Source organism: Pantherophis guttatus, chromosome 3, assembly GCF_059756535.1.
Source record: "Pantherophis guttatus breed Tessera chromosome 3, ASM5975653v1, whole genome shotgun sequence".
Classification (NCBI taxonomy): domain Eukaryota; kingdom Metazoa; phylum Chordata; class Lepidosauria; order Squamata; family Colubridae; genus Pantherophis; species Pantherophis guttatus.
In genome coordinates, this window is record NC_142065.1 from 202,419,969 (window position 1) to 202,708,326 (window position 288,358).

The 288,358-nt window shown below is 43.7% G+C and overlaps 1 protein-coding gene and 1 long non-coding RNA gene across 5 annotated transcripts; both read left to right on the forward strand.

Moving 5' to 3' along the window:
• The first annotated feature begins 1,916 nt into the window (after window positions 1–1,916).
• MYC (MYC proto-oncogene, bHLH transcription factor) lies at window positions 1,917–7,822 on the forward strand. 2 transcript variants are annotated; one of them, XM_060681840.2, is made up of 3 exons: window positions 1,917–2,518; window positions 3,792–4,515; window positions 6,590–7,822. In XM_060681840.2, the coding sequence occupies exons 2-3, from the start codon at window positions 3,807–3,809 to the stop codon at window positions 7,150–7,152; spliced, it is 1,272 nt and encodes a 423-aa protein (XP_060537823.2). In that variant the 5' UTR covers window positions 1,917–2,518; window positions 3,792–3,806; the 3' UTR covers window positions 7,153–7,822. The 2 variants fall into 2 exon arrangements, with proteins under 2 accessions (XP_060537823.2, XP_087747013.1); XM_087890887.1 differs by lacking the exon at window positions 1,917–2,518 and adding an exon at window positions 2,635–3,562.
• A 26,319-nt stretch (window positions 7,823–34,141) lies between these two features.
• Window positions 34,142–210,373, forward strand: LOC117668416 (uncharacterized). Of its 3 annotated transcripts, none has more exons than XR_004592277.2 (8): window positions 34,250–34,679; window positions 87,775–88,162; window positions 157,084–157,187; window positions 173,471–173,715; window positions 181,815–182,155; window positions 206,090–206,192; window positions 209,098–209,142; window positions 210,184–210,373. It is a non-coding gene; the product is annotated as an uncharacterized LOC117668416 (long non-coding RNA). The 3 variants fall into 3 exon arrangements; XR_015733442.1 differs by lacking the exon at window positions 173,471–173,715 and adding an exon at window positions 196,373–196,498 and having other exon boundaries at window positions 34,251–34,679; XR_004592276.2 differs by lacking the exon at window positions 173,471–173,715 and having other exon boundaries at window positions 34,142–34,679.
• The last annotated feature ends 77,985 nt before the right edge of the window (window positions 210,374–288,358 follow it).

A 288,358-nucleotide genomic window follows, 5' to 3' on the forward strand; every position in this document is an offset into this window, starting at 1 on the left:
CTGGAAGGATCTCCTTAGGTTCTCTTCGTCCCGGGCCCGCTAAACCGTCCCCCCCGTCAAACGGGTGCAGGCAGCGTCGTGCAAAAGCGGCAATTTCTCGCGACACGTGTTGAGAGGGATCGTGTGAAACCGAGCTGCTCTTGCTTGCTTACGGATTTAAGCAAAAGCCGCTGCTTTCCCAGCCAGCTCAGTAGCGCTGACTTCCCGGGCCCTACAATTTTAATCCCTTCGCCTCTAAAGAAAGGGGAGGAAGTAGCGCGGATTATCCCCTCTCCGATCCTTCTTCCTTCCCCTCCGCCCGCCCCGCGTATCCAGTGAAAGAGTTGCGTCTGTAATTAAACTTTGAACTCGGTAACCTCCAAAAGCTTGTTTCCTTGCGTCGCCTTCTCCCAAAGAGCCCCGGAGGGCGAAGGCAGCTTTCTCCAGATCCGAGACAGAGACGCTCGGGATTTTTAATTCCGTCCCGGCAAAACCGTGGTCCTTAAGACACGGGTGGGCGCGCGGGTTCCCACGAGCAGGTGCGCTTGGGCAAACTCAACTCGGGGGTTCCCGCGTCGCTCTTCGCAAAAGTCAACCGCCCCGAACTTTTCCTCGCGAACGCAGGACAAACCCACCCGGGGGAAACGCGTGTTTTTTTTTCCCACCCACACATCTCCAGCAGTGTTTTTTTTTTTTTTTTTTTTTTTGGGAAAAGTGCGCGGAGGTCGTGGGAACGTCGTTCTCCTCGCATTCTCCCTTCCCAAACAAAGGCGCAGGATTCGGCTTCGTGCACCTCGTAACCCCGATTCCGGGCTTTTGCCCCCCCCCTCCCAATCCCGAAGTAAAACCCATAGACTTCAATTGAGCTTGCTTAGCCTTCCATGGATAAGAGAGAAGAGAAACCCCGGCGCGGTAGCTTTAAAAAAATCGACTTTGCGTGTCGATTTGTCCAGAATTGCAAAACTCGGGGAGGAAAGGGGGGGGGAGGCAATGCAATCCCTCCTCCCAAATCGCGCCCCCACCACCACCACTCCCGATTTGGGGTGGGTGGGCGAGACAAGGTCGACTTTTCTCTTTTTTTTTTTTTTGCTCGAAATTCTTCCCTCTTCCCCCCCCCAAATCTTTGAAAAACTGGAAGGAAACAACGGGCTGAATTTACCCGGCTTGGCCGAGCAAAGGCGCACCTGAGTGCCTTCCCTCGCAGCCGTTTTTTTTTTTTTTTGCAAACCGGGGAGGGGAAAAGGAGAGAAGCCGCGTCGTGCCGCAGCAAACCCTGCAAGCCCCCTCCCCACCCGATGCACCTTCCACGCACTCGCGTGTCTTTTTTTTTTTTTTTTTTTCCCTGGCTATTTAAGACGTCCGCCCAGCCCCGTGGGCACGCGAGCCCAGCAAGGCAAGCGCTCTTCCACCCGGATCGCAGTGCAGAACCAGAACCAGAGCCAGCCAAACCTTCCCCCCCCTTTCCCCCCCCCTCTCTCTCTCTCCTCTCGCTGCGGCAGCGCCCCCTCCCCTTTGCAAGGTCGCCCCCTCCCCGCTTTTTTTGGGGAGGGGGGGCAACATTGAGAGAGAGAGAGAGACAGAGAGACACAAAGAAGGGAGGGGAGCCAGCCAGCTCTCCCGTTCCTCCTTTCCCTGCGCGAGCTTGTATGTGTGTGTGCGCGCGTAGGTTTTTTATTATTATTATTATTATTTTATTATTATTATTATTTTTCCTTCTTTTTTTTTTTCATTCTTTCTATCCGCCTTGCTTTTTTTTTTTTTTTTTTTTTTTTTTTTTTTTTGCTCCCAGCTTCTCACTATCCAGGCGTTTTTTTGCTTTTTGTTTTTTTTTTTTTTTTCTGCAAAGGGGGAAAAAAAAAAAAAAGGAGGGGTGGAGGAAAGGAGGGTGGGTAGGTGGGTGGGGGCCCGGTTGGCGGGAAAAGGGAAGGCGGAGCAGCGGCCGAGGGCTTTATAAAGCAAGCGGCGGAGTCCTGCAGCTCAGAGGCGACACGGGGGGAGGGATCGGAGGTTGCACCGGAGGAAGGAGGCGCTGCCGCCAGCCGCTTCTGCTGCCTGCTGTAGCTATAGCCGAGGCATCATAAATAAATACGAGCGTAGGGGCTCCATCGCGCGTGCACGAAGCCCCCGCTCCCCTCTTCCCCGCCCCTTGGCTTTCGTTCCCGAGCCGGCGCTTTTGGAAGGAAGGAAGAAAAAAAAAAAAAAAAAAAAGGATTTTGACTCCAGCCTGGGAATTCGGAGCTGCTGCCGCCGCCCGCACTGTGGACTTACAATATCCTCGGCTCCTTCTCCTCCTCCTTTCTTAGCACCGGTTAAAGAGACGCCGAAGGAACAGACGGTGCAACTGCGCGGCTTTGCTTCTCCCCCCCACCACCACCACCCGCCCCTCGGCGGGGTGGTCTCTCTCTCTTTTTTTTTTTTTTTTTTTTTTTAGCATTTTGCAAAGACTTTGGATTTTCCACTATTATCATCACTTACATTATTTTTGCAACCGATCTTGGACTTTCCAGCGCGGTCTTGGGCCGGGATCTGAAAAGAACCGGTAAGTTTTGGAAGCGCCTAATAGCCAGGCCGGCGTTCGGCAGCTTTGCTTGCCTGCTTTTTTTTTTTTTTTTGCTTTTGCTCGGTCGCTCCGATCTCCCGACTCCGTGGCGCACCGATCCCCGCCCGAGCGAAGGCAGAAGCAGGCAGGCAAAACTCGCCTCTTAATGCCGCCTTCCCTTCGGAGTCTTCCCCCAGTCTCCAAAGGCGGCGGCGGGGGAAGGAGCCCCGAGCAGCCGGCTGTTGCTAAACCTTCCCGGGGCTCTGCTCGGAAGACTTTCCGCAACCCCGCTCCGGTGCCGGGCTTCTCCCCGCTGCATATGAACCCCTTTTGGGGTGGTGGGGGGGGGAACCTGCAGCCGGCGAAGGGGGTGGCGGTGGCGGATCGGTTGGAAAGGGGAGAGAGCGGGCGTTGTGCGGAATCCTCTCTGCTTACTACGAGGTTGCGGGGTGATCGAGAGCCGAAGTGACTTGGAGAGGCGGGGACGGAGAAGAGAAGCGGGGCGGGGGGCGGAGAAGGGAGGGAGGGTTCCCGAGCCCGGACCGCTTCGGAAGTCCAGAGCGGGCCGGGCTCAGGGCGCGAACTGCCTCTGGGGCGGCGGGAGCCGGGTAGTTAAATCCCGGACAGGCGCTGCTGGAAAGCTGCCCGCTTGCCTTTCTTTTATATGTGTGTGTGTTTTTTAAGGTGGAGCGTAAAGCCGGAGTAGTGTTGAGTTGATTCTCGCTGGGTGGCGCCTACTCGGGGGGGGAAAAAGGGGGTGTAGCGTAGCCGAAGCCACCCGGGTCAAACGAAACGAGCCGCGCTTGGACGGTTCGGTTCCCGCGCCTCGACGGATTCCGGGCTCGGCTCTTTTGCGCTCGGATATCCAGCATTCCGCGAGTTGGAGCTGCGCTCCTGACATCCTCGCCGGTCCCGTCGCCTAGGTTGCCTGTGCCGGAGCAGCGCCCCTCTGGCTTAATAGTTAACCCGGATTGCCCCCAAATTCTCCCCACGTTTGAAGAAGTGGGTTGAACCCACGTCCCGGAGTGTTTCATCCAAAGCGAGGTAGTAATTCCGGAGTAGTTGCCACGCTAAGTTTTTATTTTTTTATTTTATTTTAGTTGTATATCGCCCTTCTGCGGGACTCAGGGCGGTGTACAGCTAAGATAAAAAATTGCATATAAAAGATTTAAAAACAACCCCCGCATCTTGATTTGTGTGATTCTATTGGGAGCAGAGTAGAGTTGCCCAATTAACCATCTTCCCCTTTCCTTCTCCCCCCTCCTCCTTTCAGGCACCCTCCAACACCATGCCCCTAACTGTCCCGAGCTTGAGCTATCCCAGCCGGGCGTACGATTACGACTACGACTCGATCCAGCCCTATTTCTACTACGAGGATGAAGAGGAGAACTTCTACCTATCGGGCCATCACCGGGGTTGTGAGCTGCAGCCTCCCGCCCCGTCGGAAGACATCTGGAAGAAATTTGAGCTGTTGCCCACACCTCCGCTCTCGCCCAGCCGCCGATCCAGCAGCTTCCCTTCCAATGCTGACCACCTGGAGATGGTGACGGAGCTGCTGGGCAGCGAAGTGGTCAACCAGAGCTTTATCTGCGATCCGGATGACGACGCCTTCGTCAAGTCCATCATCATCCAGGACTGCATGTGGAGCGGGGGCTCGGCGGCAGCCAAACTCCAGAAGGTGGTCTCCGAAAAACTTGCTTCCTACCAGGCGGCACGCCGGGACGGGGCGGGGACCCCGCTGTCCCTCCGCAGTGGGAACAGCAGCCCGAGTGGCCTCCCGCTGTCTTCCTCACAGAGCTCTGCCTCTTCTCCCAGTAGCAGCTCCTACCTGCAAGACCTGGGAGCCTCTGCGGCCGAGTGTATTGACCCCTCCGTGGTCTTTCCTTACCCGTTGGGGGAGAAGACCCCCAAACCTGTAGAAGCTGCTGCCTCGCCTGACCCATGCCCGGCTTCCTTGCTCGGCCAAGATACGCCTCCAACCACCAGCAGTGATTCAGGTGAGCGGTGGGCTTCTCTTTTAGGACCTCTTTCCCACACTTGGTGGTGTATGGAAGGGGAGGAGTGACCACTCTAGAAAGTGGGATTTGGGTGAAGGAGCAGCAAGTCCCAGTGGTGCTTAGAACAGGCCCCCGGGCATTTGCAAAACATGGACTTGTAGGTGAGGTTAAGAAAGTTGTCAAACTGGAAATACTACACTTAGTATTATGATACTGCATACTGGAGTAATTCATTAGTCCTGTTCCAGCAACTACCAAAATGCAAAGCGGTGTGTGCATTCTCATGGACGCACATAACAGCTTTCTCAAGCCCAAGATAAAAAGTCTATGGGCAAACCTTAACAGTGGCACACTTCTGAGCAAGGTTTTTAACTGGCCAACTAAGATATAGGGTGGACTTCTTTTATTTTATTTTATTTTTAAACCAACCAAGGCCAAAACTGGCTTGAACCACTTCCACCTGGCCCCTATTTTCAGGTGACCTGGCTCCTTGCCTGAAACAGCTTGGAGTGGCTTGTTGGACAGTGAATCATCCCAACTTCATCCTCTTCCAGAGGGCATGAATGAAATGTTCCCATTGTACAGATAGGCTCACTGAGGCTGCGAAGGGCTGTTCCTGTGCCTTAAAAAGTTTCAGGGGAAAACTCACTTGGATTTAAATGGGTTCCGTTTTTGCTTGGTATTTCTCCTAATAGTGCCACCTCAAAAAAAAGAGAGAGAGAGAAGTTTCAGGCAGGGATTAGGAGCTGCCTTGCCTCCCCCCCCCTTTTTTTTTTTTTTTTTTTTTGAGGTGGGGGGGAGTTAAATGCTTGAATACCTTTTCCTCTTTGAAGGGGGAGAAAGCTCAAACATTCGGCTTCCCTCTAGAAAGTTTTACTTGCGTAGCCACTGAGATAACGAAAACCTAATGGAATGTCCTGCCTTTCCTTACATCACATGTTGGCTCTGCTGAACACTTGAGATCGCGTCTGCTCTCTCTCTCCCCCCTGCCCCAAATACTTCAATTGCACAGCACCTCCCCTTCCAAGCATATGTGTGTACTCTTATTACGCTGCCACGTTAGCGACACACATGGGGCGGGCTTCCCAGGAATTGCATTTCCTAGAAAAACTGGCCGGAGACAGATCAAAGCCAAGCTGCTTTTTCAATTGGGGTCTAATGGGGTCACCGCAGATCTACGGAGCGGGAACTTTAAACCCACTGGCTGAGCTTTATAATCGGGCTTGTCCTTTGGTTGACATAGGTGATGAGAAGAAAGAAAGAGAAAAAGGGGATGAGCCTTAAGAGAATCATTGGGGGGGAAAGGCACCCTATTTTTTCAGGCTGCTTTGTGCATACCTGAATAATAGGGTTGCAGAATTCCCAGGGTAGGTTAAATAGGAATTGCTCCTGGCCATTAAAATTTTAAAAAAACTGGGTGTGGTTCCAAGGATTTTTTTTTTTCACTTTCTCACATTTCCACACTCTTTGTCTCTTCTGACATTGCAATAGTTGGGAGCCTTGGGGTGTGGGTGGACAATCCATAGGATAGCCTTAGGCCCAAATGTTGGAACTTCAGCTCCTAAGCAGCCTGGAAGTCAGGGATCATGGGAATTGTAGTCTTGCCACCTTCAGAATGTGACCTGTTGTGTCTTCACCAGCAGTTGGAGGGTGGGGGGAAAGCTGGCGTAGGGTGGATAAGGATGGCCCCTGGAGACAGATGTCATCCCTGTTAAATTGCCTAGAAATTTGACTTCCTTGGCTGAGATGCTGCACAGTTATGCAATTCTGCAATTTCAACATCCACGAGATGGCAAGGATTCAGTTCTTTGGAATTGTCATCTTGGTTGAAATGTGTGGAGTTGCGTCCTCAGTTGCATAATAAACTTTTTTTTTAAGTTCTGCCCCTTTTGGAGAGAAGTCCATTTTCAGAAGCGTGTGTGTATGTTTGTCTACAGTTCCTGGCACCCGTTTCCAACTTGGCCAAAGAGACAGACAGATTAAGGGAGGCTAAATCCCAACGGCCCCATCTTTTCTAGGAGGAAAATAAAAAATTAACCTTCTCTCTATCTTGGTTTTTTTTTTCTTTTTTCAGAAGAGGAAGAAGAAGAAGAAGAACAAGAGGAGGAAGAAGAAATTGATGTGGTTACTGTAGAAAAAAGGCAACCTTCAGCCAAGAAATCCGAGTCCTCTGGCCACAGTAAGCCCCCTCACAGCCCTCTCGTTCTCAAGCGTTGTCATGTCCCGATCCACCAACATAATTATGCCGCCCCTCCTTCCACACGCCACGAATACAGCTCCACCAAAAGGCTAAAGTTGGACAATGGTCGGGTTTTGAAACAGATCAGTAACAACCGCAAATGCTCGAGTCCGCGCACCTCAGACTCGGAAGAAAACGACAAAAGGCGAACGCACAACGTCCTGGAGCGACAGAGGCGGAATGAGCTAAAACTCAGTTTCTTTGCGCTGCGTGACCAGATCCCCGAAGTAGCGAATAACGAAAAAGCTCCTAAAGTTGTCATTCTTAAAAAGGCCACCGAATATGTCCTCTCCATCCAATCCGAAGAGCACAGACTCTTAGCGGAAAAGGAACATCTGAGGAAGCGACACGAACAACTCAAAAACAAACTTCAACAGTTGAGGAACTCTTGTATTTAAAAAAAAACAAAAAAAACAATTTAAATGTTGCTATTAATTTTATTAACGCCTATAAACATTGGGAAGAGAAGTGGACCTAGAAGGGGTGAAATATCAACGTGACATAAATGCATTCAAAACTTTTAGCGCTTCTCATGGACAAGCCCACGTAAATCTCATAATGGACTCCATTTTGTAAAATCGTAGAACTCTCTGCGAATGCATGCCGAACAGCCGTCCAGCATCTAAGAACTGATGAAAATTTTGGGGTGCAAGTTTATCCTTGCAAAGGGGTGAGGGGGATGTATTGGCGGGGTGGGGGGGGGATAATGAAGTTTTTTCCACTTTCTTTTTTGTATTTAAAGCCATTTTTTCTCTTAAAAGTGATTTTGGACAGGCTTAATTAACCGTTGTCAAAGTTCCTGTAAATATTTACACAGTCTAATGATATGTAAATATCTTTAATAAAAAAAAATCTTTATAGAAAAGGTTAAAAACAAAAAAAAAAAGATCAGCAGATCATACTTAATGGTTGTGGCCACTGAATTTATAAATTGTCTTGAATTTTTTGGTGCCATAACATCTCTCACAGATCATTCTTATTTAAGTACCTTTTTTGTCATTTTTTTAAAAAAAAACTGATTTTATTTTGTGTTTATAGATAAATAAACTATTTCCCGTAAAATTGTAACTGGCTATATACGGTGTGTTTTCTTAAGTTTTTAAAAGTGATTTGAGTGTCTTGAAGGATCCTAAAACATAGGACGGTATGGATATTTATGGGTTGTGTTATTAAATAATCAGAATTATTCTGAAAGAGGGTTGCTGTGTACGCCCTCCTGATTTGATATCTCTGGTTGTGGGGGGGAGGGGCTCCCCCACTGTTCCCCACAAATACAAATATTGTGTACTTCAGGTTAATGCTTCCTGCCTCAGATTATGTGATTTGGAAGTTTGCAAAAGTACGAATCCTGCCTTGTAAGTTTGAAAGTGATACCCTGTCCAAATCTCATCACATGGTATGTCTTTAGTTTAGTTTATTTGATTTGTATACCGCCCTACTCCCGAAGGACTCAGGGCGGTGAACAGCCACAAGATAAATACACATAAATATAAAATTTAAAAACAGAATAAAACCGAATTAAACAGTTTGGCCGAAGACATATTTAAAAACACCCCAATAAATTAAAAACAAATTAAAATTTGTGTTTTAAAAGGGAAAAAATTAGGCCAGGCCAGCCTGATGGAATAAAAAGGTTTTAAGAGCGCGGCGGAAGGTGTGTAGATCCGGGATCCTCCGTAGATCCGGAGGGAGCTCATTCCAATAGTAGGTGCCCCCACAGAGAAGGCTCTCCCCCTGGGGGCCGCCAGTCGACATTGTTTGGCCGACGGCACCGGAGGAGGAGCCCCTCTCTATGAGAGCGTACCGGCCGGTGGGAGGCTACTGGTGGCAGCAGGCGGTCTCGTAAATAACCAGGTCCTAAGCCATGGAGTGCTCTAAAGGTGGTAACAAAGACCTTGAAGCGCACACGGAAGACCACCGGGAGCCAGTGCAGCTCGCATAGGAGAGGTGTTACATGGGAACGCCATGTCGCTCCCATAACCACCAAGTCTTTAAAGACTTGTCAGTCATCCAGGCAGAGTCTTCATCCACATATTGCAATGCATTTTGGGGAGGGAACCCCTGAGGTTGGTGTGGCAAGAGGTGGTACATTCCAATGAGACACTGCCTAACCGACTTGGTTTGATTGATGAAGCTGCTCGGCTGAGCAGCAAAATGTCTAACAAAAATATAGCCTACTTGCCATGATTCAATCTTTAGATACCTTTGCCTGACATGTCCCAAAGGGTGCCGCTTTTTCAAGAGGCAACTGGGCTTCCTTGTTTTTCATCCAAGAAGCTTCTTCAGCTCTGGCTGGATGGTGGGGAATGGAAGGATTTATGCTCCTTGCAGACAGGTGGACATTTCCATTCTAGAGGGTTGTTAAGGCCACCTGGAGGTTTATCTGTGTCCTCAGGGTCATCTGATTGGTGCAAATGGGTGTGGAGAAGCTTTTTGGATGAGAAGTGAAAAGTCTTCAAAGAAAAAATCAGAAAGTCCAGTTGCCTCTTGAAAAAGCACCTTTGGGACAACCATGACCTGGATGACTGAGAATCCCCATAGACACTTGCCTGCCACGATATCACATGGTGATTAGCTAAATCAGGGTTAGAATAACCTTAAAACGAGCTGCATATAAACCATGGCCTTGAACAATTCCAAAAACTCATAGTTCACAAATTTGGAATATAAGATTATTTATTTATTATTATTATTATTATTTTTAATTTGATTTATATGCCGCCATTCTCCGAAGACTCAGGGCGGCTTACAATGTGCTCAGCAATAGCCTTCATCCTTTTGTATATTTATACAAAGTCAGCTTATTGCCCCCACAGACTGGGTCCTCAATTTACCTACCTTAGAAAGGATGGAAGGCTGAGTCAACCTTGAGCCTTGGCGAGATTCGAACCCTGCAGTAATTGCAGGCAGCTGGTCTTAATAACCAGCTTAATAACAGGGTGCCTTAAACCTCTGTACTACCAAGGCTCTTCTTATTATTGTGATTTATATGCCGCCTTTCTCCTTGGGGACTCAAGGCGGCTTACAAAATGACAAATTCCAATACAAATCACAATGAAATAAAATTAAAATCAGCAACCCTATTAAAACAGTTTAAAATTATGACAGTGTACCCCCCAAACGGATCAGTTGAGTTGACGGAAGAGCCACATCTTCAGCTCGCGACGGAAGGAAAGGAGGTCGGGGGCTGTCCTGAGCTCGGCGGGCAATCCATTCCAGAGGGTCGGGGCTCCCACAGAGAACGCTCTCCTCCTGGGGGCCGTCAGCCGACATTGTTTGGCCGGCGGCACCCTGAGGAGGCCGACTCAGAGCGCACGGGACGGTGGGAGAGCGGCTGGAGATGGTCCTGCAAGTACCCCGGGCCTAAGCCAAGAAATGATCGTTTTAGCTTTTCATACATTATTTCCATACTTAGGGCTGAAAGAAGTTTGTGGAATTCCACATTTCTCATTGCAGCTGTAAGGCAAGGAAAAGAAGTTTTTTTAAAAAAAAAATGGAGGTTATGGGATAGCATTGTATAATGTAAACACACCTAGTTATAACTAGCAACTTTCTAACAGCTGCAGGTATTCGTCAGCTTCTGGCTTGATGCCATCAAACAGCCAGTATGATAGATGGAGTGATGCAAGCCGTACCTGACGTAGGTGTATTGATGCTCCTGTTCTAAAGAGGCAGCCTTGCTAAGGTGTGACTGTCTCGTGTCAATTTCACTCACTTTCTTTTCCTTCCGCACCAACCCCTGATGACTTACGTTAGAACTGTATTTGCCACAGGGTGTTGTCTCCCAGGCAGCTCATACTGTCGTGCATTGGGCCATAAATCAGTTAGGAATCAAGTGGACTAGGCCCATAGAAGACACTCAGTTGCAAAATGTGCTTTAGCTTAGCACATGGACTTGGACAGAGCCACTGATTGGATGTTTGCATTCTGGGTTAATGGGGCAAGTGTTTTGCTCCAATCCAGGCTAGCTATCTTAGGTCATTTTTTTTAAAATTTGATTTATATGCCACCCTTCTCCAGAGACTCAGGGCGGCTTGCAATGCATTAAGCAATAGCCTTCATACTTTTGTATATTTTATACAAAGTCAGCTTATTGCCCCCACAAACTGGGTCCTCAATTTACCTACCTTAGAAAGGATGGAAGGCTGAGTCAACCTTGAGCCTGGCGAGATTCGAACCTGCAGTAATTGCAGGCAGCTGGTCTTAATAACAGGGTGCTTTAGACCACTGTACTATCAAGGCTCTTTAAAGCATGTGCTGTCTCAGTTACAGTCCAAGTGACTTCCATGCTATCATCCTGATTCATTAGAACCAGTGGTGAAATCCAAATTTTTTTACTACCGGTTCTGTGGATGTGGTTTGGTGGGCATGGTGTGGTTTGGTGGGCGTGGCTTGGTGGGTGTGGCAGGGGTAGGATACTGCAAAATCCCCATTCCCTCCCCACTCCTGGGGGAAGGCTATTGTAAAATCTCCACTCCCAGCCCACTCCAGGGGAAGGATATTGTAAAATCTCCACTCCCAGCCCACTCCAGGGAAAGATACTGCAAAATCCCCATTCCCTCCCCACTCTTGGGGGAAGGATATTGCAAAATCTCCATTCCCATCCCATTCTGGGGGTCAGCCAGAGGTGGTATTTGCCAATTCTCCGAACTACTCAAAATTTCCACTACCGGTTCTCCAGAACCTGTCTGAACCTGCTGGATTTCAGCCCTGATTAGGACTTCACTGCCATCATTCTTAGCCAGTGCATCAGGAAATATTTAGAAGGCCACCGATTCCTCCACTCCTAATTACAATCAACTTGGTAGCTCGAAGTCTGTAGAGGTTCTCAGTCATCCAGGTCATGGTTGTCCCAAAGGTGCTTTTTTCAGCAGGCAACTGGACTTTCTGGTTTTTTGTTCTTTTTCTTTTGAAGACGTTTTGCTTCTCATCCAAGAAGCTTGTTCAGCTCGGACAGGATAGTGGGGAATGGAAGGATTTATATTCCTTGCAGACAGCTGGTGATTCGCATCCTTTTGGGGGGTTGTTGAAGCACTTGGGGGTTTATCTGTGCCCTCAGGGTCACCTGAGTGGTGATCCTGGTTCCTGTGGTCTTTTAGCTATATAATTTGGGATGGACACCCTTTGAATGGGGTGGGAATAAGGAATGGATTCCCAGAGGAAAAATTGCAGACTACAGGAACCAGGAGCTCCACTCAGGTAATCCTGAGGACACAGATAAACCTCCAAGCTCTTCTAAAAGGATGCAAATGACCAGCTGTCTGCAAGGAATATAAATCCTGTTCTCTTATCCTGTCGGAGCTGAAGGAGCTTCTTGGATGAGAGGCGAAAGTGTCTTCAAGGAAAAAATAAGAAAATCCAGTTGCCTCCTGAAAAAAGCACCTTTGGGAGTCTGAGGATCAAATGTATATGTGCGGGAATTATACATTTTTTCACCCTTTTTAAAGAGGGAGATGTAGATGTAATCGGTTTCTTCCCATCAGAAATACAGAGTTTTGAGGAGCTGTCATAGCATCTTTACATTTTATGAGTAAAGGGGTGTTGATTACAGGGTATCCTTCCTGAGTATGCAGCTGGACAAAAAAATTGGAGTTAGGTTTACACAGAGCTCCCCAAACAAATTCTGTATTAATAATACTAAGGAATCTCTGAATCTTTCCCTTCACCCCAAAAAATGATTTCTGCAACCCCAGGTATCTAAAGGCAAACAAGAAACTCCATATAAACCAAACACATTTCAAACTGAGTAACAGTTGGCAAGGACAGATTAAACTGACTGAGATAATTTATCTGCCTAGTAAAACAGCTTAATTATTCCGGGGTATTGCAAAGGTGCTTACCTTTTGATTTGTTCTAAAGCATCGTATATTCCATTGGTGCAATGTAATAGCGCAGCTTTCAGAAGCATTTCTGCAATCTTTCAGAAAAGCTCTCCAAAGTACTTTTATGGATAAGCTGTATCTGGGTGGGTTGTATTGTTGGAATGTACAGAAATTTTCTTCCCTTTAAGGATGAGAGTTTCTTTTCCAGGGAGAATTAGTTGTGTGTATAGACATGTCTAAGGGATGTGGTGGCTCAGTGGCTAAGGCACTGAGCTTGTCGAAAGGTCGGCAGTTCAGCGGTTCGAATCCCTAGTGCCATGTATTGGGGTGAGCTCCCGTTACTTGTCCTAGCTTCTGCCAACCTAGCAGTTCAAAAGCATGTAAAAACGCAAGTAGAAAAATAGGGACCACCTTTGGTGGGAAAGTAACAGCGTTCCGTGCGCCTTTGGCGTTTAGTCATGCCAGCCACATGACCATGGAGATCAGTGGTGAAATCCAAATTTTTTTGCTACCGGTTCTGTGGGCGTGGCTTGGTGGGCGTGGTTTGGCTTGGTGGGTGTGGCAGGGGAAGGATACTGCAAAATCTCCATTCCCACCCCACTCCAAGGGAAGGATACTGTAAAATCCCCATTCCCTCCCCACTCCTAGGGGAAGGATACTGCAAAATCCCCATTCCCTCCTCACTCCTGGGGGAAGGATACTGCAAAATCCCCATTCCCTCCCCACTCCTGAGGGAAGGATATTGCAAAATCTTCATTCCCACCCCACCCTGGGGCCAGCCAGAGGTGGTATTTGCTGGTTCTCTGAACTGCTCAAAATTTCTGCTACCGATTCTCTAGAACCTGTCAGAACCTGCTGGATTTCACCCCCGATGGAGACGTCTTCGGACAGCGCTGGTTCTTCGGCTTTGAAACAGAGATGAGCATCACCCCCTAGAGTCGGGAACAACTAGCACATATGTGCGAAGGGAACCTTTACCTTTATAGACATATCTGTCCTTTCTCTAACTCTGGATTACAGTTCTACTTCTTCTTTGGACTCTACCATTAAAGATAATTCTGTATGAGCTCATGTTCCCTGTTTTTTTTCAGGTTCATTGAACATGTCTCAATGGCGATTTCCCAGGAGAGGAATCCCTTAATAGCTGGTAGCCATCATAGCAATAAACTCAACTTGGTAATATACAGTAGTGGCCAAAATTGTGGAAACCTTTTGGAAAAAGTGTATTTTCTAAAACTAACTAACACCACCACTTTTTTTTTTTTTTTGGAGTAGTACCATAAAATTATATATCAAGGGAAAGATAATTTAATCAGGAATGTAATGCAATAACTTTTATGAGGGATTTGCTATTAGAATTGCAGTTACAGTATAAAGAAGAAAAGTGAAACACGTAGAAAAAAACGACATACGCAAAAATTATCACCATAGAAAAAACGAGATATACCAAAATTATCACCATGTCAGTTAATATTTAGTTGGGTAACCTTTAGCATGAATTACGTCCTTACAATGTCTTCCCATGGAGTAAACCAAGTCTTTTAGTTCTGCAGATGTTGTAATGTGAAACCAACATTGAATGATGGCTTCTATTAACTGGGTTTTATTGCTGGGTCGCTTCTGATTAACAAGTTTCTTTAGTTGGCTCCATAGATTTTGAATTGGGTTAAGATCTGGGCTATTCCCAGGCCATTCAAGCAGTGGAATATGACTATTTATTTATTTATTTATTTATTTATTTATTTATTTATTTTTCGTATTTCTATGCCACCCACTCTCCAAGGACTCTGGGCGGCTTACACCAAAGACAGTATACTAAATAGCATCTTGCCCCCAACAATCTGGGTCCTCATTTTACCCACCTCGGAAGGATGGAAGGCTGAGTCAACCTTGAGCCGGTGAGATTTGATCTGCTGATCTGTTTTTTTTTTTTTAATTTGATTTATATGCCGCCCTTCTCCGGAGACTCAGGGCGGCTTACAGTGCGTTAAGCAATAGCCTTCATACTTTTGTATATTTTATACAAAGTCAGCTTATTGAACTAGACTGTTGAACTAGCAGTCAGCAGAAGTAGCAGCAGTACTGCAATCTAACCACTGCGCCACCTCGATTATCTTGAAATGCCAAAAAAAAAAAAAAAGGTCTGTGCAGCTAGTAGCTGATTCTGACAGCAAGGAGGCTGGTGTGGTGATGCGCCAGCAGCCTGTGCAGCTGGCACTCAAGTCAGACAATGAGGAGGCTGGAGCAGATGTAGTGCCAGAGCCAGGGCCTTCAGAACCTCCAGAAGCTCCCATAAGTGAAGAGGAGGAGCCTCTTCTCAATGCACAAGCGTGCAGGAGGAGGCTGGTGGGTGCACTGCATTCTTTGGGGTCCGTAGCTGGGGCAGAACAGTGGTGTTATTAGCCATCAAACCTCAAAAATACACTTTTCCCAAAAGGTTTCCACAATTTTGGCCACTACTGTAGAAAATAGAAGAAAGCCGAGTTGAATGGTATCACTGGACTTCTGAAAAACCTGTGGCTTGCAAAAGGAGACAGGTTGAGATGGAAGACATTGGTCTATACAGAGACCAGAAATTGAATCAAAGCTTGTTGGAACTTAATTATCCTATCGATGACTTTGAACCATTGATTTGCCCCAAATTGTATAACTGTGAAAGGAGAACAAATTTTTTTTATAATCTGTGTGTTTTATCTTTTTGGCTGTTCACCGTCCTGAGTCCTTCGGGAGTAGGGCGGTATATAAATCTAATAAAATAAATAAAAATAAAATAAAATAAGAAATTGGTTAATCTCCTGACTTTCTTACAATAGAATCTTAGACACGGAGCTTCGGAAATGAATACAAGATGATAGGGAAGGATCCATGTTAGCTAGTCTAAAATATCATGACTGGAATATCGTCGCCCTTGTTCCACACTAGATTTATTATGATTTGCCTACTGGTGTCCATCATTTCCAACTGGCTTGCAAGGGAGAGTCTTGAAATCAACCTCCCATTTTCCTCGGTGCAAGTATGACTGTATTTTTTTTTTTGAATTTTTTTTATTTTTAAACAAAACATAAAACATAAATCCATCATCCATTACAATTGCAAACAGTGTGTCGGTCGATTACAAGTCTTTTGTGCTTCATCCCCATATTCAAAGTTTACTAATTATCTAATTTCTCATATTGTCAAACAAATAAACATCCCCATTTTTCATTTATTTAACTATGACTTTATCGCTTCATAAAAATTATTTTCGAATATTATATTTATAACATTCATGTTTCATATTTCATTTTCATGTTTTATTATCTAGCCATTGATAAAATAAATCCCATATCTTATAATATTGTTTATCTTCCCAAATATGACTGTATTATCAGTGGTGGAATTTAATTTTTCTTTTACTACCAGTTCTGTGGGCATGGTGTGGTGGGCGTGATGTGGCTTGGTGGGCGTGGCAGGGGAAGGATACTGCAAAATCTCCATTCCCACCTCACTCTTGGATCAGCCAGAGGTGGTATTTGCTGGTTCTCCGAACTGCTCAAAATTTCCGCTACTGATTCTCCAGAACCTGTCAGAACCTGCTGAATAGCAGCCCTGTGTATTATCCTTTTACCAGGAAACTGCAGATGAGAGAAGCAAAGAAAAATAAACCCCTACAACATTTGTAGTTTGACCTCTTTTGAGTGCAAAACTGCCTCGTTGTATGGATATGTTTGCATTCGGCCTTCTAAAGGGAGAAACCAAGAGCAGTTATTGATTTCCAAAATTTGAGGGCTTCCCAAGGGTTCAGCTTATTTGAAAGAGCCGAACCGCTCTCAAAAAAGAGGAATATGATGCGAAATAAAACAGTCATGTCTACACTTTGGAGAGTCCTTTCTTGTTCGTTTTCTTTGATTCTTTCCTGATTCAGAGATACAAACAGAAAATTCAAGACTAGCTCTCCTCAATATGGTTTTGCTAGTATGGATTGTTGTGACAGATGTCAATGGAGATTCTCAAGTCATCCAGGTCATGGTTGTCCCAAAGGTGCTTTTTCAAGAGGCCACTGGACTTCCTTGTTTGTTTGTTTTTCTTTGAAGATGTTTCACTTCTCATCCAAGAATCTTCTCAGGGCTTCTCCGAGCTGAAGAGGATGAGAAGCGAAAACGTCTTCAAAGAAAAACCAGAAACTCCAGTTGCCTCTTGAAAAAAAAAAATGGCACCTTTGGGACAATTGTGGCTGATGGGTACTTTGGTTCCACATAGCTGAAGGACACCAGATTTTGCACTTCTGGGCACCATGTTTCAAGAAAGATTGAGAGAAAGTGGAATAACTTTAAAGAAGAATGAAACATGATTGGGGACTAGAAACATGCGTGAGAGAATGAAGAAGCTATATTTAGACTTGAGAACTGAAAAATAAGGCGTGGGATAACAGACTCAAATCCTTGAGAACTGTCACATTAAGAAGACCAAGATTCATTACCACCTTAACTTGCAATATACAGAACCATCATCCCAAAGATGCTTTTCCAAAAGGCAACTGAACTTTGGGGTTTTTTTCCCTTGAAAATGTTTCACTTCTCATTCAAGAAGCTTCTTCAGTTCTCTGAAGAAGAAGCTGAAGAAACTTCTCTGATGAGAAGTGAAATGTTTTCAAGGGAAAAAAAAAACCCCCAAGGAAGTCCAGTTGCCTTTTGAAAAGCACCTTTGGGACCTGGACGATTGAGAATCTCCATCGATGATACAGAAAATGTTTTCAGTATACAGGACAGCAGTGTGTACGCTGATGTAAGGAAGAGAAATCCTAATAATCAAAACAATTTGGTCATCTATTATTTGAAACAGCAACAGGTTCCTTTGCTGGGTGCTTTTAAGGAGCTGCTGGACAGTCATCCAGTAAGAATGCTTTCACTTCAAATCCTGGAAGCTGAACTTGATGACTTTATCCTTCCTGTTGATCTGCTAAGACCTTTAGTGACTCAACGGTCCAGGTTTCTGAAGGCTAACCCAGCTAATAGATTTCGTTCCTTCACCTCAGAGATTTTCACTTCATTGCACTGGAAGAGAGGAAAACTAAATCCAAAATCTAAAAATACCTTTTAGCTCACAGCTTCAAATGAATGTTGCTTTCATTATTATTATTATATACTTTATTCATTAAACATGAAACTCAGACAACTGAACATTTAAAAATGCATCACCAATACCATTGACTGGTGCTAATGGTTGATACAGGTTGCTGCCAGTGTCCTAGGTATCAACCAAGTACCTTCTTAAGATGTATGATAGAATAGAATAGAATAGAATAGAATAGAATAGAATAGAATAGAATAGAATAGAATAGAATAGAATAGAATAGAATTTTTTATTGGCCAAGTGTGATTGGACACACAAGGAATTTGTCTTGGTGCATATGTTCTCAGTGTACATAAAAGAAAAGATATGTTCATCAAGAATCATAAAGTACAACACTTAATGATAGTCGTAGGGTACAAATGATACAAGCAACAAAATTACAGTCATACAGTCATAAGTGGAAGGAGATGGGTGGTGGGAATGATGAGAAGATTAATTGTAGTGCAGAAGTGAGAAAATTAATAGTATGTTCTGAGTAGCGCAGTTTTTTTGCAGTTCCGCTGGTGTTATTGCAGGAAACTGCAGTTTCTTGATGTGTTTTATAAAATTCTTGGATATGGTACCACGTGCCCCAATGACAATGGGTATCACTGTTACATGTTTCATCCATAATCGTGTAGTTTTGATGGCCAGGTCGTGATATTTCGTGATTTTTTCCAGTTCTTTTTCTTTGACTCTGGCATCTCCTGGTACCACGATATCAATAAATTGTACATTTCGGTTTTTGACAATTGTGATATCTGGCGTGTTGTGTTCCAAGTGACGATCCATCTATATTCGAAAGTCCCACAAGATCTTCACCTTCTCATTTTCGATAACATTTTCCACTTTATGTTCCCATGGGAATACAGGTAAATTGTATTTTTTACATAATGACCAGTGGATTAATTTAGCAACTCAGTCATGTCTAGCTTTGTAATCAGTTTGTGCAATTTTGCTGCATTCACATATTAAATGTGAAACAGTTTCGACTTTGTCATTGCAAAGTCGGCAGTTTGGATTATCAGTGGATTTTTGTATCTTCGCTTTCAATTATTATTATTATCTCTTTTATTCATTAAACATGAAACTCAGACAACTGATAATTTAAAAATGTGTCACAAATACCATTGACTGGTGCTAATGGTTGATACGGGTTGCTGCCAGCATCCTAGGTATCAACCAAGTATCTTCTTAAAATATATGATGTTCCGAGTAGCACAGTTTTTTGCAGTTCTGCTGGTGTTATTGCAGAAAGCTGCAATTTCTTGATGTGTTTTGTAAAATTCTCGGACATGGTACCAAGTGCCCCGATGACAATGAGTATCACTGTTACATGTTTATTTTATTTTTATTTTTATTTTATTATTATTATTGCATTTTTGTTGTCATGTTTAAAGATATCAACTTCAAAGGGTTTCATTTTATTCCAAGTGATGGGAAATTGTTTTTCCAATTTATTCTGCAAGATCATGCAAGAACCTTGTACACCGTGTCCAGTTTGAGATTCCACATTTTAAGAAGAATTTAAAGAAAATCAAACAGGTGTAGTGAAGGGAAGTTAGAAACTAGGTCCTACCAGGAGAGGTGATAAGATCTGAGATGTTTACACAAATTCTGAGAAGAGAAGATTGGAAGGAGAATCCTGGTGATTCCAGACCAGTCTTTCTCAAGATTGTCAACTTTAAGATTTGTGCGTTTCAACTGGGTGGACATTCAACTCCCAGAATTCTGCGAGTCAAAGTCCATCAATCTTAAAGTTGCCAAGGTTGAGAAACACTGATCTCAAGTGAAGGACACAAAATCTGGGGTTGAATTTACAAGGACCCCAGTTAGTAGGGCACATTGCTTTAATTCTGATTCTTGCACTGAGCAAAGGAATGTCCCAAAGATGCTTCCCCCCCCCAAAAAGGCAATTGAACTTTCTTCTGCTTCTCATCCATCTTCAGTTTTAATTCAGCTCTTTCCTCAGAGTGGACACAACACAGGAGAACAAACCCATCAGGACAATTCATTCAGCAGCCCATCTGCATCTGAAAGACAAGGGTCACTCTTTTGAAGACAGCAAAGTTCACATGCTGGACAGAGAGGTCAAGTGGTTTGAAAGAAGGGTCAAAGAGGCCATCTATATTAAATTTGAACAGCCCTTCCTTAACAGAGGGGGAGAGATACCACGCCATCTTCCTCCTGTTTACAATGCAGTCCTTTCATCAATTTCAAGAAGATTCCACACCCTTTTAGGTGACTCTGAGAATACAGATAAACCCTCAAGCGGCCTCAATGACTCTCAAGAAAGCTAAAGACCAACCCTGAGAGTGCTAAGGACCAGATGACTGCAGGGGTGGGCTTCAAAAAATTTAGCAGGGGGTTCTCTGCCCAGTTGCCCGGTGGGCATGGCCATGGTGGGCATGACCTAGTTGGCCTCCTGCAACATGACGGAGGGGGAAGTTTTTGCCTGCCCTGGGCTCCAGCGGCTTTCCTCGAGCCTCCGGGAGAGCGAAAACGGCCTCCCCAGGCTCCGGAGATCCTCTGGAGGCCAGAAATGAGCCCATTTCCGGCCTTCCCGAACTTCCAGTAGGCCTGTTTTTTGCCCTCCCCGAGCCTCTGCGCGTGCCCTGCACTTACCTGCATCCAAAACGGGCCGTCTGGGGACTCATGGGAGGGGCAGAGTGGGTTGGGCGGGGCCAGTCAGGAATGGGATTTGGGGGTTCTCTGAACTGCACAGAATCTTAGCTAGAGGTTCTCCTGAACCCCTGAGAACCCCCAGTAGCCCACCCCTGGATCACTGCAAAGAATATAAATCCTTCCATTCCCCGCCAGTCAGTTAGAACTGAAGAAGCTTCTTGGATGAGGAGAGAAACATCTTCGAAGAAAACATGAAGATAGTCCAGTTGTCTTTTGGAATATATATATGTAGGTCTTTGGTTATTCGGGTTTTCTCCCGCGTAAAATTGGAGGTGTCTTGGCAACGTTTCGACGAAGTCTCATTCGTCATCTTCAGGCTGGTGTTCTCGGCTTTGTGCTTCTAGGAGCACGAAGCATTACTCCTAGAAGCACGAAGCCGAAAACACCAGCCTGAAGATGACGAATGAGATTTCGTCGAAATGTTGCCAAGACACCTCCAATTTTACGCGGGAGAAAACCCGAATAACCAAAGACCTACATACAAACACCCGCAAAAACCTCAGAATATATACATACATACATACATACATACATACATACATACATACATATATAGGATAACCATGACCTTGAGCAAGGGATGGTATGTTGTGGACTGATAGTATCCTTCTCATTCTGAATTTCACTGTTTTTATTGTTGAGCATCTGTAATGTTCTTTTAATAACATACTCTGGGCTTTGGGAAAGGGGGAATGAAAAGCCGTATAAAAATAAAACACCATCCATGACTGATTTATATTATATAGTATTATTTTATTCTACAATAATAGCAACACTACTGTATATTTGGTGAAAATTGCATAGGCTTGAAGACGGAGAACCCAGAAAGGTCCATTGAAAGAAACTCTTTAAATCTGGCATTTTGTCATTGTTCAGATGAGAAAAGTGATGTCACTCGATGATCATTAGAGGAATTTTGGCTCCAGACTAAATCCCCAGCCCTTCCTTTCTACTGAAAATAGAAAGTCAATTTTTGTCCTGTTGCTAACAATTCAAGTGGCATTAATCACTGGGGTGACTAGCATACTGTAAGCGATGTACTCACGATAAGAAAATATTACAGGGAGAAAAGATAACGAATGGAGGTATTTAAAGGAAACAGTGTCAAACAGTTGATAAAATATAAATGTAGCATTGTCATAAACATTTTAGGCACATTTCATAATTCTTCCCGTGTGTGTGTGTGTGTGTGTGTATGTGTGCCTTTGAGTCAGTGTTGACTCCTGGTGACTGCTTGGAGAGGAGGAGGAGGAGGAGGAGGAGGAGGAGGAGGAGGAGGAGGAGATCTGGATCCTTGTTTTGAAATGGAGATACACTTTCTGCAAAGAAGATCATGTGCTTTGCTTTTGAGCTTTGGTCCAATATCTCTATTTGCAGATAGGCTTTAATTTACTAGATCCCCTTCTCTAGATAGTTGGACAGTCATTTGCCTGGAATTATTTGAGAATTCCTGCCCTGGGCAGGAGTTAATCTATATGTTGTCCAAGGGATTCCTCATAACTCTGAACAGTAACTAACCAACCAGTTGTAATTGAGGACTACCTGATCAATATAGAAAAGTAAAATGTTCAAATGCTTGTTGGCATTGTATGGTAGTTATATACACATGTACACACATATGGGGAGACAGAGACAAAGACAGAGAGAGGGCGGGGAGGGAGGTTTCTTACATGCAGTTTTAACTTTGGCAGAACATTTTTAGGCAGGGGTCTCCAACCTTGGCAACTTTAAGTCTGGCAGACTTCAACTCCCAGAATTCCCAAGCAAAGCAAAGCAAAGCAAAGCAAAGCAAAGCAAAGCTGGCTGGAGAATTCTGGGAGTTGAAGTCCACCAGGCTTAAAGTTGCCAAGGTTGGAGACCCCTGTTTTAAGGAGTTAAAAGCGAAGTAATTTAGAGGCAAGATGAGCAGCAGGAGCTGCGATTCAGAATAAGGATGAAGGGGCCTGTTGGACAAATGGAAGTGGATCGTGCAGGAGTAGGTATCCCTTTTTTCATGAATACAGCACTAACATAATCCAGTGAATGATATTGTGAAGTGTTAAACTTGCTGGTCCTGAAATGAGAGTCATGCTAAAACGTTATCACTTATTTAGAACATCCCTTCTCCTCTTTCTCCCTCTCCTCCTCCTCTTTGTCTTTCCATTTCCACTTCCACTTCTTCTTCTTCTCCTTCCCCCTCTTCCTCTTCCTCCTCTCTTTCCACTTCCAGTTTCTCTTCTCTTTCTTCTCCTCTTTTTCTCCCCACTTCCAATTCCCTTTCTCCTTCTCTTTCCCTTTCTCCTCCTTCTCCTGCTCCTTCCTTCCTTCCCTCCCTCTCATTCTCAGTCGTCTGATACGTAGAATTTTTTGCTCGACCTCACGGTCTCTAAGGAATCCAGCTATGCCTTGGAGGCACACATGCTTCCCTCCTGCAAAATTAAACGAAAGCAAACCACTGGCCTTCTTTTTAATTTCCTCCTTGACGACTCTTTCATTTTAACTGAATTACATCTGGTGTTAATGTGTGCAGGCATCTAATCACACAGCAGAAGGCCGCATTCACAGCCTGTCATCAAGTCCAGGTTGAGGCTTCCTTCAACAACTCTCCAGTGTGGGAGAGGGCTGCAGAAAACAAACACACCCCGGTTTTATTTGGGATAAATGTTTGCTCAACAAAGGCTTTTTAATGTTAGGCGTCTATGTTGTCCTTGTAAACCACAATTAAAGGGAATGACTCAGAAGTTAGGTTCATACAAGGAACAAGCCCAATCTTTTACTGCTCCTGGGGAAATGAAGGGAGCTTAATTCAATAGCCAGGATGAAAAAAACACACACTATCTTGTTATTCCAGGAACTTCGGCTGTTTGTCGACTATTTTAGTTCATTCCTGGACTCCGGTCACAATGTTTGGGTTCTGCTTTTTAGCTTTGTTTTGTTTTTCCCTTGTTTTGTTTCCCCTTCTTTCTTAAAGTTGCAGGAATTCAGATGACCAAAAAACCCACAGTTTTTAGTTGTTGTTGTTAGTTGTGAAGTCATGTCCGACCCATCGTGACCCCATGGACAACGTTCCTCCAGGCCTTCCTGTTCTCTATCATCTATCTCTATCATTTAAATTTGTGGGGTTTTAAATTGAGCCAAATTTATTTAATTATTTTAAATTTTTAATCGATGTTTTGTCTTGTGTTTTTAAATAGGCTGTACACTGCCCTGAGTCCTTCGGGAGAAGGGCGGTATAGAAATAAAATTATTATTATTATTATTATTATTATTATTATTATTATTATTATTATTATTATTATTATTATTATTATTATTATTATTATTATTATCCTCTGGAGCCCATTTAAACTCATGCTGACTGCTTCGGTGACTCCATCCAGCCACCACATTCTCTGTCACCCCCTTCTTCTTTTGCCCTTAATCTTTCCCAGCATTAGGTTCTTCTCCAGGGAGTCCTTCCTTCTCATTAGGTGGCCAAAGTATTTGAGTTTCATCTTCAGGATCTGGCTTTCTAAAGAGCAGTCAGGGTTGATCTCCTCTAGGACTGACTGGTTTGATCGCCTTGCAGTCCAAGGGACTCACAGGAGTCTTCTCCAGCACCAGAGTTCAAAGGCTTAAATTCTTTGGCAATCAGTCTTTCTTATGGTCCAGCTTTCACAGCCATATATTGCAACTGGGAAAACCATAGCCTTGACTATACACACTTTTGTTGGCAGGGTAAGGTTTCTGCTTTTTAGAATGCTGTCTAGATTTGCCATAGCTTTCCTCCCCAGGAGCAAGCGTCTTTTAATTTCTTGGCTGCAGTCCCCCATGGCTGCGGTCATCTTGGAGCCCAGGAAAATAAAATCTGTCACTGCCTTTTCTAGTACTCTACCCCAAATCAATATTTGGGGTGAAATACGGTGGAAAAAGACAATAGAATGGGAATCGAGAGAAAAGTGGGAGGCTCAGACCCTCTAGCAGTAGACATGACCTAAACAAGAAGAACTTGGTTGAGATATTTTTATGGCAAAGGTGAAGGACAAGTGGGGGGGGCAGGAATCCACTCCTGATGCCTCCTGCTAAATAAAGCTGGATTTATGATGAGTCATGTCTGCTTTGCAGTGTTTGATACTTTGCAAAGCCTAGCTGGGTAGAATTAAAAAGGAACAGTATAAAAGTGACAGTGTTGTTACTTCTCTTCCAACATCAAGTTACCTGGGGAAATTGAATCACTGGGACTCAGATGTGTCTTCACTGCCAAAGGGGTAGAAAGTGACATTCCCAAGTTTAGAATAGAATAGAATAGAATAGAATAGAATAGAATAGAATAGAATAGAATAGAATGGAATGGAATGGAATGGAATGGAATGGAATGGAATGGAATGGAATGAATTGGAACTGGAACTGGAACTGGAATGGAATGGAATGGAATGGAATGGAATAATAGAAGAGAAGAGAAGAGAAGAGAAGAGAAGAGAGGAGAGGAGAGGAGAGGAGAGGAGAGGAGAGGAGGGGAGGGGAGGGGAGGGGAAAGGAGAGGAGAGGAGAGGAGAGGAGAGGAGAGGAGAAGAGAAGAGAAGAGAAGAGAAGAGAAGAGAAGAGAAGAGAAGAGAAGAGAAGAACATAGTTGGAAGGGACCTTAGAGGTCTTCTAGTCCAACCCCCTACTTAGGCAGGAAACCCCACACCACTTCAGACAAATGAAGGTTATCCAACAGCTTCTTAAAAACGTCCAGCGTTGGAGCATTCTCAGCTTCTGGAGGCAAGTTGTTCCAACAATTAATCAGTGGAACAACTTGCCTCCAGAAATTGTGAATGCTCCAACACTGGAAGTTTTTGAACTAAGACTGAAGACAGCTAAATTCCAATTCCCATCTGGAATTGGAATTCCTTTATTGGCCAAGTGTGATTACCATAGATACACAAGGGATTTGTCTCTGGTGCATAAGTTCTCAGTGTACCTACAAACAGCGAAGTGATAAGTCGTAGATCATAAATTGCACCATCATAAATCATAAGATACTGATAGGAGAAGGTAGTAGGAAAGATGAGATGAGAAAGATAAGATGAACAGGATAATAGCAATACAACCCTACTACATGGGTGATGAAATAGGTAAGTTTGATGAAAAGAAGGACTAGGGGTGATATGATAGCAGTGTTCCAATACCTCAGGGGCTCCCACAAAGAAGAGGAGGTCAAGCTATTCTCCAAAGCCCTTGAGGGCAGAACAAGAAGCAATGGGTGGAAAGGAATCAAGGAGAGAAGCAACTTAGAGCTAAGGAGGAATTTCCTGACAGTTAGAACAGTTAATCAATGGAACAACTTGCCTCCAGAAGTTGTGAATGCTGCAACACTGGAAGTTTTTAAAAAAGAGATTGGACAACCATGTGTCTGAAATGGTATAGGGTTTCCTACCTAAGCAGGGGGTTGGACTAGAAGACCTCCAAGGTCCCTTCCAACTCTGTTATTCTAAATATCTTTAGGCATGGATTCCCATCAGCCTGTCTCAGTGTTTTTCAAATGCGTCAACTTTAACATGGGTGGACTTTAACTCTCAAAATTCTGGGAGTTGAAGTTCACACATCTTAAAAGTTGACTTGTTTGAGAAACACTGGTCTACTATTCTACTTGAGTGGGAAGGTTTTGTAGGGAAACAGAAAGAGGGAAATAACCATCTGTGGAACACTGAATTCCAAGCCACAAATGGAAAAATAAATACACGCGATTGACACGTTCCTGTTCAGTCACCTCCGTTTGCTCTTGGCATTAAGCTTTTCCTATCATAAATGGCAATCCGGCACTGGAGGGTGATTTGTCTCCTTGCAAGGAGAAAAAAATTAATTCCATTTAATACAGAAACACTTAACAACTGCAAAAAAATAAATAAAAAAATAAAAAAAATTGCAAAATTGAATGCAGCTTACTTAACAACCACCTTGCTTAACAATGGAAACTATGGCCATAAATCGAGGACTACTTGTATTTTGGTGGCTGGATTTATACCTACATAAAGCACTGGGCTGCAGAAATCGACCCATTCAGGGATGGGCTTCAAAAATTTTAGCAAGGACTTCTCTGCCCGGTTGCTTGGTGGGCGGGGCCATGGTGGGCGTGGCCTAGTCGGCCTCCCCAGGCTCCGGAGGCCCTCTGGAGGCCGGAAACAGGCCCGTTTCCTGCCTCCGTGAGCCTCTGCGCGCGCCCTGCACTTACCTGCATCCAAAACAGGCCGCGTGGGGACTCCTGGGAGGGGTGGATCAGGGTGGGCGGAGCCAGCTAGGAAAGGGATTTGGGGGTTCTCTGAACTGCACAGAATCTTAGCTAGAGGTTCTGAATCTCTGCAAACCCCACAGCAGCCTACCCCGGACCCATTGTTATTTCCCAGGATTCTGCATGGATTTTAGGGAGATTCTGATTAGATATTTTCTCTGTGCCATTGTCTTCTTGATCAAAGAGGACAAAGTTAAAAAAATACCAGTTAGAAAAGGCAGAAGCAAGTTTTCACATTGAAGACTTTAAAAACGAGCAATAATTTCTTTCTCTCTTGAGATGCTTAATATGACAGGTAAATTTCAAGCATTTTGACTACCCTTGAATCATACCATGCTTATCTGTCGCTCTTAAAATGCAGGTTGTCTCCGGTACCTAAGGTGGGAAATACAACATGTACAACAAAACCCATGATTCAGAATTTAGATTCCCAATCTGGATTTCATTTTATTTATTTATTTATTAAAATGAATGTATGTCTCTTAGAATATAAACAATTCTGGTAAAATAAATCTAAGTGCCCTGAGAATTTTATTATGAAATGAGTACAGGTAGTCCTTGATTTATGACCACAACTGAGCCTGAAATTTATGTTGCTAAAGGAGACATTTATTGAGTTTCCCCCTATTTTATGACTTTTCTTGCCACATTGGTGAAGTGAATCACTGCCGTTGTTAAGTTAGTAACACTGTTGTTAAGTGAATCTGGCTTCCCCGTTGACTGTGCTGGTCAGACGGTTGCAAAAGGGGATCACATGACCCTGGGACATTGCAACGGGCATAAATGTGAGTCAGTTGTCAAGCATCTGAATGTAAATCACATGATGATGGGGATGCTACAAGTCATAACTGTGAAAAATGGGCATAAGTCACTTTTTTGGTGCGGTTGTAACTTAACAGTCAGTAAATGAATTTTTGTAAGCCGAGGACTACCTGTATTGATATTTGCTAACATCTCAGTGTTCCTCTGTCCTTTTTCCTGAGCCAGTTGGCATTAAGCTAAACCATTTTTATATTGTAGGAAGAAATATCCTTCTGGGTTCAGCTCCAAGTGGGGAAAAAGACACTGGAAACATGGAGACTGCTTGGAAAGATGGTTTAATGGTGGACAGGATCACGTGGCTTGAGTTCCTGAACAGAAAAAGGGACGAGATACAGCGAGTCTCCGGGTTTTATGCTCTCTCTGGCTTTGAACTTCCTGGGGCCCAGAAAGAGTATCCTGATTGGTTGTCAGACTCCCAGGGGGTGGAGGTCTTAGCTAGCCTTGCTGGCTGATGTAATCTTCCCAGGTGCCATGTGGTGAATTTCTGTTGCTAGATGGGTTCCATTGTGTTAGTTTCTGTTGCTAGATGGGTCCTATTGTGTTGCAGATGATAGTTCTTTGACAAAGGATTGGGTTTCTCCCTCTGGCCCATTAACAAAGGGTAGGGGGCAGGAAGGTGGGAGCTGCTTTGTCTTTAAAACATGCTTCTCCATTACTCATCCAGGGAAACATAATATTCTGCCTTTTTAATATTTCCCAAAATATTTCATTCTTCTAGGAAAGGGGTGGGTGCTAACTTCCTACAATATTCTAAGACAGTGGTTCCTAACCTTTGGGGCACCAGGGACCAGTTCCAAGAGATGTTTTTCGTGGACTGTCCTCCTTAGTGAAGCATGCAAACCAGCGTCTGCATTTCCTGCATCGGATGAGGAGAGCACATCTTTCTCCTTCTGTCCTGGCCACTTTTTACAGAGGCACAACTCGGAGCATTTTAACAAACTGTTTCACTGTTTGGTTTGGTGGCAGCAATGCCTCAGATAGAAAGTCCATACGGAGTGGTGAGGACAGCAGAGAAGATTATGGGAAGCTCACTTCTTGTTTATTCAGGATACTGCTTATAAGTGCTATGCGCTTAGAGCTCAAAGCATCGTTAGAAACCCCACATACCCACTTTATGGTCTTTTTCCTTTGCTCCACTCTGGGAGGAGGTTTCAAAATATTTCTAGCAGGACTACCAGATTCTGTAACAGGTTTTTTCCCTATGTCATCTGTTTTGTAAACTCACAAGATTAGTTTCTCTCACCATGTACATGTATACATCTGACGTAGACTGTGTTATTTCTCTGTGTCACATAATATATGTGGGTATACGGGTATGTATGTATTTATGTATGTATGTATGTATGTATGTATGTATGTATGTATTTATTTAGTCATGGTTAGATAGTGTATATTGGATTCATTCATTCATTCATTCATTTTGTCGTGTGTATATTGGAGGTGTAGACCCTTTGAAAGCTGTATACAATGAAATTTCATTTTAATGTATGGCAATTAGTGTACATTCAAAGTGGCAATTAAGTTATTCCATTCCATTCCATTCCATTCCATTCCATTCCATTCCATTCCATTCCATTCTATTCTATTCTATTCTATTCTATTCTATTCTATTCTATTCTATTCTATTCTATTCTATTCTATTCTACTCTACTCAAGTCTAAGTCTAAGTCTAAGTCTAAGTCTAAGTCTAAGTCTAAGTCTAAGTCTAAGACCGGGCATGGTTTCATATGCTGGCTGCATCCTGCGGATGGGATTTCACTTGCTTGCCTGGCCCAGTTTCTGGCATGCTGTGGCCCACTGCTAATCTATGGACCTGGGGTTGGGGACCCCTGTTCTACGATGCCTCCAGAGCAGTACTTCTCAACCTTGGTAGCTTTAAGGTTTATGGACTTGCGTTCCTAGAATTTAGATTCTCAGTCTGGATTTTATGGACTTCAGTATGCTCATCTGGCAAAAAAGATTGCAATATCACTTAATAATAGCCTAAATAGCAATGGAAATCCTGGCCCCAAATAAAGGTTGCAAGTTGAGGATTTACCTGTAATTTCTTTACTAGGCTGGTCCAAAAGTGTTGTACCTTATAATTCTTGACAAATGTATCTTTTCTTTTTATGTACACTGAGAGCTTATGCACCAAAGATTCTATTCTATTCTATTCTATTCTATTCTATTCTATTCTATTCTATTCTATTCTATTCTATTCTATTCTATTCTATTCCACTCCACTCCACTCCACCCCACTCTACTCTACACTATTCTACTCCACTCTACTCTACTCTATTCTACTCTATTCTACTCTATTCTACTCCACTCTACTCTACTCTACTCTACTCTACTCTACTCTACTCTACTCTACTCTACTCTACTCTACTCTACTTCTATTCTATTCTATTCTATTCTATTCTATTCTATTCTATTCTACTCTACTCTACTCTACTCTACTCTACTCTACTCTACTCTACTCTACTCCACTCCACTCCACTCCACTCCACTCCACTCCACTCCATTCCATTCCATTCCATTCCATTCCATTCCACTCCACTCCACTCCACTCCACTCCACTCTACTGTTCTCTACTCACTCTACTCTATTCTATTCTATTCTTAACTAACTCAATAGCAGTTTATAATCCTAGTGTTCCAAACAGGGGTTAAAATCACTAACGGAACTAAAGAAATAACATACATCAAATCTACAAATTCATCAGGATCACCGCAACGTATTCTGATGTTCTGCGAGCAGAAAAATCCATATTGTCATAAATCCATGTAATGTGTGGTTGTTTTTTTCTTCAGTCATACTTTCTAAAGGTTGCGGCGTCTGGCCTGAAACCGCCACCAGTCCAATCAACTGTGTTAAATGGTTTTTATTGATGGTCTCACTTAACAGAAGGCCACCCTTCTTTGCTGAACCATGACTGGCCTTAGAATATTGGAAACCAAAGTGATTGCCTCGGCAGCAGACTTTAGACCAGGTCAATGTACAAAGTGCAACAATTCCCCCATGAAATGAAGCTAATATTCCAGAAGGGTAAGCATGGGATGTGTGATGGCGCTTTTACAAGTAGTCCTCGAGTTACAGCCGCCATTGAGCCCAAAACATCTGTTGCTATGCGAAATGTTTGTTAAGTGATTTTTGCCCCCTCTTACGACCTTTCTTGCCGAAGTTGTTAAGTGAATCGCTGCGATTGTTAAGTTAGTAACATGGCTGTTGAGTGAATCTGGCTTCCCCCATTGGCTTTGCTTACCAGAAGGGAGCTAAAGGCCATCACATGACCCTGGGTCACTGCATCCGTCATAAATATGAACCAGTTGGCAAGCATCTCAATTTTGATCATGTGACCATGGGGATAATGTAATGGCCTAAGTGTGAAAAGCGGTTACAAGTCACTTTTCTCAGTGCCATGACAACTTTGAACAGTGTTGTGGCCCGTCAACAGCCTGTGCAGCTAGTAGCTGATTCTGACAGCGAGGAGGCTGGTGTGGTGCTGTGCCAGCAGCCTGTGCAGCTGGCACCCGAGTCAGACAATGAGGAGGCTGGAGAAGATGTGGTGCCAGAGGCAGGGATTCAGCCAGGGCCTTCAGAACCTCCAGAAGCTCCCATAAGTGAAGAGGAAGAAGAGAAGGAGCCTCTTCTCAATGCACGGGTGCGCAGAGCTGCCAAAAGGCAGGAGTGTCTCCTCGGGAGGAGGTCTCCTCGAGAGTAAGGCTTGGAGCTAATTGGCCATTCCCTTAGCCTATTTAAGGAAGGATGACGCCTGAGGCAATTTGCAGGGAATAACTTAGTTCATTCTCCTTCGCATCTGGATCTTACTTCTTTTTATCAGTGTCCTGCAAATTGCTTCTGGGCTTTCTGCCAATCCTAGTAAGATTACCATTATTTATTCTTTGGATTCTTGTAGGCTGTTAAGAAAGTTAATTAACAGCCTTTGTTTGAAAAAGACTAATTTAATTTAGTAAACTAAGGTTTATACAGACTTTGTGTGTGCTGCGTTCTTTGGGGTCCGTAGCTGGGGCAGAACAAACAGTCACTAAATGTTGTAAGCCGAGGACAACTTGTAAATAAAATAATTTAGTGTATGGTCCTGTGTATTTCTTGGACAGCAAAGGTGACTAACAAGCAGGTACTTGAATGCATGAGAGCAGATGTGTCACTGGCAGACAAAAATCACAAAAATGTGTCTCAATTATCTTGGCTGTATCATGTGGGGGAATTCCCTGGAGAAAGCAATTATGCTTGGAAGTATTAGCAGTAAAAGGAAACCAAGCTGCCAATGAACACGGTGGCTGGACACCATCAAAGCTGACACAGCGTAGAACACCTGGAAGAAATAATGCAAGATTGGACGAAGTGGAGAGACCTGGCCTGTAGAACAGCCAAATCGGGCACAACTGAATGGATATATATCATTGTCAATCATGCAATCACAAATATACAACATTTAGACTTAGCGACTTCGAATAACTTTATTGTCACTTTGAACGTTCACTAATTGGCATACATTAAAATAAAATTTCGTTGCATACTGCTCTCAAAGGGTCTACACCTCCAATATACACACAACAAAATGAATGAATGAATGAATGAATGAATAAATAAACAGATAAAACTTTTAGAGTTAGAATAACTTTATTGTCACTTTGCATGTACACTAATTGGCATACATTAAAATGAAATTTTGTTGCCTATGGCTCTCAAAAGTCTACACCTCCAATATACATATGACAAAATGAATGAATGAATGAATAAATGAATAAATAGATCAACAGATAAGACTTTTAGAGTTAGAATAACTTTATTGACACTTTGCATGTACACTAATTGGCATACATTAAAATGAAATTTCATTGCATATTTCTCTCAAAGGGTCTACACCTCCAATATACACAGGACAAAATGAATGAATGAATGAATAAATGAATGAATAGATCAACAGATAAGACTTTGAGTTAGAATAACTTTATTGACACTTTGAACGTACACTAATTGGCATACATTAAAATGAAATTTTGTTGCCTACAGCTCTCAAAGAGTCTACACCTCCAATATACATACGACAAAATGAATGAATGAATAAATGAATAAATAGATAGATGAACAGATAAGACTTTTAGAGTTAGAATAACTTTTTTGTCACTTTGCATGTACACTAATTGGCATACATTAAAATGAAATTTCGTTGCATATGGCTCACAAAGGGTCTACACCTCCAATATATACATGACAAAATGAATGAATGAATGAATAAATGAATAAATAGATAGATGAACAGATAAGACTTTTAGAGTTAGAATAACTTTATTGTCACTTTGCAAGTACCCTAACTGGCATACATTAACATGAAATTTCCTTGCATACGGCTCACAAAGGGTCTACACCTCCAATATACACACGACAAAATGAATGAATGAATAAATGAATAAATAGATAGATGAACAGATAAGACTTTTAGAGTTAGAATAACTTTATTGTCACTTTGCAAGTACCCTAACTGGCATACATTAACATGAAATTTCCTTGCATACGGCTCACAAAGGGTCTACACCTCCAATATACATACGACAAAATGAATGAATGAATAAATGAATAAATAGATAGATGAACAGATAAGACTTTTAGAGTTAGAATAACTTTTTTGTCACTTTGCATGTACACTAATTGGCATACATTAAAATGAAATTTCGTTGCATATGGCTCACAAAGGGTCTACACCTCCAATATACACACGACAAAATGAATGAATGAATGGAAAAATAGATCAACAGATAAGACTTTTAGTTAAAATAACTTTATTGTCACTTTGCATGTACACTAATTGGCATACATTAACATGAAATTTCATTGTATATGGCTCACAAAGGGTCTACACCTCCAATATATACATGACAAAATGAATGAATGAATGAATGAATGAATAAATGAATAAATAGATAGATGAACAGATAAGACTTTTAGAGTTAGAATAACTTTATTGTCACTTTGCAAGTACCCTAACTGGCATACATTAACATGAAATTTCCTTGCATACGGCTCACAAAGGGTCTACACCTCCAATATACACACGACAAAATGAATGAATGAATGGAAAAATAGATCAACAGATAAGACTTTTAGAGTTAAAATAACTTTATTGTCACTTTGCATGTACACTAATTGGCATACATTAACATGAAATTTCGGTGCATGCAACTCAGGGACCCACCTCTAATATAAACTACATACACATGACAAAATAAATAAGTACCAAATTATGCATGTACCCTCACATACATTATATGACTCAATATGGTTGTTTCAATGCGATGGAGCAAAAATAGCTGAAACCTTGCAGGTGAACCCCTCGCTGGCGTTCATACCCCCACCTCTCGCTCTCCCTTGAAGGCAGAACTTGCAAGATCTGGCTGGAAAAAAATTGGCCTGAGCGGTGGTCAGCGCAGCCACTCCCCGTCCCAGGACATCCTCACCACTCGCAACCCAGAAGCTATTCATGTGTGTGTGTGTGTGTGTGTTGTGTGTGAAGGAACGACACCAGGCCGGCTAAAGCCGTTATTCGAGGGGTAGAGGAGCTACTCCGTTAAAGACCCTGGGGAGCAGGGAGGGAAATAAAGTTGGGTCATCTCCTGCACTTGTGCCGCGCGCTCTTCCTCCCCCTTCCTCCTCCTCCTCGCTTCTTTCCCCCCCCCCCCCAACCTCCCAATTTCCACCGAGTCTTGGAAGACGCGAGGTGGTTTGCAAACTGCACCGTCCTCATCGGAGCCGCGCACTTTTCCTTTGCAAAGCCGCCGCCGCCGCCGCCGCCGTTGCTGCAAAGGCTGCGAGGCAGGATCAGCTGCTTGGGGGTGGGGTGGGGGGGCGGCGGTGACGTCACAGGGCTCCAGCCAGCACAACGTTCCATTGAGGCGAGCGCGTGCTCCGGCGAGCACATGGGAAACAAGCAGCCAGCCGAGCCTTCCTCGCTCGCTTGCAAAGAACCGCGGCCTGGTTCTTTGGCGGCCCTTTTTTTTTTAAAAAAAATCCTCCCGTGGGGGTTTTATATTATTTTCATTTTTCAATTTTAAATCTTCTTCTTCATCGCCGGGGACGCTTCTCGATTTTTTTTTTTTTAATTTTTTTTGGAAAGGGGGAAAAAAAGAAGAAAAAAAAAGCCCCGATCGAGACGGCGAAGAACTTCGCAAGGCTTTTCTCTCCCCCCCCCAATTGGTTTTTTTTTTTCCTTTGGAGGTGGGGGAAGGAAGGAGAACTTGGTCTGGCTTGGGGAAGGAAGGATGCGTGCGTGGTAAGTCAGCGAGGTCGGAGTGGGGAGGGGGAAGGGGTAGATGAAGAGTGGGGGTGGGGGGAGGGATGCGTGGAGTGGGGTGGGGGTGGGGGTGGGTGGCGATCGTGGCTTTCCGATTTGCCTCCCCCCCCCTCGCCTTTGTTTTCAGCGCGTTTCCTGAACGAAGTCGGGCCTCGGGAGTTGGCTCGGAAGTTTACAGGTGCCCTTCCAAAAAAAAAAAAAAATCGCCCATTCGCCTCGCGTGGGGGGATTTTGCGGGGGGGGGGAGGGGAGGAGTGGACGGAGGCGATCCTCTGTGGCGAGCCATCCCGCCGATCCACGCACGCTGTTGCGCGAGGGGTGGACGGTGGGTCTCGGGCATAGGCAACCCAATCGGCCTGCCGAGCTTTTTCCAAGAGAAAGAGGATTCCTTCCCCTCTTTCCACCCTCCAGCACCCCCCTCTCCCCAGCATCAGATCGGCGTTGACCCCCCTTTTTTTAAGAGGGTCCCAGAGATCTGCAAAAATCCCCCTTCCTCTTACAATCGGGGGGGGGGGGAAGGGGAGGGGAAGGGATGGAAAGGCGGCCGTCGGATCTCCTGGCTGATTCCAACTCCCCTTCCCCCCAAATCCACCCCCCTCCCACTTACCCCCCAAAACTGGCTGAATTTCCCCGTCTCCCCAAAATCGAGCGATCTCCCCCTCCTCCCCAAAACCTCCCCTCCTTCTTCGTTCGCGCCTTGGCATGGATTTTACTTGGGGCTCCTCTCGTCCTCGCCGTCTGGGAAAGCGAGGTTCGCCTCGAATCCCGGGCTCGGGTTCGCGCAGGGTTTCGCCTCCGCCGCTGCTGCTTGGTCCAAAGGGCAGCTTGGAGATGAGCCGCGGATCCGGGATCGTGGCTTGGCGTTGTCTGTTGTGAGGTGGCCGCTTTCCCCTCCCCCACTCGACGTCTCCCCCCCACTATAGTCCTGTTAACCCTAGTTGGGGTCTCTCTCTTATGGGGGGGATCCGACCATCCCCCCAAAAATCAATAAATCATGCTTTTCTTCCACCTGGATCCCTGTAAGGTGATCCACCTCGCTTACTCTCTCTTGCAACTATTATATTTATATCACCCCCCCAAAAAAAAGTCTCCCTCCAAAAGTCCACATAGCCTCCCACTGCCCCTTTTTCAAGCCCTGCTCCATTTCCCTGCAGAAGAAACCCATTTGGATTACTTACTTACTTAGGAAAACGTGCAAGGTTTAATAGTAGCCCCATCCTGAAGAGCCACAAGCAGGCCCAAGTGGGCAGAAATGTTTGTGCAAGAAGTGCGAGTGTAGTAGGGGAATCATTTGTCCTTTGGTTGCAAAGGGTAGTAAATGCACGCAAGGAGTAGTAAGTGCGTGGAAAAAGGAGAACGGGCATCATTAAAATCAAAATAAAATTGCCTCCTGAGTATTATGACACCAGGCTCAAATTTTGACAAGTTGAGACATGTTTTGCCTGGGCCCTTATTTCTGGACTTGCCCTGTGTCATTCTGAAACTCTTGTGGCACCAACATTTCCTTTTATTGTGTTTCAGAAACATCTCCAGTCTTTAAATGTGCATCTTCATGGAGAGGATTATTTGGTGGGAAACAATTTATTTTATGGTGCAGTTGATAACTGTACCACTTACTTAGGAGCAGTTCTCCCCCCTCACCCCATATAAATATAAAATAAATATGATACGGTTTCTTACTGAATATTGTTCATAAGAACGGCGTATAAATACTATAGTTAATTCCTGTTTAAGTGTCTATAAACCCAGTTGCATTACCAAAAGTTATTTCAATGCAGTGATATATATATATTTGTTATAAGTCATTAATGTTAATTGTGCTGAGTTTTTGGTCCTTGTTTTTAACAGGTCCGCAATGGAGGTTAAAATTGTCCACCGTCTTTATTTGTGGAGTTCTTCGAATAGCTTATTTCATGCAGAGTTGCAGGGTTTGCATTTTGATAGGAGAGTTGGTTATACATTCATAATCTGTAATATTGCCCTGTGGGGGGTATATGTGATTTCTGAAGCAATATTTTAAAGGTATTCATAGCTTGCACTAAAATAAATGATCGTACGCCAGGAGATGACTTATTCATTGATAGTCTTAATGTAAAATGGAAGATTATTTCTTTTTTCAAACTGTAGCCTGTAACCAAAAGTGGCAAGGGACACGGTGGCTATTTCTCCCTGCAATATTTCACAAAATGTAGTCTTCCTGTTCTGTTTGTTATTTTATTTAATTGTCTAACTAGGACTTATTTTCCTGGAGCTCAGAATACTGCACTGCTTTCATTTACAGCCTCCTCTTGAATTATAATTTTTTTTTTAAGGCTGGCCTTCTTCAAGGTGATGCTTTTAGAAGTGTTAAAGAGTTTCCAAAATTCCTAGTTCTTTTGGTTGAAGGGATTCTGGGAATCGTAGTTCCAATTTATCTGTATCGGATCAGATTGGAGAAACTGACCCAAAACCTCTCCATAAAATAGAAGTTTGAAGCTAGGCCTGTTTGCATCTCTCTCCGTGAAGGCTGATTTGTGGAAGAGACCCTTTCTTAACCAACTTTCTTTTTATTGGAAAAAGCAGTTTTCCCTATTATGGTGCATACGTGCCTTTTTGTCCCAGAGTTCTTTAATGGGCAAAGATGCAAGTTATTTGTGTAGGGAAAAAAAGGGACTCGTTTGGAGAGGGCTTCCTCTTCCTTTGCACATTCTCACTTAAAAAGAAATTGTATCCTTTTAATGCAAAGCAGGATGTCCATATGTCAGAAAGATTTTCATGCTTGTGTAAATATGGAAATGGATCAAGCTCAGGGCTTGCTTTTTTGAGATTTAATCTAGCACCCCTGCGTTTGCTAGTTTGCATCTGCTTAAGGCTTTTCTCTCTAATGTTGTTAAAGATTTGAAAGGCAGATCTCTGTTTGACCTCCCTTCCTCTCACAGCAGTGGAGAAGCTCAGAAATGGATTATATATTTATTTACCACTCGAGCAGTATTTATAGACTGCTCCAAAGACTCTGCATGGTGTACCTCACCAAATCTATATATGGGGATATTTGCATGTTTGTAGGAACAATTACAATTATTTAACGAGCAGGAACAATCAGAGTAGCAAATACAGTGGTCCTTGACGTACAGTAGTTCATTTAGTGACCATTCAAAGTTGCAAGGGCACTAAAATAATGACTTAGGACCATTTTTCACGCTTATGACCATTGCAGCATCCCTATGGTCACGAGATCAAAATTTGGACATTGGGCAATCGACTCCTATTTACAACAATTGCAGTGTCCTGAGGTCATGTGATCACACTTTTGTGACCTTTTGACAAGCAAAGGCTTTCCATGGGAAAGCCAGATTCACTTAACAACCGTGTCACTGACTGAAACAACTGGCAGGGAAGGTCGTAAAATGGGGCAAAATTCACTCACTGAATGTCTCGTTTAGTGTCAAAAATTTGGGGCTCTATTTAGGTCGGTCCCTGTATGTCCTATTAATTGATGAATTCCTCAGGTCACAGCTACTTAGACTCATTTTAAGTAGTAGTTAACAGTAAAACTACTAAACAGATAATTGGCCAGATCCTAGAACAGGAGTGTCAAACTCAATTTCATTGAGGGCTGCTGCATCAGGGTTGTATTTGACCTCGGGGTGTGTGGGCATGGCCAGGGTGGGCATGGCCAGTTTGAGTCACTTGTGTTGGGGGCGCCTGTGGTGGCCCGAGCGCTTTGCCAGCGAAAACGGGCTCCCGATCTCCGTTTTCGGCTGGGACGGCCTCCTGCAACCTTCTGCCAGCCAAAATGGAGTTCAGGAGAGCTGGATGCGGCCCTCACGAGCTCCGTTTTTGCTGGCAGAGGCACCGCGGGCCGGTCCTTCACTGTTTCAAGGGTGGCCCCATGGGCCAGATCTAAACACCCTATGGGCCAGATCTAGCCCACAGGCCTCGAGTCTGACACCTCTTTCCTAGAACATCCTTACTTCATTTTGTACGAAGTTCCGCCAACATTTTGCTTGGTATCGCCTGAACTTTGTACTATGTGTGCGGGGAAGATGAGGGAGCCATGATATATATTTTTTAATAGTTGTGTTAGTTACGAACTACAGGCAGTCCTTGACTTATGACCAGAATCGGGGACGAAAAATTCCATTGCTAAGTAAGGCAGTTGTTAAGAGACCTTTATGATTTTTCTTTTTTGCAATGGTTGAGTGAATCACAATAATGAGTGGATTATTGCAGTAATTGTTAAGTGAATCACAGGGTTGTTAAGCGAACCTGGTTTCCCACGTTGACTGCTGGAAATTGGCTGGGAAGGTCGCAAATGGCCATCACATGTCTCGGAGAGTTGTTGCAGCCTTCCTAAAAGGCACGTCTGCTGCCAAGTTCCCGAATTTTAATCACATGACCTGCAACGGTTGTAAGTGTGAGGATCGGTTTTAAGTCATTTTTTCAATGCCATTTGCAAGGCTGAGTCCTTGACTGTTCCTTGAGTATTGATGGTCCATTGTTAGGGATTAGTGACATGGCATCTTCCCTCCTTGGTTGTGATTGATGGCTGGCGATGTTCGCATTGAAGGGGACTCTGGTATTTACTTGGTATTTACTTGCAAAATTTCATTAGCCAACTAGGTAGAGCATCAGTATTATTGCTTATATATTGAATTGCTTGTGAGATTTACCTCCTACCTTACGTCCGGGTGTTCATGGTGGTGTAACATGGTGCTCTTCTTTTCTTCTCTTTGAGCAGGGGGCTGGACTATAAGACCTCCAAGGTCCCTTCCAGATCTTTTCTGATTCTTGATTCTCCTTTTCTACAACAATCACCACCACCACCATATAACTAAGTCAAGATGGAATGGAGAAAGACATCAGGCCAGAATGATCCAGGGATCATTACATGGCTAAAGATGGACCAGAATCTTCCCACTCCCAGACAGGGTGGATAAAAATCAATGATTTTTTTTTAAAAATCAAAAAAATCAGATTTTTTTGATTTAAATCGGATTTTTTTTGATTTTTATCGAATTTATTTTAATAAAAAACTTTTGGGGTAAAAATCTATCATAAGATAGTTTTCTATTTAAGATACATAAATAATTTAGTTTATTCAGCATGAAATGGAGCTTAGTTATGTAGCATGAGGCTGTATATTCTGCAACACTGGGACTATCGGTGAGTCAACAATGGGTCAAAGGAGTAGCAGAGATGATAGTTGCTCTTTAAAAATTATGATTTAAATCGAGTTGATTTAAATCAAGCCTTTTTACTAGTGATTTAAATCATGATTTAAATTGTGATTTAAATCAACTCGATTTAAATCAAATCCACCCTGCACTGATGGCTCTCTTTTATTGGACATCCTATTAATAGCTTGAATGAGAGTTTTCAGATTGTGCCAGAACTAGAGACGCATAAAGTAGCGAATGTGGAAAGATCTAAATTGTGGTTGCAATCACCAATCTTATGTGCATGGAATTGTGCAGCCTGATTATGCACTGCGTGTATTTGCATAGAAGCCACATTCTTGCTGTCCCGAAGTGTTCAACCCAAATCTTGGATTAACAAGACATAGTTCCTGTGTCCATCTACTACGCTATGTCTGAAACAATAAATCACATTATAGCATTAAAAGATGACCTGGATCACAAAGTATGGCTCCGTTGCCACCATAGGCTGAATTGCAATCTACCTAGTGGGGTTTTTTTTTAGTCTACTGTTACATATTGCATCAACTTAGTCATTGAGCTGGGCCTTGTAGAGACACAGCCAGAAGACGTGTAACATCCTCTTTGCTTTGTATTTTAACTATGAGCAGATGCCACTACACTGCGATAGAATCTAGGCGTAGAATCAAGTGAATCACATGAAGTATTAGCACCACTTTATAAAACCCTAGTAAGACCACGCACGTAATACAGCGTTTCAATACGGTGGAGCAAAAATAGACGAAGGCTGCAGGTGAACCTATCAAGAGCAGTACCCTAGGCCTGTGATGGCGGAACCTATGGTACGCATGCCAGAAGTGTCACGCAGAGCCATCTCTCCAGGCATGCCAGCTGTCGCCCGTTCTTCTTCCGGATTCCGGCATGCACATGCATGTTGGCCAGCTGGTCATGCGTGCGGGAACGCCGGAAACTAAAAGAGCAGCTCCCTGTCATACATGCACATGCCGGGAAGCTGAACTTTTGGTTTCCAGCGCGCGCATGTGCGACAGCCAGCTGGTCTTTGTGTGCACATGCTCTCTAGAAACCGGAAGACCGTGTGTGCCGGGGAACTGCTCTTCTGGTTTTTGGCACTCCCCCTGCGCGGATGCGCACGCTCCCATTTCTGTACTCGGTGCCGAAAAGGTTTAGCAACACTGACCTAGGCTGATATATATGCATGCATTTCTCTTCTTAACTGCCTCCTATCCTCATCCCTTACCCCATCTCTCTCCCCTCCCCCGCCCCAGCTCTTTTGGGACCAGCCAAGCACCCCACTGGCTTTCCTACCTCCACCTCTGCAACCCATTTTTGTCACCATACTACCAAAAAGATGTTGAGACTTTGGAAAAAGTTCAGAGAAGAGCAACTAAGACGATCAAAGGCCTGGAGACTAAAACATATTTTTTTAAAAAAAATTGATTTATATGCCGCCCTTTTCCGGAGACTCAGGGCGGCTTACAATGCGCTAAGCAATAGCCTTCATCCTTTTGTATATTTATACAAAGTCAGCTTATTACCCCCACAAACTGGGTCCTCAATTTACCTACCTTAGAAAGGATGGAAGGCTGAGTCAACCTTGAGCCTGGCGAGATTCGAACCTGCAGTAATTGCAGGCAGCTGGTCTTAATAACAGGGTGCTTTAGACCAGTGGTCCCCAACCCCCGGTCCGCGGACCGGTGCCGGGCCGTGGAGTACCTGGCACCGGGCCGCACAGCGGCCGGGGGACATGAACGCTGCAGCACAAAGGCTCCTGGGCCGTGCGCAATGGGCCGTGCGCAAAAGCTCCTGGGCCGTGCCCCCACCCCTGCGCACGCTCAGCGGGCCGCGGCGATAAAAAGGTTGGGGACCACTGCTTTAGACCACTGTACTACCAAGGCTCGTATGAAGCCATATGAAGAAAGGCTGCAGGATTTGGGCTTGGCTAGTCTAAAGAAAAGAAGAATTGGGGGGGGGGGGCATAGCAGTATTCCAGTACTTGAGCAGCTGCCACAAAAAAAAGGGGGGTCAAATTATTCTACAAAGCACAGGAAGGCAGGACAAGAAACAATGGTTGGAAACTAATCAAAGAGAGAAGCGACCTGGAATTAAGGAGAAACTTCCTAACAGTGAGGACAATTAACCAGTGGAACAGCTTGCCTTCAGAAATCATGGGCATTCCATCACTGGATGTTTTTAAGAAGAGACTAGACAGTCACTTATCTGAAATAGTGTAGGTTTTCCTGCTTGAGAAGGTGGCTGGACTAGAAGACCTCCAAGGTACCTTCCAGCTCATTCATTCATTCTAAAAAAAGAATATATGCATTCATATCCCCGCTCTGAAATTACTTTTATTTTATATACAAACATTTTACATATCCGGAGGAGTTCATGAGGCGTCAACTTCATCCGGAGTGTGGACAGTGTGAGTTGCTCAGCTCTTCAAGAGCATCATTCAGGTTATTGAGATTGGATAACATCCGGAGTCATAGATTCATCATCCACTGTCTATGCCGAGTCCTCATTTTTGAAATGAAGCTTAAGAAGGATTTTCTTTGCAGTGCAAAAGGCAGTGAGGTTTGTGTGCCTTAACAATTAGCTGTTTCATTGGTGCATAGTTTCAGAGATCAAGTTTAGTGAAATTTAGCTGATGTTTAAGATGTCACAAAACTGGGCTAGTCTGAAGTTCAGTTACTGTAGGACAGGGATGTCAAACTCGATTTCATTGAGGGCCGCATCAGGGTTGTGTTTGACTTCGGGGCAGCCGGGGGGGTGGGGGGCATGGTCAGTTCGAGGTCACTCATGTCGGGGGTGCCTATGGTGGCCCGAGCCATATCGGTGGGCATGCAAGCTCAGCTCTGGCGTGCATGCACGCACTGGCCAGCTGATTTTCGGGCCTTCTGGGCCCACCACAAGTAGGGAAATAGGCTATTTCCTGCCTCCGGAGGGCCTCAGGGGATGATGGGAAAGGCCCATTTTTCTCTCTCACCTGGCTCCAGAGCCTTTCTAGGAGTCTGAGGTGGGTGAAAACGGCTTTCCCACCCCCCAGAGGCCCTCCAGAGGCTGAAAACGGCCTGTTTGCCAACTTCCGGTCCCACTGGAAGTTGGCAAATGGGCCATTTCTGGCATCCGGAGAGTCTCCGGAGGGGCTCCGGGGTGTGTGTGGGGAAGGGTGTTTTTGCCCTCCCCAGACTCCTAGAGAGGCTCTGGAGGCTGGGGACAGCAAAAAACGGGCCTTCCGGTCCCACCAGAAGCTGGCAAATGGGCCGTTTCTGGCCTCTGGAGGTCCTCCGGGTTGGTGGGGAAGGCCGTTTTCTCCCTCCCCAGACTCCTAGAAAGGCTCTGGAGCCAGGTGAGAGAGAAAAATGGGCCTACCGGGCCATGCATGCCAGGGGCTGGGGGGAGTGGGGAGGGGGGCAGGGCACATAGAATTATGGGTGTGGGCATGCATGCATGTGACCCCCCTTTCCCCCCCTTCCTGGCACGCGATGGCAAAAAGGTTAGCCATCACTGCGGTAGAGAAATGTTACTTTCAGATTTGTAGAATTATGTTAATGTAACCTTATCATAAAGTAGAATTATACTCCATGTGGCCTTACTTCCTGCCTGGACTTCTTTGCAAGATTGACATCAAGCCAATTATGAAATTGCAAATAAAAACTCAGTAGTTCTCTAAGGCTACTTTCTATGAATATCTCCGGCATTTAGACAGAAAGAAATGATGACGGTTTTTATGTTAAGAGTCTTTGCAACTTTTTAGCTAGATGTGTGGGAAGCATTCAGTGTTTGAACCAGCTCCTTCAACTACGTCCAACTTGTGACATACCAAGGCCATTTGTTTCTAATAATGCTCTCTGTTAGTCAGTGTGAAAAAGCATCTGTTAATTGTATATTTGCATTGTTTAATATGGGAATGCAGTGGATATAAAGAATACTTCTTAACATCTTTGCAAAGGCTCAGAGTTTGCTATGAGTTTCTCTTGTTTTCCTAGCTAGAATTATATCTCCTTTTTTATTTTTATTTTTTCCCGGCCATAACTTCAGAGATGTTAGCACTGAGGCTGAAGAACAGCAGTTGTGTGAGTGCTTGGGAGTGAGCTAGCAGATCTCCAGAGAGCTTAAGATATTCCTTGACTTGCAACTGGTTGCTTAGAGACTGTTGGAAGTTACACCAGACTTCCCCTGGGGATACTATTAACCGGATGGGTTCCCCCTCTGCAGTCAGATGACCATATGTTGGGCGCTTGGCAGCCAGCCTGCATTTACAGCTGTTTGAAGTGTCTACGCTTTATGACTGTTTTGCTAAAAACTGGGATTTACTTCTGGTTTTCAGCAAAACTGTCCCATTGTAAACAATTGATTCACTTAATGGCTGCTGCTGCAAAAAAAGAAAAGGTTGTAGTCACGTGGGGGACTTGACATAGACTGTCTTAACTTACGACCATGATGAGCCAGCTCCATTATGGTCATAAGTTGAGGACTTCTTGTATTCCTTACTAAATATAGGTTCAAGCAGAATAGAACTGGAAAGGACCTTGGAGGTCTTCTAGTCCAACTCCCTGCTCAAGCACAGGAGACTCTATACCACTGATGGCGAACCTTCTCAGCACCGAGTGTCCAAACCGGAACGCACGTGCATGTGTGTGCATATGCGTGCGCCGGAGTGCCGGAAATCCAAAGACCAGATGGCCAGTGTGCATGAGCACGCCAGCCAGCTAATCTTTGGGTTTCCGGCACGTGCATGTGCACCAGCCAGCTGGTCTTCACACGCGCTGAAGCACCGGAAACCCAAAGACCAGCTGGTTTGTGCGCGCATGCCTGTTTTTTGGCCGTTTTTCAGGCCGTTTTCCAGTGCCTGTGAAGACCAGCTGGACGGTATACGTGCCCTGTTCTGTCCCCGTCCCACACGCACACACACCAACAGACGTCCAAGAATTAAAGACCAAACCAGCCGACAAAATCCTTTTCCTTATGATAAAGGAACTTGGCAGCAACCTAGTGGCTGCCTGCCAAGAGTTTATTACTACGAAGGAAAGAGATAACTTCTCTCCACTTCTGGTACATCAAAGTAAAAAGCTCAATAATTACAGAGTAAATCAAGTCCAAAGATAATCCAGCAAAATCTATAGCAAAAGTCCGGCAATGCAGAATGGCGTGGAAGCTTTCAGCTTTGTTCATCACAAGGTTTGACTGGTCACCCCGCTCCCTTTTATACCCTGTGGAGTGTGGTCCAGTGACTCAGCCTAATCTCGGGCACACCTTTTCTTTTGTTGTGCGCGCTTATTTCTGCGATGCTGGCGTGGATCCAGCCAAGACTCATTACTCTCATCACTGTCCATCTGTGGCTGCGTGGACGTGCTTGGCCCCGGCCCTATCTCTTGCCCTTCGGCGGACACTGAAGGCATTGCCAAAGAGGAGGGTCCTGGAGAGGGAGGCCTTGCCAACTCCTCTCCTTCACTCTCGGAGTCCTCTCCTGCCGATGACACAGGCTCAGGTAACGGAGCCACAACATGCCCATACATGCCATAGGTTCGCCATCATGGTCCTATACCGTTCCAGACAGGTGGCTGTCCAGTTTCTTCTAAAAAAACCTCCAGTGATGGAGGACCCACGATTTCTGAAGTTAAGCTGCTCCACCGGTTACCATATTTTTCGGAGTATAAGATGCATCTTTTCCCCCCCCTAAAAGGGGGTGAAAATTTGGGTGTGTCTTATACACCGAATGTAGCCCCGCCCACCCACTGCCCCCCACCCTTTGGCCTCTGCCTCCCAGCAATTTAGCTCCTTGCAGCAAGCAGCAAGAAGAAACTGCCCATTTCAACTTCAGCACAGCCTAATTAGCGCAAGTTGATTGTCCCTTGGATCGGCCTCCGGACTCTCAGCTGTTTCAGGCTGCAGGGATTGCCATTGCCTATTGCTGCGCGGGCCTCTGCTTGCTGCAAGGAGGTAAATTGCTGGGAGCAGATTTTATTTTTTCTTGTGCTAATCAAGCTATGCTGAAAACGAAAGTAAAGCAGGCTGTTTGCTGCAAGGAGGCAAAATTGCTGGGAGGCAGAGGAAGATTTCTTTTTCTTGTTTTCCTCACCAAAAAAGGTAGGTGCGTCTTATGGTCCGGAGCGTCTTATACTTCAAAAAGTACGGTAATTGTCCTCACCGTTAGGATGTTTCTCCTTAATTCCAGGTTGGCAGATGAGAAGTGCAGATGAAGTTTTCTTTATGGCTTTTATTGTTTTGTCTATATATAAATTCAAAGAGAAATAGAACTGGGAAATTAGGGAAAGGGAAAAAAAGGAAGGGAAAGGAAATGTAAGGTACATGGGGAAAAAGTAAAAAAAGGCATAAGACCTCTCATTAGCAATAGTACCAGATAAAAACACTCCAGCCTCAACTTTTTGCTTTTACACATTACTATATAATTAGCCGTTTCTATAACGACAAATCTATCCCATCGACAAAACCTTTCATCACAAGCATGAAGTGCAGGTGAATTTTATAGCTAGCTGCTTGAGGATTTTTGCTCTTGGTGATAGGAGGTCTGGTTTGCAGCTGTCTGGGGTAGTATCCGAAATCTGTTTCCCATTTTTTTCCCCCTCTCCAGGCCTTTGTAGCCACAAATAGTCCTCGACTTGTGACTGCAATTGAGCCCAAATTTTTGTAGCTAAGCAAGGCATTTAAGTGAATTTTGCAGCTTTTTTGCTCAGTTGCTAAGTGAATCATGTGTTTATTAAGTGAATCTGCCTTCCCTCATCAGCTGTGCTTGTCGGAAGCTGGCTGGGAAGGTTACAGGTGGTGATCACGTGACCCTGGGCCTCTGCAACTGTCATAAATACATGCCAGTTGCCAAAAGCCCAAATTCTAATCACGTGGCCATGGGGATGTTACAATGGATCATAGGTATGAATCATTTTTTTACAGTGCCATTGTAACTTTGAATGGTCACTAAACGAACTGTTGTAAGTTGAGGACTACCTGTATAGGTATTGCTCTAAGATAGGGGTGGGCAACTCTGGCCCTTTTACAACCTGCGGACTTCAACTCCCAGAATTCCTAAGACAGCCAAGCTGGCTCAGGAATTCTGGGAGTTGAAGTCCGCAGGTTGTAAAAGGGCCACAGTTGCCAACCCTTGCTCTAAGAGTGTTAGGAGCACTAGGGGGATGGACTAGAAGACCTCCAAGGTTCCTTCCAACTCTTGATATTCTGTTAGTGGGCTATAAGCGTCCCCCGAAAGGCATCCAGAGGTGATGCTGTACATAGACACCTGTCCACATAGCTGGTGCTTAGACTTCCTGTTTCATAGCTTTCTGTGTCTTGCTAAACAAAAGGTTGCCTGGAATTTTGTGAGACGTTTTCCAGTTTGCTTGTCCTTTACTCTGTCAGATCTTGATCTTAACTTAACTCACCTTGATCTTAACTTAACTGAGAAGTGTTTATGCGCATATTGTGCAATAGATCTTTATTCTCCTAGTTCTTTATTCTCCTCTCTGATTCTGTTGCCGACTGCAGAGTTGAACATCAAAATGGCCTGAAGAACAAGTTAATTCCAAATATTTATTATCACAAGAATTATCTGGGAAGCATTTGCAAATGATCTATAAATACAAGTTGTTCTTGGCTTACAAGTGACCATAATTGTGTCCAGAATGCATGGCTTCCTGGGGAATTCTGGGAGTTGAAGTCCAGAAATCTTGAATGTTGCCAAGGTTGGATACCCCTGCATTAAACCATCAGTGACTTAATATATGTGAGGAATAATGACTTCTATTAGACCCTGGAGCTAGAGTAGGTAATATTCTAAATTTCATAGATTGGCCACTGGTATAAGCCATCTTTGTAGCTGTTAGCAAAAGGCATAGGACAGTGATGGCTAACCTTTTTGCCATCGCATGCCAAAAGCGGGGGGAGTCACGCGCGAGCGTGCCCGCCCACACCCATAATTCTATGCACCCTGCCTCTGCGCATGCATGTGTGACCCACCCCCCTGTGCTCTCCCCCGCTTTTAGCACGCGATGGCACGGTGGGCCCATTAGGCCCGTTTTTTGTTCTCCCCAGGCTCCAGAGCCTCTCCAGCAGCCTGGGGAGGGCGAAAACGCCCCCCCCGGAGGCTCTCCAGAGGCCGGAAACGGCCCATCTGCTGACTTCCGGTCCCAAAAGCTGAGCTTGCGTGCCCCCCCAATATGGCTTTGTGTGCCACCTGTGGCACGCGTGCGATAGGTTCGCCATCATAGGCATAGGATATTGAACATAGTTTAATGTGCGAATCTAGTTACCACCAGCGAAGGTGGGAAATATTGTGTAGTTTCTGGTCCCTCTCATGAAGTTGTATGGTTGACATGGACATCTTGTTCCACGTGAAGAACAAATGTTCAGAATACAGGCCATGAGAATGACAGGTATCCAAGAGGATTCTTTTGTTTATATAATTTGTGGTAATGATATAATTGTCATAATTGCACACCAAATTTTCTTAGGTTGGAGGGCCCCAGAGGTTTATGCTATTTTACCAGATGATTTTATAGCCTTGGAAACAGAGTTTGAGGGTTCTTAAGTGATCCAAAAAACATTTTGCATTTGGGCTTTAAAAATGGGAATGTTAGCCTCTCTCTACTTTCTCCCAAATAACTTTCCTCCCCTAATTTTTATTACGTAAACTTTTAAAAATACAGACACTTGCAGTGCTCTTAAAGGATTAATGATATTAAAATTAATTAAAGTTTAAAAATTAATAAATAAAGGAAAAGGAGAGAAAAAAGCATGGAAATTATATTTTGGCACAGTAACTCAACAAAAAAATGTTGATCGTGTTGCTTCTTTGCTCCTTTGTCAAAAAAACAAATCTTGATTTTGACAGACCGCTCATACAGATGACCCATTGCTGCCTTATGAAATAACAATTCTTTTATCAACACTTATCCTGAAAATCCTCCCAAATAACACTGTGGTATGAGTGTGGGAACATAACTTCTAAATAAAATTTATGTTTGGGATGATGAATCCTGTTATTTCATTAGAAAGAAATGCAACCTTTCACTGTTGAGGACAACTTTGCTAATACGATTCTCTGTCATTCTCGTGGGATAGCCAGAAAAATTGGGATGTAAATTGTAAGGCAAAAGAGGACATACGGGTGGGTAGTCCTCCACTTATGACTGCTCACTTAGTGACTGTTTGGAATTGGAATACTGGAATATACTTTATTGGCCAAGTGTGATTGGATACAGACGGAATTTGTCTCTAGTGCAGAAGCTCTCAGTGTACGTACAAAGAACAAAGTAGTAAATCATAAGTCATAAGATACAATCATAAATCATACAAGAAGTGATAAATCATGTGATACCAATAGGAGAAGATAGTAGGAAAGATTGGAAGGATATAGCCCTACTACATGGGTAAATATCCTTAGGCATAAGATGGATGCTGCGGGAGTGAGGTATTTAGCAGATTGAAGGCATGGGGGGAAAAACCTTTGTTTATTTCATTTATTTATTTTATAAATAAATTTATTGGCCGCCCATGTTATCTCAGGGTTACTCTAGGCAGCTTATGTTATGCAACCCCCTCCCCTCCAAAAAAGAGATATTTATACCACATGAACATATTTTGAGTGCTTGGTAGCTGACTTTGATTGATGGCTGTTTACAGCATCCCCCGATGACAGGGCTGATTTACAACATTTTGGCTAAAAGGCGGGCTTTTAGTCTTTCAGCTAAAACACCCATAGGGAACAATGGATTCATTTTACGACCCCCACAAGAAAAGTTATGTCATGTGGGTGATTGGCTTGACCACCCTAATGACATAAGTTGAGGCCTAAGTATGGCCTTCTAGTTGAGAAACTACAGTGGGTATTGATGTTAGCCGACAGGCGTGGGTTATAATAAATTGTATTTTGTTATGACTACAGGTACAATTATACCTGTTTCATTTTCAACCTGGCTGTAAGAAGAAGAGCAAAGCAATTTTTAGCTTTGATTGCTAGCTGTCTAAATCAGTGTTTCTCAATCTTAACAACTTTAAGAGATGTGAACTTCAACTCCCAGAATTCCCCAGCCAGCCAAGCTGGCTGGGGAATTCTGGGAGTTGAAGTCCACATCTCTGAATAGTTGCCAAGATTCTTGTTGATATTATTATTATTATTATTATTATTATTATTATTATTATTATTATTATTATTATACTTTATTGTCAGTGCACAACATATGTACAATGAGATTGGTTGAGCTCCCTCAGTGCACCCCCCGAAGACCCCCCCCCCAATACAATACAGTGCAACCCCTCTCCCCAACACAATACAACTCACAGTGAAGACAGAAAATCCCTAACCCGATAAATTGGGAGACACTGGTCTAGATTCTTCGAAAAGTGAGTGACATACAACACAACCAAACAAATAAATTGCGAGCAGAACCCGGAGTTTGAAATATGAGTTTATTGAGGGGAATAACAAGGAACAAACGGGGCTTCTTATTGGGGGGAAAAAAGCATTTTTTAAAAAAATAATAAAGTGTACTTAATTTCCCTTCTTTTTAAAATATTAACGGGGGTGTGACCTTGCATTTGGCAGCATCTTTGATCGATGCCTGAAGGGAGACGTAGTTTAAAAATGTAATTGTGTCAGGGTGACATGCAGTTTATTTTAATATTTGGCTTTGGTTGCGGAAAATCCTATTTCACAAAGAAACATCGAAGGAAAACTCTTTCCTGGTTTTTTTCTTTTTTTTCACATAAAAGCCTACATTTGTCTGTTAATTTCCTTTTGATTGTCTTTTTGGAGTTTTGTTTTCTCCCCTGACGGTTGTTCCGACGGGGGTGTCTTGAGAAGACATCTGCCAACAGTTTCTCTTCATTCATGGATGGGCCTCATATTTGATTAGTGAAATTGAATGAATGGATGCTGCATTCACAAAACCAGTGTCTCTTGGAACAAGTTCCTGGAATACTGTCAAGTCATCCTGTGCAGCATAAAAACTCTCTGTTTTAAGAGTCCCATGGTGGTAAAAAACATAACAGCCTTCCCCCAAGTGGAGATGCAATTCCCACCCTTCTCAGGGAATGTAGACTATAATTTTCATGCCAAAGAGCAAGGATGATGGAAACCGTAGTCTGAAATGTTCAAGAACCTTGCAATAGATTCGGGATTTTCTTTTGCCTTTCCAAAAATAGGAAAAGTGTTGGGATAATCTGGTCTACCACCTATTAATCTATATATGTAAAAGCAAAAACCACTCACGCATCATCACGAAATCTCCAGAACCGTAAAGCCTGCAAACTTGAAATTTGGCATGTATGTTCCTCTTGGCTTCTAGGTGCTCGCTAAGAAAGGATTTTTCGAAATGACCATCAGATCATTATTATTTCATACACAGTATTATATTTACACGCTCTGATGCTAAGGAGTTAGATGTTCTACTCCCCCTCCCCACCTGAAAGGAACTCTGTCCCAACTGCCAGTTGCCTTATATTCACACGCTTTGATGCTACCCCTTTGCTAAACTGGGTGTGGGCACGGCTAGTGCGTGACTCATCAGGCCTGCGGGCTGGGACATTCTACTCCCCCCTCCCCCTCTGTTCCAACTGCCAGTTGCCTTCTATTAATACGCTCTGATGCTACGGAGTTACACATTCTACATTAAGTTTCAGGCTTTAAGCGTAAATTTATCACACCCGATCACATAGTTTCGTAGCGAAGCACGGGCGTCCAGCTAGTGCCCTAATATAGGTAATCCATAACTGACAACAATTTGTTTAGTGACTGTTAGGCAGCTGACTCGTATTTATGACAGTGGCAATGTCCTGGGGTCATGTGATAACTTTTTATGACCTTCTGATAAGCAAAGTTGATGGGGAAAAGGCAGATTCGCTTTAACAACTGTGTACTGACTTAACTGTAGTGATTCACTTAACACTTGTGGCAAGAAAGGACATAAAATGGGACCAAACTTGCTTAACAACGGTCTTGGTTAGCCACAAATTTTGGGCTCTTATCAGTTGAGGAATGCCTGTATAAATCAATGGTGCAGCTTCATCTGGAAAATGGTGTAGAGTTCTGGTGGTGGAACCTACAAAAAGAGACTGTGGAACCACGGAAGGTTCAGAGGAGGCCAAGGAGGATATAAAGAGACTGGATCTCCTTCCCTTTCAGGTAAGGTTGCAACATTTGAGGGTTTTCTTGGTCTAGAAAAGAAGTGAGTCAGAGGAGACATTTGAGGTGTACAAAATTATGCCTGGTGTAAATAAAGCGAACAAGGAGAAGCTGTTTTTCTCTTGCCAAAATATGAAAACCAGAGGTCACCCAAAGAAATGGAGTCTTGGAAGGAGCAGGATGGACAAAAGAGAATCCCCCTCCTTTTTTTGCACATTGAGGGCTTCAACTTGGAGTTCAGTACCCCAAAATGGGCTGGCTATCAAAAATGGGTTGCGCTAGTTCATAGAAACCATGGAGGCCCATCGCTGTTTGCCCTGATGGCAGTGGTACTGCTTTGAAGGCCAGCTCATGGGAAGCTCATGGGTTTCCTGATACACTTACTTGGTTGCTGGGATGAGAAACTACTGGATTATTTTATTCATTTGTTCATTTGGTTTTTATCCTGCCTTTATTATTGTTTACAAATAACTCAAAGGGGTGAAATACCTAATACCCTTTCCTCCTCCTATTTTCCCCACAACAACAACAAAAATGAGAGGTGGGCTGTGTTGAAAGAGAGTGACTGGTCACCCAGTTGGCTTTCATGCCTAAGGTGGGGCTAGAATTCACAGTCTCCTGGTGATTGGCCCAAGTCACCCAGTCGACTTTCATGCCTAAAGTGGGACTAGAACTTACAGTCTTCTGGTGATTGATCCACAGTCACTTAACTGGCTTTCATGCCTAAGGTGGGACTAGAACTCACAGTCTCTTGGTGATTGGTCCACAGTCAACGCTTTCATGCCTAAAGTGGGACTAGAACTTACAGTCTCCTGGTGATTGGTACACAGTCACTCAGCTGGCTTTCATTCCTAGGGTGGGACTAGAACTCACAGTCTCCTGGTTTGTAGCCTGATTCCTTAGCCAGTATACCAAACTGGCTCTTAGATGGGCCAAAGGTGTCATCCAGCAGGGCACTGTTTATGTTGGGGAGAAAAGCAAGACATCCTTGGGTGAATTAATTTTGCAGGTGAAACGAGAAAAGAGGCAAATAAAAACACGGCAAAGCTGGAGCTGCGGTTTCAAGCCTAGCCTTGCCATTTGGTTGGCATTTCATTCATGTGTGTCAATAACAAATTAGATCTGCAGTTGGAAGGTCTCAGCTCTTTACCCGGGCCAGATCGGTGAACGTGTGTTGGCTTCCACGTGGTCATCCCTGGGTTTTGAAACTTGAGACTGTCCCTCAAGGCATCTGAGGTGAGGGATCCTTTAAATAGACTGGAGTGGAAGGTCCACCAATCTTCACGAAGACAGATAGGTGCTATAGGTAGGAAAGGCTGAATTTGTTGGGGAAAAAATGTGAGTTCTAGTCCCACCTTAGGCATGAAAGCCAGTTAAGTGACTGTGGACCAATCACCAGAAGACTGTAAGTTCTAGTCCCACTTTAGGCATGAAAGTCGACTGGGTGACTTGGGCCAATCACCAGGAGACTGTGAATTCTAGCCCCACCTTAGGCATGAAAGCCAACTGGGTGACCAGTCACTCTCTTTCAACACAGCCCACCTCTCATTTTTGTTGTTGTTGTGGGGAAAATAGGAGGAGGAAAGGGTATTAGGTATTTCACCCCTTTGAGTTATTTATAAACAATAATAAAGGCAGGATAAAAACCAAATGAACAAATGAATAAAATAATCCAGTAGTTTCTCATCCCAGCAACCAAGTAAGTGTATCAGGAAACCCATAAGCTTCCCATGAGGAATCAGACTACAAACTAGGAGACTGTGAGTTCTAGTCCCACCCTAGGAATGAAAGCCAGTTGAGTGACTGTGTACGAATCACCAGGAGACTGTGAGTTCTAGTCCCACTTTAGGCATGAAAGCGTTAAGTGACTGTGGACCAATCACCAAGAGACTGTGAGTTCTAGTCCCACCTTAGGCATGAAAGCCAGTTAAGTGACTGTGGACCAATCACCAAGAAACTGTGAGTTCTAGTCCCACCTTAGGCATGAAAGCCAGTTAAGTGACTGGACCAATCACCAAGAGACTGTCAGTTCTATTCCCACTTTAGGCATGAAAGCCAGTTAAGTGACTGTGGACCAATCACCAAGAAAATGAGCAATATTGGCATCTTCAAGGATCAGAGAAGGAGGCATCTAATGCTTAGGATACCCGAGGGATTTCTATTCCTGGCTGTACCGTGTTGAGATGGATAGCAACCAAATATATTGGCTTGCTTCAGCCCAATAGCATTTTTCCAAGAAACTGTGATTACGCGCCAAATGTGTTTCCATGTGGGGGAACTGGAGCATGTTCCAAGCCCCATTCTATTGGCAGAGGTTCACCTTCAGAAATGTCTGGCGTGAACCGGGTCCCCTTGCAGCCTCAAACCATGAATCTTGGGAGGAGGTCATTTCAGTTGAAGGCTGGAGAAACTGCATGTCTTGTTATTTTATTTGATGATGATGATGATTTTTTTTTTTTTTGCTTTGGCTCACACACAGCCTCCTGGAAGAATTAACTTCTTGACAGTTTCTTTTTTTAATGTTTTATTTACTTTATTTCAATAACATGTAAAAAAGTTCCATTTCAATCAAACTCTGTGTTGTCTGGGTACAGTTGTTTTTAGGCAATTGTAATCACAAAATGCTTACAATAACATTCATCACAGTAACATTGATACTATGATAACAATAATATTTAGCTTCTCTATTTTATCAAGAGGGACGCGGTGGGTCAGTGGCTAAGACGCTGAGCTTGTCGATCGAAAGGTCAGCAGTTCAGTGGTTCGAATCCCTAGTGCTGCGTAACGGGGTGAGCTTCCATTACTTGTCCCAGCTTCTGCCAACCTAGCAGTTCGAAAGCACGTAAAAAATGCAAGTAAAAAATAGGGACCGCCTTTGGTGGGAAGGTAACTGCGTTCCGTGTGCCTTTGGTGTTTAGTCATGCCGGCCACATGTCACCAAGGAGACGTCTTTGGACAGCGCTGGCTCTTCGGCTTTGAAATGGAGATGAGCACCGCCCCCTAGAGTCGGGAACGACTAGGACACATGTGCGAGGGGAACCTTTATCTTTACCTTATTTTATCAAATTTCCATTTTAACATTTATCCTTTTTATGTCATTGCATTTCTAACTTCTGTTTTTATTGTCTAACCATTGGTAAAATAAGTCCCATGTCAAAAAGTATTCAATTTCTTCTTTGTCCTTAATAGTAAGTGTTAGTCTATTCATTTCTGAACTTCTTGACAGTTTCAAAGACAGTTTTCTCTGGGCACGAGAAAACCATGAGAACCTAAATTCTCTCCTTGAAGGGAGAGAGGGAAGGTGAAATAATGGGATGTTCCTTCGCATAATCTCTGCTATTAAAAAATGATCACAATTGCAAATATGCCTATTTTTTAAATGTCAGAATCCTGATCTTCCTGTTTCTGTCAGTAAAATGAATACCAGGCCAAGCTGAAGGATACTATGAGGCTGTTCTCTCAGGAACTGATGGTTGAGATATTTTAAAAAAATGGAAGGCATGTGTGAGATGTCATCTGTTTCAACTATGCATGTAGATGCAGGTAGTCTTCAACTTACAACCACAATTGGGCCTAAAATTTATGTTGCTAAGTGAGAAATTTGTTAAATGAGTTTTGCCTCATTTTTGGTGACCTTTCTTGTTCACAGTTGTTAAGGGAATCACTGCAGTTGTTAAGTTAGTGACAGTTGTTAAGTGAACCTGGCTTCCATGACCAACCGTTATAAGTCCATGTCAGTTGCCAGGCCTCTGAAGTTTGATCACGTGACCATGGGGGTGCTGCAATGATTGTAAGTGTGAAAAACAGTCATAAGTCACTTTTTAAAGTACCATTGTCAGTTCAAATGGTCACTAAACGAATGGTTGTAAGTCAAGGATTACCTGTATAATAGCAGTAGCAATAGCACTTAGACTTATATACTGCTTTATAGTGCTTTACAGCCCTCTCTAAGCGGTTTACAGAGTCAGCATAGTGCCCCCAACAGTCTGGGTCCTCATTTTACTCACCTCGGAAGGATGGAAGGCTGAGTCAACCTTGAGCCGGTGAGATTTGATCTGCTAATGGTTGCAACTGATGGTTTTGCATTAGTTTTATTTTAGCAATGGAAATGATGACTGGAATTTTCACTTTCTTGTCATTTTTTGATGGCCTTCTGATTCCTCTCTGAAATGGTATAGGGCCGTGATGGCGAATCTATGGCACGCGTAGTCATATCCGTGGGCACACAAGCTCAGCTCCCAGCTGATTTTCTGGCATTCTGGGGCCACCAGAAGTAGGGAAACATGCTGTTTCCTGCCTCCGGAGGGCCTGGTGGTGGGGGAGAATGCCCGTTTTTCTTTCTCACCTGGCTCCAGAGCCTCTATGAATCTAGGGAGGGCGAAAACAGCCTTCCCCACCCCCTTTGCGGCCCTCCGGAGTCCAGAAACGGCCCGTTTCCCAACTTCTGGTTGGACAGGAAGTGACATTTTTTTCTTGACCCCAGCCTCCAGAGCTGAACTTCCAATCGGAAGTTGGAAACGAGCCGTTTCTGATCTCCGGAGGGCCGCTGGGGGGGTGGGGAAGGCTGTTTTCGCCCTCCCCAGACTCATAGAAAGGATCTGGAGCCAGGTGAGAAAGAAAAATGGGCCATTGCATGCCAGGAAAGGGGGGGGCGTCCGTGCGTGCATGCTTGGGGGCGGGGCGCATAGAATTATGGGTATGGGCACGTGCACGGGCAAACCTACCTCGTTTCCCCCCCCCAATCTTGGCACACAATGACAAAAAGGTTAGCCATCACTGGTATAGGGTCTCCTTGAGCAGAGGGTTGGGATAGAAGAACAGCAAGGTTCCTTCCAACTTTGATATTCTGTTCTGTTCCCTTCACTCCACTCCACACCACACCACTCCACACTCTGCTCTTCCATTTCTATTCTTGATGGTGTCATACTGTACAGTAGGAACCCCCAACCTACAGGCCACGGTCACTACTGGACTGTGGCCTATTTGGAATTGGGCCGTGCAAGTGTCTGGCTGGAGCATGCACATGTGCGTGCAGGTCAACTTGCACAAAGCTGCAGGCTTGATGACCACTTGCATGTGTGCCTGGCCCACCGGTTGGGTAAGCCGAGCTGTTCTCCTATGCACCAGTCCACCACTGGAGCAAGGACGCACACATGCACACCGTCCCACTATACACGCCCCCCAGTTCCCCTCTCCCTCTCCTTCCCCCTCAAGCCGGGCTGCCAAACCGCAGAGGTTGGGGACCGGTGTTCTAATGATTGTCAACGGTGCCAGATTCCACCGAACAAGACTTTGGAGGAACTGGCCATTGGCTTAAGAGCCAACCTCTTAAGAGGCTTAACGTCTCATCAGACAGCTCAGGTGAGCACTGCACAGCTAACAGGAAGGGTAAGCAGACGTGGAACAGATGGACGCCGCCTTCTAAGATTGTTGTGGCAGTGGCAGCTCTCTGACAAGTGAAAAGATTAATTGCCTCTCCTGATGAGGATGAATGTAGGCTGTTATCCTGTTAGTGGCCCTAATTCTTTTTACCCCATCCTAGCAGTTTCAGGAAGCTCTCTTAAGAAGCTAAATTTGATGGATGTCGTATTACTTCATGTTATAGTTACTTGAAGAAAGATGGCATTACAGGAGCGTCTGTTCTACTGATAGTTTCGGTGCTGCGTGTATTTTTTCTTACAACTTGAGAATAGGCCTCCATGCAGAGCCATCCTTGTGGGTTGGGATTAAGTGCAAGGGTGGGATTCTACCAGTTTGGGCGAACCCGTAGCTCCGACGATCAGCTGGGAGCGAACCGGTTTGCTCCGATGATCAGGTGGGCCTGCCCGCCTGCCACTGCGCTTTACTGACACATCTTCTCATCTGATTTGCGCGGCAGAGCGGATTGCCACACGTCAGCTGTGTTACTCTCCAGCAGTAACACGGAAAGTAAGTTTTCGTAAAACTGCGCACATGTCCGCAGCGCGCGATCACTGAACTGGTTGTTAAACCGGCAGGATCCCACCACGGATTAAGTGACTTGTCATAAATTGAAGACTTACCTGTATATGCAGTGGGGTAGATTTAACTCTCAGATCAGATTCCCACTTTATAAAAAGTTTTGTTTTCCAAACGTGCACAATGACTTCATCTCCCATTTTATTTTGCTTAGATAACCTCAGATTTTAGCTATTTGTTCTGCCTTTGCACTTTCTTTTTGTCGACTTGGACCTTCTTTTAATAACAGCCACCACACTTTTTTGTGTTTTATATTCTTTATTCAGAATTATAATTGCCAACAATCTTGAGAATACGATGGGATGATTCATTCTTCGTGTTAAGGAATAGGGATTTTTTTAAAAAAATCCATGGTATATTAAATCTGCTTGCATTTTTGCAACATTCTAGCCCCGTGATGGCAAACCTATGGTACACATTCGGTTGGACTGGAAGACCTGTTTCTTTGCTGTCCCCAGCCTCCAGAGCCTTTCTAGGAGTCTGGGGAGGGCAAAAACGGCCTTCCCCACACCGGGAGGCCCTCTGGAGGCCAGAAACGGCCTGTTTGCCAACTTCCGCAGGGCACATAGAATTATGGGTGTGGCCCCCCCCCCCGCTCCTGGCATGCGATGGCAAAAAGGTTAGCCATCACTGCTCTAGCCCATTGGTGTCAAACTCAATTTCATTGAGGAATGCATCAGGATTGTGTTTGACCTTGGGGGTGCCTGGCCAGGGTGGGTATGGTCAGCTCGACGTCACTTGTGTCAGGGGTGCCTGTGGTGGTCCGAACACTCTGCCAGTGAAAATGGGCTCCCAAGCTCCGTTTCGGCTGCGATGGCCTCCTGCAACCCTATGCCAGCGAAAACGGAGCTTGGGAGTATCGCCCACAGCCCTCATGAGCTCTGTTTTCAGCTGCGACTGTCTCCTGCAACCCTCTACCAGGGAAAACGGAGCTTGGAAGTGCTACCCATGGCCGTAGCGAGCACCATGTCCAGCTGCAGTGGTCTCCTGAAACCTTCTGCCAGCGAAAACGGAGCTTGGGAGGGATGCACACAGCTCTCCTGAGCTTGGTTTTTGCTGGCAGAGGCACTGTGGGCCGGTCCTTCACTGTATCTAGGGTGGCCCTGCGGGCCAGATCTTAGCACCCTGCAGGCCGGATCCGGCCTGCGGGCCCTGAGTGTGACACCCTTGCTGTAGCCCATAAACTTTCAGCTATAAACCAAGATGTTCGTTTTACATGACATGCTGATCCAAAGCTGGCCAAACCCATATAATGTGTGCATTCAGCCTTGGTTTTCAACCTAAATTCCCAAACTACTATGGCTTTCTCTATAGTGGTGTCTCCAGATGAGTTAGATAATAATGTCTTTATACCCATGATGGTGAACCTATGGCACGCGTGCAACAGGTGGCACACGGAGCTATCTGTGTGGGCACATGAGCGTTGCCCTACCTCAGCTCCAGTGCGCATGTGCACGCCAGCAAGCTGATTTTGGGGCCTTCCGGGCCCACCGGAAGTTGGGAAACAGGCCATTTCTGGCCTCTGAAGGGCCTCCGGGGAGGTGGGGGAAGCCGTTTTCACCCTCCACAGGCTCCAAGAAAGCCTCTAGAGCCTGGGGAGGGTGAAAAACTGGCTTACTGGGCCCACCGTGCCATCACGTGCCAAAAGCGGGGGGAGGGCAGGGGGGGTCGCGTACGCATGTGTGGGCGGGGGTGGGGCTATTTGAATTATGCATGTGGGCATGCATATGCGTGACACCCCTGCGCTCCCCCCGCTTTTGGCACGCGACGGCAAAAAGGTTAGCCATCACTGCTTTCTACCTTAGCAAATGTGGAGTGGATGATGGCTGCAGATGAGGCAAGTTGAAAGTAAAGGTAGTCCTCCACTTACGACCACAATTGAGCCCAACATTTCCATTGCTAAGTGAGACATTTGTTAAGTGAGTTTTGCCATGTTTTACAACCATACTTGCCATAGTTATTAAGTGAATCACTGCAGTTGTTAAGCTAGTATCACGGTTGTTAACTGAATCTGGCTTCCCCTTTGAGTTTCCTTTTCAGAAGGTCGTAAAAGGGGATAGCACGATCCCAGGATACTGCAACTGTCATAAATGTGAGTCAGTTGCCAAGCATCTGAATTTTGATCACCCGACCGTGGGGATGCTAAAATGGTCGTAAGTGTGAAAAATGGCCATAAGTCACTTTTTTCCACTGCCGTTTTAACTTCGACTGGTCACTAAGCGAACTGTTGTAAATCAAGGACCTACCTGTACTTATTTTGCATGCAACTTTGAGATGAAACATCCGCACAGAAAAAGTAATCGGTTCCAAATGCAGCGTTGCCAGAAAGTTATAACACTTCTTTTTGAGGTGCTTTTTCTCCCTTTAGTTTTTGGTTTCCAACATATTTTACCAACCATGGAACTCCTTCAGCTCCTTATTTTGCACTTACTCAGATGGCAGTCTTGCAGTTCTGTTAAAAAACCCAGAAGAGAAGCAGGCTGATGTCTTGGGAGATAATTGTCTTGTTGATAATTAACTCTCCCATTGTAAAGTCAGTTTTTGTGTATTTTTAATCTTTGTTCATGTGGAAAAGTCTCACAATGGGGTTTCCAGTAAAATATGCTGCCTTGTCTTTTTTATTTGTTTTTGCTTTTTAATCAAGTGGCTTAAAATAGCATGCTCTGGTTGGGAGAAGAATTTCCTACAAGCGATTGGCAAAAAAAAAAAAGGTTGGAGCCTTTGCAAACAATGATTCAGTGGCAAAACCCTTTTGTTCCACCCTGATCTGGATCCTGATCACTATTTGGCGAAAGCAGTAAATTAAGACTCTGAATTCTAGGGTTTTTTTTTTTATTGAAGTGGCTTCCTTTGATGTCTGGACCAGTTATTTGTTTTGTCACTGGAGTCACAGTGTGAACTATGATTAGATACTACTCTGGTTTCTCCTGAGGGTGAACCAGGAAATGCTCCTGGTTCGGACCGGATCGCCCAATCCGGTGGCGATGGTGGCGGGTGGTTCGGAGAATCGGTAGCAAAAATCCCTGCCCCCCCCATGCACAGCTGATCTGCACAATCATCAGAGACTTTGTTTTTACTTTTAAAAGCACTTTTTCTACAACCTCTTCCGACGAAAAAATGCTTTTAAAAGGAAAAAAAAAAGCCTCTGATGATCGCGCGGCTCAGCTGGGATCGTCAGAGGCTTCTAAAAGCATTTTTTTTCTGCAACCTTTCAGCCGAAGAGGAGGTAAAAAAAAATGCTTTGAAAAGTCTCTGATGATCCCAGCTGAGTTGCCTGATCGGCAGAGGCTTTTCAAAGCATTAGAAAAAATGCTTTGAAAAGTTAAAAAAAAAAAAAGTTGGCCACGCCCACCCAGTCACATTAACCCCCCCCCACCAAGCCACGCCCACAGAACCGGTAGTAACAAATTTTACATTTCACCCCTGGGGTGATGCATGAAATGAAATGTAATTTCTTTTTTCCCCCCTGGTGTGGAACAAATCTTCCGTACTTCGGAAGATTTGCTGCATTGTTGTGGAACGGCTCTGCTTCGGCCCTGGCAGGATGTCCTGTCTGCCTACCCTACCCTCATGTGGCGGTTTGTTTAAGGGACCATACGAATTAGAGAGCCAGTCTGGTGTAATGGTTAAGGCAGGGGTGTCACTCTCGGATTTCATTGAGGGCTGTATCAGCAGGGGTGGGCTCCTGGGGGCTTGTCAGGGTTCAGGCGATCCTCTAGTCAAGGATCGCCAGGGTTCGGCGAACCCCCAAATGCTACCCTTGGCTGGCCCCTCCACCCCTCCCCAACCAGGAGTCTCCAAGCGGCCCATTCATCATTCCAGGTAAGTGTTGGGGCTGTGTGAAGAGGGGGCGGGGGCAGAAAACAGGCCTACTAGAGGTTTCAGGACTACCAGCCTCAGGTATCTCACGATTAAGGTGGCCTTCCTAGTCGCAGTAATGTCCGCTCGTCGTATTTCAGAGCTGGCAGCGCTTTCAAGCAGGGAGGACTTCTGCATGCTCCATCCAGAAAAAGTAGTCTTAAGACTTGATCCTTCGTTCATTCCTAAAATGGTTCCACAGGGCCCAGGAAGTTGTGCTTCCTAGTTTCTGTCCTAGGCCGTCTCATGTTTTGGAATGGAGGGGGCATAATTGGCGTTCAGGTAGGAACAACGCCCATTTCCAGCCTCCGGAGGGCCTCCGGACACTGGCGGAAGCAGTTTTTGCCCTCCCGGAGGCTCAAAGAAAGCCTCTGAAGCCTGGGGAGGGTGAAAAACACCCCCCCCCGGCCATGGTGCAGGTGGCTGACTAGGCCACGCCCATCATGGCCACGCCCACCCAGCAACAGGGCAGCGAACCTGTTGCTAAAGGATCTGAAGCCAACCCCTGCATATCAGGGTTGTGTGTTACCTCAGGGGAGGGGCAGGGGGGGCATGGCCAGCTTGACATCACTCGTGTCGGGGGAGCCTGTGGTGGCCTGAGTTCTGTGCCAGCAAAAAAGGGCTCCCGAGCTCTGTTTTTGGCTGCGACGGCCACCTGCAACCTTTTGCCAGCGAAAACGGAGCTTGCAGCCCTCGTGAGCTCCATTGTCGGCTGCGACAGCCTCCTGCATCCCTCTTCCAGTGAAACGGAGCTCAGGAGGACTATGTGCAGCCCCGAACTTTGTTTTTGCTGGCAGAGGATTGCAGGAGGCCATTGTGGCCGAAAACGGAGTTCGCAGGGGCTGCACACGGCCCTCGCGAGCTCCGTTTCCACTGGCAGAGGCACCGCGGGCTGGTCCTTCACAGGGCAGCCCCGTGGGCCAGATCTAAGCACCCAGTGGGCTGGATCTGGCCCGTGGACCTTGAGTTTAACACCCGTGGGTTAAGACATCAAGCAACACAGTGGGAGACCATGTAAGTTAGTCGTACTTCCACATTAGGCACAAAGCCAATTGGTGACCTTGATGCCGGTCACTTTCTCCCAGCCTTGGGAGACAGGCAATGGCAAGCCACTTTGGAAAAACCTTGCCAAGAAAACTGTGGGAACTTGTCCAGGCAGTCTCTGAGAATCAGACATTGAATGGAAGAAGAAAAGATACATTCTGCACAAGTTTATTGCTCTGGGTTTTTCTATAGGTTGGCAAGGTCAGAATGATCTTTCCTCCTGTCCTTTGGGTAGAGGATGAGTTGGCCATGTGCCACCAGAAGTCCTGAATTTGTTTTAATCTAGATGTGTGTTTAGCATTGATGTTCAGTAAGCAATATTTTTGTAGAATGATATATATATAGAATGATATATTTTTCGGAGTATAAGACGCACCGGAGTATTAAGACGCACCTTTTTTGGTGAGGAAAAGAAGAAAAAGAAATCTCCCTCTGCCTCTGAACAATTTTGCCTCTTTGCAGCAAACAGCCTGCTTTACTTTCATTTTCATTTTCAGCATAGCTTGATTAGCACAAGGAAAAAAAAATCTGCTCCAGCAATTTACCTCTTTGCAGCAAGCAGCAGAGCCCTGCACAAAACAGCTGAGAGCAAATCAGCTGAGAGTCAGGAGGCTGATCCAATCAACTTGTGCTAATTAGTCTGTGCCAAAGCTGAAAGGAGTTTTTTTTTTCTTGCTGCTTGCTGCAAGGATGTAACTGCTGCGAGGGGGTGGGCGGGGCTACATTCGGTGTATAAGACACACCTAAATTTTCACTCCCTAAATTTTCACTCCCTTTTAGGGGGGAAAAGGTGCGTCTTATACTCTGAAAAATACGGTACATGCCGGTTACTAAACATTCAAAGTTTGATCACATGACCATGGGGATGCTGCAACGATCTTAAGTGCGAAAACTGGGTCATAAGTCAACTTTTTTCAATGCCATTGTAACTTTGGTCACTAAATGAATGCTTGTAAGTCGAGGATTACCTTTAGGGAACCTCTCTCCTGTGTAGTTCCTCCTGTTCAAATCGATGGCTGGTGTGTGTGGGCTTGAAACTGGCAGACTTTTAATTTCCTATAAAGCAAGGTGGTTTAAGTAATTTGGATCTGGAAATGTGATCTCAGAGTAATGGATGGTTTCAATGAAACCATCAAGAAACTTGAAAAGCACGGTTTACGATTCTGATGAAACAAACTAGGTTTAAGGAAAGGTTTTTATTTCAGCTCTTTTGGTTAAAAATAGGTTTCAGATGGAATACAGCTGGCATTAGTCTCCATAATGCATAATAAGCTGCCAAATTAACAAACTATCAGTGTGAGATTATGAATGACATATACATGAATTTGCGGTGAGGTTTTGAAGCACTTTACTACTTGGTCAATTAATTGGATAATTAAGTAATTAAAGAGAATCGGTTAAGCAAATTAATCAGCCGCCCTCTTCTTTTGAAAATTAATCACTGGCGTATGGGATTAATACATCATTATCAATACTGTATTCAAAATCATTTCAGGTTTTCCTTATAGTACTCATTAATTTAAATACAGTAATTTCCTCCTTCTCTTCCTCCTCTAATTTAAACCTATGAGCAACATTTGGAAACACACAATGTGGATCACAGCATTTTTATTGCTGGAAAGTCGAAATAAAAAGTAAACAAATCATAAAAGGCCATGACCAATCATTTCCATAATGTCATCAAGGAAATTTATTTCTCTGTGGTTGCGCATGCAGTGGCCAGGTGTCAAATTGGAACTGATGATGCTTACACTTGTAACAACAATGTTTGTGCAAATAATCGTGAGGGTTGGGTGAAGTTCCGGAAAATATTAATGTTTGTTTTGGTGAGTGATGACAATTACAGTATACAGGTAGTCCTCGACTTACGACTCCAATGGAGCCCAACATTTCTGTTGCTAAGCAAAACATTTTGTTAGGTGAATTTTGCCCCATTTTACGACTTTTTTTTGCCACAGTTGTTAAGTTAGTAAATACGGTTAGTAAATGAATCTGGCGTCCCCCATTGGCTTTGTTTGTCAGAAGGTCACAAAAAGTGATCATAAATGTAAGTCAGTTGCCAATGTCTGAATTTTGGTCACATCACATGGAGATGCTGCAGCATTTGTTAAGTATGAACAATGGTCGTAAGTCACTTTTTTCCAGGTGTAAACAGTCACTAAATGAACTGTCGTAAGTCAAGGTCTACCTGCATAGGTATTGATCTAAGATAGAGGTTTCAAACTTGATTTCATTGAGGGCCTCATCAGGATTGTGTTTGACCTCGGGTGGGGGTGATGGGTGTGTGTGGCCAGGGTGTGTGGCCATCTTGATGTCACTTGTAGTACAAAGAGCCTTGGTAGTACAGTGGTCTAAGGCACCCTGTTATTAAGCTGGCTATTAAGACCAGCTGCCTGCAATTTCTGCAGGTTCGAATCTCGCCAAGGCTCAAGGTTGACTCAGCCTTCCATCCTTTCTAAGGTAGGTAAATTGAGGACCCAGTTTGTGGGGGCAATAAGCTGACTTTGTATAAATATACAAAAGTATGAAGGCTATTGCTGAGCACATTGTAAGCCGCCCTGAGTCTCCGGAGAAGGGCGGCATATAAACCAAATTAAAAAAAAAAAACAAAAAAACTTGTGTTGGGGGCGCCTGTGGTGGTCCAAGCGCTCTGTCAGCAAAAACGGGCTCCTGAACCCCGTTTTCGTCTGGGATTGCCTCCTGCAACCCGCTACCAGAGAAAATGGAACTCGGGAGGGCCGCCTGTGGCCCAAGCTCTGTTTTTGCTGGCAGAGCCACCGCTGGCCAGTCCTTCGCTGTTTCCAGGACCAGATCTAAGCACTCCATGGGTCAGGTGCGGCCTGCGGGCCTTGAGTTTGACACCCCTAATCTAAGAGTACTAGGAGCCTTCATAAGCAGTATATCCAGGACAATGGTCCCCAAACGTTTGTCCTCGGTGGCCTGGCTGGGGAAAGGGGAACTGAGCTGCGTAAGCGTCTGGCCAGCGCGCATGCACGCGCCGCTTCACTCATGCAAGTGGAGCTGCAGGGTGTGCCGGCCTGCCACTTGTGTGAGTAGAGCTGCACGCGCGTGTGTGCCCGGCTCATGTCTCACACAGCCCAGTTCCAAATAGGCCACGGATCGCTAATGGGCCTTGGGGTTGGGAACCCCTGATCTAGGATATTGATTTTGTTATCTATAACTGCAGTCTGTGAATTGTCCCCCCCCCCCCGTCCCCCGCCCCCAAAATAATCTTGAGCTAGTTATCCCATTCTGGGGGAAAAAAACAAACCCTGGTGGAGCATATAGATAGTCCTTGAGTTACGACTGGCCGCTTAATGATCATTCATAGTTACAACCAATCTGAAAAAGAAAAAATTTAAGACCCAGATTCGAAATTCTGATGGTTGGTGCCACACCCCCCCTCCCCCGGGTTCTCTAACCTTGGCAACTTTTTAAGACTTGTAGACTTCAACTCCCAGAGTTCCTTAGCCAGCCATGGAATTCTGGGACTTGAAGTCTTAAAGTTGCCAAGGTTGGAGACTCCCGGGTCCCCCTCCACGGTTACCTGACTGAACTTTGGGTGCTCGGCAACCGGGCTGCATTCATGGCTGCTTGCAGCATCCTTGATCACTTTGCCAAATTTTATGATCCTTATGACATGGCTGTAATGGGCCATGTAATTATGTCCTCTTTCTTGTGCCTTCTGTCTGGTCAAGACACTGATGTATCCTCCCAAATTGTTTTATTTTATGTTTCTGTTTTTCCGTTTGTTTTACTTGTAATTAAAGAATAGATTGTCAACACTGTCAGTTCTCTCTTTTTTTTATGTTAATGTACTTTATGCTTATCTTTTTATTACCGTATTTCCCTGAACATAAGACCCTGTCTTATATTTTTTTGAACCCCAAAATAAGCGCTTGGCCTTATTTTCGGGCAGGGTGGATTTGATTTAAATCGAGTCTATTTAAATCATGATTTAAATCACTAGTAAAAAGGCTTGATTTAAATCGACTCGATTTAAATCATAATTTTTAAAGAGCAACTGTCATCTCTGCTACTCTTTTGACCTGCTGTTGACTCATCAATAGTCCCAGTGTTGCAGAATATACAGCCTTGTGTTACATAACTAAGCTCCATTTCATGCTGAATAAACAAAATTATTTATGTATCTTAAATAGAAAACTATCTTACGATAGATTTTTACCCCCAAAGTTTTTTATTAAAATAAATTCAATAAAAATCAAAAAAATGTGATTTAAATAAAAAAAATGTGATTTAAATAAAAAAAATCTGATTTTTTTTATTTTTTTTAAAAAAAATCATTGATTTTTATCCACCCTGTTTTCGGGGAGGTCTTCTTATTTTGGGGCGCGGGGAGCAAGACGGGGATCCTCTTGCCATCTTATCTGATTTCCATCTCTGTCTCCCTAACCCTAACCAAGAGGAAATGGCGGGGACCAACTGCGCATAGGTTTAAATATTTTCAGGGAGGGCTTATTTTCAGGGGAGGGCTTATTTCGGGGGAGGTCTTACCATGGAAAACACAGTATATCTATAGATTTTGGACACACATGGATTTCTCTATATGTCTGACATGAATATTTGATATGTATTATTCCTCCTTGGCCATACCAAAGAAAGATCTCTTTATTGAGCTATGAAAGAATCTCTTTGCAGCGAGATAGGGTGGCAAAACAAATTTAATAAATAAACAAATTAAAAAAAAATCTCCATAGAGAGAAGGCTCCATATATGGACTTGGGACATACAGTTCTGGAGATGATTCTGCCGAAAAGGGAAATGAAATAGGAAGTTGCTTGAATGAATAGGAAATTCTTCCTGAAAGAGGAAATTAAGTGGTACAACTGTTTTACACATCGGGAGGCAACCACTTCTGGCTTGTTGCCAAGACAAGGGCATATATATATATATTGTTTGAGATCTGAAGCCGAAAATTTGCTTTGGGCCAGATTACAAGTGCCCAAAGCTAGCACACTTTCTTAAAGTAAATATGTCTGTTACGGCATTGCGCAGCGATTGTGGTTAATGCCAGTGAACTAGAGTTAATATAATTACTTCCCCTTTGATTACATTTGAAAGTTCATTTGTTGACAATGTTTGATGGAGGCCTAAGGCAGGGGCCTCCCACCTTGGCAATTTTATGACTTGTGGACTTCAACTCCCAGAATTCCTCAGCCAGCGGGCTGAGGAATATTGGGAGTTGGTCCACAAGTTGTAAAACTTGCACCTGAACTGCATGTAAAGGTGCAAAATACCTGTACAGTTAGTCCTCGACTTACAACCATTTGTTTAGTGACCACTCGAAGTTAATGGCACTGAAAAAAGACACAGCCGTGTTTCACACAACTGTTGCAGCATCCTCACAGTCACGTGATCATAATTTTGGTGCTTGGCAACTGGCATTTATTTATAACAGTTGTACTTTCCCAGGGTCATGTGATCACTATTTTAATCTCCCCAGCTGGCTTCCAACAAGCGAAACCAATAGAGGAAGCCAGGTTCGCTTAATGACCGCATGATTCATTTAATAACTGCAGGGATTCACTTAACTGTGGCAAAAAGGTTGTAAAATTGGGCACCTCATTTAACAACTGACTTGCTTAGTAGTGAAGACTTTGGGCCCAGTTGTGGTTTTAAGTCGAGGACTACCTCTATTTTGTCAGATGTCAGGTAGTCCTCGACGTACGACCACAATTGAGCCCAAAACATACGTTGTTAAGTGAGACATCCGTTAAATGCGTTTTGCCCCATTTTACGACTTTTCTTATCATTTTTTTTAAAAATTTGATTTATATGCCACCCTTCTCCGGAGACTCAGGGCGGCTGACAATGCGTTAAGCAATGGCCTTCCTACTTTTGTATATTTATACAAAGTCAGTTTATTGCCCCCACAATCCGGGTCCTCATTTTACCTACCTTAGAAAGGATGGAAGGCTGAGTCAACCTTGAGCCTGGTGAGATTTGAACTTACAGTAATTGCAGACAGCTGGTGTTAATCATAATGCTTTTAGTCTGCTGAGCCACCAGGCCCCTTTTAAGTGAATCACTGCAGTTGTTAAATTAGTAACACAGTTGTTAAGTGAATATGGCTTCCCCATGGACTTTGCTGGTCAGAAGGTGGCATGTGTCTCTGGGACTTTGCAACTGTCATAAATGTGAGTCAGTTGTCAAGCATCTGAATATAAATCACATGACCATGGGGATGCTGCAATGGTCATAAGTGTGAAAAATGGTCATAAGTCACTTTTTTGGTGGGGTTGTAACTACAAACGGTCACTGTTGTAAGCTGAGGACTATCTGTATAAAGCAGGGATCGTATCCTAGAACAGTGTTTCTAGACCTCCACAAATTAGAGCTGTAAAAACTTCAACTCCCAGAATTCTCCAGTCAGCAGGAGTTGAGATCTTAAATGTGTTGAAATTCAGAAACTCTATCCTAGAGAGTAACGAGTTCCCAGGGTTATGCAAAGGCAAAATCCATAGTTTAAGGACCATAGGGGCTTACTGAAGCCAACACATGAATACAAAATCAACATATTTCAGACTTAATGCCATGTAAGAATCCAGCTTTTCCTTATTTTATTTTATTTATTTATATCTCACTTCACTTTTATTAGTTATGTAAATAACTCAAGGCGATTAACACGCACACGGAGAGTACTCCTTTCTCCTCCTATTTTCCTTACAACAACAATACCGTGAGGTGGGTTGGACTGAGAGAGAGAGTGACTGGCCAAAGTCACCTAGTCAGCTTTCATGCCTAAAGCGGGACTAGAACTCAAAATCTCCTGCTGATTGGCAAGAAGTCTCGCCCAGCTGGATTTTGTACCTAAGGCGGGACTAGAACTCACAATCTCTTGCTGATTGGCTAGAAGTCACTCAGCTGGCTTTTGTGCCTAAGGTGGGACTAGAACTCACAATCTCCTGCTGATTGGCTAGAAGTCACTCAGCCGGCTTTCGTGCCTAAGGTGGGACTAGAACTCACCTTCTCCTGCTGATTGGCAAGAAGTCACTCAGCCGGCTTTCGTGCCTAAGGTGGGACTAGAACTCACCTTCTCCTGGTGTTTCAACTAAAGTCACCTTATGCATATTGTTCATGCATAAGGTGGACTAGAATTCAGTCGCCTGGTGATTAACCCAAAGTCACTCAGTTGACTTTGATGCCTAAGGAAAGACTAGAAGCAGTGATGAAATTCTCCATGGGTTGCCACCAGTTCCCTGCCTGCGCATGCGCGGTGCGTGCCAAACGTGCTGCGTGCGTGCATGTGCAGTGCATGCCAAATGCATGCTGTGTGTGCATGTACAGTGCGCACCAAATGCACACACTGCATGCATGCGCAGTGTGCACCAAACGTGTGCGCATGTGTAGTGCACACCAAACGCATGCTGCATACACATGCATGTGCAATGCGCACCAAATGTGTGCTTTGCGCAGAAAAAGGACCCTTTTGAAGGTAAGTAGAACAGCGAGGGGGGGGGAAACAGTTGTGTCGCGCAATTTAGATTAGCTAGAAAGCAGGATTTCCTGCTTTCTAATAAATACAAATCGCGCGGCATAGCTGATCATTGGAAATACCGGTTTGGACAAATAATTTTTTTTAGTACCGGTACGCCCAAACCGGTGAGAACCGGTAGTAGGAGCCTTGGTGGTGCAGCAGACTAAAGCACTATTAAGTAACACCAGCTGCCTGCAATTACTGCAAGTTCAAATCTCACCAGGCTCAAGGTTGACTCAGCCTTCCATCCTTCCGAGGTAGGTAAAATGAGGACCCGGATTGTGGGGGCAATAAGTTGGCTTTGTATAAAAAAGAACACCGCTTACGGGGGCCCCGAAAGCCCTACTAAGCAGGTATATACAAAAGTATGAAGGCTATTGCTTAACCCATTGTAAGCTGCCCTGAGTCTCCGGAGAAGGGCGGCATATAAAGCGAACCAATAGATAGATAGATAGATAGATAGATAGATAGATAGATAGATAGATAGATAATAAACAAACAAACAAACAATAAATTTCACGCCTGATTAGAATTCACCATTACCTGGTTTCTAGCCTGATCCCTTCCCCACTAGACCAAACTGCCCGTCTTGTGTGAGTCTCTCTATGAAATTTCCCTCCCTGTTTTCCCTATGGAATTTGCACCTCTAGGGCACCCTTATCTTTGCCTCCTGACTTCTTTCCCATTGAAAGCAGAGAATTCCTAGCTGGGGCACAAACCCGGAAGGCAATTCCCAGTTACTAGCACTCAGTGAGATGGAGAAGGCTGCCAAAAAAATAAAAAATAAAAAAATAAAAAAAGGTGTCCGCCAGCCTCTTCCCCCCCACCCGCCTCCCCTTCCTAATGATCCCAGCTGGAGTGGGAAGCTCTGGCTGACATTTCCTGTAAAAATTGCTCAGGGGGGGCCTGGCCTGCTGCCGCCTTTCCTCTCATTTCCCATGAAAGAACAGGAAAATAAAGCCTTCCTGGTGCTATTAATAGCAAGAGTGAGCTCATTGAGGGGAAAGAGGCGGGCTGGGGATGGAGGGAACCAGCTGCTTGTTGCTGGCAGCTTGAATGCTGAAGGTCAGTTACTAGGTTCCCACCAAGTGTGATGGGCCTCGGATATTGGACAGCTGACGGCCGGCTATGGGAGAGCTGGGAAGGGCTGAGATAGGGGGTGCGTGGGGGGTGCCCAAGGGAAGGGGAAGAAGGTTTTGCTGGCAGAGCTGAGGGGCTTGGCAAAAATGCCAAGATTTGGCACCAGCAGCTTCTCTGGGCCTGGGGGAAGCTTGTAGGCTGCATCCTGCTGGATACATCCTGTGTGCCGAAATCCTAAGTGTTTTTGTTGTTGTTTTAAAGGGGGGGGGGTATCCACAGGAGAGAAAACGGTGACCTCATCCTGCAGTAGCCATACAGGCAGCCCTCGACTTACAACATTCAGCAACAGTAACAGAGTTGGAAGGGACCTTGGAGGTCATCTAGTCCAACCCCCTGCTCACGCAGGAGACCTGTACTAGGGATTCGAACTGACGAACTTTCTGATCGACAAGCTCGGTGTCTTAACCACTGAGCCAGCTAGTCATTCGGTGACTGTTTACAGTTAACAAGGACACTGAAAAGAACGACCGTATTTCCCACTTAACGACCGTTTGCAGGATCCACAGGGTCACGTGGTCAACATTTTGGACGCTTGGCACCTGGGTTCATATTTATGACGGATGCAGTGCCTTTTACGACCTTCTGATCAGCAATGTCAGCGAGGAATCCAGCTTCACCGAGCCATCTTACTAACTTAATAATGGTAGCGATTCAGTTAAACAGCTGGTCGTAAAATGGGGCAAAACTCACTCCACCACTGTCTCGCTTAGCAACAGAAACTTTGGGCTCCATTGTGTTGTAAGTTGAGGATTAGCTGTACTGCATAATTGTGGGGGTTTCCTATTTATTCCCCATTCAAGATATGACTGATGCCTGGTGTTAATCTGGCTTCCAAGCTCAGGGAGAAAGGCCAGTAAAGCTTCCAAGCTTTAAAGAATTAGAAAATACCAGGTTGGAGAAAGGGCTACGTGAGTGTGTAAGGGATGTGGGATCCATCATTGTATATTTCGTGAACATAAACTGATGTTTTAAAGTGAACTAAGCAGGGTGGATTTGATTTAAATCGAGTTGATTTAAATCACAATTTAAATCATGATTTAAATCATTAGTAAAAAGGCTTGATTTAAATCAACTCAATTTAAATCATAATTTTAAAGAGCAGCTGTCATCTCTGCTACTCCTTTGACCCACTGTTGACTCACCGATAGTCCCAGTGTTGCAGAGTATACAGCCTCATGCTACATAACTAAGCTCCATTTTATGCTGAATAAACTAAATTATTTAGGTACCTTAAATAGAAAACTATCTTACGATAGATTTTTACCCCAAAAGTTTTTTATTAAAATAAATTCGATTTAAATCAAAAAAATCTGATTTTTTTTGATTTTTTAAAAAAATCATTTATTTTTATCCACCCTGGTGGTGGCTGCTCAAGAAATAGTCAGGCACGGGAATGGTTTTGTGGCTCCCGGTGTTTTCTTTTCTGTGGGAAGCAGGTCCAAATGGCTCTTTGAGTATTTAAGCTCGCAGACCCCTGGTCTAGTGGAACATGGGCCTATATAGCTATTCCTTTTTGAGCCTCTGAGCAAAACTATTCTTGTGCCGTTGTAAAGTTGTGAGTGATCGAACTTGGTTGAAATACCATGGAGATTTTGCTGCGCTGGAGAAAATTCACGGTCACGCAAGGGTATTTGGGACTAACAGCTGATCTTATCTATGCCCCCCCCCCCTTACTGTTTTGTCTTGCATGGCCGATGAGTCCTCAACGAACACACATTTCTACTGATTCAGCTGCCAAATTGAAGGAATTACAACTCCTGGGTAGAGAGCAGAGAAGCCTCAGATTCAGTTAAGCTGGCACCTTCCAGTCGAAACCCCCCCCCCCAAAGAATTTCTAATCTTTCCAGATCAGGGCTGTCGCTTCCTCTGCCCCAAACTAAACCACAGTCTGTTCATCCAGGGCTAAAGTTGTGAAAGTCTGGCTCGATGTGGTGTTTGGGGCTCAAACGAGAAAAGAATGTCGGCATTATCTCGGGTTCTGCAAATTTTGTCCTTGGTTTCGTCCCTGGTTACCTCATATATTGCATTCTCGAAATATTTCAATATTGGTAGATCCCCCCCCCTTCCCTCCGGCATTTAAATTATAGTAGAAGGAAGACAAGATTAGAAATTTCCATGGGAAAGGATGGAAGAGCTGCTTCCAGTCCAGGTGGATTTGGCTCTCTGCTTCCTCCGGTAAGTCTAGGATTGTAATCCAAATGATATACAGGGCACCAAGTTTGCTGCCTTTATACAGGTAGTCCTCGACTTATAACAGTTCATTTACTGACCGTTCAAAGCAGTGGTGAAATGTAAAATTTGTTACTACCGGTTCTGTGGGCGTGGCTTGGTGGGGGGTAATGTGACGGTGGGCGTGGCCAACTTTTTTTTTTTACTTTTTAAAAGAATTTTTTCTACAAAGAAGTTGTAGAAAAAAATGCTTTTAAAAGCCTCTGACTATCCCAGCTGAGCCGCGCAATCATCAGAGGCTTTTTTTTTTTACTTTTAAAAGCATTTTTTCAGCCAAAGAGGTTGTAGAAAAAATGCTTTTAAAAGTAAAAAAAAAAGCCTCTGATGATCACACGGCTCAGCTGGGCATGGGGGGGGGCAGGGATTTTTGCTATTGGTTCTCCGAACCACCACCACCATCGCTACCGGATCAGGGGATCCAGTCCGAACCGGGAGCATTTCACCCCTGCTTCAAAGTTACAACAAAAGTGAACTATGAACATTTTTCACAGTTAAAATCTTTCAAGCATCTCTATGATCATGTAATCAAAAAATCCAGATGCTTGGCAACCGGTTCATATTTATGACCGTTGCAGTGTCCCACGGTCATGTGATCCCTTTTTGTGACTGACAAAGTGAATGGGGAAACCGGATTCAATTAACAACCATGTTACTAAGTTAACTGCAGTGATTCGCTTAAGAGCGGAGGCAAGAAAGATTGTAAAATGGAGCAAAACTCACTTAACAAATGCCTCACTTAGCGCTAAAAATTTTGGGCTCAAGTTTGGGCTCAATTAGAGCCTGGTTTAGCTCTGCAGACTAAAGCACCGTAATTAACATCCAGCTGTCTCCAATTACACCAGTTCGAATCTCCCCAGGCTCTAGGTTGACTCAGCCTTCTATCCTTTCTAAGGTAGGTAAATTGAGGACCCAGTTTGTGGGGGCAATAAGCTGACTTTGTATAAATATACAAAAGTATGAAGGCTATTGCTTAACACATTGTAAGCCGTCCTGAGTCTTCGGAGAAGGGCAGCATATAAATCAATTTTTTTTAAAAAAAATAGTGGTCATAAGTCGAGGACTACCTGTAGTAGGTAGCTTCTGGGTTAGAGAATTATTGGTTTGACTCAGGAAGCCTTGGGAAGTCCCTTTAGAGTGGTTATCTTGGTGTAAAGAGCCGTGGTGGTGCAGTGGTTAAAATGCAGTATTGCCGGTGAATTTTGCCCACTGCCAGGAGTTCGATTCTGACCAGCTCAAGGTTGATTCAGTTTTCCATCCTTCCGAGGTGGGTAAAATGAGGACCCAGATTGTTGGGGGGGCAATAGGCTGACTCCGTAAACCTCTTAAAGAGAGCTCTAAAGCACTATGAAGTGGTACATAAGTCTTAAGTTTGTGATGGCGAACCTATGGCATGCATGCCAGAAGTGGCACACTGTTGTGGCTCCGTTATCTGAGCCTGTGTCATCAGCAGGAGAGGACTCCGAGAGTGAAGGAGAGGAGTTGGCAAGGCCTCCCTCTCCAGGACCCTCCTCTTTGGCAATGCCTTCGGTGTCTGCCGAAGGGCAAGAGATAGGGCCGGGGCCAAGCACGTCCACGCAGCCACAGATGGACAGTGATGAGGGTAATGAGTCTTGGCTGGATCCACGCCAGTGTCGTAGAGATAAGCACGCGCAACAGAAGAAAAGGCGTGCCCGAGATTAGGCTGAGTCACTGGACCACACCCCACAGGATATAAAAGGGAGCGTGGTGGCCAGTCAAACCTTGTGACGAACAAAGCTGAAAGCTTCCACGCCATTCTGCATTGCCGGACTTTTGGCTATAGACTTTGCTGGATTATCTTTGGACTTGATTGACTCCGTAATTATTGAGCTGTTTCTTTTGATGTATCAGAAGTGGGGAGAAGTTACGTCTCCTCTTTGTAAATAATAAACTCTTGGCAGGCAGCCACTAGGTTGTTGCCAAGTTCCGTTATCATAAGGAAAAGGATTTTGCCGGCTGGTTTGGTCTTTAACTCTTGAACATCTGTTGGTGTGTGTGCGTGTGGTTGGGGACAGAACACACACAGAGCCATCTCTCCGGGCACGCGAGCCGTCGCCCGTTGCTCTTCTGAGTTCCGGAACACCGGCCAGCTGGTCTTCACGCATGCAGGAGCACCGGAAACCAAAAGACCAGCTGCTCCGTGCGCATTTGCGCGCCAGGAAGATGATCTTCCAGTTTCTGGCACGCATGCACTTGTGAAGACCAGCTGGCGGGCGTGCATGCGCATGCCAGAAACAGGAAGATCATGTTCCTGCTGTGGGCATGCGCACCGGGGCGGCTGCTCTTCGGTTTCCGGCACATGCGTGCGCGCTCCCGTTTTGGCACTCGGTGCTGAAAAGGTTTGCCAACACTGGTTTAAATTCTGTTGCTAAAGTGGTTAATATCAGATTTTAACCCATGTTATAATTATTCGGTCATGAAGCAGGGCTGGCTTTAGAGCAGTCACTATCCATCAGCCTAGCCTACCTCATAGGATTATTACAAGTAGTCCTCGACTTACAACAGTTTGTTTAGTGACTATTTAAAGTTACCATGGCAAAAAAAATGACTTGCAGCATCCCTAGCTCACTTGATCAAAATTCAAGACACTTGACAACTGATTCATATTTATGACGGTTGCAGTATCCCGGAGTCACGTGATCGCCTTTTTTTTAACAAGTCAACGGGGAAGCCACATTCACCTTACAACCGTGTTACTAACTTAACTGCAGTGATTCACTTAACAACTATGGCAAGAAAGGTCGTAAAACGAGGCAAAATTCGCTTAATATCTCATTTAGCAACATACATTTTAGGCTCCATTGAGGTTCAAAGTTGAGGACTCTGTAATTCCAGAGCTGTGGGTGTAGGACAGTGGTGGGTTCCAACTGGTGTTACCACTGGTTGTCTTTGCGCACACGCTTTGCGCGCGATCGCCCCGTGCAAGCGCGTTAGGTTTCTGCCCAGCTGAGGTGCGGCAATCCATTCTTCCACGCCTATCAGCTGGGCTAAAAAACGAGAAATAAAGGTAGGAATAACGCGGGGGCTGGCGGGAGGGCCCAGCTCCCAGTCAAAGAGAACCGGTTCGGTGACATCACATCACCACTACCGGCTCGCACTAACCGGGCCGAACTGGGAGCAACCCACCACTGGTGTAGAAAGACAACGTATCTGCAATATACTTTCATTTACTTCTTTGCAGGGTGGATAAAAATCAATGATTTTTTTAAAAAAATCAAAAAAATCAGACTTTTGATTTAAATCGGATTTTTTTGATTTTTATTAAATTTATTTTAATAAAAAACTTTTGGGGTAAAAATCTATCGTAAGATAGTTTTCTATTTAAGATAAATAATTTATTCAGCATGAAATGGAGCTTAGTTATGTAGCATGAGGCTGTATATTTTGCAACACTGGGACTATCGGTGAGTCAACAGTGGGTCAAAGGAGTAGCAGAGATGACAGTTGCTCTTTAAAAATTATGATTTAAATCGAGTTGATTTAAATCAAGCCTTTTTACTAGTGATTTAAATCATGATTTAAATTGTGATTTAAATCAACTCGATTTAAATCAAATCCACCCTGCTTCTTTGCATAACATAAACAGGAAATAAATCTTAAAAATCTTTAAGGAGAGTGGGCAGGAATGACATCATTGTTTACAAATGGTTTAGGCTGCAAATTGTTTTACATTCTCATGTTTGCAACTCCGTTCTGCGTGCTGTGTGCTAACTTTAGTCTAATGACATTTTTGGCTAATGCCATTATCCGTCTTCCATGCCTTGTTCCTTACAATTGTGCTGTTAATAGTATCGGTGTAATCCTTTTCTTCATAATAAGAAAAGTAATAGGACTGAAAAAAGTGGCTTATGACAGTTTTTCCACACTTATTGTCACATGACCATTGCAGCATTCCCCATGGTCACATGACCAAAATTGAGAGGCTTGGCCAATGACTCATATTTATGACGGTTGCAGTGTCCTGTAGGCCGCTTTTTGTGACCTTCTGACGAGCAAAGTCGCTGGAGAAACCAGATTCGCTCCACACAGCCATGTTACCAACTTAACCGTAGTGATTCACTTAACAACCATGGCAAGAAAGGTCATAAATGGGGCAAAATTCAAAATTAAGAACTGTTTCACTTAGTAACAGAAATTTTGGTGGTTGCAGGTGGCCATAAATCGAGGATTACCTGTAACACTATATGAAATCAGATAATGGACCATTACAAACCTAGTCTGTGTTTTGATTTAGCTTTGTGTTGCCTATCCTTAGTGACATCTCAAGCATAAATACTTTGTTCTCCCTGTGGTGCCCAAAAGTAAAATTACAGAATATTTTCATCCTCTGACATTTGAGCTCCATTTCCTAAGCATTTGGGGCAGATGCTAAAGCTGGAACTGAAAGTTGCTAGGCTTCAAAAGTTAGTAGCTTTTGTGGTGGCTCAATCCAGCTCTTTTGAAGATCCACCAACCAGTTGGCATCTTGACTCAGGAATGTGCCTCCACTCCATGTTCTCCTACTGATGCGAGTCCTGTTGCAATGATGAATCAGCCGTTCCTTGTTTTGTCCTCAGCTTCTCAGAGTAATGTCTGGAAGGGACCCCAGCAGGGACCATTAAACTAAGCCTTTATCTTCCCCATTAAACTAATCCCTTATCTTTGTGGGGAGAAGAGGAGAGATAATCATGTCATTCTTCTGTGAGGCTGGAGTAGATCAGAAGCACCTGTGGTTGATGATAATATCCTGAATGAAGGAGGCGCAGTGGGGCAGATTGCTTTCCTTGCAAATATCCTTATCTCTCTGTGACTTTCTCAGGCCTGTGAATTACCTTGGGAGCCGGCTTCCCGCTCCAGGTGTGTTTGGAATGAAACCTGACTAATTTGGGCAACTGGAAATGTTACTTGCAGCTGCAATTTGTCCTTGCGCTGACTCTGTATCCGAACCACACGGGGCAGGGAATAAGCTGCGTCAGACTTCCGTTTGGACTGCTGAGAAAAGAATTTGGGTGCAAAGTTGCAGAAAGTTGGCAATTAAAAGGGTGCACTCAGTTCAGCATTGCTGAAAGTTGCTTGCAAAGGAGGAAGAAGCAGGATCTTATTTTGGCCACAAGCCCTTCCCGAGGATACTTTAAATAATTGGATTTACCTAGCTAGCTGGGGAAAACCTGAACCACACTTTACTATAGAGGTAGTCCTTGACTTATGACCACAGTCGAGCCCCAAATTTCTATTGCTAAGTAAGGCAAGTGTTGAATGAATTTTGCCCCATTTTATGAGCTTTTTTTGCCACAGGGAGACTGCAGGGACATGTGATGGAGAAGATGCTAGCTAAAGCCTGCTTGCCTGCCTTCCTACCTCCCTCCCTTCCTTTTTTTTTTGACTCCTGGCTGGACAAGTCCCTGCAATTTTCTTGTCAAGATTTCACAAATGGTTTGCCATGGCCTTCTCCCTAGGGTGGAGAGAGTGACAGGCCCAAGATCACCCAGCTGGGTCCATGCTTGAGGCAAAACTAGAATTCATGGTCCCCCAGTTCCTAGCCTCATGCCTTCACCACTACACTAGACTGACTCTTACCTAAGTTATTAGAGAGGAGAAACGCTAGCTTTCCATTCGCAAGAAATCTGTATGGTTTTGTTGAGGCATATTCAGCTGCGGTTTAGTGTGTTATTTAGTTAAGAACCCAGGATTATCTCCATGAAGCTTAAGACATTTTAAAAAGTGGTGTTTGCATCATGACAGAATAAGGAAAGCTCTTAAGACAGATCCACCACTTGGATGAGCAAAATTGCCCCGTTCAAACAAAGCAGACACTGTAAAGGAAGAACTCAAATGACCTCTTCGAAAGCGAAAATCCTAAAAGTGAAAGGGACCTTGTGGTTCATTGTTTAGTCATAACTCCGTCCAGGATTTCTCATCTCTATTAAATTGAACTTCGGTAATCTTGCCTGAGATTTGCTTGCGTGAGCAAGCATTTATTTTTCTTGTGCCTGCTGACATCTAGGGCGTATTATTTAAAAAAAAAATAAAAAAATAAGTAAACAATGTGTGTGTGTGTGCGCGCGCGAATAATGTATATAAAAACCAATATCCAGTTCAGTGGAGGCCCTTAAAATTATGGGAATGTGTCATTCTCAAATTAGATGAATCTCTGGAAAATAGAAGAACTGGTATTGAAAATGTATGCTCAAAGTCAAAGGACCTATTGAAAGGCACAAATGGGCAAGGTAGCAAATGTTCCAAAACCCAAATTCGGACAATACCCTTCTTTGACTATTGTAAAGGTCACTGACTTTTGTGATCTTCAGATCTTTTAATCTTTTGCCAAAGAAAGGTTTGGGAGTGTGAAAACTTGAGGTTGATAGCTTGAAAGTCTATAGAGTAGTCTGGCTGATAATGAACGTAGATCTTTTAAACATGTATATTTTATTGGGTTCTACTAATCTGGTTGAAATGTTAATTTATATAGCTAGTCCATGTTATGATATGCTCTATGCCCCAACCCCAAGTCCCCGTGGACTGATACCGGAACACGGCATGCCAGAAACTGGGCTGTGCCATCCGTAGGATGCAAGCAATACGCAAAATCATGCCTGTGGAAAAACCTCTCTCCACAGAACCAGTCTTCTGGTACCCCAAAACTTGGGGGCCCACTGCTTTATGATAAATAAATGATAGCTTAAAGTCTGTGGTCAGACTGAATATGGGAAGATGACTTTTGAGACCAATCTTGGCCTTTTTAAGAGATGTGGACTTCAACTCCCAGAATTCCCCAGCCACCATTCTGGCTACTGATACCATGATTGGCTGAGGAACTCTGGCTCTAGCCAGCATTGTGGTTACTGTCAGTATAGCTGGCTGAGGAATTCTGGGAGTTGAAGTCCACGCCTCTTACAAGGCCCCAGGTTGAGAAATACCACTCCAGACATTCAAGTTAGACTGAATGTGGTGCTGTGGTGGCTTCAGAATTGCATCCAAAACTGTTCCCACAATTCATAGGGTGAATTAAAAGAGAATCCTTTTTTTAAAAAAAAAAAAAAAAATACAGTTGTTATCTAAATGTACTTTTCCGGGAAAACATTAGAAATTAATCAATTGTGGGATAAAAAAAAAGTGTTGGTACTGTATTAGGTGATGTGTTAAGAGTTTTAAAAACTGAAGTAAAATTGACTCCTGGCAACTGAACCTCAAATAAAACAAATAAAATCCCACTTAGAACATCTATTCATTCAGTAAAGAATCCAGTGGTTTAGAAGGCTTAAATTGAATATCTTTTGCCCTTGTTCAGGTAGCAAAAAAGGAGCCATCATTGCCTTAATCAACAATTGTTTCCTCTCAAACTTCATACTAGAGGAATAGCATTTTTAACAACCTAACTCAAAAGATTCACCTTTGGCCTGCTTTTCCTAATCAGGCAGCCCTAGATTAGATCACACCCACCAACATATGGCGGTTCAAAAAGAGGCGAAAGAGTTAAAACCTTGCACAGCCTGCTTTTATCCAATTTGCATTTATGGATCCCTGGAGATAAAGATCCTGGTAGCTCTTAATTTACTTGTTAACAAGGTTTGATTTGCATTGCATACCACCAAAGGATGTTTTTCTTAAGCAGTTTGCAGATTGAGGCTTGTTGGGAGTTGAAAAGGGGTGGAAGAGGCTTGGAAAAAGGGGTGGGGGGAGATATTTGAAAAGGAGCATTCAGCTGATTCTAACTTGAAGGCAGGTGATGCTTCTTTTGAGTTAATCAAGGCCAGCAAAGGGAGGAGGAGGAGGAGGGGGGGGTGAGCTTGATTGGTTGAGTGGGACAATTTAGTGCTAAAGCCTTGAGCAGTCAAATGGTTTTTAAAGCCATTTGACTCAGAGCTTGCAAATTGAGTTTGTTCTTATGCAGTAATTCCTTTTCTTCTGTAATGTAATTAAGCAACTACAGTAAATCTAGCTAAGCCTTGATTCTTATGGGCTTCCTGGATATGCAGCCATTTAGTTCTCTTAGGGGGAAAAACCCGCAAAAGATGCTTTTCCTCTCCCCAATTTAACCTTTAGTTCTGGGATTCTCTGCTGATCTTCCATCAATCGGAATAGAGCTGGAAGGGGAAGGGACCTTTGAGGTCATCTAGTCTAACCCCCCTGCTCTTCTGCCTAAGTACTAACCAGAACTGTTCCTGCACATTTTTGTCACCTAGTTTATATATATATATATATATATATATATGTTTTCTCAGGTTTTCGTGGGTGTTTGTATGTAGGTCTTTGGTTATTCGGGTCTTCTCCCACGTAAAGACACTTCCAATTTTACGTGGGAGAAGACCCGAATAACCAAAGACCTACATATATATATATATATGTCTTTTTCTTTTTCGTAGGCTTTTATGCGCATATTCTTTCTAGCCAGGTTTTACCTACGTAAACTAGGTTGTTCTGCCGCCCTGGTTCTGTGAATGAGATTTCACAGAACCAGGGCGGCAGAACAACCTAGTTTACGTAGGTAAAACCTGGCTAGAAAGAATATGCATATATATATATATATATGTGTGTGTGTGTGTGTGTGTGTGTGTGTGTGTGTGTGTGTGTACAGTTAATATCTCGGGTTTCTTCCTGTGTAATGGCAAACATATCCCTAGAAGGGTAGCAGCGACGTTTCGACAAAATCACATTTGTCATCTTCTGGCTGAAGTTCTTGGTTTGGTTCTTATGGGCAAACTGTGTGATTGTAACTGACAATCACACAGTTTGCCCATAAGAACCAAACCAAGAACTTCAGCCAGAAGATGACAAATGTGATTTTGTCGAAACGTCGCTGCTACCCTTCTAGGGATATGTTTGCCATTACACAGGAAGAAACCCGAGATATTAACTGTACACACATATATACCCGTGAAAACATACATACATACATACATACATACATACATACATACATACATACATACATACATATATATATATATATATATATATATATATATAAATGGTTGTTTATATCAGGGGTGAAATGCTCCCAGGATTGCCCGATCTGGTAGCCAGGGCGGCGGGTGGTTTGGAGAACTGGTAGCAAAAATCCCTGCCCCCTCCCCACCCCCACCCATGCTCAGCTGAGCAGTGCCATCATCAGAGGCTTTTTTAAAAAAAATTTAAAAGCACTTTTTCTACAACTTCTTCAGCCGAAAAAATGCTTTTAAAAGTAAAAAAAAAAGCCTCTGATGATCGCGCGGCTTAGCTGGGATCGTCAAAGGCTTTTAAAAGCATTTTTCTTACAACCTCTTTGGTTGTAGAAAAAATGCTTCTAAAAGTAAAAAAAAAAAAAAAGCTGGCCACGCCCACAGAACCGGTAGTAACAAATTTTACGTTTCACCACTGGTTTATATTCTGTCTTTTATTATTTTTAGAAATAACTCAAGGTGGCAAACATATACAATATACCTCCTTTCTAATTTCCCTACAACAACCACCTTGTGAGGTGGGTTGGCCTGAGAGAGAATCACCCAGCCAGCTTTTTCATACCTAAGACGGACTAAAATTCACAGTTTCTGGCTAATTGACCCAAATCATCCAGCTGGCTTTCATGACTAAGGCAGGATTAGATCTCATGGACTCCCAACTTTCTAAGTTTAGTGCCTTAACCTCTAGACCAAACTTTTGGTTATGAAGATAATGAAGTTTCATTGAATTTATTATAGCTGTCCCATGCCAGCAGCTCTGGATGCTCCCTTCGGTTGAGACACATAACGGAGAGCACCATGGATAGATAGAGTGGATCCTTTCACCAATCCTCATCCTCTTGGTAGTTTTAATTCCAGTTTCTCGATGTTCTTTTCAATTGCAGTGTCCAGAAATGGATACTGTTTATAAGCAGGGCCTCACAAGAGCAAAATAGAACAATTACTTCCCATTTTCTGGATCTTCTACTCTTGTTCATGCTTTCCAAGGTAGCATTTGTCTTCTTGGCAGCTACATCACGATCTTGGCTCATGTTCCATTTGTAGAAAACATTGGTACCCAAATCCCTCTCCTATGTAGTACTGCCAAGCCTCACTTCTACCTCACCCAAATGTCATCCTGTTTGTTTCGGCCCACTGTTCAGGGCTACCTAGATATTTTTGGAATCCTTTATTTCTCTTTTAAAGCATCACTCACTTCTGGCTCAGGGTTATCTGTGTTGTTTGATCATCTTTTCAACTCTTCATCTAAGTTAGGAATAAAAATGTGTCTTGTGGCCATCTAGTCCACTCTTTTTCAAACTTGGAAAAATTTAAGCTACATGGGCTTCAAGTCCCAGAATTCCCCAGCCAGTGCTTTATAATTTTACCACCACAGTTATGCTCCCAAGTTTCTGTTGCTATGCAAGACAGTTGTTAATTGAGTTATTCTCAATTTTACTGCCTTTCTTACCACAGTTGTTAAGTGAATCACTGCAGTTGTTAAATGAGTAATCCGGTTGTTAAGAGAATCTGGCTTCCCTGTTGACTTTGCTTGTCAGAAGGCAACAAAAGGGGATCACATGATTATGGGACACTGCAATTGTCATAAATATGAGTCACTTGCTAAGCATCTGAATTTTGATCACATGATCATGAGGATGCTGCAGTGTGAAAAATGGTCATAAGTCACTTTTTAAATTGCTGTTATAACTTTGAACGATCACTGAAGAAACTTGTGTAAATTGAGGGCTCCTAGTATTACTTTCCAAGCGGATATGAAGCCATTTGTTCATTTAGTATTTCTTTCGTTTTAATAATATCCTGCAGCAAAAAGTCTCAAGTTGGAGCATCTTATTTTTTTTTTAAAAAAAAAACCCAGCAAGATGAAACTACAAAAAAACATGAGAAGTAAGAATACAAGCCAGATCTTACAGGACAAGAATTCTCAACAGGATACATTTAATAGTATTGTGAACTAGGATGTAAGGAAGCAGAACTCAGGATCAAGAGTTCTGGCAAACAAACAAGGACTAACAAACTTTTTGAGCTTCGTTTCTCACAGCTTAATACAGATGAAAATGAGAAAAATCAAGGAAAAAAGGGACACTTCTTTTATGAGGCTACTTCTACAAACTCTGTAGGTCAGACAGTAATACTTCTTTTGGCAGGATATTTTGCATTTCTGATGAAGAGCCAAAAAGGATGGTTGAAGGTCTTGCACGAGAAAAATAGACCTGTGGAGAGTGTCTGTATAAAAATATAGTATAATAAATGTTCTCTCTCTCTCCCTCTCCCTCTCTCTCTCTCTCTTCCCCTCCCTCCCTCTTCTCCCCCTCTCCGTTTCCTACCTACTGAGAACTAGGCTTTGGAATATAGGTTCTGCAATAGTAGCAAAACATGACTTATGACATCTTGATGCAAAACCTACAAGTGGTTTGTTTTTCATTATTTTATTTTTTTTTAAATTCAGGCACTGCCTCATTCCATGTCAAACGGCTGTCCAGTTTCTTCTTAAAAGCCTCCAGTTGATGGAGCACCCACAACTTCTGAAGACAAGCCATCCCTCCGATTCATTGTTCTCACTGTCAGGAAATTTCTTAGTTCTAGCTTGTATCTCTCTCAGATAAGTTCCCATCTGTTATTTTCCATTGCATTTTACAGTAAATTCCATTGTATCTGATATTTTGCATCTCTTTTTGGCTTTGCAGTTTGGGGGTGAACAAAGTGGAACACATTTCTCTCTATTTGCCCTCCTCAAAGCAAGCCAACCATTTTATTTATTTTAATTCAAGCTCAAGTCAGCAAATGCCTCTTGGAGAGTTAGTGAACCATTTAGGGAAACTTGAGACACAGGCAGGGTTCAGTAGACTTCTGTACTAACAGCAGATTTATTTATTTATTTATTTTAAAAAAATCCCTTTACCTATTCATGTATAAACCACGCAATCATTTTCCAATTTCTCAAATAGCACCGGCTCGTGTAGTAGGCATTTGGATAAAATAGATTGCAAAATATGTTGTTGTTAGTTGCGAAGTCGTGTCTGACCCATTGTGACCCCATGGACAATGTCCTCCAGGCCTTCCTCTTTTCTACCATCCTCTGGAATCCATTTAAGCTCTCGCCGAGTACTTCAGTGACTCCATCCAGCCATCTCCTTCTCTGTCGTCCCCTTCTTCTTTTGCCCTCCATCATTCCCAGCATGAGGCTCTTCTCCAGGGAGTCCTTCCTTCTCATTAGGTGGCCAAAGTATTTTGAGTTTCATCTTCAGGATCTGGCCTTCTAAAGAGCAGTCAGGGTTGATCTCCTCTAGGACTGACCGGTTGGATCGCCTTGCAGTCCAAGGGACTCGCAGGAGTCTTCTCCAGCACCAGAGTTCAAAGGCCTCAATTCTTTGGCGCTCAGCCTTCCTTATGGTCCAACTTTCACAGCCATCCATTGCAACTGGGAAAACCATAGCCTTAACTATACGCACTTTTGTTGGCAGGATGAGGTCTCTGCTTTTTAGAATGCTGTCTAGATTTGCCATAGCTTTCCTCCCCAGGAGCAGGCGTCTTAATTTCCCATTTGCGGTGATCATGGAGCCCAAAATATGTAGGTATAGTACAGGGGTGAAATGCTCCTGGTTCGGACTGGATCACTCGATCCGGTAGTGATGGCAGCGGGTGGTTCGGAGAACTGGGAGCAAAAATCCCTGCCCCCCCCCAACCATGCCCAGCTGAGCCGCACGATCATCAGAGGCTTTTTTTAAAAAAACTTTTAAAAGCATTTTTTTCTACAACCTCTTCTGACGAAAAAATGCTTTTAAAAGTTTTTTTAAAAAAGCCTCTGAGGATCGCGTGGCTCAGCTGGGATCGTCAGAAGCTTTTCAAAGCATTTTAAAAAGCCTCTCTGACGATCCCAGCTGAGTTGCCTGATTGGCAGAAGCTTTTTAAAGCATTAGAAAAAATGCTTTGAAAAGTTTAAAAAAAAAAGTTGGCCATGCCCACCCAGTCACATTACCCCCCACCAAGCCACGCCCACAGAACCGGTAGTAACAAATTTTACATTTCACACCTGGTATAGTAACTTGGTGTTTTCCAAAGGTTAGAATTGAGGAAGTGGATGAAATTTTTTAAGAGACACACTGACCGGATGTTCTGTATGCAGCAGCTACATGAGGAAGTTAATTGCACTGAAAACTTTATTTTCTGCATCATTAGGAGAATGAAAAAAGTTCCTGAACCTGAAACTGCTCCTTCCACAGTAAAAAAAAAAAAAAAAAAAGTAAATAAAAGGAATAAAGGTGATTTTTGTTTTAGAGAGGAGAAGGGAATTTTAATCACACACACCCTATTCAAAAATGTAACCTTGAAAAAGGGATTTGCATAGAGAATTTAATTGCTGTGGTCTCTGCTTTATAATTTGGGATTGTGGGGGTAGGCAGATAACACAGGATTGGATTATTTTACCTCTTGTGCTCTGCTAGGTTACAATAGGCCCATCTGTGGCTGGAAGCAATGTCTTTAGGCTAATGGGCTTCAGAATAAGCCAGGTATCACGGCCTTCCCCCCTACCCATTTAGCCCACAGCTGAGATTCCTATATCTCTATCCTTTACAGGGATGCCCAAGAAGTGTTCTGCCACTACTACACATAGTTCTCGACTTATGGCCACAATTGAGCCCAAAAGTTCTGTTGTCGAGTGAGATCATTTCTTAAGTGAGCTTCGCCCCGTTTTACGACTCTGCCTTGCCACCGTTGTTAAGCGAATGACTGCAGCCTGTTAGGCTACACAATTGTTAAGGGAATCCGGCGTCCCCATTGACTTTGCTTGTCAGAAGGTCGCAAACGGGTCGCATGACCCCAGAGGACGTCGTAAATATGAGTCACTTGCCAAGCCTCTGAATTTTGATCGCAGGGCTACGGGGATGCTGCAAAAGTCATAACTGGAAAAAACGGCCGTAAGTCACTTTTCCCCAGTGCCGTTGTTACTTTAAACGGTCACTAAATGAACTGTTGTAAGTCGAGGAACATCTGTAGCCCTTTCCTTCCTCCCCCCCCCCTCCTCTTGGATGTCTGCTTGATGTAACAGTCTCTATTTATTTGTTTCTTCTTCCTCAAGGTCTCCATCTCATCTCTGGCAAATTCCATGGCTCTGGAATTTTCAGCATCTTGTTCCTATCGTTCAAGGATCTCCAAGTCCCTGGGATTTATCAAGCGGAGCAGAGATTCCAGAAAGTGTCGGCTGCAGATAAAAACGCCTTGACCAGGAAAAAGGGGAGCGGCACGGGGTTTTTGACCAGTTCTTCTCCCCCTTCCCTAACACTCTATTGGTTTCCTTGATTTGTGATGTCCATAAGAGATGGATTATTTTCCCAGCACGATTGGAATACGGCGCGTCAGATTTTGATGACGGTCAGATTTTCATTCTGGAAAGCAACAAAGGGCGAATAATTTAAACTCTGAGATGTCTCCCAGTCTTCCCGCAAAGCGTTGAGTGTCTTGCTGAGGTATGTGTGCATGTTAAGTTTCATGAGGTTTGTGGGAGGTTCTTCCTCTTTGCACAAAACAAGTTTTCTTGAAGGATGTACATACAATGCTTCTGATGTTCTAATCTAACCTCTGCTAAGGGAGAAAGTCATAAGAAGGAGAAGGCCTCCTCCTTCTCCCCCTCTCTTCTTTTTCCTCTTCCCTTTTCCTCTTCCTCCTCTTCTTTCCCTCCTCTTTCCCTTCCTCTCCTCCACCTCTTCTTCCTTTTTCTTGTCCTTTTCCTCCTCTTCTTCTCTTCCTCCTTTCTCTTCCTCCACGTTCTCCTTCTCCTTTTCTTCTCCTCCTTTCTAGTCCTCCTCCTCCCCCTCCTCCTTTTCCTCTTCCTCCTCTTCCTCTGCTCCTCTTTCCCTTCCTCACCTCCACCTTTTCTTCTTTTTTTTCTGCTCTTCCTCTGTTCCTCCTTTCTCTTCCTTCTCATCCTCTTCCTTCTCCTCTTCTCCTTTCTCATCCTCCTTTTGTCCTCCTCCTCTCTTCTTTTTTCTCTTCCTTTCCCTCTTCCTCCTCTTCTCCTCTGCTCATCTTTCCCTTCCTCTCCTCCGCCTCCGCCTCCTCTTCCTCTTTCTTTTCCTCCTCCTCCTCCTCTCTTCCTCCTCCTCTCTTCCTCTTCCTTTTCTTCTTCCTCCTCTTCCTCCTCTTCCTCTCTTCCTCCTTTCTCTTCCTCCTCCTCTCTTCTTTTTCCTCTTCCTCCTCTTCTCCTTCTCCTCTTCCTTTGCTCCTCTTTCCCTTTCTCTCCTCCGCCTCTTCTTCCTCTTTCTTTTCCTCCTCTTCCTCTCTTCCTCTTTTCTCTTCCTTCTTGTCCTCGTCCTCTTCCTCCTTCTCCTTTTCTTCTCCTTCTTTCTCGTCACTTTCTCCTCCTCCTCCTCTGTTAGAGCCCTGATGCAGTTCCCAAAATCTGAACATCATGTCTTCTAAGTAGTGCTGTGAACTGCGGACTTTCTGTGGACTATTATTCAGTGACTTGAGCTAGCAGAATAGACTTGCTGGATTGGGTTGACCTTCACTTGCTCTTACAGTTCTTGATATGAAGTCGGATCTCTTTTTTTCCTTCTATAAGCCTCCCTTCTTCCATTGATGGAGATCAGGGATGAAATGCTACCGGTTCGGACTGGTTCTCCTGAACCTGTAGTAAAAAAAATGTTACCAGTTCGAGTGAACCAATATTTCTGAAGATCACTGGGCAACGATCAGCTGTGACACGTGATTTAGATTAGCTAGAATCATCAGATTTCTTGCTTTCTAGCTAATCTAAATCGTGTGACACAGCGGATTCCTCCACCCTCACTGTTTTACTTACCTTTGCAGACTCGCAAATTGTGCAATCACCGAACCGGTTGTTAAACGGGGAAGATCCCACCACTGGATGGTGATGCTGGAAGGTACCTAGTCCAACCTCCTGCCAAAGGAAGGAAACCTTATACCATCCTGGCCAAACGTCGTTCAATCCATTTTTGAAAACCCTCCAGTGATAGATCACCTGCAATTCCAAGAGCCTAACCATTCCATTGATTATTCTAATTGTCCAGAAATTCCTCCTTAATTCTAGGTTGGCTCTCTCTTTTAACAAGCTTCCACCTGTTGCTTTCTTGTCCTGCCCTTTCATGCTTTGGAGAATAGGTTAAAGTTCTCTTCCCTGTGACAGCCCCTCAAATCTTGGAAGACCCTTATCATGACTCCCCTATTCTTGAAGGTTTCCCAGTAATTCATCTAAGGTTAAATTCATGGTGACGTATACAATTTAAAAGCAAGAATGGCTGAATTCCATGTTGTTTCTAGGTCAGTGATGGCTAACCTTTTTGCCGTCGTGTGCCAAAAGAGGGGGGACTGCGGCGAGGTTGCCCATGTGTGTGCCCCTGCGCATGTGCCCCCCACCACTTTTAGCACATGATGGCACAGTGGGCCCGGTAGGCCTGTTTTTCACCCTCCCCAGGCTCCAGAGATTTTCTAGGAGCCCGGGGAGGGCGAAAACAGCCTTCCCCACCCTCCCAGAGGCCCTTCGGAGGCCGGAAACAGCCCATTTCCCAATTTCTGGTAGGACAGAAAGGCCCAAAAATCAGCTGGCTGGTGCACACATGCGCGCTGGAGCTGAGCTACGGCAACACTCGCATGCCTACTGATACGGCTCCGTGTGCCACCTGTGGCACCTGTGCCATAGGTTTGCCGTCACGGTTCTAGGTTCTTCTTACACCATTTGAGGAACATAAGTATGGTACAACTTACAACAGTTCCGTTTAGTAGAAATTACAGTGAAAAAAAAAAGCACTGGAAAAAGTGGATTATGGTCGTTTTTCGTACTTAAGAACGTTTTAACATCCTGACGATCATGTGATCAAAATTCAAACGTTTGGCAACTGGCTCATATTTATGATGGTTGCAGTGTCCCGGGATCATGTGATCCCCCTTTGCGACCTGACAAAGTCAATGGGGAAATTAGATTCACTCACCAACCACGCTACTATTTTAACAACTGGGCTGGTTTTACTTAACGACTATGGCAGGAAAGGTGGTAAAATGGGACAAAATTCACCAAACAAATGTCTCACTTAGCAACAGAAATTTTTGGACTGAATTATGTTCGTAACTCAAGGATTCCTTGTACGGGCAGTCCTCGATTTACAACCACAATTGAGCCTGAAATTTTCTGTTGTTCGGTGAGACATTTGTTTAGTGAATTTTGCCCCGCTTTGCAACCTTTCTCGTCCCCGTTGTTAAGCGAATCGCTGCAGTTGTTAAGTTAGTTCCACGGCCATTAAGCGAATCTGGCTCCCCCATTGACTTTGCTCGTCAGAAGGTCGCAAAAGGGGACAACGGGACACTGCCACCGTCATTAAGTATGAGTTGCCAAGCATCCAAATTTTGATCACATGACCATGGACAATGCTGGAAAGCTTGCAACTGTGAAAAAGGATTGTAAATTACTTTTTTTCAGTGCTGTTGTAACTTGGAACGGTCGTTAAATGGAACTGTTGCAAGTCGAGAAACACCTGTAGCTTCTTATCTACACCCTGTATAAATTCCCCTTTAGGGACCTTGAGATCTCTTGTTAAAACGGTGTGCAGGCTTGTAATAACCACTTGTTTCCTTCTGTTGATAGGTGTGCATGATTGGCTATGCAGCTACGTGCGTGGAGTGTATATTTACTGCTCAAGAGGGTACACTTTGTGTTAGCTATTTCTTGCCGCTCCTGTCCAGGAGGTCTTTATAACCTGGAAGGGCCTGTCTTGTTATGAACGATAGGAAGCCCAGTCGCTTTCTCAGTTCTCATTATAGTTACCTTTCCAAAAATGCCTGATTGATTATAGCGTTATGATCATCGTAGAGGAAGCCAGGCATATGTTAGGCTCAATCATTCACACAAATGCATGGATGAGTAAGGAGGAGAAAAACCTGGCATAAAACCAACAGAGCGAGATTGGGAGTAACAACAGTCCCTGGCTGTAGCCAAAAGCAGAATCTTGTTTTTTAACCCTGCATTGACCAATACAAAAATCGATAACTCGTATACATTTGGAGCAGAATAGGAAAGAACACAGATCGTCCTCAACGTATGACCGCAGTGGAGCCCCAAAATTTCCATTGTTAAACAAAGACAGGCGGTGAATGAGTTATGCCCCCGTTTTACCAGCTTTTTTGCCGCAGTCGTTAAGTTAGGGACATGGTTGTTAAGCGAATCTGCCTTCCCCATTGTCTTGGCTCGCCAGGAGGTGCAAAAGGGGATCACATGACCCCGGGACCCCGTCGTCATTTTGAGCCAGTTGCCAAACATCTGAATTTTGATCACATGACCATGGGGCTGCTGCAACAGTTATAAGCAGAGGTGGGATTCAGCCGGTTCGGGAAAACCGGGTGTTAATTTTACCGGCTGGCCCCGCCTTGCCTTGCCCCTCCCAGGAGTCCCCTTGTGGCCTGTTTTGGATCCCACGTATGTACAGGGGGCGTGTGGAGCCTGAGGAGATGGAAAATGGGCCTCCCACAACCCGTTTTTGCTCCCAGGAGGCTGCAGGGAGGCCTACTGGGCCCATAAAGGGGTGCGGGGGGGGCAATGCCCCCCCATGTCCCATTTTTGCTCCGAGGGGGGTGCAGGAGGCCAAGTGCTGCCTGTCACACCTCCTGGCTATGGCCACAATGGCCACGCCCACCCATCCGGTCATTAGGGCAGAGAACCGGTTGTTAATTTATTTGAATCCCACCACTGGTTGTAAGTGTGAAAATGGCCATGAGTCACTTTTTTCAGTGCTGCTGTAACTTCAAACCGTCACTGAATGAATGGTTGTAAATTGAGGCCTTGCTTATAGAAGAGAACAGTAGAAGAGACTGAAGGAGATGGAATGGAATAGGACAGGACACTAGATAGCTTATTCACCCACTGGGCAACCATTTTATGTGAAGTTCCAATTTCACGTCCAATCCCTAAATCCTGATGAACCATGCCTTAATATGAAATTAGGCCAGACTTTTAAACCGTGTCAGACGTTGTTCACTGAAGCAAAAGGGTCAGATTATATGCGGATTTCAGCAGCCAAGGCTTAGTTACAAATCCTTTGTTTTGTATTATTTATTGGTTTATAGTTCATGTTTCTAGACTGCCCATCAGAGGAGAAATGACCTTCCTCATTTTTTGGCATATCTCTTGCTCTGCTGTCTATTATTCTGTGTTTAAGTCAGTATTTCCATGTATCATCCCTTCCTTGTTAAAACTTTTTTTTTTTTTTTTTGGCCTTTTCACATTGCATAGAAATAGATTCAACGCATATGCTTCCCGTTCTGCTTACCTTCTTATTTAAGTCAGAAAGATACTGGATTAAAGAACGCTTATATAGAAAAAAAAAAGAGAGCGGAGTTAAGGAAAATATATCTTTTTCCTGTGCTGCCAACTCCTTTATTACAAATATTGTAAGGAAATGCCATTTTGATTAGGAAGGTACTGTACAGCTGCTGGCATTTGTTTTATCACTGTAACTTTATCATTTCCTCTGTTGTGGAATTTTCACTTTTAACATGGACCCACAAAGCACGGAATTTGCCCTCTGGGTGAGGAAGCCGCTGAATTCTTAACCGTTGAGGTAATTCTATCTCTGCCAACTCATCCTGAGTTGTCCTTTACTCAGCTACAAAGAGAGCCAGGGGCTGATTGCTTAACTCTCATAATTTTATGCAGTTAGTCCTCTACTTACAACCACAACTGAACCCAAATTTTTTGTTGCTAAGCGAGACAGTTATTAAACCCAATTTTGCCCCATTGTATAACCTTTCTTGCCATTGTTGTAAAGTGAATGACTGCAGTTATAAGTTAGTATCACGTAAGTGTTAAACAGGGAGGCGGTGGCTCAGTGGCTAAGACGCTGAGCTTGTCTATCAAAAGGTCGGCAGTTCAGCGGTTCGAATCCCTAGTGCCGCGTAACGGGGTGAGCTCCCGTTACTTGTCCCAGCTTCTGCCAACCTAGCAGTTCGAAAGCACGTAAAAAATGCAAGTAGAAAAACAGGGACCACCTTTGGTGGGAAGGTAACAGCGTTCCGTGCGCCTTTGGCGTTTAGTCATGCCGGCCACATGACCACGGAGACGTCTTCGGACAGCGCTGGCTCTTTGGCTTTGAAACGGAGATGAGCACCGCCCCCTAGAGTCGGGAACGACTAGCACATATGTGCAAGGGGAACCTTTACCTTTACCACATAAATGAACCTGGCTTCCCTATTGAATTTGCTTGTTGGAAGGTCGCACAAAGGGCACTGGGACACTGCAACCGTCATAAACATGAATCAGTTGCCAAACATCTGAATTTTGATCAGGTGACCATGAGGATGTTGCAACGGTGTGAAAAACATTCACAAGTCACTTTTTTTTAGTGCTGTTGTAACTTAGAATACTCACTGTATGAACTGTTGTAAGGCAAGAGTGCGGAGAAGAGCAAGAAAGATGATTTGGGGGCTGGAGGTTAAAACATGAAGAATGGCTGCAGGAATTGCGTATGTCTAGTTTGATGAAAAGAAGGACTAGGGGAGACATGATAGCAGTGTTCCAATATCTGAGGGGCTGCCACAAAGAAGAGGGAGTCAAGCTATTCTCCAAAGCACCTGAGGGCAGGACAAGAAGCAGTGGGTGGAAACTAATCAAGGAGAGAAGCAATTTAGAACTAAGGAGAAATTTCCTGACAGAACAATTAATAAGTGGAACAACTTGCCTGAAGAAGTTGTGGGTGCTCCAACACTGGAAGTTTTTAAGAAGAGATTGGACATCCATTTGTCCAGAATGCTATAGGGCAGTGACCCTCAATCTTTTGGGTACCAGGGACCAGTTCCATGGAGACAGTTTTTTCCACGGATCAGAGGGGCCATGATTTCATGTGGTGCCTGAATCCCATGGATGGGGCTTCACTTTGCGCGGCCCGGTTTCTGGCATGCCACTGACCGGTGCCGGTTCATGTACTGAGGGTTGGGGACCCTTTCTCTAGAGTCTTCTGCTTGAACAGAGGGTTGGACTAGAAGACCTCCAAGGTCCCTTTCAACCCTGTTATCTGAGTTAAAATAGGAAGAGTCCTCTGGGACTCACTGAGGTTGAATGGGTTTGTTGGCTTGGGAGGGTAATTCGTGCTTAAGGCTTGTTTTTGGCAGGACTTGCTAGCTGGCACGCACATCAGAGTGGACTAGAAGAGTCTCCTGCTTCTCAATTTTGGGCCAAGGTTTTGGCACCTTATGCCAGCCAGTAGTCTCCAGAAAGGAGGGTCATGTCCAACGAGACCGTTCTGAAAAAGAATAACCACAAGAATAAAAAAAAACAACCGCCACTTGCTTTTATTCCGGGAGATGCGGAGAAGTCAAGTGTTTTGAAAGCGGCGGCTTCGACCGTTTATGTTTTAAGTCAGATTATAGTTTGAAAAAAGGTAAAAAGGGAGGGGGGAAAACCCCCCCACATCTCTGTAATGATGGCTTTCTCCATGGAGAAGATCAGAGGCTTCGGTCATCATGGGCAATCTTGTTTTCACTGATGAAAGCTCCTGTTATTATTTCCAGCATCCCATGTGGTTTATTCTTCCCTTTAATCTCTTTTCGTGGTGTCATTGGGCTTTGTTTGAGTGTGTGTGTGTGTGTGTGTATTTGGAAACGAAATAAGAGTACCAGCGTGACTCTGTTTTTGAGCCTACTATATACCTGTATTACATACGCAGCAATTTGTATGTGCGTGAGCCTTTTGTTTTATAAGCAGAATAAATTCATACGACACAGCCATAAAAACAAACAAACAAACAACAAAAAAAAAAAACACGGAGAAGCAAAAGAAATCTGGGTCAAATGTGATTCTGCCCCGTTAACTTAGACTTCTGCATGGCTCATTAAATTGCAAGGTTGTGACAGAGGGGAATCCTCCATAATGTGTTTTTGACTTTGCGGTGCTAAAACGTAGCCATCCCATTATATGTAGTGTGGATTTCTAGAAGCACCTGGGAAGTTCTTGGGAGGTATCAACCAGGTACTGGTGGTGGTGGTGGGGGGAAAATCCTTTCTGTTGTGGAGCGCTATATATAATTGATAGATATAGCACCCAAACCTGTTTCTGTCCTTACCCAAATGGGAAGACAATCCCTAGTTTAGGAGGATTGTATACAGACACATAAACACACCATCATCATCATCAAAGGAAGATAAGACTGAAAAAAAAAAATCACTTTGCTTTTGTGGCCATATTCTCAGAAAAGTACAATAGGATGTTGTTCCATTATACAGATAAATTCGTTAGGAAAAAGCAACCCTTGCTTTCATGTCAAAGCACTCCTGCTTTGAACATTGTCCTTACTAAAGCTTTAATCTATCCTCTAGTTTTAGGAAACATAGAAAGCTACAATGAAGGGCCCCGACAAGGGATTTGGGGGGGGGGGGGAAAGGTGGAAGAGGTCATCTCCCACTCTTAATTCTCTCTTTTTCCTTCCTTCCTTAACATAAAACTTGAAAAAAATCACCTGGTAGGTAGTTCTCAATTTATGACTGGTTTTCGAAGAGCCGTGGCGACGCAGTGGTTAGAGTGGAATATTGCAGGCTGACTCTGCCAACTGTCAGCAGTTCGATCCTGACCGGCTCAAGGTTGACTCAGCCTTCCATCCTTCTGAGGTCAGTAAAACGAGGACCCAGATTGTTGGGGGGCACTATGCTATCTGTAAACCACCTAGAGCAGTGGGTCTCAACCTTCCTAATGCCGCGACCTTTTAATACAGTTCCTCATCTTCTGGTGACCCTCAACCATAAAATTATTCCTAAGACCATTGAAAATATGTGTTTTCCGATGGTCTTAGGCAACCCCTGTGAAAGGGTTGTTCGACCCCCAAAGGGGTCCCGACCCGCAGGTTGAGAACCACTGACCTAGAGGGAGCTGTAAAGCACTGTGAAGTGGTATATAAGTCTTAAGTGCTATTGCTATTAACAATCATTCAAAGTTACGACGGACTTCCCTGGGTGTATTTACAAGCTGGTTTCTGAAGTCATGACGGCCACACACACATTTGCACCTGTGTCACGTGACTGCATGTTGGGCACTTGGCAGCCGGCCTGCGTTTTTGGCCGTTTGCAAAGTCCCACAATCACATTTTATGACGATTTTGCTAAAAGCGGGCATTGACTTCCAGTTTTCGGCAACAGTGTTCCATAATGAACCATTGGCTTGCTTAATGACCACGGCATTTACTTAACGACTGCTCCTGAAAGGTAATAAAATCAGATCAGTTGCATGCATGACCTGCTTATTGGGCAGGCTCCATTGCAGTTGTAAGTCAAGGTTTTCCTGTATCTTTTTGTTTGCTTGCATAATTAGCAGAATAGATTTTGCCAGACAAGTAAAGCCTACCTTTGTCTTCCAGAATTCCAGGTTCTTATTTGAGACTCAGGATTGTTCGACATACCAGGGTGCAAAGTGTTAACACGTCAGTGAAGGGCCGGTAACGCAAAGATAGGAAGTCAACACCTCCAAAGTCAGGGCTGCTGAACCAGAAGTATTTAAATGACTGCTGAAATTCTCCTGCTGTGCTCTTCCCCTTCCGTAGCGGGAAGATCTGTGTTAAAAGCATGACGATCTTGGTTGGAGGGCGGGGGGGAATCATCCAACAGGAGTGATAGATTTTGTTTCTCCTTCACTGGATCGGTGTGGTCTTCGAAGGGGATTTCTCCAAACCAAATGACACACAAACACACACACATACACACACCAGGACCGTCTTAACAGCATTATGGGCCCCGGGCAAAGCAGTGTACTGGGGCCCCTACGACAACTACTCGCAGGAATAAAAGTGTAAATGGTTGATAAAATTAAACATGTATTTTATTTTATTGGCACTTCCAACAAAATCGGCGTTGAAACATTAAAAACATGCTGTGCAGCAACAACTAATCAACATGATAAACATTTGAACAATACACGAGGCTTGAAAAACACAATAATACTCAATAAGCCATACAGTTGCTGTATTTATATGACACAAGGTGCATGGAAGGGTTAATATACACAGATTAGTATGGGGGCCCTATGCTCGTGGGGCCCATGGGCAAGTGCCCATCAGGCCCATGCGTTAAGACAGTCTGTTCTACCCCAGCTCTGGATTCCCAAGGATTGTGACAAACACCAACAGTCCTTATCAAAGTTATAATGTACCAAGAATAAACAAAGTCCGGCAAAGATTGGCAACCAGCCCAGAAAACAAGATACGATAAGACACTCACGCTTCAAAAATGCTCTTTAATAATTACACGTTGTTTCCAGCAAGAAATTAGTAACTGCGTGCGACTTAAATAGGCTAAGGGAGTGGCCAATTATCCTCAAACCTTACTCTCGAGGAGACCTCCTCCTCCTGAGTAGCCACTCCTGCCTTTTGGCAGCTCTGCGTGCTCGAGCATTGAGGAGAGGCTCCTCCACTTCGCTCTCTCCACTTGAAGGAGCCTCTGGAGGTTCTGAAGGCCCTGGCTGTGTCTCTGCCTCTGGCACCACATCCTCTTCAGCCTCCTCGCTGTCCGACGCGAGCGCCGGCTGCACAGGCTGCTGGCGTGACCCCACACCAGCCTCCTTGTCGTCGGGTTCAGCCATGATCCGTGCAGGCCGCTGGCGGGCCACAACACAGCCCCCCCCCACACACACACGCAGATAATTCTTTTATTCTTGCATGTCCCTTTTCCCATCCTCTGCTCTCCTCTAAATGATCTTGAGAGTCAGGACAAACTTTTTAAAACTATTATTAATATTACCTAATATTAATTCATTAATATGAATTAAAGAGAAATTTCCTAACAGTGAGAACAGTTAACAGGTGGAACCACTTTCCTTCAGAAGTTATGGGTGCTTGCATCACTGGAGTTTTTTAAGAAGAGACTGGGCAGTCACTTGTCTGAAATGGTATAGGGCCGTGATGGCGAACCTATGGCACACGTGCCACAGGTGGCACATGGAGCCATATCTGTGGGCACGCAAGCGTTGCCCTAGCTCAGCTCCAGCACGCATGCGCATGCCGGCCAGCTGATTTTCAGGCCTTCCGGTCCCACTGGAAGTCAGGAAACAGGCTGTTTCCGGCCTTTGGATGGCCTCCAGGATGGTGGGGAAGGCCATTTTTGCTCTCCCCAGGCTCCAAGAAAGCCTCTGGAGCCTGGGGAGGGTGAAAAACGGGCCTACTGGTAAACTTTTTGAGTGCTGGGGGGGGGGTCACATGTGCATGTGCAGGGGGCAGGACATGGAGGGGATTGAATTATGGGTGTGGGCATATGCACACATGACACACACACACCCGCATTCCCCCCACTTTTGGCACGCAACGGCAAAAAGGTTAGCCATCACAGGGGCTCCTGCCTGAGCAGGGGGTTGGACTAGAAGACCTCCAAGATGCCTTCCAGCTCTATTCTGATTAAAGTTCGATAAACTGCGGCTTTGTTGAATAGAGTTTACTGAGAGTTGTGTTTATATACAAGTAGTCCTTGATTTGTGACTGGTGACTTAGTGGCCATTTGAGGTTACAATGGATCTGGGGGGGAAAAGGACTTAATGAGTGATCGAAACATTGGATGGTTGTGGCCCCACCCTCTGTGGACACTCTGGATGCTTGGCACAATGGATACCAAAAAGTTTGTAAAATTGGGTCATCTGCTACCCTCTACTTCAGTGGCCACCAACCTTTTGGGGACCAGGGACCAGTTATGTGGAGAGATTTTTTTTTCTGCGGACCAGAGAGGGGCGTGGATTTGCGTGATGCCTTCATCCCGCGGATGGGGCTTTGCTTGTTAGCGCGGCCCAGTTTCTGGTCACTGGTCTGCGGCCCAAGGATTGGGGATCCCTGGTCTACTTCAGGAGTTGATTTCATGGAGCTTTTGAAGATTGTGGAAGACATAGTAATGATGGAGAGAAATATCCAGTCTGGTGGGCTCGGGCAATCTCAGATATAAATGAGCGTTTTTCTTCCACATCCCTTTCAGAAGCTCCGTTTGAGAAAACCGTGTGGAGTCTCCTCAGAAATGGATGACTTATTCAGTGCAAGTAAAGCAGAGAAGATGAATGTGAGAAGAATAACCTTGGTGGAACATCCTCCCCCATCTCCTGCCGGGTTGCTGAGGATGCTTGTCACTTCAGCTTGTCACTTCGGCTCTCTTCCCTGCGGGCTGCCGTGGAGAAATTAAACAAACAGTCACCCTTCCATAAATATTTAGCTTCCCCTGTTTTTTAAGAAGCGCGCAGCCCAGGCAGACAAAAACAAATCAGACTTCACTACTGTTTGCATGGCTCTGCATGGCCGAGAAGCATTATCTTCTGCAGGAGGTTTGGCTTAAATTTGGGGGGGTGGGGGCGAGTAAGGGACTTTATAACACAGTTTTCCTGGCTTTGGAAGAGGTGTGTGCGGTAGTTGCTGCGTCTTGAGAATCTCAAAAAGTCAGATTTTAGGCTGATTTTTAGAAGCACTAATGGGCGAGGTGAGGTTGAATTGCAATTCCCTAACTCAGGGATCAGCAACATACGGCTCTGGAGCCAGATGTGGCTCTTTAACCGCTCTGCTGTGGCTCCCTGTCACTCAAAATATGCGTCACAACCGCCAATGTGCGACACTCGCTGGCATGCGATTTATTGAGTTTTTCAACGCCCGGTAGGCCAACCATGGATAAATCCAAGAAAATAAAGGTTTCAGAAGAAAACAGAACATTTAATTCAACTACATATGCCAGTTTTGTGGCTGCTCAAGAAATAGTCAGGCACGGGAAGGGTTTTGTTTTCTGTGGGAAATGGGTCCAAATGGCTCTTTGAGTGTTTACGGTTGCAGACCCCTGCCCTAACTCAAAGCTAACCACAGTGTGCAGGACGAGGAGAATTGCTTCGCAACACCTGGATTAAAGTTGCAGTTTATGTTTGGAGTAAGAAGACTCCCTCAGCCGAGAGGAGGACATTAGGTGTTTGCCACGTAGCCTTTAAAGCACAACGGCTCCTTTTGCACAAACTTTATTTGGATAAACGATTTCTCGGGTTACAGTTCACTCTCCTTCGCATCCGCATTGGCCAAGACTATGGAACTGCTAAGTTTAATGTTGATATTAAATATCATTTAGCACAACAGTCAGCTGTGTGAGGAATAGTTGTACAGGTAGTCCCAAAGGTGCTTATTTTCGAGAGGCATCTGCAGTTTCTTTTTTTTCTTTGAAGACATTTTGCTACTCCTCCAAGAAGCTTCTTTAGTTCTTGCTTCCTCAGTTTTTTTGGTTTCCAGAACTGAGGAAGCTTCTTGGAGGAGAAGCGAAACGTCTTCAAAGAAAAAAAAACCCAGAAAGTCCAGTTGCCTCTGGAAAGAAAAAAATATCCTTGGGACAACCATGACCTGGATGACTGAGAATCTCCATAGTTGGTCAGGTAGTCCTCGACTTACAGCCACAGTTGAGGCCAAACTTTTTCTTGCTAAGCAGGACCAGTTGTGAACTTTTCCCCATTTTACCCTCAACTATTGTGATGAGACAATTCCAGTAATTCGTTCTGAATTAACCAGTGTTTTAAATTATTTAGGATCACATTAAATGTAAAAGGGACCTATTTTGGGATTTGCATTTTTAAATAATTCATTTATTCATGATTGAGGGATAAACACACTTCTAAATTTAGACAAATTGCTCCATATAGCTTCATACAGTTTCTAATTTTGCCCAGCATTCAATTCATTTTGCCCTGTTTCCCCATCCATTTGTGACTTTTCTCTTGTTATGCGTTGTGTGCATTAAACAGAACGCTCACAAAATATTCTATGCAGTACTTTATTAACATTCATTTTGTTTTAATAGATGCATATTTGGGTAACTTTCCCCCCATACAGTCTTCTCCGTGGGATTTTTGAGTTGCAGACTCCAGTAAAAAAAGCTTTAAAAAGACTAGGTTTTGGTGTAATTCAAGTTTTGGGAAATACGGATTATGATATCTTTCAGCCCTTAGCTGTGCTGGGATGCTATAGCGTGGCAAAGGGTTGAGCTGAATCCTCGTTAAAAGCCAATATATTCATATATTCATTTAAATATCATAACAATATGAATTAATATGCAATTTAGTTTAGATGACACAGAAGGAACTCCCTCCCCTCCCTTTTTTTTTTTTAGTCTTGGACATAATTCAGTGGACTATTATGCTAGCTGAAATGAATAAGGCTGTTTCTTTTGAAACCCACATAATGAAAAGTGAAAAAAAAACATCATTATCTTTATTACAGTCATTAACCAGCACAAAGCAAATCAAGAGATGCATATATCCATGGATCTATGGGCCCAGACTCTGTAGGACTTTTTTTTAAAGGTATACACAAGGAATTTTAACTAAAAAGAAGAATTGGAATAGAAAATATTAACATGAATGAGTCAGCCTAATGTGAGAAAGAATTTAATAATGAAACTAAAAAAAAAAAAAATTGAAGTGAGCGACTGAATAAACTAAGCAATAAAATCAACTAGAAAGGGTTTAAGAAAAGTGGGAAACCATACACTTTCCTCTATCCTTCTTCTATTTAAACATAAAAATAAACTTAAAAACCTTTTTACTATTTTAAATATTACCACATAAGCCAGCCCAGTTGCCACATTCCATGAGAATTTTTTTTCGCTTCAGCATTTTAATGGCATCCTTTTATCATTTGTGCGCTTTCCACAGTCTGGCATTGTGCAACAAACACAGTGTAAATCCTCTCTAGATGCCTGCAGATTATTTCGGTTCCCCTGAAGGTCGTGAGCCTTGCAATCTAATCTCATTGCATATTTGAGACATTTTATAATTTGTCGACACATTTTGCTGGGAACTTAAACATTAAGAGACAATCGTTGGGATCTTTTGGTCCAATTTCCTCCTGTGCGTACACACGCCGAAGAATTTCAACCATGCTTCTTCCCCCTTTGCATCAAAGCCCCAGTTTTAAAGGTGAGGGAGAAGAATGTGAGGCTTTGAATGCCTCGAAGCTAACTTTGAAAATCATGTTTGATTGGAATTTTACGTTGCTTTATCTTCTTTGCATTACTCCAGTTGAAAAGCAGCCTCTGGAATTAATATCATCACCTAAGGGCAGGTTTCAACCCCTGTCCTGAGTGAAGAGTTTTCGTGTAGAAGCACATGATTCCCTGGTCTGCACTATATACAATACTGATGGTTTTATATAAATTCCAGGTTTATTTATTCCATCCTCAAAAGTCAGTGTTGTTCTTTGAAATGCTTCCGTTGTGTGGAGCGTCATGGATGAGACATGTAAGATGCAAATACCCCAGCTATTATCACACCTACTAAAGGTGACCCATACATTTAGTCACATACTTATTGGCTCTCCACGCATGTAAATAAATAAAATAAATAAATAATTTTATTTCTATACCGCCCTTCTCCCGAAGGACTCAGGGCGGTGTACAGCCTATTAAAAACACAAAGACAAACATCAGTTAAAAAACAATTAAAATTATTACATAATTTCGGCTCAGATTTAAAACCCCAAACTTTAAAACCCAATTTAGAAACATTACATTGATAGCCCGGCTTGGCGGAACAGCAGGGCCTTGAGGGCACGGCGAAATACACGGAGGTCGGAGATCTTACGCATTTCCGGGGGCAGTTCATTCCACAGGGCAGGGGCTCCCACAGAGAAGGCCCTCCCCCTGGGTGTCGCCAGCCGACATAACTTGGCTGATGACACCCTGAGGAGACCCTCTCTGTGGGAGCGAATTGGCCAGTGGGAGGCTGTTGGTGGCAGAAGTCGGTCTCGAAGGAATGTAAATTAGGGAGTGACCCTAATGGTTTGAGATCATGTATTTTCATAACAGGGATGCTATTATTCACGATTAATGTCAGTATTATTTTTAATTTATTATATATCTATTGCTGGTCGATGACCGTAATAAAGTTTTTATTCTATTCTTATTCTGTTCTAAAGGTGACCCATGACACCTGGGGAAAAAAATCCCCTAAATAATGTTCTTAAATCACTTAACCTTCTTGCCAGAAATCTCACTGGATTTGGGATGGAAACAGTGAAATAATTGAAGAGGTCAGAAGTACTGCAATTTTCCTGATTTCATTTGAATCGTAAAACTGCATTTGTATGTTTGTGTAGCATCACAAGATACATGTAGAAGAGGTGAGTTCAATGACACAACTTTCTTTGCATCAATCTGAACCCCCCCCCCCATTGTTCCCTTATCAGATGATGATGGTCAGAGGAGAGGAGGTAGCCAACTTTTTAGTAGATTCTGACTTTTGGGTGCTGATACAGGGTTATAGACGCGGCGGCTCAGTGGCTAAGATGCTGAGCTTGTCGATTGAAAGGTCGGCAGTTCAGCGGTTCAAATCCCTAGTGCCGCATAACGGGGTGAGCTCCCGTTACTTGTCCCAGCTTCTGCCAACCTAGCAGTTCTGCCAAAAGCACGTAAAAAATGCAAGTAGAAAAATAGGGACCACCTTTGGTGGGAAGGTAACAGCGTTCCCTGTGCCTTTGGCGTTTAGTCATGCCAGCCACATGACCACGGAGACATCATTGGACAGCGCTGGCTCTTGGCTTTGAAACGGAGATGAACACCGCCCCCTAGAATCGGGAATGACTAGCACATAAGTGCGAGGGGAACCTTTACCTTTACAAGTTTATATCCTTTATTGACTGTTCTCTGTTCTTTCAGGAAAAATTTAACCTTCGCTTGTAGACTTAACCTTTTGTTGGCTTTCTCAAATGCGGAATTTCTTCAGTGGAGTGTAGCACACAACACTATCCTTAAGAATAGTCACGCAGCTTTGTTTCCTTATTTCCTGGAAAGCAGGCAGATTTATGAGTTGCCTGTGAAATTTGTTGTCTAGATGGGCAGATCATTCTAAGCCACTCCATTTGAATCATGGTTTACTGATTGCACTGTCATAGCCTAGAATGTACATAGCCATGATCAACAGCTGGGCTCACACATTGCATTCAACTGCAAACAAATAGGCATCACATTGGATTTGGGGATATATGTGATTCCAGGAGAAGTTGCATGAAAATATTTGGCCATGTGATAATTTGGGTTGTCGGACTTTCAAAGGGTAAGTAGAAGTGACCAAAAAAACATGAGCAACAGGACACGAGATGAGGTTGTCCTTTTTATTTTTACTCAAAGGCTTCAAGGCAGGTGAGAGGATTGTGGAAAATTTGTAACATTGTACATTTATGGAGATAAAACTTCCTTCTCCTGTAATTCCAGAAGTTGAATTTCCTTAACTAGTTGGGTATTTGGGAGATTAACAGAAAAATAAAGTAGTTGGAAGGGATCTTGGAGGTCTTCTAGTCCAACCCCTGCTCAAGCAGGAGACTGGCCTATACCATTTCAGACAAATGGATGTCCAGTCTCTTTTTAAATATCTCCAGTGATGTAACATCCACAACTTTTGGAGGAAAGCTGTTCCACTGGTTAATTGTTCTGTCAGGAAATTCCTCCGTAGTTCTAGGTTGCTTCTCTCCTTGATTAGTTTCCATCCATTGTTTCTTGTCCTGCCTTCAGGTGCTTTGGAGAATAGGTTGAACCCCTCTTCTTTGTGGCAGCCCCTGAGATATTAAAAGTCTGTTAACAGGTCACCCCTAGTCCTTCAAGCAAGGAAGGAAGACTATCCTGTTGAACGAGGACTAATTCATAGTTTCTGTTTAGCTAGCAACTAGCATTCAGTGGCATAGTGCCTCAAAGTACAGGTTTGTTGTTGTCCATCATGATTACTAATAAAATATTGACTACCTTGAAAATGTGAAATTGTCTGATTTTGGGATACCACTCAACTTAGTGGTGGTGACATTCATCACTCCATTAATTACATGGATTAGTTACATGTAGCATGGAAGAGTACCTTTCTGTCTTCCTTTATAGACCATATTGGAGTTCTGAAGCCTCCTTCACACAAAAGTGGCAATCCTTGATATTAAATTCATAGGTGGGTGGGCCACACCTCATATTGCCAAGACAAAAGAGCTTTGGGCTCAAATAAGAGTGAAGTAGATGCTTGCTCCTGGGGAGGAAAGCTATGGCAAATCTAGACAGCATTCTAAAAAGCAGAGACATCACCCTGCCAAGAAAAGTGCATATAGTTAAGGCTATGGTTTTCCCAGTGGCAATGTATGGCTGTGAAAGTTGGACCATAAGAAAGACTGAACGTCAAAGAATTGAGGCCTTTGAACTCTGCTGCTGGAGAAGACTCCTGTGAGTCCCTTGGACTGCAAGGCGATCAAACCAGTCAGTCCTAGAGAAGATCAACCCTGACTGCTCTTTAGAAGGCCAGATCCTGAAGATGAAACTCAAATACTTTGGCCACCTAATAAGAAGGAAGGACTCCCTGGAGAAGAGCCTAATGCTGGGAAAGACTGAGGGCAAAAGAAGAAGGGGACGACAGAGAAGGTGGTGGCTGGATGGAGTCACTGAAGCAGTAGGTGTGAGTTTAAATAGACTCCAGAGGATGGTAGAGGACAGGAAGGCCTGGAGGAACGTTGTCCATGGGGTCACGATGGGTCGGACATGACTTCGCAACTAACTAACAACAACAACAAAGAGGGAAATCCTTGGGCTCAGATTTCGAACCGCTGATCTCTCTTAAACCTGATTTCCTCTCTGTCAATGCTAGGTGAGATACTAGCTTTTTCCAAAAATGGAAGACTTCTCAAAATAAGGAACTTTTTTTACCTGGTTTTATCCCATCCTTTCTACCTGGGTAGAAAGAAGAAAGAAGAGAGGGAAATGTAGGAGCCTAACGATATATGAATCTGAAGATGGCTGAGTAGGATTGCTTGCTCAGCAATTCTGCTGGAGCCTGGGATTTACAAGATCAATTTGGAATATTTTCTCACGTGAAAATGTGCTACGTGGGTGGGAAGGGGAGAGTGAGAAATCTGTAATACAGTCCCTTGCCTGAATCTGCCACGTAGGATTTATATTGCATGCAAATAGTGGTACCACTTTTATAAAATCTAGAAGGGATGCAAATATTTCCTGTAGTGCTACATCCTGGCTTAAGGGATCCAGAGCAAAATAATTTGAGGTTCAAAGTTGTCTTTAAAAGTATTGGGGTCAGGGGGAACACTAGTTTCACTAATTACAGGACAAAATTCATAATCCTTCATTTTTTGTTCTCTTTTTAACCACAGAGGAATTTGAGGCATTTTCCCAACCCTTCCTGAAACAATGTGGGTTTTGCAAATCAATACTGTTGAACTTTCTTTTTCTTCTTCTTTTTTTTGAAAGCTCTGGTTTTGAATAGAAATGAATCTGACTTCTGTTCAGTTGCTGAAAATGCCTTAGAAGGTTACGTATAAATGGAATTTGGCTGGAATGCCAGTGATAAATGCTTCCGTTTGTGTTCAGTTAGTGTAACAGCTGCTTAGGATTTTGGTCTTAGGGCAGAGCTGGGGAACTATAAAAGTATCCAGAGCTTTGCTTTATTTTAATTGACTCAGCCTGACTCACTCTCACCACTTCCTACAACTCTGATCTAGAGGAACTATGATTAAGAATTAAATTGTCAAAACAATTTGTTCCACATGGGGAATGACTCGGACAAGGAAGCTCAAATTTATCCTGACAGGTTTTCTTCATAAATCGGGCACACAGTTATCATCAAAGCTGTTATTAAAGGTCTCCACATGCAAAGTATGTTCTTTTTTTTTTTAAAAAAAATCTTGTTTGACTTGTCGTGAAAGAATTTCTGAGGAGGCTTCCAAGGAGAATTCCTAGAGAAGAAGAAGGGATGGGAAGGGATCCATCTACAACACATATGTTCTAGCGAAGGGCAAACATTGCGTTCCTTCTGGTTGGTCCATTAAACTGAGCCAAGCCGTCTAGATCACTCAACAGCATAATATGGAAAGATGGATGCATAAGTAGTCAATATTCTCAGCGTTATCCTGGGAATTCATTCTGGTTCTTCTTTTTTTGCAGAGATTCTATTCTCAGTACGCCATGGACAAATTTTCAACAATTTAAGCTATCAATTTCTCTTTTTCCTGCTCAAGCAGGAGACCCTATACCATGTCAGATAAATTATATCCAATCTCTTCTTAAAAATCTCCAGTGATGGAACACCTACAGCTTCTGGAGGCAAGCCGCACCACTGATGAATTGTTCTGTCAGGACATTTCTCCTTAGTTCTAGGTTGCTTCTCTCCTTCATTAGTGTCCATCTATTGCTTACTGTCCTGCCTTCAGGTGCTTTGGAGAATAGGTTGATCCCCTCTTCTTTGTGACATCCCCTCAAATATTAGAAGGCTGTTAACCATGTCATGCTTAGTCTTTCTTTTGATTAGACAAGACAATCCTAGTTCCTGAAACCATTCTTCATGTTTCAGCCTCCAGTCCCCTAATCATCTTTGTTGCTCCTCTCTGCACCCTTTCTAGAGTCTCAACATCTTTTTTTTACACGTGGTGACCAAAACTGGATGCAGTATTCCAAGTGTGGCCTTACCAAGGCATTATAAAGTGCTATTAACACTTCACGTGAACTTGATTCTATCCCTCTGTTAATACAGCCTAGGACTGCGTTGGCTTTTCTGGCAGCTGCAGCACACAGCTGGCTCATATTTAAATGATTGTCCAGTAGGACTCCCAAGTTCCCTCTCGCAGTTAATACTGTTGAGCCAGATTTTTCCTGACTTGGTGCTCTCCAGCTGTGATGGGATTGCAGTCTCAAGGAAGACCACCTGGCATGATTTAGGAGAATTTTGGGAGTTGTAGTGCCAACGAAGCTGGAAGGGAGCAAAAACATGTTAGCTTTTTTTTTTTTTTAAATGAAAAGGAATGCTATTCTAGCTGGCTCTTAAATGAAGACATAGATGCAAGCAACCTTGAGTTGCTGTGCCCCAAGGTTAATTAGGGTAACCTTGGTTTTGGAAAGGGGGAGGTGGGTGGACTTTTGGTCCCTTCTGTCTGACCTTCCGACACTTGGAAGTTGCTTTTCCCAGTAGCTGAATAGTGCTTTAAACGAGAGGCGCCTGTGTTTTTAGAAGATGTGAGTTATTTGGCTTCTCCTCTTCATTGCTTAATGCCACACGATAAATTAAACTGGCATCTTGGACTTGTTCCACAAAAGAGGGGGTGCCCCTCAAAACACTTGGTCAGTGTTGCTGAAAGCCAGAGGCTTAATCTTCGAAAAGCAAACCTTCTGTCCAGGAAATTTAATATTCATTAGGTTAAATACATGTATATCAGGCGTCCTGTTAGGCTTGCCACCTCAGTGTCTCTTTCCCCCTGCATGGACAGAATGTTGCCAGGATGGGTTAAGCCAATGGCATGACCGCAGTCTCATGACCTCATTTAAGTGAAAGCAAGGCTGTGGTGCTGAATTGCAAAATTGTACATTGCTGGAAAAGGCAGTGCGGTGCAATGCCAGACGGGGCTGCGGGGGCGCGAGGATCGTCCATAATTTTGGATTTCAAGCCAAAAACCCTCCTTCAGCTGATCTCTTACTCTCCATCTCTCTCTCTCTCTCCATCTCTCTCTCCATCTCTCTCTCTCTCTCTCTCTCTCTCTCTCTCTCTCTCTCTCTCTCTCTCTCTCCTTCCCTCCCTCTCAACAGCTATCAGGTTTTATGCTTTTCTCTCTTTCTCTCCCTACCCCTTTCTCAACAGCAGCTATCAGTTTTTTATGTCTCTTTCTCTCCCTCTCTCTCCCCCTCTTTTTCTCTTCCTCCCTCCCTCCCTTTCTTTCTCCTCAGCAGCTATCAGGTTTTTTGACTGTCTTTCTCTCCGTCTCTCTCCCGCTCCCTCTCTCTCTCCCCCTCTCCTCAGCAGCTATCAGTTTTTATGTCTCTCTTTCTCTCCATCCCTCTTTCTCTTCCTCCCCCTCTCTCTCCTCAGCAGCTATAGGTTTTTATGACTTGCTCTTCCTCTCTCCCTCCCTCCCTCTCTCTCTCCCTCTCCTTCTCTCTCCTTAGCGGCTATCAGTTTTTATGTCCCTCTTTCTCTCTCTCTCCCTCCCTCTTTCCTCAGCAACTATTAGTTTTTATCTTTCTCCCTCCCTCTCTTTTTCTCTCTCTCCCTCCTCAGCAGCTATCAGTTTTTATGTCCCCTTCTCCCTCTCCCTTCCTCCCTCTCCCTCTCTTCAGCAACTATCAGTTTTTATCTCCCTCCCTCCCTCTAGCCTTTTCTCCTCAGCAACTATTAGTTTTTATCTCTCTCCTGCTCCCTCCCTCTCTTTCTCTCCCTCTCTCTCCTCAGCAGCTATCAGTTTTATGTCCCCCTCTCCCTCCCTCCCTCTCCCCCTCTTTCTCCCTCTCCTCAGCAGCTATCAGTTTTTATGTCCCCCTCTCCCTCTGTCCCTCCCCCTCTCCCTCTTTCTCTCCTCAGCAGCTATCAGTTTTTATCTCCCTCCCTCTCCCTCTTTCGCTCCCTCTCTCTCCTCAGCAGCTATCAGCTTTTATGTCCCCTCTCCCTCTGTCCCTCCCCCTCCCCCTTTCTCTCCTCAGCAGCTATCAGTTTTTATCTCCCTCCCTCTCCCTCTTTCTCTCCCTCTCTCTCCTCAGCAGCTATCAGTTTTTATGTCCCCTCTCCCTCTGTCCCTCCCCCTCTGTCCCTCCCCCTCCCCCTCTTTCTCTCCTCAGCAGCTATCAGTTTTTATCTCCCTCCCTCTCCCTCTTTCTCTCCCTCTCTCCTCAGCAGCTATCAGCTTTTTATGCCTGGTGTAAATCAATTATCTAGCATTAACAAGCAAAGAGCTTTGTGCAAGGAAACTCTTACGGCATAGTAGGCCAGGGAATTCCTTGGCAGTTTCCCCACACTCTTCCCAGCATCTGCTGGAGAAATTAAGGGTGTGCTGAAACCTTTTGACTTCATTGTAGCCCACAGCAATGATCTCATCACCATCCTTTCTCCTTTTTACCTCACGTTTGTAAGATGGACATGAAGTAGGGATTTTTTATATCCCTAGAGGGGTGCGGGGATGGCAGTCTGTACCGTGCCTGGGATCTCCCCTGATTCTCCCCACGCAGCCTAGTTTTGATACCTTTCTTGCCACAGTTGTTCAATGAATCACTGCAGTTGTTAAAGTTAGCAACGGTTGTAAAGTGAATCTGGCTTCCCCATTGACTTTGCTAGTCAGAAGGTCGCAAAAGGGGATCGATCACGTGACCCCCGGAATATGGCAACCATCATATGAACCAGTCTAAATTTTCATCACGTGATGAGGAGGAGGCTACAATAGTCACATATGTGAAAGACATCCATGTCACTTTTTTCAGTGCTGTTGACCAACTTCGAATGGTCACTAAAAAAATGGTTGTAAATCGAGGATTACCTGTAATCTGTTAGTGCACCATTGAAGAGAATCTAGGCTTGATGGTCACTGTCACTAAATTTGAGCAGTTTCCATATGTACTTGAGCAGCTATTGGGAAAAAAAGGGTTCCCTTTTCTCAGGGGTGAAATCTAAAATTTTGTTACTACCGGTTCTGTGGGCGTGGCTTGGTGGGAGGGGAGGGTAATGTGACTGGGTGGGCGTGGCCAACTTTTTTTTTTTTTTAACTTTTAAAAGCATTTTTTCTACAACCTTAAGAGGTTGCAGAAAAAAATGCTTTGAAAAGCCTCTGACGATCCCAGCTGAGCCGCGCGATCATCAGAGGCTTTTTTTTTTACTTTTAAAAGTATTTTTTCAGCCGAAGAGGTTGTAGATAAAATGCTTTTAAAAGTAAAAAAAACAGCCTCTGATGATCACGCGGCTCAGTTGGGCATGGGGGGGGGCAGGGATTTTTGCTACCGGTTTTCCGAACCACCCGCCGCCATCGCTATCGGATCGGGCAATCCGGTCTGAACCGGGAGCATTTCACCCCTGCCTTTTCTCCTATATTGGAACAATTTTGGGGTCATCCTGGACATCAGTATCATGAGAAACGGAGACCTATTTTCTGTACACAGGTAGTCCTTGACTTACAGCCTCTTGACCGTTTTTCTCACTTAACGACCATTGCAGCATCCCCCTGGTGATGTGATCTAAATTAGGACGCTTGCCAATTGACTCATATTTATGACGGTTGCAGCATCACGTGATCTCCTTTTGCGACCTTCTGACAAGCAAAGTCAATAGAGGTTCACTGAACAACCAACCCTGTGACTAACTTTAACAACTGCAGTGATTCATTCCACAACGGTGGCCAAGGAGTGTCATGAAATGGGACAAAACTCACTTAACAACTGCCTGACTCAGCAAGGGAAATTTTGGGCTCAATTTGTGGTCGCAAGTCGAGGACTACCTGTGGGTGGGCTGGCAGTAAGTGGTGGGAAGGAGAAAAACTTGTGTGGGATCTTGTATATTTAAAAGCAGAGATTGGAAGATGGGGATAATCTTTCTTTATTCTGGATTTGTGTATCTCTACAGATCAAAATCAGGTTGTCTTCTCCAGCTAGCGATTTGTGAAGCGTTTGTGGTTTTGGTCTCCATGGTAGACTGTGTTGTTTCTCCATGTCATAGAATATATGTGGGTACATGCATAATTATATCTATGTATGTATTTATATTGTCAGGTTTATGTTTATATGAGAAGTGGAGACCCTTTGAGAGCTGTATGCAATGTAATTTCATTTTAATGTATGCCGATTAGTTTACAATCAAAGTGACAATAAAGTTATTCTAAGTCTTAAGTCGAAGATTCTTCCCTGTTCTTGGTGTAAAAGAAGACTTGAGATCAAAATAGAACTTCTTGTGGGTATTTCTTTTTCACAGACGCTCTTTGTGTGTGTGTTTGGGTGCGTGTGATGTCACGTAAGGAAGCCGCTGACGCTGAATTTGGTAATTGAGCTGTTATATAACTCACTGTTCTTTGAGCATGCTGAGCCACTGATGGTGCTTTCATTGCACACTGTAATGTTTGGAATTGTGCTGAATTCATAAAACATTTACTGTAGTGAAGCAAGGGTGTATGATTTGCAACATTGCCTTGATTGTACCTCCTCACTTCCTTTCCAGCTCCATCTGACTTGATCCAAAAGTGGCCTGGGTGAAAATTGCCTTTTATTCCCTGCCTGGCGTCTTTATTCCCCTTCAACCCCTGAGCTTATCGGTCGCTTTTAGAAAACGGTGCCAGCTACATGGCTGTTTTATGATTAAAAATAAATAATGGACAATGGCTTTTCCTGTCCACTGTGATTTATCACTTAATAACAAGTGGATTACTCATTTCCTTTGGAAAGTGTCTTTGAAAGGTTTTGAGAAGTATTTTTCATGTTTCTCTATGTCCCCTTTGATTTCTTATCCATGCCTAATATTGCGATACCGCATTTCCTAGTTGGAACTTTATATATTTGGGTTGCGCTGAAGATGTATCAGCAAAAGAAATGGTTATAGGACTGTTGGAGAACCTATGGCACGCGTGCCACAGGTGGCACGCGGAGCCATATCTGTGGGCACGTGAGCTCAGCTCCAGCGTGCATGCGCGTGCTGGCCAGCTGATTTTTGGGCCTTCTGGGAAGTTGGGAAGCGGGCTGTTTCCGGCCTCCGGAGGGCCTCTGGAGAGGCGGGGAAGGCCATTTTCACCCTCCCCAGGCTCCTAGAAAGTCTCTGGAGCCTGGGGAGGGGAAAAAAAGAGGCCTACTGGGCCCACCGTGCCATCGCATGCCAAAAGCGGGGGGAGTGCAGAGGGGTCACACACGTATGTGCAGGGGGCGGGGCGCATTGAATTATGGGTGTAGGCGCACATGCGCAGAACCCCCCCACTTTCCCCCCACTTTTGGCATGCGACAGCAAAAAGGTTAGCCATCCCTGTTATAGGAACTCTGTGGACACTCTGGCTTCACTTTGGAGAAGAATTATATCAAGGGTCTTTTCAGGCAGTTGAAATAATTAATCCTGAAAATAAAAAATAATATAGGAAGTTGCTTACCTTGGTCTCAGGTGTCGGACGGCTGGCTGAGGAATTTTGGGAGTTGAAGTCCACTAGTCTCAAAGTTGCCAAGTTTGGAGACCTCTGCCCAAGTTTCTTGAATAATTTGCTTCAAATCTCTGTTCTGAACTCATTGCAATTTTGATTGGACCAGAGTAATTGTTCCCTATTTGGAAGGAACTGGAGTTAGGGCAATCAATTTTCCTTCCCTTTTTATCAGGCATTTTTCATCTTGTCTTCCTGTGAGTTAAAATATTGGAAGTTGAAAACATGTCAGAGATGAGAAACCTTTGAATGATGAGATATCCCTGGACATTTGTGGGTGGTGTAGAACAGCAGTCACCAACTGGTGGTCTGTGGACCACTGGTAGTCCATGAGAAAATTTTGGTGGTCCGCAGAAAAATTATTTTGCATTTTTAATATTGCACTAAATCAGGGCTCCTCAAACTACGGCCCCTGAGCAGGATATGTGCAATGAACGTTTGTGTTGCTCCCCTTTTGGGGTCTTTTTGTGCGGGTCAGAGGGAGGCAGAAATTCCAGCTTGGGGTCTGCTTCAGTCTCCTGGTGCGGGGCTTTGGGTGAAGGTTGGAAGGAAGCGCCGCTGGTGATGAAGAGGGCCTCGTTCCAGTGGGACTGCATCATGGCCTGGAACTGGCTGACCATCTCAGCCCTCTGAGTCTCCAGGAGCTGGTGCCTGGCCTTGCACTCCCGCAGGTCTTCCCTCTGCTTGGAAAGCCTATGCGCGTAGTCCTCAGTGAGGTGCTTCTGCTGAGCCTTCTTCTCGGTCAGATCCAATTTGAACTGAGCCAGCTGTTTTGCCAACTCTTTCTCATGGTGGCTGCTTAGCTCCAACAACTGCTTCCTGTTGGGGCCGTAAGAAGCCCAGGCAGGCAGGCAAGGAGTGGCTGGGAGGGGAGGGGTGAGTAGAGGCTGGCAAGTTGCCCCTCGACGTGAGTGACATCAAGTTGGCCATGTCCACCCAGTCACAGGACCACCTAGCCACGCCCACCCAGCTGGTCATTAGGCAGATCATATTAGTGGTCCACGGGATTTAAAATAATGAATTTAGTGGTCCCTGAGGTCCGAAAGGTTGGTGACCCCTGATGTAGAACACTTCTGGGCCGAATCCTGATGTAAAATGATCAAACAAGGCAATAAGTAAAGATGCATTCTCTTTGAAAATTGATGGGATTTTCTGTGTGCTTCCCTCCATCCTCTATGAATAAATTATATTTTAAGTCTTATGCTATATTTTGAGTATCTTTCACACTTCAAAATAGCCACGAATCGTTCCCAGCTTTTGGCAGCAATGGTCACAGATGACGACCGGCCACAAATAAGAAGTTGACTCTTAGTTTTGCTAGCACCTGGAAGGTGTGATGTGGTTTTAAATTTGTGGTCTTTTGTATGAAAGAGGCAAGAGGATTTTTCAATGAATGAATCATCTGGCAAGTGGGTGTGGTGATGAAGCAAATTATTATTCTAAGCAGATTATTATTCATGGCTTTTTAAAATAGTTTTGCAGTTCCATGGAATTTTTGTTTGATAGAGAGGTGGTTGATTAGGTGACTCACAGCTGTAGCTGGGAACTTCGGAAAATGGATGAATTGTCTCCCTCTAAAATCATCTCTTGACATTTTAATTAAGTCTCAAACTTTCTCCTGTCTAAACTTGGGTGACTCCTTGTGGTTGGAAATTATCAAGGATCTGCTTTGTCTTATCAGAAATTCCAAAGAATTAATGCTTCTCATTGCTTTCTGGGCTTTTGTAGGTTCTGATCTAACTTTGTAAGGGAAGGCTAGGCTCAGTCCTCTTAGGAAATAAACACGCTGCTCTGTTGAAATCTCCCAACTCTTGGAATCCCTTTTCTCTGTCCTGCTTTTCTAAAGACATGTTCATTGACAGCCAAGTCAAACAAGCAAAAACACAGTCAAAAAATGCAGTCAAGGAACATTGAAAAAGGCATCCACGTTCTAGCAAAATGAAGAATGGGGCGAAAACAAAATCCAGACAGAGCAAGAGTCTATATCCCCCTGTTTTTTGAGTTCTCTAGGTAGGATGGAGGTTGGATGGGCTGTGTGCCACATTCCTCTTTGCTAACTCCATGCCATGTCATGCCCAGCATAGTTTTAATGTGTCTCTTTCAACCATCTGACAGTTGGACTCTGAAGAACAAGTGAAGAGATAGTCACTTTGATTCTTGTGCTGTTTTTTCTCCCCTTCACTGCATGGGATAACAACTCTTTGGAGCAGAATTAAAGTCTTGCAAACAAAGAAAGGGGATTGCAGTGGCTGGTGGACAAATTTGAGTGGTAGCCACCATAACAGTGGTCTTCAGATGGTTGTCGTAAAGGAACCTTGCAGTCCTCAACCAAGAGATCAGTTACCCTTCTTGGTGGGTTTGGGCTGCAATTTAACTAAATTCCTAAGGATTACATCCCCATCCAGCTGAACTTTTCAGGCCAACCTTGGGCAAAATTGGGATAGAGCTGCTTAACAACCTAAAGCAGAAATGAAGAAGTTTCTTGAATGAGAAGCGAAACATTTTAAAGGGGGGAAAACCTAGCCCAGCTGCCTGTTTGAAAAGCACCTTTGGGACAGTCGTGACCTGGATGATTGAGAATCTCCATAGACATTTAACCTAAAGCAGAATTTCTCAACTTAAATCTACTTTTAAGATGAGTGGACCTCAACTGAAGTTGAAGTCCACACCTTAAAATAGCCAAAGTTGAGGAACACAGATCTAGAATATTTGTATGAGTGAACCGAATTTCCAAAGCTTATTGCTTGTTCTTTACATCCGGTTGGAGAGCCTTCTTGAGAGTACATTTTGCTTCACTTAATCTCCACATTTACATACCCTGTTTTTTAGTCTCTAAACGGAAGTGATATCTAAGTTTCCTTATGTACTGAGCTGTTGAGGTGGCCCCTGAAAAGGATATCCCATAACTACAGAATTGTGTTGTCGATCTGTACCTTTCTGATTACTTCCTTTACTGGCCAATGTGTAGTGTGCCATTAAGATGTTTCCTTATTTGAAGACAGCGTGTCATGGCTGGGAAAACCTAGGGAAGCAATGACTTGGTACTTCTTGTTTATTTGTATTTTTGAGGGTTTGCCAATAACAGTGAATTCATTTTTCTGGCCTTATGCCAGGAGCAAGAAAAGAGCAAAACATTGAGATAGGCATCCGTTAAAAATTATTATGAAAAGCGTGTGGCTTGCATATTTCAAACTATCTACAGCTATTTTTCAGGTAAGTTGAAATCCTATGGCCCACTACATTGTCTTAAACAAGAAGATGTGTCCAGGGCTTTATCTATCAAGGATCCCTTAAATGCAAAAGCTGCATATTTGGAGCTTATTAAAAAGCAGAATTACTTCTACTTGTTCATCCTCACCCAGTAGTGTTTCAAATGTGTTGGAATACAATTCCCATTGCCTGCTAGCTATTAGGATTCAAAGGGGTAGAGGGGAATGTTATAATCTAGTATATCTGGAAAACAGAAGTTCAGGAAAATAGCAATAGCACTTATATTGTAGTATAGCCTTTATTGTCACTGTATATCATGTATACAACAAAATTGGTCAATATACTGCTTCACAGCACTCTCTAAGCAGGTTACAGAGTCAACCTATTGCCCACAACAATCTGGGTCCTCATTTTACCGACCTTGGAAGGATGGAAGGCTGAGTCAACCTTGAGCTAGTCTGGATCGAACTCCTGGCAATTGGCAGAATTCACCTGCAATGCGGCATTTTAACCACTGCACCACCATAGCTCTTTAAACCAAGATGACAACTCTAAAAGGACTTCCCAAGCTTCCTCAGTCAAACCAATAATTTTCTAACTCAGAAGCTACCTACTACAGGTAGCCCTCGACTTAACGACCACAATTGACCCCAAAATTTGTGTTATTAAGTGAGACATTTGTTAAGTGAGTTTTGCTCCATTTTATGATCTTTCTTGCCTTCGTTGTTAAGTGAATCAGTGGAGTTGATTGGTTAGTAACCCTGACTTGTATACTGTTCAATAGTGCTTTATAGCACCCTCTAAGCGGTTTACAGAGCCAGCCTATTGCCCCCAACAATCTGGGTCCTCCTTTTACCAACCTCAGAAGGATGAAAGGCTAAGTCTACCTTGAGCCCCGTGACCATCAGGATTCAATTCCAGGCTGTGGGCAGAGTTTGCCTGCAATACTGCAAGCACCCCTACCACTGCGCCAGGGGTGAAATCCTGCAGGTTCTGACAGGTTCTGGAGAACCGGTAGCGGAAATTTTGAGCAGTTCAGAGAACCGGCAAATGCCACCTCTGGCTGGCCCCAGAGTGGGGTGGGAATGGAGATTTTGCAATATCCTTTCCTCAGGAGTGGGGTGGGAGTGGAGATTTTGCAGTATCCTTCCCCTGCCACACCCACCAAGCAACGCCATGCCCACCAAGCCACGCCCACAGAACCAGTAGTAAAAAAATGTGGATTTCACCACTGCACTGGGCTACCAGGGCTGTATGTTTCCCAGGGCCAAGGAAGAGTCGGGTGAGGGTGGGGTTAACCTGGTTTATCACTCACAATTTTGCCAAGGACCGTGTTGGGCCTTCTAGACGTCAGATTGACAGTCAATGTCAGTTGCTTTTGGAGCAGGCCGGCTAGGATAAGGAGTTCAAAGGAAAATGCAATTAAGCCTGCTGGATATCAAACAGGCTGACTAATAGGGCATTGCCTTCCTCCCAGAGTAGGGAAAACTGACAGATGGCTGGTTCTTCAGGTGTTTAACATCTCTACCTCCCATGGCCATCCCAGGGCTGTTGCGTGTTTTCCACCTGCTTCTCGGAGTGGGTAGCCAAATTTGCATAAGGCTTTCGTTGCACCGTTGCTAATAAACACACGACCAGCCTGCATCAGCTGTTCTGATCTCTGCTCCAGTTTCTCAATAGTTAGCAGGATGACCCAGCTCGGTTAGGATTTGGGAGACGGAGGGAGGGAGGGGGAAGGCTGTCCCAGGTCTCGCCCTGTCCCTTAAATTGTGCCCCGTGGCGATGGTCTTCTGCAATTGATCTCCTCGGCCTCTTCCTTCCAGCACTGAATTGGTAGTCTTCCCTTCTTGCTTTCTCCATGGTCTCTCGCTGTGTTCAAGTTACTTTCCTTGAGCTGCAAATGAATGCTTTTGCGTGTGTGAGCATGTCTCCAAAGGCCAGGGTGTGACTTTTAAACCGTGTTGCTTGTGCCCAGGTGGATGGAGAAACCACCTTCCTTGCCTGGGTGATTCCCCAGTATTTGCTGTCCTTCCGCCTCACCAGCTCAGTCCTCCTTGCTATGCACAATCCGATGCATTGTACTGTATGTAAGCATCTACGTTCCTTGTTGCCATTGGACGCCTTCCCAAAACCCAAATTTTTTAAAACCTAGGTGCCAGATTCCCTCCCTTTAACATTTCAAGCCAATAGAGTCCTTTTTTTTTTTTTGGCTGGCGACGAGGTAAGCAAATTCCAGCTTACTATGTGGCCTGGAAAGGCTGTAACTTCTTTCAGTGGGAGGATTGCGTTTGCGTTTTTCGGTTTTCACTCCCTGTTTTCCAGAGAATTTGTGGGTTTTCATCAAAAGCAAGCAGCCAAAAACAAGCGCCTTGGATGTTTTCCCATCTCCCCTGTGTGTGAGTCCTGGGGTTCATCTTCTCCCACACTTCAAAAGATCTGATCTTGGGAACCAACCTGGCCATTAGAACAACCCAGGCCGGGCTGAGTGAGCAACCCGGAAACTTAAAAAGCATTGTGCTGTGGGAATGCACTTATGTAAAAACAATATATAAACATTGCTCCAGCCCAACATTTCACCAAGTGCGGATGTGTCATGTTTTAAGTGGGACAAAAGGAGGGCCGTGCAGCTCCTAGGATTACTAACTACTTACTGTAAAGAGCGCCTCATTCTCCTGAATCCACTCCAAATTCTGAGCTCTTTTTCTCGCCAAGAACTGACAAGCGATGAGGGCAGCTTTTGCTGCGTCATATTTTTCTCCTGGCCTCTTGCAAGTTGTTTGGGAAATAAATGTAGCCTGTCCCGGGACTTGGATTGTTCTTTTAGTGTTAAGAGTGAGGGCTTGCTCTTACATAACCTTGTTTTCTCCTTTTCCAGCTGCTTTCGCAAAGAGTAAGCAAGATTGGTCATGTAACCTAGATAATGATTTTGTTTCTTTTTTTCTTACACCACTTGATTGCCACTTTGCAAAAGGGTATTTTGGGCATATTGATGAACCAGCTGCCTCTGGTTACATCTGGGGTTTTTGAGAGGGGTTGTGGAGGACTCTTCAGCGCATAAATGTGGGTGGCTTGGAAGCTTTGATTGAAATTATGGGGCTTCAGAAAATATTGGCTGTTCTTTTTGCCTCAAATGGGGCTCCTGTTTGTTAATTTTTCCAAGCAAAAGATTTAATCTTCAGTAATTTAAGTAAGGAAACGCTCACTTCTTGCTGTGAGTAGACCTGGAGATGTTTTATCTTCCTCTCGGGAGTCTCCGATGAAAGTGATTCACTTTGGAATGAGCCTCTGAACTTGTTTGGGAAATTCAAGATTTCAACACTGAGACGGGAGTGCACATGTTTCTGATTTTTTTAAAAAAAACACTTTTGGAGGGCAGCAACAATCTCCCCTCTAATTACCAGCTATTCATAACACTCTCATAAGATTTGAAGTGCCTAAAATTGTAATCAAATGTTGTACCATGCCTATGATAATTAGACATTTTTTCTGATGTCTCTTGCACAGTAGGTAGCAATGCAGTCTAGGCTGCATTAACAGAGGAATAGCGTCAAAGCAACGAGAAGTGATAATACCGCTTAACACTGCACTGGTGAAATCACATCCAGTCTGGTCATCACAATACAAAAAAGATGCTGAGATTGTGGAAAGTGTGCAGAGAACAACAGCAAAAAATGATAATGGGTCTGGAGGCTAAATTGTATGAAGAACGGTTGAGGGAGCTAGGTTATGGCTAGCCTATGGAAGAGAAGGTTTGGGAGGAGGACATGATAACTATCTTCCAGTACTTGAGGGACTGTCACAATGAAGAGGGGATTGACTTATTCTCCAAAGCCCCAGAGGGCAGGACAAGAAGTAATAGGTGGAAGCTTGTCAAAGAGAGAGATAATCTAGAAATAAGGAGAAATTAGTTGACAGTGAGAACAATTCATCAGTAGAACAGCTTGCCTCATGGAGTTGTGGGTACTGCATCACTGGAAGTTTTCAAAAATAGACTGGGCTGGGATGGTACAACATTGCTGCCTTGAACAAAGGGTTGGACAAGAAGACTTCCTAGGTCCCTTCCAGTCCCATGATTCTACGAAAAGAATTCTGAATTTCTCTCGACATATTTTAATAAATTAAACTCGTTTTGGAATGAGACCTGACACAGATCTGGAAGCTGTGATTGAGGCCATCCAACCAGGGCCCTGTATAGTGTAAGAATCCGGATTAAAGCATTCCGGGCAGACGGATGTCTAGCTTTCCCATGAGCACATTCAGTGGGGGTGCTGACCCCCCCCCATCCTCCTGAGACATAGAATCAGAATTAAACTGCTAAAACCTAGAGGCACTTTTCCTAACCTTTTAATCAGAACATGCTTGCCTGTAACTTCATTATTCCATGCCCTGATTTCTGGGGAGATGGAATGAAACTTTCTGTGTGAGAAACCCCCATCAGGGGCTTGGAAGGTGTATGACAGACCCTCTCAATGTGTTACAAGGCTAAACTTGTCCCCCTCCCTCAATCTTCCTTCAAGGTGAATGTGATCCATGCATAACAGAGTGCTTCTACTTCCCATCTTCCGAAGCTGCCTTGTGTCGCACAGGCTAAAATGCATTTCCCTTTTTAGCAGCTGTGTCACACAGATGACTCACATTCAACTTTTGATGGTGTTAACCTAGTTCACATTTAATCTCCTGAAAGTGTCTCTGAGCCCAGGAAGTGTCAGTATAATGCATCTTTGCCACTGAAGCTTTTTCTAAGATAGTGTTTATTACGTCCTCCTCGGTTCCCATGTGATCCTGGAGAGAGATGCAGCTGCTTCCAAACATCAGAATGGGGTCTATGACAAGTCACCACATCCAACTTGCCATGGCCAACTCACCGTGGGACAATTGGCTGCAGAAGAGTGACACCAGGGGTCCCCAAACTTGGCATCTTTAAGACTTGTGGACTTCAACTCCCAGAATTCTCCAGCCAGCAGATCTCTTGAGTTACACTAATATCAAAAAATAAAAATAAAAATGGTGGACTAGAATCATTAAAGAAAGGATGGAAAAGGAGGGACAGCATCAAATGTGAATGGCAAAAATTTAAAACATTTATTTATTTATTTTAAATAATTAAATTGAATTGTTAAATTGTCCTGCCGCAAGTTGTCTTGTAGCAAGTTGGGTTTGGCGAGTTGGCTGCAGCAACTTGTCCCATTCCAATCAGGGCGAGGGGTAGCATTGGCTTTGTGGCATCCTTGGAAGCAACTTCAGAGGTAGGCTCCAAAACAGTGTATCTGAGATAGGCTTTCTTACAAAGGCATGAGCTTGGAAGCAGGGCTGAAATCCAGCAGGTTCTAACAGGTTCTGGAGAACCAGTAGCGGAAATTTTGAGTAGTTTGGAGAACTGGGAAATACCACCTCTGGCTGGTCCCAGAGTGGGATGGGAATGGAGATTTTGCAATATCCTTCCCCCAGGAGGAGAGGAAATTGAGATTTTGCAGTATCCTTCCCCTGGAGTGGGGTGGGAATGGAGAATTTGCAATATCCTTCCCCTGCCACACCCACCAAGCCAATCCCACAGAACCGATAGGGAAAAAATTTGGATTTCACCCCTGCTTGGAAGCATCTTTGTATACCTGTGTAACCTTCCACGATCACTTGAGATACCAACCTATCTCTTGTTAGGAAATTCCTGCCTCCAGGGTCACTGATTGATCCCACTTGTGTTGACAGACAGTTGGAGTTAGTTCTTCACAAGTAGGATTAATCAAGGAGGCCTTGACAGATCTTCCTGTACTAAGTGTTGCATTTAAGTCAACTTAGCACAGGATGGAGAGGAGTGTGAATGGTTTTCCTCATTTCTTAAATAATGTAATCAAGTTTGATTGAATCAGTTTGGTTTGCAGGGGACTCATTGAGGCTTGCGTGCTGCAGCTTTTTGGACTTTTATCGGAGGGTTTTAAGACACAGGAAGTTGTGGAAGGCAATAGGAATGAAATTAAACTCCCTTTTGTTTAATTAAATCGGGGTGGCAACGAATGGCCCTTTTATGACTCGTGGACTTCAACTCCCAGAATTCCTGAACCAGCCATGGCTGACTCAGGAATTCTGGGAGTTGAAGTCCACAAGTCATAAAGGGGGCCATCCTTCCCCACCTCCGGTGCAAATGGATCTGAAAAATGTGTGCTCCTTTTCTTCTATAATAACAATCTAGGGGTTGTTATGAAGGGGTTTTTAAGGGGAGTTTTAATGGTTTTTAACACTTAATATTGATTTTGTCTGTTTTTATTGCTGGGAGCCGCCCTGAGTCCTTTCCAGAGAAAGGGCAGCATATAAGCTTAATTAATAAATAAATAATAAATAAATCTTGCATCTTTTCAATAGGATATTTAGATTTCATTGTTCAACACCCAACCCCGCCCCCCCAAATATCTTTACATTTCCCTCCCTCCAAAAACTGATCAACTTGGAGTATCAGCCTATCGGCCATTCAAAAAAAAAGCAGCCAGCCTGGATTTAATCAGGGCGACTGTTGATCAAATCTCATCTTTTTCCTCATTCATGTCTGTGTTTTATCATGAAGTGATAATGGTTGCTCCCATTTCAATGGTAGTATTGGCATTTTAGTTGATTCCCCCCCCCCCCCAAAGCCTTTCCTGGAAATTTGGACCTTCTACTAGAAGACAAACAACATTTGATTTGCTTATTACCGTAACTTCCTTGCAGCAGGACAGGCTGGAAGTAGGAAGTCTCAACTCTGCTGCTAGGCCCTGAGGAAATCTATGAGGTAAAGAATTTGCGTCTATTGAGTAGCTGTGTTTGTCCTGAAATGTCAGTTGTGCAACAAAATACCTTTGTCTTTGCCTGGTTTTGAAAGAGGGGAGTTGTTTATTGATTAATTGATTGTTAGTCCTCTGTCCTGTTTTTTCCTTCGGATTGCATATGTAGCAGTTCATTTTAAATTCCAACTATTCTTTGAGGTAGACAGGGCCGAGAGAGAGAGTAATTGCCCTTAGATCACTTAGTAAGCTTTGAACCTGAGGATGGCCCTGAACCAGGGGTGAAATGCTCCCGGTTTGGACCAGATCGCCCGATCCAGTAGCGATGGCAGCTGGTGGTTCGGAGAACCGGTAGCAAAAATCTCTGCCCCCCCATGCCCAGCTGAGCCACACGATCATCAGAGGCTTTTTTTTTTTTTACTTTTAAAAGCATTTTTTTACAATCTCTTCAGCCGAAAAAATGCTTTCAAAAGTAAAAAAAAAAAAAAGCCTCTGATGGTCGCGCGGCGATCAGAGGTTCTTCAGAGGTTGTAGAAAAAATGCTTTTAAAAACCTCTGATGATCCCAGCTGAGTTGCCTGATCGGCAGAGGCTTTTTTTCTTTTAAATGCCTCTGACGATCCAAGCTGAGTTGCCTGATCGGCAGAGGCTTTTTTTCTTTTAAATGCCTCTGACGATCCAAGCTGAGTTGCCTGATCGGCAGAGAGGCTTTTCAAAGCATTAGAAAAAATGCTTTGAAAAGTTTTTTTTTTTAAAGTTGGCCACGCCCACCCAGTCACATTAGCCCCCCACCAGGCCACGCCCACAGAACCGGTAGTAACAGATTTTACATTTCATCCCTGGGTGGAAATCTAATAGGAACCATATTAAATAGGTGCCTGACTCACTGTTCCCATGCTTTTGAGTGCAAAGGTGGATTTGACATATTTGATTAAGCTGAATATATATTTTTTTAAATCCTAGACTCTGTAAATAAATAGTGTGATGAGAATGGCTCAGGTGTTATGGAAAGCGGAGTTTGGCTTGCAACGCTCATATGGCACGTATTTGTTACTTAGATGTTCCGCAAGCAATTCTCGGCCACTGTTCTGAGCTTGTAAAGAGCCTCTTGACTTGTTCAATAGGAAGCTCAATGGCGTATCAACCATGGATGAGTCAGTAACTCTCTGTATCTTGTGGCTGGCTTCATTCCCTGATATTTTTTATTTGTCCTTTTGCCAATTATTATCCGAAATGCATTTGCTAATTGGTGGGTTTGAGTGGCCAGGCAGACGTCATGGAGAAAGGTGATGGAGGAGAAAATATTTTTTTCTCCTTTCGGTACGTCAATAACAGTTTCTGGTTGCTGGCATATTAATAGAACATAGAATAATAGAGTTGGAAGGGACCTTGGAGATCTTCTAGTCCAACCCACTGCTCAGGCAGGAGACCCTATACCAGGGGTGAAATGTAAAATGTGTTACTACCGGTTCTGTGGGCGTGGCCAACTTTTTTTTTTTACCTTTTCAAAGCATTTTTTCTACTGCTTTGAAAAGCCTCTGCCGATCAGGCAACTCAGTTGGGATTGTCAAGAGACTTTTGAAAACATTTTTTCTAATGCTTTGAAAAACATCTGGCGATCAGGCAACTCAGCTGGGATCATCAGAGACTTTTCAAAGCATTTTTTTTACCACCTCTTCAGCCAAGAAGTTGCAGAAAAAAATGCTTTGAAAAGCCTCTGAGGATCCCAGCTGAGCTGCGCGATCATCAGAGGCTTTTTTTTTTACTTTTAAAAGCATTTTTTCGTCGGAAGAGGTTGTAGAAAAAATGCTTTTAAAAGTAAAAAAAAAAGCCTCTGATGATCGTGCGACTCAGTTGAGCATGGCGGGGGAGGGCACAGGGATTTTTGCTACCGGTTCTCCGAACCACCCACCGCCATCGCTACCGGATCGGGCGATCCGGTGCGAACCGGGAGCATTTCACCCCTGCCCTATACCATCCCAGCCATATGGTTGTCCAATTTCTTTTTGAAAGCCTCTAGAGATGGACCAACCAACCACAACATCTTGAGGCAAGGTTCTCCATTGTTTGTTCTCATCTTATGAAATTTCTCCTTAGTTCTAGACTTCTAGATAAATAGGTTCTATCTCTCTCTCATCTATCTATCAATCGTCTATCTATCTATCTATCTATCTATCTATCTATCTATCTATCTATCTATCTATCTATCTATCTATCTATCTATCTTGTCTGTCTGTGTTTCCTTTTTCTAATGTAATTGGGAAATTTCACTGGCAGTTTATTTTGCTCTTCTTCCTGCCTAACTATACTGGTGAGAGTCCTGCCTATTAGCTTTTGAGAATTAGCTGGTTCTGCTAATGGGAAGTTAAAAGAAGAAGGCTCTCTTTTAACTGTGTTCATCTACTCCAGCTTTCTCCAACCTGCTGCTCTCCAGATCCTGACTGACTGGAGAAGGTATTCTGGGATTTGCCAAAACCCTAACTAATATCTGCTTGGGCTCAATGAATCTTCCTCAGTCTGATGTTCTTTTTGGACTGTAAATCCCAAATTCTCCAGATTAGATTTTGGCAAGGAGAAATATATGTTGATGCTGTTGGTTATAAGCCGGTACAGTATTTTTTATTTTATTTTTTTGCTTTAATTTATATGCCGCCCTTCTCCGGAGACTCGGGTGGCTTACAATGCGTTAAGCAATAGCCTTCATACTTTGAATATTTATACCAAGTCAGCTTATTGCCCCCACAATCTGGGTCTTCATTGCAACATCTGAGCAAATGGATTGTTTTGGAAACTTTGCCCTAGGCAAAGTAGCCTTTGCAATAAAAGAAAAAAGATACTTCCAGCCCTCTTCCAAGATTTACTTGTTTCCTTTTCTTTCCTTCCTACATATAAGCAAACAGGTGGCTTATATGAGCCACAGTGGTGCAGTGGTAGGAGTGCAGTACTGCAGGCTACTTCTGCTGACTGCCAGCTGACTGCAATTTGGGAGTTCAAATCTCACCAGGCTCAAGGTTGACTCAGCCTTCCATCCTTCTGAGGTGGGTAAAATGAGGACCCAAAATTGTTGGGGGCAATATGCTGACTCTGTAAACAGCTTAGAGAGGGCTGTGAAGCACTGTAAAGCGGTATATAAGTCTAAACTCTATTGCTATATGGAGCTTGCCTTCTGATGAACTACAAACCTGACTTAAGACCAGTGGTGAAATGTAAAATTCGTTACTACCGGTTCTGTGGGCGTGGCTTGGTGGTGGTGGGAATGTGACTGGGTGGGCGTGACCAACTTTTCTTTTTTTACTTTTAAAAGCATTTTTTTCTACAAACTCTTCCGCTGAAGAGGTTGTAAAAGAAATGCTTTTAAAAGGCTCTGACGATCCCAGCTGAGCCGTGCGATCATCAGAGGCTTTTTTTTTTACTTTTAAAAGCATTTTTTTGGCCGAAGAAAAAATGCTTTTAAAAGTAAAAAAAAAAAAGCCTCTGATGATCGCACGGCTCAGCTGGGCGGGGGGGGGGGTGGGACAGGGATTTTTGAGATCTCAGAAGCATCCGCCGCCATCGCTACCGGATCAGGTGATCCGGTCCGAACCGGGAGCATTTCACCCCTGCTTAAGACCGCTTTTATGCCTAAAGCAGGATTAAAATTCACCGTCAACTGGTGTTTGGCCTAAAGTCACCCTTTTAGCTTTGATGCCTAAAGCAGGACTAGAATTCTCAATCTCCTGATGATTGGTCTGATCACCCAGCTGGATTTCATGTCTAAGGCAGGACTAGAATTCAGTCTCCTAGGTTTCTAGCCTGATGCCCTAACTAGCAGATCAAACTGGCTCTAATTGGAATTTATAATTGGAATTTATAATTGAAACCAATTTTTTAAAAAAGGAAGCTCACAGCATAATTCTGGACCCAAATCCGGTCGTAAATTGAGGTCTACCTGTATAAAGTAACAATTAATACGATTGTGTGTGCAAGAGCTAAAATCCTTCTAGTCCAAGAAGTGGATCTAAACAAATCAGCCAATTAATTAATGGGATCTCCATTAAAGCACTAAACTCTCTGGGGGAGTTGCAGGAAGCATGAGGAAGAGCTGCTTCTGTCCTAGGCAGGGTGGATAAAAATCAATGATTTTTTTTAAAAAATCAAAAAAAATCAGACTTTTTTGATTGAAATCGGATTTTTTGGATTTTTATCGAATTTATTTTAATAAAAAACTTTTGGGGTAAAAAATCTATCGTAAGATAGTTTTCTATTTAAGATACATAAATAATTTAGTTTATTCAGCATGACATGGAGCTTAGTTATGTAGCATGAGGCTGTATATTCTGCAACACTGGGACTATCGGTGAGTCAACAGTGGGTCAAAGAAGTAGCAGAGATGACAGTTGCTCTTTAAAATTGTGATTTAAATCAACCTGATTTAAATCAAATCCACTCTGGTCCTAATTAAATGAGACTGTTGTTTCTTCTCTGCCAAAATCAGCCAGGGCTTGTGTGAATCTTAAGTCTAGATCAGCTACTGATGGTTGATCTGCATTGAGAAGCTTGGCCAAAGCTCTGCCTTTAATCCCCTTTTTACAGTAATCATCAGACAGAACACCTGTGCAAGCTTTTGTGAGAGGCGATCCCAAAAACTTCTGAAGTGTTGAGATGTTTTTGTTCCCCGTGTCCTTACACTGCTCATTAGTGAACCGGCAGCCTGAGTTTGGAATCAGATCTGACACGGTGAAAATGATAAACAGGAGCAGATGCAGAATTGAAAACAAAATGCGTGTGGATAGATTTCTCTTCTCTTCTTCTCTCTTCTGTCTTCCCCCTCCCCCAGCATTCTCATGGGACACACTTTGCAGTGGCATAACTGAAATCTACTACAGGTAGAATAACAGAATAGGAAGGAACCTTGTAGGACTTATAGTCCAACCTCCTGCTCAAGCAGGAAACCCTATACCAGTGATGGCTAACCTTTTTGCCATCGCGTGCCAAAAGCCGGGGGGGGGGGAAAGGGGAGGTGTCGAGCACACGCGTGCCTACACCCATAATTCAATGTACCCCTCCCCCGTTCATGCACGTGTGACCCCCCCCATGCTCCCCCCGCTTTTGGCATGCGATGGCACTGTGGGCCCAGTAGGCTGTTTTTTGCCCTCCCCAGGCTCCAGAGGCTTCCTAGGAGCCTGGGGAGGGCAAAAACAGCCTTCCCCACCCAGCCGGAGGCCAGAAACGGCCCGTTTCCTCATTTCTGGTGGGCCCGAAAATCAGTTGGCTGGCGTACGCATGCACGCTGGAGCTGAGCTAGGGCAACGCTCTTCGTACCCTCTGGAGCCGACCTTCGTACCTTCTGCCGTGAACTTAAGACCTGGCTGTTTAAACGCCGTAGCCAGGACTGATGGGGACTGTTTTAAATTGGTTTTTAGTCTGTTTTAGTCTGTTTTAATTTGTATTTATTGGGATTGTTTCGTTGATGTGAGCCGCCCTGAGTCCTTGGAGAGAGGGTGGCATATAAATCCAGTAAATAATAATAATAATAATAACGCTCACATGCCCAAGATATGGCTCTGCGTGCCACCTGTGGCACGCATGCCATAGGTTTGCCATCACGGCCCTATACCATTTCAAACAAATGGTTATCCAATCTCTTCTTAAAAACCTCCAGTGTTGGAGCATCCACAACTTCTGGAAGCAAGTCTTTTCCACTGATTAGTCCTTGAATTACCACCGCAGTTTCTGTTGCTAACCAAGACAACTGTTAAGTGAGTTTTGGCCCATTTTATGACCTTCCTTGCCACAGTCGTTTAAATGAATCAGTGCAGTTCTTAAGTTAGTAACACGGTTGTTAAGTGAATCTGGCTTCCCCACTGACTTTGCTTCTCAGAAGGTCGCAAAAGGGGATCACATGACCCTGGGACACTGCCACCGTCATAAATATGAGCCACTTGCCAGGCGTCTGAATTTTGATCACTTGACTATTGGGACGCTGCAATGGTTGTAAGTGTGAAAAAACGATCAAACGTCACTTCTTTCAATGCCGTTGTATTTCAAATGGTGACTAAGCAAACTGTTGTAACTCGAAGATTACCTGTATATACCTGCACCATGCATCTGTTCTTATGATAAGAGGAAGGAAGGGACATCAGCGCTGGAGAAACTGGTTTAGTAGCACTCCAGATGTTTATAACATTTAAATCTGTGCTTAGATTGGATTTCTCTGATAAATACTATTGGGAATATGCCTCTCCCTCCCTCCCTCCCTCCCTTTCTCCCCCACAGTGGTGAAATGTAAAATTTGTTGCTACCGGTTCTGTGGGCATGGCTTAGTGGTGGGGGGTCATGTGACTGGGTAGGCGTGGCCAACTTTTTTTTTTTTTTTACTTTTTAAAGCATTTTTAACTACCTAATCGCCAGAACCGGTAGTACAAAAATGCTTTAAAAACATTAAAAAAAAAAAAAGGTTCCGATGATCACAGCTGTGCTACGCGATCGACGGAACCTTTTTTTAAAAAAACTTTTTTTAAAGCATTTTTTTTATTACTGGTTCGCCTGAACTGATAGTTTTTATCAATACTGATTCGCCCGAACCGAGCGAACTGGTAGCAATTCACCCCTGTATGTATATATGTGTATATAAGTGTGTGTGTGTGTATGTATATGTGTGTGTGTGTGTGTGTGTGTGTGTGTGTATATATATATATATAGTGTATATGTGTGTATGCATCCATCTTTTAGATTACAGGGAAGGACCATTTCTATAGGGGCCTGCCTTTTGATTTAGCTTTTCAGTCTTCTGTCGATGGGGAAACCTGAAAGAGGCTGTGTGTGTGTGTGTGTGTGTGTGTGTGTGTGTGTGTGTGTATTTGTACTCTCTGGCTTCCACCTGCTTGTATCTGAGATTCAATTTCAGGGGCTCACCCAAGTTCTGTAAATTAAAGCATCCGTAACACGCTGGGGGTTTTCCCAGCCGGTGAAGCAGCCAGGCAGCGATTAATTCTACAAGTTGCAAATTGGCGTAGGTAGCTGAGAAGGGAAGCTTGCACAGGGCAGGTGAGATCATCTAGTAATCTCCTTTAATGCCTGGTAAGTGCCTTTTCCTTTTATAGGTTTGCTCCCGTTCTGGCAGGACACCTGCTCTCTCTCTCTCTCTCTCTCAGCTGCTAAGAAGCTGACTAATCAACTCAAAAAATCTGCTTGGCCACTCAAAATGTGAGCTTGTTTCTTAAGTAGGGAGAAGCATTATTTTGAGGATGGCGCAGAAGAAGTTTAAAAATACAGGTGGTCCTTGACTTACAACCATTTGTTTAATGGCCGTTCAAAGTTCCAAAGGCACTGATAAAATGACTTAACGGCCATTTTTCACACTTATGTCCGTTGCAGCATCCCCACAGTCACCCGATCAAAATTTAGATGCTTGGCAACTGATTCATATTTATGCAGTGTCCCGGGGATCACTTGAATCCCCGTCTGATGAGCAAAGTCCATGGGGAATGCCAGATTCACTTTACAACCGTGTTACTAACTTAACAACTTGCAGTGATTCACTTAGCAACCATGGCAAGAAATGTCATAAAATGGGGCAAAATTCATCTGACTTAGCAATAGAAATTTTGAGTTTAAATTGTGGTTGCCAGTTTAGTTGCCAGTCAGGATTTAGGATGGAAAGGAGACAGGTGTGCATCTAAACAGCTGAAAACCCAGAATCGGAGTTTGTAGATGAAAAAGTACAAATTAGCTTGTGGTGCCCAAAGGAAACTGGTCTGGTCCAAAGGGACAATTCCAATACTTTTAGAGTCCCCTATGGGATAAATTTACCACCTGCTGTTTATACTTTCAGTATAATTTTGTCATTTAATAATCGGAGGAGGTTTCAGCTTTTGAAGTCGCCGTCCTTGGCTGCAGGTATTCAAAGAGAAGCTTACAAAATACTGATCACTTTCAAAGGGAGCAGAGCAAAAGGCTTATTTGCAGGCTAATCTCATAATTTGACCCTAGGTGGTGTAAGAAAACATTAGGCTGAGTCAGACCTGCCATAAGGAATGAACACAGGTAGTCCTCGGCTTACGACTACAATCTAGCCCAAAATTTCTGTCATTAAGGGAAGAGATTGGTTGAGTGAATTTTGCCCCATTTTACAACCTTCCTTGCCACAGTTGTTAAGTGAATCACTGCAAGTTGACAAGTGAGTGACCTGGTTATTAACTGAATCTGGCTTCCCCATTGACCGCTTGTATGAAGGTCGCAAAAGGGGATCACGTGATCTTGGGACACAGTAATGGTCATAAATATGAACCAGTTGCCAAGCATCTCAATTTTGATCACGTGATCCTGGGGATGTTGCAAAGGTTGTAACTTTGAATGGTCACTAAACGAGCTGTTGTAGGTCGAGTACTACCTATACTCGCTTCCTAAGTGATGGCTGGTCATTTCATTCACTGTAGCTAGCTTCTGGTTTGCTTAATGTGACTTGGCCATTTATTTAAATACAAGACTGGGTTTTAATGATCCATCAGTGGAATAAAACTCTCAAAAATCAAAATGTTCCCCCTCATAAAGGTGACACTTGTGTTCCTGAGTGGGTTCGCATCAGGGGTGAAATGCTCCCGGTTCCCGGTAGCAATGGAGGCGGGTGGTTCGGGTGGTAGCAAAAATCCCTGCCCACCCCCACCCCCAATACCCAGCTGAGCCACACAATCATCAGAGGCTTTTTTTTTTTTACTTTTAAAAGCATTTTTTAAAATGCTTTTAAAAGTAAAAAAAAGCTTCTGATGATCACGCGGCGATCAGAGGTTCTTCAGAGGTTGTAGAAAAAATGCTTTTAAAAACCTCTGATGATCCCAGCTGAGTTGCCTGATCGGCAGAGGCTTTATTTCTTTTAAAAGCCTCTGACGATCCAAGCTGAGTTGCCTGATCGTCAGAGGCATTTAAAAGAAAAAAAGCCTCTGCTGATCAGGCAACTCAGCTGGGATCGTCAGTCTTTTGAAAGCATTTTTAAACAACCTCTTCGCCAGAGGTTGTAGAAAAAATGGTTTTAAAAGTAAAAAAAAAAAAAGCCACACCCACCCAGTCACATTACCCCCACCACCACCAAGCCACAGAACCGGTAGTAACAAATTTTAGATTTCACCACTGGTTCACACATGCTTTTGCTGTAAAACCCAGGTTTTAATTTCAAGATGTCAAATACACAACAATTAAAAATACTTTGAAATCCATTTCTGGTCTCCTCTTTCTGTTGAGAAATAATTTATTGCGTCTATTTGATTTATCTAGAGAGCAAACCAAACTGTATGGAAATAACAGTTTGTTTAGTGGAGGATTAAAAAAAAAAAGGTACAGGAAAATCAGGAAAGGGCAGCAACAATTTAATGATATACCTTATTATTTAATGTATAACTTTCAAAGGAAGTCTAATAAGATTCCTAAGAGATAAGAATTCAAGAGCCAAACTGAATTTTGGCACTCGGAGCCATCCGGATAGAGCACTGAAAAGTAACACAACATTTCCCTTTGTGCAAATTTGGCACAAGATCCAGGCGCCTTTGCAGATTGTCCTCTCTTTTAATGTTAAAAGTTGTGAGAAGCCGCGCAGGGCATTGTGTGTTTAGGACGCTGGCATAACAGCACCATTCTTTTATCCTGGTTTGTTTTGTTTCATTCTTCTTTCCACAGACTCCCTTTCCCTCTTTTCTGGAGTTTTAGAACTTCGGAAAGCTTTCTGTCTCCATAATTGTAATTGAAGGCTGTCAATCAGAGGCCTCTTGCCATGGAGACTAGGCAAGGATTAAGCTATTCTATTTCCTTGTCTGCTGTTCTCCTTGTCCTGGAGAGAGAGAGACAGATAGTAACAGATTAACACAGTTGGACGGGGCCTTATAGGTCATCTAGTCCAACCCCCCACTCAAGCAGGAGACCCTACACCATTTCTGACAAATGGCAGTCCAGTCTTTTCTTGAAAGTTTCAAGTGATGAAGCTCCCACAACTTCCGAAGGCGACTTCTGTTCCATGGGTTGATTGTTCTCACTGTCAGAAAGTTCCTCCTCATTTCTAGGTTGAATCTCTCCTTGATCAGTTTCCATCCATTATTCCTTGTCTGGCCTTCAGATGCTTTGGAAGATAGCTTGACCTCCCTCCTCTCTGTGGCAGCCCCTCATATATTAGAAGATGGCTATCATGTCCCCTCTGGTCTTCAGTAGTCTAGCCATGCCCAGTTCCTGTAACCGTTCTTCATATGTTTTAGTCTCCAGTCCCCTCATCATCTTGGTTACTCTTCTCTGCACTTTTTCTAGAGTCTCAACATCTTTTTTATAGTGTGGTGACCAAAACTGGATGCAGTACTCTAGGTGTGGTCCTACTAAGGCTTTATAGAATGGTGTTGGTGCCTCACTTGATCTTGATTGTATCCCTCTCTTAATGCAATTTAGGATTAATAAATACTAATAATTTAAAAAAGACTTCATAAATCAATCTAGGTAGTCGCTATACAGGTAGTCCTCGATTTACGACCACAGCCAAGCCCAAAATGTCTGTTGGTAGGCTAAGCAAAACATTCCTTAAGTGAGTTTTGCCCCTGTTTTACAGCCTTACTTGCTGCAGCTGTTAAGCTAGCAACCCAGGGGTTAAGTGAATCTGGCTTCCCAGTTAACTTTGCTTGTCAGAAGTTTGCAAGAGCGGATCACATGACCTTGGGACGCTGCAACTGTCATCAATACATGCCGATTGCCAAAGGTTTGAACTTCGATCACATGACCATACGGATGCTGTAACAGTTGTAAGTGTGAAAAATGAACATAAGCAGTGGTGAAATCCAATTTTTTTTACTACTGGTTCTGTGGGCGTGGCTTGGTAGGTGTGGTATGGCTTAGTGGGTGTGGCTTGGTGGGCGTGGCAGGGGAAGAATACTGCAACATCTCCATTCCCACCCGACTCCAGCGGCGGATACTGCAAAATCCCCATTCCCTCCCACTACTGGGGGAAGGATATTGCAAAATCCCCATTCCCACCCCACTCTGGGGCCAGCCAGACGTGGTATTTGCCGGTTCTCCGAACTACTCAAAATTTCCACTATCAGTTCTCCAGAACCTGTCAGAACCTGCTGGATTTCACCCCTGGACATAAGTTATTTTTTTTCAGTGGCATCGTAGCTTCGAACGGTCACTAAATCAACTGTTGTAAGTCGAGAACTACCTGCACTGTATTGTAGTATTTTTCAGATTTAATAGCTTTAAAATTTATGTGTTTATCTCTTTAAAATGTATGGATAGCCCTCATGGAGCCGTGGAGGCACAGTGGTTAGGATGCAGTATTGCAGACTTAATTCTGCCGACTGCCAGCAGTTCGATCCCGACCGGCTCAAGGTTGACTCAGCCTTCCATCCTTCTGAGATCGGTAAAATGAGGACCCAGATTGTTGGGGGCGATATGCTGACTCTGTAAACCGTTCAGAGAGGGCTGTAAAGCACTGTGAAGCAGTATATAAGTCTTAGTGCTATTGCTATTCAACTCCCAGAATTCCCCAGGCAGCCAAATAAAAATACATCATCTTCACCGTCTCTGGCACTCTCATGCTAAATTTGGAAGTTCCTTTTACCATATTTTTGGAGTATAAAACACACCTTTTCCCCCCCAAAAAGAGGGTGAAAATCTGGGTGCGTCTTATACTCCGAATGTAGCCCCGCCTGGCTTCTCAAAGGGAGGTTTCAGAAGCTGAAAAAAACATCAGAAATGAAGTTTCAGAAAAGGAGCCCCCAAACAGAGCTTCAGAAAAGAACCCCCCAAACAAAGCTTCAAAGGCTTTTTTTCTGAAGCTGTTTCAGAGGCTTTCAGAGGCAGAAAAAAGCATCAGAAACGAAGCTTCAGAAAAGAAGCCCCCAAACAGAGTTTCAGAAATAAAGCTCCCAAACAGAGCTTCAGAGGCTTTTTTTCTGAAGCTCTGTTTCGGAGGCTTTCAGAGGCAGGAAAAAAAGTTTTTTCTGAAACAGAGTTTCAGAAGTTTCAGAGGCAGGAAAAAAAAAGCAAAAAAAAAAAGCAAGGCACAGAGCTCAGAACCAAGGAACTTGTTGCTAAAATTCAGCTCTGGGAAGAGCTGATTGGGGGTATTCCAGGAGGCTGATCCACCTGCCAATCAGCTTTTTTCTTATTTTCCTCCCTCAAAACTAAGGTGCGTCTTATACTCCGAAAAATACGGTATGTAGCAAAGGCGAACAAAAGTGATTGCCAGGCACAATATTGTCAACACACATACCTTGAATCTGGATGTAGTCCATATAATGCAGACTTGTGGACTTCAACTCCCAGAATTCCCCAGCTTATAGTTGCCAAATTTGAAAAACACTGCTGTATTGGAACAGGATGAAAACAATTCCCCCTCCATTTGAAGATGCACACTGACCAACTCTGCAACCAGGCCGCTGAAAGTCCTTGGCTGCATTCACACAGCTTGCAAAGTCTCATTGGTGTTAATGTTTTTGAGGGTTTTTATGATTTAGCCTAACAGGTCAACCCGGTCTGTTTATGTTCAGTGAATCATGCGCATCTCAGAATGGGATTATTGAGCTATCAGATCAAACATGCCATGTGAACATGGATATTGAGGGGCGAAGGTGATGAGTACAGGTAGGGTTGTGGCCCGTCAGCGGCCTGTGCAGATTGTAGCTGATTCTGACAGCGAGGAGGCTGGTGTGCTGCACCAGCAGCCTGTGCAGCTGGCACTCGAGTCAGACAATGAGGAGGCTGGAGAAGATGTGGTGCCAGAGGTAGGGATTCACCAGGGCCTTCAGAACCTCCAGAAGCTCCTTTAAGTGAAGAGGACAAAGAGGAGGAGCCTCTTCTTGATGCACGAGCGCGCAGAGCTGCCAAAAGGCAGGAGTGGCTCCTCAGGAGGAGGCCTCCTCGAGAGTAAGGCTTGGAGCTAATTGACCACTCTCTTAGCCTATTTAAGGAGGAACGCCGACTGAAACAAGTTGCAGGGAACAACTTTAGTTCACTCTACTTCGCTTCTGGATTCTCTGCAAAATTGCTTCTGGGCTTTCTGCCAACCTTAGTAAGATTGTGATTACTTTATCTTTGGTTTCTTGTAGGCTATTAAGAAAGTTTATTAACAGCCTTTGTTTTGAAAAAGACTGAGTTATTTTAGTAAATTAAATTTTATACAAACTTTGTGTGTGCTGTATTCTTTGGGGTCCGTAGCTGGGACAGAACAGGTAGTTTTTGGCTTACAACCATTCATTTAGGGACCTTTCGGAAAAAGTGACTTACAACTAGTCCTCGTACTTAATAACCATCGCCCCCTCCGCATGGTCACATGATCAAAACCAGCATGTATTTTTGACCATCATTGGCATCTCAGGGTCATGTGTGACCTTCCCAACCGGCTTTGACAAGCAAAGTCAATGGGACAACTCAGATTAGCTTAAAACTTATTCGATTCGTTTAGCAACCGTGGTTAAAAAAAAAAAGATTGTAAATTGGGCACAACTCACTTAACAACTGTCTCGCTTAGTAACAGAGGTTCCGGACACAGTTGTGTTTGTAAGTCAAGGACTACCTCTGTTAGGCTATATTAGCCAAGTTAAAGGGCTTGCAGGCATTACAAAATAGAATCTGTAACCCATAATATAATTATAGTATCCGTGATCAAGACTAATTTTGGTTCATGCGAATGCGTTATGCACACAACTTCTATGCCCTTTTAAATTTTCAGTGTTTGTTTTTTTAAAGTCACTGTTCTATGATTGCTGCCATGTGTAACTTTTTCAAATATATACTACTTTTTAAAAATCCGACTTTTCCCTGTTGCTTGCATTTTTCCAACTAATTTCTCCCAATGCAGTTTTGCCTTGCCTAATGTATTCTTTTGAAGCCGTTGCTAAAAGACTATGAATCATACATAAGGCTCATTCGTTCTGGCATATCACAAAATTCAGCTCAAATATATGTGTGTGTGTTTTTGTGTGTGTGTGTGTTGGTTTCCTTTGGCATTCCTGCATTCGGCAACTTCTTAAATATTTCCAGCAACGGTGACCTGGGAATTTGGTTTTCTAAATTATACCTCAACAGTCGGAAGTCTGCCTACCTCCTACGCCTGTAATACTCAGTGGGTATGTGTTAGTAGTAATTTAGGAGGAGCTCAGGAAAATTGTGTGTACTGCAGAATGCAAAATTGGAACTGGATAGGATGCTAACTTCTTTCAGAAGTTGCTAGTCCTTAGGCTTCCACTTAAATGTTTGGAATGATAAGACGAATCTCAAGTCCATATCAACAGAAGATGCCAATGGAATCAAGAGGTTTAGTGCCCTCTGGAGTAGATTTTTCTAGCCAGATGTTTCATAGGCTTGTAGGAATACTATCCCTGGAATTTCCAATCGGCTGTTTTGGCCCGCCAGCGGTCTGCACGGATCGTGGCTGATCCCGACGACAAGGAGGCTGGTGTGGTGTCACGCCAGCAGTCTGGGCAGCCGGCGCTCACGTCAGACAGCGAGGAGGCTGAAGAGGATGTGGTGCCAGAGGCAGAGACTCAGCCAGGGCCTTCAGAACCTCCAGAGGCTCCTTCAAGTGGAGAGAGTGAAGTGGAGGAGCCTCTCCTCAATGCTCGAGCACGCAAGGCTGCCAAAAGGCAGGAGTGGCTACTCAGGAGGAGGAGGAGGTCTCCCCAAGAGTAAGGCTTGAGGATATTTGGCCACTCCCTTAGCCTATTTAAGTCGCATGCGGTTAGTAAGTTTCTTGCTGGAAACAACTTGTAATTATCATCAGAGCATTTTTGGAAAAGTCTTACCGTATTTTGTTTTCTGGGCTAGTTGCCAACCTTTGCCGGACTTTGGTTTATTCTTGCTACTTAATAAATTTGATAAGGACTGTTTGGTGTGTGTCAATATCCTCGGAAATCCGGAGCTGGGCCAGAACATCGGCACGGGGTCCAAGTAGATACTATTAGAACATGGTACCGTTTTATTTTTATTGATACAAGGAGTCAAGCTCAGCACTGATGGTGGGAGGGGATGGGGATATGTCAGAATTTCATATTGGTGTTGTAAATCAAGGGCTGCCTGTACTTCATTTATGGATGTTACCCCATCTATTGTATGCAAAACCTTTAAGCCATCTCTACTCTCCTGGGAGTGAGGTCCCTAGGGTAACAGCTGGATGAAACTGGGAAGAAACAACATTCGTGGCACCCAGTTGTCCCAGAAGCAGCTGCAGAGGTAAAGATGGTAACTTGAAAAGGAAAGAAAAATGTGTTCATTTTTCAAGTGCAAAGTTTGGCAAAGATGTTTTGCAGTCACAGAAAGACTTCTCCCTCCCCCCCCCCCTTTTTTATTTCCTCGGAGGAAGGAAGTTTCTCATACAGTTGACAGGACCCCCTGATGTTTTAACACTCTGGAATCTTTTTTTTTTTTTTAAAAAGAAGCAGAAATCACAGTCCAGACAGGAAGTGATTAGGAGATGAATAAAGATTTTAAAAGAGACTTGGGGTCAAGATGAGGATGGAAGGCTGGCTGCCTGCCTTCAGATGATTTGCAAGAGAAGAGAAGGGGCGGAATAATGAATTTAGGAGTTTTGGGATGCAGCCCGTGGGAAAAATAAGGAGGTTTCCTTCTTTATTTTCCCAGCTCTTTTAGGGGGCTGCGACAGTAGGAAATTATCTCTCTTCCCCTCTTTGATTTTTATGGTTTCCTCATTTTACAAATGCAAAAGCTGTAGCTATATCCATTTTACCTTGGAGTGTCCTTTTTATTCTAATTGCAAACTGCAGAAACAGGAGTCATCTCGCCTGTTGCAAAGCTAAGCTCTTTTTGTAATTGGGCTTTTTAAAAAACCTGTTTTTATTTTATTCAAAACAAAGTTAAAATATAAAATACTGTTGGAAGAAATGTCCTTCTGGGTTCAGTTCCAAGTGGGACTGAAGACACTGGAAATATGGAGACTGCTTGGAAAGATGGTTTAATGGTGGACAGGACCACATACGGTTTTGAGGTCCTAGGCAAAAAAGCACATGGGTGAGAGGGAGAGAGAGAGAGAGAGAGATTTATATCCTCTGTTGGGCTTTGAATTTGAGATTGTGTTCTGATTGGTTGTCAGACTCCCATAGGGCCATGCAGGGGTAACTTTGTAGGTTGTCTTTTGAGTCCCAGGCTTGGTTGACTCTTGCTGGGTGATGATGTAGTGAAAGGGCTTTGGGCAATTCCTACTATGGCTCTGCCTGAAGGAGGTAGATCCTTGTTATGTAGAATAGACTGGCCCAGGCCTTAATGGCCCATTGACAAAGGTGGGGGAGGGTTGAGTTTCTGCCTCCCTTTTAGGGGAAATATTCTGCCCTTTTAATATTTCGTGATTGCAACTGGCTTTTATTTATTTATTATTTATTTATTGATAAGTTTTATCAATAAGTTTTAAATTACTGATAAGTAATTTATTAATCTAGGTTTGTCCCACTTTCCTTCCTCCAAAGCCAAACCTTTGGCGACAAAATACAGGTAGTCCTTGACTTACAAAAATTCATTTAGGAACCATTCAAAGTTATGGCTGCCCTGTAAAAAATAACTTACTTACGACCGTTGCAGCATTCCCCATGATCATGTGATCAAAATTCAGAGACTTGGCAACTGACTCATATATATGACGGTTGTTGTGTCCCGGGGTCATGTGAACCCCTTTTGCAACCGTCTGACAAGCAAAGTCAATGGGGAATCCTGATTCACTTAACAACTGTGTTAAAAACTTAGCTGCAGTGATTCACTTAACAACAATGGCAAGAAATGATTGTGAAGTGGGGCCAAATTCATTTAACGAAGGTTTCACTTAGCAACAGAAATTTTGGTGTGCTCGTTGTTAAGTGAATCTGGCTTTCTCATGGACTTTGGGAAGGTCGCAAAAGGGGATCACATGACCCCCGGGACACTGTCATAAATATGAACTAGTTGCCGAGCATCTGAATTTGATCACATGACCCTGGGGATGTTGCAACGGTGATAAAGTGTGAAAACCAGTGATAAGTCACTATTTTCAGTGTAACTTCAAACAGTCACTAAGCGAACTGTTGTAAATCCAGGACTACTTGCAACATCTTTAATTAAATAAGCTTTGGGGAAGCTCCTATAACAGTGATGGATAACCTTTTTGCCATCGCGTGCCAAAGGCGGGGGGAGTGTGGGGACCAGTGGTGGGTTGCTCCCGGTTCGCACCGGTTCACAAGAACCGGTAGTAAAAATTTGTAGTAGTTCGGAGAACCGGTAATAACATTGACTGGCCACGCCCCCGAACCGGTCCCCGGCCCGGTTGCCGCTCTCTTACCCTGCCCACCTCATCAGAGGCTTTTTTTTTTTTTAACTTTTAAAAGCATTTTTTCCTACAACCTCTTCGGCCAAAAAAATGCTTTTAAAAGTAAAAAAAAAAAGCCTCTGAGGATCGCACGGCTCAGCTGGGATTGTTAGAGGCTTCTAAAAGCATTTTTTTCAGCAACCTCTTAAGGTTTTTAAGTAAAAAAAAAGAAGTTGGCCATGCCCACCCAGTCACATTACCCCCACCAAGGCACGCCCACAAAATAAGCCACGCCCAAAGAACCACTGGTAAAAAATTTTAGAACCCACCACTGGTGGGGATGTGCCCACACCCATAATTATATGTGCCCCGCCCCCCGCACACACGCGCATGACTCTCCCGCGCTCCCCCCACGTTTGGCACACGATGGCCCGGTGGGCCCGATAGGTCCATTTTTTGCTCTCCCCAGGCTCCAGAGCCTCTCTAGGAGCCTGAGGAGGGCGAAAACGGCCTTCTCCACCCCCCAGAGGTTCTCTGGGGGCTGGAAACGAGTCTGTTTCCATACTTCTGATGGGTCCAGAAGACCCAAAAATCAGCTGGCCAGTGCGCGCATGCACTGAGCTCGTGTGTCCACCGATATGGCTCCGTGTGCCACCTGTGGCACACGTGCCATAGGTTCGCCATCACGGTCCTATAACTTCCACCAGTTAATTGTTTTCACTGTTAGGAAATTTCTCCTTAATTCCAGGTTGTTTCTGTCTTGGATTAGTTTGTATTCACCAAGGGCCTTTGTTCTTCTAATTTTTTTTTCAACAGATTTTGAACTTTACTGCTCTAGCTGAATCTTAGCACAGTCTCGCTTCAAAAAATGTATGAATAGAGTTGTAGGTGATTCAGGCTAGTCTACATGTGAGAATGGAGATTCCTTGTGTATCAGCGTTAGTCTACCGAGCTTCCCTGGGTAAGAGAGGTTAGAATTTCAGTTAAAATCCTGAAGTTCGCTATGCACACACAGCCTTTCACCAGGCATGTTAAATGATGATCAGAATACTGGCAGTCCTTGACTTACGACCATAATTGAGTCCAACATTTCTGTTGTTAAGTAAGACATTTGTTAAAGTGAGTTTATTAAGTGGCTTCCCCATTGATTTTGCTTGTCAAAAGGTTGCAAAAGGGGATCACATGACCTTGGGACATAGAAATGATTGTAAGTATGAACCAGTTGCCAAGTATCTGAATTTTGATCACACGGTCATGGTGCTAGGTCATAAATGTGAAAAATGGTCATAAGTCACTTTTTTTCAATGCCGTTGTAACTTTGAAAAGTCACTAAATGTACGTAAGTCGAGGATTACCTGCAGTGGTGTTATTTCTTTACATTATGACCAGTGAGAATAGAATTTGGACTTTCAGATTGGGGGAAGACATGAAAAAAGGATTTTGAATGGAGTTTTTTTATATCCAGGAGGAGAATAAGAACAGGCAAGAAAACCAGAAAACACCCCACCTCTCACCCCACAATCCAGAGGTGGGTTTCAGCAGGTTCTGACCAGTTCTGGAGAACCGGTAGCGGAAATTTTGAGTAGTTCAGAGAACCGGTAGTAAAAATTCTGACTGGCCCCACCCCCATCTAATCTCTGCTTCCCAAATCCCAGCTGATCGGGAGGAAATGGGGATTTTGCAGTAACTTTCCCCTGGATTGGGGAGGGAATGGAGATTTTACAGTATCCTTTCCCTGCCATGCCCACCAAGTCACGCCCACAGAACTGGTAGTAAAAATTTTGAAACCCACCACTACCACAATCATGTTACATGAAGTTAGGGAAAATCACGGTTATCAGCTACAAGCTCACATTCAGTTTTCACAAACAGTGCAGCTCACAGTTTAGGACAGGTAATCCTTGCCTTACAACTGGTTGCTTAGCAACTGTGAGAAGTTATGATGGCTCCCCCAAAAGATACTTAACAATCCGATTCTGGAGTTCTTGATGGCCACACACACACACACACACACACACACACATACACACACACTTTCTCACACACCATGGTCACGTGATCCATTTTGGGCTCTTGGCAACTGGCTCCCCTTTTATAGCTGGTTGCAGCATTCCGCAGTCATGTGACACAATTTACATTTTTTTTTTGGTCACTTCTTGCAAAAACGCCCATAGGAATAAGCTGATTTTTTTAATAACCTGTATGCGCTTAATGACAATGGTATTTGCTGTGTGACCACCATAAAAACAATTATACAATCGTGTTTTGTCACATGGATGTCTTGACTTATGACTGTAATGTCTTAACGATGACATTTCTGGGCTCCAATATGGTTTTAAGTCAAGGATTCTCTAGAGTCCCAGGAAGCATAGCCAGTAGATAGGAATTCTGGGAGTTGTAGTCCCAAGACCTCTAGAGTGGTACAGAATGAAGATGTTGGATGAGCACTGGAGAGATCAGCCAATAAATCCATCCTTATCCCTAAAAGTTGGGCCAGCCATTTTGCTTCAGTTCAGGCTACCTTACACAGGATAATTGGGAATCAAAATGGAAGCAGGAATGTTAATCCTTTGAGCTCTTGGAGAAAAACCTAGGTATAAATCTAGCAGCCAAGCAAATAAGTGCAATTCGGGAAGGTTTGTTTTTAGCTATCCATATTGTGATTGAAGTAGATGTGTCAAATCTGGTTTTTTTTCCCCTCAGGGTTGCGTTTTACAGCCTTAAATTTATTCTGGCCACGTTCCACATCAGCATTTTAAAGTAATCAATATTTTTACCAATGTATGCATTTTGGTAAGCACTTTTTATTTATAAAGCAAATTTAGGGTAGAGGTGACTGGGTGGATGAATACTTCTAGGAAGTGCAAATTTAAATCAGTTTGTATTAGATTGGCCACTCTGTCCAATTAATCAGTTCTTTCTCAATCCTGCTTTTAAACGGAAGTCTAAAGTTTGCTTTGCTTTGAATTTATTTTCTCTGCAAATTCACATATGCTGTGCCATTGGTAGTGCAAGCCTCATCATTTTGGGGCAGGTGGCAAAAAAAGTAGCAATAGCACTTAGACTTATATACCGCTTCACCATGCTTGTACAGTCCTCTCTAAGCAGTTTAGAGACTCAGCATAAAGCCCCCAACAATTTGGGTCCTCATTTTACCGACCTCAGAAGGATGGAAGGCTGAATCAACCTTGAACCGGCCAAGTACCATAAACTTGTCATCTTTCTCCTTCTGCATAATTTCAATATATAAAAGTTATATACCAGGCTGTCAAGCCTATGAAATGCCACCATGCCACCTGTGTTGAAGCTGAAGCATGAGAAAGTTTAGGGGGGGCCAAGGAAGGTTTTTGTATAATGCACGGGGTCAGTGGAGTTTGAACTCAGTCTCCTGGTAATTGGCCCAAAGTCACCCAGCCGACTTTCTTGTCTAGGGTGGGACTACAACTCACAGTCTCTTAGTGATTGGTCCCAAGTCACCCAGCCGATTTTTTCGTCTAGGGTGGGACTACAACTCACAGTCTCCTGGTGATTGGCCCCAGTCACCCAGCCGATTTTCTTGTCTAGGGTGGGACTATAACTCACAGTCTCCTGGTGATTGGCCCCAGTCACCCAGCCAACTTTCTTGTCTAGGGTGGGACTACAACTCACAGTCTCTTAGTGATTGGCCCCAAGTCACCCAGCCAATTTTCTTGTCTAGGGTGGGACTACAACTCACAGTCTCCTGGTGATTGGCCCCAGTCACCCAGCCGATTTTCTTGTCTAGGGTGGGACTATAACTCACAGTCTCTTAGTGATTGGTCCCAAGTCACCCAGCTGACTTTCTTGTCTAGGGTGGGACTACAACTCACAGTCCACTAGTGATTGGCCCCAAGTCATCCAGCCAACTTTCTTATCTAGGGTGGGACTATAACTCACAGTCTCCTAGTGATTGGCCCCAAGTCACCCAGCCGATTTTCTTGTCTAGGGTGGGACTATAACTCACAGTCTCCTGGTGATTGGCCCCAGTCACCCAGCCAACTTTCTTGTCTAGGGTGGGACTACAACTCACAGTCTCCTAGTGATTGGCCCCAAGTCACCCAGCTGACTTTTTTGTCTAGGGTGGGACTATAACTCACAGTCTCCTGGTGATTGGCCCCAGTCACCCAGCCTGTATATATGCCTAAAGTGGAACTAGAATTTGCTGTCTTCTGGTGATTGGGCCAAAGTCACCCAGCTGGATTTCATGCCTAAGGTTAGACTAGAACTCAGTCTTCTGGTGATTGGTCCCAAGTCACCCAGGTGTCTTTTATGCCTAAGGCAGGACTAGAACTCACAGTCTCCAGGTTTCCAGGCCAGCACCTTCACCACTACACCAAAGTGGTGGCTCCCTCTTGGTGTGTTGCATGAACCCGTCATCTGGGTTTTGCCAACTGCGACTTCCAGCTTTGCCCCGTTGTAAACCAGCTAGGTGGAACCGGCCAGCAAACCACAGTTAACGATACTTGTGGCTTTCTGCAGTGTGCGAACACAGCCTGTGTCAAGACAGACAAAGGCGACTTCATTGGCTGATCAAAATGGAAGCACCTTGTTCTTTGGCAACTTGGCATTTCCAAAATGTCATTTTGTGACTGGATTTATTGGCCGAGATCTTTCTGTTCCCAGCCTTCTGCGGTGCAGCCGTGTGCATAGGCCGTCAAAGAGCCCAGTCATTTCAGAGAAAGCAGAGTTTTTGTGTTTATTAAATGAAGTGGAGTCTCCCTTATCAACCTGATAGGCTTGGCGCCTTCCTTTCGCCCTTCAGAAGGCCCGCGATCAAAGGGACCGGCGGAAGGTTACCTGAGGCCTGCCTGACTCAACTCCCTGTGATAAACTCTGGCTCCTGCCCAGGAAGGTACACAAGAGTGTGGTTGTGTGTATTGGATGTGCAGCGGCAGAGAGGTGAACGCCCAGCCCTAGCGATGATCCAGAGATTAGGGGCTGGTGGTGAAAGCTGTTTAGCAGGCAGCCCAGTCTGCGGACATGGGTCAGGGATGGAGAACTGATAGGTCATATCTGTAGAGATTCTCAGTTATCCAGGTCACGGTTATCCAAAAGGTGCTTTTTCAGGAGACAACTGGACTTCCTTGGTTTTTTTTTTCTTTTTGAAGACGTTTCACTTCTCATCCAAAGAGCTTCTTCAGCTCTGACTGGATGGTGGGGAATGGAAGGATTTATATTCCTTGCAGACAGCTGGTCATTTGCATCCTTTTAGAGGGTGCTTGAAGCACTAGGAGGTTTATCTGTGTCCTCGGGGGTCAACTGGACTTCCTTGTTTTTCTTTATTCTTTTTCTTTTTCTTTTTTTTAAAAAAGGCTTTTATTAACAATACAAACTAAAAACAGTGGACATGGTGTGACATCTCCGGTTTAAACGTTTTCATCAAATTTTACCTTATAATTGATACACTTCCTTATCTCAATACAAGTTTACGCTAATTCTCACATTTCAAATATATATATTCTTTCATCTATGTAGATTACATCGATAGCCAATTCAATCGTATCTAACATAGAAAATTAACATTAAACACTTCTAAACACTTTACTCGTCAATAGTCTTTTATCCCAGGATTCCTTCTCCTGTCCAGCCAATAATAAAATGTGTTCCAGATTTCTTAATACTCTTGATTGATTCTTATCTTTAAGTTCCAAAGTCAGTCTGTCCATTTCCGCGCAAATTAATATTTTAGCTAACACTTCTTCTTCTGTGGAGGTCTCTTTATTTTTCCATTTTTGTGCAAAAGCCAATCTTGCTGCTGTTAGAATATGTAACATTAAGTAAATTGTACCCTTGTTGTATTTGCCCTCTATTTGTATTTGCCTGGGTCCTAAGCCCATGCGCTCCATGGCTTAGGACCCGGGTATTTACGAGACCGCCTTCTGCCACCGATAGCCTCCCACCGACCAGTACGCTCCCACAGAGAGTGGCTCCTCAGGGTGCCATCGGTCAAACAATGTCAACTGGCGGCCTCAAGGGAGAGAGCCTTTTCTGTAGGGGCACCTATCCTCTGGAATGAGCTGCCCCCGGAGATACGGCGGATCCCGGATCTTCGCACCTTTCGTCGTTCCCTAAAGACGTTTTTATTCCAGCAAGTCGGGCTGGCCTAACTCTTTTAAATTGTTTTAATTCTTAAATTGTTAATTATCGGTTTTAATATAGGGGTGTTTTAATTGTGGGCCAAATTAATTTAATTGGATTTTAATACTGTTTTTAAATTTTGTATTTTTGTGTTTTATCTGTTGGCTGTTCACCGCCCCGAGTCCTTCGGGAGAAGGGCGGTATATAAATATAAACAAATAAAATAAACAAATAAAATAAAATATAATGTCCAGTAAAAAGAATTCCGGTTTTGCTTCTATATTTTGCGTTAGTATGTCTTCTAACCGTTGTCTTATCTTGTTTTTCTTATTGAAGATGTTTTGCTTCTCATCCAAGAAGCTTCTTCAGCTAGGTCATGTGTGAGTGGTTCTAGAGCCAGGAAAGAGAGAAAGACAGGAAGGGAAGGTTCTGTCACATCTGGATTGGGGATTTTTCACAGGCTGCCCAAACAGAGATTCAACACTCTGGAATGAAAGCAACACCTTTGGAAAAGCCAGCCAGCTAGAGATCTTGGCATGTTATGGTCCATCTTACCTGCCAAGTATCCATTTGAGGAAGACTGTTTATGAACATTCATGAGTTGATCTCTTGTGTCTCTGTGTATCCCAGGATTGTGATATGGCAATGTGATGTGAGGAAGGAGCTAGCAGCAGGGAAATAAGAGGCAAAGGTTAAAGCAAGGGTTAAGGATAAGGAATAAACCAGATCCCGGAGATAAAAGCTCCCATGTAACACCTCTCCTGCGCGAGCTGCACTGGCTCCCGGTGGTCTTCCAAGTGCGCTTCAAGGTTTTGGTTACTACCTTTAAAGCGCTCCATGGCTTAGGACTTGGTTATCTACGGGACCGCCTGCTACTACCAATAGCCTCCCACCGGCCAGTACGCTCCCATAGAGAGGGGCTCCTCCGGGTGCCGTCGGCCAAACAGTGTCGGCTGGCGGCCCCCAGGGGGAGACCCTTCTCTGTGGGGGCACCTACGATCTGGAACGAGCTCCCCCCGGAGATATGGAGGATCCCGGATCTTCGCACCTTCCGTCGCGCGCTTAAAACGTTTTTATTTCATCAAGCTGGCCTGGCCTAAATCATCTCCTCTTTTAAATTTAAATTTTAAACGTAAATTTTTAATCTGTTTAATTAAGGGGTATTTTAAAATTCAGCCTAAATTATTTAATTTGTTTTAATTTATTTTAGATTTTGTATTTCCTGTGTTTTATCTTCTGGCTGTTCACCGCCCTGAGTCCTTCGGGAGAAGGGCGGTATAGAAATTTAATAAATAAATAAATAAATAAATAAATAAATAATAAAAACTGGAGGTAGGGCTGAGCCAGACTGAAGGAACAAGTAAGAATTTGGGATATGGAAAAGCCAATCCAAAGCCAGAGGTTTATTTCGAGAAGTTTGAACGTGCAATTCTTGAGTTTTACCTCACAAGGCAAGGAGATTAAATCCTAGAAGTCTGGACTAGCAATGCATGGATCAGTCTCAATTAGAAACATCTTGGTATCAAATTTGATTAGATGGGGACTGCATTATTTCTAATAGAATAACATTGTTTTTCTTCACCTGAGGCTGACCAGTGTTTTTCTGGAGGAAGCACTGTCCTTATCTGACTTACTTCCTGGGTGAGGTAAATTTCTATGGGTTGGGCCGATCGTAAACAGACATGTTTGTATATTTTGCAAATCAATAATCATTGATGTGGTGTTGAGGGCCCAGTGAAGTAGCGGGGGAAAAAAAATACTTTCCCAATCCCAGTGCATTGTGACCAAGCTTTTGAAATGTTGCAGTGCCTTTTCATATTATATATACAGTCATGTAGCTAGGCATGTACTTCACAAGGGCTAGAAACATGGTTATAAAAACATGCGCCAACAAACGGACATCCTGAGCTCCGCATTTGTTTATTCAGTCTGTTCAGAAGTTGTAAAGGCATATACAGAATCTCTTTTAACCGCATTCAGATGAAGTGATAGCATTCAGCAATATAAATTCCTGACATGATTACCGCTAATAATTTTTCTTTTCTGGTTTCCTTGAAAACTGCACTTTAGTCCTGCGTATCTTTCCTCCCCTCCCCCCCGCCCTTTATCCTGTGAATATAACATGTAGTTGTTTGATAATAAAGATCTGACCTTAAGGGGCAATAAAACATTGAATTCAGTATAGGAAATGATGCGATATTTGTATGTAGATATTTGTGCGTATGTCTGGGGGAGGGTGAATTTTGTGGTTTCTGTGTCGGTTGTAAAGTTACTCAAACATACATGTTTGCATATTTTACAAAGAGTAGAGGAGTGGAGTGGAGTGGAGTGGAGTGGAGTGGAGTGGAGTGGAGTGGAATGGAATGGAATGGAATGGAATGGAATGGAATAGAATAGAATAGAATAGAATAGAATAGAATAGAATAGAATAGAATAGAATAGAATAGAATAGAATAGAATAGAATAGAATAGAATAGAATAGAAGAGTTGGAAGGGACCTTAGAGGTCTTCTAGTCCAACCCCCTCTTTAGGCAGGAAACCCTAGACCACTTCAGACAAATGGTTATCCAACATCTTCTTAAAAACTTCCAGTACTGGAGCATTCACAGCTTCTTCTCCTGCCCTCAGGTACTTTGGAGAATAAGTTGACCCCCTTCTTCTTTGTGGCAGCCCCTGAGATATTGGAAGACTGCTATCATGTCACCCCTGGTCCTTCTTTTCATTTAAACTAGACGTACCCAGTTCCTGCAACCGTTCTTCATATATTTTAGCCTCCAGTCCCCTAATCCTCTTTGTTCTCTGCACTCTTTCTAGAGTCCCAACGTCTTTAATAAATAGCTATCAGTGTGGAATCAGTCAGAATCTCCAATAGCATTCAGATGAAACCATAGCATTCAGCCGTATAAAGGTCCTGACATTTATTACTGCTAATAATTTCTCTCCTCTGGTTTCCTTGAAAAATGCACTTTGCCTCCTCTGGTCTTTGGCTGCTCCTTTATCCAGTTATTGATACAATAAGTAATTTATATCTTTAACACCTGACATTTCCCACATGCACCCAGCAATTGCTCTGGACCTTTCAAAATGTTTCTGAGGCACCCTCAGTTGCATCGAAAACCCGTATCCTAATCGATCTGTCTCCAGGGGAAGAAAGTTCCCATCTTCAGAATATTTCCCTGGTTGCTCTTGCAAAGATTTGGAGCTGGCGGAAGAAAACCTGTGTTCACACTGGGGAAGAGTCTCTTGTGATATAAGATGGGCAGCTGCACAAATCTTTTAAATGAATAAATATTGTTCAATAGTTTTATTTTTTTTTTATTGTTTTATGGTTGTTTTATGGTTGCAGGCCTTATGGTTTGTTGTAAACCTCTCAGATGGGTGGCCATACAAATATTATAAATAAATAAATTTAGCTTATCTGATGTGAGAAAATCAAACTTTCTCCTTCTTCTCCTTCTCTTTGTCTCCTTCTCTTTATTGTTTATCTCCTCTTCCTTCCCCTTCTCGTTGTCTTAATTTCTCCTGCTTTTGTTTATCTTCTTCTCTTCATTGTCTGTCTTCTCCTTCTCTTTTTGATTGTCTGTCTCCTCCTCCTTCATTGTCTATCTTGTGCTCTTCATTGTCTATCTTCATCTCTTGACTGTCTATCTTCTCTTTCTCCTTCTCCGTTATCTGTCTTCTCCTTTTCATTGTTTATCTCCTCTTCCTCGTCTGTCTTCTCCTCTTCTTGATTGTCTATCTTGTTCTCTTCCTCATCTTCATTATCTGTCTTCTTCTCTTGATTGTCAATCTCCTCTTCTTGATAGTCTATCTCTTTCTCCTCCTTTTCATTGTCTTATCTTCTCCTCTTCTTGATTGTCTATCTTGTTCTCTTTCTCCTTTTCATTATTTGTCTTCTTCTCTTCATTGATTATCTTCTCTTCTTCTTGATTGTCTATCTTCTCCTCCTTCCTCTTCTCCTTTTCATTGTTTATCTCCTCCTCCTCTTCTTGTCTATCTTCTCCTCCTTCCCCTTCTCATTGTCTGTCTTCTCCTTTTTCTCCTCCTTCCTTATAGTCTATCTTCTTCCCTTGCACCCCCCCTGCCACTTTTATAAAGCTAAATGCTGGCTCTTCCTCTGTCAGAAGTCACTTGCTACGGAAGTTTCAAACAGTTTTGGTAATGGAGCAATCTCACATAGCTAAATTCTGCCCCAGAGAGATAAGTTCTTTTTCCCTCTTGATCCTTCTTTTACGCTCGAAGCAAAATGGTTTAACCACCAAAGTGGTCTCTTCCAAACCCAAGTTGTCCCTTTCCATTATTGGGTTCACTTGCCTTGCCCACATATAGCTCTCTAAGGCTGTGCAAGTATAAAACAGAGCAGAACATAATTCAGTGATGGATCATCACCTGTTCCACCATTAGATCTTCAGCACCTGACGTGGAAAGTTCTGGGCAAACTGAAATGGGGAAAGTCCCCTTTCAAGAACCTAGGAGAAGATCTGGTTGCAGAAGACAATTCCGAGGAACCCGGATGAATCAGCCGAGCCATGTATTTCCTATGGGGAGGCCTTCTAATCCAGTTCAAGGAGGGCAGTTTTAAGTTTTTTGGATGATGTAATCAAAACTTGGCACGGAATCAGATTTATCCTAGCATGGATTCTCCAAGAGAGGAACTTGCTTCATCCTTTGTCTTGAACCGGGGGTAGATTTGACAATTCTGCGGTTTTGGCATCTTTTCAAACGATAAATTTGAGCAAGGAATAACAGGAGCGGCTCTTTTAGCTCTTCACAGAATGGAAGGCACCTGATGTGCATAATGCAAATTTTAGCAAAGGAGGGAAAGAGCGTCTATTGTTTGCAGGCCACCTGCCTCTTAATTTGGAGAGATTCCTACCCCAGTAACAATCCTCCCTGCCGCATGCATGCTTGCGTAGTAAACAAAAGGAATGGAGTGGATTGTTTTAAGCCGAAGGGACAAGGGAATTGGTTGGCTTGCTTGAGAAGATCAGTTCTGAGGAGGGTGTCTGAACCTTGCTTTGTTTAAATGGTGGTTCAAAGGACATTCCTTCTCTATGCTGCCTTGCAAAGTATTATTACAGCTCCTTACCCCCCCCCTTTTTTTATGGAGTCGAGAGAAATCAGTGTCGCTTCAAAGGTGCTTTTTTTCCCCAAAAGCAATTGAACTTTCTTGTTTTGTTTTGTTTTCTTTGAAAACTTTTGGCTTCTCATCCAAGAAGTTTCTTTTAATTTCTTCCAGTTGCAAAAAGGCTTGTCCCTGACTATACAGTCCATACATCATCATCATCATCATCATCATCATCATCATCATCATCATTATTATTATTATTATTATTATTATTATTATTATTTCTCCTCCTCCTCCTCCTCCTCCTCCTCCTCCTCCTCCTCCTCCTCCTAATTTCAAATGTCAACTTACTCATTTCAGCACATTCCATTCTTAATAACTTCATCTTGCATTGGTATTTTCTCATTTTTCCAATTTTTAGCACACACAATTCTAGCCGCTGTTAATACATTCACGATCAGATATCTCAATTCTCTCCAAGTGTCTGAATTTTGATTACGTGACTATGGAGATGCTATAACGGTTGTAAGTGTGAAAGATGGTCATAAGTCACTTTTCCCAGTGCCGTCGTAACTTTGAACGGTTACTAAACGAACTGTTGTAAGTGGAGAACTATCTGTCTGACAGTTGCAGTGTCCCTGGGACACATGATCCCCTTTTGCGACCTTCTGACAAGCAAAGTCTATGGGGAAGCCACATTCACTTAACTCACTTAACAACGGCAGTGGTCCACTTAACAACTGTGGCAAAAAGGTCATAAACTGGGGCAAAACTCACTTAACAACGGTCTCGCTTAGCAACATAAAGTGTGGTTGTAAGTCGAGGACTACTTGTACCCCAAAAATACCACCTTGGACTAAGCTGTGAGGAAGTTCTTTTTTATTTCTCAACAGCCAAATAATAATAAAAAAAGATTTGCTATCTGGTATTTGCAGGGAATCTCTCTCTCTCTTCCTCGCCTGTTAGCGTGCCCCTTTTCCTGGTTCCAGGACTTTTCAGGTTTTCAGGTTTTTTTTCAGGTTTCAGGACACTGAGCCAGGGACTTGGTGGCTCAGTGGCTAAGACCCTGAGCTTGTCAATCGAAAGGTCGGCAGTTCAGCGGTTCGAATCCCTAGTGCCGTCTAATGGGGTGAGCTCCTGTTACTTGTCCCAGCTTCTGCCAACCTAGCAGTTCGAAAGCAGGTAAAAAATGCAAGTAGAAAAATAGGGACCACCTTTGGTGGGGAGGTAACAGCGTTCCGTGCGCCTTCGGCGTTGAGTCATGCCGACCACATGACCAGGGAGACGCTGGTTCTTCGGCTTTGAAATGGAGATGAGCCCTGCCCCCTAGAGTCGGGAACGACTAGCACATATGCATGAGAGGAACCTTTACCTTTCCCGGTTCCAGCCTGTTTTACTCGCATGGAAATTGCATCTCCAGACAGACACACTCATTTGCCTTGGATGCTTGCCCTCAGTTGCCTTACCGAAGAAGGGAAGGAGCAGGTGTGGTGGAGACAAGCGAAGCAATTAAGAAGGGGAACTCTTCCCCCCCCCCCCGCCTTTCTTGGAAAGCCAAGAGAGACACACCCTGGTTCTCACGCTGTCACTACCCTTAGGGGTTGAGACGCCGAGGAGGTATAAATAAATAAATAAGACAGCCGCCTCGTTCCCAGACGCTCCAGTTCTCCCGGAGAAGGCAGTAGGGTTTTCCCTCTTGACCCTTCTTGTTGGCTTGACTTGGCCATGAACAAACGCGTCATGGGTGGAAGGCGGTGATGAGTAGGTGCTTTCCCACCTGTTGGGTTGAGACAGCTTTCTGGAGTTGCTTGATGAGTCTTGGCACAGAACACCTGTGCGTTGGGGATTATGTCTATCTGGGCAGGCGTGTGAGCCATACTTTCTCTTTTTTTCCTCTCTTAGTTTAGTCGTGGTTGCAGATGGGAGGAGTGATAGATCCTCAATGCCTGGGGAAGAAAACAACAACCAAGGTTGGTTTTGCATTGATGGATGGTCACCCTCAAAAGTTACGATGAGGCTCATCCCAAAGGTGCGTTTTTTCAAAAGGCAACTGGACCTTCCTTTGTTTTTCCTTGAAGACGTTTCTCTTCTCGCCCAAGCAGCTTCTTCAGTTCAACAAAATGTCTTCGAGGGAAAACAAAGAAAACCCAGTTGGCTTTTGAAAAAGCACCTTTGGGACAACCGTGACCTGGATGACTGAGAATCTCCATGATGACGATGATGATGATGTTATCCATTTAGTGGTGTCCGACTCTTGGCAATTCTATAGACCAGGTCTCTCCACATCTTCCAATATCTTGACTACTTCTTTGAGTTGTTCTGTGCTCTGGCCGGTGTCAGTTGTTGATGGTGTCCAGCTGTTCTTTGACAGCCTGGTTTCCTTTGACTTCTTAACTCTTCCAAACATAATTGCTTTCTCCAGTGAATTCCCCCACATGTCATAGCCAAACTAAGTGAGATGCAGTTTTGTGATTCTTGCCTTCCAGTGACACATCTGGTGTTATGCTCTCCACAGGGTGGATTTGATTTAAATCGAGTCGATTTAAATCATGATTTAAATCACTAGTAAAAAGGCTTGATTTAAATCAACTCGATTTAAATCATAATTTTTAAAGAGCAACTGTCATCTCTGCTACTCCTTTGACCCACTGTTGACTCACCGATAGTCCCAGTGTTGCAGAATATACAGCCTCATGCTACATAACTAAGCTCCATTTCATGCTGAATGAACTAAATTATTTATGTATCTTAAATAGAAAACTATCTTACGATAGATTTTTACCCCAAATTTTTTTTATTAAAATAAATTCAATAAAAATAAAAAAAAAATCTGATTTGAATAAAAAAAATCCGATTGAAATCAAAAAAATCCGATTTAAATAAAAAAAATCCGTTTTTTTTTTATTTTTTTTTTAAAAATCATTGATTTTTATCCACCCTGGCTCTCCAGCATTTCCCTGTTAGTTCCCTTCGCTGTCCAAGGAATACGCAGGAGCCTTCTCCAGCATCACAGCTCAAATGAGTCCATTTTCTTCCTGTCTTGCAGGCACGCCAGCCCCCTGGTTTTCGAGTTTCCGGGGCTCCGGCAGGCACAAAAACCAGACCCAAAGACCAGGGGCCGGGACACACATGCACACTGGCCAGCTGGTCTTCGAGTTTCCGGGGCTCCAGCACACATGCATGTGTGTGCATGCACATACATTCCGGTTGGGGCACTTGGTGCCGAAAAGGTTTGCCATCACTGCCATATTCGGCTCATGTTTCTCATTGCTGTGCGACCCAGTGCAATCTCACGTTTTATTTCTGGGCTCTTATTCACCGTTTTGAGCAATCTGCGATCCTAGGAAAAGTTATGCGCTGGCCCTTTTAGGGGATAATGGGTTTTGGATCCTGATATTTTGCATGTAAACAGGAGGTCTGCTCCAGGGAGGGGGGGGATTGAAAAATAGGGGCTGGGGAACAGTGCAGCAGTCCAGTTATGAAAGTTTATGGGTTGCCCATTCCTGGATGCTTAAATTAGCTTTCCTACACATTTGCACAGGGTTGGTGTTGGAGTAGCCTCACTTGGTAGAGCAGGCCAGGAAATCAACTTCCCAGGAAGATTAAAAACTGTTTTATTTATTGAAATGGGCTATAATATTCTTTTTAATGCTGGTGTAACTTTGGTCACTAAACGAATGGTTGTAAGTTGAAGACTACCTGAATTCTACTCATCCCTGCCAGGAAATCTGAACAACAGTAGCAACAGAATTGGACGAAAGTACATCAGTTGGGACTGCTCATAAAAGTGTTCTGTTTATGGACTTTTAGCACAAAGATGCTAAAATTGGCAAAATGTTCCTTTCTTTCCTCCAGGGCACAGGCAATGCCTTTTTGCAATCAGAAATCCCCATTTTTTTTTAAAAAAAAATGTTTCTGTTGCAGGAGCAGAACAGGGATTTGGAGGCATCCCTGGATGGGATGGGTCCTGTGTCCCTCATTTAAATCCCTCTCCCCCCAAGAAATTAACCCAGATTTAAACGTTTATAAATTTGGGTTAAACATTTGAGAAAGAGGCCTGAAGTTGCTGTACTTCCTGAATAGTTTTTAAGTGTTTATACATTGAGAATGGCATCATATTTTTGGGGGGGAGGTAAAATGAGAAGGGAAGGAAGGAAAGAAGAGAGCGGAGAAAGGAAGGGTGGGAGGGAGGGAAGGAAGTAAGAAAGGAAAATGAGAAAAAATAGACAAAGGAAGAGAGGGGAAAGAGGAAGGAAGGAAAATGAGAAGGGAAGGGAGGAAAGAAGAGAGTGGAGGAAGGAAGGAAGGAAAATGAGAAAAAATAGACGAAGAGAGGGGAGAGAGGAAGGAAAGAAAATGAGAAGGGAAGTGAGGAAAGGAGAGTGGAGAAAGGGGTGGGAGGGAGGGAAGGAAGTAAGGAAGGAAAATGAGAAAAAATAGACAAAGGAAGAGAGGGGAAAGAGGAAGGAAGGAAAATGAGAATAAATAGACGAGAGGGGAGAAAGGAAGGAAAGAAAATGAGAAGGGAAGTGAGGAAAGAAGAGTGGAGAAAGGAAGGGAGGGAGGGAGGGAGGAAGAAGTAAGGAAGGAAAAAGAAAAAATAGACAAAGGAAGAGGGGGAAAGAGGAAGGAAGGAAAATGAGAATGGAAGTGAGGAAAGGAGAGTGGAGGAAGGAAGGAAGGAAAATGAGAAAAAATAGACAAAGGAAGAGAGGGGAGAAAGGAAGGAAGGAAAATGAGAAGGGAAGTGAGGAAGAAAAGGAAGAAAAATGAGAAGGGGAAGAAGGAAGAGGGGAGAGAAAGGAAATGAGATGGGGAGGGAGGGCAGGAAGAAGGAAGGAAAGAAAATGAGAAGAGGGGAGGAAGGAAGTGAGGGAGGAAGGAAGGAAGGAGGTGATGGGAATGGGAAGAAAAGGAAGAAAGGAAGCGGAGGGAGGGAAAAGAGGAAGGAAGGAAGAGAAAAAAAGATAAAAGAAACCCATCAGAATGTTATGGAAACTAGAGTTGGATTGGCTTGATAATTATTTCCATGATGGCTTTTGAAAATGCCTCTTCATCTTGTATCATTTCAGATGAAAGGATTAAATACAGGGCGCAGCTAACAATTACATCTAATTACGTGTACATCAACAATGTGTTTGCTTAAACTTAAAACTGAATTGCAGGGCAACACTTCGGTCACCCGTTTTGGTTTCCTGCATTCCGGAGTCTGGAAGAAGCGGTTTCGAATGTTCCTGGAATTTAGCAGTAGATCCGGGCTCTGCTTTTGGTGAGTTAGCCTAAATATGGCATCTCTGCGTGAATGGCGAGACTACTACGTATTTTTAAAATATATATATTAGACAACTGGTGCCCCGTTGAGTCATTGTTTTAAAGGTATTTCCTTTACCAGATTCCTCAATGTTTTTAACAATGAAAGGATTTCTAATTTACTGCCTTCATGGCTAAAACTGGGATGCATTCAGATGTACCTGCCTTGAAAGCAACCCATGTCGAAGTGCAATAGTACAATCACCTACCAGCACAGGGAATATTTTATGCCATTTTCTCCTCTGTCATAAAGCCTTTTAGAATCAAATGTTGGAAATGCCATCAGACACCTGGCTCGTATTATCATATGTGGTGGACATGCGTAGAAGCCAAAAAATATTGGGAGAAAAATACATACGTGGTTGGAAAAGATGATGTAACAACATATTGACTTGAAACCTGAAATATTCCTGTTGGGGATTTTACCAGAAACGTATAGCAAAGAAAATGTATATTTGATTATCCATGTAATGACCACAGCTAGAATTGTATTTGCACAAAATTGGAAAAGTGAAGAGATCCCTACAGAGGAGAATGTGATTAGGAAAATACGAGAATGTGCAGAAATGAATAGGTTAACACTGGCAATTAAAGAGAAAGAACAAACCGAATATTATACTATATTTGAGTCATTTTATCGATGGTTAGAGAATAAATATAAAAATCAGAAATAAAAATAGATAAGTAAAATATAGAAAATGCATTAATAGAGTTAAATAAATGTAAGAAGAGGATTGTTATAGTATTTGATATTTAATGTAATGGTATTAAGCTAAGAATAGATTAAATAATGAATATGATTGTCAACTTTAACTGTTATTGCACAAAATATTTGTACCCAGACGACATACTGTTTAATGGAAGACGGATTGTTTGCATTAAAATAAATTTAATTTTTTTTTTAAAAAAAAAAAGAAGAACCACGCTTAGGTCATAAAATGTTTTATAAAATTTAAAATTGCAATTCCAAAGGAGTCGTGGGTCCCGGATTTTGGATGCATTTTGTAAGTTAGTCTGTTTGAAATACTTTGATTCAAAAATGGTGACTCTATGGTGCACCATTTTGCCCAGTTAAAGGTTACAGACCGAAGAGTTTTAGTAGTTAATAGATTTTTCTCCGGGTGAAAGAGGCTTCTGCTTTTCCTCTTTATTCCCAGGATAGCTGTTTCAAGTATCTGAATGATTGTTATTGGAAGATGGGGTAGAATTGATCAGAATTGTTCCATAAAACAGAAAAGGAACAGTGGGTTTAAATCACAAGGGAAGAGTGCAGTGGTGAAATCCAATTTTTTCCCCCTACCGGTTCTGTGGGCGTGGCTTGGTGGGCGTGGCAGGGGAAGGATATTGCAAAATCTCCATTCCCACCCCACTCCTGGGGAAGGATACTGCAAAATCCCCATTCCCTCCCCACTCCTGGGGGAAGGATATTGCAAAATCCCCATTCCCATCCCACTCTGGGGCCAGCCAGAGATGGTATTTGCCGGTTCTCCGAACTACTCAAAATTTCCGCTACCGGTTCTCCAGAACATGCTGGATTTCACTCCTGGAAGAGTGTTTGCCTTAACCATAGGAGCATACAATTTAACAAACTGTCCCAGGAAATAGTGGATTTTCTTTTACTGGAGTTGTTAAAGCAGGCTGACAGACATTTGGGTTGTTATAGTAATGGATTTTGGTGCAAGGATGGGGGTCAGGTTGGATTATCTTTAAGGTTACTTTCAGCTCTTGCATCTGATTCACAACTAAGCATTTGCTTGGTATGTGAAAAAAATTTCTTATCTTTCCCGAAAGCAATGGGGAATTTTTATTTGCTCGGAATGCTAAGAATTTTCTGTTGAAGGAACTCAACCCCTTCACGGAAGTACAATTCTGCAGATCCTTCAGGGCAGGGAGGGGGGGGGAAATTGCAGTTAACTTTCAGTTTAACACACATCACTTCAATGGAAATCAGATACAGTGGGCTACATTATTTTCCTTGAGGGTTTGTTCTCATTTAATGTCTGTTACATCAAGGCTTTGTTCATTAAATGTAGATTTAACTGCAAATATTGCTATTTACATCAATTACGCAAAACAAGCCGATTGGCTCAAATTATATCAATTCAAATGTAATGGACATTGGGATGAAAAAGCACCCATTTCTCACAAACAGCCCATTAAATTTAGATTTTACTGTACTGTTAAACCACTTAATTCACTTTTAAACGGGTTCATCATTTCCATCCTGAGTAATAGTCACCTTTTAGAATAGCAGAATTATCAGAAGAGTGGTTGAAGCTCTCTAGGGACAATAGAGGTCCATAATTTACCTGCGAAGTTGTTGGGAGTGTGCTAATATACACATCCGTTGTCTCTGTTACAGCTGCCTGGGGAGATGATAGTTGTAGGGCATCACATCTGCAAGGCAGCTGGTTAGGAAATAAATGAACATTCTTGGTTGGGTTAAAGAAATTGCATCAAGGAATTTGGAAGTCCCTATAGAAGTTTGGTCAATTGGTTGGTTGGTTGGTTGTTGGTTGGTTGGTTGATTGGTTGATTGGTTGGAAGGAAGAAAGGATGGATGGATGGATGGATGGATGGATGGATGGATGGATAGATAGATAGATAGATAGATAGATAGATAGATAGATAGATAGATAGATGATAGATAAGACAGACAAAGTTATGAAGGGTGAATGGATGTGTTAGGTAGATGTGGAGAGAGAGAGAGACAGACAGACATAAAATTTGTAGGTCGCCATCTTACCTCAAGATAATTGGATGGATGGGTGGATGGGTGGGTGGGTGGGTGGATGGATGGATGGATGGATGGATGGATGGATGGATGGATGGATGGATAGATAGATAAGACAGACAAAGTTATGAAGGGTGAATGGATGTGTTAGGTAGATGGTGGAGAGAGAGAGAGACAGACAGACATAAAATTTGTAGGTCGCCATCTTACCTCAAGATAATTGGATGGATGGATGGGTGGATGGATGGATGGATGGATGGATGGATGGATGGATAGATAGATAGATAAGACAGACAAAGTTATGAAGGGTGAATGGATGTGTTAGGTAGATGGTAGAGAGAGAGACAGACAGACAGACAGACAGACATAAAATTTGTAGGTTGCCCATCTTACCTCAAAATAATTGGAGATAGATAGATAGATAGATAGATAGATAGATAGATAGATAGATAGATAGATAGATAGATAGATAGGATCAGTGTTGCTCAACCTTGAAAACATAAAATGTGTGGACTTCAACTCCCAGAATTCCCCAACCAGCTGAAGGCCACATATCTTAGAGTTGTCAAGGTTGAGAAACACAGGATTTGATGCATAGAGTAGATAGGATTAATACGATATATACAATAGATTAGATTTGATGGGTTTATTAGATACATCGATGCAATACACATGGTTAGTGTGGATTGGCTTTCAGGTAATCCTTGTTTTACGTCCATTCATTCAGCAATCATTCAAAGTTATGGCAGTGCTGGGGGAAAAAAATCAATTTATGACCGGATCTTGGAAGTTCTGGCTATTGGAGCATCGGCCCTCAGATGCTTAGCTTGCCATTATAACATCACAGCAAGCTGAGGTCATGTAATCACCATTGGTGATCTTCCTTGCACAAGCAAAGTCAATGGGGAAGTTGGCAGGGAAGGTCACAAGTTGATGTGGTGAGTCAATCCTCCTGCTTTTTCTTCCACTTGCTGGACTTTCCCTCACCCCCCCCCCTGCCTGCACATGGCCTCTGTTAGCCCTCCCACAACCTCTTCCAGCCTCCCCTCCCCACCAATAAGAACCCACCCCATTCCTTACCTGGGATTCCTGCTTAATGACCCATGGAGTCCCAACAACCAGGACTGCTGGAATTACCATTGTAAGCAATGCAATTTCATTTTATGACCTTTATTTTCTAACAACCCTGGGCTCGGTTGCCATAATAACTGAAGGACTACCTATATATAGGTAGTTTGGTGTGGTGGTTATGGGTGCTAGAGTACTGCTCTAAAGTACTAAGAGCCGAGGTGGCTCAGTGGTTAGAGTGCAGTACTGCAGCTTCTTCAGCTGACTGCTAGTTCAGCAGATCAGCGGATCAAACCTCACCGGCTCAAGGTTGACTCAGCCTTCCATCCTTCCGAGGTGGGTAAAATGAGGACCCAGATTGTTAGGGGGCAATATGCTATTTAGTATACTGTCTTTGGTGTAAGCCGCCCAGAGTCCTCGGAGAGTGGGCGGCATAGAAATATGACTAATAAAAATAAATAATAAATAAATAGCGTAGAAACTGGGAAAATTATAAATTCTAGTCCTGCCATGGGTATGAAAGCTGTCTAGGTTATTTGGGCCAGTCCCTCTTTCTCTCCCCCCCCCAGTCCACCTCAAAGGGTTGTTCTGGGGAGGAGCATTGCGCTCTGCTTTGAGTTGTCCAAATAAAGACAGGATATATTGAATTTTTGATTTGGTTTGTTTATTTGTATCTCCCCCTTTATTATGTTTACTAATAACTGAAGGTGGCGAACATACCCAACACATCTTCCTCCTCTCTTTTTCCCCACAACAACAATCCTATGAGGTGGGTTGGGCTCAGAGAGAGAGAGACTGGCCCAAAATCACCCAACCAGTTTTCATGTTTAAGGCTGGACTAGAATTCACTGTCTCCTGATGATTGGCCCAAAGTCACCCAGCTGGCTTTCATGCCTAAAGTGAGACTAGAATTCACCGTCTCCCACTTTCTAGTCTGGTGCCTTAATCACTAGACAAGGGGTCTGCAACCTTAAACACTCAAAAGAGCCATTTGGATCCGTTTCCCACAGAAAAGAAAACACCGGGAGCCACAAAACCCTTCCCGTGCCTGACTATTTCTTAAGCGGCCACAAAACTAGCATATGTAGTTGAATTAAATGTTCTGTTTTCTTCTGAAACTTTTCTTTTCTTGGATTTATCCATGATTGGCCTACCGGGGGTTGAAAAGCTCAATAAATCACGTGCCGGCGGGTGTTGCACATTGGCAGTTGTGACGCATATTTTGAGTAACAGGGAGCCGCAGGAGAGGATGAAAGAGCCACATGTGGCTCCAGACCTGCAGGTTGCTGACCCCTGCACTAGACCAACCTAATAATCATACTAAGAAACCTGGAGACTAGCAGGAACCTCTGTAACAATATTGGGAAATTAGTCCCTTGCCTAAAGATTTAACCCCTAGTCCAGTGATGGTGAAATTTTTAGACCCCGAGTGCCCAAACTGGACGTGTGCGCATGCCCAAACTGAAAGATGCGCACACACGCATGAATGTGTGTGTGCGCGAACATGTGCATGCACGAACATACGGAAGCATGTGCATTCACATATGTGGACATGTGTGCATGCGCAGCAGAGACCTGAAGACCAGCTGGCCAGCAGGAGGTGGGGCATCCCAACACCGGCAGCGCGGCAAGAGATAAGATCTTTTTCTTTCGTGAGCTTCTGTTTCGTTGTTTGCAGGAAACAGAAGCTCATGAAAGAAACGCCACGGAGATCTGACCTGGGGCGACGGCGCGCGTGCCAGAAGAGAGGGCTCTGCATGCTACCTCTGGCACACGTGCCATAAGTTCGCCATCACGGCCCTAGTCCACTTCTTCATTTGCCTCGAAAGCAGCATGACTCAGTTGTCTCCATTACTAGGTAAGCTTGTTGAATTCAGGGAGACTTTACTCCCAGATCAACTTTCAAAGGTTGCCGCTATCAAAGCCACCAACTGTAGCCAGATCCCGAGAGCCAAGATCGGTGTGCGGATGGCGAGCGATTGCTGGTGAGGAAGCCCTTTCCTTTTCCCATTCGGTCTCTTCGGCATCGGCCCAGGGCCTTTTCAAGTCCCGTCGGACTTCACTTCTGCAAGGGCGAGGCCTCAATTCGATCGACCGGTGGTCGCAACCAGCACCGTGTGTTGTAAAGCTCTTTGCCACATTTAGGGCTGTTTGTATTATTCTTGGCAAGGCTGCGTCACTATCGGCTGCTTTGCTCTTTTTATATCCTCCGCGTCCTTCAGTGTTGGCCCCTTTTGTTTGATAACATTTCAGCTTATCGCTGCTTTGTACTGTCCCTTATCAAACAGTTAAGAAAATAAAAATAAAAATGCCATTCCTCTGTTTTTGACCCGGTGTTAACACCTATCGAAGGGACATGGTGGCTCAGTGGCTAAGACGCTGTGCTTGTCGATCGGAAGGTCGGCAGTTCAGTCGTTTGAATCCCTAGTGCCGCGTAACGGGGTGAGCTACCGTTACTTGTCCCAGCTTCTGCTTAACCTAGCAGTTCGAAAGCAAGTAAGAAATGGAAGTAGAAAAATAGGGACCACCTTTGGTGGGAAGGGAAAAGTGTTCCGTGCGCCTTTGGCGTTGAGTCATGCCGGCCACATGACCACACAGATGTCTTCGGACAGCGCTGGCTCTTCAGCTTTGAAACGGAGATGAGCACCGCCCCCTAGAGTCAGGAACGACTAGCACATATGTGCGAAGGGAACCTTTACCTTATAACACCGATCGGCTTCTCTCGTCTTGCTAAAAATGTCCCATGTTCCTGCCTCCTGATGGGGCTCCCAATCTCCCTTTTGCAAGATTGCAATGCAGATGTTTTAAAGGAGATCATCCGATTCTGCAGGAATAATTTTTCTCACTTCCACAAATAAGTAAATAAACATGTCGTGCTTCCAAGAGGATTGACACATCTATTTTACGGAAGAGTTCCCAATTCTTCAAATTCCTTTCCCCTCCTGGGACGTCACTACCCTTCTTGCGACAGATGTTATTACCAAATTCTCTTGTAACAACTAGCATAATCGTACATGCAGAATTCTAAATTCCCAGTGGCTCCTTTCTCCAAACAGCAAGGAAATGTTATTTTTTTTTTAATTAAAAAAAGAAGTGATTACAAATATCCTCAACATACGACCGTTTGGAGTCTGCCCACTAAGGCCGTATATTGTGACAATTATAAATCTGGTCGGTCATGTGACTGTCCCCGAGGTTATTCCCACTTTTGTGGCGGTCATTAAACGCCACAGTCGTTAACCAAACCATTATTCGTAGCGGTGCCATTCTGCTGAAAACGGGAAGTCATGTGTCAGCAGTCATGTGACTGCAGGATACAGCTAATTGCTGCAAATATGGCTGGGTTTGTTAAGTGCAGTTTGTTAACTGTCTGGTTTGGTTCTGCAACCCAACAAGACAGACACAGACTTCAGAGGATAATTAGAACTGCAGAAAAAACAGTTACTACCAACCTGCCTTCCATTGAGGACCTGTATACTGCACGAGTCAAAAAGAGGGCTGTGAAAATATTTACAGACCCCTCACATCCTGGACATAAACTGTTTCAACTCCTACCCTCAAAACGATGCTATAGAGCACTGCACACCAGAACAACTAGGCACAAGAATGCCATTTTTTTCCCGAATGCCATCACTCTGCTAAACAAATAATTCCCTCAACACTGTCAAACTATTTACTAAGTCTGCACTACTATTAATCTTCTCATTGTTCCCACCACCCATCTCCTTCCACTTATGGCTGTATGACTGTAATTTTGTTGCTTGTGTCATTTGTACCCTATGACTATCATTAAGTGTTGTACCTTATGAGTCTTGATGAACGTATCTTTTCTTTTATGTACACTGAGAGCATATGCACCAAGACAAATTCCTTGTGTGTCCAATCACACTTGGCCAATAAAGAATTCAATTCTATTCTATAAGTTCGGGGTGGGGTGGGGAGGGAAGGACTGCTGGGACTGGGTTGTAACGCCCTTTATCCAAGTAGTTTGTAATTTGAACAGTCACTAGTGAACAGTTATAAGTCGAAGACTATGACCACAATTGAGCTCAAAATTTTTGTTGCTAAGTGGAACATTTGTTAAATGAGTTTTGCTCCATTTTATGACCTTTTGTGCCACAGTGGTTAAGTGAATCACTGCAAGTTGACAAGTTAGCAACATGCTTGTTAAATGAATCTGGACTTTGTTTGTCAGGTCACAAAAAGGGATCACCTGATCCCAGGACACTGCAGCCGTGATAAATAACGAATCAGTTGCCAAGTATCTGAATTCTGATCACCTGACTATGGGGATACTGCAATAGCAATAGCACTTAGACTTACATTCCACTTCACAGTGCTTTTACAGCTCTCCCTAAATGGTTTACAGAGTCAACCTATTGCCCCCAACAATCTGGGTCCTCATTTTACCGACCTTGGAAGATTGGAAGGCTGAGTCAACCTTGAGCCAGTCAAAATCGAACTCGTGGCAGTGAGCAGTGAGTTAGCCCTGTAGTACTGCATTCTAACCACTGTGCCACCATGGCCCTGCAACTGTCGTAAGTGTGAAAAATGGTCATAAGTCACTTTTTTTCAATGCTGTTGTAACTTTGAAACGGTCACTAAATGAACTGCTGTAAGTTGAGGACTACTTGTACCTATATCTTATGGAAGCTACTAGTTTAGAGGGAGAGGAATCTTATGAGGATTGAACATTTTCTAAAATGAAGAAGAAGGTAAATGGGACAATTGAAAGCACCTGAATTTTCTCCATCAGGCACGAGTAATATTATAGATCAGTGATGGCTAACCTTTTCCGGACCGAGTGCCCAATGCGCGTGTGCGAACCCCCAAAATGCAATGGGGGCCCTATAAATGTGCCCCTACCCCTGCATGCGTCCTGTCCCCTGTGCATGCACATATGCCCCCCACATGCGGCCCACCCCCGCATGTGGTCCATGCATGCGTGTGCTCCCCCTCCCCGCATGCCCCTACCCCAGTGGTGAAATGTAAAATTTGTTGCTACCGGTTCTGTGGGTGTGGCTTGGCGTGTGTGTGTATGTAATGTGACTGGGTGGGCGTGGCCAACTTTTTTTCTTTTTTTACTTTTAAAACCATTTTTTCTACAACCTCTTCAGCCGAAGAGGTTGTAAAAATATGCTTTTAAAATGTTTTTAAAAGAAAAAAAAAGCCTCTGCCGATCAGGCAACTCAGCTGGGATCGTCAGAGGATCTCAGCTGAGTTGCCTGATCGGCAGAGGCTTTTTTTTTTCTTTTAAAAACATTTTTTCTACAACCTCTTCGGTCGAAGAGGTTGTAGAAAAAGCCTCTGCCGATCCCAGCTGAGCCACGCGATCATCAGAGGCTTCTTTTTTTTACTTTTAAAAGCATTTTTTCGGCCGAAGAGGTTGTAGAAAAAATGCTTTTAAAAATAAATTAAAAAAAAAGCCTCTGATGATTGCGCAGTTCAGCTGGGCATGGGGGCGGGGCAGGGATTTTTGCTACCGGTTCTCCGAACCACTTGCCACCATCGCTATCGAATCGAGCAATCTGGTCCGAACCGGGAGCATTTCATCCCTGCTCTACCCCCTGCACAGGCGTGGCAGAGACCCAAAGACCAACTGGCCAGTGGAAGGTGCGTGCACATGCGTAGCGGACTTGAGCTGGGGCGACGGCTTGCATGCCCACAGAGAGATGTTGCGTGCCACCTCTGGCACGTGTGCCATTGGTTCGCCATCACTGTTATAGATGGAACCTGGCTCAAAAATGAAACAGATCCCGCGCTCAAGCCAAGGCTTCAAAAATCCGTAGGGTTGGGCAGAGATCTCATGTCGTATCTCTGGGGACAAATGCTACATTGAAAGATTGTCCATGGCACTGAACGTCTAAGCAACGGGAGGTTCCCCTTGACAAAGACAAGAGTGTATAATTTATAGATGACTGTCCATGGAAGTATTTGTTAGGCTAAGGTTTTCTTTGCCTTTTCACATGGAAAAAAAAGCTTTCCTGGTTTATGCCGAGATTAAAGTTGCCAGCTGGAGTCTTAGGAGTTATATTACCAGCACATCTGGATAGCATCAGATTGATGATGATGATGTTGATGATGATGATGTTGAAACATGTCACAGTGATACCCAATGTCATCGGGGCACTTGGTGCCATGTCCAAGAATTTCACAAAACACTTCAAGAAATTGCATCTTCCTGCAATAACACCAACACCAACACCAAAAAACTGCGCTACTCGAAACATCATATATTTTAAGAAGGTACTTGGTTGATACCTAGGATGCTGGCAGCAACCCGTATCAACCATTAGCACCAGTCAGTGGTATTTGTGACACATTTTTAAATGTCCAATTGACTGAGTTTCATTTTTAATGAATAAAAGAGAATAATAATAATAATTTCATTGTCATTGTATGTGTATACACAGTATACCCATACAACGAAATTCACTTAACACCCAAAGACCAGGTCCAACACACATAACAATCCCCAAACACACTCCCACCCACCACAAATTCCCCACCCCTAAACTACCCAAACATCCACACAACAGACCAAGTAATGCTGTCCAACAGCTCACTGATGGTGACCCTTTAGTTCATTGTTGAGTGCAATTATAGCTCTGGGATTAAAACTATTCAGAAAATGTGTGGTCCGAGTTTTAATTGTTCTGTATCTTCTGCCAGAAGGCAGCAGTCCAAAAAGATTGTAAGCAGGATGGGAAGAGTCTCTGAGAATGTTATGCAACTAAATAAAAAATAGAGTAGTGATACTACCATCATCCTTAGTTGAAGAGTTTCTAGATAAGCACTATGGTGTCAGGGTGAAGGTTCTAGAACTGAAACCAGGAAATTGTGAGTTCCGGTCTTCCCTTAGGGATGAAAGCCAGCTGGATGACTTTGGGCTGGTGCCTCTCTCTCGGTTCAGACTGCCTCACTGTGTGGTTGTGATGGGGAAAATAAGCGGTGGGAGCATCCCAGACTTCACTGTGAGTTGTACAGAGTAAAGGAAGGTTATTGGGGGTGGAATGTAGTTGCAGGAGGGAGGGGCTGTGTCACCGAGGACAAAGAGACAGCCTAACTTTGAGTGTCTGGTGTGTAGGAAGAGGGCAAGGACGGCCCTTCCCTAGCAATTTACAGAGCATAGCTACAGTTATTGCAGCTAATTGCTTTAGTTTGGCACGATTCTGTCTGTAGGCGAACGACAATAAACAGACTACTCAGATGGAACTCCACGTGTCGTTCTCCCTTCTTTGCAATCTGACAGTTATTTAATAACTTGTTAAGACCCCCCCCCCCACGACACGTAGCACCCTTTCCCCCCTGAGATCTTGTCCCTGTCTTTGAAAGCCGTTGCCGGATTTCATTTATTTATTCATGAAATGGATATGTCCGCAAATCGCCTGGAAAGTGACTCAGGGCAGCATTTCACCCCATCCAATAAAACGATAAATATTAAAAAGAGTCGATCCTTAAAGCTGCTATAAATAGCGATTTAAAAAAAAAAACCACACGCACACATTCAAAAACTATGAAAGCAGATCCGAACGAGGGAAGAACCGTAATGGATGGATGAAGGACGTACGTGTAATAATGGGGCCACCTCCCGAGTCTACATTTACAGTCTCCTTTCAGAATCCTGTTCAACCAGAGTTGGCTTTGCTTGAAGCGCGTCCTTGAATCGGCTGCCTCACCTGAGCAATTAGCCTTGGGAATATTTCAAAGCAAGTGACGTCTCTCGACCTTCTGCTACCCCGCCTGGCATCTTCACCCGAAATGACTTTTATCAACATGAGGCAGTTATGGACTTAGATGGTTTTATGGGAAGAGTTGCTCGTTTACTTATTAAAAGCATAATGAGTCTCGATCTGGGCTGGCCCACGCACAAAAACAAGGTCATAATTTGGAAGTTTAGGCTGGTCTTTTGCAACCATTCTTTGGCTTTATAAAAGTATTTTTACCCCATTAGGGCTGATGAGTTAGCGGTGGCTCAGTGGCTAAGATGCTAATTGTGACAATTAGTACGGCTATTATTGTCCGGCCTACCTGAGATCAATCAGAAATGAGAAATCAAATGTAAATAAGCATATGCCATGGACACAGTGGCTCAGTGGCTAAGACGGTGAGCTTGTCGATCGGAAGGTCGGCAGTTCAGTGGTTCGAATCCCTAGTGCCGCGTAACGGGGTGAGCTCCCGTTACTTGTCCCAGCTTCTGCCAACCTAGCAGTTCGAAAGCACGTAAAAAATGCAAGTAGAAAAATAGGGACCACCTTTGGTGGGAAGGTAACAGCGTTCTGTGTGCCTTTGGCGTTTGGTCATGCCAGCCACATGACCATGGAGATGTCTTCGGACACGCTGGTTCTTCGGCTTTGAAACGGAGGTGAGCACCGCCCCCTAGAGTCAGGAACTACTAGCACATATGTGCAAGGGGAACCTTTACCTTTACCTGCCTTGCCAATGCTGTGGAATTGGAATTAAGAAAGAGGCAGGGACTTGTGACTTGTGGCTTCACACCCAAGGAGGATATGTGTACAGGTAATCCTCGACATACAACCACAATTGAGCCCAGAATTTCTGCTGTTCAGTGAGTTTTGCCCCATTTTTACGACCTTTCTTGCCACGGCTGTTAAGTGAATCTGCAGTTGATAAGTTAGTAACCCGGTTGTTAAGTGAATCTGGCTTCCCCATTGACTTTTGCTTGTCAGAAAGGTTGCAAAAGGGGATCACATGACCTTGGGACACAGCAACGGTCATAAGTATGAAGCAGTTTCCAAGCATCTAAATTTTGATCAAAAGATCATGGGGATACTGCAAACCAACTATGAAAAGTTAGTTTCCTGCCTAAGCAGGGGATTGGACTAGAAGACCTCCAAGGTCCCTTCCAACTCTTGTTATTCTATTCTTAAAAAATGGTCATAAGTCACTGTTTTCAGTGCTGCTGTAACTTTGAATGGTCACTAAATGAACTGTTGTATGTCAAGCAAGACGGTTGTTAAGTGAACTATGTCCCATTTTATGACCTTTCTTGACACAGTTGTTAAGTGAATTGCTGCAGCTGTTAAATTCATAACACGTCGCTAAGTGAATCTGGCTTTCTTCATTGACTTTGCTGGTCAGAAGGTCTCAAAAGAAAATCCAAGGACCCTGGGACCCTGCAATCGTCATAAATATGAGTCATTTCCAAGCCTCTGAATTTTGATCACATAACCTTGCGGATGCCGCAACAGTCATAAGTGTGAAAAACGACGAAAAAATGCTTTTAAAAGTTTTTTAAAAAGCCTCTGATGATCGCGCGGCTCAGCTGGGATCCTCAGAGGCTTTTCAAAGCATTTTTTTCTGCAACCTCTTGGCCGAAGAGGTGGTAAAACAAATGCTTTGAAAAGTCTCTGATGATCCCAGCTGAGTTGCCTGATGGCAGAGAGGCTTTTCAAAGCATTTTTAAAAAAGCCTCTCTGACGATCCCAGCTGAGTTGTCTGATCACCAGAGGCTTTTCAAAGCATTAGAAAAAATGCTTTGAAAAGTAAAAAAAAAAAAAAAAAGTTGGCTACGCCCACCCAGTCACATTACCACCACCACCACCAAGCCACGCCCACAGAACCGGTAACACATTTTACATTTCACCCCTGCCTAAAACCAACAAAAACAAACACTTTTGTTTTAAAGAAACAAAACAATATCCTGGGGATGTTGATATAAATATTTCTAAATTGAGGTTTTTATTTATTTTTTCCTCTTTCATTAGAGAATGAGTCTTGGTTTTCTTTCTTTCTTTCTTTCTTTCTTTCTTTCTTTCTTTCTTTCTTTCTTTCTTTCTTTCTTTCTTTCTTTCTTTCTTTCTTTCCTTCCTTCCTTCCTTCCTTCCTTCCTTCCTTCCTTCCTTCCTTTCTTTCTCTCTCACTCTCACTCTCACTCTCACTCTCACTCTCACTCACTTTCTTTCTTTCCTGTTCTTTCTTTCCCCTTCCTCTTCCTTCCTCCCTCCCTCCCTCCCTCCCTTCTTTCTTTCTTTCTTCTCCGTCTGATTTCTGTCACCCCAGACAGAGTTTGATAGGCATTAAGTTTAATGACTGTAAATTGTAACCTTTTGATCCATTTTATCCTCCTGCTGATGATATTGTAAATTTCCATTCGTGCTTCTTAGCTAAATGAAGATCCTGTATTTGGGATCAGTGGGGAAATGTTTACAAAAGGAACCTTTTGGTGTTTAGGAGCTGTTATTGGCACATTCGATTTACATGAAGCGAATGCAATATTAGGAAATGTGTTTGACGTAAGTGTAACTGCATTTCTCCATAGTTTGGGACTGCAGCTTATAAATAAACTTGAGGGTTTAGGGATTGTAGAGAAGGCAATCCAGAAGACATGGATCTTATAATTATCTCAGGCTGCTTTCGTTTATTTTAAATGAGAGCTGGGCAACTTCATTGTGGCCAGGCCCCCTGTCTTGCTTCCAGAAAAACCTAGATGTCACTGAGATATTAGAGAAAAGATGCTGCTTGGAGAAGAGGACTTGAGTGGCTTTAAAAGATGCAAAGCATCATGTACCTATTTACCTGTTCATGCCCTTCAGGATAGTCAAGTAAAATTTTGGATGAAAAATTAAGCTCTGTCAGGAAGGGTGGAGGGCTAACAATTATGGCTCTAGAAGCGGTCATATTTTTATGTCTGTCTCCTCTCTTTAGTCCTTGATTTATGATAGGTTGCTTAGTGATAGGTCAAAGTTACAACGGACTCCCCAAAAGCTACTTATGACCCAGATTGGAAATTCCAAAGGGTGTATGACAACTCGCCACAGCCAATTTGCTGTGACCAACTCGCCACAGGGTAACTCGCCACAGCCAGGTTGCCACAGGACAACTCACTGTGGACCAAGAGTTACACTAATATCGAAGAAAAGGTGGAATAGAATGATTAAAGAATGGATGCAACCGGGCAAAAGGAAATGCGAATGACAAAAATTAAAATATTTTTATTTTATTTCAAATAATTAAATTGAATTGTTCAATTGCCTCGCAGCGAGTTGGCCGCAATGATTTGTCCTATTCCAGTTATGAAGTCTGTCCCACCCACATGATCACAATTTGGGCACTTGGCAACCGGCTCACATTTACGGCCATTTCCCATGGCCCATGTGACCACGATTCACAACATTTCACACCAGAAACTGATGTTCTACTTCCAGCAAAAGCCACCCTATGGCGAATCATGGGTTCGTTTATTGATTCTTGGAGTTCACTTAACAACCGCTGCAAAATTCAGTCTGGTCTCATGGTAATCTGCTTTGTGACAATCACAGCTTTACAATCAAAATTGTCGTAAATCGAGGACTACCTAACATTGCAGGCTTTCTATATACCATTGAATATGTAACATTTTTTAAAGAAGTGGCAAGCCCCTTTGGGCTACTGAAAAAGACAAGGCAGGTCATAATAAACAGTGGAGAAATCCGATTCTATCATGCAATGATTTAAGAAACAGTCTGGGAATCTTCTGACCTGTTTCTCCAAAGTTGTGTGAATGTTTCTATGACAGTCAAGGCACTTTCCCAGCATTCACACCACTTAAAATTACTCTGTGCTATCAATCTTTAGCGGAAGAATGGCTTCGATTAGATCTCAGAGCCTCCATTTTGCTTCTAGACCAGGGGTATCAAACTCAATTTCATTGAGGGCCACATCAGGGTTGTGTTTTACCTTGGGGGACCGGGTATGTGGGTGTGGCCAGCTTGATGTCACTCATCAAGGGTTCATTTTTGGCTGCGATGGCCTCCTGCAGCCCTCTGCCAGTGAAAATAAAGCTCAGGGAGGCCACATGTGGCTCGCCCGGCCTCCGTTTTCACTGGCAGAGGGCTGCAGGAGGCTGTCCTGGCTGAAAATGGAGCCCAGGCGGGTTGCGTGTGGCCTCCCCGAGCTCCATTTTTGTTGGCAGAGGGCTGCAGGAGGCTGTCGCGGCTGAAAACGGAGCCTGGGCAGGCAGTGTGCGGCCTTCCCGAGGTCCGTTTTCACTGACAGAGGCACCGCGGGCCTGTCCTTTACTGTTTCCACGGCGGGCCAGATCTAAGCACCCCACGGGCGGGATCTGGCCCCCGGGCCTTGAGTTTGACACCCCTGTTCTACACATTCTCCCAAATGAACTTGGTCACCCGCTATGTAGCAGTAAACTATTGTAAGATTCTTCGGAAGACGTTCATGTCCTTCAGGTTTTGCCTGCTCAGATGTGCTTTGCAAACCAAGGAAAATGGAAGTGAATCTTGGCTGGAAAAACGGAGATACGGAAGTGATTGAGACACACCTTCCTTCTCCTCCTCCAGGCTAACTAAGCAGGGTGTGCAAACCCCATGCTTGTTATGACTCTTTGATCCCACAGAGTTGAACCATGGAGTACAGCAAACTCTAATTTCCCAGGCCCCCCCCCCCCACGCCGGATTCCTTTCTGATGACTGCTTGTCATGTAGTTACAGGTGCACCGATTCACAGGAAAATTATAAGCACCGTCATGCTCTTCCAGGATTTTCCCGCTGGCTGGCGCCCTGTAGCTCGGGAATGCTTAATTAAAGCCACGGCCCGTACCTTTTATTGTTGGCAAGAAACACCGCCGCCGTCTTGGAGAATCGGCATTCCAGAACTTCCAAGATTGATTGCTGGGAAAAGTCTTTGGTTGAGGCTGGCCCGCCTTTTCGGCGCTTTGGTTTTTATATAGGTAATCTGGCCTCCAGCGTGTTTGTGTTTTGGCAAAGGTGGTTTCAGGGAAGCCTATGACAGTTTGGGGCAGGGTTGGTCCTGAGGTTTTGGGCAATTAATGACCAGCAATCTTATTATTAGGAAATCAAACATTGGCTTAGGTCTCACCAATCTTGAAGTTATAAGAATGGAAGGATTTAGGATAGTAGCAGCTGCATTTTTTTTTTCATGATCCAATTTCCAGCCTTAGAAATACAGATATTGAGGAAAATAATAGAATGGAATGGAATCTGGAAGGGACTTTGGAAGTCTTCTAATCCAACCCCCTATTTAGGCAGGAAACCCTATACCAGTGATGACTAACCTTTTTCGGACCGAGTGCCCAAAACATGCCCAAACCTCCAAAATGCAATGCGTGCATGGCCCTGCACATGCGCCCCACCCCCATGCGGCTCCCTGCATGCGCCCCACCCCTACACATGGGCGGCAGAGACCCGCAGACCAGCTGCTCGGCTGGAGGCACATGCACAGCAGACCTGAACTGGGGCAACGGCTCGCCGGGCATCAAAGGGCGTTGCATGCCACCTCTGGCACGCGTGCCAGAGGTTTGCCATTACGGCCCTATACCATTTCAGACAAGACAGGATGGAAGGCTGAGTCAACCTTGAGCCAGTGAAAATCAAACTGTCGAACTGCTGGCAGCTGGCAGTCAGCAGTAGTAGCCAGCAGTACTGCATTCTAACCACTGCGCCACCACGGCTCTATATGTTACAACAGTGCGGAGAATCCCATAGGATGCTATCTACCTAATCCCCTTTAATTGTAGCTCTTTAGCTGTGGGCAAAGGTAAACTGAAAATCAGCCTTTCCCACCTGGGTAGCTTTCAGATAGGTGAACTTTGAGGCTTTCAGCAATGGACATACTGGCCAAGGAATTGTTGTTAAAGTCCACGGTACTGAAAATTGAAAAATGTGGATATCAGGGATACTCAGAAGCAAACATGGAAAAGGTTTCTCAGATGAAACCAGCATTGGTTTGAACTTAATTCTCTAGCCATAATCTGGACATTTTAATCCATATCCCAGTTCTCCATCACTCAAGTCGTACATAGGTCTGGCTGAAATTACCTAGGAATGTGTAACCTTCAATCCAGAGCCATTCCATTTTATAGAGTAAGAGGTAGTAGTAAAACCCAGTACTAAAACCTACTACAGAACAATTTTGTTAGAGAGAGCCATAAGATGTCAAACCTATTTTTCTTGACTGTACACTGCCTTGAGTCCTACGGGAGAAAGGCGGTATAGAAATATAATAAATAAATAAATAAATAAAAACCTGAAAATACAGAGGAGGCCAGATATACTAGTCCTTGACTTAAGATTGCTATGGAGCCCTGAGTTTTAGTCACAAGTCATTCTGGTTGTTAAACGAGGCACTTCTGTGACCACCTCGCTCAGCGACCGCCATCTGAGCTCTCCCCATTATGGTCATTAAGCAGCCGCATGGGTGTGCCTCAGGGCTGGGGGAGGCAAAATGCTAGCAAAGCCATTTCAGAATGCTGAGACTCAGAGCTTTTAGGGGTTATTTTTCCTCCGGAATCCTTTTTTGTTAGCGTCCTTCTTTCAAAATATTGGCTTTGCTATTGTTTTCAGCAGATTTGAGAGCTGTTCTTTCAGCACAGGGAAAGATTTCTTCTCCCTGCATGGAGGGGAGGGGAAATCCCTCAGCGCTCTGGGGAAATGTCCTTCTAATCCTCTATCCCTTCCTGTTGGAACCTTCCCTGCCGGCTTCCCCAATGGTTTTCTGGGGAAGCCAGCAGAGTACCGTACTTTTCGGAGTATAAGACACATTTTTCCTACCCTAAAAGAGGGTGGAAATGTTAGTGTGTCTTATACACCAAATACAGCCATTTTTGGCCGCCCGAAACCCCACCCTGCGCGTCCCATTTTTTGTAAAAAACAGGGCGCACAGAAGGTTTGGGAGGCCTGCAGAGTGCTCCTGGGGGCTGGGGAGGGCAAAAAACGCAACACGGGGAGGGGGGGTTGGGAGGCCAGAAACGGGCCTGTTTTTTGCAAATTGGGGACTTTTTTTTGCTCTCCTCAGCCCCCAAGACTACTCTGCAGGCCTCCCAAACCCTCTGCGCACCCCATTTTTGTGAAAAACGGGACGCGCAGAGAGTTTGGGAGGCCTGCAGAGTGCTCCCGGGGGCTGGGGAGGGCAAAACTTCTTTTCTTTTTTATCTCTTAGAAATCTTGGTGGGTCCTATAGTCTGAAAAATACGGTAGGTTGCCAATGATATTCAATGATAACAAGGCTCTTGGCAATCACTTGTAATACAAACAGGTTGCCAAATGCCCAAAACATAATGATTGTGACAAGTGGAGGGTCGCATGACATTTTACGACACCCAGAAGTGCTTTATATGGGTCTTTAATGGTCATTAAATGACCAGTCATAATTCAAGGACTATGTACCATTCTTGGAGGAAATTTCCATTTTGTACCATCCCCGGAGAAAAGTTCCATTATCTGTGCTACAACAAAAGAACACTTTTGCTGAGGTAACAATCTGTACCTCAGCATCACCTGTTGAGCCGACTAATGATATTTCTGAGGGGTCCTTGGTGCTCTCTCAGCTTGGTTGTTTAAATTATGGGGTATTTTAAATTCAGCCAAATTATTTAATTTGTTTTTAATCTATTTTAAATTTTTGTATCTCTGTGTTTTATCTTCTGGCTGTTTACCGCCCTGAGTCCTGCGGTATAGAAATTTAATAAAATAAAATAAATAAATAAAATAAATGGAAGGATTTATATTCCTTGCAGACAGCTGGTCATTTACATCCTTTTAGAGCAGAGGTTTTCAAACTTGGCAGCTTTAAGACTTGTGGACTTCGACTCCCAGAATTCCCCAGCCAGCTGGCTGGGGAATTCTGGGAGTCGAAGTCCACAAGTCTTAAAGCTCCCAAGTTTGAAGACCTCTGTTTTAGAGGGTCATTGAATCACTTGGAGGTTTATCTGTGTCCTCAGGGCCACCTGAGTTATGCTTCTGGTTCCTGTAATTGCAATTTTTTTCCCCCTCTGGAAATCCATTCCTACTTCCACTATCCTGTCAGAGCTGAAGAAGCTTCTTGGATGAGAAGCGAAACATCTTCAAAAAAAAAAAAACGCCCAAGAAAATCCAGTTGCCTCCTGAAAAAGCGCCTTTGGGACTGTTTTGCTGAGGTTTCCTGTCCTCAGATCACCTTTCCGATTGTTATTTTTGCCCCTTGGTTAGGTGCTTCATTCTGCTTGGAAGCAACCCAGTAAATTCAAAGTCCAGGTTGCTTCGCTCCACCTTACGGACCTCTGATCCTTCCCGCCCCCCCACATCCTTACACAAACACACACACACACACACACAAACATGTTTAGTTGTATTTGGTATGTATTCGCTTGGCGCAAAACCGTTGCTGGTGTGGATTAGGATGTGGGTTTTCTCTCTCTCTCTCCTCCCCACCGGTGCTTTCTCCGTTGCACTTCTGTTCTTAGCAAAATCAGCAAAGTGTAATTGAAGTCTTGGCTGGCTTATTTGCACAGAGATAGCTCTGAAGAGAGAATTGCCACAAGAAAAAAGCAAATACATTATTCATTGTATCCTTCAATTCCAAATAATTACCATTACTCAGATGCCTGGGTCTACGCTAGCTTATGTTGTCATAAATTTTATGTGCCTCTGAGTTGCTCTAAGACATTTGGCTCTTTTCCTTCTTCTTGGAAGCCCCCGTATGTGTAATCCTTGACATATGACCATAATTACAGAATTACAATTGCAACTCTTTGCAGCAGTTAAACAGGCCACTAGACTCTTTATGACTTTTTTGCAGCAACAGTCGTTAAGTGAATCAATTTTACCCAGTGGGCGGGTTTTTTTTTCTCCAGAAACAGGAATTGAATGTCAGAAAACATAATAGAAATTTTGAAAACTAGAGTCACATAACTGCAGGATGGCCAGTGCCCAAAAGACAGCTGTGATTGCAGGGCATCGTAACTTTGACTTTGGGTCATAAGTAGCTCCTGATGAGTCTGTTGTAAATCCAACCGGTCACTAAGTGATCGGTAGTAGGTGGAGGGCTACCTTTGTTATTCACCTTAAATCACTCAGTGGATTAAGGCATAACCTAGTTTCTACTGAACGTTTCTCTTATTCTAACTTGAGCTCTTTTTAAAAAAAAATAAAAAAAATCCAAAGGTTTCTATTAGCCCTGAATGATAAATGGTCATAAGGCTAATGAAATAAAAGTCTTTTGAAGTACATTTGTTAAATGTGAATCAAGTAGCTAATTTTAAACAGAATGTAATGGACAGAAATGTTTGTGCATTGCAAAGACCAGTGCGTCATTGGAGAAGTAGCATATAAACAAACCGAAAAAAATGTCTTGTAGCATCTTTTCCAATTAACTAGTTTTATTAAAAAGCAGAAGTTTAAACAAGCTTCAGTCTCTGCACTGGAAGTACAGGAAGTCCTCAACTTACGACCAGAACTGAGCGCCAAAATTTACATTGCTAAGTGAGAAACTTGTTAAGTGAATTATGTCCCATTTTAGGATGATTCTTGCCACAGTTATTAAGTGGATCACTGCAATCGTTAAGTTAGTAACATGGTTGTTAAGTGAATCTGGTTTCCTCATTGATTTTGCTTGTCAGGAGGTCGCAAAAGGGGATCACATGACCCCGGGACATTGCAACTGTCATAAATGTGAATCAGTGGTCAAGCATCCGAATGTATAAATCACGTGACCATGGAGATGCTGCAATGGTCATAAGTGTGAAAAACAATCATGTCACTTTCTCCCACAATGTCGTAACTTTGAACGGTCACTAAATGAATTGTAAGTCAAGGACCACCTGTATGCAAACGAGAGAGCAGTTTCTTCCTTTTTTTTTGCAAAAAGTTTTTTTTTTTTCAAACATACAAATTACATCTTTTCGGAACAGAGCTTTGATCCGGTCATCAATTTTTTAATTTTTTTTCATCTTTAACAAAATTTTATATATTCTATTTTGCCATAACACTTATTTCTTAATCTTAAATCACATATTTCAACTAATACCATCTTAGAAAAAGTTTACTCATATTTACTTAATCAATATAATTACCCTTCTATTAACCCACCTTAAATCTTAATCTAATTAATACCTCATAATACATTTCACAATTCTTACCCTAAATCCTCACTATTAACAATACAGTTCAAACATGTTTATATTCCAAAATTATTTCCGTTTCTAAAACTTCCTTACATTTATTTATTACTTCATGTAATGCTCATGAAATCTTTATTCCATTATTACTTTATCAAATTTAAATCTTATCACTAATCTTAAAAATATAGCAATTTAACTATATTTTACAAAGTTTCTTTTTTTCCCCCTCATCATAAACGTACTCTCGCTGTAGAACTCCCTTTTCATAAATAGGTTACTTCGCCACCAAAGTTTTCGTCTTTTAGCTGGCCAGCTTTTTCTCTCCTTCAAATGAAAGCCTGGTTTAAAACATCATTTAATCTTTAATCATAATCACCCCGCTCTGGGTGCATTGGGTGCATTGAAGTGATCGAGAGACTGATGATGATAATAAACTGCCTGCACTCAGGCGTGGATGCCAAGGATCAGCATATCTACCCTGCTTTGCCTTCCACACACCTATAAACTTGACTGTGTTATGTAAACAGTCCTTGAATTTAAAAGATTCGTAGGATAAAGTGCAAATTCCCCAACACGTGGTTACACATAACACATACAAACATCCTTCCCAGTTGTCTTACTTGCTTTTGTTTTTTCACTCCATCACTGCGATAACTGGAATCGAAGTAGCCTGCTAGCCCCCTTTCCAACTAATTATTTTTATACTGCACAGGAGTTTGGATGCATACTGTCTAGACCAGGATTTGTCAACCTTGGCAACTTTATGAAAAAGCAAATGCGATCCTAAGTTGCATTAACACAGGGATACAATCAAGATCAAGGGAGGTACTAATACCTCTCCATAAAGCCTTAGTAAGAAAGACCACACCTAGAGTACTGCATCCAGTTTTGGTCACCGCACTATAAAAAAAGATGTTGAGACTCTAGAAAAAGTGCAGAGAAGAGCAACCAGGATGATTAGGAGACTGGAGACTAAAACATAGGATGAACGGTTACAGGAACTGGGCATGGCTAGTCTAGTGAAGAGAAGGACCAGGGGAGACATGATAGCAGTGTTCTAATATTTGAGGGGCTGCCACAGAGAGGAGCGGGGTCAAGCTATGTTCCAAGGCACCCGAAGGCCAGGCAAGGAATAATGGATGGAAACTGATCAAGGAGAGATTCAACCTTGAAATAAGGAGAAATTTTCTGACAGTGAGAACAATCAACCCATGGAACAGAAGTTGCCTTCGGAAGTTGTGGGAGCTTCATCAACTTTCAAGACGAGACTGGACAGCCATTTGTCAGAAATGGTGTAGGACCTCCTGTTTGAGCGGGGGGGGGGGGGGGTTGGACTAGATGACCTACAAGGTCCCTTCCAACTCTATTAATCTGTTAAAGATCTCTAGATTTAAAATTCCTAGAATTTGCTGGGAACTGAGGTCCACTCAACTTCAAGTTATCAAGGTTGAGAAACACTGGCTTAAAGTGGATATAGATTGAAATAGGGCCTTTAAATTTAAATGTATCTTACAATACCAGGAGCCCTGGTGGCACAGTGGTTAGAATGCAATATTGCAGGCAAACTCTGCTCACTGCCAGCAGTTCGATCCTGACCGGCTCAAGGTTGACTCAGCCTTCCATCCTTCCGAGGTTGGTAAACTGAGGACCCAGGTTGTTGGAGGCAATATGCTGACATTTGTAAACCACTCAGACAGGGCTGTTTACAAATAGTGCTGTACAGCACTATGAAGCGGTATATAAGTCTTAAGTGCTATTACTATTGCTATCAATCTAGCCACTTCTATTCATTCAGTGAAGTGAGCTGTAGCTCCCACAGGCTTGTGCCTTTTAATAAAATGGTTTAGCTGGAAAAGGTGCTACCAAACCTACGATTTTGAAACCATAAAGTAACTGGCTCTACTTCTACAGGTAGTTCTCGACTGAACAGCCATAATTGGTACCAGAATTTCCATTGCTAAGCAAGATGGTCGTTAAGTGAGTCGCACCCGGCCTTTTTTTGCCACAGTTGTTAAATACATCATTGCAGTTGTTCAGTGAATCAGGCTGTTAAGCAGATCCAGCTTCCCCCATTCACTTTGCTTGTCAGGAGCTGGCTGGAAACAGAACACATAAACTTAGCTGCCAATAGAAAGATATAAAAATGAATTTCCTTACAGTGAAGATGTAGAAGATTGTTATTGACTTGGTTTACACTGGACCCTGTTGATTTTCTAATTTTCTAATTTCTAGTTTTCTAAGGGTGCCATCGGTCAAACAATGTTGACTGGCGGCCCCCAGGGGGAGAGCCTTCTCTGTGGGGGCACCCGCCCTCTGGAACGAGCTACCCCCAGGGATACGACTGATCCCGGACCTCTGTACTTTCTGCCGGGCCCTGAAGACTTTTCTATTTTCAGCAAGCCGGGCTGGCTTAAAATTTTTAACTGGTTAATTTTATGGGTAAGGGGTTTTAAATTGGGGAAGCCAAATTGATTTAATTATGTTTTAAATTATTTTAATTTTCATACTGTATGTATTTTAATCTTGGCTGTTCACCGCCCTGAGTCCTTCGGGAAAAGGGCAGTATAAAAATTAATTAATTAATTAATTAATTAATTAATTAATTAATTAATTAATTAAATAAATAAATAAATAAATAAATAAATAAATAAATAAGTCTTATTTCTCACCTTTTCTCTAAAACGAGTGTCCAACTTTGGCAACTTCTAAGACTTGTGGATTTCAACTCCCAGAATTCATAGCTGGCTGGGGAATTCTGGGAGTTGTCCACAGGCCTTACAGTTACAAGGTTGGACACCCCTGCTGTAAAACAACATCTTTTAAAGATGAAAACTGCTAATTTCTCATTAGCGAGGGTGATGATTTCTTAAAATAAACTCATGTTAGATGCTGTGATTTGTGTTTGTCAGCTCTTCTCTTCTCTCTTCCCCCAGACATCTAAGAAGAGCAAACTCGTGAGGCTATCTTTTGGATAGTATTCCTAGAATACATTTGGGTTTTTTTAAAAAAAAAAACTGAAAATGAGAAGAACTTTGAATGGATGGTTGTGTCGGCCTTTTCAAAACGATCCTTCATAAGGATGGAGTGGACCAGCAACCATAATACCTTTGGAGAAAAACAAGAAGCCGAAGGAAGAAAGAAAGGATTTGATTCTGAAGCCAAGGAAAATGGAAATGAGCCACAGAGTGATTGACATAAAAAGGAGAAGCAAAATGTAGCACCTGCAAATTGTGATGCAAATGTTTTGGAGGAGAGCAGAAAATAGGAACACAAGGTAACTAATTCAAGCTCTTCTTTGTTGATCACTCATCCTTGTTTATCGCTTCATTAGCTTTACCTGAGGGAGATTCAGAGGTATCTCTTAAGGAGATCATCTCTGCTCCTCTAAGGAGCTAAAAAGCAGCAAGGAGGTCATTCTCAGAATGACTTTTGGAAGGGAGATTAGCATGATAATGTAACTGGACCAGTTTCCTGCTGTGACGGAATTCACACAGTTCACTAAACCCACATTAAGGAAAGAAAGCTGCTTTTGTAAAATCTGCAGTGCCCAAACCACCAATGTGATCAGCTAAGGCAGGGGTCGGCAACCCACAGCTCTGGAACCGCATGTGGCTCTTTCATCCCTCTGCTGTGGCTCCCTGTCGCCGCCACAATTTTGAGAGGGGCTTCCAGTTGGGGGGAAAAGCCGGGCGCGCCTGGAGGAGACTCTATGGCAAGGGACAAGTTTTCTGGTTGGCTCCACAATTGATAGGGCTTTCAGTTAAGACAGGTAGAGGAAAAAGGACGCCGTGCTAGGAGGAGACACTATGGTGGGGGATCCGGACTTCCGGTTGGCTCCAGAATTGAACCGGGGGAGGTGGTCTTCTGGTTAGGACCTTTGTGGCTCTTTTGAGTGTTTTAAGTTGCCGACCCCAGGGCTAAGGCAAGTGTCGATTTGCCCAAAATACAAAGGGGATGGCTGGGTTCCCACCATATATGGTGAAAGGCAATTTAGTCAACCCCTTTTTAGCCTAACCTGCGCTTCCTTAGCTGTAGGTATCCAGCTGCACCAAAGGTGCTTTTTTGCAAATGGGAACTGGGCTTTCTGAGTGGGTTTTTTTTTTTTTTTTTTTTTTTTTTGGGAAAACATTTTACTTCCAATGAAGAAGCTTCTTGGATGAGAAGCAAGATGTTTTCTTTTTTTTTTTTTTATTGAAAAGTTTTATAAGAAATTCAAACAATTTTCTCCCCCCCCAACCTTTCCCCTTCCCCACATAAATTGTACATTTTCTTATACATAAGAAATCCTACATATACATGTTTCCCTTAAAGAAAGCATTAAAATAAGACATTTTAATTACATTCGGAGTTGCTCTTCTTCTCTTTCTTCCCTCATTCCACAACAAACCTTCTTCTTCTCCTCCTTTCTTTCCCTTCCCTCCCTCCTCTTCTCTCCTACTTTCTGCTACCTCTTCTCCCACCTCATCCTACTTCCTTTCCCTTTCCCCCACTTCTCTCTTCTTTTCCCCCTTCTTGCCTTCACTCCTACCCCTATCCCCTTCCCTTCCTCCTCTCCTTTCTTCCATTCCTCACCCTCCCTCTCCTCCTCCTACCCCCTCCTCCTCTCTCCTTTCTAACTTCTTAGAAGCAAGATGTTTTCAAAGGAAAAAAATAACAACAACAAGAAAGTACATTTTGAAAAAAAAAGCCCGTTTGGGACAAACTCTGATCTTGGATGATTGAGAACCTCTATAGACCTGAATCCTCCTGCAGTTTTTATCCTTATCCATTAGTGCTGCAGTTGTCAAAAAAGCCAACCCAGTTCTAGGCTCCATTAACAGAGGGATAGAATCAAGATCGCGTGAAGTGTTAGTACCGCTTTATAATGCAATGGTAAGGCCACACTTGGAATACTGCATCCAGTTTTGGTTGCCACGATGTAAAACAGATGTTGAGACTCTAGAAAGAGTGCAGGGAAGAGCAACAAAGATGATTAGGGGGCTGGAGGCTGACACATATCAAGAACAGTTGCAGGAATTGGGTATGTCTAGTTTAATGAGAAGAAGGACTAAGGGTGACATGATAGCAGTGTTCCAATATTTGAGGGGCTGCCACAAAGAAGAAGCCTTGATGGTACAGTGGTCTAAGCACCCTGTTATTAACACAGCTGCCTGCAATTACTGCTGGTTCGAATCTCTCCAAGGCTCAAGGTTGACTCAGCCTTCCATCCTTTCTAAGGTAGGTGAAATGAGGACCCAGTTTGTGGGGGCAATAAGCTGACTTTGTATAAAATATACAAAAGTATGAAAGCTATTGCTTAACGCATTGTAAACTGCCCTGAGTCTCCGGAGAAGGGCGGCATATAAATCAAATTAAAAAAAAAAAAAAAAGAATCCTGTCAACCTATTCTCCAAAGCACCTGAAGGTAGAACAAGAAGCAATGGGTGGAAACTAATTAAGGAAAGAACCTAGAACTAAGGTGAAATTTCCCGATGGGTAGAACAATCAATCTTGACTCCAGAAGTTGTGGATGCTCCCAACACTGGAGGTTTTTAAGAAGAGATTGGACAACCAGTTGTCTGAAATGATAAAGGGTCTCATGCTTGAGCAAGGGGTTGGACTAGAAGACCTCCAAGGTCCCCTCCAACTCTTGTTATTCTGGCTTTCCAATAGAGACATGCCTACTGATTACATTCAGAACCTCACTAGGTTCTTGGAAATCTTTCAGGCATGGAAGGTTTTGCCAAACGTGGCACAGGTCAAGCTGAAACAAAATGGAATTAAAGGCCTTGGAAAAAAGCACGGATGTCGGATAGAAGCAGCCAGAGTTTTCTTAGTCCAGGTTGCCATCGCAATGACGGTGTTCTGTTAACGTTTAAGATCAGGTTGCCAGCTCTGCACAGTCACGTTGCAATAAAAAGACAAACCACCCTCTCCCCTTTCTGCTTAAACCTGAGTTACCCCGTTCAAAGGTTAATCAGTCCACTTGTTGTCCATCAAGCAACTTGTCACAGCTGATGCTAGCAAATGGTTTGGTGGTGAAGCCATTACTCCATTAATAGGTTTCTGGGAATGCCTGAAACGTGTGTTCAGACATAAGCAAAGCTGCATGGAGGACAGAGGAGAAGGGTATCAGGAGCCCTCCGTTTGGGAGAGAGGAAACAATTTCACCTACACCCCAATTCTTCGGTGTTGAGGTGTATCAGCCTTGTTCTCGAACGTTCAGGTGGAAAATACAGGTTGTTTTCAATGACCCTGGTTTAATGACCATTTGAAACAGCCCTGGAAAAAAGTGACTTATGACCGGTTTTCACACTTTCATGGCCGTTGTAGCATCCCCATGGTCACGTGACCAAAATTCGGATGCTTGGCAGCTGTCCTGCATTTCTGACACTTGCAAATGTTCCAGGGTCCCAAATGTCCCATAAGAGCCTTGGTAGTACAGTGGTCTAAGGCACCCTGTTATTAAGATCAGCTGCCTGCAATTACTGCAGGTTCGAATCTCGCCAAGGCTCAAGGTTGACTCAGCCTTCCATCCTTTCTAAGGTAGGTAAATTGAGGACCCAGTTTGTGGGGGCAATAAGCTGACTTTGTATAAATATACAAAAGAATGAAGGCTATTGCTTAGCGCATTGTAAGCCGCACTGAGTCTCCGGAGAAGGGCGGCATATAAATCAATTTTTTTTTTTAAAAAAAAGGGGGGGTCATGTGATCACTTTTTGCGACTTTCTGACTAGCAAAGTCAACTGTGTTACTAATTTGACAACGGCATAATTCACTTAAGAAGTGTGGCCAAAAAAAAATCGTAAAATGGGGCAAAACTTACTGTCATCTGCATAGGAGAAATTTTAGATGGCATTCTGCCTGGGCCACAGCTGTAGAATGGCTGTTTACTGTATTTTTCGGAATATAAGTCACACCGGAGTATAAGACGCAGCAAGATTTTGAAGAGGCAAACAAGAAAAAATATATATTTTTACCCTCCCCTGGCCCCAGGAGCACTCTGCAGGCCTCCCAAACCCTCTGCACGTCATGTTTTTGTGAAAAAAGGGCCTGTTTTGGATGTGCGGGGCGGGGTTTCGGGAGGCCAAAAATGGCTGTATTCAGTGTATAAGACACACCAACATTTCCACCCTCTTTTTGGGGGGGAGGGGAGTGCGTCTTATACTCCGAAAAGTACAGTAGTTTGCATACAGATTTTCTAATTGTGCTGCTGTCATTCATAATGTGACCTTAGAGGGCTGAATGCCTTTGAATTTTGTATCCTAGTCCTTTTTGGATGTGGTACTTTTGGATGTGATAATTCTTGACTTACAACATTTCATTTAGTGACTGTTAAAAAAAATTGCTTAATGGGGGAAAGGGGAAGTTTTTCACACTTATGACCGTTGCAGCATCCCCAGTGTCATGTGATCAAAATTCAGATGCTTGCTAACTGACTCAGCGGTGAAATGCTCCCAGTTCGGACCGGATCACCCAATCCAGTAGCGATGGCGGCGGGTGGTTCGAAGAACCGGTAGCAAAAATCCCTTTCCCCCCCCCGTGCCCAGCTGAGCCGCACGATCATCAGAGGCTTTTTTTTTTACTTTTAAAAGCATTTTTTCTACCACCTCTTCTGACGAAAAAATGCTTTTAAAAGTAAAAAAAAAAAAGCCTCTGATGATCGCGCGGCTCAGCTGGGATCGTCAGAGGCTTTTCAAAGCATTTTTTTCTGCAACCTCTTGGCCGAAGAGGTGGTAAAAAAAATGCTTTGAAAAGTCTCTGATGATCAGGGTGGATAAAAATCAATGATTTTTTTTAAAAAAATCAAAAAAAATCAGATTGTTTTGATTTAAATTGGATTTTTTTAAATTTAAATTGGATTTTTTTGATTTTTATTAAATTTATTTTAATAAAAAACTTTTGGGGTAAAAATCTATCGTAAGATAGGTTTCTATTTAAGATACATAAATAATTTAGTTTATTCATCATGAAATGGAGCTTAGTTATGTAGCATGAGGCTGTATATTCTGCAACACTGGGACTATCGGTGAGTCAACAGCGGGTCAAAGGAGTAGCAGAGATGACAGTTGCTCTTTAAAAATTATGATTTAAATCGAGTTGATTTAAATCAAGCCTTTTTACTAGTGATTTAAATCACGATTTAAATTGTGATTTAAATTAACTCGATTTAAATCAAATCCACCCTGCTGATGATCCCAGCTGAAGTTGTCTGATCAACAGAGAGGTCTTTTTTAAAAAGCCTCTCTGATGATCCCAGCTGAGTTGCCTGATCGGCAGAGGCTTTTCAAAGCAGTAGAAAAAATGCTTTGAAAAGTTTTTTTTAAAAAAAGTTGGCCACGCCCACCCAGTCACATTACCCCACCACCACCAAGCCACGCCCACAGAACCGGTAGTAACAAATTTTACATTTCACCCCTGAACTGACTCATATTTATGATGGTTGCAGCGTCCTGGAATAACATGATCCCCTTATGTGAGCTTTTGACAAGCAAAGTCGATGGGGAAGCCGGATTCACTTAGCAACGGCATTACTAACAGAACGACTGCAGGGATTCACTTAGCAACTCTGGCAAGAAAGGTGGTAAAATGGAGCAAAACTCACTTAGAACAGCTGTCTCTTTTAGCGACAGAAATTTGGGGCGCAGTGGCGGCCGTAGGTTGAGGACTACTTGCATCCAGCATGCACCATCTCACAGGGATATTAATACTCCTTGGCGTTGCCATTAGAGTGTGTGTTTTGAAGTCCTAACTAATGTTCTATATTTGGACTGAATCCTGGGAATGAAATAGTGGGTGGTTGGAAGCCCCGAATTCCAATCCTGATCACAGGGAAGGGAGCCTGTTAAAAGACCCTCGCTTCAACTATCCTGAATATCCAAAGATGAATTTTAAGTGCTCGTTGAACCTATCTGGAAGATCTTAAGTTGCTATTTTCCTTTTTAACGGGATACCGAATCAGCTCTGTTGGCTTTTTTCCCAGCTGCTTAAATTCGAGCAGTCCTTGGGCTTAAGTGTGAAAGGTGCGGACACAGTCTGTGTGTCCAGTGCTCTCCAAGAAACAGCGTGCGATTTGGCACGCTTCTCGTCCATCAAATCACCTAATTATTTTCAGCGCAGGCAAAAGCCTCCGACTCGGTTCATTCCTTTGCTCTCCTTTCCTTACAGGTACCTTCAACCATCTGTCTGAGCCTGATAGAGATACTTGTCTGATGGGGCTAAAATTACCCTGTGAGGGATGACATTTCTCAGCCCGGCCTTTGCTGAATCAGAAAGAGCCGAGGGTAGATGGGAAAAAGGGGGCTCGTGCCAAGTTTCCAGGGGGGTGGGGAGGTGGACTCATGGAGAGCCTTGGGAATGACATTGATAGCCATAGCATTGATTGATTGGTTCGATTTATATGCCGCCCTTCTCCGAAGACTCAGGGCGGCTTACAATGCGTTAAGCAATAGCCTTCATACTTTTGTATATACCTGCTTAGTAGGAATTTGCCCCCCCCAAACGGTGTTCTTTTATATACAAAGTCAGCTTATTGCCCCCACAATCCGGGTCCTCATTTTACCTACCTTCGAAAGGATGGAAGGCTGAGTCAACCTTGAGCCTGGTGAGATTTAAACTCGCAATAATTGCAGGCAGCTGGCAGCTAAGTGCTACTTAACAGCACTTTAGTCCGCTGCACCACCAAGGCTCTTTTAGACTTACATACCGCTTCGTAGCGCTTTACAGCCCTTTCTAAACAGTTTGCAGAGTCGGCAACAATCTGGGCACCCATTTTACCGACCTCGGAAGGATGGAAGGCTGAGTCGACCTTGAGCCAGTGAAAATCGAACTGCTGGCAGTCGGAAGAATTAGCCTGCAGTACTGCATTCTGACCACTGCGCCACCACGGCTCTTAATCAACTACCTGATTGCTGCTTTATCTGTGTCCTCAGGGTCACCCGAGTAGTGCAAGTGGGTGTGGAGCTTTCTTGGCTGCAGGATGTTTTTCTGTCCCTTCACTGCAGGCTGTTGGGGATGAGTCTGTGCTGTCTGCATCTCAAACTGAAGTGCAAATGGTTCCTGTGATCTGCAGTTTTTATGGAAATCTGTTCCTGCATCCGTTCAACTTTTCAGGTAACCCTGAGGACACAGATAAACCTCCAAGTAGCCTCAATGACTCTCTCAAAATAATGCAAATGACCAGCTGTCTGCAAGGGAGTATAAATCCTTCCATTCCCCACTATCCTGTCAGAGCTGAAGAAGCTTCTTGGATGAGAAGCGAAACGTCTTCAAAAGAAAAAATAAGGAAGTCCGGTTGCCTCCTGAAAAAGCACCTTTGGGACAACCATAATCTGGATGACTGAGAATCTCCATATACAATGTTGCATTGTGTCGTTAAAAGGTAAAGGTTCCCCTCGCACATATGTGCTAGTCGTTTCTGACTCTAGGGGGCGGTGCTCATCTCCGTTTCAAAGCCGAAGAACCAGCGCTGTCCGAAGACGTCTCCCTGGTCATGTGGCCGGCATGACTAAACGCCAAAGGCTCACAGAACGCTGTTACCTTCCCACCAAAGGTGGTCCCTATTTTTCTACTTGCATTTTTTACCTGCTTTCGAACTGCTAGGTTGGCAGAAGCTGGGACAAGTAACGGGAGCTCACCCCATTACGCGGCACTAGGGATTCGAACCACTGAACTGCCAACCTTTCGATCGACAAGCTCAGCATCTTAGCCACTGAGCCACCGCATCCATGGCACATGCTTATTTACGTTTGGTTTCTAATTTCTGATTGATCTCAGGTAGGCCGGACAATCATAGCCGTACTAATTGTCACAATTACAGTAACAGTATCAGAGTTGGAAGGGACCTTGGAGGTCATCTAGTCCAACCCCCTGCTCACGCAGGAGACCTGTACTAGGGAGTCGACCTTTCTGATTGACAAGCTCAGTGTCTTAGCCACTGAGCCATCTAGTCAGCCAAAGGGTTTGGATGTGACTCGTGGGGGTGGGGGGGGACATAAAATGCCCAGATTTGTCGTATTTCCATCATTAGGAAAGGGAATCTCAATGAGACTTTTTGTGCTGGTTAATGGAAGGAGGAAACATGGAGTTTTCCTTGCTTTTCCCTTCTTCTCCCACAATCTCTCCCCACTCTTGTTATCTCTCCCCCTCCCTTGTTTTTTTTTTTCTGAAAACAAATTAAACCCTAGCAAGCAGTTTATTCTAGTACCTTGGATTTCCTAACCGGATCTCAGATGACTGAATGTGTTTAATAAAAATGATAGTGTGTGAATGAGTCAGATTTTCTTTTTTCTTTTTTAAAATCTTTCCCTCACACTATGTAGATGCAGAAGAGTTGGGGAAATGGGTTCTCAGGTGTGTACGAAGAAGGAATTACCAACCCTCTTTCCTGTGGGTGTATGCAAAAATTCAACCCGTTGGGGAAAATAACAGCAGCTAACCTTTCCGTACCACCTGAAACTCGCAGGAAAGCCCAAGTCTTCAGCTTCCACTGCGGACGACCCAATTTTTTTTTTTTAAAAAAAATTGAATTTATAATTTTGCAAAACAAAACTTGTTTCTTGTTTCCAGGGCTGTCGAGAAGGACCCATACGCAACATTCTTGGTCTTTTTAAACAACCTTCCTCTAGCTGGCGTCCCTGGGTTGTTTGGCGCTACCATCCCCATCATTATTACTCAGTGGGGAAGAAAGGAAGGGTGCTCCATAGCACATTTTTAAGGCCCAGTTCCCTTTATCTTCTGATGAGATGGACTTAGAAAGGTGAGGGGATGTGTCTCATTAACCTGGAGCCTGGAATAATGCCTCCATTAACCTGGAACCAGCAACCTGGAATTGAGGAGAAACTTCCTAACAGTGAGGACAATTAACCAATAGAACAGAAGTTGCCTTCAGATGTTGTGGGTGCTTCATCACTGGAGGTTTTTAAGAAGAGGCTGGACAGCCACTTGTCTGAAATGGTATAGGACAGTGATGGCGAACCAATAGTATGCGTGCCATAGGTGGCACGCAGAGCCATATCGGTGGGCACGCGAGCTCACCTCTGGCGTGCATGCGCGCGCTGGCCAGCTGATTTTCGGGCCTTTTGGGCCCACCGGAAGTCAGGAAAAAGGCTATTTCTGACCTCCGGAAGGCCTCCGAGAGGAGGTGGGGAAGGCCATTTTTGCCCTCCCCAGCCTCCTAGAAAGTCTCTGGAGCCTGGGGAGAGTGAAAAATGGGCCTTCCAGTGGGACTGGAAGTTGGCAAATGGGCCTTTTCCGGCCTCCAGAGTGCCTTCAGTGGGATGGGGAAGGCCGTTTTCACCCTCCCCAGCCTCCTAGAAGGGCTCTGGAGCCTGAGGAGAGCGAAAAACGGTCCTACCTTGCCATCACATGCCAAAAGTGGGGGAAGCATAGGGGGGGTGTTGCGCACGCATGCGCGGGGGTGGGTGGATCGCATAGAATTGTGGGAGTGGGCACACGCACGAGCGACCCTCCCGCACTCCCCCCCCACACTTTTGGCACACGATGGCAAAAAGGTTAGCCATCACTGGTATAGGATCTATTGCTTGAGCAGGGGGCTGGACTAGAGGACCTCAAAGGTCCCTTCCAGCTCTATTCTGATTTTGATGAGGAGGGAAAACTGGTTTGGATTCAGGCAGTGCCAGATTAATTTTGTGCAGCAGCAGCCAAAAAAGCCAGTGCAATCTTAGGCCGCATTAATAGAGGGAGAGAATCAAGATCGCATGAAGTTCTAGCACTGCTTTACAAAGTCTTGATAAGACCACATTTGGAATACTGCATGTAGTATTTGGGTCACCACAATATAAAAAACATGTTGAGACTCTGGAAGGAGTGCAGAGAAGAGCAACAAGAATGATTAGGGGGAGCTAAAACATACGAAGAACAGTTGCTGGAATTGGGTATATCTAGTTTAATGAAAGCAAGAACTCACCTAACATTTTATTCCATTTGTTCATTTATTAAAATGTTTAAACCACCCAGTATCCAAAGCTGTCTGAATGGGTTATAATAAAACAGCAAATAGTGGGACGACACCTGTCAAGGATAGGATATCACCTAGAAGCCTGACATAATACATTTTCCTCAGAACAAACAGCCAGATTGTTTAAGCCTGAGGAAGTAATCAAGCATGCCATTCTAGCAGTGTTCCAATATTTATGGGGTTCCTACAAAGAAGGAGGAGGTCAACCTATTTTCCAAAGCACCACAAGGCAAGACAAGAAACTAACCAAGGAGAGAAGCAACCTAGAACTAATAAGAAATTTCCTAACGAACCAAGGCGAACAAGCAACCAATGGAATAGCTTGCCTTCAGAAGTACTCCATCATTAGAGGTTTCCAAGAGAAAACTGGACAACCATTTGTCTAAAATAGTATAAGGTCTCCTCCTCGAGCAGGGGGTTGGTCTAGAAGACCTCCAAGTTCCCTTCCAACTCTGTTAGTGTTCTATATTCCCCCGTGGGACAGACTAGCAAGAGAAGAACAGACGATGCTCCAAATTTGAAGAGTTTTTGTTCGTTGGTTTTAGCAAATAAAAGTCACATAGCACGGAGCTCTAGAGGCATATAGCTTTACGTGTACATCTCCTATTCTGGATTTCCTGCCCCCTGCAAAATAAAATAAAATAAAATAAATATGACAGGCACCGTAAATCTAACTATACTTTATTTCTGAATCTTGGAGTCCTGCCTTTCATAGGCATCTGCTTTTCTTGATACGTACTTCCTCTCTGCCCTTCCCTTTCTCTCCCTCCCTCAACACACACACACACACACACACACACACACACACACACTCACTCACTCACTCACTCACTCACAAACGCACTTCATTTTCTTAGAAATAAGATAAACATAATTCATAGCTGGTTTTTAACTCTGCGAATTGAACTGTTACCGCATCAGTATTTCCATTGTACCTTGGGTTTGTGTTTCCTTGATTGACAGCTGGGGTTCTTTTTAAATCATTTGCATATGTTCTCTTAAGTGAACTGAGGACGAGAATGGCTTTCAGAAGGGAAGTAAGCTCAACCAAGGAAGTACTGCCAAGTAGGTAGCCTTCCCTACAGCCTCCTACAGATAACCTGAATTACACTGCCCATCATCCTAAGATATTATGGCCAGAACGGCTTTTCAGGAAAGGCTGTTTTTTCCCTAACCTTGATTCTCTTGATCTTGACAGACTTTGAGTACAGGTAGTCCTCGACTTACGATCATAATTGAGCCCAAAATTTCTGCTGTTTAAGTGAGTTTTGCCCCATTTTTACGACCTCACGGTTGTTAAGTGAATCACTGCAGTTGATAAGTTAGTAACCCGGTTGTTAAGTGAATCTGGCTTCCCCATGGACTTTTGCTTGTCAAAAGGTTGCAAAGGGGGATCCTATGACCTTGGGACACAGCAACGGTCATAAGTATGAAGCAGTTCTCCAGTGTACTGGAAGGCTAATCCAATCGTGTGGGTTGTAGACTTCTCTTCCGCTTTGGAGACTGAGTCAATCAGAACCTTGATCACCCACCCCCCTTCTCCTACTGAGCATGCTCAGAATTTGACTCAGTCATCGAGCGAAGGAGACGTGTGCGAGAGTGCTGCTGCAAAGAATCCAGTACACTGAGAAGAAGCGTATCTAGTAAGACCAACGCTCTTTTCCAAGCATTTAAATTTTGATCAAATGATCATGGGCATGCTACAAAAGGTTGTAACTATGAAAAATGGTCATAAGTCACTTTTTTCAGTGCCGTTGTCACTTTGGACGGTCATTAAATGAACTGTTGTAAGTCGAGGACTACTTGTATTGGGCCCAATCCAACAAGATGCAGTTCAAGGGTGAGAAAAGTAAGGTCCTGCTCTTAGCCAGGAAAAACCAAATGCACAGGTATAGAATAGGTGGTACCTGCATCAATAGTAGTAACTGTGAGAGAGATCTTGGAATCCGAGTGGACAATCACTTAAAGATGAGCCAGCAGTGTGTGGCAGCTGCCAAAAAAGCCAATGCTTCAACAGAAGGATCGCATCAAGATAACAAAAAGTGATAGTACTGCTTTACACCATGCTGATGTCACCATACTTAGAATACTGTGTCCTGTTTTGGTCACCACAATGCAAAAAAAAGATGTGGAGACTCTAGAAAGAGTGCAGAGAAGAGCAACAAAGATGAATAGGGGACTGGAGGCTAAAACATATGAAGAACGGTTGCTGGAATTGGGTATGTCCAGTTTAATGAAAAAAAAGGACTAGGGGTGACATGATAGCAATGTTCCAATATTTGAGGGGCTGCTGCCCCAAAGAAGAGAGAGTCAAGCTATTCTCCAAAGTACCTGAGGGCGGGACAAGAAGCAATGGATGGAAACTTATCAAGGACAGAACCAACCTAGAACTAAGGAGAAATTTCCTGACAGAGAGTTCCAATCAGTGGAACGGATTGCCTTCAGAAGTTGTGGGTGCTCTTAACACTGGAGGTTTCAGCCATTTATCTGAAATGGTATAAGGTCTCCTGCCTGAGCAGTGGTTTGGACTATAAGAGCCGAGGTGGCGCAGTGGTTAGAGTGCCGTACTGCCGCTACTTCAGCTGACTGCTAGTTCAGCAGATCAGCAGATCAAATCTCACCAGCTCGAGGTTGACTCCATCTTCCATCCTTCTGAGGTGGGTAAAATGAGGACCCAGATTGTTAGGGGGCAATATGCTATTTAGTATACTGTCTTTGGTGTAAGCCGCCCAGAGTCCTCGGAGAGTGGGCAGTATAGAAATATGAATAATAAAATAAATAAATAAATAAAGACCACCAGAGTCCCTTCTACACTGTTATTCTGTATTTAAAAGAAATGCAGGCATTTGCAGCATTCTTGCATTTGAGCCAGCCAGATGTTCTAAGAAGTACCGTCACCCATTCATAGGTACATAGAAGCTATTTTTGGAGAGAGAAAGAGAAGAGAGATGGAGAGAGAGAGAGAGATGGACAGATGTTTACTGAAACCAAGACTTTCTTGCTTTGCAATTCAGTCCCTGTCACTGCAAGGCCTTTTCCTCCCTTTCTGTTGACTCTGGTTTTAATACCCATGTAACATTTCTGGCACGTGTGACCATTTTACATTCACTCATTCTTCAAAACATGACTCAGAGAGATATGTGGTTAACTCTACTCCAGCCTCAGCCACACATCCTAAGTTATCTGAATTTACTGCTATAGTTATCCTGACACCTGAATGGATATGTTGGAACACTTTACTATTTATATTTATATCCAGCCTTTGTTATGTTTACAAATATACTGAAGGTGGCAAACATATCCAATACACCTTCTCTTCCTATTTTCCCCATAAGAACAATCCTGCGAGGTGAGTTGGGCTGAGAGAGAGAGAGAGAGTGACTGGCCCAAGGCCATTCAGCTGGCTTTCATGGCTAAGGCAGAATTGGAATTCAGAGTTTACATCCGAAATGCTCAGCAGAAAATAAGTTTCACATTTCCATGCTGAGTCTTCATACATAATCTTTGTTCCTTGTAGTAGGGGAGGCCACACCAAAACGCAGAGAAGACCCTCTCCCTCCTTTCTTCCTTGCTTCTCTCTTCTTCCTTTCTTTCCCGTTTTACTCTTTCTCCTTCCTTCCTTCTTTCCTTCCTTGTTTCCTTGTTCCTTCCTTTTTTCCTTATTCCTTCCTTGTTTCCTTCCTTGTTTCCTTGTTCCTTTCTTGTTTGTTTTCTTTTTTCCTTGTTCCTTGTTTGTTTCCTTCCCTCCTTGTTTCCTTGTGTTTCCTTCCCTCCTTGTTTCCTTCCTTGTTTCCTTTTTTCCTTGTTCCTTGTTTGTTTCCTTCCCTCCTTGTTTCCTTGTTTTTTTCTTTGTTTCTTGTTTCCTTGTTTATTTTCTTTTTTCCTTGATTGTTTCCTTGTTTGTTTCCTTCCTTGTTTGTTTCCTTTTTTCCTTGTTCCTTGTTTGTTTCCTTTTTTCTTGTTTGTTTCCTTGTTTGTTTCCTTCTCTCCTTGTTTCCTTGTTTGTTTCCTTTTTTCCTTGTTTCCTTCCTTCCTTGTTTGTTTCCTTCCCTCGTTTTCTTGTTTGTTTTCTTCCCTCCTTGTTTCCTTGTTTGTTTCTTTTTTTCCTTGTTTCCTTGTTCCTTGTTTGTTTGTTTCCTTGTTTGTTTCCTTTTTTCCTTGTTTGTTTCCTTCCCTCCTTGTTTCCTTGTTTATTTCATTTTTTCCTTGTTCCTTGTTTCCTTGTTTGTTTCCTTTTTTCTTGTTTCCTTCCTTGTTTCCTTCCTTGTTTCCTTGTTTGTTTGTTTGTTTCCGTTTTTCCTTGGTCCTTCCTTGTTTCTTTCCTTCCTTGTTTCTTTCCTTGTTTCCATGTTTGTTTCCTTCTTACCTCGTCCCTCCCTCCTTGGGGATTCCCAAGAGGAAGAAAAGATTTCACTTGTCAAAGCCCAAAATTGAACGGCTTCTTCGTTCAAGGAAGTGTGACTGAGTTCTTTGCTCACAGTTAACAAAAATTGAAGTTGAGATTTTCTTGCCACATTTGCACCTTGTGTTTAGCACCTTCTATTCCTTGCCCACCTTGAGTTTTAACTGAAGATTTGGGATGCTCCTTCGGTGACCTTCGAAGAAACTTACGTGCAGACTGTTTCACTCAGTAGGGTTGATGAATCAAGACTTCTGCCGGTAAGATAGCATCTCTCATTAACCAAAGACGGAAATTAATAAATGGGCTGCAAATGTCTGAGAGCTCTATTTTCGTGCCAGCATCTAAACTCGTTGTACCTCAGGGATGAAGTGGAAAAGAAAATTTCCATAAATTTCATGGTGCAAAGTTTGCTATCCAGAAATCTAAAGAGAACTTGCAGGCAAGAATATGCACATATAGTGAACCGTCAACATTTGAAATCTCTTGGTGAGAATTTTAGACGACGTTCTATCGTTTTTCTGGGAAACAAGCTTGAACTTTCTTGATTTATGTCATCAGATTCTGAATGCAGTTTTTAAAACTGTAGATAGATGTGAATCAGCAGTGTGATAACACTGCCGCAACGGCAACTGAGGTTCTATCAACAGAAGTGTAATTTCTAAATTATGGCACGTAATAGTTAGATTAATTATAGCATAATCAGCATACTATTTTAGGACTGTGTCCAAATCTGGATACCACATTTTAAGAAAAAAATGGGAGGAACCGTGGAACAACGCAGAAAACAAAACCAGATACGAATTGGAGCTTTGAGTTCTAGTCTCACCTTAAGCGTGAAAGCTGGTTGGGTGACTTTGGGCCAATCACGAGGAGACTGTGAGTTCTAGTCCCACCATAGGCATGAAAACCAGGTGGGTGACTTTGGTCCAATCACCAGGAGTCTGTGAGTTCTAGTCCCACTTTAAGCATGAAAGCCAGGTGAGTGACTGGTCCAGTCACCAGGAGACTGAGTTCTAAGCATGAAAACCGGTTGGGTGACTTTGGGCCAGTCACTCTCAGCCTAACCCACCTTGCAAGGTTGTTGTTGGGAAAACAGGAGGAGGAAGGAGCATTAGGTATGTTCGCTGCCTTGAGTTATTTATACAAGTAATATATGCAGGATATAAGTACAAAGGAAGGCCTGTTTTACGCTCTCCCCAGGCTCCAGAACCTTTCTAGGAGCCTGGAGAGGGTGAAAACGGCCTTCCCCACTCCCTGAAGGCCCTCTGGAGGCCAAAAATGGCCCATTTCCCAACTTCCAGTCCCACCAGATGTGGGCAAACGGGCCATTTCCGGCCTCCTGTGGATGGGGAAGACCATTTTTGCCCTCCCCAGGCTCCTAGAAAGGCTCTGGAACCTGGGGAAAACGAAAAATGGGCCCACTGGGCTGTCACGTGCCAAAAGTGGGGGAAGGTTGTGTGCACATGCGCTAGGGGGCAGGGTGCATTAAATTATGGGTGTGGCACGTGTGTGACAACCCCCCCCCCCCCGCTTTTGGCACGTGACGGCAAAAAGGTTAGCCATCACTGCTCTACACCATTTCAGACAAATGGTTGTCCAATCTTTTCTTAAAAACATCCAAGTGTTGGAACATCTACAACCTCTGAAGGCAATCCATTCTACTAATTAATTGTTCTGTCAGGAAATTTCTCCTTATTTCCAGGTTTCTTCTCTCCTTGATTAGTTTTATTTATTTATTTATTTATTTATTAGATTTTTATACCGCCCCCTCTCCCGAAGGACTCGGGGCGGTGAACAGCCAGAATTAAAAACACACAATACAAATATTAAAATACATTAAAACAAAATTAAATTATCTTAGGCTACTCCAATTTAAAACCCCGTTACCCATAAAATTCACCCAATTAAAAAATTTTAACCCAGCCCGGCTTGCTGAAATAAAAAAGTCTTCAGGGCCCGGCGGAAGGTCCGGAGGTCCGGGATTAGTCGTATCCCTGGGGGTAGCTCATTCCAGAGGGCGGGTGCCCCCACAGAGAAGGCTCTTCCCCGGGGGGTCGCCAGCCGACATTGCCTGACAGACGGCACCCTGAGGAGACCCTCTCTGTGGGAGCGTGTTGGCCGGTGGGAGGTTATCGGAGGCAGAAGGTGGTCTCGTAAATAACTGGGTCCTAAGCCATGGAGCGCTTTGAAGATGAGAACCAACACCTTGAAGCGCACTCGGAAGACCACTGGAAGCCAATGCAGCTCGCGCAGGAGAGGTGTCACGTGGGAGTGCCATGTCGCCCCCATAAGTACCCGCGCGGCCGCATTCTGCACCAGTTGGAGCCTCCGAGTGCTCCTCAAGGGGAGCCCCATGTAGAGAGCGTTGCAGTAGTCGAGGCGGGAAGTGACGAGGGCATGAGTGACCGTGCATCGGGAGTCCCGATCCAGAAAGGGGCGCAACTGGCGTATCAGGCGAACCTGATAGAAAGCCCCCCTGGCCACGGCCGTCAAATGCTCTTCTAAAGACAGCCGTGCGTCCAGGAGGACACCCACGTTACGCGCCCTCTCCGTGGGGGCCAATGTCTCGCCCCCAATAGTCAGCGATGGCACCAGCTGACTATATCGGGACGCCGGCAGCCACAGCCACTCAGTCTTGGAGGGATTGAGTCGGAGCCTGTTCCTCCCCATCCAGACCCGCACCGCCTCCAGGCACCGAGACATCACTTCAAGGGCATCGTTGGGGTGGTCTGGGGTGGAGATGTACAGCTGGGTGTCATCAGCATACAGATGGCACTGCACCCCAAAATCACGGGTGTTTTTTCACCCATTGCTTCTTGTCCTGCCTTCAGGTGCTTTGGAGAACAAATTGATCCCCTCTTCTTTGTAGGAGCCCCTCAAATATTGGAACACTGCTGCCATGTCACCCAAGTCCTTCTTTTCATTAAAGTAGACATACCCAGTTCCTGCAACCGTTCTTCGTGTGTTTTAGCCTCCAGTCCCCTAATCATCTTCGTCGCTCTTCTCTGTACTCTCTAGAATGTCAGGAAGCAAAAGATATAAGTTCAAGAGGACCTGAAAGTTGCATACCGCTTCTATCTGAGAAGTGCCACCTCTATTGGTATCTGGGAACAATCTTGAGAGACAGCAGGAAGTGTCACAGCCAGGAGAAAAGTATGATTAAAGATAGCTTAGTCCACAATAGTAGTGGAAGCATGCCATACTTCTTAAAAGGGTTTCTTAGGCTCCAAAGGTGACAAGGGAGAAATGTACCTTAAAACGTCTTAAGATTTTGTAAAGGTAACCTTACAATAAAGTAGATTTAGTTCATCAGCGCATGCTTCCTGTTTATAGACTACCTCACAAGGCTGGCACCGCCCACTCAGAACTAACTTGGAAGCCACTGATGTTGCTTTCTAGAAAGCTTCCAGAAGGAAGGAAGTGGGATCTGACAAAGCTTTGACAAAGGGAATGGTTTGGGAGCGTGTTTTCTGTGTCAATCAAGGTCGCAACCAGTCCTTTAACTCAGATTCGGAAACAAACTGTTTTGAAAGAGTGATGTTTTAGAAATATCGTGACTCCTTTTCGGCAGCTCGCACCTGTGGTCAAAGGATTGGTGGTGTTCCGTTCCAGCTGAAGCTTTCAGATAGTTTTCAAAGACAACGTTTTCAGATCTAAGTCTTTTAAGGTCCTTGAACCCCTGTAACCAAGGGGATTTTTTTGCATTTCCTGGGAGATTATAATGATGCTACAGGCTGGCTTAAGCATGAGTTCCTTGATAAGGAAGGTAAGCCCCAGCTAGTCGTCAACTTTTGACCACGATTGAGCCCAAAACTCAGGGTAATTCCGCCCACAGCTAAGAGTTCGATTCCCATCCTTCCATCCTTCAGAGGTTGGTAAAATGTGGACCTAGATCATTGGGACAATATGCCAGCTTTAAGAGGGCTGTAAAGCACTACGAAGAAGTATATAGGTCTAAGTGTTATTGCTATAAAATATGGCTTTTTTTTTTAATGAGTGTTGCATAACGAGAGCTTTCCCAGCCACCTAATGAGAAAGGTCCCTGGTTGTGTGGACAGCTGACTTTGTGTTTCCGTGAACATGGGCACAGGAAGATTTCAGTCCATGCAAAGCAGACTAGGAAAGTCAGTGGGGGATACAGTATGTTGATAACGTGGGTCCGTGCCCTTCCGCCTACCCAGTTTAAGCCTTTGGGCGTTGAAGAGGGCTCCTGAGTTAATATAAAAAGAGGTAGCTCGTTTTGAATATGGTAGAAAAGGAAACAGAACAGCCAAGTCAAGAAAGTACCTCCAGGATGGATTCTTCGTTGCTCTCCGTTCTACAAAGTTGTCATCAAAATTTCCTGCTCTCGTCTTGTTTCCTAAGAATTGTGATTTGCATAGATTTTTATATTTGATACAGGCTGCCGCTGGTAGATTTTTCCTTATTTGTGTGCAGAATCTGATAGTAATAATTTCAGTGCTCAATCAAGATTTTTGTGGTTTCCTGAGCTCTCTGTTCTTTGACTTCCTTGTCTTCAATAAGTAACCTTGGTGATTGTTCAACTGATTTGGAGAAGATTTTTTTTTTTTCTACGAGATGATGTGTTAGAAAATGGAGTTACCGGATTGGCTGGCTTAAAGATGGATCAGTTCAGTGGTGGGTTCCGCCCGGTTCTGCCCGGTTCTGCCGAGCCGGTAGCGATGACGATATCACCGAACCAGTTTGCCCCTCCCCCGCCCCCCGCATTATTCTTACCTTTTATTTGGCTCCACCCCCAATCTATTGCTGCGTCCTGAGTCCCAGCTGATGGCTAGAAGGGAAAAAAACTGTTTAAACTCTTGCCGCGGGGCTTCAAAGGGCCGCCCTACAGCTGATCAGTGGTAAAAGAAAACAAATGAGTAGACCGGTGCCTGCAAAAATCCACGAGTAGATCAGTGCCTGCAAAAATAAATGGGTAGATCGGTACAGTCTGGTAGACCAGTACCTCTGCTAAATCCTAAATAATTGTCACATGACCATCAAGCCACGTCCACAAAATAAGCCACGCCCACAGAACCGGTAGTAAAAAAATTTAGAACCTTGGAACCAAGGAGATATCTTTTACCCTCAAGGGACTTGACATAATTTCCCAAAGAGTATACTCCTTTCAGGCCCTGTCAAGGAACCTGTGTTCCCTTGGAGTCAGCCTGACTAGGTGGCTCAGTGGCTAAGACAATGAGCTTGTCGATTAGAAAGGTTGGCAGTTCGGCGGTTTGAATTCCTAGTACAGGTCTCCTGTGTGAGCAGGGGGTTGGACTTGATGACCTCCAAAGTCCCTTCCAACTCTGTTACTGTTACACAGTTTTGAACTCTTTGAATAGGTGACTGCATCAGTCCTTTTTGTGGAAACAAACTGCTATCATCTCCCTCAAAAGTGCAGCAAAAGGGACACAAAATCTTTTTAAGATAACGTCGGTCAGCTTGTCCGTCAAAAGAGCGCTAACGTAAAAAAACAGTAGTCCTTTTGTCTCAGGGTGGGGGAAGTACTGTATTATTTCTTTCTGTCCCTGGAAGTTAATCGCGCATGGACCGTGAATAAATGGATTTAGTCTGCAAGTTTCCAGTATGAGACTAATTTTAGGCTGCAACCTCGCGGCCAAAACGTCTCAACCCACGGGGGTGCAACTCTGGCAACCTTAAGGCCCGCGGAGTTCAATTCCCAGAATTCCCCCAGCCGGCCACATCGAGATAGATCATCTGTATTTTACAACGCTTTTAAAGAAATAGTCCAGTAGACATCCAGTAAATAACCAGGGGAAAGTCCGATTGTTACCGTTCACATCTAATCTCCCAGCGCTTTAGTCTTTGAGAATTTTTTCTTTGAGAAATTTATTGTGGGTTTTTGTTGTTGTTGTTGTTGTTGTTGTTGTTTTTAGAAGCTGGGATGAGAGAAATAGAATGCAGGCAAGAAAAGGGAGTGGAAATCTAATTCACACAGTCTTCTGAGAACTGTGAAGGAGGCCTGCACTTTACTGAGTATTGTGTTGTGCTGGGGATCTGCTGGGGGTTACCCTTAATACGTGGGGGAATATTCTGTAGAGCTCATACATTTAAAAAAATATATTCATAGAATCTACACTAGGGAGCCCCAATCCCTGCGACGTGGCCTATTCAGAACCGAATTGCAGAAGTGGTAGGCAAGCCCGTCAGAGGTGGTATTCAGCAGGTTCTGACCAGTTCTGCAGAACCGGTAGCGGAAATTGTGAGTAGTTTGGAGAAGCGGTAAATACCACCTCTGACGGGCCCCGCCCCCATCTATTCTCTGCCTCCCGAGTCCCAGCTGACTGGGAGGAAATGGGGATTTTTGCAGTAACTTTCCCCTGGAATGGGGTGGGAATGGAGATTTTACAGTATCCTTTCCCTGCCACGCCCACCAAGCCATGCCACACCCACAACCAGTAGTAAAAAAAATTGAATCCCACCACTGGAGCCTGTGTGTGCGTGCAGCAGACGAGCGTGCTTGCCTACCGCTTGTGCAAATGGGGCTGTGTGCTCGCCCAACACTTGCATGGAACCATCCCGTCTCCTCCCCTGTCCCCTCCATCCCGCAAAGTCAGAGAGATTGGAGACTAGTGGTCTCCACCACAAATGCCCAGCCTTGACAACTTTAAGACTTGGGTACTTCAAGTCCCAACATTCCCAAGCCAGCATGGCTCATTAGGGAATTCTGGGAATTGAAGTCCACGGCTCTTAAAATTGCCATGGTTGGGGACACCCTTAATGTTCACCAAGTTCTGGTGCCTGGTGGCTCAGCAGACTGATAGCATTGTGATTAACACCAGCTGTCTGCAATTACTGTAAGTTCGAATCTCCCCAGGCTCAAGGTTGACTCAGCCTTCCATCCTTTCTAAGGTAGGTAAATTGAGGACCCAGTTTGTGGGGGCAATAAGCTGACTTTGTATAAATATACAAAAGTATGAAGGCTATTGCTTAACGCATTGTAAACCGCCCTGAGTCTCCGGAGAAGGGCGGCATATAAATCAAGTTAAAAAAATAAAAATAAAAAAAAAGTTCTGCAGAAGTTGCTAACTAAAAGAAGAGAATTGCTTTTATTATTAGGGGCCTGAGGTTGAAACGTCTTCAAGGAATTTCAGAAAGGTGCATATGCTCTCAGTGTACATAAAAGAAAAGAATTTTCTTTTCTTTTCTTCTTTGTCAAGAATCATAAGCTACAACACTTAATGATAGTCATAGGGTACAAATAAGCAATTAAATCATATTAGGAAACAGTCAATATAAATCATAAGGATACCAGCAACAAGGTTACAGTCATACAGTCATAAGTGGGAGGAGATGGGTGATGGGAACGATGAGAAGATTAATAGTAATGCAGACCTAGTAAATAGTTTGATAGTGTTGAGGGAATTATTTGTTTAGCAGAGTGATGGCGTTCGGGGAAAAACTGTTTTTGTGTCTAGTTGTTCTGGTGTGCAGTGCTCTATAGCGTCGTTTTGAGAGTAGGAGTTGAAAGAGTTTATGTCCAGGATGCGAGGGGTCTGTAAATATTTTCACAGCCCTCTTTTTGATTCGTGCAGTATACAGGTCCTCAATGGAAGGCAGGTTGGTAGCCATTGTTTTTTCTGCAGTTCTAATTATCCTCTGAAGTCTGTGTCTGTCTTGTTGCGTTGCAGAACCCAACTTGTTGGCTTAAAGAAAGGATGCAAAAGGAAAGACAGAATGAATGGCAAAAATTTAAAAAAAAATGTTTATTTTAAATAATTAAATAGAACTCTGAAATTGTCCGATGGCGAGTTGACCGTGGTGAGTTTTTCTGCAGCGAGTTGGCCATGGTTACTTGGCCGGGGCAAGTTGTCCCATTCCGAAAATTTGAACCGTTGCTTCCGTTTGTTTTCAGGCCTTCTGTGCCAACCCCTACCTGGACGGCTGTGATTTTCATAAAACAACAGCTCGGCTTTATAAAGAAACTGGAAAAAGCACTTTTCCTGCCAAGGCGGAAGAGATGAAGGGCTGTTCTTTTGTTATAAGTGCCGCTCCAGCCAGCTGAGTTAACTTGGCAGTTCTCAGGAGTGGGCCTGCGGCCACCAAAGCACACCGGTGTTTCTGTCCCCCCTTGTTCCTTTCGTGCATCTGTCCCCATCAAGATCCCACCACTAGAGAATTGCCCACAAGGCCCAAATCAAATCTGTTAGTCCTTTGGAGGCATACCTGAAAGGGGCTTCAAAGGTACTCCGCCTGCCAGGAATTAGCAAAAGTTGTGAGGGTCATTTTTGCCAGCATCTAATATATCTTCTTCTTATTATTTTTTCGGTTCGTTAGTTTGGTGCCTTTAAGTCAGGTTTATATATATATATATATATATATATTCCTGGCAACTGCATGGTTCCTGCAGTTTTCTTGGCAAAATTTCAGAAGTGGTTTGCCATTGTCTCCTCCTTGCTAGGGCTGAGAGAGAGGAACTGGCCCAAAGTCACCCCGCTGGCTTTATGCCTAAGGTGGGACTAGAACTCACAGTCTCCTGGTGATTGGCCCAGGATCATGCAGTTGCTTTTCATGCTTAACGTGGGACTAGAACTCACAGTCTCCAGGTTTCTAGTATGGTGCGCTAACCACTACAGCAAATTGTCTCTTATCTACTACCGCTAATAGAATTTTCCTTTTATATTGTCATACTGCAGATCCTTGTGTGTAAATGTAAACTACAAAAACTTATTTACACTTACCTTCTCTTTACCAAAGCTTGTTCTTATGCACTATATTATCTATATCTAGATAATGGATATATCCATCTATATTGGAGAGTTTCTTTGCTGATAAAGAAATAAAGGGAGACTAGTATAGATCTATTTCAAACTATTTAGTTCTCATCAGCTAGCCATACCCTTACTTGGATTCGAACTTGGGCTGCCTGCATGTTAGACAGTTGTATTAACCTCTAAGCCACAAGTTCTCCTCCCTTCATCAGATTGAGCCAGGGGAGAGATTAAGTATTTTTCTATTGAGACACCTGGTCGACCCCAGCATTTGGGAGGGAGCATACTGCATCCCTTTCACCTTTCAGCTCCAATCCAGGAGCCCTCAAGCAGTCGCATTCATGACAAACCATTTTATACCAAATTTATATTTCGCTGATAAAGAAATAAAGGGAGACTAGTATAGATCTATTTCAAGCTATTTAGCTCTCATCAGCTAGCCATACCTTTACTTGGATTCGAACTCGGGCTGCCTGTATGTTAGACAGTTGTATTAACCTCTGAGCCACAAGTTCTCCTCCCTTCATCAGCTTGAGCCAGGGGACAGCTGCAATGATTTGCTTAACAACTGTGGCAAAAAAGTTGTAAAATGGGGCAAAATTCACCTAACAATGCTTAACAACGAAAATTTGGGGCTCAACTGTGGTCGTAAGTCAAAGACTGTCTTCAAAAATATCTTAAAATTTTTGATGTTTTTCCTGACCCAGTAGTTCAACAGAATTTGCTATTTCTGTGAATTCTACATATTCATAATTCTGATAATATTCATAGTTTATTCCTCTGTTTGGGGGATTTCGTTATTCTTCCATCAAGATTTTACTGCATTGCATTTTGTATGTTTTGAGTGGCTTGCAATAAAATTTGCTTTTTTCAGTAACTAGATTGCTGAGCAATGGCTCTTAGGTTGTATAGTGGATCCCTCCCCGGGTTTTCCCACAGGGTCATATTAAATCTACCCTGAGTCCTTGGGTTATTGGGGGGGGGGAGTCATTCTCACTCATCCCAACCCACCTCACGGGATTGTTGTGCAGAAAAAGGAGAAGGTTATGGGACATAGTTCTAAAAACAATAATAATGTTGGAAAAAGTCCTGTTTTTCTTCTCTTGCTTTTTGCAGATTTTGGAGTGGTGCACAATGGGCCAGAGAAAATCCCGTTTGATAAGTGATGGAAATGACATGATTGAATCAGAAAGAGTGATGTAGAGATGGAACTGCTTAGGTGAGCACGAGAGCAGGCTTAGATTGCCTTTTTTCTTCATAATCTTTCTGTTCCCCAGTTCTTTAGGTACAATAACAATTTGCATTGTTTATATGTTTATTTATGTATTAATTAGATTTTTATCTTGTCTTCCTTTCTTTATTTGCTTTTCACGTTTCTGAACCATCCATCTCCCTCAGAGAGATTATTTAATTATTATACATATTATTTCATAAAAAAAGAGCCTTGGTGGTGCAGACTAAAGTGCTGTTAAGTAGCACTTAGCTGCCAGCTGCCTGCAATTACTGTGAGTTCAAATCTCACCAGGCTCAAGGTTGACTCAGCCTTCCATCCTTCCTAGGTAGGTAAAATGAGGACCCGGATTGTGGGGGCAATAAACTGACTTTGTATAAAAAAGAACACCGCTTGGGGGGGCCGAAAGCCCTACTAAGCAGGTATATACAAAAGTATGAAGGCTATTGCTTAGGGCATTGTAAGCCACCCTGAGTCTCCGGAGAAGGGCGGCATATAAATCGAACCAATAAATAAATAAATAACTGACTCCAGGCTGCAAACTGATATAATGCAGGTAATCCTTGACTTTAATCATTCATTTAGTGACCATCAGAAGTTACAACAGCACTAAAAAAAAGGGACTTACGACTGATCCTCCAAACTGTTGCAGCATCCCCACAGTCATGTGATGGGGTTTGGCAACTGACATATTTTTTCCCCCTTAGGGTGTTCCAAGATAAATGAATCGGTGGCTGTTTCTAGTTAGATAAAGGTTTGCTTGTTCCTCTGCTTTTATTAAAACAATTCCAAGAAAATAGAGTTGTCTTTACTTAAAGAACCATTTAAATAATGGAATCTAACTCTTCCCAATAATAACCTGTGCATGGTTTCAGAGATGTTTCCTTATCTAAACAAAGAAACAATGACCAAAGCAAGTGACTTCCAACTTCCTGCTGGCTTCCCCACTGATTGTTTGTGGGAATCCTCTCCTCTCCGCTCCCCTCCCCTCTCCCCTCCTCTCCTCTCCTCTCCCCTCCCCTCCTCTCTTATCTCCTTGCCTCCCTCCCCTTTCCAGCTGTCAGTTAAGGGGCTGCTGCTGGGTAAGGGAGGAAGGGAGGGATTGCAAGATTGACTGGGAAACTGCCAGAGAACGTTGAAAATGCAAATCACGTAACTGCAGCACAACACAGTAGTGCAACAGCAGCCGGCCATTTTGTAACTTGGAATGGTCGCTAAGTGAACTGTTTGTAAGTCGAGGATTGCCTGTACAGTCGACCAAGAGGATGGTTTTTTTTTTAAAAAAAAACAAAATTGTGAAATTTCTATAGCGATGTATGGAAGGAACAGTTAAAACAGGGTATTTTTGCATCCTGCATGCCTTTGTCCTTCCTTGGGATATCCTCGTATCCTGAGGGAACATACCAAAAGTCCCTGACCCTTGTATTTTGATCCCTTCATTTCCACACATTCATTAATTCCTTCCAGTGGTTGTGGTTGACATCATCGCAATAGTAGTAGTAGAAGTAGTAATGGTATATATGTGATGTATGAGAACTACTCAGTCATTGGAAAGGACTTTCGATATGAATAGCGGAAAACCCAACCCTTCTTGTCAATCTCCCTGGTGGCTCCTGCATTTGGTGCTTCCCCTCCCTGAAGTGTCAGTATTCAAATACAGAACTTAGACTGTTCACCTTTTTGCAAATTTCAGGCAACCAAAGAAAGGGGCTTTCCAGCCAAATTGTTTGTTCTTAGTAAGCTAGCCTTTAAATATATACCTTGTGGGTTAAAACTGTGAACTGTGAGTAGTCATTCAAGCAGTGGGAGAAAGCTTTTTTTAAAAAAGTATTTTTTTTTTTTAAAGACACAGTTAAAATGGCAGGTTAACTTCTGAGTAGTGAAGAAAACTCCCTCCCTCCCCCAAGTCTTTATTTTAATCTCAGGTAATCAATTTCAATCCCCCCCCCCACCTCCAACGTGACTGAATTCTTGTCATCCAACCCAGTTTCTCTCCTTCAGAGAACTGGAATCTGGAAGGATTATAAAAGTTGTAAGCAAGATTGCGTCTCCTGGTCTTCAAAAGAGCTTTGTGGTCTGCGGTTTCAGCAGCTGGACAAAAAGGTAGAATCAAAAAGCGGAGAGTAAATTAGGATACAGGGAGTCCTCCACTTGCAACATTTTGAGCCCTTCGAATGTTCGAAGATACGACAACACTGAAAAAAGCGACTTACAGCCCTTTTTCACACTTAACAAAGGTTGCAGCATTCCCCATGGTCACGTGATCAAAATTGCTCAAAGAGGCTTGGCCATTGTCTCCTATTTATGACCGTTGCAATGTTCCGGGGTCATGTAACCAAGTTTTGTGACCTTCTAACAAGCAAAGTCAACAGGGAAGCCAGATTAACACTTAACAGCTATGTTACTAATTTAACAAGTGCCATGATTCAGAACTATGGCAAGAAAGGTCATAAAATGGAGAAAATTTGCTTAATTGTCTCACTTAGCAACATACGTTTTGGGCTCAGTAGTGGTCGTAGTTTGAGGACTACCTGTATACTCTCATTGTATGATCCGTGCTACTTGTTAAATGTATACTCAGACATTCTCCCCGTGATCCAAAACAGGAATCTCCAAACTTGGGAACTTTATGACTTGTGGACTTCAACTCCCAGAATTCGTCAGCCAGCCATGTTAGCTGGGGAATTCTGGGAATTGAAGTCCACAAGTCTTCCAAGCAGCCAAGTTTGGAGAGCCACCAGGTCTACAATGAAAATTACTTCCATTAGTCTTTAGGAGGGCCGCTTAGAAACATCAGAAAAACTGCATGTTACCTGGAAGAGGTGTATTCCCACACCTTTGGCCCATTGGGAAAAAATGAAGAGAATAATCGTACGTTTTTTCTAAATTCCAGATTGAAGGCCTTTCACATGTATTGACTGGATTTCCAGGGGAACAGGTATGTATTCTGGACTGCACCCGAATCAATAATCATTGATTAAAGCCAACTTGGTGCCCTCCAGGTGTTTGGGGACACAGCTCTACAGTTCTCTCTCTTCTTCAATTGAATGTAATATAATATTCCACGTAGCTGATAAAATTGACAGGATTACAAACCTGCCATCTCCAGATATTTTAAACTACAGCTCTTCTAATCTCCAGCCAACAATGTCCAGTGATTGAAGCTTGTCATATCTTAAGTATATCTGGTTGCTTTATCACAAGAAGTCTTTTATCTCTTGCCACCAATATTTGTTAAGTTCTTCTGATTCCCTTTTCTGACGAATATCAGATTCTGGAGTCAAGGCAGTAGATTTCCTCTAAACAACGTCAGTGTTTTCCTCTAATCCTCCTTTTATTTTCTCAAGGAACCCCGAGTTAATAAATTCACACCTCTTGATATTTTTATTCAGCAGTTTCACACCGCAGCCATTTTCTGAAAATCCTTAGTATGGTGCCATCCATTTAAGATCAGTTGTTGATTGGATTTAAAGTGTTTTGAACTCGGCTGCAGCCATAAAATCTTCTAATGCAGTCAATTAAAAAATGGCAGCCTGTGTTCATAGGTTTCCAATTTAAAGAGAAAAGGAAGAGTGTCTCAGAAAAAAAAGAGAGCTCTTGCACCAGTAAATTAAATAGTGCATAATTATCAACAATTCACAGAAAGGAGTGAGAGACAAGAGATACCAAGACCATGTTGGAGCTAAATGGCTTCACCAGACCGACTGTTTGGTTTCTGACTCTCGCGAATCAGATATTAACTGTTCGTTCTTTTCTGTGAAATGGGACATTTATTCTGCGTGTGAGGCAAAAGGGTATTTCTGCTGGATGATAAAATATGCAGCATTAGAAAATGAGTGGGTTAAAAAAAATCAGAGACATAATGGCTGATTAGATATAGTGACAGAATTAGAATTGGAGTTAAGTCACAAGATCTCGGCAACCAACTGTTCCATTTTCTTGTAAATGGGGGGGTCTTTGTTTCTTTTCTTTTTAACAGGCAGAATTTACCAGTGCAGTGAAGATCAGCATTTCGCAGGCCAGATCCAAACCAATAATCTACATGTTAGGAACCTGGAAGGAGCAACATTCAAGTGCCAAGGATGGCTATTGGATTCCTGAATGCAAAGCAATTTGTGAGCACATTAATTGTAACAGTTACTACAATAAAGCATATAAAGAATCTTGAATTGTCTGGTGCCTTTTATGCAAATGTTGCATATTGCCTAACTATTCATTTGTCGAATAAATACCAGGTTCACGAATAGGTTCACAGCTAATGGGTAGGATGACGAGGTGGAGATGATGGGAAACAGTATCTTTTTTAGTGCCCAACACATTCTCAGTTCCATGTATGATTTAGTGTTTAGAGTTCTCTCAGATCTAGGTCAATAGGCCCCATACATATTCTTAAAAAAATCAACTGTATGGATAGTAGCAGCCCAGTACTTTGAAAATAACAGAGTAACAGAGTTGGGAGGGACCTTGGAGTCTTTTAGTTTAAGCCCCTGCTCAGGCAGGAAACCCTATACCAGAGATCTGCAACCTTAAACACTCAAAGAACCATTTGGACCAGTTTCCCACAGAAAAGAAAACACCGGGAGCCACAAAACCATTCCTGTGCCTGAGTCTTGAGCGGTTACAAAACTAGCATATGTAGTTGAATTAAATGTTCTGTTTTCTTCTGAAACTTTTATTTTCTTGGATTTATCCATGGTTGGCCTACCAGGGGTTGAAAAGCTCAATAAATCGCGTGCCGGTGGGTGTTGCACATTGCACGTTGTGACACATATTTTGAGTGACAGGGAGCTGCAGCAGAGGGGTGAAAGAGCCACATGCGGCTCCAGAGCCGCAGGTTGCTGACCCCTGACCTATACCATTTCAGACAAATGGTTGTCCAAGCTCCTTAAAGCCTCCAGTGTTGGAGCACCCACAACTTCTGGAGGCAAGACGTTCCACCGGTTAATTATTGTCACTGTTAGGAAATTTGTCCTTAGTTCTAGGTTGATTCTCTCCTTGATTAGTTCCCATCCATTGCTTCTTGTCCTACCTTCAGGTGCTTTGGAGAATAGGTTGACCCCCCCCCCTCTTCTTTGTGGAAGATATTGGAAGGCTTCTGTCATGTCACCCCTCGTCCATATTTTCATTAAACTAGACATATCCCATTCCTGCAACCATTCTCCAAAAATATTTTGAAAGGGGGGCCCCTTGCTGAGAAATCATTGATAGCAAAGGCTATTCGGCGTGGTAGGGAACATCTCAAGTAAAAAAATGGTGAGGGAAATAATTTTCATCATTTGTCTAATTTGAGATCTGTGTCTCGTGATTGGTCAAATTGGTCACTCTATAACTGTCTGGTTTGGTTCTGCAACCCAAAAAGACAGACACAGACTTCAGAGGATAATTAGAACTGCAGTAAAAATTGCTACCAACCTACCTTCCACTGAGGACCTGTATACTGCACGAGTCAAAAAGAGAGCTGTAGGAAATATTTACAGACCCTTCGCATCCTGGACATAAACTGTTTCAACTCCTACCCTCAAAATGATGCTATAGAGCATTGCACACCAGAACAACTAGACACAAGAACAGTTTTTTCCCGAACGCCATCACTCTGCTAAAAAGATAATTCCCTCAACAGTTAAACTATTTACTAAGTCTGCACTACTATTAATCTTCTCATCGTTCCCATCACCATCTCCTCCCACTTAGACTGTATGACTGTAACTTTGTTGCTGATATCCTTACGATTTATATTGATATTGTTTCCTGATTGCTTATTTGTAACCTATGACTATCATTAAGTGTTGTACGTTATGATTCTTTTTTTTTTTTATTTGAGTTATATGCCGCCCTTCTCCAGAGACTCAGGGCGGCTTACAATGTGCTAAGCAATAGCCTTCATCCTTTTGTATATTTATACAAAGTCAGCTTATTGCCCCCACAACTGGGTCCTCAATTTACCTACCTTAGAAAGGATGGAAGGCTGAGTCAACCTTGAGCCTGGCGAGATTCGAACCTGCAGTAATTGCAGGCAGCTGGTCTTAATAACAGGGTGCTTTAGACCACTGTACTATCAAGGCTCCCAAGGCTTCTTGATGAACGTATCTTTTCTTTTATGTACACTGAGCGTATGCACCAAGACAAATTCCTTGTGTGTCCAATCACACTTGGCCAATAAAAAATTCTATTCTATTTTATTGAACAATGGATCAGTAAACTCTTCCTGAATTTCCAACAGCATTGCAACGTTTTGTGATAACACCTGTGATGTGATCACAGAATTTCAGGTGCATCACCATCGACCCCAACAGTTGCCTGCCCCTCTTTTCCAAGAAGATCTCCTGTTACTTAGAGGAGAGGACACTTCACCATAGCTCTTTCTTTTGAAGGTGAACCTCTCTTTGCTCAGAGTTGCAGAGGTGGATGGATCATGCATATTAATAGAGATGTGAGAATCACGTCTGCTTCAATCTGTCCCTTCAGAAAGTTGAACCAATTTGGCACTTAGACCTGCGTTATCCATCCGATTTGGAGAATCTTCAGACAGCCGGAGCACATAGGAGACTTTGAAAAATAGGAGCGGAGAGATTTTAGTGGAAATCGGAGACGGCAACCTTGGTGAGCAGACACCACAGATTGTTTTGTAGGAGATCTATCGTAGGAGAGGGAAGCTAGATCTTTTCTAACATTTTTCTACTAGATCTCAAAGTATTACAGGGGCACCTGAAGTCTTTCCAGACTCTCATTGCCAGAAGTAGAGACTTTAATCCCGTTCCTCCACACCACATAAACAGGCCAGAACAGGGGTGAAATCTACTTACCTTCCCTACCAGTTCGGAAATGCGCGCGCCATTGTCACGTCCAATTTTTGATCCTCTGCGCATGCGCAAAGCCTTCTGCACATGCGCAGAAAGTCAAAAATGGGTTACTTCCTGGTTAAAACCAGAAAGTAACGATGTCCAGGCAGGTGGGTGGAGCCTTGTGCTGCCGCCATTACGGTTCGCCAAACCATCCACCGCTACCAGTTCGCGTGAGCAGGACAGAACTGGCAGGATTTCACCACTGGGCCAGAAGATGTACTGAAGTCTTATTTTGCAGGATTGGCAAAAGAAAGTTTTCGGATTTTAATATTGTTGAGCAGAAGCAACACATTTTCTTCCTCCCTATAACTAGGTCGCTGGGGGAAAAAAAAATAAGCTTGGAGGAAAACCCGCAACAGATAAATAAGCAAAAGGAATGTGTGACCTTGGGTAGTGGTGCCGATAGTCAGGACACATGCTTGGGAGAATCAGAATAAACTGTGAAGCAGATCCTGCCAGCCCAAGGCTGTGTAAATGTTATGTTCTCCTTTCCTTCCACCCCACGCCCCCCAGCACCTGATAGGATGGATGGGGCTGAGTAAATAAGAAGGAAAAGCATTTTAGGGCAGGTCACATTGTCAAAATACTGTTTGCTCTGGAAAGCACTGATTTTTGCAAGATCCGAGGTAGAGAGAGAGATTGGAAGCCTATGTAGTTATGAAGATTCCAGGATGGTATGAGAGCAGGGGTGAAATTCAGCAGGTTCTGGAGAACTGGTAGCGGAAATTTTGAGTAGTTCAGAGAACCGGCAAATACCACCTCTGGCTGGCCCCAGAGTGAGGTGGGAATGGGGATTTTGCAGTATCCTTCCCCTGGAGTGGGGTGGGAATGGAGATTTTGCAGTATCCTTCCCCTGCCATGCCACACCACGCCCACCAAGCCACGCCCACAGAACCAGTAGTAAAAAAAATTGAATTCCACCACTGTATGAGAGGTTGGATGTAATGTAGTCCCAAAGGTGCTTTTTCAAAAGGCAACGAGACTTTGTTTTTCTTTGAAGATGTTTCGCTTCTCATCCAAGAAGCTTCTTCCGTTCTTTGGTTTCCAGAATTGAAGAAGCTTCTTGGATGAGAAGCGAAATGTCTTCAAAGAAAAACGAAGACCAATTTGCCTTTTGAAAAAGCATCTTCGGGACAACCATGACATGGATGACTGAGAATCGCCGCAGACAGGTAACGTGGTCCAAGCATCTCAGAATCTTCTACACGTGGTGAGATCCTTCCAACTCTTATGATTCTATGAACCTCCTTAAACTGGAAATTAAAACTTAGAAAGTTTCCACCTACAAAACTTTGGGGTGGCCAGGAGTGATTGCTGCCAACTCGGATATACTTGAGTAACTCAGATTTTCTTAGATTGTCAAAGCTGCAACCATTCAAGCAGCAGGACCTCATAAAGAGTGCCTATAGAAAAGGCAAAGCATGATATATGGACAGGAGGGGTTTCCCCACCCCCACCCCCCTTGGTTTCCTTACACAATCGTTTCTGGTTCTCAAAGTGCTGTGATTCATTAGTTCTAGAAGCTGGTTCAACAAGCTGAAATAGAATTGGGAAGTTTCATTTCTGAATAATGATTTCCTCGTGGAAAAAATAACTGCAAAAAAGAGGGGGGAAATTTAATTTCTCTACTGCTAGCTTTCTACTGCAGAAGTATTCAGTGCTGTCACTGCTAACCCCCCTTCCCTGCCCCCCAAGTAGCACTGAAAGAATGCATAGAGAAAGGGCAGAGTGTAATAAATAGGCAGGAGGGATTGAATTAGGCATTTCTAAAGCAGTGACTTCCTGTATTGTAAACTGGCTATCTGTTAAGTCCTTTGAAATAGTCCAGACTCAAAGCTCAACAATGAATACTAGCTCATGTCTTTACGGCAAGCTTACATTAAGAGACTCTTGCGAGACCGAATGTGTTTCTCCCCTCCTTCCTTTTACCGTCTGGAAAACTAGGGAGGGTCCCTTCTGAAATGCTTCCCGTTCTCTCTCTTTTTGTGGGCTGAGATGTCTCTTATATGAAGGTTGTCCATTCTGCAGCACTTCTTCTGTCTCCGAAGGTCATTCTTACTATGCCATTACTATGCTAATGGGTGGTCTTCAAGAGATAGATAGATGATAGATAGATAGAGTGATAGATAGATAGATAGATAGATAGATAGATAGATAGATAGATAGATAGATAGATAGATAAACAGACAGACAGACAGACAGACAGACGGAGGGGGAGAGAGAGAAAGATTGATAGATGATAGATAGGGATGGATAAATAGATGATGGATGGATAGAGGGAGAGAAGGAAGAGAGAGATGGATAGATAGACGATAGATAGATATGGATGGATAGATAGGTTGATAGATGATGGATAGGGATGGATAAATAGATGATGGATAGATAAGATAGATACAGAGAGATATGATATAGATAGACAGACAGACAGACAGAGACGGTAGAGAGATGAGAGGGAGAGAGAGACAAGGTAAAAATAAAGGTTTCCTCTATCCAGTTGTGTTTGACTCTTAAGGGCCAGTGCTCATCTCTGTTTCTTAGCCAAGAGAGCCCACAGTGTCTTAGGATGTTTCTGCAGTCATGTCGCCAGCATGACATCATGCTGCAGCACAGAGTGTGCAGCGAAACACGGAAAGCTGTTGCCTTTCCACTGAAATGGTACCTATTTATTTACTTGCATTTTCATGCTTTCAAACAGTGGGCAGGAACTGGGGCAAAACAGGAGCTGACTCCATGGTGCAATGCTCAGATCTCAAACCTGGGTTGCCAGCTTTCCAGCTGACAGGCTCAGCTTCTTAACCACTGAGCCATCCTGCGAAAGAGAGAGAGAGAGAGAGAGAGAGAGAGAGAGAGAGAGAGAGAGAGAGAGAGAGAGAGAGAGATGGATAGATAGATAGATAGATAGATAGATAGATAGATAGATAGATAGATAGATAGATGGATGGATGGATGGATGGATGGATGGATGGATGGATGGATGGATGGATGGATGGATGGATGGATGGATAGATAGATAGAGGGTGGTATTAGTCAAGAGAAGGCCGCATTCATGACCAACATCAACTCAGAAGTCAAAGGATCCCTGCCTGGGATTGAACTATGGTTAACTAATGTTAATTGCTTGTGTGATGTGTCTGCCATGAATAGAATAGAATAGAATAGAATAGAATAGAATAGAATAGAATAGAATAGAATAGAATAGAATAGAATAGAATAGAATAGAATTCTTTATTGGCCAAGTGTGATTGGACACACAAAGAATTTATCTTGGTGCATACGCTCTCAGTGTACATAAAAGAAAAGATACGTTCATCAAGAATCATAAGCTACAACACTTAATGATAGTCATGGGGTACAAATAAGCAATCAAATCAAGAATACAAGCAACAAAGTTACAGTCATACAGTCATAAGTGGAAGGAGATGGGTGATGGGAACGATGAGAAGATTAATAGTGCAGACTTAGCAAATAGTTTGACAGTGTTGTGGGAATTATTTGTTAAGCAGAGTGATGGCATTCAGGAAAAAACTGTTCTTGTGTCTAGTTGTTCTGGTGTGCAGTGCTCTATAGTGTCGTTTTGAGGGTAGGAGTTGAAACAATTTATGTCCAAGATGCGAGGGGTCTGTAAATATTTTCCCAGCCCTCTTTTTGACTCGTGCAGGATACAGGCCCTCAATGGAAGGCAGGTTGGTAGTAATTGTTTTTTCTGCAGTTCTAATTATCCTCTGAAGTCGGTGTCTGTCTTGTTGGGTTGCATAAGTGTAAAAGAGAATTCGAACGTGTTGGCGGAAGGCAGTTCCGTTCTGCCCAAAGCCTTAACAAAGCAGAAAGATTGACCTACTTTTATCAAATATAAAGAGATTGTCCTTTAAAGCTCTTCTTAGTAGATATTAAGCTGGGTTTCCTCGCCCTCCTGCTCCCACTTGTCATCCTGCCTCGCGTGAGGTTTTCCCTGCTTTTAATCTCCCTCTCTGCCTGGGGCTAAACCAGAAAATGTGCCTCTCTGACTTTCTCTCCATGTTGAGCTTAGCGGATGGGTGCACCAGGGCATTGTTCCAAGTCAGCCAATTGTGGGTACCAATTCGGGTATTTTCTATACTGCCACTGAACTGACCTCGGCTTTTCCACAGAAATTAAAGGTAGTCAACAGTTCAGTTAGTGACCATTCAAAGTTACAACGGAGCTGAAAAAAGGGGATTTACCGACCATTTTTCACACATGACCATGGCAGCCTTCCCGTGGTCACATGATTTATATTTGGAGGCTTGACATGTTATTCAGAGTTACGGCCTTCGCAGCATCTCCACGATGATGTGAGCAAAATTCAGATGCTTGGCAACTGGCTCATATTTACGACGGTTGCAGTGTCCCGGGGTCACGCAATCCCCTTGTGCGACCTTGAACGGGGAAGCCGGATTCACTTAACAACCTGTGTTACCAATTTAACGACGACGATGATTCATTTTACAAATAAATAAATAAATATAAATAAATAACTTTATTGTCATTGTACAATAAATACACAGTATACCCTTACAACAAAATTCACTTAACACCCAAAGACCCGGTCCAACACACATAACAATCCCCAAACACCCACCACAAATTCCCCACCCCTAAACCACCCAAACATCCACACAACAGACCAAATAATGCTGTCCAGCAGCTCACTGATGGTGGCCCTTTAGTTCATTGTTGAGTGCAATTATAGCTCTGGGATTAAAACTATTCAGAAAACGTGTGGTCCGAGTTTTAATTGTTCTGTATCTTCTGCCAGAAGGCAACAGTCCAAAAAGATTATAAGCAGGATGGGAAGAGTCTCTGAGAATGTTATGCAACTTTCTCAAACAGCGAGATTCGAAGATGTCATCCAGGGCTGGTAGCTGGAGTCCGATGATATTCTGGGCAGTTCTAATGATTCTCTGTAGAGCTTTTTTGTCCACTACAGAGCTGCTCCCATACCATGCAAGAATGCCGTATGTCAGGACAATCTCAATGGTGCTGCGATAGTAGGACAGAAGTAGATGCTGAGATAGATTTATCTTCCTGAGGCAAGAAAACTGGCAAAAAAAGTCGTAAAATGGGGCAAGACTCACTTAACGAATTTCTCACTTAGCAACGTAAATTCTGGGCTCAGTTGTGGCCCTAAAAGGCACTTTAAAACACCCAGCCAGGTCTTTCTACACTTTTTAGCATCCCGGGTAAAATGGGAATGTTCAGAAAATTAAGAAACAACTTTTTGGACCAAAGATTCATTTATTACTGCAGCATCTTAGTTGCTACCCCAAAACCTAAAAGAAATGTGACACAGGTCTTCTCAGCAGCTGGCACAGGATGGCACATAAAGTCCTAATGATTTAGAAGGTTGTTTTCTTAATCTGGTACCCTCCAGATGGACTAAACATATGTTTTTATCATTCCGGGTCAGAGTAGGTGATGGAGGTTGTCCAATATTTATGGCAAAACAACATGAGTCAAACAGCGAAAAAACAAAAGAAACGTGGGATTGAGGAATCCATGATGACTGCTTGGGATTTAACGGTCTCTTTGTAATTTACTTTGCAAGACGATAAATTGTTAAGCTTCTAGAATTGTATAAACAAATCAATGAAGCACTTGATGGTCTCTGAGCTTTGTTATTTGCTCACAGATTTTTTGGTACCCAACTAGGTAATATCACCAAGAACTCCGCAGCACAGAGCAACTAAGCTACACATATTATTTTTTATGGCAGTCAAATAAAAGTTAATTCTTGTTGATTCTAGGTTTCATATTCAAATATGGAGAGTTTGGCTTCCGGCTTGCTGATTCACACTTGCTGTATGAATCATTTTTGAAAGATATACTTACCTACTTACTTAGCTTGGTTGATTTCTTGCAGATGTTTCATTACCCAATTAGGTAACATCATCAGTGCTAGTGAGAGTACAGTTTGCTTTCTTTATATATGCTAGTGGCTTGCCCTGTCAGTGTTGGTGGGAGTGCTTTTGATTAGGCTGTTGTCTATTGTTAATTTGTTTGTCTGAGTTTTAGTTCTTTGATTGGGGTATTTTTAGTTCAGGATCCTTGGTCTGATGTTAATCTTAGTGCTAATCTCTGTTTATCTGGGGGTTGATTGCTGGTGAGGAGGTGTTTGGGTCTTTTTGTTTCACTTTTGGCTTTTTGATTGTCTTTTTTAAATAGTATGTAAATGTTGTTTATCTCTATGTGTCTATTGATGGCTGATTTGTCTAGCAAACCAACTGTATTGACCATCAGATAGATCCTGGGGACATAAGACAAAGTTGATCTTCTGGAAGCTTGCAACTAGAACATAGTTAATGGGTTTAACAACTTTGGCCCAATAACAAGCCAATTAAGGGGAAAGACTACCCTTCAGATCAGGAGTGCTCCATAAGTGGTGTATTGCTAGTAGTTTTTTGCTGGGGTTACAATAAAATTTACAAAGCGGTGTACAAAGGCTGAAGGAAAACCCAAGTTAAATGTCTATGCCAGGGGTCTGCAACCTTAAATACTCAAAGAGCCATTCGGACCCGTTTCCCACAGAAAAGAAAACACCAGGAGCCACAAAACCTGAGTGGGCGTGCCCAACTCAACCTCACTCACTTCCACCAGTCACATGACCCCCCCTAACCACGCCTACCCAGCCGGTCATTAGGACAGAGAACTGGTTGTTAAAAAACAACAGGAACCACAAAACCCTTTTGACATCTCTCTCTCTCTCCCTCCCCTCCCCTCTCTCTCCCCCTCTCTCTGTATCTCTCTGTCTCTGCCCTGGCCACTTCTCCATCCCCCGCCATCGCCTTTACCTTCTCAGGCCAGGCGAGGAGTGACTGGGGGGGCAGGGGGGGCCAGACAGTGGTGGGATCATCCAACAGGGAGCCTCAGTCATTCAGGTCATGATTGACATATCCCTAGACATCTCCCTGGAGCTGGTTTAGATTTGGGTTGAATGAGTTCTCAAGTTTTCTTACAATTGTTCTGCACAGCTTCGCATTGCCCTTGGATAAACCCAGCTTCATACAGATGGTTCAGTCCTTGCCTGAAGTCATTGGAGTAAAACAACCGTAAGGAGGTAATTGGAGAGTAGCTCAAACATTGGTTTTGGAAATGATGATTATATGAATGTCATACAGAGTTTGGGTTAGCATGCCAAAGTCTTCTGATGTAAGGCGCAGTGCAGGAGCCAAGAAATCAGTGGGAATCTTTCATTATGGAACAGGATGCATCCCTCGTATTTTGAATAACCTTCTTGATCTCTACTTCCCACAAAGGTGCTGCTAGAGAGGTATTCTCTGAAATTGGAGGCGAGGGGAAAATCCCAGAGGCACTGTATGAGGAGCTCTGTCTCTGTGGTCATGTGGCTGGCATGATTAAACACCAAAGGCGCACGGAACGCTGTTACCTTCCCACTAAAGGTGGTCCCTATTTTTCTACTTGCATTTTTTACATGCTTTCGAACTGCTAGGTTGGCAGAAGCTGGGACAAGTAACGGGAGCTCACCCTGTTACGCGGCACTAGGGATTCGAACCGCTGAATGGCCAACCTTTCGATCGATTGCTAACAAGTCTGTCCTGCAGGGAGATTAGGGGTGAAATCCAGCAGGTTCTGGAGAACCAGTAGTGGAAATTTTGAATAGTTCGGAGAACTGGCAAATACCACCTCTGGCTAGCCCCAAAGTGAGGTGGGAATGGAGATTTTGCAGTATCCTTCCCCTGCTATGCCCACCAAGCCACGCCCACTAAGCCACACCACACCACGCCCACCAAGCCACGCCCACAGAACCAGTAGTAAAAAAAAATTGGATTTTTTTTTAAAATTTGATTTATATGCCACCCTTCTCCGGAGACTCAGGGCGGCTTACGATGCGTTAAGCAATAGCCTTCATACTTTTGTATATTTATACAAAGTCAGCTTATTGCCCCCACAACTGGGTCCTCTTTTTTACCTACCTTAGAAAGGATGGAAGGCTGAGTCAACCTTGAGCCTGGGGAGATTCGAACTTGCAGTAATTGCAGGCAGCTGAATGTTAATAACAGGCTATTAGTCTGCTGCGCCACCAGGCTCACCAGGATTTCACCATTGAGGGAGATGAATAGTTGTCTGCCACATCTATTCATCTCCGCCCCCTGCGTTTTATCCCCAGAGCGGTGGCTCTTCTGTCCCAAGGATCAGCCCACAGATTTCCATTGCTCTCCTCTCCTCTGCCTTCTGTACATCCACACGTAAGGCACTGGAGCCAGCTCTTCTCTTTTTCCTCATCAGCTACTCCAGACCTGAGGGCTGTTGACTCGCCATCTGATGGTTGATAGACACCCCAGGCTCTGCCTCTGTCTCTCTCTCTCTCTCTCTCTCTCTCTCTGCCAGCTCCATTCCCTTCTTCCCCCTCGGAGTTCTCAGGTTGCCTTGATGCTGACCCTGACTCCCACCCCTCCTCTTCCTCCTCCTCTGATTCAGCTGGTGGCCAACAGGCCACAACAAGTTCGTTTAGTGACCTTTCAAAGTTACAATGGCACTGAAAAAAGTGACATCCCCATGGTCCCATGATCAAAATTCAGATGCTTGGCAACCGGTTCATAGTTATGACGGTCGCACTGTCCTGGGGTTGTGTGATCCCTTTGGCAACCTTCTGACAAGCAAAGTCAATGGGGAAGCCAGATTCTGTTAACCACCCTAGGACTAACTTTTAACAACTGCAATGACTCAATGCTCAACAACTGTGGCAAGTAAAGTCGTAAAATGGGGCGTAATTCACTTCCCAGAAGTCTCGCATAGCAACATAAATTTGGGGCTCAAGTGTGGTCGTTAAGTCGAGGACCACCTGTACACACAGGGTAAAAGCTACAATAATAAAGCTACTTGTGAGAAACCATTGTTTTATTCTCGATCCATGGGGAGGTAGTGATGCCAAAATATTTTTCTTAAATGAGTCATTTCTGAGGTCGATTATTATTTTAAAACAAGACAACTCTTCCCCCCCCCCTTTTTTAAATGTCATTTGTTAATTGTTACAGTCAAATAGCTCTCCCCAAGAAACAGGCTGGATTTTCCTTTTGATTGTTGATGACTAATTGCAGGGAGTGATGATCAAAGGTGATAATTATCTTAAGTGGTCCTGTTTTTATAATTATTTTGGTCTGACTTTTGCTGATAAGTCCAGGAAGTGTGGGCGACTGCTAGGAAGCAGTGGCATTTCCAGGTGAGGAAAAACAAAAGGCATGACCTTATCAGTCCTGCTTCTACCTGCAGGGGTCATTTTTGGGTTGTTGTTTTTCTAAGAAATATGTTGTTTTGTTTTTCATACAAATGGACGGTGGACGGCTATTCAGCATGTTACATGTCTGGGGCATAGAATATCTGGTTTCGCCCTAAGGAAAGCTGACATCTCAGCTCTCGATTATTATTATTATTATTATTTCCATGAAGCAAAAAAAAATAAAATAAATAAAAATGCCCACAGGTTTTTTTCTCTTTCTTTTTTACAAGTTTTTCTCTTACTCAAGTTTGTCTTCTGAATGGGGCGCCGAAGCCTTGACAGCTCGAAAAATCTATTAAGCTTCTGTCAGAGATTTAATCAAGCTTTGCCCATACACTTTAAAACTTATCTCCACATTCTTGAGGATTAGGAACAAAGCTTCTAAAAAAACAAAAACAAAATGGAGAGTTTGAAGGTGCTTACAATTGAGAGTAATGTTTGCATGATCCAGTTGAGGGATCACAGTGACTTAGGACTGAGGTATACATAGGCATGTAGACACTCTGTCTTAAACTTATCCATTGATGTCCTAGGAGTACGGATGTCAATCTGTCTTTGCATGGGGGTGGGGGAAGAAGGAGAAAAGGAGGAGGAGGACGAGGAGGAAGAGAAGAGAAGGAGAAGGAGAAGGAAAAGGAGAAGAAGAAGAAGAAGAAGAAAGAAAGAAAGAAAGAAAGAAAGAAAGAAAGAAAGAAAAGATGGAGAAAAAATGAGGAGAAGCATGGACTGGCTGGGGAATTCTGGGTGTTGAAGTCCAGACGTCTTAAAATTGCAAAGGCTGAGAAATGATGGAGGAGGAGGAAGGAGAAGAAGGAGAAGGAAAAAAGGAGAAGGAAGGAGGGGGAGAAGATCTGGCCGGGGAATTCTGAGTGTTGAAGTCCAGACATTTTAAAGTTGCCATGGTTGAGAAATACTAACCTAGAAGACGGTTCAACAAACTGAAAAAAAAAGAAATTGGAAAGTTTTATTTTTGAATAATGTTTTCCTTGTGTAAAATCTCCTTGCAAAAATAATTAAAAAAAAAAGCGAAGGGGGATAGGGAGAGTTTTCTATTTGCAGAGTGGTTAAAACAAAACAAAAACAAAGCACATAGATTTATCAGGTCCAATTCAACCTTACTTGGCTCAGATCAGTTGCTAAGCATAACTCGGAGTCATCTTCCTTTCATTTCTTGCTTGTGGGCTTTCTGAGATCTGGCAGGTCACTATCCATCTTTTGGCTTGGCCAAAAAATTCAACTGGACAACACAAGGCAGCCCTTTCCACCTGATTTACTTGCAGGGTTTTTTTTTGTGAGGGTCAAACTGGGTGTGTAAGAGGGCAGCCTGTTGTGACATCCTGATTTTGTTACACAAGGGAGGAACAGAACATAAACATAGAATTGAAAGCATTTCTTGAATAGTCGTATCCTCATTATCCTTGGAGAAGGGGAAAAAAATCCTCCTTAAAAAATATGACTTCCATACAATCGCAAAAGTGCTTTCACGTCATGCCTAGAATTGATGTTCATCTCGTCGTGACCTTTTTGGCAGAATTTGCATCTCAGGACTGAAGTGTTCTTTGCTTTTGAATGAGAAATAGGATGGCCTTATTCTATGTCTGCTATGGCCTTGCAAAGCTTCTGGAGAAGGTTTTACAGAAGAAGAGAGTTGGATAGGACCTTGGAGGCCGTGGTGGGATTCAGCCAGTTCGCACCACTTCGGGAGAACCGGTTGTTAAACTTTCTGAGCAGTTTGGTGAACTGGTTGTTGGAAGAAATCATTAGGGCAGAGAACCGGTTGTTAAATTAGTTGAATCCCACCACTGCTTGGAGGTCTTCTAGTTGAAACCCCCCCCCCGCCCCCCGCTCGAGTAGGAGACCTTATACCATTCCAGACAAATGGCTGTCCAATCCGTTCTTGAAAACTTCCAACGATGGAGTACTCACAAGTTCTGGAGGCAAGCCAACTCACTGATTAATTGTTTTCACTTTCAGGAAATGTCTCCTTAGTTCTAGATTGGATCTCTCTTTCATAAGCTTCCATCTGTTACTTTCCTGCCTTGTCCTCAGGTGCTTTGGAAAATAGGCTGACCAGCTCTTCTCTGTGACAGCCCAGGGGTAAAATTCGGCAGGTTCTGACAGGTTCTGGAGAACCGGTAGCAGAAATTTTGAGTAGTTTGGAGAACCGGCAAATACCACCTCTGGCTGGCCCCAGAGTGGGGTGGGAATGGAGATTTTGCAGTATCCTTCCCCTGCCACACCCACCAGACCACACCACGTCCACCAAGCCACGTCTACAGAACCGGTAGTAAAAAAAATTGGATTTCACCACTGGATGACTACTATCATATCACCCTAGTCCTTCTCTTCCTGATCAAACATACCTAGCTCCCTCGATCATTCATTGTATGATTTAGTTCTGTAGGCTGTCAATCTCAATTTCATTAAGGGCCGCATGTTTTTGTCAGTTTCTCCGACTTCATTTGGACAGCTGCTGTGCAATCCCTTGACAGCAAGATCGTAAGATGTGGAGAGACCTGCCTCACAGAATTGCTAAAAGTCGGATACGACTGAATGGAGAACAACATCATCATCAATGCTCAACCACAACTGTTTTCTTTGGAGCATAATAAGGCAATGGAGACCCAAAGGTGTTTTTTCAAGAGGCAACTGAAGAAGCTTCTTGGAGGAGAAGCGAAACGTCTTTAAAAATAAACCATAAAGTCCAGTTGCCTCTTGAAAAAGCACCTTTGGGACAACCATGACCTGGATGACTGAGAATCTCCACAGACCAGGGTGGGTTCTACTTACCTTTACTACCGGTTCGCATCGTGCCCGCGTGATGCGTGGATCACTATCCAGGTCAGTGGGCGGAGCCTCCCACCAGTTTTACTACCGGTTCTACAGAACCGATCCGAACCGGTTGAGCCTGGTTCGCTCAGCAGACTAATGCATTGTAATTTAACTCCAGCTGTCTGCAATTAGTCAGTTCGAATCTCGCCAGGCTCAAGGTTGACTCAGCCTTCCATCCTTTCTAAGGTAGGTGAAATGAGGACCCAGTTTGTGGGGGCAATAAGCTGACTTTGTAAAAAAATATACAAAAGTATGAAGGCTATTGCTTAACGCATTGTAAGCCGCCCTGAGTCTCCGGAGAAGGGTGGCATATAAATCAAATTAAAAAAAAAAAAAAATGGGGGCAACCCACCACTGCCACAGACATAAGTCATTAGAGATCTAGGTTCAGTTATCTATAGACATTCCTGGATGAAATTGATTACCTTGTTCTAGTTCAGGGATGTCAAACACGATTTCATTGAGGGCCTCATCAGGATTGTGTTTGACCGTGGGGGGGCGTGGCCAGAGTGGGTGTGGCCAGCTAGACATCATTCGTGTCAGGGGCGCCCTTGGTGGTTCGAGCTCTCTGCCAACGAGAACAGGCTCCCGAGCTCCATTTCCGGCTGCGATGGCCTCCTGCAACCCTCTTCCAGCAAAAACAGACCCTTGTAGGGCCGCATACAGCCTTTGCAACCTCCGTTTTCACTGGCAGAGGTACTGTGGACCGGTCCTTCACTGTTTCAACAGGGGTCCCGTGGACCAGATCTAAGCATCCCGTGGGCCGGATCCGGCCTCCTGGCCTTGAGTTTGATACCCCTGTTCTAGTTCAATCTGCATTCAGAATGAGTTTGAAGACCAAACCAATGTTGTCACCTAGATGCATGTCCTACAGAAAAGAATGTGAAGAAATGTACAGGTAGTCCTCGACTTACAGCAGTTCATTTAGTGACCATTCAAAGTTACAACACAGAACTGGAAAAAGGTAACTTACGACCGTTTTTCCACAATTAAAACCTTTGTAGCATCTCCATGACCGTGTGATCAAAATTCAGACGCTTTGGCAACTGACTTATGACCGTTGCTGTGTCCCAAGGTCATATGATGACTTTTTGGGACCTTCTGCCAAGCAAAATCAATGTGTAGATTCATGTAACAACCATGTTACTAGCTGATCAACTGCAGTGATTCACTTAACAACTGTGGCAAGAAAGGTCATTAAATGGGGCAAAACTCACTTAAAAAATGTTTCACTTAACAACAGAAATGTTGGGCTCAATTGTGGTCGTAAGTCAAGGACTACCTGTAATTCTTTTGATCCTGCTTGATCTTGGCCATTTTTGATACCGTTGACCATGACAACTTTCTGAATTGCCTCCAACTGGTAAAAAATTGAGGTCTCTTGCTATGGTGGTTTCACTCCTTCTAAAGATGGTTTCAAAAATAAGTGTTGGATTGAATGAACTTCAGCACCTTGGTGCTCACGCTGTGGAATGTCCCAAATCATTGTGTCTCCTACTGCTCTCTAATACGACCATGAAGCTGTGGTCAATGGGCAACCAAGAATGCTGAATCAAGGTGCCAAATAAATGTTCTGATGCTACCAAGCAGTCCTTCTTCTCAACTTTTAGATCAGAGGATGCTATCCAAGACATGAACCGTTGCCTGGACCCAATAATAAATGAACAAAGCCTTAAAGTCAACAGTGGATTCCACATATTCTTACTACCAGTTCGCCACGCGTGCGCTCCCTTCGCGCGTGGACGCGTTATGTGCATGCACCCAGCCTTTTGTGCATGTGCTTTGCTCACATGCACACCTTCCTCGCATGCACCTGCCCTTGAAAACATGCTAAATAGGACGGTGTTATGTCTGGGCGGGTGGGGGTCCACCAGCAGTCGCCGCTACCGGTTTGCCTGAAATGGTACGAACCGGCTAAATACCACCTCTGCTTAAAGTTCTACAAATTGCAGCTCAGAATATTGGGAGCCTGTGAGTGGAGGAATTAGGGAACTTCCTTTTTTTTAAAAGAAAATGTATTTTTTTTTTCACCTAGAAGAAATAGGCATGTAGTTTGGGGAGTCAACACGGTCACTCTGTAAAGGGAAGAAGATGGCTCCTTCTTTGCTGGTTGGTTTCTAAGAGAGGCTAGACAGCCATCGGTCTGGAATGCTTTAATCTGGATTCCTGCATTTTAATTTAGACTCCAGCACTATAATTTGGATTAGGCAGGGCTTGACGCTTTAATAGTCCCTTTCAACTCTACGATGCTAGAGGCCAATGGCTAGAAGTACCTATTACCAATTACAACTTGCTTCCCAGCTATGCTCTTTCCTGAATACATAGAGCCTAGATACTGTCATCTATGAAATTGTAACTTCACATTGAACTGAATAATGTCTCAGGCAGGCCCTGACTTTTTCCTGTTCTTTCCAATCCAATAGATATGATCTAGAACCATGATGGCGAACCTATGGCACGCGTGCCACAGGTGGCACATGGAGCCATATTAGTGGGCACGCCAGCTCAACTCTGGGGCGCATGCACGTGCTGGCCAGCTGTTTTTCGGGCCTTCTGGGCCCACCAGAAGTAGGGAAACAGGCTGTTTCCTGCCTCTGGAGGGCCTGGGGGTGGGGTGGGGAAGGCCCGTTTCTCTTTCTTACCTGGCTCCAGATCCTCTCTGTGTATCTGGGAAGGGTGAAAACAGCCTTTCCCACTCCCTTGGAGGCCCTACGGAGGCTGAAAGGGCCCATTTCCCGACTCCCGGTGGGACAGGAAGTGACGTTTTTTCCTGTCCCCAGCCTCCAGAGACTCCTAGAGAGGCTCCTAGAGACGCCTAGAGAGGTTCTGGAGGCTGGGGAACAGCAAAAAATGTCACTTCCTGTCCCACCGGGAGTTGGGAAATGGGCCCTTTCAGCCTCCGTAGGGCCTCCAAGGGAGTGGGAAAGGCTGTTTTCGCCCTTTCCAGATACACAGAGAGGATCTGGAACCAGGTAAGAAAAAAAAACGGGCCTACCAGGCCATCATGTGCCAGGAGCGGGGGGGAGGGGGTTGCGCACGCATGCGCATGGGCACGTGCATGCGCGACCCTCCCCCACCCCCCCTCTTCTGGCACGCGATGGCAAAAAGGTTAGCCATCACTGATCTAGAAGAATTGAGATGCTCCAAATCCCAGCTGTCAAACATTTTCACCCAATGCCTTCTTAGTTGCTGCATGTGCCCTTTGGAATGAGATTTCTTTGACCTGACCCTGCTGTGTTTTCACAAAGCCATAAAAACCAGGATCATCAGAGGAGTAGACGACTCCACCTCGTGAAAAGAGATCGAAGAACCTGGGTGTATTAGCCTTGGGGATTGCAGGACAATAGGCTAACTTCCATCAAAAGGATATAGGGTTTAAATAATAAGAGTTAAACTACAGAAAGAAATACTCCAGCTGAATGATAGGAAAAACTCTTATGATGGTTGAAGCATCTGACATCTACCTTTCCTGTGGGGATGGGGGAATGAAAATTGGCATTGATGCCTGAGAATTCACAAGGTATTATCGAACACAAAAGGGCCTGGAACTCAGTCTTTCTGTAAGTTTTGCAAGTCAAGATTTCTAGAGCAATGGGTTCCAATGATGCACCCGCAATAAAGTTGGTTTGCGCTCGTGGTAAACCTGTCCCTCCATGGGACTAAAGGGCACAGGAGTCCCACAGCACCCTTTCTTACACCTTCCCAGCTTGGAATGAAGACCCTTATTTGTAGCAGGATCCAATCTGGGTCGGTCAATGGGACCAGAGCAGTGGTGGGTTCCTCCCGGTTCCGCCCGGTTCTGCCGAGCCAGTAGCGGTGACAATATGATGTCACTGAACCGGTTCTGCCCCCCCCGCCCCCGTCCCCTCCCGTGTTATTCTTACCTTTTATTTGGCCCCACCCCCAATCTATTGCTGCCTCCTGAGTCCCAGCTGATTGGCTAGAGGGAAAAAACCTGTTTAAACTCTTGCCGCGGTAGACCAGTGCCTCCAAAAACAAATGAGTAGACCGGTGCCTCCAAAAACAAATGAGTAGACCGGTGCCTCCAAAAACAAATGAGTAGACCGGTGCCTCCAAAAACAAATGAGTAGACCGGTGCCTCCAAAAACAAATGAGTAGACCGGTGCCTCCAAAAACAAATGAGTAGACCAGTACCTCCAAAAACAAATGAGTAGACCGGTGCCTCCAAAAACAAATGAGTAGACCAGTGCCTCCAAAAACAAATGAGTAGACCGGTGCCTCCAAAAACAAATGAGTAGACCGGTGCCTCCAAAAACAAATGAGTAGACCGGTGCCTCCAAAAACAAATGAGTAGGCCAGTGCCTCCAAAAACAAATGAATAGACCGGTGCCTCCAAAAACAAATGAGTAGACCGGTGCCTCCAAAAACAAATGAGTAGACCAGTGCCTCCAAAAACAAATGAGTAGACCGGTGCCTCCAAAAACAAATGAGTAGACCAGTGCCTCCAAAAACAAATGAATAGATCGGTGCCTCCAAAAACAAATGAGTAGACCGGTGCCTCCAAAAACAAATGAGTAGACCGGTACAGCTCTGCAAGCAGTTAAAAGCCTGGTAGACCAGTACCTCTGCTAAATCCTAAAGAATTGTCACATGACCAGGGCCGGATTTTCCTATAGGCTAACTAGGCTTCAGCCTAGGGCCTCAAGATCAAGAGGGGCCTACACAGTGGTGGGATTCTGGGGGCGGGGGGGGGGCGGGGGAGCCAGCAATTTAACAAAGGGTTCGGTGTTTTTTTTTTGTAATTTTATTGGCCCACGGAGCTTCAGCATAGGCTAATTGGCCTCCCGGCTCTCAGCTGATTTGTCTCCGCTGTTTTGCTCAGGGCTCTTCTGCTTCCTTGCAAAGAAACGAAACTGAAACTGCTTTGCTGTTGCTGCAAGGTTGGAAAATTAGGCAGGCAGAATTCTTTTCTTTTTCCTCACCAAAAAAGGTACGTGCAAACAATGGGAAATTTAGGGAAAAAGAGGAGAGTTCAGGATTTTAAAACACAAAAGAAAAAAAGCTCTATTTAACTAGGGAATTGTAATAATTGAGATACTATTAATTGTATATTGTGTTGAAAGCAGAAATGGTTAAGTTGTGGTTTGGAGGAATATATGGGGGAAATTATTTGGTTTATTATTATTGGTAAATATAATTAATGGATTTGTAAGAAATTGGATTGCATGGAAATAATTGGAATATTCATGTTCATATTGATTAATATACAAAAAAGGTAGTTATATAACTAATTGATTTATATTAAAATGTTGAATTTATATTAAACAACTAATATTACATACTTAACCAATGTGAGGATGGATATAAAAATAGATGACAATGGGAAGGGGTATAATATAGAATAGAAGGGAAAAATTGAATTTGATTAAGATTGAGAGATGAGGATGAAGGGTAATATTGGTTTTTTACAAAAATAGATGAGGAATAAATATGGCAAAAAGGAAATATAGAAATTGTAAATTTAATTGAAATGACTAAACACTGTTTAAATTTGTGAACCGGCCAAATACTCTGTTCAAAGAAAATACATTGTATGTTTGTATGTGTGTTTCTAATTATTGTTATTTATTCATATTTGTTCTCTTTTATTCTTTAAAGTTTAACAATTCATTCTTTATCTTAATATCTTTATATTTGTTTGGGGTTGGCTTTCTTCCCTTTCATCTTTTTTATTGTACAGCAATCTTTCTCCTCAAACCTACCACCTCTCTCTTTTCTTTCCTTCTTACTTTCTCTTCCTCCCCCTCTTCTTCTCCTCCCTACTTCCTCTTCCTTTCTCCTTCTCCTCCTCTCTTCCTCCCTCTCTTACCCTCCCTCCTACTCTAATTTCCCTTCCCTTCCTTCATCCCTCTCTATTGCTGTATCCTTTTATGCATATGGACTACTCAGAGGGCTGAAAAAGTTATTTCTGACTGGTCCTCGCACTTTTGACCAGTCCTCGAACTTACGACTGTCCTCACATTTTACGTTTTTGCCCTATCTTGTCACCATGGTGAAGAGAAGCAGTTGTGAAATGAGTGACATGGTTGTTAAGAATGCTACAATGGGCATAAATGATGACCAGTCATAAGTGCGAAGACCGGTCAAAAGTGCGAGGACCTGTCAGAAATGACTTTTTTCAGTCCCTATGCACATAGCCACGCCCACCCGGTCACATGACGAGCTACCCACGCCTACACAGTCATGTGACCAGCTAGCCACGCCCACCCAGTCACATGATTGCCAAGCCACACCCCCAACTAAGCCACGCCCACAGAACCTGTTATTAAAAAAATTGAATCCCACCACTGGTGAAAGGGCCTCATAAGTGGAATAGCCTAGGGCCTCTTTTCATCTAAATCCGGCCCTGCACATGACCATCAAACCATGCCCATAAAATAAACCACGCCCACAGAACCGGTAGTAAAAAAATTTAGAACCCACCCCTGGACCAGAGGTTTTGATTTCCAAACTTCCGGACTTATGCTGGAGCCCATCTTAAGGAACTTCTCTCTCTCTCACTAGCATTCGTGAGAATATTTGTAGCTCAGGGTTCAAATGAGGGGTCCTTGGTGTTCTCTGAACTTGGTTGTTTTCTTACAGACCTTCCATTGCCCAAACTTGGTAACATCATCCATGCTAATAGGGCCATGTTGATGAACCTATGGCACATGTGCTGGAAGTGGCACGCAGAGCCATTTTTCCGGGCACGTGAGCCGTCGCCAAGCTCACCTGAAATTGCGCATGTGCGCACGCCTCAGCTGGTGTTCAGGCCTCTGGTGCACATGCGTGCAATTCAGGGGACCCAGCTGGTCTTCAGAGCTCTCCTCCGCATGCATGCATGTTTGCGCATAAATGTGAGATTGTGTGCGTATACGCAGACAGCCTTTGCGGGCATGCATTGTGCGCACGAAAGCTGTGTGCATGCGCATATGGTGCGGTTGTGCGCACAGCGCATGATGGGGCTACACACAAAAGCTGTGCGCATGCACAGATGGTGCGGTTGTGCACGCAGCACGTGGGGAGGAGCCGCGTGTTACCTTGGATGGCACACGAGTGCGCGCAGGGAGCGAAGCGCGTTCCTGTTTGGCTCACGGTAAGAAAAAGGTTCACCACCATTGTAATAAGGAATAGGGCTTTTGCGGGGGGGCACACACCCATAATGCAATGCTCCCCGCACTCCCTGCCCCCCCGCGCATGCGTGCGCCACCCCATGGCCCGTTTTGGGCCTAGTAGGCCTCCCTGAAGCCTCCTGGACCAAAAACAGGCTGCGGGGGGGGGGTGCACTGCTTCCCCAGCACACCCCCACACCCCGTGAATGTATGCACGATCCCCCCGGTCCCACATATGCACGCACATCTCCCGCATGCGCCTCGCTCCTGCTCCAGAAACCCAAAAATCAGCTGGGTGGCGGGAGGCGCGCACGCATGCGTGGTGGAGCTGAGCTGGGCGACAGCTCACGTGCTCACCGAGAGGGCTCCACGTGCCACAGGTTTGCCATCACGGGAACAGGATTTGCTCTCTACTCCCTACTGATGACGTTACTTAGTTTAGTAATGAAAGGTTTTCAAGAAAACAACCAAGCTCAGAGAGCATCAAGGACCCCTCAATAAAGGTTTCTTTGTCCAAAAAAAAAGGTTATTTGCTTAAAAAAATATCAACTAGCTAAACTAGAGCCACAGAGTTCAGTGTAAAGACATGCCTGGCATTACAGGGGCAAATATTTCTGAGGTTCCACTGATAGGTAAAACACAGAGGTTTGAAAGACGACACTGTGGATGAAAATCTTCCCCTTTCTGAGAAAACCCACAAAAAAAGCCAAGTCTGGATTACATGCTTTCCTTCAAAGGCTCCTTGGTTATGGACATTCCAAACATACCACGAATGTGCCTTGCCAAGGATGAGTTGGCTATTTTTAGCTGCTGCTTCTTTCTCCTTCAAATCGCTCTCCCTTTGGCCGAGACCTTTCAATTATAGGTCTGTGTCCTTTCACTTTACCAAATTTTCCTGACCGAACATCCTCCAAATATAGGAGTAGGCTTCAAAAATTTTAGCAAGGGGTTCTCTGCCTGGTTGCTGGGTGGGCGTGGCCATGGTAGGCGTGGCCTAATTGGCCTCCTGCACCACGGGGTGGGGGGCCGGCTTTCCTTGAGCCTCTGGGAGGGTGAAAACGGCCTCCCCAGGCTCCAGAGGCCCTCTGGAGGCAGGAAACGGGCCCGTTTCTGGCCTTCCTGAACTTCCGGTAGGCCCATTTTTCACCCTCCCTGAGCCTGGGGCGGAGTGGGTGGGGCGAGCCAGGAGTGGCATTTGGGGGTTCTCCGAACTGCACAGAATCTTAGCTAGAGGTTCTCCCAAACCACTGCGAACCCCCAGCAGCCCACCCCGTCCAAATATCTTGGGGGGCCTAGTTGTTCTAGAATTCCCAAGCGGTTTTCCAGGTCATTGGGAATCAAAGATGCAATTCCAAGCATTCACAGTGATGCTAAGTGGGGGAAGGCTGCAAAAATTCCCATTTTAAAATAGATCCCTCAGGATTCGAATCCAGAATCCTGTCCGCCCGAAGATTCTGCACCATTAACCTAGTTCATGATTCCAGTCGTGTTTCTTATTCACCACCTGACTTTGATATTGCATTTACTCCTTAAGCCCCAACATTTTGTTCTTTGTTGCTGTTTTGTGCATTTTTTGCGATTTAATTCATTTGGGTTTCACCTTATTTTTCAGGGGTGTTTTATTGTATTTTTTTAATCTGTTCCTGTGGTTTCCCTTCTTTTCTTACTCACCTGGCATGATTTTTTGCCACTTTTCTAGCGGTAAAGCATGACAGAACTTGGAAATTGTAGAATTAGGCTTTTTATGTGTGAAGCACCATTTTCCTTTCCCTCCCTTTAAATATTGGAATAAAACGGGGAGAATTTAAAGGGGGGAAAATTAGAAGAAGCAAAGCAAAGAAATGTGTGGCAATTTGTCCAGTCATCAACCAATACATTTAATGTTTCTACACATTATGCTCTAATCATAGGGAGGTGAAAACTCATCAAAGGCCTGTTCTCTTCATTAATTTTTTTCTGCTTGGAGAGAGCTAATTTTCAGGTTCTGTATTCAAGTTGCCCTCCATTTCTTCTGTTTCTGAAGTAAAAAAAAAAAAAAAGAGGTAAGAACCAATTATCCCTATTCATTTCAACTTCCTACGTGTTGCAAAACGAATTCTTCATTCTTGTCTGTTACGGCTAATGTTAGCGCTGACTAAGATAATTAAAACCAATGGATCAGTGTGAGTCATGATTAAAAACCAAATCAGCCCCTTCAAATGCTCATATATTGCACGCTTGCATCTGCAAAATGTTACTCTGAAACATTTTAACAGACGGAAACAGTAGACTTTGAAAAGTATTGGAGCAAAGATTCAATGAGTCCTTTTGAATTCATGCTCTTTGCATCCCTTCACACGCAGGCAGACACTTTAAAAATAAACACACACACAACTTCTACAGGATCTGAGGGATTAGAAAGAGAGAAAGGCAGACTTGAACTTTGGGTGCTATCTAACAAAATGAAATTCAATGGTGAAAAAAGCAAGGTTCTACATTTAGGCAAGAAAAACAAAATGCACAGGTACAACATAGGTGGGTACCTCATTCAACAGTAGTATCTGTGAGAGGGATCTTGGAGTCCTAGTGGACAACCATTTAAATATGAGCCAGCAGTGTACTGCAGCTGCCAAAAAAGCCAACACAGTTCTAGGCTGCATAAACAGAGGGATAGAATCAAGATCACCTGAAGTGTTAATAGCATTTTATAATGCCTTGCTAAGGCCACACTTGGTATATTGCATTCAGTTTTGGTTGCCACGATGTAAAAAAGATGTTGAGACTCTAGAAAGTGTGCAGAGAAGAGCAACAAAGATGATTAGGGGACTGGAGGCTAAAACATATGAAGAACGATTGCAGGAACTGGTTATGTCTAGTTTAATGAAAAGAAGGACAAGGGGAGACATGATAGCAGTGTTCCAATATCTCAGGGGCTGCCACAAAGAATTAGGAATCTTTACAAAATCCTCCCCCAAAGAAATAAAATACTTGTTAATACATATTTTAACGGCAGCAAGGATAACATATGCCAAAAATTGGAAATTGGAAAAAACCCCAACGGAAGAAGAAATAATAGATAAAATTACATAATGTGCCGAAATGGACAGGCTGACAAAAGAGCTGAAGGAAAAAGAAGACACTGAATTTTATAAAGTCAGGAATAAATGGTATCAATGGCATAGGACTACTATGGAAGAAATATAACTAGAAGCCAGATAGAATAGAAGTACAAGTGTGCATATAATTATTTCCTTATGGGTGAATAAACCTACAGAGAGAATAATATAATATACAGATTATTATTAAAGCAGAAGTCTTAGAAGAAGAGAGAAGAGAGAAAAAAGGCAATAAGAAACTATTAAGTTAAGATTTAAGGGAATAAGTATAACTTGAAAGACCATTACGAAACAAACGCTTCAAATGATTGATTATTTATAAATGTTTATTGTATAATGTATTTTTATGTTTTTGTTGTATGTGTTGTATGTGTTTTATATCTGTTTTAATAAAGTTTATACATTTAAATTAAAAAAAAAGAAAAGAAGGACTAGGGGAGACATGATAGCAATGTTCCAATATCTCAGGGGCTGCCCCAAAGGAGAGGGAGTCAAGCTCTTTGCTATTCTCCAAAGCCCCTGAGGGTAGCACAAGAAGCAATGGATGGAAACTAATCAAGGAGAGAAGCAACCTAGAACTAAGGAGAAATTTTCTGACAGTTAGAACAATTAATTAGTGGAACGACTTGCCTCCAGAAGTTGTGAATGCTCCAACATTGGAAGTCTTTAAGAGGATGTGGGATAACCATTTGTCTGAACTGGTGTAGGGTTCCCTGCCTAAGCAGAGGGTTGGACTAGAAGACCTCCAAGGTCCCTTCCAACTCTGTTATTCTGTTCTATTCTGACACAACCTGGGCTTGTTTCTATTCCATGTTCTCAATATGGCAGGTCCAATGCAATGATTTTTTAAATCCACATTAGCCTTGACTTTATTGTACCATGTATGTGTGGATTCCTGGTGACTCCACTCTGTAGTTTTCTTGGCAAGATTTCAGAAGTGGTTTTGGATTGACAGCTTCCTAGGGCAGCGAGAGAGTTCCTCAGGCGAGACTAGAACTCACAACCTCCCAGTTTCCAGCCTGCTACACTAACCACAGCACCAAAGCTGACTCAATTTCCCACTTTTTAAATGAACGGTTTCCCCAGGTGAAAGTTGATTAAGTTCATCTGAATCCAAAGCGGGGACTTGGAATCTAAAGCATAATAGAAAGTTAGCACCCACCCCTCTCCTAGAAGAATGAACTATTTTGAGAAATATTAAAAAGGCAGAATATTATATTTCCCTGGATGAGAAAGGGAGAAACATGCTCTTAGAAAGCAGCCCTCACCTTTCTGAATAGCCCTCAGCAGATGCCAGCACTTAAGAGATAAAGAGATAGCTAGCTCTATTCATAAGCAAATACCCTCACCCAAGATCCAACAAAGGTAGGATTAGCCCTGAGCCACAATAGGAATTGTCCAAAGCCCCTTCAATGCATCATCTCAGTTGCACCATCCCCAGCAGTTCAAACTTCAACCAAACCTAGCTCGGACAAACTCCTAGGACAGTGATAGCTAACCTTTTTGCCGTCGCATGCCAAAAGCGGGGGGAGCATGGGAGGTCGCGGGTGCATGTGCCCACATCCATAATTCAATGCGTCCTGCCCTCCCGCGCATGCGCACGTGACCACCCCACACTTCCCCCTACTTTTGGCACGCGATGGCACGGGGGGCCCAGTAGGCCTGTTTTTCCCCCTCCCCAGGCTCCAGAGGCTTTCTAGAAGCCTGGGGAGGGCAAAAACAGCCTTCCCCATCTCCCTGGAGGCCTTCCTGGAGGCCAGAAACAGCCAGTTTCCCGACTTCCGGTGGGACCGGAAGGCCTGAAAATCAGTTGGCTGGTGCGCGCATGCGCACTGGAGCTGAGCTAGGGCAACACTCGCGTGCCCACCAATATGGCTCCGTGTGCCACCTGTGGCACCCGTACCATAGGTTCGCCATCACAGTCCTAGGATTTGTACATGGCCCCATGGGAGTCTGAGAGCAGCCAATAGAATACATGTTCTTGCACAGGAACAGGAAGCTCAAGTGCAAAACCCAAGAGAAGGTATAGATACCCTTCCACTCTCAACTCCATGTGGTCAGTTGCTCAGAAGAACCCATGTGCTTCGGCTTCGGCTTCGGCTTCGTCATTAAACAATCTTTCCAATCAGCCTCCATGTTTCCAGTGTCTTTCTCCCGGCTTGGAACTGAACCAGATGGATATTTCTTCGAACAGTATCTTTGTGTATATTCAGTTTAGCTAACCCAGATAGGACCTACATGAGATTTTGGTAAATATTATCCACAGGCCTACGTGGTCACGCATATTTCCTGTAAAGATGACAAGGCCCATCAGCTTTAGAAACAGCACTGACCTTGTCCCATTGAGCATCTGAGATCTGCCTGTGATGTCACAGAAACATATTTTCCTTTGGGCTGAAATCTTGTTGCTTCTAACCAAGCTGATCTTTTGTACTTTACTCTCGAATGTGGTGCAAGTAGACCTTGAATTGCATTCTAACGCTGGTTTTTGAGGACAGGAATAGAACAAAAAAAGCTGGCAGGAGGAGGGGGGGTGGGAATGAGACCGATATGAGTATGCATCACTTGATGTGGCCTTCTCTTGTTTTGTTACAGCAAAAAACAATGCCATTCTCTCTCGGTAGTTATAGAAACAAAACTCAAACTACGTTTGGTACGGACTGTAGAGGGCTCTGAATAGAAGGGTAAACCCAAGGAGCAGATAAATTTAAGAAAATCAGTGGAGAAACTGATCCCACAGCAGAGAGGATAGTGCAGTGATGGCGAACCTTTTCGGCACCGAGTGCCCAAACCGGAACACTGTGCATGCGTGTGCATGTGTGAGCACCGGAGCACCGGAAACCTGGAGACCAGCTGGCTGGCGTGCATGCTTTTTGTTTTTTGGCTGTTTTTTGCCATTTTTTGCCATCTCAGGCCATTTTTCGGGCTTTTTTCAGACTATTATTCAGGCTGTTTTTTGCCCAAAAATCAGCCCGAAACTGGCCGGAAAAACAGCCTGAAAATGGCCCGAAAACAGCCTGGGTTTTGGCTGTTTTTCAGGCTGTTTTCTAGCGCTCCAGCGCCCACGAAAACCAGCTGGTTGGCGCACCAGAAACCAAAAGACCAGCTGGCGATGGTGCTTGTGCCCACAGTGAGGGCTCTGTGTGCCACCTCTGGTGCACGTGCCAGAGGTTCTCCATCAAGGGGATAGTGTTTATATATGATTGCTACAATCGGTTGTTGTGAAATGCCACTGAGGGAGATGATATGAACCAGTGGTAGGTTTCAATTTTTTTTACTACCGGTTCTGTGGTTGTGGCTTGGTGGGCATGGCAGGGGAAGAATACTGTAAAATCTCCATTCCCTCCCCAATCCAGGGGAAGGTTACTGCAAAATCCCCCATTTCCTCCCGATCAGCTGGGACTTGGGAGGCAGAGAATAGATGGGGGCGGGGCCAGTCAGAATTTTTACTACCGGTTCTCCGAACTACTCAAAGTTTCCGCTACCGGTTCTCCAGAACTGGTCAGAACCTGCTGAAACCCACCTCTGATATGAACCCCAGGAACTTAATATAAGTCCTCAACGTACAACCACAATTGAGCCCAAAATTTCTGTCGCTAAGCAAGATCGTTGTTAAGTGAGTTTGCCCCCATTTTACGACCTTTCTTGTCACAGTTGTTAAGTGAATCACTGCACTTGATAAGCTGGTAACTTGGTTGTTCAGTGAATCTGGGTTTCCCTGTTGACTTTGCTGGCCAGACGGTCACAAAAGGAGGATCACGTGACCCTGGGACCCTGCAACCGTCATAAATATGAGCCAGTTGCCGAGCATCTGAATTTTGATCATGCGGTTGTGGAGATGCTGCAAAGGTCGTAACTCTGAAAAACGGTCATAAGTCACATTTTTCAATGCTGCTGTAACTTTGAACGGTCACTAAACAAACTGTTGTAAGTCGCAGACTACCTGTACAGAATAAACCATTCAGATGGCTGTCCAAATTTTTGTAGGCCTGCTGAAAGGACGCACAGTTCTAGATGAAGCAGCAAAGTAGCACTTCAAAGAACCAAACAACTGAACCAATGCATGATATGAAGATGGGCAGACACAGAAAATTGAAGGAACAACATCATGTACAGTACATGCTACCCAACCAGTGGTGATATTCAACCGGTTCTATCCGGTTCGGGCAAACCGGTAGTGGCGGCTGCCCACCCGCTTGGACGTCATCACGTCCCATTAATGCAAGTTTTCAGCCCTCTGCGCATGCGCGCACCAGAGGTGGGTTTCAGCAGGTTCTGACCAGTTCTGGAGAACCGGTAGTGAAAATTTTGAGTAGTTCGGAGAACTGGTAGTAAAAATTCTGACTGGCCCCACCCCCATCTATTCTCTGCCTCTCAAATCCCAGCTGATCGGGAGGAAATGGGGATTTTGCAGTAACCTTCCCCTGGAGTGGGGAGGGAATGGAGATTTTGCAGTATCCTTCCCCTGCCACACCCACCAAGCCACGCCCACAGAACCAGTAGTAAAAAAAAATTGAAACCCACCACTGGTGCACACACGCACTCACATTTGCAAACTGGTAGCAAAGATAAGTGAATGCCACTCCTGTACCCAACGTGGCACAATCAAGTCAGGCTTGAGCATCATAGGAAGAAATTGATCGACCAGCTGAAGTTTCAGTAAAGCATCTGCAGAATTCTTCCTCCTCCTTCCTTCCTTCCTTCCTTTCTCCTCTGCCCCACCCCAACCATCACCTCTAGATTGTCGGGCTATTTTTGAAGAGCCTGGTTAAAGATATTCTCAGTCAACAGCAGAAAGCTTGAATTAGTCACTCGGAGTTCCTGCTGTGCTGCACCACAAAGCAAAGGCAGACTTTTTCATGAATGGCTTTTTAAACATGACAGCTGGTCATGCGCCTACTGTATTTGTCCAAATAAGGACACCACATGTTCCTTATTTATTTTGCTCAGCAGAAGCAAGAAGGAGGTGGCCGCGTCTTCCAGCTGTAAGAGTTGGAGACTTGAGCCAAGAGAATATGCTAGATCTCTGTGCGAGTATTCGGCTTTCCAAATTCAAACATAATTTCTTTTTGGAAGAGCATGGCTAGTCTAGTGAAGAGAAGGATCAGGGGAGACATGATAGCAGTCTTCTAATATTTGAGTGGCTGCCACAGAGAGGAGGGGGTTCAAGCTATTTTCCAAAGCACCCAAAGCCCAGACAAGGAATAATGGATGGAAACTGATCAAGGAGAGATTCAACCTTACAGATTAACAGAATGGGAAGGGACCTTATAGGTCATCTAGTCCAACCCCCCACTCAAGCAGGAGACCCTGCACCATTTCTGACAAATGACAGTCCAATCTGTTCTTGAAAGCTTCCAGTGATGAAGCTCCCACAATTTCCAAAGGCAACTTCTGTTCCATTAGTTGATTGTTCTCACTGTCAGAAAGTTCCTCCTCATTTCTAGGTTGAATCTCTCCTTGGTCAGTTTCCATCCATTATTCTTTATCTGGCCTTTCGGTGCCTTGGAAAATAGCTTGACCTTCTCCTCTCTCTGGCAGCCCCTCAAATATTGGAAGACTGCTATCATGTCTCCCCTGGTTCTTCTCTTCACTAGACTAGCCATGCCCAGTTCCTGTAACTGTTCTTCATATGTTTAAGTCTCCAGTCCCCTAATCATCCTGGTTGCTCTTCTTTGCATCAACATCTTATTTATAGTGTGGTGACCAAAACTGTATTCTAGGTGTGGTCTTACTAGGGCTTTATAGAGTGGTATTAGTACCTCATTTGATCTTGATTGCATCCTTCTGTTAATGCAATTTAGGATTCCATTGGCTTTTTGACTTGTCGCTGCACACTGCTGTGCACACCTGGAAATAAGGAGAAATTTTCTGACCGTGAGAGCAATCAACCCATGGAACAGAAGTTGCCTTCAGAGGTTGTGGGAGCTTCATCACTGGAGGCTTTCAAGAAGGGACTGGACCTCCATTTGTCAGAAATGATGTAGAGTCTCCTGCTTGGGGGTGGGGTTGGACCAGGGGTGAAATCCAGCAGGTTCTGACAGGTTCTGGAGAACTGGTAGCGGACATTTTGAGTAGTTCGGAGAACTGGCAAATACCATCTCTGGTTGGCCCCAGAGTGGGGTGGGAATGGAGATTTTGCACTATCCTTCCCCTGGAGTGGGGTGGGAATGGAGATTTTGCAATATTCTTCCCCTGCCATGCCCACCAAGCCACACCATGCCTACCTAGCCACACCCACAGAACCGATAGTAAAAAAGAATTTGGATTTCACCACTGGGTTGGACTAAATGACCTACAAGGTCCCTTCCAATGTTAATCTAATCACATTCAGGTAATCCTCAATTTACAACAGTTCATTTAGTGACCGTTCAAAATGAGAATGACAATGAAAAAAGTGATTTATGACCATCTTTCACACTTACGACCGTTGCCGCATCCCCATGGTCATGTGATCAAAAAATCATACCCTTGGCACCTGACTCATATTTATGACGGTAGCAGCATCCCATGTGATCCCCTTTTGTGACCTTCTGACAAACAGAGTCAATGGGGAAAGCCCAATTCCCTTAACAACTGCCTTACTAACTTAACAACGGCAGTGATTCACTGAGCAACGGTGGCGAGAAAGGTCGTAAAATGGGGCGAAACCCACTTAGAAACCGCCTCACTTAGAAATTTTGGTCAGTGACAGTCGTAAGTTAAGGACTACCTGCATTTGCAAATGAAGTAAGGCAGTGGTGAAATCTTTTTTTTTTTTTACTACTGATTCAGTGGGCGTGTCTTGGTGGGTGTGGTAGGAGAAGGATACTGCAAAATCCCCATTCCCTCCCCACTACTGGGGGAAGGATACTACAAAATCCCCATTCCCTCCCCACTCCTGGGGGAAGGATATTGCAAGATCTCCATTCCCACCCCACTCTGGGGCCAGCTAGAGGTGGTATTTTCCAGTTCTCCAAACTACTCCAAATTTCCGCTACCGGTTCTCCAGAACCTATCAGAACCTTCTGGATTTCACCCCTGAAGCAAGATCTCTTTTGCTGCTTTTTCTAGACACGCTTCTTTCTATGTTTCTGGTTGGTTCTTCTAGACCAGGGGCTCTCCAACCCCTTGGGAGCATGGGAGCGCATGCTGGCTGAGGAATTCTGGGAGTTGAAGTCCACAAGTCGTGAAGTTGCCATGGTTGGGGACCCCTGTTCTAGACGCACCCAGGGAAGAATACAGCTGTAGAACCCAGCAGGAATAAAACAGGATGGAGGAAACCAGTGCGGTTTTGAAGGTGCGAAGGAAGTCGTAGCACGCCTCGCCCTCTTCCAGCTCAGCTGAGGCTGGGTCTTATCAGAGGGCAGCCTGTCAGGTGAAACAGGCACTAGTCGCTTTCTTTTCATCTTCAATACACAGCTAGCAATTTTCTACACTTCAAAGCTGGGGCAAGGTGCCCAAGAACACACCAACCTTTGGCACACTTAAATTTTCTCTTCCCCACAAGTGAAAAGCATTTGACTGAAAATGGAGAGTGGGGGGAAACAACAACACCACACCTGACATTTTCTTTCCTTTAGTTCTGAGCAGCCTTTTTCGTGGCAGCTGAAAAAGTATTGTTCCTTCTTGGCACATTAAAAAAAAAAAAAGTGTCTTAGTTAGAACAGAGTGAATTCCTGAGCAAAGTGTCAGGTGAATATGGCTTTGTTTGAGGTCATGCCAGGCAAGTCCACGTCAGGGTTAGTGGCTCTCTCCCCCTCCCTGACCGTGTGTTTGTATATGTGCATGTGTGCATGTATGATTGTGTATGGTATCCATGCCTTTCTCTGTCAAGTTCAGGTGGTCCTTGAATGAGACAGGCCAGAAATTGAATGAAACTGGATGCGATCTATCTGGTGTTGGACTGTCACAGGCCTGAGTTCTCTCTAATGCCAAGGCAACCCCAGAAAGTATCCAGTTTAATTGAATTGAGTCCATCCTTAGCCACTAATACTAAACTCAATGGTAGGTGGTGTTGGTATAATGGAAGAAGAACACACTTTTAGATGATAGATAGATAGATAGATAGATAGATAGATAGATAGATAGATAGATAGATAGAGTGATAGAAAGAAAGAAAGAAAGAAAGAAAGAAAGATAGATAGATAGACAGACAGAGTGATAGATAGATGATAGGTATAGAGTAATAAATAGATGATTAGATAGATAGAATGATAGATAGTTAGAGTGATAGATAGATAGAAAGAAAGAAAGATAGATCGATCGATCGATCGATCGATAGATGATAGATAGATAGAGTGATAGATAGATAGAAAGAAAGAAAGAAAGATAGATAGATAGACAGAATGATAGAGTGATAGGTAAATAGATGATAGGTATAGAGTAATAAATTAGCTGAGTAGACAGATAGAATGATAGAGAGATAGAGTGATAGATAGATAGAGTGATAGATGATAGATAGAGTGATAGATAGATAGAATGATAGATAGAGTGATAAATAGATGATAGGTAGGTAGATAGAGTGATTGATAGACAGATGGATAGATAGATATAGAGTGATAAATAGATAATAGATAGCAAGAAAGAAAAAATGATATCGATTGATCGATCAATAAATAGATGATAGATAGAGTGATAGATTGATAAATAGATGATAGATAGAGTGATAGATTGATAAATAGATGATAGATAGAGTGATCGATCGATAAATAGATGATAGATAGAGTGATAGATTGATAAATAGATGATAGATAGAGTGATAGATTGATAAATAGATGATAGATAGAGTGATAGATAGAAAGAATGATATAGATAGATAGTGATAAATAGATAGAATGATAGATAGATAGTGATAAATAGATGATAGATAGATAGATAGATAGATAGATAGATAGAGATAGACAGAGATAGATAGAGATAGATAGACAGACAGACAGAGAAAGAATTGGATGAATGGATAGATGGATAGATAGACAGAGAGAGTCGGATGGATGGATAGCTAGAAAAAGATCTGGCTGGACAGATAGAAGAGAGAAAGAAGGGGAGAGGGAGAGGATGAGGAAGAGAGAGAGAGAGAGAGAGAAAGAAACAGAGAGAGAGAGATGCAAAGCATAATGTTCTTTGTGTGCTAAGGTTGATTAACTATTTGAAAACAAAACTGGCCTGGTTTATTTTAACCACAGTAGTAGATGATAGATCAAAAGATACTTCAGACATAGTCCTCTGAAAATTTTGTAGTGTGCTGAGCTTCCCAGCCAAAGTAGACCAAGAGGCACCTACCTCTTCTAAGTTTAGAAATGCATGCATTGGGAAAACTCTTAACAATGTATGTTTAGCGAATTTGCATCTTAAATAAGACTTATACGCATGCCTCCCTCCCTCCCTAGGAGAGAATTTTTCCAAGAGCATGTGTATAAGTGTGTCATTCTGGAATCAGTTACCTTTTAAACTACAACATGTGAGAGTTGAATGATTACTGCAATTAGTTTTCTCTTTTCAGTTGAAATGTTGGCAACATTTCCATGTCAATATCTCAAAATCAAACCCACCCCCAAGTCATCCTGAAACTGTCATCTAAAATGGCAACGGTTAATAATTATATTTTCGTTTTGAAAATTAGTAGGTGCTCTCATTTTTAGATTCTGAGGCTTTGGGCGAGTTCCCTAGTAAGGGAAATGCAAATGTCTACAGGCAAAAATGAATGAACCCCCATCTCTGACTCACATGCTTTGCCTGTGTTATTGTCCAAAATTGAGAATGAAGCATTGAGCGACCATCTTGAAATACCCAATGTTGGGGCATCTCATCTCATTGCAGGCTCATCATCAAGGCTGCTCAAGGATGGCTTTACTTTTCAGCAAGAAAGGAATGTTTGCTTTCTGATGCTGGCACTAGATCTTCCACGAGGACAATCCAGGGCCAGGAGGAAGAAGCTCCAGATGACACACTTGGGAACAAGTGTTTGTGATCTAGTTGGAGTAGAAGACCTCCAAGTTCCCTTCCAACCCTATTAATTCAGAATAACAGAGTTGGAAGGGACCTTGGAGGTCTTCTGGTCCAATCCCTTGTTCAAGCAGGAGACCCTATACCCATGATGGCGAACCTATGGCACATGTGCCACAGGTGGCACACATAGCCATATCAGTGGGCACGCGAGCTCAGCTCCAGCGTGTGCAGGCTGTCTCCTGCGTCCGGAGGGCCTCGGGAGTGGGGGTGGGATGGGGGTGGGCAAGAGGGAACTAGATAGACCTATATATCTGTGTTTACAAACCTGTGCATCCACGGAGAGGAAGTGACATGATAGGATATCACAAACATATCATCATAAGGCTTGTTCCTCCTTGTATAGCCTAAAGTACTAGAATAAAATTAACCAGGATTTGGTCTTACATCGCAACAGTTCAATGGGAAGGACTAGTTCCTTTACAATTTCAAACTGAAGGACACAGAGTCCTCTTCTACTGAAAATTCTTATCTTAAAAAAAAAAATACAGTCCCACGTTTCTTTTTCTTCAGAATTGCTGAATTTGATATTGGAACAGGACAGCCTTCTCTCTTGGAGCTAATAAGCAAAATAATGAAGACTCTTTCCCTGTGTGTGTGTTAACACCAGAGGTGGGTTTCAGTAGGTTCTGACCAGTTCTGGAGAACCAGTAGCGGAAATTTTGAGTAGTTCAGAGAACCGGTAGTAAAAACGGTGACTGGCCCCGCCCCCATCTATTCTCTGCCTCCCGAGTCCCAGCTGATCAGGAGGAAATGGGGATTTTGCAGTAACCTTCCCCTAGATTGGGGAGGGAATGGAGATTTTACAGTACCCTTCTCCTGCCATGCCCATCAAGCCATGCCCACAGAAACGGTAGTAAAAAAATTTGAAACCCACCACTGCTTAACACCCACATTTGTGCAAGCGGTTAGTAAAAGCAGGATTTGAGAAAGGACTTTAATAGCTGGAGCAAAGAGGCACATCCACTGTTGAGTAACGGACTGTCTTGCCAATTCTATTTCCAGAGGGACTTGATCTAGTGATCCCTTCCTCTGTTTGGGTATGCTGAATCACAAACAACCAGACGTGGTGGGTGACCCATCTGTGATTCATAGATTTTTGGTTTAGTGGGAAGCCAATTGCATAACTGCCTACAATAAGAGACTGCAGCAAATTCATTTTCCTTAATTTTTTTCTTTTTTTTTTCCTTTACTTTCCAGAAAAGTAACACGTTGCTCAAGTCATTAATATAATTTCTTTTTTTCTCCTGGAGAAAGGAGAGTGGGGTAGGGAGGGGGGGGGAAAGGATCTTAATAGATAAAAACTACTTTGCATTCCTGTGAAACACTCAGTGATGGGTGCTTCATCACTGGAGGTTTTTGAGAAGAGACTGGACTGCCACTTGTCTGAAATGGTATAGGGTCTCCTACTTGAGCAGGGGGCTGGACTAGAAGACCTACAAGGTCCCTTCCAGCTCTCTTCTTCTTCTTCTTCTTCTTCTTCTTCTTCTTCTTCTTCTTCTTCTTCTTCTTCTTCTTCTTCTTCTTCTTCTTCTTCTTCTTCTTCTTCTTCTTCTTCTTCTTCTTCTTCTTCTTCTTCTTCTTCTCCTCCTCCTCCTCCTCCTCCTCCTCTTCTTCTTCTTCTTCTTCTTCTTCTTCTTCTTCTTCTTCTTCTTCTTCTTCTTCTTCTTCTTCTTCTTCTTCTTCTTCTTCTTCTTCTTCTTCTTCGCCGTCGCCTTCTCACCTTCTCCTCCTCCTCCACCTTCTTTCCCATCTGAGGGCTAAAAGACCAGCATCCCTTCAGCATTCCCAAGTAGAACTATCCTTCCCCAAGCTGAAGCCCTCTAGATGTATTGGGAGACAAAAATTCAAGAATTACATCCTGGGATCTTGCAGTCCAACAGACCGCAAAGAAGAACAACAAAGATGATAAGGGGCTTGGAGGCTAAACTATATAATGAATGATTGAGGGAACTAGGTATGTCTAACGAAGAGAAGGACCAGGGGCTATAGGATAACTGTCTTTTAGTACTTGAGAGATTGTCACAGAGAAAAGGGAGTTGACCAGGGATGAAAGCCAGCAGGTTCTGACAGGTTCCGGAGAACCGGTAGCAAAAATTTTGAGCAGTTTGGAGAACCGGTAGTGGAAATTTTGAGTAGTTCAGAGAACCGGCAAATGCCATCTCTGGCTGGCCCCAGAGTGGGGTGGGAATGGAGATTTTGCAGTATCCTTCTCCCAGGAGTGGGGTGGGAATTTGAGATTTTGCAGTATCCTTCCCCTGCCATGCCCACCAAGCCATGCCCACAGAACCGGTAGTAAAAAAAATTGGATTTCACCACTGGGGTTGGCTCACACTTGGAAATTGCATCTGGTTTTGGTCACCATAGTATAAAACAGATGTTGAAACTCTAGAAAGAGTGCAGAGAAGAGCAACAAAAGATGATTAAGGGCTTGGAGGCTAAAATATATGAAGAACGGTTGAAGGAATTGGGTATGTGTAGTCTAATGAAAAGAAGCACAAAGGGTGATACAATAGCAGCGTTCCAATGTTTGAAGGACTGCCACAGAGAAGCGGGGCAGGGGCTCAAACTATTCTCCAAAGTACATGAAGGCAGGACAAGAAGGAATGGATGGAAGCTAATCAAGGAGAGAACCAACCTAGAACTTTCTGACAGTGAGAACAATTAACTAGTGGAATGGCTTGGCTCCAGAAATTGCTCCATGATGGAGATTTTCAAGAAGAAGCTGAACACCCGTTTGTTTGAAATGATATTGGGTCCAGGAGCTGGACTAGAAGTTGTCCAATGTTCCTTCCAGCCTTATTATTTTATGTACTATCTTCTATTTGGAGAATGACAGATTAGGGTAGGTTTGTTTAAAGACAGATGTTCAAAGGAGATTGCTTCTTGGTTCCCAATCAATGTATGAAAATCAACATTAGAAGCAATATGACCATTAGTCATCTAATGACCTTTTAGTTCTTGGAAACTTTTTTGTTCAGCTGAGTATTTTCACCACATCTGTGTTCAGATCATACTTGCCAGCTCACTGTCCTTGTCTCAGACTCCTTTTAACTATATTGCCACTTGGACTTAATAAAAAAAAAAACCAGATCTGTGAACATCTAGAAACAAATAAAGTTACAACTTCAAGCATGGATTTGTTAAAAACAGAGCATGCCAAACCAATCTTATTTCATTCTTTGACAAATTGACTAAATTAGTAGATCAGTGAAATGCTGTGAACATAGTATTGACAAATGCATGCCTCAAAATGAAATTCAGTGGTGAAAAAAAGTAAGGTTCTACATTTAGGCAAGAAAAACAAAATGCACAGGTACAGCATAGGTGGTACCTTGCTCAATAGTAGTATCTGTGAGAGGGATCTTGGAGTCCTAGTGGACAACCATTTAAATATGAGCCAGCTGTGTACTGCAGCTGCCAAAAAAGCCAATACAGTTCTAGGCTGCATAAACAAAGGGATAGAATCAAGATGACGTGAAGTGTTAATACCACTTTATAATGCCTTGCTAAGGCCACACTTGGAATACTGCATCCAGTTTTGGTCGCCAAGATGTAAAAAAGATGTGGAGACTCTAGAAAGAGTGCAGAGAAGAGCAACAAAGATGATTAGGGGACTGGAGGATAAAACATATGAAGAACGGTTGTAGGAACTGGGTATGTCTAGCCTGATTAAAAGAAGGACTAGGGGTGACATGATAGCAGTCGTCCAATATCTCAGGGGTTGCCACAAAGAAGAGGGAGTCAAGCTATTCTCCAAAGCACCTGAGGGTAGAATAAGAAGCAATGGATGGAAACTAATCAAGGAGAGAAGCAACTTAGAACTAAGGAGAAATTTCCTGACAGTGAGAACAATTAATCAATGGGACAACTTGCCTCCAGAAGTTGTAAATGCTCCAACACTGGAAGTTTTTAAGAAGAGACTGGACAACCGTTTATCTGAAATGGTGTAGGTTTTCCTGCCTAAGCAGAGGATTGGACTAGAAGACCTCCAAGGTCCCTTCCAACTCTGTTATTCTATTTTATTCATAGCCCTTTGTTACCACTACAGCTAGATAGATATGAGAGAAGATCCTGTAGTAAACTAAAGAGCAACAGAGCAGCTCCTTGTATAAAAGTTGGCCAGATGGTGGACTATCACTTTAATAGCGATGTTAGAACCTCTTCCACTAAATTCAGGTGCAGTGAACAAACTCTGGAGGATTGGACAGGATGCTGACACAAATATGTTTTATTTATTTCATTTTCATATCTCACTTGCTTACTACTTCTGGCAACCAACAACAGCTAAGTGAAAAAAAAAACCCAGTTATTTTTGAAACAAACAAAAAAAAAGACCCAGAAAATATTTAGTAGAAGTAAAAGCAAACAGATGAGATGTTATATTTGGTAAAATATAGAAACTATAAAGGAAATTCCTCTCTATATAAAGAAGGTCTCAACCTATACAAGAAAACACACTAGACAATTAACCTGATTTCTCTGGGCAGACCATTTCATGGTTTAGGGGTCTTGCGTAGAAAGTCCCTTTAGATTTTCGTCACCAAGCATACTTCATGTCTAGCTCTTACTTATCCATCACTGCACCCACAGCACAGTTTTCCAATTCACTCAAATGCAGTACAGAAATTCATTTACTTAACAAATTTTTGAGTGATGAACTTTCATCGATGGGAACAAATCTGTCCACGAATCCAAACTAGATGGTTCTTGAAGGCAGGGAATGCTGGGAAAGGGTTCGTTCAGGGGTCTCCAACTTTGGCAACTTTAAGACTTGTGGACTTCAACTCCCAGAATTCCTTAGTTAGGTGCTTCTGCTGCCGAAAATGTGCTAAGAATCAGTGGTGGGTTTCAAAATTTTTAACTACCGGTTCTGTAGGTGAGGCTTGGGCATGGTATGGCTTGGTGGGTGTGGTAGGGAAAGGATACTGTAAAATCTCCATTCCTACCCCACTCCAGGGGAAGGATACTGTAAAATCTCCATTCCCTAGGGGAAGGTTACTGCAAAATCCCCATTTCCCCCTGATCAGCTGGGACTTGGGAGGGAGAGAATAGATGGTGGCGGGGCCAGTCAGAATTTTTACTACCGATTCTCCGAACTACTCAAAATTTCTGCTACCGGTTCTCCAGAACTGGTCAGAACCTGCTGAAACCCACCTCTGCTAAGAATCCAGAGTTGGTTTATCTTATCTTTCTTCTGGAAGTCTGGAGAAGATGGAAGGCAAAGTGTTAAAAGAAAGAGAAAGAAACAAGCAAGCACCGCCATTCCCCAAATGTGACTTTCTTTTCATGCCTCTTTGCTATGACACATTTTAGTGTTTAGCTTGAGGGGGGAAAAATATCCATAATTTCTGTTTTGGCTGAGCCAAGTGGGAGAAAGCTGAATGGTGCATTTTTTCCCCCTCGCTGCTTCAGCGAGCTGCCCATTCCTCTTGCATACCTGAGAGTGCTTGGTGGGCTGTCTCTCCAACACATTTTATCACCCTTTTGCCCACAACTTTCCCTCCACCTGGCAGAGCAAATGACTCGAAATGAAAGGCCCTGTTCACGCTTAGGGTGGCTTGAATTTATCTCCCTAAATAAGCTGGTTGTATGAGAAGGTTAATTCGTAAACACTTCCCCCCTGGATGATAAATGGCAGGCTGTACCAGCCCTTAATTGGCGAGGCTCAGAGAAACGTCGCCATCCTGGTTCTCCTCACAGAATGAAAAGGCGTTTTAGGGGGAAAAGCACAGAGAGCATCTCTGAGGCCCAGCTGAGGTGGGTTCACTGGCTTGACATGTAAAATCCCTAAGTAGTTCCTGCTGATCTGAAGAAGGGTCTGGGCCATTTATTTATATTTTTTAATTTGCTTATTTATATCCTACTTTATTGTTTTTCATAACTCAAGGTGGCAAACATAGCTAACGCTATGTTAACGCTAGTAATCTTCCTCCTCCTGCTTTCCCCACAACAACAGTCCTGTGAGGTGAGTTGGGCTGAGAGAGGGATTGGCCCAAGGACACCAACTCACTTCATGTCTAAGGTGGGACTAAAATTCTCAGTCTCCTGGTGATTGGCTCAAGGTTACCCAGCCAGCTTTCAAGTCTAAGGTGGGACTAGAACTCACTGTCTCCTGGTGAGTGGCCCACCAACCAGCTTTCAGGTCTAAGGTGGGACTAGAACTCACAGCTTCCTGGTGATTGTCCCAAGGTTACCCAGCCAGCTTTCAAGTCTAAGGTGGGACTAGAACTCACTGTCTCCTGGTGAGTGGCCCACCAACCAGCTTTCAGGTCTAAGGTGGGACTAGAACTCACAGCTTCCTAGTGATTGGCCCAAGATCACCCAGCCAGCTTTCAGGTCTAAGGCTGAACTAGAACTCACAGTCTCCTGGTGATTGTCCCAAGGTCACCCAGCCAGCTTTCGGTCTAAGGTGGGACTAGAACTCACAGTCTCCTGGTGATTGTCCCAAGGTCACCCAGCCAGCTTTCAGGTCTAAGATGGGACTAAAACTCACAGTCTCCTGGTGATTGGCTCAAGGTCACCCAGCCAGCTTTCAAGTCTAAGGTGGGACTAGAACTCACAGCTTCCTAGTGACTGGCCCAAGATCACCCAACCAGCTTTCGGTCTAAGGTGGGACTAGAACTCACAGTCTCCTGGTGATCGTGCACTCTTTCAGGAGCTGAGTATTATTCCCTTCTGCCATATTGAAAGTGACAAAACATCCTCTGGAGTCTCCAGTAAACAAATTGAAACAGAGGAGAAACTTGTTGACCTGGGGCCCTTAGTGGTGCACTTTTGCAGTGCAGAATCAGAAGTATACATAAATTGGAATACGATCCGGTTAGAAAATGTGGGACCTATAGTTCAAGCAGATCAGAAAGCATCAAATTCAGAAAAGGTGGAATAGGAATGTTCGATCCCAGGGAATCATTCTACTAAGGGATTTTGTAGAGGTTTATATTTTAGAAGATAGAATAACAGAGTTGGAAGGAACCTTGGAGGTCTTCTAGTTCAGCCCCTTCCTCAAGCAAGAGACCCTATACCACTCCAGACCTATACTATTCTGGGTAAATGGCTCTAATCTCTTCCTGAAGACCTCCAGGGATGGAGCACCAACTTCTGAAGGCAAGCTGTTCCACTGATTCATTGTTCTCACTATCAGGAAATTTCTTCTTATTTCTAAGTTAGTTCTCTCCTTGATTAGCTTCCCTCTGTTGCTTCTTGTCCTTTGGAGAAGAAGGGCAGGTGCTTTGGAGAATAACAGAGTTGGAAAAGACCTTGGAGGTCTTCTAGTCCAATCCCTTGCTCAAGGAAGAGGCCCTGAAACATTCTGGACAAATGGCTGTTCAGTCTCTTGTTTTTCTCTTAAATCCAGGGGTTCTGCAAAATCCTATGCTCATTAATATAAATGTAGATTCTAGGTTAGATTTCTCTTTAATGATTCTCCACCCATTACTTCTTGTCCTGCTCTCTGATGCTTTGGAGAATAGATCAACCCCCTTTCCTTTGAGCCTCTCAAATACTGGAATACTGTTATCAGATCACTCTAGTTTTTCTGTTCATTAGACTAAAAGGTAAAGGTAAAGGTTCCCCTCGCACATATGTGCTAGTCATTCCTGACTCTATGGGGCGGTGCTCATCTCCGTTTCAAAGCTGAAGAGCCAGTGCTGTCCGAAGATGTCTCCGTGGTCATGTGGCTGGCATGACTAAATGCCAAAGGCGCACAGAATGCTGTTACCTTCCCACCAAAGGTGGTCCCTATTTTTCTACTTGCATTTTTTGCGTGCTTTCGAACTGCTAGTTGGCAGAAGCTGGGACAAGTAACGGGAGCTCATCCCATTACGCGGCACTAGGGATTTGAACAGCTGAACTGCTGACCTTTCAATCGACAAGCTCAGCGTCTTAGCCTCTGAGCCACCACATCCCTACGTTCATTAGACTAGACATACCGTATCCTTCAACTGTGTTCATCATATGGTTGAATCTCCAGCCCTCTAATCATCTTTGTTGCTCTTTTCTGCACTCTTTCCAGAATCTCAACGTCTTTTTTTTGTATTGTGGTGACCAAAACTGGAAACAGTATTCCAAGTGTGGTCTCACCAGTGCATTATATAGCGGTACTTTTGAAGTTGTCTTAATATTCCTTGATACTGGACTCTGAACTTGGCACACGACTCTTTTCCCACAGGTGCCATTATTCCCAAGCTAGAACTTGGTTAGTTTGTTTATATATTCGGAGATTAGCCTAGCTGATCTTCTGAATTTCTTTTCTGGTCTTGTGTCCTCTATGGCATTGCCAAAACACACATTATACTCCCAGCCTCACAGCTATGTTTTGTAGGCTATCTGTATTTGTTAACCCAACAAATGAAAAACCATAACTTCATAAGGTCATTAGTTTGCAAATAAGACTTAACCTTTCCTCTATTCCCTTCCATGAAAAAAGATTGTTCTTTGTTCCGTTCCCTTCATAAACCTCTGTTATTTTTTTGAGTAAACAAGCAACCAAAAACGGGGTGCCCTTGGGAAAGCAGAAACTACTCTGTTTATCCTCTTTTTTCCCCCATAAATGCCATGACCACATGATGTGGCCTTCAACTTGAATGTGGCAAACCTAGGTTGTCCTCAGTTGTACGAACGTTAAAACAATGGTTTCCCCTAAAGTTGTTAGCATCCAAAGATAGCTGCAAGCAAGGACATCAGCCTGGCAACCAAATATAGGTTAGTCCTTTCTATTGTGTTCCTCATAGCCAGGGATGGGATTCTACAGGTTCGGACCAGTTCGGGCGAACTGGTAGCTCCGATGATCAGCTGGGAGTGAACTGGTTCACCCCGACAATCAGATGGGCCCCCTGCTCCCCCTATTTTCCCACCTTTATCTTCTCAGCTGATTCGTGCGGTAGAGTGGATTGCTGCGCGAATCAGCTGTGTTACTCCTCTGAAGAAACCAGGAATTGAAGATATCTTCAAACTGCACACGCAAGCGATCACCGAATCGGTTGTTAAACCGGGAGGATACCACCACTGCTCATAGCTACCTATAGTTGTGAAAGTTGGACCTTAAAAAAGCAAAACAGGAAGAAAAATGACTCATTTGAGCTGTGGGTCCTCAGGGTCACCCGAGTAGTGCAAAGAGGACTCCACACCCATTTGTACTACTCAGGTGACCCCAGGACACAGATAAACCTTCAAATGGCATCAGCGACTCTCTAAAAGAATGCAAATGACCAGCTGTCTGCAAGGAATATAAATCCTTCATTCCCCACCATTCAGCCAAAGCTGAAGAAGCTTCTTGGATGAGAACTGAAACATCTTCAAAGAAAACCCAGAAAGTCCAGTTGCCTCTTGAAAAAAGCACCTTTGGGACAACCATGACCTGGATGATTGCGAATATCCATAGACATTTAGCTAAGCACTACTAGACTGCATAACACCAGACATGTCTTTAGAAGGAAATACCACAAAACTGTGTCTCACTTATTTTGGCCACGTCATGCGGGGTAATTCATTGGAGAAAGCAATTGTGTTTGGAAGAGTTAGTGGTTAGTTACTAAGTCTGCATTACTATTAATCTTCTCATCGTTCCTGTCAACCATCTCCCCCCACTTATGACTGTAACCTTGTTGCTGGTATCCTTAAGATTTATATTGACTGTTTCCCTATGACTATCATTAAGTGTTGTACCTTGTGATTCTTGACGAATGTATCTTTTGTTTTATGTTCGCCGAGAGCGTATGCACCAAGACAAATTCCTTGTGTGTCCAATCACACTTGGCCAATAAAGAATTCTATTCTATTCTATTCTATTCTATTCTATTCTATTCTATTCTATTCTATTCTATTCTATTCTATTCTATTCCATTCCATTCCATTCCATTCCATTCCATTCCACTCCACTCCACTCCACTCCACTCCAATTCTCTCTACTCCACTCCACTCCACTCCACTCCATTCCACTCCACTCCATTTCACTCCACTCCACTCCACTCCACTCCACTCCATTTCACTCCACTCCACTCCACTCCACTCCACTCCATTCCACTCCACTCCATTTCACTCCACTCCACTCCACTCCACTCCACTCCATTTCACTCCACTCCACTCCACTCCACTCCACTCCACTCCACTCCATTCCATTCCATTCCATTCCATTCTATTCTATTCTATTCTATTCTATTCTATTCTATTCTATTCTATTCTATTCTATTCTATTCTATTCTATAAGAAAATCAGGCCAACACAGAACATGATTGTTGGACACCATCAATGCTCATTCCAATCAGAGCACAGAACAACTCAGAGGCAGTTGGAGATCGGAAGATGTGGAGAGATCTGGCCCATAGAATCGCCCAAGAGTCGGACATGACTAAATGGATAACATGATCATCATGATCATCATCATGATCATCATCATGATCATCATCATGATCATGATCATCATCATCATCATCATCATGTGAAGCATTATTATGTTACATTTCACCATTCCTTGCATTTTGATCACCCCAAACCAGATGTCTTGGTCATCAGAGAGGCTCTTAACAGCCATTTCAAATGAATACAGACCCTCCCCATACATTCTGTTCAGCTGGTCTGTAGTCACTCTCCTAAAAAGCTGAACTCACTGCTACTCAAAACACAAAGGAAATTGCTGCTGAGATCCATAACAATGAAATGAAATACTGCGAAAATGAAATCATGAGACAGTCAGAACAATTAATCAACATCCATACTTTCTGGACAAATGGACAAACATCCATTTGTCCAGAAAGTATGAGGTCTCCTACTTTGGGTAAGGGGTTGGATTAGAAGACCTCCAATTCCTGCTGCAGCATTGTGGTTCGTGTGTGAAGATTTCTGCTGACCTGTGAAGAGAGTGAAGCAACGTTGGGGACTTTAACCAATTGCTTCATCTATCATATGTTACAGATACACATAATCGGGACAACACCATTCAGGATTAAGGGAATAAAGGTAGGAATCACCCATGGGGGCAGAACATTTCACTGTTTTGTACCAGCTCAAGGGTAGATGCTCTTTTAATTCAGTAGCAGGAAAAGACACATAATTTCAATCCTTTTAAGAAGAAGGAAAAAAAGAGAAGACTTCTGGATTTCAGCCTATCCTATTTTGACCTTCAGGCTTAATCAACATGCCTCTTTGATTAGTTTTGCAAACAACAACCCAAAATACGCATTTTTCCAGGAATGCAATTTTAGAACACAGCACTTCAGTCTCTTGTGAACCTCAGGGTCAAAAAAAAAAAAAAAAAAGATATTAATCCTTAAACAGTTCTGAAAATCAGGATACAGTATTTCTTTTTCATGTCGCATTCAAGCAGTGATGTACTGTTGCTTTAAAGAACACATCAACCTTTGCATCACGTATCGAGATTGACCAATTGGGCAGGTCCAGGGCTAGTTCTAGGAGGGGAACGCAGTAATTCTGAAGGACAGCGTGGATTTTTTAATGCATCTGTAGGGCTAAAGGCATCTATATTGATCCAAGAGCCCTGGTGGCGCAGTGGTTAAAATGCAGTATTGCAGGCTAACTCTGCCCACTGTCAAGAGTTCGATTCTCACCAGCTCAGCCTTCCATCCTTCCAAGGTTGATAGAATGAGGACCCAGATTGTTGGGAGGCAATATGCTGACTCTGTAAACTGCTTAGAGAGGGCTGTAAAGCACTACAAAGTGGTATATAAGTCTAAGGAGCCTGGATAGCTCAACAGACTAAAAAGCCTGTTATTAACATTCAGCTGTCTGCAATTATTGCAAGTTCGAATCTCCCCAGGCTCAAGGTTGACTCAGCCTTCCATCCTTTCTAAGGTAGGTAAATTGAGAACCCAATTTGTGGAGGCAATAAGCTGATTTTGTATAAAATATACAAAAGGATGAAGGCTATTGCTTAACGCATTATAAGCCGCCCTGAGTCTCCGGAGAAGGGCAGCATATAAATCAAATTTTAAAAAAAATGCTATTGCAATTGCTATCTCATTCTTCAAAACCTTTCAGCTTTTCTCCTCAAATGTTTGGTCCACCCGCTTTGGGGAAACAACTGGGGACCACAAAGGTTGCAGCCTTATCATATTGTTGCCAATGCCATTATGGATGTATCCTAAATTGTGTGCATTACTTTATAGACTCCAATATGATTTGTCTCATAGAACTTAGAAGCTAGAGTCCTATTAGTAACCATCATCAACGACAGAGTCATTATACCCTGTTTCCCCTAAAATAAGACACCCCCTGATAATAAGACCAATCTCTTGAGGGCATGCACTAAAATAAGTCCCTCTCCCAAAAATAAGGCCACACCAAAAATAAGCCTTCCCTGAAAATATTTAACCACATGCGCAGCCGGTCCCCACTATTTCTTTCTTTCTTTCTTTCTTTCTTTCTTTCTTTCTTTCTTTCTTTCTTTCTTTCTTTCTTTCTTTCTTTCCTTTCTTTTATTAGATTTATATACCGCCCTACTCCCGAAGGACTCAGGGCGGTGAACAGGCACAAAATAAAATACACAGATACAAAAGTTAAAAGATTATAATTAAAACCAGATTAAATAATTTAGCCTGAGACAATTAAAAAATCCCAATAATTTAAAACAGATTAAAATTTTGATTTAAAAGAATTTTAAAACAGGGGAGAAAATTAGGCCAGGCCGGCTTGCTGGAATAGGAGAATCTTAAGAGCACGACGGAAAGTGCGTAGATCCGGGATCCTCCGTATCTCCGGGGGGAGCTCGTTCCAGATAGTGGGTGCCCCCACAGAGAAGGACCTCCCCCTGGAAGCTGCCAGTCGACATTGTTTAGCTGACGGCACCCGGAGGAGCCCCTCTCTATGAGAGCGTACCGGCCGGTGGGAGGCTGCTTGTGGTAGTAGGCGGTCCCATAAATAACCAGGTCCTAAGCCATGGAGCGCTCTAAAGGTGGTAACCAGAACCTTGAAGCGCACCCGGAAGACCACCGGGAGCCAGTGCAGCTCGCGCAGGAGAGGTGTCACACGGGAGCACCATGTTGCTCCCATAACCATCCGCACGGCCTCCAGACACCGGGACATCACTTCAAGGGCATCGTTGGGGTGGTCCGTTGGGGTATTTCCTCTGGTTAGGGTTAGGGAGACAGATCTGGAAATCAGGCAAGATGACAAGACGAGCCCCATCTTGCTCCACACACCCCAAAATAATAAGACATCCCCCAAAATAAGGCCAAGCACTTATTTCGGGGTTCAAAAAAAATATAAGACAGGGTCTTATTTTCGGGGAAACACGATAGTTATTCCTGGGATGGCCTCCGTGGCAGCCATTTCTGATGTCAAAATGATGTTTCTGGTCCTTGGTGATTCTGAACAACATCGTGCTGTTCGGGAATTGCCAAGACCAGAAGTCTCCAACCTAGAGGTCCTCCAGATATGTAGACTTCAACTGCTTAGATTTGCAGTAACAGTCGGTTGGTAAATTTTCAGAGTTGACCAGCACAACTGGAAGATTTTTAGTTTATGTCAGAGTAAGTTGTTCTGCAGTGCCTTTTGCCCAGGTCATAACTGACAATAAGGACAATGTAATTGTCTTGTTTTTATCAATCGGGTCTTAGATGAGGGGTCTCCAAACTTAGCAACTTTAAAACTTGTGGACTGGGCTGGCCGAGGAATTCTGGGAGTTGAAGTCCCCAAATCTTAAAGTTGCCAAGTTTGGAGAATTTGTCTTTAGAATTCACAATCCTATTTCTTGAAGATGCATTTTTTACATTTTGAGCCTCTAAGTTCTAGATGGTAACTGGTGGACCTGCTTGATTACCACACCCTGAAGTTGTATTTGTACCTGTGGCTTCAGTGATGGAGTTGCCAGAAAAAAAAAATTGGCTGTGACCAGATGTACTTATTTGAAAATTATAAATTTATTTGTTTAAAGATAAGATAAGGAAAATCTGGCTCCAATACAGCTGAGGCACCAGGGTCATTTAAGGACTGAATGTAACAACTTAACCGATGTGAATTGTCAGTAGGGCCAAGGCAGGCTAGGATTATGGGTAGCTATAGATTCTGGCATAAATGTGCCATTCTTGGAAACATTTTGATATCTCAGTAGCTCAAAAGCAACCAGTGCTGATGATTATCCATAACTCTCTAAAAAGTGATTGGGATGGGGAACCACAGTAGAATAGAATAGAATAGAATAGAATAGAATAGAGTAGAGTAGAGTAGAGTAGAGTAGAGTAGAGTAGAGTAGAGTAGAGTAGAGTAGAGTAGAGTAGAGTAGAGTAGAATTTTTTATTGGCCAAGTGTGATTGGACACACAAGGAATTTGTCTTGGTGCATATGCTCTCAGTGTACATTCGTCAAGAATCATAAGGTACAACACTTAATGATAGTCATGGGGTACAAATAAGCAATCAGGAAACAATATCAATATAAATCGTAAGGATACCAGCAACAAGGTTACAGTCATACAGTCATAAGTGGGAGGAGATGGGTGATGGGAACGATGAGAAGATGGTAGTACACAGGTAATCCTTGACTTACAACAGTTCATTTAGTGACTGTTCAAAGTTACAACCGCACTGAAGATAGTGACTTATGACCATTTTTCACACTTATGTCCTTTGCAGCATCCCCATGGTTGTGTGATTTACATTTGGATGCTTGACAACTGACTCGCATTTATGAAGGTCATGCAATCCCCTTTTGCAACCTTCTGACTAGCAAAGTCAACAGGGAAACCAGATTCGTTTAACAACTGTATTACTAACGTAATAACTGCAGTGATTCACTTAACAAATGTGGCGAGAAAAGTGGTAAAAATGGGGCAAAGCTCACTTAAATTTCTCACTTAGCAACATATATTTTGGGCTCAACTGTGACCGTAAGTTAAGGACTACCTGTGGTTGAACATGATGGGAAATAAAATTGTGGTTCCAGGCAGCCTGGTTTTAATCTGGAGCATGGAAGCTGCTCCGTCATCATCATCATCACCACCATCATGTAACCCAGGGGTGTCAAACTCGATTTCATTGAGGGCTGCATCAGGGTTTGTGTTTGACCTGGGGGTCTGGGGTGGGCATGGCCAGGGTGGGCACGGTCAGATCGATGTCACTTGTGTGATCAAACGCCACTTTTGCTAGTAGTTTGTTTTGCTAGCACTCTGTCAGTGAAAACGGAGCTCATGAGGACTGCGCGTGGCCTTCCCGGGCTCTGTTTTCAGCTGTGACGGCCTCCTGCAGCCCTCTGCCAGCGAAAACAGAGCTCAGGAGAGCCACGCACAGCCCTCCTGGGCTTCATTTTCACTGGCAGAGGCACCGCAGACCAGTCTTTTGCAGTTTCCAAGGCAGCCCCATGGGTCAGGTCTAAGCACCCTGCAGGCCTTGAGTTTGACACCCCTGATGTAACCCATACAAGAGTCACCCTAGAGAGCCTTTGATTGAGAACAAAGGCAAGATATTGTGTGGTGTGGGGAAGTAACTTGCTTACTGTTCTACAGTGGGTTAGAAAAGGGTTCCCCAACCTTTTGGTTGGACCTCAGGGACTACCAAATTCATAATTTTAAATCCCGCGGACCACTAATATGATCTGCCTAATGACCGGCTGGGTGGGCGTGGCTCAATGATCATGTGACTGGGTGGGCGTGGCCAATTCAATATCACTCACGTCAAGGGGCGCCTTGCCAGCTTCTACTCACCCCTCCCCTCCCAGCCACTCCTCACCTCCCTGCCTGGGCTCCTTAGGGCCCCAACAGGAAGCGGTTGTTGGAGCTAAGCAGTCACCATGAGAAAGAGTTGGCAAAACAGCTCAGTTCAAATTGGATCTGGCCAAGAAGAAGGCTCAGTAGAAGCACCTCACTGAGGACTATAGGCTTTCCAAGCAGAGGGAAGACCTGCGGGAATGCAAGGCTAGGTGCCGGCGCCTGGAGGCTCAGTGGGCTGAGATAGTCAGCCAGTTCCAGGCCATGATGCAATCCCACTGGAACAAGGTCCTCTGGCTCTTCGCCACCAGCGGCACTTCCCTCCAGCCTTCGCCCAAAGCCCTGCACCAGGAGGCCGAAGCAGACCCCAAGTCAGAATTTCTTTCCCCCTCTGACCCATACAAGAAGACCCCAAAGGGGGAGACTCTTTGCAGCAACACAAATGTTCATTGCACGTATCTGTCCCGGGGGCCATAGTTTGAGGACCCCTGATTTAGTGCAATATAAAAAATGCAAATAATTTTTCTGTGGACCACCAAAAGTTTCTCACGGACCACCAGTGGTCCACAGACCACTAGTTGGTGACCGCTGGGTTAGAAGACCACAATTATGGCTGGTGAAGACAGATTCCTTGGACAGAAAAGATGACCAAAAAACAAGTGCTGGAACAAATAACACCAGACATGTCACCAGAAGGAAAAAAATATATATCACAAAACAGTGTCTCACTTATTTTGGCCATGTCATGTGGAGCAGGGTGGGTTCTACTTACCTTTACTACCGGTTCGCAACAGGAGATCATCCATTATGACGTCTGGGAGGGTGGGCGGAGCCTCCCGCTGCTATTACTACCGGTTCGCAAGAACCGGACAGAACCAGGAGCAACCACCACTGATGTGGAGGAATTCACTGGAGAAAGCAATTCTGCTTGGAAGAGTTAGCGGTAAAAGGAAACCACAGAAGAGAGAACACAGTGGCTGGATACCGTCAAAGCCGACACCAGCCTGAGCATAGAACAATTCAAAGAAGTAGAGCAAGGTCAGAAGAAGTGGAGGGACCTAGCCCATAGAATCGCCAAGAGTCGGATACAAATGAATTGGATATCGTCCTCAATCACAAATTGACTATCCTCTATCACCGTGATGGCGAACCTATGGCACGCGTACCACAGGTGGCACGGAGAGGCATATCTGTGGGCACACGAGTGTTGCCCTAGCTCAGCTCCAGCACCCATGTGTGCGCCGGCCAGCTGATTTTTCGGGCCGTCCGGGCTTACTGGAAGATGGGAAATGGGCCATTTCTGGCATCCGGAGGGCCTCCGGCGGGGGTGGGGAGGGCTGTTTTCACCCTCCCCAGGCTCCGAAAGCCTCTTGGAGCCTGGGGAGAACAAAAAACGGGCCTACGGGGCTCACTGTGCCATCACATGCCAAAAGTGTGGGGAGTGTGGGATGGTTGTGCACACATGCGCGCGGGGGGGTGGGGGCAAGTGCACACGTGACCCCCTGCGCTCCCCTGCTTTTGGCATGTGACAGCAAAAAGGTTAGCCATCACTGCTCTATCATATACTGCCAGTAACAAAGATAACTGGGTGAATGACCGGCTGGGTGATTTGTGATGTACAAGTGTACAAGCGGAATGCATTTGCTACACAAGAATGAGGGATGGTTGCCACCTGAATTGCTTTTAAAGAAGATGAGGCAAATTCATGTTTATTAGGTTGTGATGAGAGTGTATTATTTCCACTGCTGGGGACAGGAGACCTTACCCAGTCAGTTATGGAGATATATGGTAGTAGAGGTGCTATGGACGTATCCTTCAAGAGGGCTTGCAAAGAACATTTGACTATTGAGAAAGGGACGGGGCTTAAATTTGATTCACTGATGTTTCTTACTAGGGGTGATATGATAGCAGTGTTCTGATATTTGAGGTGCTGTCCCAAAGAAGAGGGCGGAGGTGGGGTGGGATGTAATAGAGCCTTGATAGTACAGTGGTTTAGTGCACCCTGTTATTAACACAGCTGCCTGCAATTTCTGCTGGTTCGAATCTCTCCAAGGCTCAAGGTTGACTCAGCCTTCCATCCTTTCTAAGGTAGGTGAAATGAGGACCCAGTTTGTGGGGGCAATAAGCTGACTTTGTATAAAATATACAAAAGAATGAAGGCTATTGCTTAACGCATTTTAAGCCGCCCTGAGTCTCCGGAGAAGGGTGGCATATAAATCAATTTTTTTTTAAAAAAAAAGTCATTTACCAAAGCACCAGAAGGCAGGACAAGAAGCAATGGATGGAAGCTAATCAAGGAGAGAACAACTAATCGGTGGAACAACTTGCCTCCAGAAGTTGTCAATAGCAATAGCACTTAGACTTATATACCGCTTCATAGTGCTTTTACAGCCCTCTCTAAGCAGTTTACGGAGTCAGCATCTTGCCCCCAACAATCTGGGTCCTCATTTTACCGACCTCGGAAGGATGGAAGGCTGAGTCAACTTTGAGCTGGTCAGGATTGAATTCCTGGAGTGAGCAGTGAGTTAGCCTGTAGTATTGCATTCTAATCGCTGCACCACCAATGATCCAAACGGTGGAGATTTTAAAGGAAAGATTGGACAACTATTTGCCTGAAGTGTTATAGGGTTTCCTGCTTGAGCAGATGGTTGGACTAGAACAGGGGTCTGCAACCTTAAACACACAAGGAGCCATTTGGACCCGTTTCCCACAGAAAAGAAAACACCGGGAGCCACAAAACCCATCCCATGCCTGACTATTTCTTGAGCAGCCACAAAACTAGCCTATGTAGTTGAATTAAAAAATCTTTTTTTTCTTCTGAGACTTTTTTTTTCTTGGATTTATCCATGGCTGGCCTACCGGGGGTTGAAAAGCTCAATAAATCGCATGCCAGCGGGTGTTGCACATTGCCTGTTGTGATGCATATTTTGAATGACAAGGAGCCGCAGCAGAGGGGTGAAAGAGCTACATGCGGCTCCAGAGCTGCAGTGGACTAGAAGACTTTCAAAGTCCCCTCCAACCCTTCTGTTATTCTTTTAAGAGTGGGCGCACGAAGTGGGAATTCCAGAACAACTATATAGGTTAAGCAACTGGATAGTCTACGAAGTCATTAAAGGCGAACTGTTAAAACTCTCTGAAAGTTCTTGTGGAGGAGATAAATAAGGTATAGAGAAAAAAAAAATCTCACTTTGGGAGTTGAGCTGATGTGGCTGTTGAGATTTGTTTCATCTTTACCTTTCAGACGTTCAAGAAAAGGTGATTTGTTATGCGGCTGAAGATTATTGTCATAAATCCAGGCTTTAAAAGAAGAAGAAGAAGAAGAGGAGGAGGAGGAGGAAATGGAAAAAAAAAAAGCTCGAGCCGAACAGAACAAAATATAGCTGAAGAGAAGGAATTTTTAGCACATTAGCAATCGTAGGTGAGTCAGCATTGAGATAGTGCCCGCATTAAAGGAAAATATTAAGCTGAGGGATAAAAACAGAAATGTCAATTGTTAGAATGATGAGCCAGGGATTTCTGCTGTCTTCAGCAGGGCTGGGGACACTGCTGGAAATCAGAACATTATCTGATTTCCCTGGAGAATTTTGAAGCCAGGAAGGGTGAGGCACATGGTCGAAGATGTTCCCATCCCTATAGATTCTCTAATAACCAGTCAAATTCCATTCCCCCCCCCAGCTGTGAAAGATATGGGCAAGCTGAGCTTTTAAAATGAGGGAGGGAGAAAGGCCTCCCATATATTTTAGTGTTTTAAAAGTTCTGAATAATAATAATAATAATAATAATAATAATAATAATAATAATAATAATAATAATGATGATGATGATGATGATGATGATGATGTTGAGACTCTATAAAGAGTGCAGAAAAGAGCAACAAGGATGATTAGGGGGCTGGAGGCTAAAACATATGAAGAACAGTTGCAGGAATTGGGTATGTCTAGTCTAGTGAAAAGAAGGACTTGGGGGTGACATGATAGCAGTGTTCCAATATTTGACGGGCTGCCTCAAAGAAGGGGGGTGGGTGGGTTTGAGGTCAGCCTATTCTCCAAAGCACCAGAAGGCAAGACAAGAAGCAATGGGTGGTTTAAACCAGAGATTTTCTTATTGGGGATTGTACCTGAAACATATAATAGAGAATTGAGATATTTGATTGTGAATGTATTAACAGCGGCTGGAATTGGGTTTGCCAAAAATTGGAAAAATGAGAAAATACCAGTGTAAGACGAAGTTCTTAAGAAAATAATGGAGCGTGCAGAAATGAGTAAATTGACATTTGAAATTAGAGAACAAGAAGAAAAACAATATTATAAGATATGGGATTTATTTTACCAATGGTTAGATAAAAAGACATGGAAATGAAATATGATTGAGAATTTTCTTAATGTAAGAAATGTAGAATTATATAAAATACAATATAAAGATGTACTATTATTGGAATGATTTAGGAGAATGTATGGCATAATATAAATTGACTCAAATCCTAGACTATTTTGTATGAAATGAGGGAAGAAGCAGCCATAGTTAAATATATGATTAACGAGGATAACAATATAAGGATATATATGAATAGAGTGAAGATGCACAAAAGATTTGTAATCATCCGACACACTGTTTGTCTTTGCATTGAAGATGGTTCTTTTATTTGTTTTTTATATTTGTTTAAAAAATATTTTTTTTTTTGTCAATATGAAAAAAAAAAAAGAAAAGAAGAAGAAGCAATGGGTGGAAACTAACCAAGGAGAGAACCGATCTAGAAATAAGGAGAAATTTCCCTTCAGTGAGAACAACTAAATGGAACAGCCTGCCTCCAGAAATTGTAACAGTAACAGAGTTTGGAGGAACCTTGGAGGTCATCTAGTCCAACCCCCTGCTCATGCAGGAGACCTGTACTAGGCATTCGAACCGCTGCACTGCCGACTTTTCTGATCGACAAGCTCAGTGTCTTAGCCACTGAGCCACCTAGTCAGGTTCCAACATCGGAGGTTTTTAAGAAGAGACTGGACAGCAGTGGTGGGTTGCCCCCGGTTCGGACCGGTTTGCAAGAACCGGTAGTAAAACCAGTGGGAGGCTCCGCCCACTGACCCGGGCATCATCATAGGTGATCTGCACATGCCCAGAAGAGCGCGCGCAGGTGTGCAGGCGCGATGCGAACCAGTAGTAAAGGTAAGTAGAATCCACCCCTGTTGGACAGCTTGAGCAGGGGGTTGGACTAGAAGACCTCCAAGGTCCCTTCCAACTCTGTTATTTTGTTATTTAAAAAGATCAGAGTGAGATGCACTGAAACATTTTTTTCAAGGGAAGAAGACGAAGATGTTAACATACATTCCAGACTTCTATTTCAGTATTTTGGGATTCCCCACATATTCCTGTTTATTAGATCATCAATTACACAAGAGAGAGAGACTGTATGTGTGTGTGTGAGAGAGAGAGGGGGGGGAGGAGGGAGAGAGAGAGAGAGAATGAGAGAGAGAGAGAGAGGGAGAGAGAGAGAGAGGGAGGGAGGGAGGGAGGGAGAGAGAATGAGAGAGAGAGAGAGGGAGGGAGAGAGAGGGAGAGAATGAGAATATCATTGAGCTAGAATAAAGGGGAGGGCAGTTCAAAGAACATTCTGTCCTGACAGAATAATTTTTAGCTGGAAATAGACAGACTGAAGGCTTATTTCACTCAAAATTCTTCTTAAATTCTCAGCAGCAGCTTTTTCTCAGCTTAGGTTCCAGAATAGCGTACAAGAAAAACCCAGTTCTGGTCACTTCCTTTTCATCTTCTGTCTCCTCTTTCACAACTCAATGGTCTTGTTTTTTCTGTTTGTTTTTTTTTTGTCTAAGTCAAGGTGGAGATTAGGTAGGTTAGAGTATGATGTGACCACTCTAGGGTACAGCAATATTCTTCTTTGTAGCATTTTGGAGGACCTCTCCAATGCTCTATCTTCCATGGGAAGGATCATGGGTGATCATGTCATTCTAGTGGAAGGAGCTGAATTCATTGTCCCAAGGCGTGGCAAACAGATCTAATATTCATTGAAACAAATGAAATGAATGTGTTATAACCACAGGGGCATATGGATCCCATTTCCCAATATTTAAGCCAGGAAGACAACTGTACGTGTTTATGAATGTAATTTTGCAAATACTGAAAAAGTCCCACAGAATTTCATTGCTAGCTAAAGTGCTCTGCGTTTCTGTACATTCAACATTTTTCTAATAGGAGCCCAGAAACTCTAATTAACATCGAGAGAACCAACTGCAATCTGCTTTCTTTTTTCCTTCATTTCATGTCTTTTGAGAATTCCAAAAGAAGGAAGGAAGGAAGGAAGGAAGGAAGGAGGAAGAGAAGGATGGGGGAGGAAGGATGGAGAAAGAGAAGGGAGAGAAGAGTGAAGTAATGGGAGGAAGGAAGGAAGGAAGGAAGGAAGGAAGGAAGGAAGGAAGGAAGGAAGGAAGGAAGGAGGAAGAGAATGATGGGGGAGAAAAGATGGAGAAAGAGAAGCGAGGCAAGAATGGAGTAATGGAAGGAAAGAGGAAGAAAAGGATGGGGAGGAAGGATGGAGAAAGAGAAGGGAGGGAAGGAAGAGTGAAGCAGTAATGGAAGGAAGGAAGGAAGGAAGGAAGGAAGGAAGGAGGAAGAGAATGATGGGGAGAAAGGAAGGAGAAAGAGAAGGGAGGGAAGAGGGAAGGAAGGAAAGAAGGAAGGAAGGAAGGAGGAAGAGAACGATGGGGAGAAAGGAAGGACAAAGAGAAGGGAGGGAAGAGGGAAGGAAGGAAAGAAGGAAGGAAGGAAGGAGGAAGAGAACGATGGGGAGAAAGGAAGGACAAAGAGAAGGGAGGGAAGAGGGAAGGAAGGAAGGAAGGAAGGAAGGAAGGAAGGAAGGAAGGAAGGAAGGAAGGAAGGAAGGTCTGGTGCCCATCATCATTCAGGAAGTGAAAGAAAAAGACCACACAAAAACAAAAATGGGGAATGTGTATGAGAAACAGAACACAAGAAAGCAGGGCATGAATTGGAAGATAAAATAAAACTAGAATATGCGTGGGACTCAAGAAGATATCTTGTCCAAGATATGTCAACCCTCATAGCACCAGTGAAAGAGACAAACTGAAGACTGGCAAAATTACTAGCTAAGGGAAACCTCAATGGAATGCTTCCAGTAGAAACAGTCTTCTTACCTTTTTAGAAAAATCGCACTCCTTGTTGCATGGAGAAGAAGCAACAAACATCACAACTGACTGTTTCATCTGCATCTAATTTGGTAGGATAGCCCAGATATTATTCATTTCATTTTCCTCTTTATGTTCTCCAGCTTAGCATCTCTTTCAGGATGTGCCAAGCTGCACCCAGATCAAGGCAACTCTGTGGGACAGTGGTATGTGGTACAAGACCTTCATTATTAGTATATTAGGAGCCCTGGTGGCACAGTGGTTAAATGCAGCACTGTAGACAAACTCTGCCCACAACCTGCAATTTGATCCTGACCGGCTTAAGGTTGACTCAGCCTCCCATCCTTCTGAGGTCAGTAAAATGAGATTTTTGGAGGCAATAGGCTGATTCTGTAAACTGCTTAGAGAGGGCTATGAAGTGGTGTATGAGCCTAAGTGCTATGCTATTGCTACATGCTGAAGCATTTAAATTTTTAAAGGTGACGATCAGAACCTTGAATCACAATTAGTTACAGATACAGATTAACAGAGTTGGAAGGGACCTTGTAGGTCATCTAGTCCAACCCCCTACCCACCCAAACAGGAGACCCTACAAAATTTCTGACAAATGGCAGTCCAATCTCTTCTTGAAAGCCTCCAGTGATGAAGCTTGCACAACTTCTGTGGGCAAACTGTTGCATTGGTTGATTGCTCTCACTGTCAGAAAATTTGTCCTTATTTCTAGGTTGAATCACTCTTTGATCAGTTTCCATCCATTATTCCTTGTCTGGCCTTCGGGTGTTTGGAAAATAGCTTGACCTTCTCCTCTCTGCAGCAGCCCCTCAAATATTGAAAGACTGCTATCATGTCTCCCCTGGTCCTTCTCTTCACTAGACTAGCCATGCCCAGTTCCTGCAACCGTTCTTAATATGTTTTAGTCTCTAGTCCCCTAATCATCCTGGTTGCTCTTTTCTGCACTTTTTCTAGAGCCTCAACATCTGTGGTGACCAAAACAGCAGTATTCTAGGTGTGGTCTTACTAAGGCTTTATAGAGTGGGATTAGTACATAGCAATAGCAATAGCACTTCGACTTATATACCGCTTCATAGTGCTTGTACTCTAAGCGGTTTACAGAGTCAGCATATTGCCCCCATCAATCTGGGTCCTCATTTTATCCACCTCAGAAGGATGGAAGGTTGAGTCAATCTTGGGCCCTGGTGAGATTTGAACTGCTGAACTGCAGCCAGCAGTCAGCTGAAGTAGCCTACAGTACTGCACTCTAACCACTGCGCCACCTCGGTTCTTACATCACTTGATCTTGATTGTATCCCTCTGTTAATGCAGCTTAGGAGTTACTTGGAAAGAAAGTGGTAACCAGTGCAGAGGGGCAATCAGTCCACATGAATAGTGCTAAACTTAACACTCAGTATTGGGTGGTGTCTCAAACCAAGCCGGGTTATTTTCCTCCCTTGGCACCAGCTGCTTCTCATCCAAGATGGGATTTTTGTCTTGATTTTGTGGAAAACCCTTTGATGCAGGTAATTTTTATTAGAGGTGACAGGCATGATGGAAGACCTTCTAATGCTCTCTGGGTCAGTCTCAGTACTCCTTGTGTTACCTTGCCAGACGTGAGTGCATATGATTTGAAGCTGAGCTGCAAAGGTCTAGTGTTTAACTTCTTCTCCAGCAATGATGGAAAGCAAACACTGAGGTCAGACACGACCATCGCTTCATCTCCAATTCATGAAGTTTGACTGGCTGGAAAACTGTCCGCTGCACAATAGCTTTTGTGATGGGTTGTGTGTTAGAATACAAGACCTATTGGGTGGAAGAACCTATAGGCTAAAGAAGAACTAAGTGTGAACTTATTTTTTCACTTGAAGGAGACTTTGCATTGTCCATTGTAGGAAGAAACATCCTTCTAGGTTCTGCTCCAAGTGGGGAAAAAGACACTGGAGACATGGAGACTGCTTGGAAAGATGGTTTAATGGTGGACAGGAACACATGGCTTGAGTTCCTGAACAGAAAAAGGGGGCAGATACATAAATCCTTGGGTTTTTATGCTCTCTCTGGCTCTGCATTTCCTGGAGCCCAGAAAGAGTATCCTGATTGGTTGTCAGACTCCCAGGGGGTGGGGGTCTTAGCTAGCCTTGCTGGCTGATGGTCACATGTGCTTCCCAGGTCACAGGTGGTGAGTTTCTGCTGATATTGTGTAGAGGGCTAATCCTATTTTTGTTGGGTCTTTGGCAATTCCTACTATGGCTCTGCCTGAAGGAGGTAGATCTTTGTTATCTAGAATAGACTGGCCCAGGCCTTAATGGCCCATTGACAAAGGGTGGGGGGCAGGAAGGTGGGAGCTGCTTTGTCTGTAAAATATGCTTCTCATATTTCTCATACAGGGAAATATAATATTCTGCCTTTTTCATATTTCCTAAAATATTTCACTCTTCCCGGAAAGGGGTGGGTGCTAACTTCCTACACCATATTCAGCTAGAAGAACATGTCCACTTGACTTGCCTGATCCTTGATACTACGCAGAATTGGCTCTCATTAGCACTTGGATAAGGGATGATCTGGAAAGGCCCAAGGCTGTAGAGTAGATTAGAAGTTGAATTAAATCCTGGAAGAAAGCAGTGAGAAACCAATTTCTATACTCTGGCCCTGAAAATACATAAATGTGTACTTGAAGTCAGAAAGTGAAGAGGAACTAAAGAGCTTCTTGATTCAGGTGAAGAAGGAGAGTGCAAAAGTTGGCTTGAAACTCAACATTAAGAAAACTAAGATCATGGTATCCGGCCCTCTCAATTCTTGGCAAATAGATAGGGAAGAAATGGAGGTAGTGACAGATTTTATTTTCCTGGGCTCTAAGATCACCGCAGATGGGGACTGCAGCCAAGAAATTAAAAAAAGCTTGCTCCTGGGGAGGAAAGCTATGGCAACTCTAGATAGCTTATTAAAAAGCAGAGACATCACATGTCAAGGCTATGGTTTTCCCAGTTGCAATGAATGGCTGTGAAAGTTGGAGCATAAGAAAGGCTGAGCGCCAAAGAATTGAGGCCTTTGAACTAAGGTGCTGGAGAAGACTCCTGCGAGTCCCTTGGACTGCAAGGCGATCAAACTAGTCAGTCCTAGAGGAGATCAATCCTGGCTGCTCTTTAGAAGGCCAGATCCTGAAGATGAAACTCAAGTACTTTGGCCATCTAATGAGAAGGAAGGACTCGCTAGAGAAGAGCCTAATGTTGGGAAAGGTTGAGGGCAAAAGAAGAAGGGGATGACAGAGAACGAGGTGGCTGGATGGAGTCACTGAAGCAGTTGGCGTGAGTTTAAATGGACTCCAGAGGATGGTAGAGGACAAGAAGGCCTGGAGGAACATTGTCCATGGGGTCGTGATGGGTTGGACATGATTTCGCAACTAACAACAACATACTTGAAGTCATCCGAACTCAAGGTGAAGTCAAAGGGGATTGACTCTGCTTATCAAGGAAGGCCCTGCAGCATGGAGAATAGCCAAATTAGGGGTGTCCAACCTTGGCAATGAGTAACTTTTTATTTTATTTTATTTAGAGCAGGGGTATCCAACCTTGACAATTTGAAGACCTATGGACGTCAACTCTCAGAGAGTTGACGTCCATAGATCTTCAAATTGCCAAAGTTGGATACCCCTGCTTTAAACAAAAAATAAAATAAAAAGTTTACTCGTCCTTCTTTGTTATGATTTTCTCCTTTTCCTCCTCCTTACTAGGCATTGACTGCAGTTTCCCCTAGACTTCGAACTTGCAAAAGATTTAATTTTCACCCCAGAACAATACGCATTGCAATGTTACCCAGGCCCTTCAAAGCTGCCTTCTAGGCAGCCTCGCACGGACTGTGAAAAGCATTTATCGCTTTGGGATAAGGAAAAGCTCTTTATCTGAGATGCTTGATTGAGAAGAGTTCATTTTCTACTATCCCTCTACAAGCAATGACTTGATACTGCAATCATCCAGTGATAAACATAGAGAATGAATCAGATTGTACCGTCTGGATAAAATGACTTTAGACTCAAACATCCGGTACAACCATTATTATTTTTTTCCACTTCAAACATTCAACACTATCGGTTTTTCTTTCTTTTTTCTTTTCTATTTTATCTCTGGCTTAGAGTATTCCCTAAAGTCAGAAGTAGATAAAAAAAAAATACTTAAAAAAAAAAGTATTGAAAACTCAATGCTAGTCCATCTTGTGTTCCTGGTCTTCATTCTGCAAAAAAAGAAACATTTGCTCAGGAATTTCTGACATCTCCTTCAGTAATTCTGTATTCTAGATGTTTTTTGCGATTTTGTTTTATGTTGGACAACACTTTCACAACATCTGCTCAGTAAATTTGACATCAGTTCCCAAAGGAAAGGCAAATAGGTTGCTGGATATACAGCCCAGAGGTGAAATTCAGCAGGTTCTAACAGGTTCTGGAGAACCGGTAGTGGAAATTTTGAGTAGTTCGGAGAACCAACAAATACCACCTCCGGCTGGCCCCAGAGTGGGGTGGGAATGGAGATTTTGCAATATCCTTCCCCCAGGAGGAGAGGAAATGGAGATTTTGCAGTATCCTTCCCCTGCCATGCCCACCAAGCCATGCCCACGGAACCGGTAGGGAAAAAATTTGGATTTCACCTCTGATCCAGACATAGGGAGACATATAAAGGACCCCACGCAAAAGATGCCAGACTTTGAACTACCATGTCAGTAATGGACAATCCTGAATAGGATTCACACCTCACACAGCATCTGCAGAATCTCACTGTATAAACGGGTTATAGTATTCTCCGCTCAGTGTGACTGTAGGGTCCCACATTAACTGTAGATCACATCATGCTTGGCTTTAAGCTGGCGGCATATGCTGGTCCGATATCTGATTTCTTTAATGTAAATGATGCTGTGCTTCAATGCAGTGGTGGGTTGCTCCCAGTTTTTTTTTTTAAATTTGATTTATATGCCGCCCTTCTCCGGAGACTCAGGGCGGCTTACAATGCGTTAAGCAATAGCCTTCATCCTTTTGTATATTTATACAAAGTCAGCTTATTGCCCCCACAAACTGGGTCCTCAATTTACCTACCTTAGAAAGGATGGAAGGCTGAGTCAACCTTGAGCCTGGTGAGATTCGAACTTACAGCAATTGCAGACAGCTGGTCTTAATCACAATGCTATCAGTCTGTTGAGCCACCAGGCCACCAGTTCATTCTGGTTCTATAGAACTGGTAGTAAAACTGGCGGGAGGCTCCGCCCACCCACCACGACATCATCATGGGTGATCTGTGCGCAATCCCATTGCGAACTGGTAAGTAGTAAGTAGACCCCACCCCTGCTTCAATGGTTAGATGCAGGGGTGGGCTGCTGGGGTTTCGCAGGGGTTCGAGAAAACCTCTAGCTAAGATTCTGTGCAGTTTGAAGAACCCCCAAATCCCACTCCTGGCTGGACCCGCCCACCCTGCCCCACCTCTCCCAGGAATCCCCATGCGGCCCATTTTGGATGCAGGTAAGTGCAGGGCGTGTTTCCAGCCTCCAGAGGGCCTTTGGAGCCTGGGGAGGCCATTTTCACCCTCTCAAAGGCTCGAGGAAAACCTCCAGAGCCCGGGGAGGGCAAAAACGTCCCTCCCCCATGGTGCAGGAGGCCGATTAGGCCACGCCCACCATGGCCACGCCCACTCAGGAGCCGGGCAGAGAACCCCTTGCTAAAATTTTTGAAGCCCATCCCTGGTTAGGCTAGAAAAGGGTGTCAAATTCGCAGCCCACGAGCCCGATGCGTCAGACACTGGCCACGCCCACCCTCGGTTTAGTGAAGGAGGGAAAAAGTCACGATACATCATGTGATGCCGCGAGTTTGACACCCCTGGCCTGGACATTAGTATTTGAATATAGATCTCCTTAACATTTAGTTAGTTAGTTACTTAGTTTATTATATTTGTATACTGCCCTTCTGCCGAGGGACTCAGGGCGGTGAACAGCCATGGTAAAAAATGTACAACAAAAATTAAAAGCTTATTAAAATAATTCAATCATTCGGCCAAATTTAAAATATCCAACTAAGATCATTTTAAAACCCCTATCAAAACCCAATTTAAAAAACCTTTATCCTGTCAGTCCAGCTTGCTGGAATAATAGGGTCTTCAGAGCGCAACGGAAGGCACGGAGGTCAGGGATCCTTCGTATGTCCAGGACAGTTCGTTCCATAGGGCCGGGGCCCCCACAGAGAAGGCTCTCCCCCTGGGGGTCGCCAGCCTACATTGTTTGGCTGACGGCACCCTGAGGAGGCCTTCTCTGTGGGAGCGTATTGGTCGGTGGGAGGCAATCGGTGGCAGAATGCGGTCCTGTAGATAACCAGGTCCTAAGCCATGGAGCGCTTTAAAGGTGGTAACCAACACCTTGAAGCGCACCCGGAAGACCACCGGGAGCCAGTGCAGCTCGCGCAAGATGGATGTTACATGGGAGCGACGCGTCGCCCCCATTATTACTCGCACAATATATATTATCGTGGTTTTTAAATTTAGGCAAAAAGTGAACATATATCGCAAGTCCGTGTATGGGATGCTGTGCGATAAATAAATAAATATTATATTGGATTTTTGTGAACCACCCAGAGTCTGTTGGAATGGGTGGCTATCAGAAACTAGATAAAATAAATAACAGTCCCAATCCCTTAATCATCTTTTGTTGCTCTTCTCTGCACTCTTTCTAGAGTTTCAACATCTGTTTTATACTATGGTGACCAAAACCAGATGCAATTTCCAAGTGTGAGCCAACCCCAGTGGTGAAATCCAAATTTTTTTACTACCGGTTCTGTGGGCATGGCTTGGTGGGCGTGGCAGGGGAAGGATACTGCAAAATCTCAATTCCCACCCCACTCTGGGGCCAGTCAGAGATGGTATTTGCCGGTTCTCCGAACTACTCAAAATTTCCAATACCGGTTCTCCAAACTGCTCAAAATTTTTGCTACCAGTTCTCCAGAACCTGTCAGAACCTGCTGGATCTCATCCCTGGTCAACTCTCTTTTCTCTGTGACAATCTCTCAAGTACTAAAAGACAGTTATCATACAGCCTCTGGTCCTTCTCTTCGTTAGACATACCTAAGGGCTTCAGGTTAGGGAAGGATAGTTCTACTTGGGAATGCTGAAGGGATGCTGGTCTTTTAGCCCTCAGATGGGAAAGAAGGAGGAGGAGGAGGAAGAGGAGGAGGAGGAGGAAGAGGAGGAGGAGGAGGAGGAGGAGGAGGAGGAGGAGTAGAAGGCGAAGAAGAAGAAGAAGAAGAAGAATAGAGCTGGAAGGGACCTTGGAGGTCTTCTAGTCACCCCCCTGCCTGCTCAAACAGGAGATCCTATACCATTTCAGACAAATGGCTGTCCGGTCTCTTCTTAAAACCCTCCGGTGATGGAGCACTCAAAACATCTGAAAGGCAAGCGGTTCCACTGATTAATTGCTCTCACAGTCAGGTAATTTGTAACGCTCAATGACATATTCTCTCAAGACTCCATTTGCACCAGAAAAGAACTGGATTTAAAGATTTTCCGAAGTGCAGCTCCTACCTACAGTTTCTAATGTTTTGCCTGACCCTATCGATTTAGGGCAGAGGTCTTCAAACGTGGCAGCTTTAAGACTTGTGGACTTCAACTCCCAGAATTCTCCAGCCAGCATAGCTGGCTGGAGAATTCTGAGAGTTGAAGTCCACAAGTCTTAAAGCTGTCAAGTTTGGAGATCCCCGATTTAGGGTATAGAGGCAGAGCAGACTTCTCTTGGGGTGCAAAGGGTTAACATCTGAAAGTGGCCACAAGGCCAACAACAGTGTACCTACAACCTTTGGCCCACTTCCCTCCTGTTCCCCCCCCCCCACATGCCTTGCCTGTCCATTGTTTGGTGCAACAATTCCCTTGGCTGCTTTCTTTTTGATGTTTGGCCATGTTTGTTTGAGTGCCAGAAGAAGCAGTTGACTAAATTCCCATCCCCAGCCCTCGCTCCCCACAGTCAGTCCTGATTGCCCATTTTCAAAACTCTTAAAGAGCTGTGAGTTTAAACTCCATGGTCTTTGCTTGTCACAGATTGTGTAAATAGGGAGCGGAAGGGAAGGGGAGGGAAGAGCAACTAAGATGATTTTTTTTAAAAAAATTGATTTATATGCCGCCCTTCTCGGGAGACTCAGGGCGGCTTACAATGAGTTAAGCAATAGCCTTCATACTTTTGTATATTTTATACAAAGTCAGCTTATTGCCCCCACAAACTGGGTCCTCAATTTACCTACCTTAGAAAGGATGGAAGGCTGAGTCAACCTTGAGCCTGGCGAGATTCAAACATGCAGTAATTGCAGTAATTTAAAGGCCTGGAGTCTAAAACATATGAAGAACGGTTGCAGGAATCGGGTATGGCCAGTCTAGAGAAAAGAAGGACTGGGGAAGTGGTGGGTTTCAAAATTTTTTACTATCGGTTCTGTAGGTGTGGCTTAGTGGGCATGGCATGGCTTGGTGGGCGTGGCTTGGGCGTGGCAAGGGAAGGATACTGTAAAATCTCCATTCCCTCCCCACTCCAGGGGAAGAATACTGCAAAATCCCCATTTCCTCCCGATCAGCTGGGACTTGGGAGGCAGAGAATAGATGGGGGCGGGGCCAGTCAGAATTTTTACTACCGGTTCTCCGAACTACTCAAAATTTCCGCTACCAGTTCTCTAGAACTGGTCAGAACCTGCTGAAACCCACCTCTGGACTCGGGTAATAGGAATATTCCAGTATTTGAAGGGCTGTCACAAAGAAGAGGGGGTCAACTTATTTCCAGAAGGCAAGACAAGAAGCAATGGATAGAAACTAATCAAGGAGAAAAGCAACCTGGAATTAAAGAGAAACTTCCTGATACTGAGGACAATTAACCAGTGGAATGGCGTGCCTTCGGAAGTTGTATGGCCTTCATCACTGGAGGTTTTTAAGAAGACACTGGATAGCCACCTATCTGAAATGGCATAGGGTCTCCAGTTTGAGCAGAGGGTTGGACTAGAAGTCTGGGAGGATTACAGATTAATAGAGTTGGAAGGGACCTTGTAGGTCATCTAGTCCAACCTGTCCGTCCAAGCAGGAGACCCTACACCATTTCTGACAAATGACAGTCCAGTCTCTTCTTGAAAGCCTCCAGTGATGAAGCTCCCACAACTTCCGAAGGAAAGCTGTTTCATTGGTTGATTGTTCTCACTGTCAGAAAATTTCTCCTTATTTCTAGATTGAATCTCTCCTTGGTCAGTTTCCATCCATTATTCCTTGCCTGGCCTTTCAGGTGCTTTGGAAAAATAGCTTGACCCCCTCCTCTCTGTAGCAGCCCCTCAAATATTGGAAGACTGCTATCATGTCTCCCCTGGTCCTTCTCTTCATTAAACTAGCCATGCCCAGTTTCTGCAACCATGCCCAGTTCTTCACATGTTTTAGCCTCCAGTTCCCTAATCATCTTGGTTGCTCTCCTCTGCAGTTTTTCTAGAGATTTTCTAGGGTTGCAGGAGAAGGATCCCAGGAATGAAATAAAATATAATATAATTGTGCATATCCCTTGTCAATAAATAAATGTGAGAACAACATTTAAGGTGTAAGAACAGCATTTCTCCCTTTCCAAGCTCGTTTTCCATGATCAAACTGAAAAGCATGAGAAAGTTTCCACATGGCAGGATTAGCTCACTGTGTGTGTGTGTGTGTGTGTGTGTGTGTGTGTGTGTGTGTGTGTGTGTGTGTGAGAGAGAGAGAGAGAGAGAGAGAGAGAGAGAGAGAGAGGGAGGGAGGGAGGGAGGGAGGGAGGGAGGGAGGGAGAGAGAGAGAGAGAGAGAGAGAGAGAGAGAGTCCAGCTCTGCTATTAGACTAAACTGCTGCTCCAGCAACATCAGACAGCAGCTTCTGCCCATAGATCACGTTTTTTTTTTTTGCACCTTCTGAGCAAGAAATCAATGGGAGAGGGAGGCTTAACTTTGATGGGATTGTGCATTACTAGAGAAAGAATCGCTTTCAGGAGCACAAAAGGTTGGCTTCATGACAATCCAATTGTTAGCCCTTGTTGTGGGCCTGAAACGTGCAGCTCGAAGTGAGAAATTTCCAGAGACCTCCTGGTCTTTGAAGAGGCCCACATTTGGTGATTGTGGCCGCCCCGAAGACTGGGGCTGTTTAGACAGGGCCTTTGAATCAACAGCTGCCTTTTGAAGACGTTGACCCATTAAGTCCGAATAAACGCAGGAAAAGAGAAATCTCTTCCAGTAGTTCCTGGGGTGGAAAAATATGTGGCCCTGGGTGTTTGGATAAGGAGCTTTGCTGCCCCCCCACCCCATTTAAGCCAAATGGAATTCCTTGGGGTCCTGCTCTGTCACAGCCTTCTCAGATTGCTTTTGAATCTAAAAGGATAAACACACCGAAAGGAAAGCAGAAGGGTGGTCTGTCTACAGGTTATGGTGAAAAAAAAAAGTAAAGAAGATGGCCACGATGATGCAGTCAAAGCTTTGAACATGCAAGAGAGAGAGAGAGAGAGAGAGAGAGAGAGAGAGAGAGAGAGAGAGAGAGAGTGAGTAAGGAGGGAGAGAGGAGGTAGGGAGGGGGAAAGAGGCACACATCGAGAGCAAGAGAGACGAAGAGAGAGAGGAGAGAGACAGAGGAGAGAGAGAAAGAGAGAGAGGAGGGAGGGAGGGAGGTAGAGAGACAGAGGAGAGAGAGAGGAGGGAGAGAGGGGAGGGAGAGAGGGAGAGAAAGAGAGAGAAGAGGGAGGAAGAGAGGAGAGAGACAGAGAAGAGAGAGAAAGAGGGAGAGAGAGAGGAAGAGAGAGGAAAGAGGGAGGGGGAGAGAGACACACACAGAGAGAGCGGGAGAGAGAGAGGAGGGAGAGAGGGGAGGGAGAGAGGGAGAGAAAGAGAGAGAGGAGGGAGGAAGAGAGGAGAGAGACAGAGGAGAGAGAGAAAGAGGGAGAGAGAGAGGAAGAGAGAGGAAAGAGGGAGGGGGAGAGAGATACACACAGAGAGAGCGAGACAGAGAGAGGAGGGAGGGAGAGGAGGGAGGGAGAGAGAGACAGAGAGAGAAGGCACCTGTGGTGGCCAAGCACTCTGCCAGCAAAAACGGGCACTCTCCCAAGGTCTGTTTTCGGCTGTGATGGCTTGATGCCAAAGATGCAAGGAACGCTGTTACCTTCCCACCAAAGGTGATCCCTATTTTTCTACTTGCATTTTTTACGTGCTTTCGAACTGCTAGGTTGGCAGAAGCTGGGACAGGTAACAGGAGCTCACCCCATTACATGGCACTAGGGATTCGAACCGCTGAACTGCCGACCTTTCGATCGACAAGCTCAGTGTCTTAGCCACTGAGCCACCATGTTCCTAAAATATGTTTATAATCCAGTTATTTTGGAGAACGTTTTCCTATTTTAAGGAGAACGGTACTGTCTTTTATTTATTTTATTTCTTTGTTTTCTCATTGGCGACGGATATTATTATTATTATTTTCAAGATTTTTCAGTGGCCTTCCTTGACAAACAACAACCCCGGGGACTGATGTGGGTATTGCTATGTGTGAATCTCACTCTAAAATAATCTTCTGTGATTAAGTTGACCATCCTCATTCTCGGAGCCTCTTAAACGGAACATAAAAGATTGAGGAATCCTTTTCTAATGCAGATGTCCGGCAGATGGACAATCTCCTTTTGGCATCCAGAAGCATTGAAATCCATTTAAATTTAAATTTAAAATCCAGAAGCATTCCACATGTTCACCATCTCTTGCCACATATTGCTAACAGGATAACATCAGCCCGAGAGCTTATAGCAGCCTGAGATACTTTTACCTATCTAATCAGAGATGGGTCTCATGAAGTTCGCCCACGAAAGGAATGTGGCCTTTAAGCATTTCCTTAAATCCAGACTCTTCCATTAACTGGGCTATTAAAAAAAATAAAGACCCGGAAGATTAAACCATGGCTTCAAACAAGCCTTCGCAGGCAAACACTATAACTATTTCAACTTAGGAACTTGGTCCAGAGACCTGACATCTCTCTTTATTTGCTGATGTTGAAGATACTGTTTGCTGTAAGGCAGAACTCATCAGAGATGTTAACTTTAGCTTTTCGGGTTTTTTTTTTTTTTAAAAGGCTTTGTTGTCTCAGCAAACAGGTCACGAATTCAACACACCTATTTCCCAAACAAACATTCTCCCCAATTATCTTTGGAATGAAGTACATTTGACAAAGACATCAATCTTCTAAAGACAGATCACCAAGGGTGTGGGAGCTTTCTGATTATCCAAGTTGGGGTCCTTGACCTCTGTCCTTCCTCCTTTTCTTGCTTGGTGAATCCCAGATGACCATGGACATTTAAAAAAAAGAAAAGAAAAAGAAAATTCTTTTTGTATTAATTCTGTCCTTTGGAAAGGGTGCGTTGAGCTGCAATTCTTGTGAACAGAATAACAGAAACGGAAGAGTCTATACCATTTAAGCAAATGGTTGTCCAATCTCTTCTTAAGGACTCTCTGTGGGGTCTGGGGGGAATGTAAAGGGTTGGGCTGATTGGTGTTTGCGATTTTTAGCTGCGTTGTGGATTACCAGTATGATGTTATTATCTCAGGGGCTGCCCCAAAGAAGAGGTAGTCAAGCTATTCTCCAAAGCACCTGAAGGCAGGAGAAGAAGCAATGGGTGGAAACTAATCAAGGAGAGAAGCAATTTAGAACTAAGGAGAAATTTCCCGACAGTTAAAACAATTAATCAGTGGAACAACTTGCCTCCAGAAGTTGTGAATGCTCCAACACTGGAAGTTTTTAAGAAGAGGTTGGACAGCCATTTTTCTGAAATAGTATAGGGTTCCCTGCCTAAGCAGGGGGTTGGACTAGAAGACCTCCAAGGTCCCTTCCAACTCTGTCTATTCTATTCTATTCTATTCTATTCTATTCTATTCTATTCTATTCTATTCTATTCTATTCTATTCTATTCTATTCTATTCTATTCCTCTCTTCTCTTCTCTTCTCTTCTCTTCTCTTCTCTTCTCTTCTCTTCTCTTCTCTTCTCTTCTATAGAATGGTTGCAGAATTTGGGTTTGGCTAGTCTAGAGAAAAGAAAGACTAGGGGTGACATGATAGCAGTATTCTAGTATCTACTTGCCACAAAGAAGAGGGGTCAACCTATTCTCTAAAGCACCGGAGGGCATGACAAGAAGCAATGGATGGGAACTAATCAAGGAGAGAAGCAACCTGGAATTAAGGAGAAACTGCCTGTCACTGAGAACAGTTAACCAGTGGAACGGCGTGCCTTCAAAAGTTGTGGGTGGTTTTTTTTTAAGAAGAGATAGAACAGCCACTTGTTTGAAATGGTATAGGGTCTCCTGTTTGGGCAGGGGGTTGGACTAGAAGACCTCCAAGGTTCCTTCCTGTTCTATTCTGATTGATTTCCAAGAAAGAGTCTTAGGATTCTGCCTCATTCAGACCCTACTTGGAATATTCCACCTATTTATTTATTTGGATCCTTTTTATAGAATAGAATAGAATAGAATAGAGTAGAGTAGAGTAGAGTAGAGTAGAGTAGAGTAGAGTAGAGTAGAGTAGAGTAGAGTAGAGTAGAGTAGAGTAGAGTAGAGTAGAGTAGAATAGAATAGAATAGAATAGAATAGAATAGAATAGAATAGATGAATAAAGAGTAGAATAGAGTAGAGTAGAGTAGAGTAGAATAGATGAATAAAGAGTAGAATAGAATAGAATAGAATAGAATAGAATAGAATAGAATAGAATAGAATAGAATAGAATAGAATAGAATAGAATAGAATTCTTTATTGGCCAAGTGTGATTGGACACACAAGGAATTTGTCTTGGGAGTATATGCTTATAGTGAACATTTATTTATTTATTTGTTTGTTTGTTTGTTTGTTTGTTTGTTTGTTTATTTATTTACTTATTTATTTATTTATTTATTGGTTCGATTTATATGCCGCCCTTTTCCAGAGACTCAGGGCGGCTTACAATGCGTTAAGCAATAGCCTTCATACTTTTGTATATACCTGCTTAGTAGGGCTTTCGCCCCCCACCCCCAAAGCAGTGTTCTTTTTTATACAAAGTCAGCTTATTGCCCCCACAAACCGGGTCCTCATTTTACCTACCTCGGAAGGATGGAAGGCTGAGTCAACCTTAAGCCTGGTGAGATTGGAACTTGCAGTAATTGCAGGCAGCTGGTGTTACTTAACAGTGCTTTAGTCTGCTGCGCCACCAAGGCTCATACATGAGGATAAAATACATTCATCAAGAATAAAAAGATACAACACTTACTAATAAGCTATCAAATCGTACTAGGAAACAAATAAAATCAATATAACTGAAAGATACAAGCAACATGGTTATAGTAATAAGTGGGAAGAGATAGATACTAGTAAGGAAGAGAAGAATAATAGTAATACAGATTTAGTAAATTATTTGACAGTGTTGTGGGAATTAGTTGTTTTACAAATAAGTCAAGGCAGAGACCATATGCTACAAACGTCCTCCTCCTATTTTCTGTGAGTGGGCTGAGAGAGAATGACTGGCCCAAGATCATTCAGTTGACTTTCGCGGCTAAGTCAGGACTAGAACTCACAGTCTCCCACTTTCCAGCCTAGTATACTAACTACCAGACCAAACTGGCTAGCAAATGCTGTAAAAAACAAACAAACATGCGAGCTGATTGGAGATAATTCAGAGGAGAGCAACCAGGAAGATTGGGAAATTGGAGATTAGGTCATAGGAAGAAAAAGATTGAAGAAGCTAGGTACGCTTAGCCTTGAGAAACTTAAGGGACACGAGGATAGCATTCTTCAAATACTTGGAAAGCCATCGCACAGGAAGAGGTCAAGACCTCTTTCTTCGCTCATTCAAGAGGATAGGTCTCAAAAGAATGGATTGTAGTTAATCAAGAAAGCAAATAGCTTCCTAAAGTAAGAGCAGTTTCACACCAGAAGTGGTCATCCAGAGAGGGGTGGGTCGGTGGGCTTCCCTTGGCTGGATGCTTTCAAGCAAAGGTAGGATCCATCTCAGCCAGGAATCCTTGACTAGGGATTTTTGCATTGAACAGGACACTGGACTTGATGGAGTTTATTGCTCAGGATATTCCCTCCAGCCACACATGCTCTACATTTCTCGAATAGCAAGAGAGCGTCAAGGAGCACGAGATGATGAAGTTTAGAATGACAATCCTGTCATTCTCACACCTGGTCAGTGAAAGGCAGAGTGATGCTACCCGGTTGTCAGACCGAACTGTGATTGGACCAGGTGACTGATTGTTTTGAGAAAGTAGAAAATGGTTTACTTTTAATTAGGTGAAAACCGTGGGAGTTTTCAGAGTCAGTTTTCACCAGATATGTGCCAATATATTTCCAATAAAGCTATTCTTTGAGGAATCTACTTGCCTTGTGTTGTGGTCCGCCAGTAGCCTGTGGAGCTGGCAGTGGAGTTGGACAGCGATGAGGCTGAAGAAGAACATGGGCCAGTCCTGGAGGGCCCAGATGAGGGCTCTGCATCAGAGGCAGAGATGGGGCCAGGGCCATCGGGAAGTGAGGTGTGGACTCCAGAGCCTCCAGAGCCTGATAGGAGTGAGGCCAGTGGTGGGTTCCTCCCGGTTCGGTCCAGTTCGGCCGAGCCGGTAGCGGTGACGATATGACGTCACCGAACCGGTTCTCCCCCCCGCCCTCCCACGTTATTCTTACCTTTTATTTGGTCCCACCCCCAATCTATTGCTGCCTCCTGAGTCCCAGCTGATGACTAGAGGGAAAAAAACTGTTTAAACTCTTGCCGCGGGGCTTCAAAGGACCGTCCTACAGCTGATCAGTGTTAAAAGCAAACAAATGAGTCGGGTCGTAAGTGCGAAGACTGGTCGTAAGTGCGAGGACTTTCCAGAAATGACACTGACCAGCTAGCCACGCCCACCTAGTCACAGGACTTCCAAGCCACACCCACAAAATAAGCCACGCCCACAGAACCGGTAGTAAAAAAATTTAGAACCCACCCCTGAGTGAGGCAGAGGAACAGGAGGAGCCTGTTCCTAATGCACACATGAGAAGAGCTGCCAGAAGGCAAGAGCAGCTCAAGCAAAGAAGACAATTTGGGAGTAAGACCAAGAGATGATTGGCTCCTCCCATAAGGCTTAAAACAGACCAGCAATGGCGTTTGGGCTTTGCCGGAAAACAACGTTGGTAGCTTTGTCTTCTTCTTCGTCTTTATCTACGTCTTGTATTTATTTTTGTATCTGTGACTTCTGAACGTTTGCCAAGAAAGGCCTTTGGCAGTTTGCCTAATTGGAAAAGGTTTGCGATAGGACTAAGGAATTTGTGTTGGGAGGAATTTGCTTTAATTTAGTTGAACGACGCTGGGAATGAAGTAATTGTCAGCTGTTCGAATAAAGTTTGTTCGTTTTTTCCTACGACTGACTGATTTTCCTACTACTTACTTGGGCCTGGGTCACAACACCTTGGAGTTTTGCTTGATATGGATCTATTCAGTGGTAGTATTCAGATGGTTCTATCCGGTTCGGGCGAACCGGTAGGGTGGTAGCAGGAGGCTTCGCCCACCCACCCAGATGTCCCGTTTTTGATGTTCTGCTCATGCGTGGAAGGTCCTACGCATGCGCGGAGGTGGCACTTGTGCTCACATTTGTGAAACGGTAGTGAAGGTGAATGAATACCATGCGTGGATCTATTACTTGGAACCCTGACAGATAGTGCTAACTGTGGAGGAGCAAAAGTCTCTTTCTGGGCTACTCTGGAGAAACTTGCTTGGGAATGGAAGATGTGGGTTGGTCATCGCTTGGCCACCATTATCCCTTCTCTCCATCTCAGTGATGAAGGGATTTTGATAACCTTAATTCTACTTTCCTTCTCAAATCTTCTGAATCAGCTCTGGAAAATAGACGAGCTAACCAATAAATCATTATCAGAACACAATCATCCTTTTTTTTGCATTCAAAGGAAGTCAAATTGATCTCATCATCAATTGTACTTACAACTCATAGTTGACTTTGTAGTGGGACTGATGGAGACATTTGATCTTATTTATTTCAGAAGTAGTTTACTCGTCTCCGTCTTGCCAGCAATCACATTCCAGCATTCTGATATTTGATAGGTTTCTTAATTAAAAGAAAATAGGAGACCATCTCCCTATAAGGATTTGATAGTTCGCTTGACAGCCTATTTAGACAATAATATGTTAAAACAGAGTGGGTTTCCTTGACCATGATTTGAATATGTAATTTTATGCAGATTTTATACAGAGCCACAGATGTATAAAACCACTGAAGTAAAAACAGGTTAGATTGATGAACAGATGTGAAAGTCCCGTGAACAGGAAATAAACTTTCTTCTACTCACTCCTGGAGGTGTGTTAAGAGACACAGAGAGAATGTGACACCAGCACAAGCTGCGAATGCTTCACATTTTCTTTCCCTTTAGACTGACTTTTCAACTCTCAGCTAGGGCATTTCAAAAAACAAAACAGAGAACAGCTACATTTGCATATGACACAACCACACCGAGTTGGAAAATTCAGGCAATTGCACTACAATTAATACGTTTCACCTTTCTCATCTTTGGTTGAAACCACAGGATGACAAGTGACATTGAAAGTGGTCATTTTAAGCATCATTTTAAATGGGGTAGGGTTGGGGGGGGTGTTGAGTACCACCTGGCCTGGATGAATATGATGACAAGTTAGCACCTTGTGATCTCTTTTTGGGCAGGAGTTTAAATTTAACTATCACAGGCAAGTAACGGTATGAGGCTACTGGAAAAGAAATATGGACTTTCCACTGGTTTGGGCTTGAGAAAAATATAGCCCCAATTGAAATAGGGCAGTGGGAGGATTAATATATATATATATTTCTGTTTCATCATGTTTTTGCAAGCTTTATGGGTCTCAGTTTTGTTTTCTATGTGTAATGCAGGAAAATAGTCATTCTGAATCACTGCTGGATGATAAAATGCTAACACATTTTTATTAGGGATAAAAGGTGTGATAAAAACATGAGTGATGAAGATCGCCATTTTGATTTCGATGTTGAAAACAAGCCCTTTTGATCAAGCTAAATCTACAGTCCAAGAACCTGGAAGTGACAAAGCGATTAACAAGGCCAAAAGATACTCAAAGCGAGTGGCACTGAACCCCTGCTTTCAATGCAGGGTGCCTTAAAAAATAGCATATATGAAAGGTGGTTGGGTGACATTAATCACCAGGAGACTGTGAGTACTAGTCCCACCTTAGGCATGAAAGCCAGTTGAGTGACTTTGGGCCAATCATCAGGAGACTGTGAATTCTAGTTCTGCCTTACGCATGAAAATTGGTCCGATGACTTTGGTCCAGTCACTAGGAGATAGTGAGTTCTAGTGCCATTTTAGGTGTGAAAGCCAGCTGGGTGACTTTGGGTCAGTGTCTTTCTGTCAGCCAAACTCCCCTCATTGGGTCTCTACTGTGGGGAAAATAGGAGGAAGAAGGAGAAATACGGAAGATATGTTCGCTGCCTTAAGTTGTTTTTTTTAAAAAAAATAAAGGTGAGATATAAATAAAATAAATAAATAATATATAATAGGATTGCTATATGTACCCCTCTCTACAAAGCTTGCAACATAGAAAGGGCCACTGAATTGTAATCTTTAACGTGAATTTATTTAACTTTAGAGGGAAGAGGGGTGGTTATTAAAATAAATTCAACTGAAAACCATTTTCATTTTTGCCCTGGCTGTGCCCACTTTCCTATCCTGGGTGTTTGATAAATGCATTATCAAATATGCTTTGCCAGTCCTCAAATGTCCTCTCATTCACATTTTAGCTCTTAGTGAGTGAGAGACAAGCAAGTTGGCAGCCACAGTTAGACAAGGGAATCCCCTCAAAAATCTGGTTACAGCCGCCATCTTGTTTTTTGAGACATGCACTGGTGGATGACCCTGAATTGGCTTCACTCGTTTGCTCTGAAAGCAGGACTTCTCCTATACCTTTTATACTCTCTTTCATGCTGCTTCCGCTTTAGAGAAGTCAGGTGTGCTTTTAAAACATGCTTTGATGTGTTGGCATTTCTTTATGAAAAAAGGAGGCATTGGAAGAACATGTCTAAGCTTTTGAAAGGAGCTAGTGCCCAACGAGGTGCCACTTCAGCTGATCTATGCTTGCTGGTCCAATGAAATTCATAGTGAAAATGAGCAGATCACTCTGTTGGTTTTGAGAGGGATGGATTTTTCCTGGCAAGAAGTCCCTTCCCTTCCCTTCCCTTCCCTTCCCTTCCCTTCTCCTCTCCTCTCCTCTTCTCTTCCCTTTTCCCCTCCCCTTCTCTCTCCTTCCCCTCCCCTTCCTCAAGAAACAGAAAACTTGCTCAAGTGCATTTCATGCATTTCATGATTTACTCCTTTTTCCTGACCAACTGAAATGATTACAGTAACCCAGAGCCCACGGCTGTTTCATTTATTTCCATCGTCCACTGTTTCTTACTCTTGCCCTTCAACCCAGTATCAGGTGCTGAGAGAACTTGCACGATTGCAGGCTGGGTGGGTCCACAGCTCCTTCTTGGTTTCCCACCTTGAAAAGGTTCAAGCTGTTGTTGGGCAGCATTCCTGGGTCTTGCTGCTTGGGTATCTGGTGAGATTTACATAGTCCAATGCCACAACAGGAAGGTGCTACATTGGAAAAGGAGGTCCTACTCCTTTTTCAGGTTGGGTGGACTTTTCCCAGGTCTTCTGTGTGTGCCCTGCATCAGGGTGTGACTTGTGGACTTCTGAGGTCCAACTAAGTACCCCCAAGATGAGAAAAACAAAAGCTGTTCATGAAACCCACTTCACTAGGTGAAGCCAGTGCTCCAGGCAAAATCTCTGGATACCACCTTAGTAAAGCATCCCTAATATTTATAGCAGGAAGTCTACCAGCTCCTTCCCATCCAAACTGTCCTCCTCCTCCTCCCCTTCCCCTTCCCCTTCCCCTTCCCCTTCCCCTTCCCCTTCCCCTTCCCCTTCCCCTCCTTCTTCTTCTTCTTCTTCTTCTTCTTCTTCTTCTTCTTCTTCTTCTTCTTCTTCTTCTTCTTCTTCTTCTTCTTCTTCTTCTTCTTCTTCTTCTTCTTCTCCTCCTCCTCCTCCTCCTCCTCCTCCTCCTCCTCCTCCTCCTCCTCCTCCTCCTCCTTCTCCTTCTCCTTCTCCTTCTTCTCTCTGTCTCTGTCTCTCTCTCTCTCTCTCTTAAAATCTCCAATTCTTTTCATCTGGTTCTTGGAGAAATGAATCATTTGGGGGCAAATGTTTATTTAAAACAAAAAT

Bases quoted from the DNA above. Each gene is read 5' to 3' on its own strand.
- MYC (XM_060681840.2), top strand. From the start codon at position 3,807: ATGCCCCTAACTGTCCCGAGCTTGAGCTATCCCAGCCGGGCGTACGAT. The intron at 4,516-6,589 runs GTGAGCGGTGGG...TTCTTTTTTCAG, and splicing joins AACCACCAGCAGTGATTCAG to AAGAGGAAGAAGAAGAAGAA.